The sequence below is a fragment of the Procambarus clarkii genome, chromosome 36, assembly GCF_040958095.1.
Source record: "Procambarus clarkii isolate CNS0578487 chromosome 36, FALCON_Pclarkii_2.0, whole genome shotgun sequence".
NCBI classification, from domain to species: domain Eukaryota; kingdom Metazoa; phylum Arthropoda; class Malacostraca; order Decapoda; family Cambaridae; genus Procambarus; species Procambarus clarkii.
In genome coordinates this window covers 19,090,564-19,350,717 of record NC_091185.1, presented here as the reverse complement: position 1 = coordinate 19,350,717, position 260,154 = coordinate 19,090,564, and the positions used below count along the sequence as shown (strand labels likewise).

At 44.7% G+C, this 260,154-nt stretch overlaps 1 protein-coding gene across 2 annotated transcripts; it reads left to right on the top strand.

Moving 5' to 3' along the window:
• The first annotated feature begins 100,238 nt into the window (after positions 1 to 100,238).
• Positions 100,239 to 259,583, top strand: LOC123756152 (monocarboxylate transporter 12). 2 transcript variants are annotated; one of them, XM_069336568.1, is made up of 7 exons: positions 100,240 to 100,411; positions 118,834 to 119,124; positions 198,309 to 198,579; positions 244,100 to 244,756; positions 258,224 to 258,415; positions 258,685 to 258,825; positions 259,432 to 259,583. In XM_069336568.1, the coding sequence occupies exons 2-7, from the start codon at positions 118,927 to 118,929 to the stop codon at positions 259,566 to 259,568; spliced, it is 1,596 nt and encodes a 531-aa protein (XP_069192669.1). In that variant the 5' UTR covers positions 100,240 to 100,411; positions 118,834 to 118,926; the 3' UTR covers positions 259,569 to 259,583. The 2 variants fall into 2 exon arrangements, with proteins under 2 accessions (XP_069192670.1, XP_069192669.1); XM_069336569.1 differs by lacking the exon at positions 118,834 to 119,124 and having other exon boundaries at positions 100,239 to 100,411.
• Positions 259,584 to 260,154: the final 571 nt, after the last annotated feature.

The window sequence follows — 260,154 nt, the reverse complement described above, 5'->3', positions numbered from 1 at the left end:
GTGCATACTGGTGTTACTGTGTGTACTGGTGTATCTGTGTATACTGGTGTTACTGTGCGTACTGGTGTTACTGTGTACACTGGTGTTACTGTGTACACTGGTGTTACTGTGTACACTGGTGTTACTGTTTGTACTGGTGTTACTGTGTGTACTGGTATTACAGTCTGCACTAGTGTTACTGTGTGTACTGGTGTTACTGTGTACACTGGTGTTACTGTGTACACTGGTGTTACTGTGTGTACTGGTGTTACTGTGTAAACTGGTGTTACTGTGTGTACTGGTGTTACTATGTGCACTGGTGTTACTGTGTGTACTGGTGTTACTGTGTACACTGGTGTTACTGTGTGTTACTGTGTACACTGGTGTTACTGTGTGTACTGGTGTATCTGTGTATACTGGTGTTACTGTGTGTACTGGTGTTACTGTGTACACTGGTGTTACTGTGTGTTACTGTGTACACTGGTGTTACTGTGTGTACTGGTGTTTACTGTGCGTACTGGTGTTACTGTGTGTACTGGTGTTACTGTGTACACTGGTGTTACTGTGTGTTACTGTGTACACTGGTGTTACTGTGTGTACTGGTGTATCTGTGTATACTGGTGTTACTGTGTGTACTGGTGTTACTGTGTACACTGGTGTTACTGTGTACACTGGTGTTACTGTGTACACTGGTGTTACTGTGTACACTGGTTTCACTGTATAAACTGGTGTTACTGTGTGTACTGGTGTTACTATGTGCACTGGTGTTACTGTGTGTACTGGTGTTACTGTGTACACTGGTGTTACTGTGTGTACTGGTGTTACTGTGTAAACTGGTGTTACTGTGTGTACTGGTGTTACTATGTGCATTGGTGTTACTGTGTGTACTGGTGTTACTGTGTACACTGGTGTTAATGTGTACACTGGTGTTACTGTGTGTCCTGGTGTTACTGTGTACACTGGTGTTACTGTATGTACTGGTGTTACTGTGTACTCTGGTGTTACTGTGCGTACTGGTGTTACTGTGTACACTGGTGTTACTGTGTACACTGGTTTTACTGTGCGTACTGGTGTTACTGTATACACTGGTGTTACTGTGTACACTGGTGTTACTGTGTACACTGGTGTTTTTGTGTCCACTGGTGTTACTGTGTGTACTGGTGTTACTGTGTACACTGGTGGTAATATGTGTACTGATGTTACTGTGTTCACTGGTGGTAATATGTGTACTGGTGTTACTGTGTACACTGGTGTTACTGTGTACACTGGTGTTACTGTGTACACTGGTGTTACTGTGTACACTGGTAACTGTGGTAACACTGGTGTTACTGTGGTTACTGGTGTTACTGTGTACACTGGTGTTTCTGTGGTTACTGGTGTTACTGTGTACACCTGTGTTACTGTGTTCACTGGTGTTGCTGTATACACTGGAGTTACTGTGTACACTGGTGTTACTGTGAACACTGGTGGTTACTGTGTGTACTGGTATTACAGTCTGCACTAGTGTTACTGTGTGTACTGGTGTTACTGTGTACACTGGTGTTACTCTGTACACTGGTGTTACTGTGTGTACTGGTGTTACTGTGTAAACTGGTGTTACTGTGTGTACTGGTGTTACTATGTGCACTGGTGTTACTGTGTGTACTGGTGTTACTGTGTACACTGGTGTTACTGTGTGTTACTGTGTACACTGGTGTTACTGTGTGTACTGGTGTATCTTTGTATACTGGTGTTACTGAGTGTACTGGTGTTACTGTGTACACTGGTGTTACTGTGTGTTACTGTGTACACTGGTGTTACTGTGTGTACTGGTGTATACTGTGCGTACTGGTGTTACTGTGTGTACTGGTGTTACTGTGTACACTGGTGTTACTGTGTGTTACTGTGTACACTGGTGTTACTGTGTGTACTGGTGTATCTGTGTATACTGGTGTTACTGTGTGTACTGGTGTTACTGTGTACACTGGTGTTACTGTGTACACTGGTGTTACTGTGTACACTGGTTTCACTGTATAAACTGGTGTTACTGTGCGTACTGGTGTTACTATGTGCACTGGTGTTACTGTGTGTACTGGTGTTACTCTGTACACTGGTGTTACTGTGTGTACTGGTGTTACTGTGTAAACTGGTGTTACTGTGTGTACTGGTGTTACTATGTGCATTGGTGTTACTGTGTGTACTGGTGTTACTGTGTACACTGGTGTTAATGTGTACACTGGTGTTACTGTGTGTCCTGGTGTTACTGTGTACACTGGTGTTACTGTATGTACTGGTGTTATTGTGTACACTAGTTTTACTGTGTGTACTGGTGTTACTGTATACACTGGTGTTACTGTGTACACTGGTGTTACTGTGTACACTGGTGTTTTTGTGTTCACTGGTGTTACTGTGTGTACTGGTGTTACTGTGTACACTGGTGTTACTGTGTGTACTGGTGTATCTGTGTATACTGGTGTTACTGTGTGTACTGGTGTTACTCTGTACACTGGTGTTACTGTGTGTTACTGTGTACACTGGTGTTACTGTGTGTACTGGTGTATACTGTGCGTACTGGTTTTACTGTGTATACTGGTGTATCTGTGTATACTGGTGTTACTGTGTGTACTGGTGTTACTGTGTACACTGGTGTTACTGTGTACACTGGTGTTACTGTTTGTACTGGTGTTACTGTGTGTACTGGTATTACAGTCTGCACTAGTGTTACTGTGTGTACTGGTGTTACTGTGTACACTGGTGTTACTGTGTACACTGGTGTTACTGTGTTTACTGGTGTTACTGTGTAAACTGTTGTTACTGTGTGTACTGGTGTTACTATGTGCACTGGTGTTACTGTGTGTACTGGTGTTACTGTGTACACTGGTGTTACTGTGTGTTACTGTGTACACTGGTGTTACTGTGTGTACTGGTGTATCTGTGTATACTGGTGTTACTGTGTGTACTGGTGTTACTCTGTACACTGGTGTTACTGTGTGTTACTGTGTACACTGGTGTTACTGTGTGTACTGGTGTATACTGTGCATACTGGTGTTACTGTGTGTACTGGTGTATCTGTGTATACTGGTGTTACTGTGCGTACTGGTGTTACTGTGTACACTGGTGTTACTGTGTACACTGGTGTTACTGTGTACACTGGTGTTACTGTTTGTACTGGTGTTACTGTGTGTACTGGTATTACAGTCTGCACTAGTGTTACTGTGTGTACTGGTGTTACTGTGTACACGTGTGTTACTGTGTACACTGGTGTTACTGTGTGTACTGGTGTTACTGTGTAAACTGGTGTTACTGTGTGTACTGGTGTTACTATGTGCACTGGTGGTACTGTGTGTACTGGTGTTACTGTGTACACTGGTGTTACTGTGTGTTACTGTGTACACTGGTGTTACTGTGTGTACTGGTGTATCTGTGTATACTGGTGTTACTGTGTGTACTGGTGTTACTGTGTACACTGGTGTTACTGTGTGTTACTGTGTACACTGGTGTTACTGTGTGTACTGGTGTTTACTGTGCGTACTGGTGTTACTGTGTGTACTGGTGTTACTGTGTACACTGGTGTTACTGTGTGTTACTGTGTACACTGGTGTTACTGTGTACACTGGTGTTACTGTGTACACTGGTGTTACTGTGTACACTGGTTTCACTGTATAAACTGGTGTTACTGTGTGTACTGGTGTTACTATGTGCACTGGTGTTACTGTGTGTACTGGTGTTACTGTGTACACTGGTGTTACTGTGTGTACTGGTGTTACTGTGTAAACTGGTGTTACTGTGTGTACTGGTGTTACTATGTGCATTGGTGTTACTGTGTGTACTGGTGTTACTGTGTACACTGGTGTTAATGTGTACACTGGTGTTACTGTGTGTCCTGGTGTTACTGTGTACACTGGTGTTACTGTATGTACTGGTGTTACTGTGTACTCTGGTGTTACTGTGCGTACTGGTGTTACTGTGTACACTGGTGTTACTGTGTACACTGGTTTTACTGTGTGTACTGGTGTTACTGTATACACTGGTGTTACTGTGTACACTGGTGTTACTGTGTACACTGGTGTTTTTGTGTCCACTGGTGTTACTCTGTGTACTGGTGTTACTGTGTACACTGGTGGTAATATGTGTACTGGTGTTACTGTGTTCACTGGTGGTAATATGTGTACTGGTGTTACTGTGTACACTGGTGTTACTGTGTACACTGGTGTTACTGTGTACACTGGTAACTGTGGTAACACTGGTGTTACTGTGGTTACTGGTGTTACTGTGTACACTGGTGTTTCTGTGGTTACTGGTGTTACTGTGTACACCTGTGTTACTGTGTTCACTGGTGTTGCTGTATACACTGGAGTTACTGTGTACACTGGTGTTACTGTGAACACTGGTGGTTACTGTGTGTACTGGTGTTACTGTGTGTTACTGTGTACACTAGTGTTACTGTGTGTACTGGTGTATCTGTGTATACTGGTGTTACTGTGTGTACTGGTGTTACTGTGTACACTGGTGTTACTGTGTACACTGGTGTCACTGTGTACACTGGTGTTACTGTTTGTACAGGTGTTACTGTGTGTACTGGTGTTACTGTGTACACTGGTGTTACTGTGTACACTGGTGTTACTGTGTGTACTGGTGTTACTGTGTAAACTGTTGTTACTGTGTGTACTGGTGTTACTATGTGCACTGGTGTTACTGTGTGTACTGGTGTTACTGTGTACACTGGTGTTACTGTGTGTTACTGTGTACACTGGTGTTACTGTGTGTACTGGTGTATCTGTGTATACTGGTGTTACTGTGTGTACTGGTGTTACTCTGTACACTGGTGTTACTGTGTGTTACTGTGTACACTGGTGTTACTGTGTGTACTGGTGTATACTGTGCGTACTGGTGTTACTGTGTGTACTGGTGTATCTGTGTATACTGGTGTTACTGTGTGTACTGGTGTTACTGTGTACACTGGTGTTACTGTGTACACTGGTGTTACTGTGTACACTGGTGTTACTGTTTGTACTGGTGTTACTGTGTGTACTGGTATTACAGTCTGCACTAGTGTTACTGTGTGTACTGGTGTTACTGTGTACACTGGTGTTACTGTGTACACTGGTGTTACTGTGTGTACTGGTGTTACTGTGTAAACTGGTGTTACTGTGTGCACTGGTGTTACTATGTGCACTGGTGTTACTGTGTGTACTGGTGTTACTGTGTACACTGGTGTTACTGTGTGTTACTGTGTACACTGGTGTTACTGTGTGTACTGGTGTATCTGTGTATACTGGTGTTACTGAGTGTACTGGTGTTACTGTGTACACTGGTGTTACTGTGTGTTACTGTGTACACTGGTGTTACTGTGTGTACTGGTGTATACTGTGCGTACTGGTGTTACTGTGTGTACTGGTGTTACTGTGTACACTGGTGTTACTGTGTGTTACTGTGTACACTGGTGTTACTGTGTGTACTGGTGTATCTGTGTATACTGGTGTTACTGTGTGTACTGGTGTTACTGTGTACACTGGTGTTACTGTGTACACTGGTGTTACTGTGTACACTGGTTTCACTGTATAAACTGGTGTTACTGTGTGTACTGGTGTTACTATGTGCACTGGTGTTACTGTGTGTACTGGTGTTACTCTGTACACTGGTGTTACTGTGTGTACTGGTGTTACTGTGTAAACTGGTGTTACTGTGTGTACTGGTGTTACTATGTGCATTGGTGTTACTGTGTGTACTGGTGTTACTGTGTACACTGGTGTTAATGTGTACACTGGTGTTACTGTGTGTCCTGGTATTACTGTGTACACTGGTGTTACTGTATGTACTGGTGTTACTGTGTACTCTGGTGTTAATGTGCGTACTGGTGTTACTGTGTACACTGGTGTTACTGTGTACACTGGTTTTACTGTGTGTACTGGTGTTACTGTATACACTGGTGTTACTGTGTACACTGGTGTTACTGTGTACACTGGTGTTTTTGTGTTCACTGGTGTTACTGTTTGTACTGGTGTTACTGTGTACACTGGTGGTAATATGTGTACTGGTGTTACTGTGTTCACTGGTGGTAATATGTGTACTGGTGTTACTGTGTACACTGGTGTTACTGTGTACACTGGTGTTACTGTGTACACTGGTGTTACTGTGTACACTGGTAACTGTGGTAACACTGGTGTTACTGTGGTTACTGGTGTTACTGTGTACACTGGTGTTTCTGTGGTTACTGGTGTTACTGTGTACACCTGTGTTACTGTGTTCACTGGTGTTGCTGTATACACTGGAGTTACTGTGTACACTGGTGTTACTGTGAACACTGGTGGTTACTGTGTGTACTGGTGTTACTGTGAACACTGGTGTTAATGTGTGTATCGGTGTTACTGTGTAAACTGGTGTTACTGTGTGTACTGGTGTTACTATGTGCACTGGTGTTACTGTGTGTACTAGTGTTACTGTGTTCACTGGTGTTACTGTGTGTTACTGTGTACACTGGTGTTACTATGTGTACTGGTGTATCTGTGTATACTGCTGTTACTGTGTACACTGGTGTTACTGTATACACTTGTGTTACTGTGTACACTGGTGTTACTGTATGTACTGGTGTTACTGTGTGTACTGGTGTTACTGTGTACACTGGTGTTACTGTGTACACTGGTGTTACTGTGTACACTGGTGTTACTGTTTGTACTGGTGTTACTGTGTGTACTGGTATTACAGTCTGCACTAGTGTTACTGTGTGTACTGGTGTTACTGTGTACACTGGTGTTGCTGTGTACACTGGTGTTACTGTGTGTACTGGTGTTACTGTGTAAACTGTTGTTACTGTGTGTACTGGTGTTACTATGTGCACTGGTGTTACTGTGTGTACTGGTGTTACTGTGTACACTGGTGTTACTGTGTGTTACTGTGTACACTGGTGTTACTGTGTGTACTGGTGTATCTGTGTATACTGGTGTTACTGTGTGTACTGGTGTTACTGTGTACACTGGTGTTACTGTGTACACTGGTGTTGTTGTGTGTACCGGTGTTACTGTGTACACTGGTGTTACTGTATACACTGGTGTTACTGTGTGTACTGGTGTTACTGTGTACACTGGTGTTACTGTGTGTACTGGTGTTACTGTGTGCACTAGTGTTAAAGTGTGTACTGGTGTTACTGTGTACAATGGTGTTACTGTGTACACTGGTGTTACTGGGTACACTGGTGTTACTGTGTACACTGGTGTTACTGTGTGTACTGGTGTAACTGTGGGTACTGGTGTTACTGTGTGTACTGGTGTTACTGTGTATACTGGTGTTACTGTGTGTACTGGTGTTGCTGTGTACACTGGTGTTACTGTGTGTACTGGTGTTACTGTGTATACTGGTGTAACTGTGGGTACTGGTGTTACTGTGTGTACTGGTGTTACTGTGTATACTGGTGTTACTGTGTACACTTGTGTTACTGTGTACACTGGTGTTACTGTTTGTACAGGTGTTACTGTGTGTACTGGTGTTACTGTGTACACTTGTGTTACTGTGTACACTGGTGTTACTGTGTGTACTGGTGTTACTGTGTAAACTGTTGTTACTGTGTGTACTGGTGTTACTATGTGCACTGGTGTTACTGTGTGTACTGGTGTTACTGTGTACACTGGTGTTACTGTGTGTTACTGTGTACGCTGGTGTTACTGTGTGTACTGGTGTATCTGTGTATACTGGTGTTACTGTGTGTACTGGTGTTACTCTGTACACTGGTGTTACTGTGTGTTACTGTGTACACTGGTGTTACTGTGTGTACTGGTGTATACTGTGCGTACTGGTGTTACTGTGTGTACTGGTGTATCTGTGTATACTGGTGTTACTGTGTGTACTGGTGTTACTGTGTACACTGGTGTTACTGTGTACACTGGTGTTACTGTGTACACTGGTGTTACTGTTTGTACTGGTGTTACTGTGTGTACTGGTATTACAGTCTGCACTAGTGTTACTGTGTGTACTGGTGTTACTGTGTACACTGGTGTTACTGTGTACACTGGTGTTACTGTGTGTACTGGTGTTACTGTGTAAACTGGTGTTACTGTGTGTACTGGTGTTACTATGTGCACTGGTGTTACTGTGTGTACTGGTGTTACTGTGTACACTGGTGTTACTGTGTGTTACTGTGTACACTGGTGTTACTGTGTGTTACTGTGTACACTGGTGTTACTGTGTGTACTGGTGTATCTGTGTATACTGGTGTTACTGTGTGTACTGGTGTTACTGTGTACACTGGTGTTACTGTGTGTTACTGTGTACACTGGTGTTACTGTGTGTACTGGTGTATACTGTGCGTACTGGTGTTACTGTGTGTACTGGTGTTACTGTGTACACTGGTGTTACTGTGTGTTACTGTGTACATTAGTGTTACTGTGTGTACTGGTGTATCTGTGTATACTGGTGTTACTGTGTGTACTGGTGTTACTGTGTACACTGGTGTTACTGTGTACACTGGTGTTACTGTGTACACTGGTGTTACTGTGTACACTGGTGTTACTGTGTACACTGGTTTCACTGTATAAACTGGTGTTACTGTGTGTACTGGTGTTACTATGTGCACTGGTGTTACTGTGTGTACTGGTGTTACTCTGTACACTGGTGTTACTGTGTGTACTGGTGTTACTGTGTAAACTGGTGTTACTGTGTGTACTGGTGTTACTATGTGCATTGGTGTTACTGTGTGTACTGGTGTTACTGTGTATACTGGTGTAACTGTGGGTACTGGTGTTACTGTGTGTACTGGTGTTACTGTGTATACTGGTGTTACTGTGTACACTGGTGTTACTGTGTACACTGGTGTTACTGTTTGTACAGGTGTTACTGTGTGTACTGGTGTTACTGTGTACACTGGTGTTACTGTGTACACTGGTGTTACTGTGTGTACTGGTGTTACTGTGTAAACTGTTGTTACTGTGTGTACTGGTTTTACTATGTGCACTGGTGTTACTGTGTGTACTGGTGTTACTGTGTGTACTGGTGTTACTGTGTACACTGGTGTTACTGTGTGTTACTGTGTACACTGGTGTTACTGTGTGTACTGGTGTATCTGTGTATACTGGTGTTACTGTGTGTACTGGTGTTACTCTGTACACTGGTGTATCTGTGTATACTGGTGTTACTGTGTGTACTGGTGTTACTCTGTACACTGGTGTTACTGTGTGTTACTGTGTACACTGGTGTTACTGTGTGTTACTGTGTACACTGGTGTTACTGTGTGTACTGGTGTATACTGTGCGTACTGGTGTTACTGTGTGTACTGGTGTATCTGTGTATACTGGTGTTACTGTGTGTACTGGTGTTACTGTGTACACTGGTGTTACTGTGTACACTGGTTTTACTGTGTGTACTGGTGTTACTGTATACACTGGTGTTACTGTGTACACTGGTGTTACTGTGTACACTGGTGTTTTTGTGTTCACTGGTGTTACTGTGTGTACTGGTGTTACTGTGTACACTGGTGGTAATATGTGTACTGGTGTTACTGTGTTCACTGGTGGTAATATGTGTACTGGTGTTACTGTGTACACTGGTGTTACTATGTACACTGGTGTTACTGTGTACACTGGTAACTGTGGTAACACTGGTGTTACTGTGGTTACTGGTGTTACTGTGTACACTGGTGTTTCTGTGGTTACTGGTGTTACTGTGTACACCTGTGTTACTGTGTACACTGGTGTTACTGTGTGTTACTGTGTACACTGGTGTTACTGTGTGTACTGGTGTATACTGTGCGTACTGGTGTTACTGTGTGTACTGGTGTATCTGTGTATACTGGTGTTACTGTGTGTACTGGTGTTACTGTGTACACTGGTGTTACTGTGTACACTGGTGTTACTGTGTACACTTGTGTTACTGTTTGTACTGGTGTTACTGTGTGTACTGGTATTACAGTCTGCACTAGTGTTACTGTGTGTACTGGTGTTACTGTGTACACTGGTGTTACTGTGTACACTGGTGTTACTGTGTGTACTGGTGTTACTGTGTAAACTGGTGTTACTGTGTGTACTGGTGTTACTATGTGCACTGGTGTTACTGTGTGTACTGGTGTTACTGTGTACACTGGTTTTACTGTGTGTTACTGTGTACACTAGTGTTACTGTGTGTACTGGTGTATCTGTGTATACTGGTGTTACTGTGTTTACTGGTGTTACTGTGTACACTGGTGTTACTGTGTGTTACTGTGTACACTGGTGTTACTGTGTGTACTGGTGTATACTGCGCGTACTGGTGTTACTGTGTGTACTGGTGTTACTGTGTACACTGGTGTTACTGTGTGTTACTGTGTACACTGGTGTTACTGTGTGTACTGGTGTATCTGTGTATACTGGTGTTACTGTGTGTACTGGTGTTACTGTGAACACTGGTGTTACTGTGTACACTGGTGTTACTGTGTGCACTGGTGTTACTGTGTACACTGGTGTTACTGTGTACACTGGTTTCACTGTATAAACTGGTGTTACTGTGTGTACTGGTGTTACTATGTGCACTGGTGTTACTGTGTGTACTGGTGTTACTCTGTACACTGGTGTTACTGTGTGTACTGGTGTTACTGTGTAAACTGGTGTTACTGTGTGTACTGGTGTTACTATGTGCATTGGTGTTACTGTGTGTACTGGTGTTACTGTGTACACTGGTGTTAATGTGTACACTGGTGTTACTGTGTGTCCTGGTGTTACTGTGTACACTGGTGTTACTGTATGTACTGGTGTTACTGTGTACTCTGGTGTTACTGTGCGTACTGGTGTTACTGTGTACACTGGTGTTACTGTGTACACTGGTTTTACTGTGTGTACTGGTGTTACTGTATACACTGGTGTTACTGTGTACACTGGTGTTACTGTGTACACTGGTGTTACTGTGTACACTGGTGTTTTTGTGTTCACTGGTGTTACTGTGTGTACTGGTGTTACTGTGTACACTGGAGGTAATATGTGTACTGGTGTTACTGTGTTCACTGGTGGTAATATGTGTACTGGTGTTACTGTGTACACTGGTGTTACTGTGTACACTGGTGTTACTGTGTACACTGGTGTTACTGTGTACACTGGTGTTTCTGTGGTTACTGGTGTTACTGTGTACACCTGTGTTACTGTGTTCACTGGTGTTGCTGTATACACTGGAGTTACTGTGTACACTGGTGTTACTGTGAACACTGGTGGTTACTGTGTGTACTGGTGTTACTGTGAACACTGGTGTTAATGTGTGTATCGGTGTTACTGTGTAAACTGGTGTTACTGTGTGTACTGGTGTTACTATGTGCACTGGTGTTACTGTGTGTACTAGTGTTACTGTGTACACTTGTGTTACTGTTTGTACTGGTGTTACTGTGTGTACTGGTATTACAGTCTGCACTAGTGTTACTGTGTGTACTGGTGTTACTGTGTACACTGGTGTTACTGTGTACACTGGTGTTACTGTGTGTACTGGTGTTACTGTGTACACTGGTGTTACTGTGTACACTGGTGTTACTGTGTACACTTGTGTTACTGTTTGTACTGGTGTTACTGTGTGTACTGGTATTACAGTCTGCACTAGTGTTACTGTGTGTACTGGTGTTACTGTGTACACTGGTGTTACTGTGTACACTGGTGTTACTGTGTGTACTGGTGTTACTGTGTAAACTGGTGTTACTGTGTGTACTGGTGTTACTATGTGCACTGGTGTTACTGTGTGTACTGGTGTTACTGTGTACACTGGTTTTACTGTGTGTTACTGTGTACACTAGTGTTACTGTGTGTACTGGTGTATCTGTGTATACTGGTGTTACTGTGTTTACTGGTGTTACTGTGTACACTGGTGTTACTGTGTGTTACTGTGTACACTGGTGTTACTGTGTGTACTGGTGTATACTGCGCGTACTGGTGTTACTGTGTGTACTGGTGTTACTGTGTACACTGGTGTTACTGTGTGTTACTGTGTACACTGGTGTTACTGTGTGTACTGGTGTATCTGTGTATACTGGTGTTACTGTGTGTACTGGTGTTACTGTGAACACTGGTGTTACTGTGTACACTGGTGTTACTGTGTGCACTGGTGTTACTGTGTACACTGGTGTTACTGTGTACACTGGTTTCACTGTATAAACTGGTGTTACTGTGTGTACTGGTGTTACTATGTGCACTGGTGTTACTGTGTGTACTGGTGTTACTCTGTACACTGGTGTTACTGTGTGTACTGGTGTTACTGTGTAAACTGGTGTTACTGTGTGTACTGGTGTTACTATGTGCATTGGTGTTACTGTGTGTACTGGTGTTACTGTGTACACTGGTGTTAATGTGTACACTGGTGTTACTGTGTGTCCTGGTGTTACTGTGTACACTGGTGTTACTGTATGTACTGGTGTTACTGTGTACTCTGGTGTTACTGTGCGTACTGGTGTTACTGTGTACACTGGTGTTACTGTGTACACTGGTTTTACTGTGTGTACTGGTGTTACTGTATACACTGGTGTTACTGTGTACACTGGTGTTACTGTGTACACTGGTGTTACTGTGTACACTGGTGTTTTTGTGTTCACTGGTGTTACTGTGTGTACTGGTGTTACTGTGTACACTGGAGGTAATATGTGTACTGGTGTTACTGTGTTCACTGGTGGTAATATGTGTACTGGTGTTACTGTGTACACTGGTGTTACTGTGTACACTGGTGTTACTGTGTACACTGGTGTTACTGTGTACACTGGTGTTTCTGTGGTTACTGGTGTTACTGTGTACACCTGTGTTACTGTGTTCACTGGTGTTGCTGTATACACTGGAGTTACTGTGTACACTGGTGTTACTGTGAACACTGGTGGTTACTGTGTGTACTGGTGTTACTGTGAACACTGGTGTTAATGTGTGTATCGGTGTTACTGTGTAAACTGGTGTTACTGTGTGTACTGGTGTTACTATGTGCACTGGTGTTACTGTGTGTACTAGTGTTACTGTGTTCACTGGTGTTACTGTGTGTTACTGTGTACATTGGTGTTACTATGTGTACTGGTGTATCTGTGTATACTGCTGTTACTGTGTACACTGGTGTTACTGTATCCACTTGTGTTACTGTGTACACTGGTGTTACTGTATGTACTGGTGTTACTGTGTGTACTGGTGTTACTGTGTACACTGGTGTTACTGTGTACACTGGTGTTACTGTGTACACTGGTGTTACTGTTTGTACTGGTGTTACTGTGTGTACTGGTATTACAGTCTGCACTAGTGTTACTGTGTGTACTGGTGTTACTGTGTACACTGGTGTTGCTGTGTACACTGGTGTTACTGTGTGTACTGGTGTTACTGTGTAAACTGTTGTTACTGTGTGGACTGGTGTTACTATGTGCACTGGTGTTACTGTGTGTACTGGTGTTACTGTGTACACTGGTGTTACTGTGTGTTACTGTGTACACTGGTGTTACTGTGTGTACTGGTGTATCTGTGTATACTGGTGTTACTGTGTGTACTGGTGTTACTGTGTACACTGGTGTTACTGTGTACACTGGTGTTGTTGTGTGTACCGGTGTTACTGTGTACACTGGTGTTACTGTATACACTGGTGTTACTGTGTGTACTGGTGTTACTGTGTACACTGGTGTTACTGTGTGTACTGGTGTTACTGTGTGCACTAGTGTTAAAGTGTGTACTGGTGTTACTGTGTACAATGGTGTTACTGTGTACACTGGTGTTACTGTGTACACTGGTGTTACTGTGTACACTGGTGTTACTGTGTGTACTGGTGTAACTGTGGGTACTGGTGTTACTGTGTGTACTGGTGTTACTGTGTATACTGGTGTTACTGTGTGTACTGGTGTTGCTGTGTACACTGGTGTTACTGTGTGTACTGGTGTTACTGTGTATACTGGTGTAACTGTGGGTACTGGTGTTACTGTGTGTACTGGTGTTACTGTGTATACTGGTGTTACTGTGTACACTGGTGTTACTGTGTACACTGGTGTTACTGTTTGTACAGGTGTTACTGTGTGTACTGGTGTTACTGTGTACACTGGTGTTACTGTGTACACTGGTGTTACTGTGTGTACTGGTGTTACTGTGTAAACTGTTGTTACTGTGTGTACTGGTGTTACTATGTGCACTGGTGTTACTGTGTGTACTGGTGTTACTGTGTACACTGGTGTTACTGTGTGTTACTGTGTACGCTGGTGTTACTGTGTGTACTGGTGTATCTGTGTATACTGGTGTTACTGTGTGTACTGGTGTTACTCTGTACACTGGTGTTACTGTGTGTTACTGTGTACACTGGTGTTACTGTGTGTACTGGTGTATACTGTGCGTACTGGTGTTACTGTGTGTACTGGTGTATCTGTGTATACTGGTGTTACTGTGTGTACTGGTGTTACTGTGTACACTGGTGTTACTGTGTACACTGGTGTTACTGTGTACACTGGTGTTACTGTTTGTACTGGTGTTACTGTGTGTACTGGTATTACAGTCTGCACTAGTGTTACTGTGTGTACTGGTGTTACTGTGTACTCTGGTGTTACTGTGTACACTGGTGTTACTGTGTGTACTGGTGTTACTGTGTAAACTGGTGTTACTGTGTGTAATGGTGTTACTATGTGCACTGGTGTTACTGTGTGTACTGGTGTTACTGTGTACACTGGTGTTACTGTGTGTTACTGTGTACACTGGTGTTACTGTGTGTTACTGTGTACACTGGTGTTACTATGTGTACTGGTGTATCTGTGTATACTGGTGTTACTGTGTGTACTGGTGTTACTGTGTACACTGCTGTTACTGTGTGTTACTGTGTACACTGGTGTTACTGTGTGTACTGGTGTATACTGTGCGTACTGGTGTTACTGTGTGTACTGTGTACACTGGTGTTACTGTGTGTTACTGTGTACATTGGTGTTACTGTGTGTACTGGTGTATCTGTGTATACTGGTGTTACTGTGTGTACTGGTGTTACTGTGTACACTGGTGTTACTGTGTACACTGGTGTTACTGTGTACACTGGTGTTACTGTGTACACTGGTGATACTGTGTACACTGGTTTCACTGTATAAACTGGTGTTACTGTGTGTACTGGTGTTACTATGTGCACTGGTGTTACTGTGTGTACTGGTGTTACTCTGTACACTGGTGTTACTGTGTGTACTGGTGTTACTGTGTAAACTGGTGTTACTGTGTGTACTGGTGTTACTATGTGCATTGGTGTTACTGTGTGTACTGGTGTTACTGTGTATACTGGTGTAACTGTGGGTACTGGTGTTACTGTGTGTACTGGTGTTACTGTGTATACTGGTGTTACTGTGTACACTGGTGTTACTGTGTACACTGGTGTTACTGTTTGTACAGGTGTTACTGTGTGTACTGGTGTTACTGTGTACACTGGTGTTACTGTGTACACTGGTGTTACTGTGTGTACTGGTGTTACTGTGTAAACTGTTGTTACTGTGTGTACTGGTTTTACTATGTGCACTGGTGTTACTGTGTGTACTGGTGTTACTGTGTGTACTGGTGTTACTGTGTACACTGGTGTTACTGTGTGTTACTGTGTACACTGGTGTTACTGTGTGTACTGGTGTGTCTGTGTATACTGGTGTTACTGTGTGTACTGGTGTTACTGTGTGTACTGGTGTTACTGTGTGTACTGGTGTTACTGTGTACACTGGTGTTACTGTGTGTTACTGTGTACACTGGTGTTACTGTGTGTACTGGTGTGTCTGTGTACACTGGTGTTACTGTATGTACTGGTGTTACTGTGTGTACTGGTGTTACTGTGTACACTGGTGTTACTGTGTACACTGGTGTTACTGTGTACACTGGTGTTACTGTTTGTACTGGTGTTACTGTGTGTACTGGTATTACAGTCTGCACTAGTGTTACTGTGTGTACTGGTGTTACTGTGTACACTGGTGTTGCTGTGTACACTGGTGTTACTGTGTTTACTGGTGTTACTGTGTAAACTGTTGTTACTGTGTGGACTGGTGTTACTATGTGCACTGGTGTTACTGTGTGTACTGGTGTTACTGTGTACACTGGTGTTACTGTGTGTTACTGTGTACACTGGTGTTACTGTGTGTACTGGTGTATCTGTGTATACTGGTGTTACTGTGTGTACTGGTGTTACTGTGTACACTGGTGTTACTGTGTACACTGGTGTTGTTGTGTGTACCGGTGTTACTGTGTACACTGGTGTTACTGTATACACTGGTGTTACTGTGTGTACTGGTGTTACTGTGTACACTGGTGTTACTGTGTGTACTGGTGTTACTGTGTGCACTAGTGTTAAAGTGTGTACTGGTGTTACTGTGTACAATGGTGTTACTGTGTACACTGGTGTTACTGTGTACACTGGTGTTACTGTGTACACTGGTGTTACTGTGTGTACTGGTGTAACTGTGGGTACTGGTGTTACTGTGTGTACTGGTGTTACTGTGTATACTGGTGTTACTGTGTGTACTGGTGTTGCTGTGTACACTGGTGTTACTGTGTGTACTGGTGTTACTGTGTATACTGGTGTAACTGTGGGTACTGGTGTTACTGTGTGTACTGGTGTTACTGTGTATACTGGTGTTACTGTGTACACTGGTGTTACTGTGTACACTGGTGTTACTGTTTGTACAGGTGTTACTGTGTGTACTGGTGTTACTGTGTACACTGGTGTTACTGTGTACACTGGTGTTACTGTGTGTACTGGTGTTACTGTGTAAACTGTTGTTACTGTGTGTACTGGTGTTACTATGTGCACTGGTGTTACTGTGTGTACTGGTGTTACTGTGTACACTGGTGTTACTGTGTGTTACTGTGTACGCTGGTGTTACTGTGTGTACTGGTGTATCTGTGTATACTGGTGTTACTGTGTGTACTGGTGTTACTCTGTACACTGGTGTTACTGTGTGTTACTGTGTACACTGGTGTTACTGTGTGTACTGGTGTATACTGTGCGTACTGGTGTTACTGTGTGTACTGGTGTATCTGTGTATACTGGTGTTACTGTGTGTACTGGTGTTACTGTGTACACTGGTGTTACTGTGTACACTGGTGTTACTGTGTACACTGGTGTTACTGTTTGTACTGGTGTTACTGTGTGTACTGGTATTACAGTCTGCACTAGTGTTACTGTGTGTACTGGTGTTACTGTGTACTCTGGTGTTACTGTGTACACTGGTGTTACTGTGTGTACTGGTGTTACTGTGTAAACTGGTGTTACTGTGTGTACTGGTGTTACTATGTGCACTGGTGTTACTGTGTGTACTGGTGTTACTGTGTACACTGGTGTTACTGTGTGTTACTGTGTACACTGGTGTTACTGTGTGTTACTGTGTACACTGGTGTTACTATGTGTACTGGTGTATCTGTGTATACTGGTGTTACTGTGTGTACTGGTGTTACTGTGTACACTGGTGTTACTGTGTGTTACTGTGTACACTGGTGTTACTGTGTGTACTGGTGTATACTGTGCGTACTGGTGTTACTGTGTGTACTGGTGTTACTGTGTACACTGGTGTTACTGTGTGTTACTGTGTACATTGGTGTTACTGTGTGTACTGGTGTATCTGTGTATACTGGTGTTACTGTGTGTACTGGTGTTACTGTGTACACTGGTGTTACTGTGTACACTGGTGTTACTGTGTACACTGGTGTTACTGTGTACACTGGTGATACTGTGTACACTGGTTTCACTGAATAAACTGGTGTTACTGTGTGTACTGGTGTTACTATGTGCACTGGTGTTACTGTGTGTACTGGTGTTACTCTGTACACTGGTGTTACTGTGTGTACTGGTGTTACTGTGTAAACTGGTGTTACTGTGTGTACTGGTGTTACTATGTGCATTGGTGTTACTGTGTGTACTGGTGTTACTGTGTATACTGGTGTAACTGTGGGTACTGGTGTTACTGTGTGTACTGGTGTTACTGTGCATACTGGTGTTACTGTGTACACTGGTGTTACTGTGTACACTGGTGTTACTGTTTGTACAGGTGTTACTGTGTGTACTGGTGTTACTGTGTACACTGGTGTTACTGTGTACACTGGTGTTACTGTGTGTACTGGTGTTACTGTGTAAACTGTTGTTACTGTGTGTACTGGTTTTACTATGTGCATTGGTGTTACTGTGTGTACTGGTGTTACTGTGTGTACTGGTGTTACTGTGTACACTGGTGTTACTGTGTGTTACTGTGTACACTGGTGTTACTGTGTGTACTGGTGTGTCTGTGTATACTGGTGTTACTGTGTGTACTGGTGTTACTCTGTACACTGGTGTATCTGTGTATACTGGTGTTACTGTGTGTACTGGTGTTACTCTGTACACTGGTGTTACTGTGTGTTACTGTGTACACTGGTGTTACTGTGTGTACTGGTGTATACTGTGCGTACTGGTGTTACTGTGTGTACTGGTGTATCTGTGTATACTGGTGTTACTGTGTGTACTGGTGTTACTGTGTACACTGGTGTTACTGTGTACACTGGTGTTACTGTGTACACTTGTGTTACTGTTTGTACTGGTGTTACTGTGTGTACTGGTATTACAGTCTGCACTAGTGTTACTGTGTGTACTGGTGTTACTGTGTACACTGGTGTTACTGTGTACACTGGTGTTACTGTGTGTACTGGTGTTACTGTGTAAACTGGTGTTACTGTGTGTACTGGTGTTACTATGTGCACTGGTGTTACTGTGTGTACTGGTGTTACTGTGTACACTGGTTTTACTGTGTGTTACTGTGTACACTAGTGTTACTGTGTGTACTGGTGTATCTGTGTATACTGGTGTTACTGTGTTTACTGGTGTTACTGTGTACACTGGTGTTACTGTGTGTTACTGTGTACACTGGTGTTACTGTGTGTACTGGTGTATACTGTGCGTACTGGTGTTACTGTGTGTACTGGTGTTACTGTGTACACTGGTGTTACTGTGTGTTACTGTGTACACTGGTGTTACTGTGTGTACTGGTGTATCTGTGTATACTGGTGTTACTGTGTGTACTGGTGTTACTGTGAACACTGGTGTTACTGTGTACACTGGTGTTACTGTGTGCACTGGTGTTACTGTGTACACTGGTGTTACTGTGTACACTGGTTTCACTGTATAAACTGGTGTTACTGTGTGTACTGGTGTTACTATGTGCACTGGTGTTACTGTGTGTACTGGTGTTACTCTGTACACTGGTGTTACTGTGTGTACTGGTGTTACTGTGTAAACTGGTGTTACTGTGTGTACTGGTGTTACTATGTGCATTGGTGTTACTGTGTGTACTGGTGTTACTGTGTACACTGGTGTTAATGTGTACACTGGTGTTACTGTGTGTCCTGGTGTTACTGTGTACACTGGTGTTACTGTATGTACTGGTGTTACTGTGTACTCTGGTGTTACTGTGCGTACTGGTGTTACTGTGTACACTGGTGTTACTGTGTACACTGGTTTTACTGTGTGTACTGGTGTTACTGTATATACTGGTGTTACAGTGTACACTGGTGTTACTGTGAACACTGGTGTTTTTGTGTTCACTGGTGTTACTGTGTGTACTGGTGTTACTGTGTACACTGGTGGTAATATGTGTACTGGTGTTACTGTGTTCACTGGTGGTAATATGTGTACTGGTGTTACTGTATACACTGGTGTTACTGTGTACACTGGTAACTGTGGTAACACTGGTGTTACTGTGGTTACTGGTGTTACTGTGTACACTGGTGTTTCTGTGGTTACTGGTGTTACTGTGTACACATGTGTTACTGTGTTCACTGGTGTTACTTTATACACTGGGGTTACTGTGTACACTGGTGTTACTGTGAACACTGGTGGTTACTGTGTGTACTGGTGTTAGTGTGAACACTGGTGTTTCTGTGTGTATCGGTGTTACTGTGTAAACTGGTGTTACTGTGTGTACTAGTGTTACTGTGTTCACTGGTGTTACTGTGTGTTACTGTGTACACTGGTGTTACTGTGTGTTACTGTGTACACTGGTGTTACTATGTGTACTGGTGTATCTGTGTATACTGCTGTTACTGTGTACACTGGTGTTACTGTATACACTTGTGTTACTGTGTACACTGGTGTTACTGTTTGTACTGGTGTTACTGTGTGTACTGGTATTACAGTCTGCACTAGTGTTACTGTGTGTACTGGTGTTACTGTGTACACTGGTGTTACTGTGTACACTGGTGTTACTGTGTGTACTGGTGTTACTGTGTAAACTGGTGTTACTGTGTGTACTGGTGTTACTATGTGCACTGGTGTTACTGTGTGTACTGGTGTTACTGTGTACACTGGTGTTACTGTGTGTACTGGTGTATCTGTGTTTACTGGTGTTACTGTGTGTACTGGTGTTACTGTGTACACTGGTGTTACTGTGTACACTGGTGTTACTGTTTGTACTGGTGTTACTGTGTGTACTGGTATTACAGTCTGCACTAGTGTTACTGTGTGTACTGGTGTTACTGTGTACACTGGTGTTACTGTGTACACTGGTGTTACTGTCTGTACTGGTGTTACTGTGTAAACTGTTGTTACTGTGTGTACTGGTGTTACTATGTGCACTGGTGTTACTGTGTGTACTGGTGTTACTGTGTACACTGGTGTTACTGTGTGTTACTGTGTACACTGGTGTTACTGTGTGTACTGGTGTATCTGTGTATACTGGTGTTACTGTGTGTACTGGTGTTACTGTGTACACTGGTGTTACTGTGTACACTGGTGTTGTTGTGTGTACCGGTGTTACTGTGTACACTGGTTTTACTGTATACACTGGTGTTACTGTATACACTGGTGTTACAGTGTACACTGGTGTTACTGTGTACACTGGTGTTTTTGTGTTCACTGGTGTTACTGTGTGTACTGGTGTTACTGTGTACACTGGTGGTAATATGTGTACTGGTGTTACTGTGTTCACTGGTGGTAATATGTGTACTGGTGTTACTGTATACACTGGTGTTACTGTGTACACTGGTAACTGTGGTAACACTGGTGTTACTGTGGTTACTGGTGTTACTGTGTACACTGGTGTTTCTGTGGTTACTGGTGTTACTGTGTACACATGTGTTACTGTGTTCACTGGTGTTACTGTATACACTGGGGTTACTGTGTACACTGGTGTTACTGTGAACACTGGTGGTTACTGTGTGTACTGGTGTTAGTGTGAACACTGGTGTTTCTGTGTGTATCGGTGTTACTGTGTAAACTGGTGTTACTGTGTGTACTAGTGTTACTGTGTTCACTGGTGTTACTGTGTGTTACTGTGTACACTGGTGTTACTGTGTGTTACTGTGTACACTGGTGTTACTATGTGTACTGGTGTATCTGTGTATACTGCTGTTACTGTGTACACTGGTGTTACTGTATACACTTGTGTTACTGTGTACACTGGTGTTACTGTTTGTACTGGTGTTACTGTGTGTACTGGTATTACAGTCTGCACTAGTGTTACTGTGTGTACTGGTGTTACTGTGTACACTGGTGTTACTGTGTACACTGGTGTTACTGTGTGTACTGGTGTTACTGTGTAAACTGGTGTTACTGTGTGTACTGGTGTTACTATGTGCACTGGTGTTACTGTGTGTACTGGTGTTACTGTGTACACTGGTGTTACTGTGTGTACTGGTGTATCTGTGTTTACTGGTGTTACTGTGTGTACTGGTGTTACTGTGTACACTGGTGTTACTGTGTACACTGGTGTTACTGTTTGTACTGGTGTTACTGTGTGTACTGGTATTACAGTCTGCACTAGTGTTACTGTGTGTACTGGTGTTACTGTGTACACTGGTGTTACTGTGTACACTGGTGTTACTGTCTGTACTGGTGTTACTGTGTAAACTGTTGTTACTGTGTGTACTGGTGTTACTATGTGCACTGGTGTTACTGTGTGTACTGGTGTTACTGTGTACACTGGTGTTACTGTGTGTTACTGTGTACACTGGTGTTACTGTGTGTACTGGTGTATCTGTGTATACTGGTGTTACTGTGTGTACTGGTGTTACTGTGTACACTGGTGTTACTGTGTACACTGGTGTTGTTGTGTGTACCGGTGTTACTGTGTACACTGGTTTTACTGTATACACTGGTGTTACTGTGTGTACTGGTGTTACTGTGTACACTGGTGTTACTGTGTGTACTGGTGTTACTGTGTGCACTAGTGTTACTGTGTGTACTGGTGTTACTGTGTACACTGGTGTTACTGTGTACACTGGTGTTACTGTGTACACTGGTGTTACTGTGTACACTGGTGTTACTGTGTGTACTGGTGTAACTGTGGGTACTGGTGTTACTGTGTGTACTGGTGTTACTGTGTATACTGGTGTTACTGTGTGTACTGGTGTTGCTGTGTACACTGGTGTTACTGTGTGTACTGGTGTTGCTGTGTACACTGGTGTTACTGTGTGTACTGGTGTTACTGTGTATACTGGTGTAACTGTGGGTACTGGTGTTACTGTGTGTACTGGTGTTACTGTGTATACTGGTGTTACTGTGTACACTGGTGTTACTGTGTACGCTGGTGTTACTGTGTGTACTGGTGTTACTGTGAGCAGTGGCATTTATGAGTACTTGCTGCCGTTTTGCTTTCTTCGCCGGCAGAGAGTAGTCATACCTGTTTTCCGTTACCCCGGGCTAGTGAATGCCTTTTAGTCCATTAAAATTTCACTCAACCTGGTTTTAAGGCGCCAGAGGCAGACATAAACAATCCTACAGAAGTTGACAGGCATAAACAGCCCTACAGAGGTTGACAGACATAAACACCCCTACAGAAATTGACAGGCATAAACAGCCCTACAGAGGTTGACAAGCATAAACAACCCTACCGATGTTCACGAACATAAACCAGCTCTACAGAGGTTGGTAGGCCTAAAAAATCTTCAGAGGTTGGTAGGCCTAAACAACCCTACAAAGGTCACCAGACCTAAACAGCCCAACAGAGGTTGACCGGCATAAAGAGCCCTACAGAGATTGACAGGCATTAATAACCCTACATAGGTTGACAGGCATAAATAACCCTACAGAGGTTGACAGCCATAAACAGCCCTACAGAGGTAGACAGGCATAAGCAGCCCTACAGTGGCTGATAGACTTAAACAACCCTCCAGAGGTTGATAAGTCTTACTAACCCATACTGTATATACAGAGTATAGCCGTGTATAAAGTGTACAGTATATATTGCAATCGGCAAGGAAAGGTATATCTGATACACCTAAACGTTTTATGCTATTTAAAAGTCTATATAAAATAATTTTCCTATTACTTTCAAAAGTTAATTAAAACTGAAAAAATACTATACTCCTACACAAGTGCAAAGATTTGCCCTTACTAAATTATGTAAATCTTGAGTTAAATACTTTATTAGGCGATTTTTTTTTGCAGTAATTTTAGTACGCAGTAATTTATGTAATAGCTTCAAACTATATGTGTACATGCAGTAGTTTCTCTTAAAAATTACTTGATTAATAATGTTAATGTTAATTAATCGTATTTGCTAAGTAGTCACTAAATTATCGTAGCTTAAAGAGCAATCAATACGATATTATGTAATTATAGCAACCTTCTAGAGCATGGTAGGCCTAACCACCCATTCAAGTATTGATAATCCTAATCAACCCTCCAGATGCTTATAGGCCTATTCAACGCTCCAGAGGCTTATAGGCCTATTCAACGCTCCAGAGGTTGATAGGCCTATTCAACGCTCCAGAGGCTAATAAGCCTATTCAACCCTCCAGAGGCTCATAGGCCTATTCAACCCTCCAGAGAGTTATAGGCCTATTCAACCCTCCAGAGGCTGATTGGCCTATTCAGTCATCCAAAGGCTGATAGGCCTATTCCACCCTCCAGAGGCTGATAGGCCTATACAACACTCCATAGGTTGATAGGCCTATACAACCCTCAAGATGTTATAGTCCTATACAACACTTCAGAGGTTGATAGGCCTATACAACTCTCCAGAGGTTTACAGGCCTATACAACACTTCAGATGTTGATAGGCTTATACAACCATCTAGAAGTTTAAAGGACTTAATTACCCTACAGAGGTTGATATAGGCCTTAATAACCCTCCAGAGGTTGATTCCTAATTACCCTCCGGTTGTTGATTGGCTTTAATAACCCTCTATAGGTTGATAGGCCTTAATTTCCCTCCAGAGGTTGATAGGCCTTAATAACCCTTCAGAGGCTGATATGCCTTAATAACCCTCCAGAGGTTGATAAGCTTTAATAACCCTCCTTAGGTTGATAGGCCTTAATAACCCTCCAGATGTTGATAAGCCTTACTAACCATGATGTATACACTGGTATACAGAGTATACCAGTGTATAAAGTGAACAGTATATATATTCCAATCGGCAGGGAAGAAATGCCTTGCACACTCACTTGTTATGCAATTTAAAAGTTTATGTAGAACAGTTTACTTATTGCTTCAAACAGTTAATTAGTGTCAAAGAAATATTACTAAATTATTTACGTCAGAAATATATAAAAATCTTATGATAAAAAATTATGTTACTCCTGAACTGAATAATATTAACCGAAAATGTTTTCAACCTTAATTACGCAGTAATTTTTGTAATAGTAGTTGACAATAAAGATTTATATTAGTTTTATTTAGTCAATAAATTAGTGTTAATATCCTTATTAAATAAAAACATTATTAATTAAGTAAGGCATATTTCCTTATTATTCACTAAACTATTGTAGCATTTGGAGCACGCCTTATGTTGTTCGGTCATTACAGCAATCTTCTAGAGGTTGATAGACCTATCGAGAGTCCCAGTAGTACAGTTGGGCTCGTTCTCTACGCACAATTGACAGCAACCCTACAGAGGTTGACAGGCATAAACCGCCCTAGAGAGGTTGAGAAGCATAAAGAAAACCAACAGAGTTTGACAAGCATAAACAACCCTTCAGACGTTGACAGGCATAAACAGCCATACAGAGGTTGACAAACATAAACAACCCTACAGTGGTTGATTGGCTAAAACAGTCCTCAGCGGCAGACAGGCATAAACCAACATAGTGCTGTTGACAGGCATAAACAGCTCTACAGAGGATGACAGGCATAAACAACCCTACAGAGGTTGACAGGCATAAACAACCCTGCAGAGGTTGACAGGCATAAACCAACATAGTGCTGTTGACAGGCATAAACCAACATAGTGCTGTTGACAGGCATAAACAGCTCTACAGAGGTTGACAGGCATAAACAGCTCTACAGAGGTTGACAGGCATAAACAGCTCTACAGAGGTTGACAGGCATAAACAGCTCTACAGAGGTTGACAGGCATAAACAGCTCTACAGAGGATGACAGGCATAAACAGCTCTACAGAGGTTGACAGGCATAAACAGCTCTGCAGAGGTTGACAGGCATAAACAGCTCTACAGAGGTTGACAGGCATAAACAACCCTACAGGGGTTGACAGGCATAAACAGCCCTACAGAGGTTGACCGGCAGTTAACCCCCCCCCCCTCAGAGTTTGACAGTCATTATCACCCCTTCAGAAGTTGACAGGCATAAAAAACTAACAGATGTTGACAGGCATAAACAACCCTACAGAGATTGACAGTCATAAAAAGCTCTACAGAGGTTGACAGGAATAAAGAACCTTTCAGAGGTTGACGGCATAAACAACCCTACAGATGATGACAACTTAAACAGCTCTACAGAGGTTGACAGGCATAAGCAACCCGACAGAGTTTGACCGGCGTAAACAACCCCACAGAGGTTGATAGGCATTAACTGCCCTACAAAAGTTGATAGGCTTAAACAACACTCCAGACATTTATAAGTCTTACTATCCATGCTGCATATACAGAGTAAATGCAGAATGGATTCCTGTATATAGAGTGTTGTCAGGGTTCACCCCCTTCCACCCTGTGGTTGGGGTCGTCCCACAGGTCTTAGCCCCTCAGTACTGGGCGCCACTGCTCACCCTTGGGCTCCCCCAGTCAACTAAGGGCTGGCCTTATACACCCCTAGTGAGTGGGGAGGTTCAAGTTTCTTATAACTCGCTTAAACCTGCCTGTCCTGACACTGGAACGCTTTCTTCTTCTTCTTTATCTGGTCTACTCAGGTCGCCAGCTGGGTGTTTATGCTCGTGTCCCAGCAACACGTCAGTGGTCTTAATGGTTATCTTAATCTAGGATGCAATATCATGTGCAGTACAAGGTGTCACTAATGGTCTCATAAATATATAATATATATAGCCCTAGAGAATGGAGGCTCACTTAAACTCCTCAATTAGTTTAAGAGTTTACTGAAGAAAACATACATACATTTACATATGGCATAATGAAATGTCTATGTTGAAATCATCCACTGGCGGCAGCATTTCTCGATGACACGTCTCTGGCAACACGGTAGCTGACTGGATTCACTCCCCCGGCGCTGGATCCACTCCCCCCGGTGATGGATCCACTATCCCCGGTGATGGATGTACTCCCCCCGGGGCGGGCACACACCTCGCGCCTCTGGCAGCACGATCAGCTGACGCTTCAAGCTGTCAGAACGTCGTGACTTTCCCACGCCTCCAGCGATGCAATCAGCTGTGCGTTTCAGAGTACGTTGCTGGCTCCTTGCACACCAACTACCCTTCCATGATCACTAACATCCCCACCTTAATGTTCACACACACCAACTCATGCCTAAATGAGTTTTTGGCTCCTAGCCTAACGTCCTGTCACTTAGACAATAAAATAATGAGTGGAAATGTTCACAACATATAAAATACTCTAACTTGCCTAGCTCAAAAAGCGGTATGGGAGGGACAATTATCTACCTTATTTCACTCCAACAACGAAGCTGACTCGTCCTCTGTTGAGGGATGTTGAGGTTCCTGGTCCTGGCTTCTGGTCTCCTGATGAACAGTTCCCACACACACACACACGGGTTCCTCCGTCGCCTTCGTGGTAACGCGTCCTCGCCGTGCTCACATCCAACAGGTACTGCCTTCCTCCTATTCTCTGGGGTACTGGAGACAGGCACCTCCGTCGTCGTCCTCCACACTCACTGGCACTGTCGACTCTTCAAAGTCCAGCACAGCTTCCCCTCGCCTTAACTGTCAGTAGATTTGGGCCCGGCCCTAGCTTCTCACTTGATGTGTAAGACGTGGTCCTCTAGTGGGCGTCCCAGACGTCACCAGCCCAACGTTCCTTCTGCTGCAGACTCTTGATACGGCTTTTGGCTCTTCAATCCGGTCCGTCCTTGCCTCCAGGCACTCCACGGAAGTTGGATGGCTTCCCAGACTGTCTGCAGAATCGAAGCGGAGCCTAAATCTACTAGTAAGAACTCTCTAGGTCCGGAGCTCGCTCGAGCGCATCTTCCCTCTCTGACGGCTTATGACGTACTGTCTTCCCGCCCAGGTGCCAGCCACCCCGCGACCTCCGCCCCATGACGTCACACCGCCCGAGGGCTCTCGTCATTGGTCACTTCTGGCACGTGACCTCACCTGGCCAATCAGGTGCCGGGAAGCGTCAGGACGTCTTGGCAGGAAACAGGATGGCTCGTCACCATCCTGTGCTTCAAAAGGCGTAAGCCCCTTGCATTTTCAAACTTAGCTGGCCACTTTACAGCCAGCTTAATCACGCTCCACGCTTTCCCACACATGAAAATGTTCCCTGAAGATTAGAGAACACTTAGGCTACGGAGATATGACTCTTCTAAGCTGGGAAGGAAGAAATATAGGGGTGGGACACCGTCACAGTGTACAGTATATATATTGCAATAGTGAAGGAAAGGTATATGTGATACACTTAAACTTGTTGACCAGACCACACACTAGAAAGTGAAGAGACGACGACGTTTCGGTCCGTCCTGGACCATTCTCAAGTCCATTGTGGATCATCACAATAGACTTGATAATGGTCCAGGACGGATCGAAACGTCGTCGTCCCTTTCTAGTGTGTGGTTTGGTCAACATATTTCAGCCACGTAATTGTGACTCCTCGTCTGCACACTTAAACGTATGCTATTTGAAAGTCTATATAAAACAGTTTTGCTATTGTTTCAGAAAGTTAATTAAAACATAAAAAAATACTCAATTGTTACGCCGACTCAAACAAAGATTTTACCTTACTAATGATGCTAATCTAGAATTGAATACTATTTTAAGCAAAAATGTGTTTATACTGAAGTACGCAGTAATTTATATAATAGCTGCAAGCTATATGAGCTCTTCATTATTCCACCAGTCGGTTAAACATTTTGAATTAAATCGTTAACACAAACCATAGTTGTTAATTAGTCGCAGAACTACCGTAGCTTAAAGAGAGCTTAATAGGATATTAGGTAATTATAGCAACTTTCCAAAGCTTTGTATGCCTAACCAACCCTTCCGACATTGATAGCCAATGGCACACTTTCAGAGATTGATAGGCTTACTAAACCCTCCAGAGGCTGATAGGCTTATACAACCCTCCAGAGCCTGATAAGCCTATACAACGCTCCATAGGTTGATAGTCCCAGACAACCCTACATATGTTGATAGGCCTTCTCAACCCTCCATAGGTTGATTGACCTATACAAACCTCCAGAAGTTGATAAGCCTATACAATTCTCCATATGTTGATAAGCCTTAGTTAAGAAGTTTAGTTAACCCTCCATAGGTTGACAGACCTATACAACCCTCCAGATGTTCATAGGCCTATACAACCCTCTAGACGTTGATAAGCCTATACAATTCTCCATATGTTGATAAGCCTATACAACACTAACATAAGGTTACTCTTCCATTTATCTTTCTTTCACTTGTTTTCTCTTACGATCCCTTCTTATTCCTATTACTATCCCCATTATTACACCTTACCTTTCGTACCTTTTGCCTTGCTTCTCCTCACCTCTCTCTTGCCTATTTATTACCTTTACTTCCTTCCCTCATCATCTTGGGTGGCTTAATCTTAATCTTCATCAATCAATTCCCTCATCACAATTTACTTGATAATTGTCCAGGACGGACCGAAACGTTGTCGTCCTTTTCTAGTAAGGTTTGGTCAATATACAACCCTCCAGAGATTGATAGGCCTATTCAACCCTCCAGGGGTTGATTCGGTTTAACCCTAACAAAAAACAATGAATATTTAACCTAAACATTAAACCTAATTAGGAGTATACATACACACTGACAGGTGTATGCCGCTTCTTGCTGTGTATACATACAGGGTTTAGGCTTGGAATATGTTATGGGCTGCTGGTTGGTCAAGACGCTGTTATGGTGGCCTTAATAACTCTCTAGGGGTTGATAGGCCTTGATAACCATCCATACGTTGTTAAGCCTTAATAACCTTGTATACACAATATATACCTGTATAAAGTGCATATATACAACTCAGCACGAGACAATATCACATTCATTTACAGTTCTTGTGCTTTATTTTAGTCTGTATACAATAGTTTATCTCTTGCTTCAGATAGTGCATTAACTTCAAGAAAATATTAATAATTGGATTACTTCAAAAACTAATTCAGATTTTATATTATATAAATATATATATATAAATTCAATATATAAAGTTATTAAGGACAGCAATGATATTAAGTATTCAGTCAATTATATAATATCTTAAATCTGCTCTCATCTTGTGTTGATCCATTGCAAACTTATTTAGCTTTCATAATTAACAAGGGCACACGTCTGTCACTTTTCGGTGTGTATATATTGTTTATTATAGGCCTGGACTATGTTCAGGAATACATTATTATTACTGGTTGGTTACAAAGTACTTGAGTGATATTGATAACCCTCCATAGGCTGATAGCCAATAAGAACCCTCTCGCGGTTCATAGGCTTTAATAACCCTCCAGAGCTTTATACACCTCGGCAACCCTCCAGAGGTTGATAGATCTCGGCCACCCTTCAGAAGTTGATAGACCTTGGCACCCCTCCACAGGTTGATAGACCTTGGCAACCCTCCACAGGTTGAGAGGCCTTGACAAACCCTCCAGAGGTTGATAGAACTTGGCAACCTTTCACAGGTTGATATACCTTGGCAACCCTCCAGAGGTTGTGTCGAGTCTCCTGCTATCGCTGAATTTATCAATGATTTCTGTTTTGCTTGTTAAGATATCTCTGGTGATGGTCTGGTTGTGAGAAAAGATTATATGTTCCTTGATGGAGCCCTGTTATTTGTGCATAGTTAATTGCTTAGAAAGAGACGTTGCTGTCTTGCCTATATACTGAGTTCTTTGGGGTTTACAGTCCCCAAGCGGGCATGTGAAGGCATAGACGACGTTGGTTTCCTTCAGGACGTTGTGTTTGGTGTCTGGGGAGTTTTTTATGAGTAGGCTGGCCGTTTTTTTATTTTTGTGGTAAATTGTCAAATGCATTTTCTGATTTTTATCTGTAGGGATAATGTTCCTATCAATAATGTCTTTCAGGACCCTTTCCTCTGTTTTGTGAGCAGTCGGAAAGAAGTTCCTTTAAAACAGTCCAATAGGAGGTACATGTGTTGTGTTAGTTGACTTCATTTCTCCTTTTTTTCATTTCTTCTCATTTCTCAGTATTTACCCAAGTCTTTTCTAAATCTAAACTTATCCAATTTATCTATAAAGCATACTCATTTTTCGTCAAGCCACTGTCAATGTGAGAGAACTCGTGTCCAGCTTATAAGCCTATACTTGCATAAACCACAAGTGAAGATTAATAATCTTCACTTGGTTGCCTGGCATTTCTCCTTTTTTTTATGACGTCTTCAACAAAACCGTTAGACAAGCCATTGTTGACTAGGACCTGCCTTACCCAAAAGAGTTCTTCTTCGACTTGCTTCCATCCTGAGCTGTGGCTGAGGGCCTGGTTGACGTAAACGTTGACAACACTCCTCTTGTACCTGTCTTGGGCAGTCACCTAATAGGCCGAGTGATTTTCTTTATTTTCAACAAAAAAATTCCAATTGCCTTATTTGAATTATTATTATTATATTATGTTTATATATATATATATATATATATATATATATATATATATATATATATATATATATATATATATATTAGTGGATTAAGGCGTCTTGTACATACCAGTTGCGTTGCTCCTTGGAGTATGGGTTCGAGTCACTTCTGGGGTGGGAGTTTTCAGTTGCATATTGTCCTGGGGACCATTCAGGCTTGTTCGCATTTGTGTTCCTCACGTGTGCCCCAAAGAATGAGGTGATTTGGTAAAATGCTATGCCCAAGATTACTATCCGAGTGCCGGCGGTGGGGTGGTTCAAATAGCCTCGGCTATCACCTCATTATGTCCGGTCGTGATGGTCAAATATATATATATATATAAGATGAATAGGAAAACCAGGGATATACTGAACATCTTGTTTCAGATTCTTTACTTTAAAATGCATAACGTTTCGAATACTTCTCGTATTCGTCATCAGATCTAAAAGAAAAAACAGAAATCACAATCAAATAACTGGTAAACAAAGAACTCATACTGAATATAATTGCCTATCAAAGAAAGGAAAATGCTTAAAAAACAAAACACTTAAGCGCACTTAAAGTGATCAATACAAATAAAACTTATTAACTGTCACATATATTAAAGCTAATTTAAAAATCCATTAAACTACAAGATGAATTTTATAACTACTAAAACAAACCATTCTATTAAACTTACGTGAAGTGATCAGAAGTGTAACTTGATACTTAACACATAGATACTAAACACTATAACAAATATTTATATAATGATTACAAATCTACAAAAAATGTATGTAAAATACAAACAGAGTAAACGACAATTATAAAGTACAAACCAAAATCTTATAAAAAACTCAAATATTAAATAAAATTAAATACCAAAAAAATGTATTATATATCCTAAATAAAAGATTATATTAATGTACAATGTCAAGACTTGAAATAAGTAAGAAAGGGCAAATTCATACAAGTGTCCAGAATGGCCAGTCAGATTTGAGAGTAATGGAATCCTTATATATAAAGGAGCTGCGGCCTCTGTTGAATAGCAACCTTTCAGCTGTTCAATTGTACACTGTATAGTGCACAGTAGGCCCTGTAATTTGACTTATAGTTCATTTTGGTAGTTTAATTTTATTATAATTTTGTTCAGTTTACCATGTCTTTGCCCTTTCTTACTTATTTCAAGTCTTGACATTGTACATTAATATAATCTTTTATTTAGGATATATAATACATTTTTTGGTATTTAATTTTATTTAATATTTGAGTTTGTTATAAGATTTTGGTTTGTACTTTATAATTGTCGTTTACTCTGTTTGTATTTTACATACATTTTTTGTAGATTTGTAGTCATTATATAAATATTTGTTATAGTGTTTAGTATCTATGTGTTAGGTATCAAATTTCACTTCTGATCACTTCACGTAAGTTTAATAGAATGGTTTATTTTAGTAGTTATAAAATTCATCTTGTTTAATGGATTTTTAAATTAGCTTTAATATATGTGACAGTTAATAAGTTTCATTTGTATTGCTCACTTTAAGTGCGCTTAAGTGTTTTGTTTTTTAAGCATTTTCCTTTCTTTGATAGGCAATTATATTCAGTATAAGTTCTTTGTTTACCAGTTATTTGATTGTGATTTCTGTTTTTTCTTTTAGATCTGATGATGAATACGAGAAGTATTCAATACGTTATGCATTTTAAAGTAAAGAATCTGAAACAAGATGTTCAGTATATCCCTGGTTTTCCTATTTATCTTAACATTAAGATTCCCGAAGGGAACATCGATCATAAATATATATATATATATATATATATATATATATATATATATATATATATATATATATATATATATATATATTTAGAAAAATATATATATATATATATATTTAGAAAAATATATAAAATCAGGAAAACTTGGCTTATTAGGCAAATTGGGCCTTGTATAGTAGGCTGAGTACTTCATTCTGGCTACTAGGCACAACGTATATACAGTGGTACCTCAGAATATGAGTGTCCCTGTATACGAGTTTTTAGGAATACGAGCAGGATTTCCTTGGAAAATGTGCCTCGGAAGGCGAGGATTACCTCGGAACACGAGTTTCTTGATACGCGTACAGGCCGACCTAGCGCGTGGTGGTACGGCGATCTTCGCCCCGCTTCCCCTCAGTTTACCGGTGCTTCGCACCCAGTGACTATCCCACGTCAATTCTTCATCCGGATTTTCAGTGTTTTCTTGGATTTTTTGTCATTTGACCATAAAAGTTGTTATTATATATCTCACCATGGGTCCCAAGAAAGCCAGTGGTAAGGATCAAGGCAAGAAAGCCCATGTGAGGATGACAATAGAGGAGAAACAAGAGATCATTCGAAAGCATGAAAATGGTACACGTGTTATTGAACTTTGTAGGCAGTACAACAAAGCCTCGTCAACAATATGCACTATACTTAAGAAGAAAAATGAGATTATGAGTGCTTAAGTGGCAAAAGGCATAAGAACAATGACGAAACAAAGACCACAAATACTTGAAGAAGTGGAAAAGTTGTTATTAATTTGGATACACGACAAGGAATTAAGGGGGTGATAGTGTTCCGGAGGCCATCATTTGTGAGAAAGCCAGGGTATTGCACGAAGACCTTGTAAAGAAAACCCCTGGAACGAGTGATGCAGATACGAAAGAGTTTAAGGCAAGCAGGGGGCTGGTTTGAAAATTTTTGAAAAAGAAGTGGTATCCATAGTGTTGCGAGGCATGGGCAGGCAGCCAGCTCAGACAAACCAGCCGCTGAACGATTTATTGAAGAATTTAAAGAGTTTACAGAGGCTGAGGGATACCTATCGCAACAAGTGTTTAATTGTGACGAAACAGGACTGTTTTGGAAAAGATTGCCTAAGAGGACATACATTACCAAGGAGGAAAAATCCTTGCCCGGACACAAACCTATGAAAGATAGGTTTACGCTTGTGCTGTGTTCAAATGCGAGTGGCGATTTGAAAATTAAAGCCATGCTAGTGTATCATTCTGAAAATCCAAGGGTTTTCAAACAGTATAAAGTGCAGAAACACAAAAAGTGTGTGATGTGGAAGTCTAATAAAAAGGCATGGGTGACTAGGATTATTTTTTCGGAGTGGGTGAATAAAGTGCTGTGCCCTGCCATAGAAAAATATCTGCAGGAGAAACAGTTGCCACTCAAGGCCCTACTTCTCCTCGACAATGCTCCTGCTCATCCTCCAGGACTGGAAGATGAATTGATGCACAGATACAGTAAATTTCTCACAATAAAGTTCCTTCCTCCTAACACCACTCCTCTAATTCATCTTATGGACCAGAAAATCATAGCGAATTTTAAGAAACTGTATGAAGGGGCACTTTTCCGGAAATGTTTTGAAGTGACTGAAGCCACAAACCTCACTCTCAAAGAGTTCTGGAAAGACCATTTTAACATTTGTAGTGCTTTAAAACTCATTGATAAAGCCTGGCAAGAAGTGATTCAAAGAACCCTGATCTCTGGCTGGAGAAAATTGTGGCCTGAATATGTGACAGAACTAGACTTTGAGGGGTTTCAGCCTGTGAATGATGCGCCTATTGTTGAGGAAATTGTTACTCTGGGCCGGCAAATGGGATTGGAATTGGATGGTGATGATGTAGAGGAGTTGGTGGAAAAACACAACGAAGCACTGACAACCGAAGAACTCCAAGCCCTTCAAAGGGAACAGCAAGACGACCCAGCTGACAATGTTTCTCCAGTGGAGGAGGATGAGGCAGTAGTGAATGTCCCTTCCGCAGAAATTAAGGTGAGTCAGATGTGGAAGAGATACAAACTTTTATAGAAAAGACTCACCCAGAGAAAGTTGTAGTAGGCCGTTGCCTTAATCTTTTCAATGACAATGTCATGCCTTACTACAGAGAGAGCTTGCGAAGAAGGGGAAAACAAGCTTCCATGGACAAATTTGTTGTAAAAAAATCAAGCAGTGAGCCACAACCAGGACCTAGTGGTACTCAGGCAAAACGTGCCAGGGAGTGCACACTAGAAAGGTCCTCACTGTCTGATGTGATAATGGAAGGGGACTCCCCTTCCAAACAGTAACACCTCTCCTCCTCCCTCCTCCTCGCCATCTTCCATACGCCTACAGCATTCAACAACAAGGGTAGGTAATAACTTGAACATAGTTTTGTAGGTTTACTGGCAACAAAACTATACTGGCGGCAGGTTTTCTTTTAAACATGTCTCATTGAATATGACCGCATATTCTGTATTTACTGTCTTCTGATTTAGGGCTTCTATCCCTCTAACTATTTTATTAGCATCAGGGCTTAGCTGAAACAGGAGTTCTCCAAAACTCATTTTCGTTATTTCAAGGTGAAGAAAAAAGTTAATTACTATTGAATGTATTACACTTATTTATACAATTTGCACAACGTTTCGAACCTCCATGGTTCATTCTCAAGTGAAAAGAAATTACAGAACTCGTTGATTTACACCTGTACGGGGTCAGGTGATAAGACAAGTACAATAAAGGTAAAAACAAGGGGGATAAATGGGGGACGAAACACATACAAAGATTAATCAGGTGTAATTGTCCTGTTATGTTGAACAGTGTCTTCTGTGTTGACATCGTTATGTTCTGGTCTTGTCCTTACTCTCATTGTGGGTAGAGTAAATAGTTCCGTGATTTGGGTGTTCATGGTAGGTTGTTCTATTCGTATGTGAATTGCTTCAAGAATTTGTAATCTTCTTGCATCTTGGGTTTTGTCTATTATACAGGTATCTTTGTTCAACATTTTTCTTGTTAGGGTGATGTCATGGGCTTGTCTCATGTGATTCCTGGGGGCACCGGATTGAAGATGACAGGTCAAACGCCTCGTCAGCTTAATCGACGTCATACCTATGTACCTATAATAGGCTGTATCGAAGCAGGTACAAAGGAAGCCCATTTCATCAGTCCACAAGGACACATGTATCTACAAATAGACGGAGTAGCAATGGGCTCCCCCTTAGGAGTTTTATTTGTTAATTTTTATATGGAAACCATCGAAGACAGAGTCTTCAGTAGCAGACAAAAACCAACCGTATATTGCCGTTATGTAGATGACATATTCGTAATAGTAAAACAATCAGATGAACTAATTGATCTAAAACGCCATCTAGTGAGAGAGTCAGTACTCCGATTTACACATGAAAATAGTGAAAATAACAGTCTGCCATTCTTGGATGTACTAATAACAAAAACAGGAACCTCTTTAAGCACCAACGTATATACTAAGCCCACCAACATAGGATTATGCCTGAACGGTAGAAGTGAGTGCCCCGAAAGATACAAAGCCAGTGTTCTCAATGCTTATATTCGCCGAGCGCTTACCCACTGCTCTGAATGGAGCAACGTGAGTAGAGAGTTTGAAAGAATAACACAGGTATTGATGAACAACGGATATTGCAACACGGAAATAAACGCTGCTTTAAGAAGACACCTGGACCGATGGTATAATACTGAGCCTAGAACAGAAACCACAATACCTCCAATAAAATTATATTACAAATCAACCATGCACAGTGAACATAAAAAAGAGGATAGAATAATGAAAGAAATAATCTGTAAAGGAGTAAAAAGCACTACTCCTAACCAAAGCATAAACCTGATCATATTCTACAAAACCAAGAAGACTTCCGAAATCCTTATCAAAAACAGCCCGAAGCCGACGGAGAACCCTCTACAGCAGTCAAGCGTTGTATACATGTACACTTGCCCCCACGAAGGATGTAACCTTCAATCTAAGTACATAGGTACGACGTCGACCAAGCTGACGAGGTGTTTGACCTGTCATCTTCAATCCGGTGCCCCAGGAATCACATAAGACAAGCCCATGACATCACCCTAACAAGAGAAATGTTGAACAAAAATACCTATATAATAGACAAAACCCAAGATGCAAGAAGATTACAAATTCTTGAAGCAATTTACATAACAAATAGAACAACCTACCTTGAACACCCAAATCACGGAACTATTTACTCTACCCACAATGAGAGTAAGGACAAGATCAGAACATAACAATGCCAACACAGAAGATACTGTTCAACATAACAGGTCAATTACACCTGATTAATCTTTGTATGTGTTTCGTCCCCCATTTATCCCCTATGTATCCCCCTTGTTTTTACCTTTATTGTACTTGTCTTATCACCTGATCCCGTACGGGTATAAATCAACGAGTTTTGTAATTTCTTTTCACTTGAGAATGAACCATGGAAGTTCGAAACGTTGTGCAAATTGTATAAATAAGTGTAATACATTCTATAGTAATTAACTTTTTTCTTCACCTTGAAATAACGAAAATGAGTTTTGGAGAACTCCTGTTTCTGCTAAGCCCTGATGCTAGGGGAAATAGTTAGAGATAGAAGCCCTAAATAAGAAGATAGTAAATACAGAATATGTGGTTATATATATATATATATATATATATATATATATATATATATATATATATATATATATATATATATATATATATATATATATATATATATATATATATATATGTATATATATATATATATGTATATGTGTGTATATCACGAAAATAAACACGTGATTAAGAATGTGACAATGTCCAGACCACGGAGGAAAAATGAAACAGGAAATTTCCTTAAGTACTTTCGTATATTAAATACATCTTCAGAAGGTCCAAAGACCTTCTGAAGATGTATTTAATATACGAAAGTACTTAAGGAAATTTCCTGTTTCATTTTTCCTCCGTGGTCTGGACATTGTCATATATATATATATATATATATATAATGTATATATATATATATATATAATGTATATATATATATATATATATATATATATATATATATATATATATATATATATATATATATATATATATATAACTGAAAACTCACACCCCAGAAGCGACTGGAACTCATACTGCCAGGAGCAACGCAACTGGTGTGTACAGGACGCCTTAATCCACTTGAGCATCACGACTGGACATAAGGAAGTGATAGCCGAAGCTATATGAACCACTTCCCCATCGGCACTCGGATGGTAATCTTGGGCATAGCATTTTATCAAATCACCTCATTCTTTGGAGCACACATGAGGAACACAAATGCGAACAAGCCTGAATGGTCCCCAGGACTATATGCAACTGAAAATTCACACCCCAGAAGTGACTCGAACCCATACTGCCAGGAGCAACGCAACTGGTATGTACAGGACGCCTTAATCCGCTTGACCATCACGACCGGACATAAGGAAGTGATAGCCGAAGCTATTTGAACCACTTCCCCGCCGGCACTCGGATTGTAATCTTGGGCATAGCATATATGTCCAGTCGTGATGGTCAAGCGGATTAAGGCGTCCTGTACATACCAGTTGCGTTGTAACACCGTAAGGTGTTTTGTTTAGTTATATTTAATACATACATAGAGATACATGAGTCAGTGACAAGGATCTGAGAGGCGCCAGTTTGTTGGCCTGAAACTCCCACCTCTAAGCGTTAATGACTTCAAGTTGACCTGATGTCAGCTCATGCGAATTTCACCTAGCTTCTGCTAATCTGATAATTGTAGCCAGGTAGGTCCGTCAAACTTGCCGACATTTATGGAGTGGCTTGGTAGAGAGCCTGAGGCTATCTACATGTGGGCGGAGTTAGCTACTAGGTTTCCCAATATATACTGAGGAAGCATAGGAGAAGAAAGACAAGATAGGAGACCAGCCAGCAGAGCAGAGGACAGCTGCCGCAATAGGCTGTCTGTCGGATGGGGGGGGGGTGACGCTGCTTGACAACTTCAGACTCCCCTCCCCCCCCCCTCTCTATTCAACTTAGACTCAGTCCTCGGTGAGTGAACATTTAAGTGACTTGGTCGTGTTTACAAGTGTTGTGTGAGGATCAGGGGCAGTCAAGTTGTAGGGTTCTCGAATTCTTGGATGATGACTCACTTTGTATATTAATCTTGAACATTAAGTTGAATTGCTTAAATTATGATATTTATCATGTGAAATATAATGGATGAATTTATGGTTTAAATTGTCTTTGACTGTGTTCCCTAGAGTTTTTGAGTTGAGATGAGAAAGCCTCTGCGGTTACTGGTTTCATGTTTTTAATGAGTACATGATACAAATGGAACATACTAATAATGACCTCTTGATAACATCTTTGAGAATATTGTGATACAGTCAAGTTCCATTCCTTGTCGTGTAGGTACGGACAAATGAATGGATGGTGGCAGCATTTCTTCTTCTACTATCTACTCTTCTACTTCTACTATCTACTCTCCTACTTCTACCTATCTACTCCTCTCCCTCCACCCCTCTCCAAACTCTCACTTTAAACTGATGACCCTCCTTGCTTCTCCCACCTCTCTACCTCCTTCACCCCAAACCGTCACTAATTACTTCATTATTCATCTCTTCCCTTTCGTTTCTCTTATACGTTTGTGGCAGTCAAATGTGTTCTAGAGATCTCTAGAGTTTCGGGGAGCTGATCAAGTTACGGCGACTTGTATTCATAGCACCTAGGTAGTCGAATATCTAGGTTACAAGGTGTTGAACGAGAGAGGCTGCCGTAGGAACTCTGGGGGGTGCTCTAGAATAGTTAGCTAACTGAGGACGGGATAACGGACTAAAGAGAGCTGTTTCCCCCGGCCTCGTTAGTTTACTGGGGGTGGAATAATGGACTAGAGAGAGCTATTTCTCCCACCCCCTGTTACAGCGTTGCTCCTGGCAGTATGGGTTCAAGTCACTTCTGGGGTTTGAGTTTTCAGTTGCATATAGTCCTGGGGACCATTCAGGCTTGTTTGCATTTGTGTTCCTCACGTGTGCCCCAAAGAATGAGGTGATTTGATAAAATGCTATGCCTAAGATTACCATCCGAGTGCCGGCTTGGAAGTGGTTCAAATAGCTTCGGCTATCACTTCCTTATGTCCAGTCGTGATGGTCAAGCGGATTAAGGCGTCCTGTACATACCAGTTGCATTGCTCCTGGCAGTATGGGTTCGAGTCCCTTCTGGGGTGTGAGTTTTCAGTTGCATATAGTCCTGGGGACCATTCAGGCTTGTTTGCATATATATATATATATATATATATATATATATATATATATATATATATATATATTAGTATATTTTGGTAGCAGTCTTTCTTGTAAACATATGGTGTTAAATAGGACCGAAGAAGTAAGTAAGATTAATAATTCTTACACAAATTTTCTCAATATTTTTTATGTTTCTTTTTACTGTCGATGGTAATTGAAAAATCAATTCTCCAAAATTCATTTTTATTTCTAGTCTGACATGACGCCTGAACGCGTTTCGTAATTACCTATTACAGAGGATACAATTGACGATTGTATAAAAGCAAAAAAACGGCCAACCTACTAATGAAAAACTCTCCAGACACAAAGCAGAACGCTTTAAAGGAGACCAACGTCGTCTATGCCTTCAAATGCCCACTTCGGGACTGTAAGCCTCAAAGAACTCAGTATATAGGCAAGACAACAACATCACTTTCCAGGCGATTAACAATGCATAAGCGACCTGTCTTACCCTACAGAGTTCTTCATCGACTTCCTTCTATCCTGAGCTGTGGCTAAGAACACGGTCGACATAAGCGTTGACAACACTCCTCCTGTACCTGTCTGGATAGTCACTATTGGCATTGAGGCACATTCCTATGTTTCTTTCCTTAGTGTAGACTGCAGTGTGAAGCCTCCGCTTCTTTCCGTGACTGTTACATCTAGAAAGGGCAGCTTCCCATCCTTCTCCATCTCGGGAGTGAAACTCAACACAGAATTTCGCTAGAACGCCTCCTTCAGCTCCTGCAAACGTCTGGCATCAGGTACCTGCGTGAAAATGTCGTCAACATACCTGCAGTATATGGCGGGTTTCAAGCCCATGTCAACTAAGACCTTGTGCTCGTTGGTACCTAAATATGTTTTCTGGTAGGTCAAAAGTAGTACAAGCCAGATCACGATACACTCTGTTCGCTATCATCACGATTGTTTCATCCATATTGTTGGACATACGTACGTTAGACTTTGACAACCCTACAGAGGTTGATAGACCTTTGCAACCCTCCAGAGGTTAATAGACCTTGGCAACCCTCCAGAAGTTGATAGACCTTGGAAACCCTCCAGAGGTTAATAGACCTTGGCAACCCTCCAGAAGTTGATAGACCTTGGAAACCCTCCAGAGGTTTATAGACCTTGTCAGCCCTCAATAGGTTTATAGGCCTTTACAACCCTCCAGTGGTTGATAGACCTTGGCATCCCACCAGAGGTTGATAGACCTTGTTAATCCTCATTTAATCCTCAGTTAATTCATGACATAATTGATTATATTTTTATATTGATGCTAGAGAGGAATTAAGTAATCTAGAATGTGATCCTAGCTATGCACGAAAATCTACTTATACACAAAACAAAATATTCAGACATAACCTGAATGTATTCACACAAGTTGTGAGCTTTGCAAGCATCGGAACAGCGTGTTGTGAGCGTTTCAATAAAAGAATTAGTTGTTGTGAGTGTTGCAACACATGAATGATGTGATACTGTTGCAACTCAGAAGTATTGTGTGTGTTGACACACAGGACTATCATATTTGTTCTGAATGTTGCAACAAATAATACTATTAAGTGAGTGATGCATCACGTTATTTATGAGTTGCAATGCTGCACTCACTCACCACATATTATCCATGTATTGCAATGCTTCAACTCTCACAACATAATATTCCTGTGTTGCATCCCTCAAACCATATTATTTCTGTGTTGCAACTCTCGCAACACGTTATACCTGTCCGTAAACACACGCAACATACACAAGACGTTATTCCTGTCTGCTGCAACATTCACAAAAAGTTGTTCTTGCATTACACCGTCGCTACACTCACAACACATTATTACTGTGTTTCAGCGTTCATAACACATTATGAATGTTCATTATTTCTGCGTTTGATTATTCACAAAACTTTTGATCTGTGGTGCAACACGCACAACATGTCACTCCTGTTTTGCAACACGCACAACTGGTTATTAGTGTGGTGCAACTCTCACAACACGCTAATCCTGTGTTGCAATGATGTAACACAACACTACCAATCTATAATTTATGCGTGCAACACTTAAAGAACGTTATTTCTGTGTTGCAGTACTCACAAAATGTCCTTTATGTTTTGTAACACTCGCAGCACGTTATTCCTTGGTTGCATCGCTGCATCACTCACAACATGTTATTGTTGTGTTGCAGCACTCATAAGACGTTAGCAATGTGATGCAACACTCAACTCGTTTTCCCATAAAGCGCTAAAAGTTGTAGTCTTGCACGATATAAATTGTTCATTGCAAATATGTTAATTACTAATGATTGAAAAGATAGATAAATGTGAAGGATATATGGATAAGTTATAAATAGATCAAAGGAAAACATTAAATAAACAAATAAAACGGGAAAGAATAAATAAATTACATGAAAATGAATAGTTATTAAAGATTATTACGTGTATAAATACAAGTGATTAAATATCAAAGAAATGTGAATAGATTAATAAATTCATGATGGTTAAAGAAATAATTTAAATGTGATAAATAGATATGTAAAATGTGCTGGAATAGATCTATAAAGTGATTAAATATTTAAGGAGATTAAACAGATGAAAAAGTAGGACTCAATAATTCCAACTATTATTTGGGTAATATATGGAAAAGGAAAACCCTTCCAGGAGGGTCGAACTGGTGACTGCGTGAACACCGGGTTCGACCTCCCTGTCTGGCCACGACTCTTCCTGCTTAATGAAGAACTCAGCAGTCATACATTCATCCACTTCATCATACATCTTCAACTGACAATTGAGGCGAGTGAAGGAGAAAGTCGGGAAGGAAAATTAATCTTTATGAAAAGAGGATGTAAGGAAAGGTAAGGAAATGATGAGGTGAAAGCGCCAGGCCAGTATGAATATATAACACTTGGATGGGACATTAGGATGGGCTGGGATGTGAGGAAGGAGTGAAGGAACGGCGCCCAACCACTTCGACCTTCAGGGTTCGAACATAAACATTTGTTATTGACAGCAAAGATCTGAATATATATAAACAAAGGAAACTGTATACAGTTGTTCTCGGGAATTGTTTAAGGTATATCAAGGTGTTATTACAATTAGTATTTATTTAATCTATATAAATAAAAATGGAAAGGTTCGTTTGCTCAAAATCGCTAATCTCCGAACGTTCTTTTTTTTTTTTTTTTTTTTTTTTTTTTTGAGATATATACAAGAGTTGTTACATTCTTGTACAGCCACTAGTACGCGTAGCGTTTCGGGCAAGTCCTTAATCCTATGGTCCCTGGAATACGATCCCCTGCCGCGAAGAATCGTTTTTTCATCCAAGTACACATTTTACTGTTGCGTTAAACAGAGGCTACAGTTAAGGATTTGCGCCCAGTAAATCCTCCCCGGCCAGGATACGAACCCATGACATAGCGCTCGCGGAACGCCAGGCGAGTGTCTTACCACTACACCACGGAGACTGTGCTTTCTTCATCGATTGCTTTGAAATTTTAACACAAAATTGTTGCAATGTTGCAACAATTGTTGCAACATTCAACAAAATTGTTGAATGTTCCATTCCCATCCGGCCAGGTTTTAATATACATACTAAATAGATGTCACGTCTGTGATGGTTAAAAAATTATGATTTTTCTGAAAAAAACTATTTTTCATGTGTTTTTCATGTGAGGGAAATATTCGAAACCTCTTTACCGATTGCTTTGAAATTTTGACACAACGTTGCATACGAATAAGCGCGCCTTTTTATATATCTACTATATACATGCCTCACCAGTGACAGGAAAAAACATGCTTTTTTTTAAACCTTCGCCATCTGTTGGACGTAGGAGCAACACACACTGTAATCTCCGAAAGTTCTTCACCGATTGCTTTAAAATTTTGACAAAACGTTCCATTCGAATACGTGTGTGTTTTTATATACCTACTATATAGATGCCACACCTATGACAGGTAAAAACATGTGTTTATGAAAAATAGTGCCATCTGTTGCATGTAAGAGCAACATACGACAAGTAAAATATGTTATGATTTCATTTCAATGTTTCCGATTGCACTGATAAATAGAATTTTCATAGAGTTTTATTTATTTTCATTTTGATTTAATTATTATGTGTGACGTTGCGTTTGAATTGAGCTGCGTTTTTTACCATTCTGTTCATTTCGTGGTATAGCTTATTTTTTTAAATTTTTTAATTGTTCTTCTTATTTGTCGGTGCAATTGGTGGTGAAATTGAGCTGAATCGATTGATCTGCATTTGAATATAAATATTTGGTTAGTATTTTTTGTTTTTGTTTTGAAAAGAAGAAAATGGACAACACGTTTATTTCACAAGAGTTAATTTGCAACAAACAGCTATGAATCCACCGGCAACAACGTTAACTGCTTTCTGCACGTTATGTTAAAATGACGCGTTTGTGAAAACAATGCTGTATTTGGAAGTGCCTACGTATTACACATGGAATGCCAGTAGAAAATGCTTTGAACGACGCAAACGAGGAGAGTGAGTCGACGGACAACATAGCATATTCAAACAAACTACAATTGGCAGACTGTACACCGTGCATCCCAATCAAGGTAAATTCTTTCTTCGCATGCTGTTGGTAAATTGTACCTGGTTGGAATTCTTTCCAGCCATTGACATTTGTCAACGGCGTTACCATGCCACTTTCCATAGTGCTTACAAGCTCTGAATTTATTGGAGGACGACTGACACTAGTATGTATGCATTAGTGTCATCCAACACGTCACATACAAATCAAATTCGTGCAATATTTGCAATCATATTGATCGCATACTCTCCTTCATCTCCAAATGAATTATGGGAGAAATATAAATCGCACATGGCTGAAGATATTATCGGTCGAATACTCAAGGAAAATTCATATATGAACATGGGTTTCACAGCAGAAATCTACAACGAAGCCTTGATAATGATTGACGATTTGTGCTTAGAAATCGCGAACAAAGTTCTAAATCAATTGGAAATGCCATCGCCGAATCGATCTGCTGCTGCGTCGTTTGATTTAGAATTGCATCGTAAACAAAATTACAACACGGGTGATCTGTTGTCGAATGTGCAATCAAATTTTCCTAAGCTAACGCTTGAGCGAAAATTCATTTAGAATTAAATATTCTACCTGTCGATAACGGGTTTGGAGAAATCTTAGATGCGCCAGGAGGAATTGTAAAACCTTCCTAATTTGATTGATTCTGGCAGCATTTCGATCCCAAAATGGCATAACCTTAGCTCATGCATTGTGCGGAATAGCTGCAACATTGTTACCAGGTGGAAGAACTGCTACTTTGGCTTTGAAATTGCCATTGAACATGCAATTCATTGAAACTCCAACGCGCAACATTTCCAAAGCATCCGGAATGGGAAAAGTATTGCAGAAATGTAAACATATAGTTTGGAATGAATGCACAATGGCCCACAAAAAATCGCTCGAGGCTCTTGATCGATCATTGAAAGATTTTTGTGGAAACATCAGACCATTTGGGAATGCATTAATATTGCTTGCAGGAGATTTCAGACAAACATTACCTGTAACTCCTCGATCGACACCAGCGGACGAAATAAATGCGTGCCTGAAATACTGTACTTTGTGGCGCCACGTAAAGACGTTAAAATTATCTACAAATATGCGTGTCCAGCTGCAAAACGATCCATCAGCTTAGATATTCTCACATCAATTGCAGGAAATTGGGAACGGAAACGTGCTGGTTGATATGACCTCAGGACGAATTTCATTGTCTCATAACTTCTACATTTTAGTGACGTCAAAAGAAGAATTGGTTGAAAAAGTATTTTCCAATATTTAAACCAATTAAAAGAATCACGATTGGCTGAATGAACGAGCTGTTCTTGCGGCCAAGAACAAAGACGTCTACGAACTAAACAATATTATACAGTCTATCTTTCAGAGCGAAGCAGTCACATACAAGTCCGTCGACACTGTTGTGGAAGCAGAGGAAGCGGTTAATTATCCAACAGAGTTTTTGAATTCACTCGATCTGCCAGGGATACCATCACACGTACGGCAATTGAAAATCTGCGTGCCAATTATCATGTTGCGGAATATCAACCAGCCAAAACTTTGCAACGCCACGTACCTTGCGGTAAAAAAAAAATTAATCAGTGACGTCATAGAAGTAAACATCTTGACAGGACCTTTCAAAGGTGAAGATGTCCTCATTCCTTGCTTTCCTATGATTCCAGCAGATATGCAATTTTAGTTTATGAGATTGTAATTTCCAAATTGATTGGCGTTTGCATTCACCATCAACCAAGCTCAGGGCCAATCTTTAGAATTGTGCAGTTTATTCCTAGACTCGGATTGCTTCTCACGTGGACAATTATATGTTGAGTGTTCTAAAGTCGGCAAACCAGACAATCTCTATATCTCCACAGACAAAGAAACTACAAAAAAATATTGTATTCCCACAAGCATTGTGAAATTTATTATATTGGAAACGTGCGTTTTCTCTTTTCCTTCTTTCCCATTAACCAGACTGAGCCACAGCAACGCGTGGCAGGTACATCTAGTAAATGAATAATTTTTGAAAAAGATCGTTTAAAGGCATTGATGTGCTCACCTAGAAGAGCTCACCTAGATGTACTCACCTCAGTTATCAGCGTTAATTATTATCAGCGTTAACCATCTTCTACAACAGGTTGTTCATCCGTGGAACTAATTTCAGCACAGGCAGAATAAACATGGTCTGCAACTGGCTGTTTACACAAACGGGGATCAATCTCACCCACAACATGATTTATGGCCACATCATTACCCAATATAACATCCACACCTGGGATGGGCAACTGTGTACTAACACCCACAGTGCATAAACTTGGTGTAATGGTGGATCTGAAATTAATGTCTATTAGAGGTACAGTTTTACATCCTGCAACACTCTGAAGAACAACAAATTTTCCAGTCTCTCTCTTTTCAACATCAGAAAGAATACTGGCTGAAATTATGGTTTGGGAAGCACCTGTATCACGAAGAATAACCACTGGCTTCCACTTCCCATTAATACACAAAACTTCACCTGAAGACATATATGGTGAATACTGTTTCACCCAATTGGGGTTTACAGTTTCATGTTTATTAGTAAATTTATTTTGCACACCTCTGCAATAAATGAGACCAGTTGGTCGTAACTCAGGGTGCAATATAAAACAGGAATTAATTCCATGGCCTTTTCTCTTACGATGGGAACAGGACCTTACAGTGGACACACCTGGGGAACCAACTGTAGGTTTAGAAATAACCTTATTATTATTTGACATTCCTGACAATGAAGTAGCAGGGTTAGGTTTTGTAAGAGAAGAGCTCATGGGAGTAACTGGGGCACTAGGACTCGATGGATTCTGATAAGGAGTTCGGTGAGCATTATAATTTACTCTACGACTAGACTTAGGTGAAGTGGCCGTAAACTGGGCCTTAGTCAACAACTCATGCTCATCCACGAGCTTTGACAGCTCATAAATGTCTGTTACATTCTTTTGTTGTGCCATAAAAGTAGACAACTTGTCTGGGAGACATGACAATACTTCTTCCATGATAAGAAGATTCTTTAGAGCATCAAACTCAGTGACTGAAAGTGAATTTAACCATCTGTTGCAAAAATTTGTCTTCTGACGAGTAAAATCTGCTATTTTCTGATCACTTACCCTCCTTAGGTTCCTAAACTTTTGCCTGTGTGCCTCTGGATTTAATTGATATGCATTTAAGATGCTTTTCTTTACAAATTCGTAATCAAAGCTATGAGCGTCAGGTAGGGATGTAAAAACCTCCTGACTACGCCCCTTAAATTGAGACTGCATAATGGCTACCCACTGATCCCTTGGCCAGTTCATACTGACGGCAATTTTATAAAAATGTGCAAAGAAAACCTCAGGATCCTCCTCATTAAACTTGGGTAACTCTATATACTTATTCATCCTGATGGGATTATTATCACTATTTGTTGAAACATTACTAGTATTTCCATGCCCAGCTGCCATACGCTGTGTTTCAAGCCTGAAGTTAGTGTCAGCCATTTGTTGTTGAATCTCTAATTGCCTAGTTTGTTCCTCGGCTTGTTGCTTCTTTGTGGCTTCTAGTTGCAACTCAATTAAACACCTTCTATTATGTGCCTCAAGTTCTAAACGCCTAGTCTCAAACTCCCTCTGCTGAGCTTCAGCCTCTAATATGTGCTTTTGCTTTTGAGCTTCAATCTCTAATAGTTTCTGTTCCTTTTGAGCTTCAAGCTCTAATTGACGAGCTTCTAACTCAAGACGCTTTAACGTCATCTGATCACTCGACTCCTCTCTTAACTCCTCTAGAATTTCTTCTTCTAACTCTCCATTCTCAACTAAATGTGTCACAATGACTTTCACAATTTGGGCTTTAACCATTCTATTGTTGGCGGTCAAATCCAACTGATTTGCCATATGTATTAACTCAGTCTTTTTTAGGCTCTGAATCCCTTCAAAGTCTGGGTGAGCCAACAACGATACAACTTTCTCCTCCATCGTTACTAACACTTGGCACTTGATTCACAACAATAATTAAAACAATGGCACTGCACTACACTTCACTGTAAAATTGTCACCACACTGAAAATTCGCTTGGCCTCACTGCACAAACAAAATATATAGGATGACTTACCTCAAAATCGTGAAACGTTGTTACTTGACACACAGGAAGGCTTGCTTGGCACATGAAATAGTTCTTATAAACACAGACACCTAGCACACTGGTACCTAGGAAGGCAAGGTTAGATTAGCACAGTTAAGTTTAAGTGGGAACAATATTTCCCGGCACAGGCCCCCATAACTCTTTGTTACCTATCGTTCGTTACGGCTCGTGACCCTACAGCAGCCAAGCTTTAATTACGTCTAGGGATACCACTGCTGCTCTCTAAAGCGGGTCACCAGTATAACCCCATGAATGATAACAGGCTAAGACATAAAACTATTTCTCCCTTAGGACTGAAGAATTATACATATAACTTATAACATATATATTCAAGACAGTATAATATAAAAACACAGATGGTCAAGTTAACTTATACAACAAACAAAAAGTATTGTCTTTCACCTAATATAATATAATAAAATATGGCACAACAACAAGTAAACAGACTTATCTCCCACATGTTATTCCTTCGAGTCCCTTGAAGCTACTGACTCTCGGTCTGTCGCTTACCCATAATCCTCTCCTCCTCTGCCTCATCCAGGATGAGGGATGGAAACTAAAGACTTTTTAATATTTAAAACTAATTGAACAACCACTTGTTCTCAAAACACATAAGAATGCAAATTACAGATAATAGTTACTTACAAAATATATAAGTACAATGCCACCTGCTTAATTACAGTAAATAAACAATTACATAAACTTAATAAAAGTGACATCTGGAACTCCCAAACTGAACAGGTCCAGCAATTCTAACTTCCCGAATCTAACAGGTATTAGACGTGTGAAAAGCAACCGCACTCCTGTCCCCACTGACGCTGCCACACCACACGATAATTTACAAAAACACAATGTGTGTACATATACATCAAATGATATAATGGAACAAAACAAGTTATTTTAAATTTATATACGTATTCAGCTAGGAGTACGTAACACTCACCTGGATGCTCACCTTGATGTGCTCACCTGGATGTTCTCTCCTAGATGTATTCACCTCGATGTGCTCACCTAGATGTGTTCACCCAGATGTGCTCACCTGGCTGTGCTTATCCAGATGTGCTCAACTAGATGTGCTCACCTGGACGTGTTCACCTAGATGTGCTCAACTAGATGTGTTCACCCAGATGTGCTCACCTGGATGTGCTCACCTAAATGTGCTCACCTGGATGTGTTCAACTAAATGTGTTCACCTAGATGTGCTCACCTAAATGTGCTCACCTGGATGTGTTCACCTGGATATGTTTACCCAGATGTGCTAACCTAGATGTGCTCACCTGGATGTGCTCACCTAAATGGGCTCACCTGGAGGTGCTCACCTAGAAGTGCCTACCTGGATGTGAGTAGTATAAAGTACGCCAGAACGTGTCCGTTTTGCTTTTTTCGTGGGACACGGTCCGTCGTACCTGTTTTGAGGGGACACGATCCGTCATACCTGTTTTTCATTGCAGTTTTGAGGGGACACGCACAGTGATACCTGTTTTTCCTTACAGTTTCCAGGGGACACGATCTGTCGTACCTCTTTTTCGTTACAGTTTTGAGGGGACACGGTCTGTCGTACCTGTTTTTCGTTGCAGTTTTGAGGGGACACGATTCGTCGTACCTGTTTTTCGTTGCAGTTTTGAGGGGACACGATCCGTCGTACCTATTTTTCGTTGCAGTTTTGAGGGGACACGATCAGTCGTACCGATTTTCGTTACAGTTCTGAGAGGACACGAACAGGCATACCTGTTTTTCGTTGCAGTTTTAAGGGAACACTCTTAGTCATACCTGTTTTTCGTTACCCGAGTGGGTGATTGCCTTATAGTCCATAAAATTTCGCTCAAGGGGATTAAAAGGTCCCTCGTAGTCATACATGTTTTTCGTCACCCCAGTGACACATGCACAGGCATTGCTAATGGTAAATGACGTCACCAACCTGTTGCTCAGCGTTCCTGCAAAGGCACGATCAAGGGGATTAAAAAGCCAGTCTGAGTTGTGTGTTTTGCGTTACAACAGTGACCCTGAAACATAATGTAAAATACCATCATCCCTAGTCTATTTTAAATTTCATATTTACTTCCAACTATCGGCCATTGCAAAAGGGGAAGCAACACAGAGCAAGAACTATCATGTATCTCAGCGTTCTCGCATTGTTACCAAACCAGTATTACCAAGGTCTTTTTCCTAAAAACTTATCCAATTTATGTCCATTGTTTCGTGTTCCGTCTCGTATTGATATTTTGAATGGGCTAATAATATCTCCCTTTGTCATGTCCATTCTTTCATACCTCTCTATCATGTCACCTCTATTTCTTCGCCGCTCTAGAGAAAGTAATTTAAGCTTTGTCAATCTTTCTTTGGAGATTGCTTATGTAGCATAGGGCAAAATAAAAATGAAAACCCACTATCATCCATTTGTATGAAAACAGTCCCCTGCCAGGCGTGGTGACTTTAATGCGAGTTCAGTAATTATCCAATATTGCTTCATAACGCATAAATGTATTTGCACGGGCATAAATATACATGCACATCTCACATTCGCTCCAAAAACATGCCTCCCACACCTTACTGTAGCATATAACAAATCAAAATATTCATTCAGTAAAAGCAAGCCACTCATGTGACCCCTCAAAACTGCAAAAAAAAAACAGGTACGACGGACCGTGTCCCCTCAAAACTGTAACGAAAAACAGGCACGCCCAAACGTGTCCCCAAAAAACTGTAACGAAAAACAGGTACGACAGATCGTGTCCCCTGGAAACTGTAACGAAAAACAGGTACGACGGATCGTGTCCCTTGGAAACTGTAACGAAAAACAGGTATGACGGATCGTGTCCCCTCAAAACTGTAACGAAAAACAGGTACGACGGATCGTGTCCCCTCGAAACTGTAACGAAAAACAGGTACGACGGATCGTGTCCCCTGGAAACTGAAACGAAAAACAGGTACGACGGATTGTGTCCCCTGGAAACTGTAACGAAAAACAGGTACGACGGATCGTGTCCCCTGGAAACTGTAACGAAAAACAGGTACGACGGATCGTGTCCCCTCGAAACTGTAACGAAAAACAGGTACGACGGATCATGTCCCCTCAAAACTGTAACGAAAAACAGGTACGACGGATCGTGTCCCCTCAAAACTGTAACGAAAAACAGGTAAGACGGATCGTGTCCCCTGGAAACTGTAACGAAAAACAGGTAAGACAGATCATGTCCACTCAAAACTGAAACGAAAAACAGGTACGACGGATCGTGTCCCCTCGAAACTGCAACGAAAAACAGGTATGACGGATAGTGTCCCTCAAAACTGTAACGAAAAACAGGTACGACGGATCGTGTCCCCTGGAAACTGTAACGAAAAACAAATACGACGGATCGTGTCCCCTCAAAACTGGAACGAAAAACAGGTACGACGGATCGTGTCCCCTCGAAACTGTAACGAAAAACAGGTACGACCGATCGTGTTCCCTGGAAACTGTAAAGAAAAACAGGTACGACGGATCGTGTCCCCTCAAAACTGGTACGACGGATCGTGTCCCCTCAAAACTGTAACGAAAAAAAGGTACGCAAGAACGTGTCCCCACAAAACTGTAACGAAAAACAGGTACGCCAGAACGTGTCCCCAAAAAACTGTAACGAAAAAGAGGTATGCTAGAACGTGTCCCCAAGAAACTGTAACGAAAAACAGGTACGCCAGAACGTGTCCCCACAAACTTATAACGAAAAACAGGAATGACTGTGCGTGTCCCCTCAAAACTGCAATGAAAAACAGGTATGACGGATCGTGTCCCCTCAAAACTGTAACGAAAAACAGGTACGACGGATCGAGTCCCCTCAAAACTGTAACGAAATCAGGTACGACGGATCGTGTCCCCTCAAAAGTGTAATGAAGAACAGGTACGATGGATTGTGTCCGTTGGAAACTGCAACGAAAAAGAGGTACGACGGATCGTGTCCCCTCAAAACTGTAACGAAAAACAGGTACGATGGATCGTGTCCCCTGGAAACTGTAACGAAAAACAGGTACGACGGATCGTGTCCCCCTCAAAACTGGAACGAAAAACAGGTACGACGGATCGTGTCCTCTCGAAACTGTAACGAAAAACAGGTAAGACGGATCGTGTCCCCTGGAAACGGTAAGGAAAAACAGGTACGACGGATCGTGTCCCCTCGAAACTGTAACGAAAAACAGGTATAATGGATCGTGTCCCCTCGAAACTGCAACGAAAAACTGGTACGATGGACCGTGTTCCCTGGAAACTGTAACGAAAAACAGGTACGGCGGATCGTGTCCCCTCAAAACTGGTACGAAAAACAGGTACGACAGATCGTGTCCCCTCAAAACTGTAACGAAATAAAGGTACGCAAGAACGTGTCCCCGCAAAACTGTAACGAAAAACAGGCACGCCCAAACGTGTCCCCAAAAAACTGTAACGGTAAACAGATACGCTAGAACGTATCTAGCATATCTGTTTACCGTTACACACAACTCAGACTGGCTTTTTAATCCCCTTGATCGTGCCTGTGCAGGAACGCTGAGCAACAGGCTGGTGACGTCATTGACCATTAGCAATGCCTGTGCATGTGTCACTGGGGTGACGAAAAACATGTATGACTACGAGGGACCTTTTAATCCCCTTGAGCGAAATTTTATGGACTATAAGGCAATCACCCACTCGGGTAACGAAAAACAGGTATGACTAAGAGTGTTCCCTTAAAACTGCAACGAAAAACAGGTACGACGGACCGCGTCCCCTCAAAACTGTAACGAAAAACAGGTACGACGGATCGTGTACCCTCAAAACTGCAACGAAAAACAGGTAAGACGGATCGTGTCCCCTCAAAACTGCAACGAAAAACAGGTACGACGGATCGTGTCCCCTGGAAACTGAAAGGAAAAACAGGTACGACGGATCGTGTCCCCTCTAAACTCTAACGAAAAACAGGTATGACGGATCGTGTCCCCTCGAAACTGGAACGAAAAACAGGTACGACGGATCGTGTCCCCTCAAAATGGTAACGAAAAACAGGTACGACGGATCGTGTCCCCTCAAAGGTGTAACGAAGAACAGGCACGATGGATTGTGTCCGTTGGAAACTGTAACGAAAAAGAAGTACGACGGATGGTGTCCCCTCAAAACTGGAACGAAAAACAGGTACGATGGATTGTGTCCCTTGGAAACTGTAACGAAAAACAGGTACGACGGATCGTGTCCCCCTCAAAACTGGAACGAAAAACAGGTACGACGGATCGTGTCCCCTCGAAACTGTAACGAAAAACAGGTATAACGGATCGTGTCCCCTCGAAACTGCAACGAAAAACTGGTACGACGGACCGTGTCCCCTCAAAACTGTAACGAAAAACAGGTAAGACGGATCGTGTCCCCTGGAAACTGTAAGGAAAAACAGGTACGACGGGTCGTGTCCCCTCGAAACTGTAACGAAAAACAGGTATAACGGATCGTGTCCCCTCGAAACTGCAACGAAAAACTGGTACGACGGACCGTGTCCCCTCAAAACTGTAACGAAAAACAGGTACGACGGATCGTGTCCCCTCTAAACTGGAAGGAAAAACAGGTACGACGGATCGTGTCCCCTCGAAACTCTAACGAAAAACAGGTACGACAGATTGTATTCCCTGGAAACTTGAACGAAAGACAGGTACGACGGATCGTGTCCCCTCAAAACAGGTACGAAAAACAGGTACGACGGATCGTGTCCCCTCAAAACTGTAACGAAAAAAAGTTACGAAAGAACGTGTCCCCACAAAACTGTAACGAAAAACAGGTACGCATAAACGTGTCCCCAAAAAACTGTAACGAAAAAAAGGTATGCTAGAACGTGTCCCAAAAAAACTGTAACGAAAAACAGGTACGCCAGAACGTGTCACCACAAACTTGTAACGAGAAACAGGAATGACTGTGCGTGTCCCCTCAAAACTGCAGCGAAAAACAGGTACGACGGATCGTGTCCCCTGGAAACTGTAACGAAAAACAGGTACAACGGATCGTGTCCCCTCAAAACTAGAACGAAATCAGGTACGACGGATCGTGTCCCCTCGAAACTGTAACGAAAAACAGGTAAGACAGATCGTGTCCCCTGGAAACTGTAAGGAAAAACAGGTACGACGGATCGTGTCCCCTCGAAACTGTAACGAAAAACAGGTATAACGGATTGTGTCCCCTAGAAACTGTAACGAAAAACAGGTATGACGGATCGTGTCCCCTCAAAACTGTAACGAAAAACAGGTACGACGGATCGTGTCCTTCAAAACTGTAACGAAAAACAGGTACGACGGATCGTGTCCCCTGGAAACTGTAACGAAAAACAGATGCGACGGATCGTGTCCCCTCAAAACTGTAACGAAAAACAGGTGCGACGGATCGTGTCCTTCAAAACTGTAACGAAAAACAGGTACGACGGATCGTGTCCCCTGGAAACTGTAACGAAAAACAGATGCGACGGATCGTGTCCCCTCAAAACTGTAACGAAAAACAGGTGCGACGGATCGTGTCCCCTCGAAACTGTAACGAAAAACAGGTACGACGGATCGTTTCACCAGGAAACTGTAATGAAAAACAGGTACGACGGATCGTGTCCCCTCAAAACTGTAACGAAAAACAGGTAGGACGGATCGTGTCCCCTCAAAACTGCAACGAAAAACAGGTACGACGGACCGCGTCCCCTCAAAACTGTAACGAAAAACAGGTACGACGGATCGTGTCCCCTCAAAACTGCAACGAAAAACAGGTACGACGGATCGTGTCCCCTGGAAACTGAAAGGAAAAACAGGTACGACGGATCGTGTCCCCTCTGAACTGTAACGAAAAACAGGTATGACGGATCGTGTCCCCTCGAAACTGGAACGAAAAACAGGTACGACGGATCGTGTCCCCTCAAAATTGTAACGAAAAACAGGTACGACGGATCGTGTCCCCTCAAAGGTGTAACGAAGAACAGGTACGATGGATTGTGTCCGTTGGAAACTGTAACGAAAAAGAAGTACGACGGATGGTGTCCCCTCAAAACTGTAACGAAAAACAGGTACGATGGATCGTGTCCCCTGGAAACTGTAACGAAAAACAGGTAAGACGGATCGTGTCCCCTGGAAACTGTAAGGAAACACAGGTACGACGGATCGTGTCCCATGGAAACTGTAACGAAAAACAGGTATGACGGATCGTGTCCCCTCAAAACTGTAACGAAAAACAGGTACGACGGATTGTGTCCCCTCGAAACTGTAACGAAAAACAGGTACGACGGATCGTGTCCCCTCAAAACTGTAACGAAAAACAGGTAAGACGGATCGTGTCCCCTGGAAACTGTAACGAAAAACAGGTACGACGGACCATGTCCCCTCAAAACTGTAACGAAAAACTGGCACGACGGATCGTGTCCCCTGGAAACTGTAACGAAAAACAGATGCGACGGATCGTGTCCCCTCAAAACTGTAACGAAAAACAGGTGCGACGGATCGTGTCCCCTCGAAACTGTAACGAAAAACAGGTACGACGGATCGTGTCACCAGGAAACTGTAATGAAAAACAGGTACGACGGATCGTGTCCCCTCAAAACTGTAACGAAAAACAGGTAGGATGGATCGTGTCCCCTCAAAACTGCAATGAAAAACAGGTACGACGGACCGCGTCCCCTCAAAACTGTAACGAAAAACAGGTACGACGGATCGTGTCCCCTCAAAACTGCAACGAAAAACAGGTAAGACGGATCGTGTCCCCTCAAAACTGCAACGAAAAACAGGTACGACGGATCGTGTCCCCTGGAAACTGAAAGGAAAAACAGGTACGACGGATCGTGTCCCCTCTAAACTGTAACGAAAAAGAGGTATGATGGATCGTGTCCCCTCGAAACTGGAACGAAAAACAGGTACGACGGATCGTGTCCCCTCAAAATTGTAACGAAAAACAGGTACGACGGATCGTGTCCCCTCAAAGGTGTAACGAAGAACAGGCACGATGGATTGTGTCCAATGGAAACTGTAACGAAAAAGAAGTACGACGGATGGTGTCCCCTCAAAACTGTAACGAAAAACAGGTACGATGGATCGTGTCCCCTGGAAACTGTAACGAAAAACAGGTACGACGGATCGTGTCCCCCTCAAAACTGGAACGAAAAACAGGTACGACGGATCGTGTCCCCTCGAAACTGTAACGAAAAACAGGTATAACGGATCGTGTCCCCTCGAAACTGCAACGAAAAACTGGTACAACGGACCGTGTCCCCTGAAAACTGTAACGAAAAACAGGTAAGACGGATCGTGTCCCCTGGAAATTGTAAGGAAAAACAGGTACGACGGATCGTGTCCCCTCGAAACTGTAACGAAAAACAGGTATAACGGATCGTATCCCCTCGAAACTGCAACGAAAAACTGGTACGACGGACCGTGTCCCCTCAAAACTGTAACGAAAAACAGGTACGACGGATCGTGTCCCCTCAAAAATGGAAGGAAAAACAGGTACGACGGATCGTGTCTCCTCGAAACTGTAACGAAAAACAGGTACGACAGATTGTATTCCCTGGAAACTTGAACGAAAGACAGGTACGACGGATCGTGTCCCCTCAAAACAGGTACGACGGATCGTGTCCCCTCAAAACTGTAACGAAAAAAAGGTACGCAAGAACGTGTCCCCACAAAACTGTAACGAAAAACAGGTACGCATAAACGTGTCCCCAAAAAACTGTAACGAAAAAAAGGTATGCTAGAACGTGTCCCCAAAAAACTGTAACGAAAAACAGGTACGCCAGAACGTGTCCCCACAAACTTGTAACGAGAAACAGGAATGACTGTGCGTGTCCCCTCAAAACTGCAGCGAAAAACAGGTACGACGGATCGTGTCCCCTCAAAACTGTAACGAAATCAGGTACGACGGATCGTGTCCCCTCGAAACTGTAACGAAAAACAGGTAAGACAGATCGTGTCCCCTGGAAACTGTAAGGAAAAACAGGTACGACGGATCGTGTCCCCTCGAAACTGTAACGAAATCAGGTATAACGGATTGTGTCCCCTCGAAACTGTAACGAAAAACAGGTATGACGGATCGTGTCCCCTCAAAACTGTAAGGAAAAACAGGTACGACGGATCGTGTCCCCTCGAAACTGTAACGAAAAACAGGTACGACGGATCGTGTCCCCTCAAAACTGTAAAGAAAAACAGGTAGGACGGATCGTGTCCCCCAAAACTGCAACGAAAAACAGGTACGACGGACCGCGTCCCCTCAAAACTGTAACGAAAAACAGGTACGACGGATCGTGTCCCCTCAAAACTGCAACGAAAAACATGTAAGACGGATCGTGTCCCCTCAAAACTGCAACGAAAAACAGGTACGACGGATCGTGTCACCTGGAAACTGAAAGGAAAAACAGGTACGACGGATCGTGTCCAATCGAAACTGTAACGAAAAACAGGTGCGACGGATCGTGTCCCCTCGAAACTGTAACGAAAAACAGGTACGACGGATCGTGTCACCAGGAAACTGTAACGAAAAACAGGTACGACGGATCGTGTCCCCTGGAAACTGTAACATAAAACAGGTACGACGGTTCGTGTTCCCTGGAAACTGTAACGAAAAACAGGTACAACAGATCATGTCCCCTCGAAACTGCAACGAAAAATAGGTATGACGGATCGTGTCCCTCAAAACTGTAACGAAAAACAGGTACGACGGATCGTGTCCCCTGGAAACTGTAACGAAAAACACGAACGACGGATCGTGTCACCAGGAAACTGTAATGAAAAACAGGTACGACGGATCGTGTCCCCTGGAAACTGTAACGAAAAACAGATGCGACGGATCGTGTCCCCACAAAACTGTAACGAAAAACAGGTGCGAAGGATCGTGTCCCCTCGAAACTGTAACGAAAAACAGGTACGACGGATCGTGTCACCAGGAAACTGTAATGAAAAACAGGTACGACGGATCGTGTCCCCTCAAAACTGTAACGAAAAACAGGTAGGATGGATCGTGTCCCCTCAAAACTGCAACGAAAAACAGGTACGACGGACCGCGTCCCCTCAAAACTGTAACGAAAAACAGGTACGACGGATCGTGTCCCCTCAAAACTGCAACGAAAAACAGGTAAGACGGATCGTGTCCCCTCAAAACTGCAACGAAAAACAGGTACGACGGATCGTGTCCCCTGGAAACTGAAAGGAAAAACAGGTACGACGGATCGTGTCCCCTCTAAACTGTAACGAAAAACAGGTATGACGGATCGTGTCCCCTCGAAACTGGAACGAAAAACAGGTACGACGGATCGTGTCCCCTCAAAATTGTAACGAAAAACAGGTACGACGGATCGTGTCCCCTCAAAGGTGTAACAAAGAACAGGCACGATGGATTGTGTCCGATGGAAACTGTAACGAAAAAGAAGTACGACGGATGGTGTCCCCTCAAAACTGTAACGAAAAACAGGTACGATGGATCGTGTCCCCTGGAAACTGTAACGAAAAACAGGTACGACGGATCGTGTCCCCCTCAAAACTGGAACGAAAAACAGGTACGACGGATTGTGTCCCCTCGAAACTGTAACGAAAAACAGGTACGACGGATCGTGTCCCCTCAAAACTGTAACGAAAAACAGGTAAGACGGATCGTGTCCCCTGGAAACTGTAACGAAAAACAGGTAAGACGGATCGTGTCCCCTGGAAACTGTAAGGAAAAACAGGTACGAGGGATCGTGTCCCCTCGAAACTGTAACGAAAAACAGGTATAACGGATCGTATCCCCTCGAAACTGAAACGAAAAACTGGTACGACGGACCGTGTCCCCTCAAAACTGTAACGAAAAACAGGTACGACGAATCGTGTCCCCTCAAAAATGGAAGGAAAAACAGGTACGACGGATCGTGTCTCCTCGAAACTGTAACGAAAAACAGGTACGACAGATTGTATTCCCTGGAAACTTGAACGAAAGACAGGTACGACGGATCGTGTCCCCTCAAAACAGGTACGAAAAACAGGTACGACGGATCGTGTCCCCTCAAAACTGTAACGAAAAAAAGGTACGCAAGAACGTGTCCCCACAAAACTGTAACGAAAAACAGGTACGCATAAACGTGTCCCCAAAAAACTGTAACGAAAAAAAGGTATGCTAGAACGTGTCCCAAAAAAACTGTAACGAAAAACAGGTACGCCAGAACGTGTTCCCACAAACTTGTAACGAGAAACAGGAATGACTGTGCGTGCCCCCTCAAAACTGCAGCGAAAAACAGGTACGACGGATCGTGTCCCCTCAAAACTGTAACGAAATCAGGTACGACGGATCGTTTCCCCTCGAAACTGTAACGAAAAACAGGTAAGACAGATCGTGTCCCCTGGAAACTGTAAGGAAAAACAGGTACGACGGATCGTGTCCCCTCGAAACTGTAACGAAATCAGGTATAACGGATTGTGTCCCCTCGAAACTGTAACGAAAAACAGGTATGACGGATCGTGTCCCCTCAAAACTGTAAGGAAAAACAGGTACGACGGATCGTGTCCCCTCGAAACTGTAACGAAAAACAGGTACGACGGATCGTGTCCCCTCAAAACTGTAACGAAAAACAGGTAAGACGGATCGTGTCCCCTCAAAACTGTAAAGAAAAACAGGTAGGACGGATCGTGTCCCCTCAAAACTGCAACGAAAAACAGGTACGACGGACCGCGTCCCCTCAAAACTGTAACGAAAAACAGGTACGACGGATCGTGTCCCCTCAAAACTGCAACGAAAAACATGTAAGACGGATCGTGTCCCCTCAAAACTGCAACGAAAAACAGGTACGACGGATCGTGTCACCTGGAAACTGAAAGGAAAAACAGGTACGACGGATCGTGTCCAATCGAAACTGTAACGAAAAACAGGTATGACGGATCGTGTCCCCTCAAAACTGTAACGAAAAACAGGTATGACGGATTGTGTCCCCTTGAAACTGTAACGAAAAACAGGTACGACGGATCGTGTCCCCTGGAAACTGCAACATAAAACAGGTACGACGGATCGTGTTCCCTGGAAACTGTAACGAAAAACAGGTACAACAGATCATGTCCCCTCGAAATTGCAACGAAAAATAGGTATGACGGATCGTGTCCCTCAAAACTGTAACGAAAAACAGGTACGACGGATCGTGTCCCCTGGAAACTGTAACGAAAAACAGGTACGACGGATCGTGTCCCCTCAAAACTGCAATGAAATACATGTAAGACGGATCGTGTCCCCTCAAAACTGCAATGAAAAACAGGTACGACGGATCGTGTCCCCTGGAAACTGAAAGGAAAAACAGGAACGACGGATCGTGTCTCCTCGAAACTGTAACGAAAAACAGGTATGACGGATCGTGTCCCCTCGAAACTGCAAGGAAAAACTGGTACGACTGACCGTGTCCCCTCAAAATTCTAACGAAAAACAGGTACGACGGATCGTGTCCCCTCAAAGGTGTAACGAAGAACAGGTACGATGGATCGTGTCCCCTGGAAACTGTAACGAAAAGCAGGTACGACGGATCGTGTCCCCCTCAAAACTGGAACGAAAAACAGGTACGACGGATCGTGTCCCCTCGAAACTGTAACTAAAAACAGGTAAGACGGATCGTGTCCCCTCGAAACTGTAAGGAAAAAGAGGTACGACGGATCGTGTCCCCTCGAAACTGTAACGAGAAACAGGTATAACGGATCGTGTCCCCTCGAAACTGCAACGAAAAACTGGTACGACGGACCGTGTCCCCTCAAAACTGGAACGAAAAACAGGTACGACGGATCGTGTCCCCTCAAAACTGGAACGAAAAACAGGTACGACGGATCGTGTCCACTCGAAACTGTAACGAAAAACAGGTACGACGGATCGTGTTCCCTGGAAACTGTAACGAAAAACAGGTACGACGGATCGTGTCCCCTCAAAACTGGTACGAAATAAAGGTACGCAAGAACGTGTCCCCACAAAACTGTAACGAAAAACAGGCACGCCCAAACGTGTCCCCAAAAAACTGTAACGAAAAACAGGTACGCTAGAACGTGTCCCCAAAAAACTGTAACGAAAAACAGGTACGCCAGAACGTGTCCCCACAAACTTGTAACGAGAAACAGGAATGACTGAGCGTGTCCCCTCAAAGCTGCAACGAAAAACAGGTATGACGGATTGTGTCCCCTGGAAACTGTAACGAAAAACAGGTACGACGGATCGTGTCCCCTCAAAACTGCAACGAAAAACAGGTTCGACGGATCGTGTCCCCTGGAAACTGAAAGGAAAAACAGGTACGACGGATCGTGTCCCCTCGAAACTGTAACGAAAAACAGGTATGACGGATCGTGTCCCCTGGAAACTGTAACGAAAAACAGGTACGACGGATTGTCCCCTCGAAACTGTAACGAAAAACAGGTACGACGGATCGTGTCCCCTGGAAACTGTAACGAAAAACAGGTACGACGGATCGTGTTCCCTGGAAACTGTAACGAAAAACAGGTATGACGGATCGTGTCCCCTCAAAACTGTAACGAAAAACAGGTACGACGGATCGTGTCCCCTCGAAACTGTAACGAAAAACAGGTACGACGGATCGTGTCCCCTCAAAACTGTAACGAAAAACAGGTACGACGGATCGTGTCCCCTCAAAACTGTAACGAAAAACAGGTACGACGGATCGTGTTCCCTGGAAACTGTAACGAAAAACAGGTATGACGGATCGTGTCCCCTCAAAACTGGAACGAAAAACAGGTAAGACGGATCGTGTCCCCTGGAAACTGTACGAAAAACAGGTACAACGGATCATGTCCCCTCAAAACTGTAACGAAAAACAGGTACGACGGATCGTGTCCCCTCGAAACTGCAACGAAAAACAGGTATGACGGATCGTGTCCCTCAACTCTGTCCTCAGGGCTCCCACTAGAGTCACCAGGTCCTTCACTACAACTTCCATATTGCTATGATAATATGACAACACTCAGGAGCTCCGGTTAACACACCCTCTCACTGAGACTATCTGCGCCTGACTGAGACTATCTGCGTCTGACTTGAGACTATCTGCGCCTGACTCACATGTTAGTATATACCACATTTGATACAATTGACATGTCACACATATTGACATGGAGCACATAAGAACATAAGAACAAAGGCAACTGCAGAAGGCCTATTGGCCCATACGAGGCAGCTCCTGTTTGTAACCACCCAATCCCACTCATATACATGTCCAACCCATGCTTGAAACAATCGAGGGACCCCACCTCCACAATGTTACGCGGCAATTGGTTCCACAAATCAACAACCCTGTTACTGAACCAGTATTTACCCAAGTCTTTCCTAAATCTAAACTTATCCAATTTATACCCATTGTTTCGTGTTCTGTCTTGTGTTGATACTTTTAATACCCTATTAATATCCCCTATGTTATGTCCATTCACCCACTTGTAAACCTCTATCATGTCACCCCTAACTCTTCGCCTTTCCAGTGAATGCAACTTAAGCTTTGTTAATCTTTCTTCATATGAAAGATTTCTAATTTGGGGAATTAACTTAGTTATCCTACGCTGGACACGTTCAAGTGAATTTATATCCATTCTATAATATGGCGACCAAAACTGAACTGCAAAATCTAAATGGGGCCTAACTAGAGCAAGATATAGCTTGAGAACCACACCAGGTGTCTTGTTACTAACGCTGCGATTAATAAATCCAAGTGTCCGATTTGCCTTATTACGAACATTTATGCATTGATCCTTTTGTTTTAAATTCTTACTAATCATAACTCCCAGATCCCTTTCGCAATCCGACTTCGCAATCTCAACACCATCTAGCTCGTATCTTGTAACTCTATAATCATTACCTAACCTCAGAACTTTACATTTATCAGCATTAAACTGCATCTGCCAATCCTTTGACCATTTCAAAACCCTGTCTAGATCAACTTGAAGTGATAGTGAGTCCTCCTCCGAATTAATTTCCCTACCGATTTTCGTATCATCGGCAAATTTGCAAATGTTGCTACTCAAACCTGAATCTAAATCATTTATATATATTATAAACAACAGAGGTCCCAGGACAGAGCCTTGAGGCACTCCACTTACAACATTTTCCCACTCTGACTTGACTCCATTTATACTAACTCTCTGTTTCCTTTGGTATAGCCATGCCCTAATCCAGTTTAATATAGCACCCCCAATACCATGAGCCTCTATCTTTTTAATCAGTCTTTCATGTGGCACTGTATCAAAAGCTTTGCTAAAGTCAAGGTACACAACATCACAATCCTTACCACTATCAACTGCCTCAACTATGCTAGAATAAAAAGATAACAAATTTGTTAAACATGAACGGCCATTTATAAAACCATGTTGCGACTCAATTATTAATTTATGTTTTTCAAGATGAAGACGAATTTTATTTGCTATTATAGATTCGAGTAACTTTCCCACAATAGACGTTAGGCTAATTGGTCGATAGTTAGACGCAAGTGATCTATCTCCTTTCTTAAAAACTGGTATCACATTAGCAACTTTCCAAAACTCTGGCACTCTGCTTGACTCTATTGATTTATTAAATATGGTTGACAGTGGGTCACAAAGCTCCTCTTTGCATTCTATAAGCACCCTGGCAAACACTTCATCCGGCCCTGGGGATTTGTTTGGTTTGAGTTTTACTATTTGTTTAAGAACATCCTCCCTGGTAACTGCTAAACTCGTCAACCTGTCCTCGTCCCCACCCACATAGACTTGTTCGGCTGAAGGCATATTGATAAGTTCCTCTTTAGTAAATACAGATACAAAATATTTATTAAAAATACTACTCATCTCTTCATCACTATCTGTTATTTGACCTGTCTCAGTTTTTAATGGACCTATCCTTTCCCTAGTCTTAGTACGATATAACTGAAAAAAACCTTTAGGATTTGTCTTTGCTTGCCCTGCTGTCGGAAAATCCGACACCATTTAATAATAATATCATACAGACAGATAAGAGCTGTGTTGTATAAACAAGTTACCCATAGAAAACGTAACTTGTAGTGGAATTACCATCTAAAGAAAACGGGATATCATCACCACATACCATTATAATTCACCAGCTATTCTGCTGGGAATTATTCTTAAATACATTAGTCTTTGGACTTTACCATCATAAAACATCTTATATAAATTAACTTAATTATCAATATTAAAGTAGAGTAAATGTGACCTTTCTATCACGTTCTGAAATCTGGACAATGTAAGCCAGGCGTCAGAGTGGAGGAAGGAGGGCAGCCATTGTTGTTTATGAGACCAGAGGCTCACACGGGAGCAAATTCGGCTCCTGTTAAATTTACTTGGACGTAGTGTTATGGAACCCAAAGGTGTACCATTGTCAACACGCTGTCTACAAATACAAGTTAAGTGTCTATCCGAAACCCGTTTATCATTCATTTATGGCCATTAATGTCAGGATATAGGGTTAGCCGGTTAGAACGCGAAATCGCCTCATACTAAAGGTAATTAAGCCAGGTCTTTAATGTTCCATGTACTGTATAGTGTTTTCTCTGATATAGCTTGTCATATATAGGATTCTGGCTTCACAGCTAGCGCACTTTTGACAGGTCAAGACGAGGATGCAAGATTATGTGCACCAGTTACTGGGTGATAGAAGCTACCTCAAAGAGGATAATTTGGTGTCTACACTCTAGTTATACCTGGTGGACTAACCTGCTGTACTATAAGAGAAGGAACCTCATCAATGTATGTAGTTATTACTGTAATTTGATTGGCTGCATATGTGTAATATAAACCCCCCCTAATGTGTAGAGGATCGATTTGTGAGATTATGAGATTATTGCAGAAATACAGTCCACTTATCATTATACAAATTGCTATCGAAGTATATAAATTAACGTAAATATAAATTCATATAAATTAAACAAATATAAATCTCACAGGTCGGTTCCCACACCTGCTATGCGAACTTCATAGTTTCTATTTGCTTTCCTTATCTCTTTTTTAACATTTCTAACCAGTTGTCCGAATTCCTGTTCTAAAGTGACCTAACCATTTTTAATCCTTTTGTACCAAGCTCTCTTTTTACCTATAAGGTTCTTCAAATTTTTTGTTATCCACTTTGGGTCATTAGCATTCGATCTATTCAATTTGTATGGTATACTACGTTCCTGTGCTTTGTTTAGAATATTCTTAAATAAGTTATACATTGAATCTACATGGAAATCCCCATTTACGTCACCTATCGCTGGGTTCATGTCTCGCTCCAAGACCGGCCCCCACCCCATACCCAAGACTTTCCAATCAATTTGACCCAAAGAATTTTTTAGGCTATTAAAATCAGCTTTTCGAAAATCTGGAACTTTAACAGAATTTTCTCCTACAGGTCTATTCCATTCTATGCTAAATCTGATTACTTTGTGATCACTGTTCCCTAGCGCACTCCCTATTTCGATGTCATTAATTTGTGTTTCCCTGTTAGTTAACACTAAATCTAAAATATTATTTTCCCGTATTGGTTCCTTAATGTGTTGCGTAAGAAAGCAATCGTCAATTAATTCCAGAAAATCTTCTGCTTCACTATTCCCTGTTTTGTTCAACCAGTTTATTCCACTAAAATTAAAGTCACCCATGACGTAAATACTGTTAGATCTAGATGCCCTAGATATTTCATCCCATAGATGCTTTGCTTCCATTCTGTCTAAATTTGGTGGCCTATATATAACTCCTATTACAATATTATTTGCTTTTTCGTATAATTCTATCCAAATAGTTTCTGAGTGTGGCTCAGTTTTGATTCCCTCTTTGAGACTACATTTCAAATTGTCCCTAACATATATGGCTACTCCCCCTCCTCGTCTAATATATCTATCTGTGTGAAATAGTTTAAATCCATTTATTTGATATTCAGCTAATAGTTCTCTATTTTCTACATTCATCCACGTTTCGGTAAGTGCAATAATATCTATTTTTTCTGTGAAGACAAGAGCATTTAATTCGTTAATTTTATTTCTTAGACTTCTACTGTTAGTGTAATATACCCTAAGTGAATTGTTATTTTGAGGCCCTTCTCTTTCCCTGATCATTTTGCCAATTCCTTTCTCCCACAAACACATACTTTTATTATCTCCTTCCTCCAAATCAATTCCCATACCTCTATCTACTAACAGTTTAAATCCAAACAAACACCTGTAACCACTTCTTCCAACGAGTTCGCAACAGCAACAACCCCAGCTCTCGATAGATGCACCCCATCACGAGCATACATTTCATTTCTTCCATAGAAGTGTTCCCAGTTGTCTATGAAAGATATTGCATTTGATTTGCAATATCTTTCCAGCCGGCAATTGACACCAAGTGCCCTTGACATCCATTCACTTCCCACTCCCTTTCTTGGAATAATGCCACATATGATCGGGATTCCTCCCTTGCTCCTAACTAATTCAATGGCTGTCCTGAATCTCTGTATTAGTTCCTCACTCCTAACTCGCCCAACATCATTACCCCCTGCACTAATACAAATAATGGGTTTGTTCCCATTTCCTGTCATAATATCATTCATGTTTCCAACAATATCACCAATTCCAGCTCCCAGATAGCAAACCCTTAATCTGTTCCCCTTATCTCTGGCACAAAACGTTCTATCTAAATACCTCACCTGGGAATCTCCCACAACCAAAATTCGCTTCGATTCTCCCTTTTTCTTTCGAGCTGTCATGTTGTACAAACTGTTAAGTATTACATTTTGACATGTGGTACATATATACACATGATACATAATAGTTGCGGCACATACTGACATGTGGTACATACTGTCATATGGTACATATTGATACATAATAAATATTGATATGTGGTACATACTGAAATGTGGTAAATATTGACATGTGGTACTTACTGTCATGTGGTACATATTGATGCATGATACATATTGACATGTGGTACATTCTGACACGTGATACATACGGATTGTGGTTCATATTGATACTTGACACGTAATGTTATTTTGTTCATACTGACCCCCTCCATACACCCACCTCTCCCTCTATACACCCCTCCCTCCATACACCAACCCCACCCTCCATAAACCCACTCCTCCATCAATACACCATCACTCCTTCCATACACCCACCCCTCCCTCCAAATATGCACTGCTCCTTCCATACACCCTCTCCTCCCCCCTAGCCCCTGCCCTCCCTCCAAGCACCAACTCCTCCCTCCGTACATCCAACACTCTCTTACTACATCTACCACTCTCTTTCTTCATACTCCCACCACTGTCTCCGTACACCCATTCCTCCCTCCATACATCCACCCCTATTTCAATAAATCAATCAATCCTTCCACACACCCAACCCTCCCTCCATACACCCACCTCTCCCTCATTCACCCAGCACTCCCTCCATATACTCGCCCCCTCCTTCAATAAACCCTTTGCTTCTTCCAAACATCCAACCCCTACCTCCGTACTCCCACCCCTCCCTCCATTCCTCCTCCCCTCCCTCCATACAAATTACACCCATTGCCCCCCATACACCCGTTGCTTCTTTCATACACCCATCCTTCCCTCCATACATTGACCCCTCCCTCCGTATACCCATAGCTTCTTCCATACACCCACACCTAGATGCATACGTCCAACCATCCCTCCATATCCCCGTTGCTGCTTCCAGTCACCCACCCCTACCTCAATACACCCACCCACCCCTACCTCCATACAGAAAATCCTTCCTCCATACATCCACCCTCCTTCCATACACCAATTGCTTCTTTCATACACCCTTCCCTACCTCCATACAATCAAACCTCCCTCCATATACACAACCATCCATCAAAACATCCATCCCTTCCTCCATTCACCCACCACTCCCTCCATACACCCAGCTTTCCCCTCATACACCTACCCCCTCCCTCCATACACCCACCCACCCCTACCTCCATTTACCCACCCACCCCCTACCTCCATTCACTTAACCCTCCCTCTATGCATTCACCAACCCTCCATACATCCCACCCCTCCCTCTATTAACCCAGCCCTTCTTCCATAATCCCCGCACCTCCATGCTCCCACCCCTCCCTTAATACACCTAGTCCTCCCTCCATACACCTCCCCTCCCACCAACCAAGCACCTGGTTGATCATGCCTGATCAACCAGGCTGTGACTCATACGTCAGGCTGCGAGCAGCCGCGTCCAACAGCCTGGTTGATCAGTCCGGCAACCAGGAGGCCTGGTCGAGGACCGGGCCGCGGGGACGCTAAGCCCCGGAAGCACCTCAAGGTAACCATACACCCACCCCTCCCTCCATATGCAGTGTGACTGACCAAGTGCATCACATGAACGGAACACGTGTAGTCGGCAGTGACTGATAATGACATGAAGTAAATACTGACATGTGGTACATACTGACATGTGGTACATACTGACATGTGTTACTTGCTGACATGTGGTACTTATTGACATGTGGAACATACGGACATGAAGCACATTTTGAAAGGTGGCATATACTGACATCTGGAACATACTTACACGTATAACATACTGACATGTGGTACATAATGACGTAACACAATCTGAAATGTAGTATATACTGACATAAGGGGCGTAGCCCCTTATGTCTGCCTCGTAGCAGCCTCGTAGCCTGGTGGATAGCGCGCAGGGCTCGTAATTCTGTGGCGCGGTTTCGATTCCCGCACGAGGCAGAAACAAATGGGCAAAGTTTCTTTCACCCTGAATGCCCCTGTTACCTAGCAGTAAATAGGTACCTGGGTGTTAGTCAGCTGTCACGGGCTGCTTCCTGGGGGTGGAGGCCTGGTCGAGGACCGGGCCGCGGGGACACTAAAAGGCCCCGAAATCATCTCAAGATAACCTCTCAAGATAACCTGACATGTTGAACATACTGATATGTGGAACATACTGACATGTGGAACATACTGACATGTGGAACATACTGACATGCGATACATATTGACATGTAGCACATTATGAAATGTAGAACATACTGACATGACGTACATACTGACATGAGGTACATACAGACATGTGGTACATACTAATAGGTAATATTTGCATGCGCACTTAGGAGCCAATCAAGGCTCCCGCAGGTGCTTCACGTCCTCTTCTTCGAGTCAGAGTGTCCCTTCAAACAGTACCAGAGGTGGTTCCATTATATATATGATAGTACTGGTTGTGGTACCAGGATCCAACCCCACAGCAGTTGCGTAATTCATGGGTACCTGTTTACTGGTAGGTGAACGGGAACATTACATGAAATGAAACATGCCCAACTATTTCTGTCTTGCCCGGGAAACTAAACCCGGGATTCCCGAGTGTCAATCGAGGAGACCCTGCACAGGTTATTGAGTCCCTCAAGACCGTCTTACCAGACCAAAATGCTGTGTGTGTCAGTGACTGCAAGACTGTGCCAGTTAGTCACCAAGGTTGTACTATCACTACCGGCAGTGTTTTCTCGTGTGTATATATATAACACCGAGGGGTTGAGCCCAAGTCTGTCTCTCCCCTTCTCCGCTCCTATTTTTGTTTCCCTATCCCTCCTCTCTTCCCATCTCCCCTTTCACCTCTCTTCTCTCTTCCCATCTCTCCTCTCACCTCTCTTCTCTATTCTCACTTCACACCTTTCTCCCCGCACTACATATATATATATATATATATATATATATATATATATATATATATATATATATATATATATATATATATATAAATAGGGAAGGGAGTACCACCTATATATATATATATATATATATATATATATATATATATATATATATATATATATATATATATACATATATATATATATATATATATATATATATATATATATATATATATATACATATATATATATATATATATATATATATATATATATATATATATATGTATATATATATATATATATATATATATATATATATATATATATATATATATATATATTAACTTGTCTAAACTAGCTAGTTTGGAGTTAAGCAACTTTAAACACTCACACCCACCAGGGACTCGAACCCTCGCCAGCACAGATGCTTCAACAACAACAACTGGCATGGCAGGTACGCACTAAACCCGCTGCATCAAACTCAGAACCTTAAAAAAGAAAAAAAACTCCATCCATACAAATTTCACCAATTGCCCCCCATACACCCATTGCTTCTTCCATACACGCATCCTTCCTTCCATACATCCACCCCTCCCTCCATACACCTAGCCCTCCCTTCATGCACCCATCCCTCCCTCAATACACCAAGCCATACACGGATACTGACATATGGTACTTACTGACATGTGGTACATACTGACAAGGGGGTACATACTGACATGTGGTACATACTGACATGGGGTACATACTGACATGTGATACATACTGACATGTGGTAAATACTGACATGTGGTACATACTGACATACGGTACATAAAAACATGTGGTACATAAAGACATGTGGTACATACAGACATGTGGCGCATACTGACATGAGGTACATACTGATATGAGGTGCATACTGATATGAGGTGCATACTGAAATGAGGTATATACTGATATGTGGGACATACAGACATGTGGTACATACTGACATGCTGTACATTCTGACATGTGGTATATATATGCATGTGGTACATACTGACTTGTGGTACATAAAGACATGTGTTGCATACTGACATGTGTTACATACAGACATTACGTACATACTGACATGAGGTACATAATAACATATGGTACATATTGACATGTGGTACATACTGACATGAGATACACACAGACATGTGGTATATACAAACATGTCGGATATACAGATATGAGGTACACACTGACATGTGGTACATACTAACATGTGGTACATACTGAAATGTGGTACATGCCGGTATGTGGTATATACAGACATTTGGAACACGCTGACATGTGGTACATACAAGCATGTGGTACATACTGACATATGGTACATACAGGCATGTGGTACATACTGACATGTAGTACATACTGATATGAGGTACATAATGACATGTAGTACATACTAACATGTGGTACATGCAAACATTTAGGACATACAGACTTGTGGAACATACTGACATGTAGTACATACAGACATGTGGTACATATTGACATGTGGTATATACAGACATGTGGAACATCCTGACATGTGGTACATACAGACATGTGGTACATATTGACATGTGGTACAAACGGACATGTGGTACATACTGACATATGGTACAACTGACGTGAGGTACATACTGACATGTGGCACATACTAACATGTGGTACATACTGACATGTAGTACGTAATGACATGTAGCACATACAGACATGTGGTAAATACTGACATGCGGTACATACTTACATGAGGTACATACTGACATTAAGTACATAATGGCATGTGGAACATGCAAACATTTGGGACATGCAGACATGTGGTACATTCTGACATGCGGTACATACAGACATGTGGTAAATACTGACATGTGGCTAATACTAACATGTGGAACATGCAGACATGTAGGACATACAGACATGTGGTACATACTGATGTGATGTACATACTGACATGTGGTACATAGTGACATGTGGTACATTCTGACATGTAGTACATACTGACATGTGGTACATAGTGACATGTGGTACATTCTGACATGTAGTACATACTGACATGGGGTACATACAGACATGCGGAACACACTGACATGTTGTACATACAGACATATCGTACATACTGACACGTGGTATATACTATCACGTTCTCTTATCAAACTCTTAATGACTTACAACCACATTTATCTATTTACTAATTTAACTATTTTGGTCATTATTAATTTTATTTTGCAGCAATGGATTTAACAATCCGTCCTCTTTGCTGCGTTGCCACTTCCATGAGTATGTTCCTCCTCTTAACTGACAAAATCAATCTTTCCCTCTGGCAACATGTCGCTTCTTCTCTGGCAAAATGTCCCGTCTCCTCTGACAACATGTCCCTTCTCCTCTGACAACATATACCTTTTTCCTTTGGCAACATTTCCCATCTCCTCTGGCAACATGTCGCTTCTCCTCTGGCAACTTTACTCTCTAACCGCTGGCCAGATAATGTCCTACCTCTGGCAAACTTCCACCGAGGTTCGCGCCACCAACACCACCGCACAGTACAGGTGTCACTGTGGGCAGGTGTGATCATACTCAAATGTCCTTACTCAGTTAAAATCTGCAACTGAAGTTCTTTTCCTGTTACCTTGTAAATTAACCATATATTTTATGTCAGTGCTTCAAATGGTTACTTGGAAACTTACAACAATGAAACACAAATCCAAACATTAGAAAATAAGTAAAATTTTGTTGGGTGCCGCCCGCGGCGTTTGCTATACTGTGCAAGTTTCGATCCGGCATCATCAGGCAATCTCGACCTTCAGATTTATTACGCCCAAACAAACCAAAACCTGGAAGAAACTGTCGATAAATAATGTAACGAACTCTGAAGTTAACTCTTCAATGCTATTAAGTGCTTTGCTAAACATATATCAGGGTCAGTTGCTGAGTCCATTATGTGTCTTGTAACCTTCGCACAAGCACTCACAGGAGGGTTACGGGAGTGTAATAAGTGAACTAAACTAAAGTGTGTGCCATTGTTAGCTTCAGTTACGTTACTGCGATTTTCCCTCATGAGAACTCTGTTTTAAGAACTTTTTTATATTATATTCGATGGGGAATACGGAGGTGTTCAGGTCATCTTTGAGACTGTCTGTGTTGGCGAGTAAAGGTTGCGTCATTAATGTGTTGGGAGCCCAGGTCAACCCAAGTATGTCTTTCACTATGTACAACCTTTCAGCATGTATCACATCTCTTCCTGAACTACGTGTCAGTAAGTATCACTTGTCAGTATGAACTTGTAGTCAGTATGTATTATATATCAGCATGACTCATATTTAGGTATGTATTATGTATCTGTATGATTCCCTTGTGCCCGTACGTATCACATACCAGTATGTATCTCCTGTATCGGTATGCATTACGTGTTAGTATGTATCATCTGGCATTATGTGTAATGTTTTTCAGTATTCATCACCTTACAGTATGTTCACTTTAACTATACTTCGTTAGTTTTTTCACATGTCAGTATGTAACACGTGTCAGTATGTAACACGTGTCAGTATGTACCACATATCAGTATGTACCACATGTCAGTATATACCACGTATCAATACGTACCACATGTCGATTTGTACTGCATATCAATATGTACCAAGTGTCAGTATATACCATATGTCAGTATATACCACATGTCAGTATGTAACACACATAAGTATGTAACACATGTCAGCATATATCACGTATCATTGTGTACCACGAGGCAGAATGAACCACATGTTAGTGTGTACCACGATTCATACTATTGATACGTGATACATATTGAGATGTGGCACATGCTTACATGCCGTACATACTGACATGTGGTACATTCTGACAAGCTGTACATTTTGACATGTGGTTCAAATTGACACATGATACATACTGGCATGTGATACATACTGACATGTGGTTCATAAAGTCATGTGGTACATATTGACATGTGGTACAAACTCTCATGTATTACATATTTACATGTGGTACAAACTGTTATGTATTACATATTGACATGTGGTACATTTTGATACAAGATACATACTGACATGTGGTACATACGGGCATATTGTACATACTGACATGTGGTAGATATTGACATGTAATACATACTGAAATGTGGTACATACTTACATATGGTACATACTGACATGTGGTACATACTTACTTGGGGTAATACTGACAAGTGGTAAATACGGACATATGGTACATACTGACATGTGACACATACGGACGTAGGGTAATACTGACATGTGGTACATACTGACGTGGGATAATACTGGAATGTGGTACATACTGGTGTGGGCCAATACTGATATGGTACATACTTACACGTGCTATATACTCATTTGTGTTCATATTGATACCTGACACAAAATGATATGTTGTTCATTCTGATCCCATTCCATACACCCATGCCTCCCGCCATAAATCCACCCCTCCCTCAATACACCCACCCCTTTCCCCATTTTCCCAACCCTCCCTCCATACACCCGCCCCTCCCACCATAAACCCTCCCCTCCCTCAATCACCCACACATTTCTCCATACCCCCACCTCTCCCTCCATACATCCACCCTTCCCTTTATACACCCACCCCTCCCTCCATACACCCACCCCTATCTATATATATCTACCCCTCCCTCCATGCAATCAACCCTCCCACCATACACACAACCCTCCCTCTTTATACCTACCCCTCACTCGATAAACCCATTCCTCCCTTAATTACACCCATTCCTCCCTTAATAAAACCATTCCTCCCTTAATACACCCATTCCTCACTTAATACACCCATTCCTCTCTCCATACATCCACCTCCTACTCCATACTTCAACTCCCTCGATTCCATACACCCAAAGGGAGCCGGTCGGCCGAGCAGACAGCACACTGGACTTGTGATCCTATGGTCCTGGGTTCGATCCCAGGTGTCGGCGAGAAACAATGGGCAGAGTTTCTTTCACAATATGCCCCTGTTACCTAGCAGTAAAATAGGTACCTGGGTGTTATTCAGCTGTCACGGGCTGCTTCCTGGGGGTGGAGGCCTGGTCGAAGACCGGGCCGCGAGGACACTAAAGCCCCGAAATCATCTCAAGATAACCTCAAGATAACCGATAACCACCCATCCGTCCATACACCTCCCGACATACACAAACACTTCAGTATTACTGACCTACTGCATCACATGTACGGAACACGTGCAGTCGGGCAGAGACGGATACTGACATGTGGTATATACTGACATGTGGTATATACTGACATGTGGTATATACTGACGTATGGTACATACTTACAATGTGGAACATACTGACATGTAAAACATACTGACTTGTGGAAAATACTGCCGTAGGACATTCTGAAATGTAGTGCATACTGAAATGTGATACATATTGACATATGGTACATACTGACACGTGGTACAGATTGACATGTAGCACATACTGACATGTGGCACATACTGACATGTGGAAAATATTGAAATGCGGAACACACTGACATGTGGGACATACTGTTATGTAGCACATTATGACATGCAGTACAAATTGACATGAGGTATATACTGACATGAAGTAAATACAGACATGTGGTACATACTGATATGCAATATTTGCATGCGGTAGCCCATCAAGGCTCCCGCAGGTTCTTCACTTCCTCTTCTTCGAGTCAGTGTCCCTGCAAACACAACCAGAGGTTGTACTATTATATATATGATGGTACAACCTCTGGTTGTTGTTCCAGGATCCAACCCCACAACCGTTGCATAACTCCTGCGTACCTATTTAATGGTAGATGAACTGGAACATTATATGAAATAAAACATGCCCAACTATTTGTCCCGCACGGGAAAATAACCCGGGATTCCCGAGTATCAATCGAGGAGACCCTACACAGGTTATTGAGTCCCTCAGGGCCATCTTGTCAGACCAAAATGCTGTGTGTGTCAGTGACTGCAAGACTGGAGATGTTAGTAACAAGGTATGTACTACCACTTCCCGCATTGTCTGTATGTGTATGTATGTATATTATATATATATATATATATATATATATATATATATATATATATATATATATATATATATATATATATATATATATATATATATATATATATATATATATATATATATATGTCGTACCTAGAAGCCAGAACGCACTTTTCGGCCTACTATGCAAGGCCCGATTGGCCTAATAAGCCAAGTTTTCCTGAATTAATATATTTTCTCTAATTTTTTTCTTATGAAATGATAAAGCTACCAATTTCATTATGTATGAGGTCAATTTTTTTTTATTGGAGTTAAAATTAATGTAGATATATGACCGAACTTAACCAACCCTACCTAACCTAATCTAACCTATCTTTATAGGTTAGGTTAGGTAGCCGAAAAAGTTAGGTTAGGTTAGGTTAGGTAGGTTAGGTAGTCGAAAAACAATTAATTCATGAAAACTTAGCTTATTAGGCAAATCGGGCCTTGCATAGTAGGCTGAGAAGTGCGTTCTGGCTGCGTACCTAGTAGCCAGAATGCACTTCTCGGCCTACTATGCAAGGCCAGATTTGCCTAATAAGCCAAGTTTTCCTGAAATAATATATTTTCTCTAATTGTTTTCCTATGAAATGATAAAGCTACCAATTTCATTATGTATGAGGTCAATTTTTTTATTGGAGTTAAAATTAACGTAGATATATGACCGAACCTAACCAACCCTACCTAACCTAACCTAACCTATCTTTATAGGTTAGGTTTGGTTAGGTAGCCGAAAAAGTTAGGTTAGGTAGTCAAAAACAATTAATTCTTGAAAACTTGGCTTATTAGGAAAATTGGGCCTTGCATAGTAGGCTGAGAAGTGCGTATATATATATATATATATATATATATATATATATATATATATATATATATATATATATATATGTCGTACCTAATAGCCAGAACGCACTTCTCAGCCTACTATTCAAGGCCCGATTTGCCTAATAAGCCAAGTTTTCATGAATTAATGTTTTTTCGTCTACCTAACCTACCTAACCTAACCTAACCTAGCTTTTTTTGGCTACCTAACCTAACCTTACCTATAAATATAGGTTAGGTTAGGTTAGGTAGGGTTGGTTAGGTTCGGTCATATATCTACGTTAATTTTAACTCCAATAAAAAAAAATTGACCTCATACATAGAGAAAAGGGTTGCTTTATTATTTCATAAGAAAAAAATTATAGTAAATATATTAATTCAGGAAAACTTGGCTTATTAGGCAAATCGGGCCTTGAATAGTAGGCTGAGAAGTGAGTTCTGGCTACTAGGTACGACATATATATATATATATATATATATGTCGTACCTAGTAGCCAGAACGCACTTCTATGCCTACTATGCAAGACCCGATTTGCCTAATAAGCCAAGTTTTCATGAATTAATTGTTTTTCGACTACCTAACCTACCTAACCTAACCTAACCTAACTTTTTCGGCTACCTAACCTAACCTAACCTTTAAAGGTAGGTTAGGTTAGGTTAGGTAGGGTTGGTTAGGTTTGGTCATATATCTACGTTAATATTAACTCCAATAAAAAACATTGACCTCATACATAATGAAATGGGTAGCTTTATCATTTCATAAGAAAAAAATTAGAGAAAATATATTAATTCATGAAAAGTTGGCTTATTAGGCAAATCTTGCCTTGCATAGTAGGCTGAGAAGTGCGTTCTTGCTACTAGGTACGACATATACATATATATATATATATATATATATATATATATATATATATATATATATATATATATATATATATATATATATATATATATGTATATATATATATATATATATATATATATATATATATATATATATATATATATATATATATATATATATATATATATATATATATATATATATATGTGGGGGTGTTTCTTTTTTGCTTTCACGACTGCAGTGCGTACGTCGCCAATGTACATGTGGCAGACGCTTCACGAAGCTGTCGGAATTCACAACACCCGCCAACAAAGATCGAGCCCACATAGTGGCGCTCGTTCAGACCTCACACCGCTGACGCACGTGCACAGTGCTGAGTGCACGTGGCGCGGCTGGGTCTAGCAGACCCCCATTTTCTATACAGCTAGGCGAGGCGGGTCCTCGTCTAGACTATTCTGTTCTGGTAAGTGAGGAATTTCTTCAGTCACTGGGTCACATGTGGCTATCTTGTCAGGTCTTGAGCAGGCACTGTGGTCTGACGGAGCTTCAGCTCTGGGTCGGTTCAACGCCTCGAAACCCTGAGTGGCGCTAGTCTGTCCTCTTCCTCTCTCCACCTGTGTCATGCCTGAAACATCAGAGACACACTGGGAACCAGTGTCCGGTGATTCGCGTTGCATTTCCTCGCTCATGTCTCCCTCGTTCGACGTCTCGTTAATCACCCCTGACCTACTCAACCAGTCAGCACCAACGTTGTCGGCTCCCTTTATGTAATCCACGCGAAATGTGAACTGTTGAAGGAACAACACCCAGCACATTATTCTAGGGTTTGCGTTTTTAAGCGTACCGATGTGGCTGAGGGGTTGGTGATCTACTTGAAACGTGAAACGCTTAGCATAGAGATACTGGTAGAATTTCTTTACTCCCACGACAGCAGCAAGGAGTTCCTTTTCTACAGTGGAGTACTTCTGCTCAGCATCGCTCAATTTACGACTAGAGTACGCAACTGGCCAGATTTCACCGTCGTACTCTTGCATGAGTACAGCACCAATACCTGTATTTGAGGCATCTGTCCGTAGGATGTACTCCCTGGTAGAATCTGGTAGTCTAAGGATGGGTGCGTCAGTCAGCTTCTTCTTGAGCGTCGAGAATGCTGAGTTCTCCATTTCTGTCCAACGTACTCTAACAGGTGCTTTCTTCTTGTTGAGATTAGTTAGCGGAGTTGCTATGGCCGTGAAATTGGGAATGAAAGTTCTGTAGTACCCCGCAAGCCCCAGGAATGACTTAACCTGAGTCTTGGTGGCGGGTGGAGCAGCTTCACTGATCTTGGTGATCTTCTCAGGCAGCGGCCTGGTGAACCCTCCCCCTATCACGTGACCAAGGTACCTGACCTCCTTGCACCCCTAACTCACACTTAGTGGGTTTTGCAACCATTCCTACTTCTTGTAGTCTTGCGAACATCTGCCTTAGCAAGCTCAGATGTTCTTCTCACGTAGCAGAGTGGATGAGCACATCGTCCACGAACACTTCTACTCCAGTAATTCCCCCCCAAGACCTTGCGCATAGTTCTGTTGAACACTGCTGGGGCGTTCACCAGTCCAAACGGAAGAACTGTGAACTGAAAGAGACCTTCGCTAGTCATGAAGGCAGTGCAGCGCTTACTGTCTTCATCTTTATGCCCGAAACGCTTTGCGTAATAGTGGCTTTAGGCATTGTATGTACTAGCTCTACCTATAAGTCTACCAATCCTTGTAAAAATTTATTGTATGTATGTACCTTACCTAAATAAAATTGTATTGTATTGTAATGGAATCTGCCAAAATACTTTTGTCAGATCCAGCTTGGAGAAATAGCAACTAGAAGCTAACCTCGAGAAGATCTCATTCTGATTGAACATCGGTTCAGCATCAAACTCTATGATGGAGTTCAACTTCCTGAAGTCGAGGCAGATGCACACACCTCCCCCAGGCTTCTTCACTAACACCATCGAGCTTGAATACGATGAGGTCGACTTCTCTATTACTCCTGCATTAATCATAGAGCCCAGTTGTTCTCTCACCTGTGGTACAAGGTGATGAGGAACAGGATATGGTTTTGTGTGTACCGCTTGCTGCTCTAGCAAAGGTATGCGGTAACCCTCTACCTTTGCCACTTTAGTGACGTCAGAGAGTACCTCCTTGCACTCTGCTACCAGTCGAGTAACTTGGTCGACTTGACCTTCAGACAGCTGATCATCAACCTTAACATCTCGGTGTGTCTCCTGCTGCTGTTGATTGAAGAGACCTGGCTGACCTTCCTCCTCGTCGGCGGTTATCACTGAGACACCGGCGATAGTTGCTGAGAGCAGAGGGTGGTCGATCGGCCCTGTCGATGTCGAGCCCCGCGATCCTCTCCTGTTCTTACGTCTTACATGCTTCTTCGGCTTGTTGGATCCATCTGCAGGAGGATCCTCGTAGCGTTTGAGCATGTGTTCCTTTGCTTTCTCTCCCTTATTATTCAACTGGGTGAGGGTGTGGTCACTCCCTGTGACGTCATCCCCGGGCGAGTCGCCCTTGGCATCAGCTGACTGAGGGCTGCTGCGCGCCTTACTCTCCCCAGTTTTCTTTGAGGGCGGACTCGGGCAATCAGAGACTCCTGGAACATTTCCAAATAAAAGTCCATATATAGCACGTTCCTGTTGAACGGCACGGATTTTACCTTTGATGTAAGGTGTGTCGACCCACACATACACCGCCACCATCTCTTTAGTATAGCCATTTGGGAATTTGACATAGATATGTCTACCTGTCTCAGATCCTGGCTTTACTAGGCTCTTCCCTACCATGTGAGTAGTGGCGCCTTTGTCACGGAAGATTTTCGCCGATTTTCCGTTAACATTTCCGTCCACCACCTCAAGGGTCCAAGCTAGTGGATCCTTTCCGACGTTGGGATGATTCTTACCACTTGAGCTCACACCTGCTATGTAACCTGGATACAGAATTGGAGATAAAGAACTTCATGAAACGGACAGAGAGAAAGATCTAGGTGTTGATATCACACCAAACCTGTCTCCTGTAGCCCACATGAAAAGAATTACGTCTGCGGTATATGCGAGGCTGGCTAACATCAGAACAGCCTTCAGGAATCTGTGTAAGGAATCATTCAGAATCTTGTATACCACATATGTAAGACCAATCCTGGAGTATGCGGCCCCCAGCATGGAGCCCGTACCTTGTCAAGCACAAGACGAAACTGAAAAATGTTCAGAGGTATGCCACTAGACTAGTCCCGAAACTAAAAGGCATGAGTTACGAGGAAAGGCTGCGAGAGATGCACCTTACGACACTGGAAGACAGAGGAGTAAGTGGAGACATAATCACTGCCTACAAAATCCTCAGGGATATTGCCAGGGTAGACAAGGATAAACTATTTAACTCTGATGATACACGAACAAGGGGACACAGGTGGAAACTGAGTACCCAAGTGAGCCACAGGGACGTTAGGTGGAATGCATTAGGCAGTGATGTGGGGGAGGCTGACTCCATACACAAGGATATGATAGAGGCCAGGTGGCTCAGAAACCTGTATATCATTGGATTGACTGTTGAGAGGCGAATCCAAAGAGCCAAAGTTCAACCCCCGCCAGCACAAATAGGTGAGTATACATACACACACACACACACACACACATACACACACACACACACACACACACACACACACACACACACACACACACACACACACACACACACACACACACACACACACACACACCCACACACCCACACACAGACACACACACACACACTCACACACAGACACACACACACACACTCACACACACACACACACACACACACACACACACACACACACACACACACACACACACACACACACACACACAGACACACACACACACACACACACACACACTCAGGAAGTAGCTCCGTAACAGGTGTCTAACTCCCAGGTACATATTTACTGCTAGGTAGCAGGGGCATCAGAGTGAAAGAAACGTTTCCCATTTGTTTCTGCCTGGTCCGGGAATCGAACCTGGGCAACAGAATTATGAGTCCTGCACGTTGTCCGCTCAGCTACCAGACCCCCACGGGATCTGTATTAGGGATCAGTTGCTGAGACAATTATGGGTTTTGTAACCTTCCGTCAACCACTCACAGGAGGGTTATGCGTGCATAATAAGTGAACTAAAGTCTGTGTCATTGTTAGCTTCAGTTACGTTACAGCGATTTTCCCTCATTACAACTTTATTTTAGGAACTTTTTTATATTATATTAGATGCGGTATACGAAGGTGGCGCGGTCATCTCTGAGACCGCCTATGTTGGCAACTAAAGGTTGAATCTTGTGTGTATTGGGAGCCTAAGGCGACCCAAGTATGTGTGTCACTATGTACCACCTTTCAGCATGTATCACATGTCTGCATGAACTACGTGGCAGTATGTATCACTTGTCGGAGGAGGACCAGCTCCCTTGTTAGGGAGCCGGTCGGCCGAGCGGACAGCACGCTGGACTTGTGATCCTGTGGTCCTGGGTTCGATCCCAGGCGTCGGCGAGAAACAATGGGCGGAGTTTATTTCACCCTATACCCCTGTTACCTAGCAGTAAAATAGGTACCTGGGTGTTAGTCAGCTGTCACGGGCTGCTTCCTGGGGGGTGGAGTCCTGGTCGAGGACCGGGCCGCGGGGACACTAAAAAGCCCCGAAATCATCTCAAGATAACCTCAAGATGTCAGTATCAATTCTAGTCAGTATGTTTAACATGTCAGCATGTATCATATGTAGGTATGTACCATGTATCTGTATGATTCACTTGTTCCAATAAGTATCACATGACAGTATGTCTTTCGTGTATCAGTGCATTACATGTTAGTATGTATCATCTGGCATGATGTGTAATATTCTTCAGTATGTATCATCTGACAGTATGTACACTTTTACTATATATTCTTATTTAGTTTTTTTCACTTGTCAGTATGTACCAAGTGTCAGTATGAACCACATGTCAGTATGAACCACATGTTAGAATGTATTACTCATCAATATGTACCGCATGTCAGTATGCACTACGTGTCATACTATTAATACGTGATACATATTGACAAGTGGCACATAATGACATGTCGTACATACTGACATGCGGTACATTCTGATTAGTTGTGTATACTGACATGTGGTACATATTGACACATGATACATACTGGAATGTGGTACATACTGACATGTGGTGCATACTGTCATGTGGTGCATATTGACATCAGGTACAAACTGGCATGTAATTCATTCGGGCATGTTGTACATATTGACACGTGGTGCATATTGATACATGATATATACTCATTTGTGGTACATACTGATATATAGTTTATACTGACATGTAGTATAAACTGACATGTGGTACATACTGACATGTGTCACATACTGACTTGTGGTTCATATTATTACTTGACACATAAGGATATGTTGTTCATACTGAGACCCTACATACACCCACCCCTCCCTCCATACACCCACCCTCCCTCCATACACCCACCCTCCCTCCATACACCCACCCTCCCTCCATACAACCACCCTCCCTCCATACACCCACCCCTCCCTCCATACACCCACCCCTCCCTCCATACGTCCACCCCTCCCTCCATACGTCCACCCCTCCCTCCATACACCCACCCCTCCCTCCATACGTCCACCCCTCCCTCCATACACCCACCCCTCCCTCCATACGTCCACCCCTCCCACCATACGTCCACCCCTCCCTCCATACGTCCACCCCTCCCTCCATACGTCCACCCCTCCCTCCATACACCCACCCCTCCCTCCATACGTCCACCCCTCCCTCCATACGTCCACCCCTCCCTCCGTACACCCACCCCTCCCTCCATACGTCCACCCCTCCCTCCATACGTCCACCCCTCCCTCCATACGTCCACCCCTCCCTCCATACACCCACCCCTCCCTCCATACGTCCACCCCTCCCTCCATACACCCACCCCTCCCTCGATACGTCCACCCCTCCCTCCATACGTCCACCCCTCCCTCCATACGTCCACCCCTCCCTCCATACGTCCACCCCTCCCTCCATACACCAACCCCTCCCTCCATACGTCCACCCCTCCCTCCATACACCCACCCCTCCCTCGATACGTCCACCCCTCCCTCCATACGTCCACCCCTCCCTCCATACGTCCACCCCTCCCTCCATACGTCCACCCCTCCCTCCATACACCCACCCCTCCCTCCATACGTCCACCCCTCCCTCCATACACAAACACTGCAGAGTGGCTGACCTACTGCATCACATACGGAACATGGGCAGTCGACAGTGACAGATACTGACATGTGGTACATACTGACAAGTGGTACATACTGACATGTGGTACATACTGACAAGTGGTACATACTGACATGTGGTACATACTGACAGGTGGTACATTCTAAAATTTAGTACATACCGACATGTAGCACATTCTGAATTGTAGTACATACTAACATATGGAACCTACTGACATGTGGAACATACTGACATGTGGAACCTACTGACATGTGGAACCTACTGACATGTGGAACCTACTGACATGTGGAACCTACTGACATGTGGAACCTACTGACATGTGGAACATACTGGTATGTGTAACCTACTGACATGTGGAACATACTGACATGTGGAACATACTGACATGTGGAACATACTGACATGTGGAACATACAGTTATGTGGTACATACTGACACGTTCTCTTACCACCCTCTTACATATATTCTAGGTTGTTATGAGAAGACAATATTTACATGCGCACGTGGGAGCCCATTAAGGCTCCCGCAGGTGCTTCACATCCTCTTCTTCGTGGGAAAGTGTCCCTTTAAAAAATCGAGAAGTGGTACCATTATATATATGATGGTACCACCACTGGCTATGGTACTGGGATCCAACCCCACAGCAGTTGCATAACTAATGTGTACCTATTACTGGTAGGTGAACGGATACTTTAGATGAAATGAAAGATGCCCAACTATTTCTTTCCAGCCCGGAAAAATAACCCGGGATTCCCGAATGTTAATCGAGGAGACCCAATACAGGTTATTGAGTCCCTCATGGCCATTTTGCCAGACCAAGATGCTATGCGTGTCAGTGACTGAAAGAATCATATATATATATATATATATATATATATATATATATATATATATATATATATATATATATATATTTATATATATATATATATATATATATATATTTATATATATATATATATTTATATATATATATATATATATATATATATATATTTATATATATATATATATATATATATATATATATATATATATATATATATATTTATATATATATATATATATATATATATATATATATATATATATATATATATATATATATATTTATATATATATATATATATATATATATATATATATATATATATATATATATATATATATATATATATATATATATGCAAACAAGCCTGAATGGTCCCCAGGACTATATACAACTGAAAACTCACACCCCAGAAGTGACTCGAACCCATACTGCCAGGAGCAACGCAACTGGTATGTACAGGGACGCCTTAATCCGCTTGACCATCACGACCGGACTAAGGAAGTGATAGCCTAAGCTATTTGAACCACTTCCCCGCCGGCACTCGGATAGTAATCTTGGGCATAGCATTTTATCAAATCACCTCATTCTTTGTATCACCTCATACTATCCGAGTGCCGGCGGGGAAGTGGTTCAAATAGCTTAGGCTATCACTTCCTTAGTCCGGTCGTGATGGTCAAGCGGATTAAGGCGTCCCTGTACATACCAGTTGCGTTGCTCCTGGCAGTATGGGTTCGAGTCACTTCTGGGGTGTGAGTTTTCAGTTATATATATATATATATATATATATATATATATATATATATATATATATATATATATATATATATATATATATATATATATATATATATATATATTTATATATATATATATATATATATATATATATATATATATATGTATATATTTATATATATATATATATATATATATATATATATATATATATATATATATATATATATATATATTTATATATATATATATATATATATATATATATATTTATATATATATATGTATATATATATTAATATATATATATATATATATATATATATATATATATATATATATATATATATATATATATATATATATATATTGTATATATATATATATATATATATATATATATATATATATATATATATATATATATATATATATATATATTGTATATATAATATATTGTATATATATAGAGGGGTACCACCACTGGTGCAATTATAGGGACCCACAGCCTCAGAGAAGGGAACACAGAGCATTCAGGGAAAACTTGCCATTTAACTCTGAATACGTAAGAGTGTTCGCTTCTCCTACCACCCCCCTTTTTTATGGTGTACACTTTATTATGCAAGGTTATACAGTTACATATCTGATTTTATAAAAAAAATGAACATTAAGAGAACACAAGAAAAAGTTCGCTTCCTAGAGGCTGTAGATTTCCTCGAACTCCTCCGACGCCGGGCAGGAACCGAGGATGCAGCGGGCATTCCCCCTCTGGATCACGACACTGAGGCGCTGAAAGAGAAAACTTGCTGCTATAGGGTCTCTTGTGGTGTCAATGAGCTTGGAACCAAGATCCTTAAGAAACCTTCTTGCACTCTCACCCCATGGGCTTAGGGTCTCAGACCCTATTGGAACGACGTTGTACCGTTGGTCTAATTGCCTGTACTCGACTGACTTTTGTTTTTCTCTGTGTGTCGCTGCGGCTCCTACTGTGCCGGCAGAGAGGGTGATGTATGTCGTTGCCAGGGTGGATACGCAAGTATAGTCCCATGCTAACTGCCTGCCACCCTTCCACGGACGCAGTGTGATTCCATTTGGTCGGCCGGCAAACATAACAGAGTCACGGTTCAGTAGGTTGCGGGGCTCTCTCTCCGCTGGACACTGAGCAGAGGCAAGGCTTCTTTTAATGATGTCGTTGACTTCGTCGTGTCTAGAGTGCCAACCACCCGATTTTCCACAGTGCAGGCCATGCAATCCATACTCGTCAGCATCTGCCTCGCTGCAAATACACCTGTGAACAGTGTGGATAGGGGCAGCAAGGCGGAGAGCGACTGCAATACGGAGCTCCTGTGGATCAAGACGTGTGCCTGTCGCAGACATGGGGACTGCCAGAAGGAAGTCCCCTGCATGGGGAGCCTGCACAGCTGTGAGGCGTGCACGATCACTGGGAGTTGTTGCTGCCTCCAGTAAAGCTGTGGCTTCTTGGTCTACAATGGGGCTGTCCCAACTGGATTGTTTCTTGGCTTTCGGCATGGCTGGTCTGAGTGCTGGGTCTGCCATGGCACCCCATTTTGTGTCGCATTCCGTGTAGTGGGGGTCCTGTATCCCCGCTACATCACTCAGGGTGTCAGGTAGAATTTCCTTAACCAGGTCATCTGATGCTGAGGAGGAAGACAGGAAGGCTGGGACAGCAATTTGGGTGGCGGTGCGGACACCCGAGCCAGACAGGAAGAGTGGCTTGTTTCCACTGGCATTCGTTGAGGGAGAGGTTAACAACTTTTTCCCGCATGGTCTTCAGTAAGAGGTCATACTCTTCAAGCTTTCGGCTGACGTAAGATGGGGCGCACCTCAGAAAGTAGGTTAGCCTCGGAAGGGATAGGCATTTGGTGAGGAGATAAAAAGCATCGTGGGCATCGATGTCACCTATTCTGTCTTTCATCCTCCTAAGGTCTGCGATTTTCTTGTCGAGGATCTCCTCAGTGGCGTTAGACCCGAGGGGGGCTCCAAGGAGGGTGCTGTTCTCGGCCCTAATGACACGGGCTCCAGGCAAGGCAGACCTTATTCTAGCTACGATGTCTGGGTTGGAAGAGACTACTTCACACTTGGAAGGGTTCAGGACGAGACCCAGGCTTACTTCTTGCTCCCTTATTTTCCTGATATCTGACAAGAGGTGGTCTACGGTGCCAGCTATAGTGCCATCATCCAAAAACCAGATGTTGAACTTGCTGGACAAGCTTTCGGTGATTTCTTTTAAGACTAAGCAGAAAAGAAGGGGAAGCAAGAGGATCACCTTGCTGAACACCTTCACATGATCTGATTTCATGTTCACCAAAGAGCAGTTTTGACTCGCCACTGTAGCACGATAGTATGAACGGGTAGAGGGGCCGGAAATGGCGATGTACGGCACAAAGTACTGCATCTCTCCTTACCATGTTGAAGGCATTCTTAAAGTCCAGTTTGAGCAGGGCCTTTTCATCAGAAATGTTGGTGATGTATGCTCGTGCTGCATGGGCAGCCGCTTCACAGCCTTGGGGGATCAGCCTTGGGGGATCAGCCTTGGGGGATCAGCCTTGGGGGATCAGCCTTGGGGGATCAGCCCACCACCCCCTGTCGTACCTAGTAGCTAGAACGCACTTCTCGGCCTACTATGCAAGGCCCAATTTGCCTAATAAGCCAAGTTTTCATGAATTAATTGTTTTTCGACTACCTAACCTAACCTAACTTTTTCGGCTACCTAACCTAACCTAACCTAACCTATAAAGATAGGTTAGATTAGGTTAGTATAGGGTTGGTTAGGTTCGGTCATATATCTACGTTAATTTTAACTCAATAAAAAAAATTGACCTCATACATAATGAAATAGGTAGCTTTATCATTTCATAAGAAAAAAAATTAGAGAAAATATATTAATTCAGGAAAACTTGGTTTATTAGGCAAATCGGGCCTTGCATAGTAGGCCGAGAAGTGCATTCTGGCTACTAGGTACGACATATATATATATATATATATATATATATATATATATATATATATATATATATATATATATATATATATATATCACCCAGTGGTAGAACCAAGGTCTGTCTCTCCCCTTCCCCGCTCCCATCATTGTTTCCCTATCCCTTCTTTCTTCCCATCTCCCTTCTCACCTCTCTTCCAACCTTTCTCCTCGCACTATATACAACATCCTTCTCTCCTACTCTACTCGGGAGACATCTCCCGTCCACGAGGCTAACCATAGCCCGTGCTTCTTGCCCCGCTCCTGTGCCAGGTAAGTTACGGGCTCACCATAGCCCGTGCTACTTGGCCCGCTCCTGTACCAGGTAAGTTACGGGCTCACCATAGCCCGTGCTACTTGGAACTTGTTCCGAGTAGCTGAATCTCTAACAACAACAACATCCTACTCTACGGCAGTGGTCCAGTCTGACACCACTCACCACACACCACAAGGAGCAGTGTGGTCACAATGCGACCCAAACGTCTTAAGGTCAGAGCTACTCCACTTGACGGTCATGTTATCAGGAGAAGCAATATTTTAAAGATTCTGAAGGACGTTACTGGCCTCGAACCCGCTGACATTAGTCAGGAAGGTGAAGATACCGTGCTCTTCTTTGCATGTGAAGAGGAGCTAGAAAAACTCCTGACTAACGATGCCATTCTTCGTAAAGAGCGCCACCTACATCCTCACTTCCCACTTCAGTTCCTGGCCGGAAGAACTGTTTTTATCAGCAGGACCAGCCGGTGGATCGCTGACCGACTTCAACATCATATCAAGGACAATATCGAGGACGAAAATCCAAACCTGGCTGTATTCAAACTAGAGTTCTGCAACACCGACAAAACATCAATGAAGATTACGTTCACCACCATAGCTGCGGCCACCCAGGCTGCCACACAAGGATTCTACTGCTTCGGCTTAAAAATTCCACCCCACCAAATAAAAAAGGAACGATACCATGAGATCTAACAGTGCTTTAAGTGCTACGAGCTCTCCCACCCGACCAACAAGTGTCAGCACCCTGTCCAGAAGTGCAGCCTGTGCGCACTGGACCATCACTACTCCATATACAAGGCAACAGTCCATCGCTGTTTTCTCTGTGATGGCAATCACACCGCAATTTCCTACCGCTGCCCTCGCAGGCATGAAAGTATCAAGGCCCAGGTTGAAGCCAAGAGAAACAACCCTTCTACCTCCTCGACCTGAGCCCCAAGCGTTCTACCCACCACCTTAGCTCTCACTAATCGACCAGAAGACTTTCCAGTCTTACCAGCAGGTGACACAGCCTTCTCATTGGGGACCCAAGGTCCCACAGGCTCCTTCACAACCCCCTGCATCACGTGCAGGCATTATCCCTGGTCTTATTAAACTAGCGGAAAGGCTTGCAGGACCAGACAATCAGCGCTTTGTCAGTGAACTAAACGCATTATATATAGACAATGGTCTGGCCCCCATCATAGCCACTAGCGTAAATCTCACTGCCTCTACTAATCCGGAGACTACCACCAGGACGGTGTTGGTCAACTTCAACACCGACTCCAGAACCGCCCATGACCCGGGCGACACAAACAGAGCTAATTCCTTCTCCAGCTCCCAACACTCCTATCATCACTATCTCAGCAGCCGCGCTAGCAGACGTGCTTTCTACAAACGATAACAGCAACACCAGCGCTCCTGAAATTGCTACAACCACCAATCAACGACACCTAAGCCTACCAAAGGCTGCGAGGCGAGAGACAAAAACGCCCACTACGGAGGTTACGGACTCGTCAGACGAGGAAATCATAGTAGGAGCTCCACCGCCGCATCACAAATACGACACCTACACGGTTCAAGACTTCCTCATGGAGGCCACGTCACCAAACTCCAACGACAGCACAGCTCAGCCAAAGTCGCAGGCAAAGAAAAAACGGAAAACCTAGAGGTCTACACTAACCCCAACAGCTCCATAACTGGCATAGCCAGCCCTCCAGGCTGAAAACCATCATGAAGACCCCCATCCATCGCCAGATCGCTAGTATCAGCCACTAATACAGATAATGGCTCCAAAGAGCCTCCACTTACGGGCTCACTATAGCCTGTGTTACTGGAACTTATTGTTCTGAGTAGCGAATCTTAAACAACAACAACATCCTACTCTACCCACCTCTCTCACCGTGTCCTCTGCTCTCTTCTTCCTCTCCACCTCGCTACCCCTCTCTTCAAACAGTGTCCCGCTCTTCTCCTTTCCTCTCATCTAACCTTCCCCACTCCGACCCTCTTTATCCATCGGACCTGCTCCACCTCTCCCCTCTTTCTTCCTCACTGAATAATTATATAAGGAGTCACTGACTTAGTCAACCGCCAACACAGCCAGTATTTCAGATTTAATTTCAGGAAATCGCACAATCTTTATATCGAATATTTGACTTCGAAAAAATATTAAACACTTACACTGAATCTTACTTTTACTTCAAGTAAAAAGTAAAAGTAAAAGTAAAAGGGGAGCCGGTCGGCCGAGCGGACAGCACGCTGGACTTGTGATCCTGTGGTCCTGGGTTCGATCCCAGGCGCCGGCGAGAAACAATGGGCAGAGTTTCTTTCACCCTGATGCACCTGTTACCTAGCAGTAAAATAGGTACCTGGGTGTTAGTCAGCTGTCACGGGCTACTTCCTGGGGGTGGAGGCCTGGTCGAGGACCGGGCCGCGGGGACACTAAAAGCCCCGAAATCATCTCAAGATAACCTCAAGAAGTAGGTAAAGCAAAGTTCATTTGACAAGAGTTTAAACTGTGTCGCCTAATATATATATACTCAGCAACTTTTCTAGTATTCTGTGACACCCTGAATTGTGACACTATATTATATATATTACTAGTATGAATTACGGTCAATTTGTAATTATTTATTGTTATACATTAATTTCTATGAATAATTTATATAAATTATAACAGTTGCTATCCAAGAAATTTCTGATTCTAGAAATTATTATAATTTTTATTAGGTGTTTATGTAGATTATCAAAGCCAAGGAGAAACGTCTGCTGAGATCCGATTAAGACATATTGTGCTCAGTATAAGTCTTTTGCACACCGTATTTTTTGTGTCCTGTATAAGCCTTGTGCACGACGCACTTTACTGTGTCAAGAATATGTTTTGCGCACAACATACTTTATTCTTCACCCCATACTCATCCTGTGAGTAGTAAATAATTATGCAACTCATACGCATTATGTGAGCAGTATATATCTGTGCACTTCATACCCATCCCTTGAGCGCCAGACAATTGTATGCCCAATACTCATATTGTGAGCGGTAGATAATTGTTCACCCAATACTCATACTCTGGCGGTAGATAATTGTGCACCCAATACTCATACTTTGAGCGGTAGATAATTGTGCACCCCGTAGTCTTACTGTGAGTGGTAGATAATTGTGCTCACCAAAATACCTTGTGAAAGAGTCAATATTGTACAGCTGAAGCTGATCACCTGTGATGTTGTGTCCGTGTTCGTCCTACTCTTCCTGTGAGCTGTACCTTAGAAGGTTATAGAGAACAGAAGAGATCCTAATGATACACATTGCCGGGATGTTATCTGACATTGTTACAAATTTATGACATTTCTGGTTAATGAGCCAATTAATAATGATGTTCGTAATCTAATTGGTATATATAATATGTATGATAGTATATTAAGGGAAAACTATTTTGGTCATTCGAAATTTTATTCTGCAGCAATGAATATAACAATCCATCTTCTTTGCTGCGTTCCCACCTCCACTGGTATGTTCCTCCTCTGAACTGACAAACTCAATCTTTCTCTCTGGCAACATGTCCTTTCTCTGCTGCCAACATGTTGCTTATCCTCTGGCAACATGTCCCTTCTTCTCTGGCAACATGTCCCTTCTCCCCTGGCAACATGTCCATGTTCCTCTGGCAACATGTCCATGTTCCTCTGGCAACATGTCGCTTCTGCAGTGGCAACATGTCCCTTCTCCTCTGGCAACATGTCCCTTTTCCTCTGGCAACGTGTCTCTTCTCCTCGTGCAACATGTTCCTTCTCCTCATGCAAAATGTTGCTTATCCTCTAGCAACATGTCCCTTCTTCCTTGGCAACATGTCCCATCTCCTCTGGCAACCTGTCCCTTCTTCCTTGGCAACATGTCCCATCTCCTCTGGCAACATGTCGATTCTTCTTTGAAAACACGTCCATTCTCCTCTGGAAACATGTCCATTCTCCTCTAGAACATTTCCTTCTTCTCCTTTGGCAACATGTCCGTTTCTCCCCTGGCAACATGTCTCTTCCCTTCTGGCAACATGTCGCTTCTCCTCTGGCAACTTTACCTCTAACCGCTGGCCAGATAACGTCTTACCTCTGGCAAACTTCCACCGAGGTCCGCGCCACCAACACCACCTCACAGTACAGGTGTCACTGTGGGCAGGTGTGATCATACTCAAATGTCCTTACTCAGTCAAAATCTGAAACTGAATCTCTTTTCCGGTTGCCTTGTGAATTAAAAATATATTATATGTCAGTGCTTCAAATGGTTAAATAGAAACGTTCAACAACGAAAGCAAAACCCAAACATTAGAAACAAATAAGTATAAACATGTTGGGTGCCGTCCACGGCGTTTGGTGTACTGTACAACTTTCGATTCGGCAGCATCATGCAATCTCGACCTTCAGTTTAATTAAGCGAAACAAACCAAAACTTGGAGGAAACTGTCGATAATGTAACGAACTCTGTAGTTACCTAAATCATCAATGTTGTTATGTGCTTTGCTAAACATATATTAGGGTTCAGTTGCTGAGCCCATTATCGGCCTTGAAACCTTCCCACAAGCACTCACAGGAGGCTTATGGGAGTATAATAAGTGAACTAAACTAAAGTCTGTGCCATTGTTACCTTCACTTTATTTTAAGACCTTTTTTTTTATATTAGAAGGGGGTATACGGTGGTGTCAAGGTCATCCCTAAGACTGCCTATGTTGGTGACTAAAGGTATTCACCTAGTTGTATTCACCTAGTTGTGTTTGCGGGGGTTGAGCTTTGCTTTTTCGGCCCGCCTCTCAACTGTTTACTAACTACTTTTTTTCTTTCTTTTTTCTCACATCACACACATCATTTCCCACACACAGGTTGCGTCATTTATGTGTTGGGAGCCCAGGTCGACCCAAGAATGTTTGTCACTATGTACCACCTTTCAGGTCGTATCATATGTCTGCATGAATTACATGTCAGTATGAATCACCTGTCATTATGAACTTCTAGTCGGTATGTTTTACATGTCACCATGTATCATATGTAGGTATGTATCATGTATATATATGTATTTGACTTATGACAGTACGTATTACATTCTAGTATGCAATTTGTTTTTCAGTATGCATTACGTGTTAGAATGAATCATCTGGAAATATGCTTATTATGTGTCAGTATGTAACACCTGGCAGTATGTAACACCTGGCAGTATGTAACACCTGGCAGTATGTAACACCTGGCAGTATGTAACACCTGGCAGTATGTAACACCTGGCAGTATGTAACACCTGGCAGTATGTAACACCTGGCAGTATGTAACACCTGGCAGTATGTAACACCTGGCAGTATGTCATCACTTGTCAGTATGTTCCACATGTTAGTAAGTATCAGGTGTCAGTAAGTACCACTTGTCAGAATGTACCATGAATCAGCATGTACCACGTGTCAGTATGTTCCACTTGTTAGTATTTACCCCCATGTCAGTATGTATCACGTGTCAGTATGTACCAATTGTCAGTATGTTCCACATGTCAGTATGTTCCACGTGCCAGTATGTACCACGTGGCTGAATGTTCCACATGTTAGTGTGTACCACGTATCATACTATTATTGCGCGATACGTATTGACATGTGAAACATACTGACATGTTGTACATACTGACATGTGGTTCATACTGACAAGCTGTATATAATGACATGTGGTACATATTGATACATGATACATTTTTGTGTGGTACATTTTGGATTGTGGTACATACGGTCATGTGGTATATATTGACCTGTGGTACATATTGATACATGATACATACTGATATGTAGAACATACTGAAATGTGGTACATTCTGACACTGGGTAATACTGATAAATGGTACATACTAACACGTGTTACACAATAACTTGTGATACATATTGACACTTGTTTCATAATGATATGTTGTTCATACTGACCACCTCCATACACCCATCCCTCCCTAACCTCTCCATCTATACACCCACCGCTCCCTCTCCCCATACCCCCATCCCTTCCTCCAAACACACAACCTTCCCTCCATACACCCACTTCTTCATTCACACACCAACCCCTCCCTCCAAACATCCACCCCTCTCTCCTTATATGCACTGCTCCCTTAATACACCTACCCCTTCTACCAAACAAGCAAACCAAATTGTGTACCTTATACTAATACTGTAGTGCTAGATAATTGTTCACTCCGTACACATACTGTGAGCGGTAGATAATTGTGCACCCCGTAGTCTTACCGTGAGCGGTAGAAAATTGTGCACCCCGTAGTCTTACCGTGAGCGGTAGAAAATTGTGCACCCCGTAGTCTTACTGTGAAGGGTAGATAATTGGGCTCACAATAATATCTTGTGAAAGGTTAAGTATTGTACAGCTGATGCTGATCATCTGTGATGTAGTGTCATCTTACTCATCCCGTGAGCTGTAGCTCAGAAGGTTAAATATATCTGAAAAGATCTTTAAAAAACACATTGCCGGGATGTTATCTAACATTGTTACAAATTTATGACATTTTTGGTTACTGAGCCAATCAATGTTCGTACTCTAATTGATAATATGTAAGATAGTATTTTAGTGCAAAACTATTTTGGTCATTCTAAATTGTATTTTGCAGCAATGGATATAATAATCCATCCACTTTGCTGCCTTCCCACTTCCATTGGTAAGTTCCTCCTCTGAACTGACAAAATCAATCTTTCCCTCTCTCAACATGTAGCTTCTTCTATGGCAACATGTCCCTTCTCCTCTACCAACATGTCGCTTCTCACCTGGCAACATGTCCCATCTCGTCTGGCAACATGTTCCTTCTCCTCTGGCACCATATCGTTTCTCTTCCGGTAACTTTACTTCTAACTGCTGGCCAACTAACGTCCTACCTCTGGCAAACGTCCACCAAGGTACGCACCACTGACACCGCCACACAGTACTGGAGACACTCTGGGCCGGTGTGATCATACTTAACTGTCGTTGCCCAGTTAAAATCTGCAACTGAAATTCTTTTCCGGTTGTCTTGTGAATTAACTATATATTTTATGTCAGTGCTTCAAATAGTTATTTCGGAACGTTCAACAACGAAACACAAACTCATCATTAGTAACTTAATTTGTGAAAACGTTTTGGGTGCCGCCCGCAGCGTTTGGTGTACTGTGCAAGTTTCGATCCGACATCGCCATGCAATCTCGACATCTTTTTTTAATTACGCCAAACAATCCAAAACTTGGAGGAAACTGTCGATATATAATATAACGAACTTTGTAGTTAACTCATCAATGTTATTAAGTGCTGTGCTAAACATGTATTAAGGTTCAGTTGCTGAGCCCATTATGTTCCTTGTAACCTTCCCTCAAGCTCTCATAGGAAGGTTACGGGAGTATAATAAATGAACTAAACTAAAGTGTGTGCCATTGTTAGCTTCAGTTACGTTACTGCGATTTTCCCTCACAAGAAACTTACGTTAATAACTTTTTTTTATATTATATTAGATGGGTGTCCAGGTCATCCCTGAGACTGCCTATGTTGGCAAGTAAAGGTTGTGTCATTTATGTGTTCGGAGCCCAGGACGACCCAAGTAAGTGCATCACAATGTTCCACCTTTCAGCATATATCACATGTCTGGATGAACTACTCGTCAGTATGAACTATTAATCATATACATATCATCTATCTGTATGATTCACTTGTGCCAGTACGTATCACATACCAGTATGTATCTCGTGTGTCAGTATGCATTACATTTTAGTATGTCTCATCTGTCATTATGTGTAATATATATCAGTATGTACCACGTGTTAGTTTCTCCCATATGTCAGTATGAACCACATGTCAGTATGTACCACGAGTAAGTATGTACAACATGTCAGCATGTACCATATGTCATTATGTACCACGTGTCAGTATGTACCTCATATCAGTATGTACCACAAGTCAATATGTACCACATTACAACATGTATCACGTGTCAGTATATACCACGAGTCAGTATGTACAACATGTCCGCATGTACCACGTGTCCGCATGTACCACGTGGCTGAATGTAGCACATGGTAGTATGTACCACGTGTGATACTACTGACGCGTGATACATATTGACATGTGGCACATACTGGCATTTCGTGCATACTGACATGTGGTACAAACTGGCAAGTTTTACATTTTGATATGTGGTACATATTGACACATGATACATAACAGGATGTGGCACATACTGACATGTGGTACAAACTGAAATGGGGTACATATTGACATGTGGTACCTACTAACATGTGGTACATACTGTCATGTGGTTCATATTGATATTTGGTACATATTGATGCATGATACATATTGACATTTGGTACATACTGTCATGAGGTACATACTGACATGGTGTACATACCACATGTGGTTCGCGCTGACAAGGGGTAATTCTGATATATGGTACATTCTTACACGTGTTATATACTGACTTGTGGTTCAGATTGATACTTGACACAATATTTTTTTCGTACTGACCTCCTCCATACACTCACATCTCCCTCTATACACCCATCAATTATTCCAAATACACACCCCTCCCTCCACACACTCACCCCTTCCTCCATAAACCCAACCTTTTATCAACACCCATCCCTTCTTCCGTACACCCACCCCTTTCTAAAAACATGCACTGCTCCCTCCATACACCCACCCCTTCCCAATACCCCCACCCCTCCCTCCATACACATCCCTCCCACCAAACACCCACTCCTTCCTCCAAAAATTAACTCCTCCCTCTGTACACTCAACACTCTCCTAATACACCTACCACTCTCTCTCTCAGTACTCCAACCCCTCCACCCATACACCCATTCCTCCCTCCATCCATCCACCTCTTTTCAATACATCCACCAATGCATCCATCATTCATACACCCATCCTTTCATATAACCAACCCTCCTTCCATACACCCACCCCTCCTCCCATGCACCCAGCGCTCACTACATACACACACACCCCTCCCTCTATACACCCAGCGCTCCCTCCATATACTCGCCCCTCCTTCCTTAAACCCTTTGTTTTTTTCCATACATCCAACCCCTACCGCCATACACCCACCCCTCCCTCCATACACCAATTGCTTCTTCCATACCTCCACCCCCTCCTTTATACTACCACCCCTCCCTTCATACCTCCACCCCTCCCTTCATATACCCACCCCTCCCTCCATATACCCATTCCTTCTTCCATAGACACTCCCCCTACCTACATGCATCCAACCCTCCCTTCATTCACCCAGCCTTTCCTTCATACAATCAACCCTCCCTCCATACACCCACCCGTCCCTCCATACATCCAGCTCTCCCTCCATACACCCAGTTTTCCCTCCATACACCCAGCCCTCCCTCCATACACTCACTCCTCCCTCCATACACTCACTCCTCCCTCCATACTCCCGTTGCTTCTTCCATACATCCACCCCCTCCCTCTATACACTCACCCCCTTTCCCTATACATCCATAGCTTTTTCCATACACCCACCCCTCCTTCCATACACCAACCTCTTCCTCCATACACCCACTCCTCCCACCATACACCTCCCCACTACCATACACCCCCAACCCCCCATACTCCCATTGCTTCTTCCATTCATCCACCCCTCCCTCCATACATCAACCCCTCCCTCCATACACCCACCCCTGCCTCTATGCATCCACCCCTCCTTCCATACACCCACCCCTCCATCCATACATCCTCCCACCCCTCCCTCCATTCATCAAACCCCACCTCAATACACCCACCCCTCCATCCATACATTTTCCCACCCCTCCCTCTGTATACCTTCCCCACCGTTCATACACAAACACAGCAGTGTGGCTGATCTACTCCATTACATGTACGAAACATGTGCAGTCAGCAGTGAAGGATACTGACACGTGGTACATACCGACATATAGTACATACTGACGTGTGGAACATATTGACATGTAGTACATACTGACAAGAGATACATACAGACATGTGGTACATATTAACATGAGGTACATTCTAACATGTGGAACATATGTATATGTGGTACCGAGTTGTGGTACATACAGACATGTGGTACTTACTGACATGAGATACATACTGACATGTGGTACATACTGATATAAGATACATATTGACATGTGGTACATACTCTCATTTGGTACATACTGACATATGGTACATACTAACATGTACGACATACAGACTGACAAATGATATATACTGACATGAGGTACATACAGACATGTGGTACATACTAACAGGTGATACATACTGACATGGGGTAAATACTGACATGTGGTACACACCGACATGTGGTATCATGAGGTACATACTGACATGTGGTACATACTGAAATGTAGTACATACTGACATGTGGTACACATCGATATGTGATATATAGAGTCATATGATAAATACTGACATGTGGTACATACTAAAATGTTGTCCATACTGGCATATGGTACATACTGACGTACGGTACATACTGACATGTGGTACATACTGACATGTGGGACATACAGACTGACATATGATACATATGGACATGTGGCACATACAGACATGTGGTACATTCAGAGACATGTGGTACAAAGAGACAAGTAGTACATACAGAGAGGAGGTACATACTGACATGAGGTACATACTAACATGTGGTATATACTGACATATGGGAAATACAGACAAATGGGACATACAGACATGGGGTACACACTGATATGTGATACACACTGACATGAAGTACATACTGACATGTGGCACATACTAACATGTGGTGTATACTTACATGTGTTACATACTGACATGTAGCACATGCAGACATGTGGTACATAATGAGTTGTCGTACATACTGACACGTGGTACATACTGACACGTGGTATATACTGACATGTGATACATACTGACGTGTGGTAAATACTGACGTGTGGTAAATACTGACAAGTTGTACATAAAGGCATTTGGTACATATTGACACGTAGTACATACTGACACGCGGTACATATTGACTTGAGGTACATACAGACAAGTGGTACATGCGTACATACTGACATGTTGTACATGCGATCATACCGACTTGTGGCACATACACACATGTGGTACATACATACTGACACGTGGAACATACTAACACATTCTCTTACCACCCTCTTACATATATTAAGGAGGTGTTAGATGGAAGCAATATGTGCATGCGCACGTGGGAGACCATCAAGGCTCCCGACGTGCGTCTATTGTCTATTCATACACATCCAGAGGTGGTACCATTATATATATGATGTTGCCACCTCTGGTAATGGAACCGAGATCCAACCCCATAGCAGTTGTATAATTCGGGTGTACATATTTACTTTTAGGTGAACGTTTTTATTTGATGAAAGGAAAGATGCCCAACTATTTCTGTCCTGTACGGAAACTAAACCCGGGATTCACGAATGTGTATCGAGGAGACCCTATACAGGTTATTGAGTCCATCATGCCAGGCCAAGATACTATGAGTCAATGACTTCAAGAATGTATCTGTTAGTCACTAAGGTATGTATTACGACTACCCACAGTTCCTTCTTGTATATTTATATATAATGCAGAGGGTAGAGATCAGGTCTGTCACTCCTCTTCCAACGCTCCCATCTTTGTTTCACTATCCCTCCTCTCTTCTCATCTCCCCATCCCACCTCTCTATACTCTTCCCTCTCTTTTAACCTTTCTCCCCACACTATCCCCAACATCATTCTCTCACACCTCACTCCCACTCTACCCACTTCTCTCACCTTTCCCTCAGCTCTCTTCTCCCTCTCCACCTCGCTTCCCCTCTCTTCAAACATTGTCCCGCTCTTCTCCTTTCCTCTCCTCACCTCTAGCCTCTCCCACTGCGACCTTCACTATCCATGGGACCCGCTCCATCCTTCCCCCATTATCGTTCCCTGAAAAATTATTCGGTATCACAGAATTAGTCTACTGCCAACACAGCCAATATATCAGATTTAACTTCAGGAAATCGCACAACGTTTGACTCGAATATTTGACTTCGAAAAAAATCTTGAACATTTCACTGTATCAAACTTTTGCTTGTAGTAGGTAAAGCAAAATTAAAATTACAAGAGTTTAAACAGTGTCCCCTAATACATTCTCAGCAACTTTTCTAGTATTCTGCGACATTCAGAATTGTGACACTATATTATATTATTAACAGTATAAATTGCCGTCAATTTGTAACTATTTATTCTATACGTTAATTTCCATTAGTAATTTATATAAATTATATCAGTTGCAGTCCAAGAAATTTCTGATTCTAGATATTATTAGAATTTTATATAAGGTGTTTAGGTACATTATCAAAGCTAAGGAGAAACATCTGCTGAGATCCGATTAAGATATATTGTGCCCTGTATAAGTCTTGTGCACAACGCACTTTATTGTGTCATGTATAAGTCTTGCGCGCAACATATTTTATTGTTCACCCTATATTCATCCTGTGTGTGGTAGATAAATGCGCACCCAATACCTATACTGTGACTGTAGATAATTGTGTACCCCAAACTCTTACTGTCAGCGGTAGATTGTTGTGTATCCTACACTCATTTTGTAGTGGTAGATAATAGTGCAACCAATACTCATATTGTGGCAGTAGATAATTGTGCACCCAATACGAATATTACATAAGAACATAAGAATAAAGGTAACTGCAGAAGGCCTATTGGCCCACACGAGGGAGCTCCTATCTATAACCACCCAATCCCACTCATATACATGTCCAACCTGCGCTTGAAACAATCGAGAGACTCCACCTCCACCACGTTACTCGGTAATTGCTTCCACAAATCAACAACCCTGTTACTGAACCAGTATTTACCCAAGTCTTTCCTAAATCTAAATTTATCCAATATATACCCATTGTTTCGTGTTCTGTCTTGTGTTGATACTTTTAATACCCTATCAATATCCCCTTTGTTGTGTCCATTCATCTACTTGTAAACCTCAATCATGTCTCCCCTAACTCTTCGCCTTTCCAGTGAATGCAATTTAAGCTTTGTTAATCTTTCTTCATATTAAAGATTTCTAATTTGGGAAATTAACTTAGTCATCCTACGCTGGACACGTTTAAGTGAATTTATATCCATTCTATAGTACGGCGACCAAAACTGAACTGCATAATCTAAATGGGGCCTAACCAGAGCAAGATATAACTGAAGAACCACACCAGGAGTCTTGTTACTAACGCTTCGATTAATAAATCCTAGTGTCCTATTTGCCTTATTACGAACATTCATGCATTGATCCTTTTGTTTTAAATTCTTACTAATCATAACTCCCAGATCCCTTTTGCAATCCGACTTCGCAATCTCAACACCATCTAGCTCATATCTTGTAACTCTATCATCATTACCTAGCCTCAGAACTTTATATTTATCAGAATTAAACTGCATCTGCCAATTTTTTGACCATTTAAAAACCCTATTTAGTGATAGGTAAAAGCCCTATCACTTGAAGTGATAGTGAGTCTTCTTCCGTGTTAATTTCCCCTACCGATTTTTGTATCATCTGCAAATTTGTAGATGTTGCTACTCAAACCTGAATCTAAATCATTTATATATATTATAAACAACAGAGGTCCCAGGACAGAACCTTGAGGCACTTCACAAACAACATTATCCCACTCTGACTAAACCCCATTTATACTAACTCTCTGTTTTCTTTTGAATAGCCATGCCCTAATCCAACTAAATATAGCACCCCCAATACCATGAGCCTCTATTTTTTTAATCAGTCTTTCATGGCACTGTATCAAAAGCTTTGCTAAAGTCAAGGTACAAAACATGACTAAGTTAATTCCCCAAATTAGAAATCTTTCATATGAAGAAAGATTAACAAAGCTGCACCACAGATTAACAAAGCACCACAGTCAGTCAGGTGCAGTCACAGTGAGAGGTTGTGTTAGCTGGAGCTCCGATTGTAGTAACATTATTATAGCAATAATGGAAGGATAAGTGAAGGAAATGATGAATCCAGTTGGAACTCTGAGAGCAAAGATGGATTCCCTACGAGAGGAGGTACGACAGCTGAAACATCGGGAAGAAACGAAGGTGGAGACCAATATTACCAAGACCTCGTAGTGGAAAGTCGTTAAGGACAGAGGTCTTAAGAAGACCTTGACAAGGCCGCCTACAGACGCCCTAAGGACAGCAAATTCATTTGCCGTGTTGGAGGACGAGTACTGTGATGAACCTGCAATTCTCTCGGAACGGAAATCAGCGAGGAGCGGCGGAGCGCGGGCCCCTCAGGGTGCTCAGAAAGTTAAGGAGGTACCGAAGCGAATTTTGGTTGTGGGAGATTCCCAGGTGAGGTATTTAGACAGGACGTTTTGTGCCAGAGATAGGGGGAACAGGTTAAGGGTCTGCTATCCGGGAGCTGGAATTGGAGTTATTGTTGACAACATGAAAGATATTATGACGGGAAATGGGAACAAACCCATTTCAGTTACCAGGGAGGATGTTCTTAAACAAATAGTAAAACTCAAACCAAACAAATCCCCAGGGCCGGATGAAGTGTTTGCTAGGGTGCTTAAAGAATGCAAAGAGGAGCTTTGTGACCCACTGTCAACCATATTTAATAAATCAATAGAGTCAGGCAGAGTGCCAGAGTTTTGGAAAGTTGCTAATGTGATACCAGTTTTTAAGAAAGGAGATAGATCACTTGCGTCTAACTATCGACCAATTAGCCTAACGTCTATTGTGGGAAAGTTACTCGAATCTATAATAGCAAATAAAATTCGTCTTCATCTTGAAAAACATAAATTAATAATTGAGTCGCAACATGGTTTTATAAATGGCCGTTCATGTTTAACAAATTTGTTATCTTTTTATTCTAGCATTGTTGAGGCAGTTGATAGTGGTAAAGATTGCGATGTTGTATACCTTGACTTTAGCAAAGCTTTTGATACAGTGCCACATGAAAGACTGATTAAAAAAATAGAGTCTCATGGTATTGGGGGTGCTATATTAAGCTGGATTAGGGCATGGCTATACCAAAGGAAACAGAGAGTTAGTATAAATGGAATCAAGTCAGAGTGGGAAAATGTTGTAAGTGGAGTGCCTCAAGGCTCTGTCCTGGGACCTCTGTTGTTTATAATATATATAAATGATTTAGATTCAGGTTTGAGTAGCAACATTTGCAAATTTGCCGATGATACGAAAATCGGTAGGGAAATTAATTCGGAGGAGGACTCACTATCACTTCAAGTTGATCTAGATAGGGTTTTGAAATGGTCAAAGGATTGGCAGATGCAGTTTAATGCTGATAAATGTAAAGTTCTGAGGTTAGGTAATGATGATAGAGTTACAAGATACGAGCTAGATGGTGTTGTGATTGCGAAGTCGGATTGCGAAAGGGATCTGGGAGTTATGATTAGTAAGAATTTAAAACAAAAGGATCAATGCATAAATGTTCGTAATAAGGCAAATCGGACACTTGGAATTATTAATCGCAGCGTTAGTAACAAGACACCTGGTGTGGTTCTCAAGCTATATCTTGCTCTAGTTAGGCCCCATTTAGATTATGCAGTTCAGTTTTGGTCGCCATATTATAGAATGGATATAAATTCACTTGAACGTGTCCAGCGTAGGATGACTAAGTTAATTCCCCAAATTAGAAATCTTTCATATGAAGAAAGATTAACAAAGCTTAAGTTGCATTCACTGGAAAGGCGAAGAGTTAGGGGTGACATGATAGAGGTTTACAAGTGGATGAATGGACATAACCGGGGGGATATTAATAGGGTATTAAAAGTATCAACACAGGACAGAACACGAAACAATGGATATAAATTGGATAAGTTTAGATTTAGGAAAGACTTGGGTAAATACTGGTTCAGTAACAGGGTTGTTGATTTGTGGAACCAATTGCCGCGTAACATTGTGGAGGTGGGGTCCCTCGATTGTTTCAAGCACGGGTTGGACAAGTATATGAGTGGGATTGGGTGGTTATAGAATAGGAGCTGCCTCGTATGGGCCAATAGGCCTTCTGCAGTTACCTTTGTTCTTATGTTCTTATGTTCATTATTTGTATTAGTGCAGGGGGTAATGATGTTGGACGAGTTAGTAGTGAGGAACTGATAAAGAAATTTAACAAAGCCATAGAATTAGTTAGGAGCAAGGGAGGAATCCCGATCATATGTGGCATTCTTCCAAGAAAGATCGTTGGGAATGAATGGTTGTCGAGGGCACTTGGTGGCAATTGCGGGCTGGAAAGATATTGCAAATCAAATGCTATATCTTTCATAGACAACTGGGAACATTTCTATGGAAGAAATGAAATGTATGCTCGTGATGGGGTGCATCTAGCGAGGGCTGGGGTTGTTGCTGTTGCGAACTCGTTGGAACCAGAGGTTAGAGGCATTTAAGAACATAAGAACAAAGGTAACTGCAGAAGGCCTATTGGCGCATACGAGGCAGCTCCTATCTATAACCAACCAATCCCACTCATATACTTGTCCAACCCATGCTTGAAACAATCGAGGGACCCCACCTCCACAATGTTACGCGGCAATTGGTTCCACAAATCAACAACCCTGTTACTGAACCAGTATTTACCCAAGTCTTTCCTAAATCTAATCTTATCCAATTTATACCCATTGTTTCGTGTTCTGTCTTGTGTTGATACTTTTAATACCCTATTAATATCACCTTTGTTATGTCCATTCACCCACTTGTAAACCTCTATCATGTCACCCCTAACTCTTCGCCTTTCCAGTGAATGCAACTTAAGCTTTGTTAATCTTTCTTCATATGAAAGATTTCTAATTTGGGGAATTAACTTAGTCATCTTACGCTGGACACGTTCAAGTAAATTTATATCCATTCTATAATATGGCGACCAAAACTGAACTGCAAAATCTAAATGGGGCCTAACTAGAGCCAGATATAGCTTGAGAACCACACCAGGTGTCTTGTTACTAACGCTGCGATTAATAAATCCAAGTGTCCGATTTGCCTTATTACGAACATTTATGTATTGATCCTTTTGTTTTAAATTCTTACTAATCATAACTCCCAGATCCCTTTCGCAATCCGACTTCGCAATCTCAACACCATCTAGCTCGTATCTTGTAACCCTATCATCATTACCTAACCTCAGAACTTTACATTTATCAGCATTAAACTGCATCTGCCAATCCTTCGACCATTTCAAAACCCTATCTAGATCAACTTGAAGTGATAGTGAGTCCTCCGAATTAATTTCCCTACCGATTTTCGTATCATCGGCAAATTTGCAAATGTTGCTACTCAAACCTGAATCTAAATCATTTATATATATTATAAACAACAGAGGTCCCAGGACAGAGCCCTGAGGCACCCCACTTACAACATTTTCCCACTCTGACTTGACTCCATTTATACTAACTCTCTGTTTCCTTTGGTATAGCCATGCCCTAATCCAGCTTAATATAGCACCCCCAATACCATGAGACTAACTTTTTAATCAGTCTTTCATGTGGCACTGTATCAAAAGTTTTGCTAAAGTCAAGGTACACAACATCGCAATCCTTTCCACTATCAACTGCCTCAACAATGCTAGAATAAAAAGATAACAAATTTGTTAAACATGAACGGCCATTTATAAAACCATGTTGCGACTCAATTATTAATTTATGTTTTTCAAGATGAAGACGAATTTTATTTGCTATTATAGATTCGAGTAACTTTCCCACAATAGACGTTAGGCTAATTGGTCGATAGTTAGACGCAAGTGATCTATCTCCTTTCTTAAAAACTGGTATCACATTAGCAACTTTCCAAAACTCTGGCACTCTGCCTGACTCTATTGATTTATTAAATATGGTAGACAGTGGGTCACAAAGCTCCTCTTTGCATTCTTTAAGCACCCTGGCAAACACTTCATCCGGGCCTGGGGATTTGTTTGGTTTGAGTTTTACTATTTGTTTAAGAACATCCTCCCTGGTAACTGCTAAACTCGTCAACCTGTCCTCGTCCCCACCCACATAGACTTGTTCGGCTGAAGGCATATTGTTAAGTTCCTCTTTAGTAAATACAGATACAAAATATTTATTAAAAATACTACTCATCTCTTCATCACTATCTGTTATTTGACCTGTCTCAGTTTTTAATGGACCTATCCTTTCCCTAGTCTTAGTACGATATAACTGAAAAAACCCTTTAGGATTTGTCTTTGCTTGCCCTGCTATGCGAACTTCATAGTTTCTTTTTGCTTTCCTTATCTCTTTTTTAACATTTCTAACCAGTTGTACGAATTCCTGTTCTAAAGTGACCTCCCCATTTTTAATCCTTTTGTACCAAGCTCTCTTTTTACCTATAAGGTTCTTCAAATTCTTTGTTATCCACTTTGGGTCATTGGTATTCGATCTATTCAATTTGTATGGTATACTACGTTCCTGTGCTTTGTTTAGAATATTCTTAAATAAGTTATATATTGAATCCACATGGAAATCCCCATTTACGTCACCTATCGCTGGGTTCATGTCTCGCTCCAAGACCGGCCCCCACCCCATACCCAAGACTTTCCAATCAATTTGACCCAAAAAAATTCTAAGGCTATTAAAATCAGCTTTTCGAAAATCTGGCACTTTAACAGAATTTTCTCCTACAGGTCTATTCCATTCAATGCTTAATCTGATTTCTTTGTGATCACTGTTCCCTAGCTCACTCCCTATTTCGATGTCATTAATTTGTGTTTCCCTGTTAGTTAACACTAAATCTAAAATATTATTTTCCCGTGTTGGTTCCTTAATGTGTTGCGTAAGAAAGCACTCGTCAATTAATTCTAGAAAATCTTCTGCTTCACTATTCCCTGTTTTGTTCGACCAGTTTATTCCACTAAAATTAAAGTCACCCATGACGTAAATACTGTTAGATCTAGATGCCCTAGATATTTCATCCCATAGATGCTTTGCTTCCATTCTGTCTAAGTTTGGTGGCCTATATATAACTCCTATTATAATATTATTTGCTTTTTCGTATAATTCTATCCAAATAGTTTCTGTGTGTGGCTCAGTTTTGATTCCCTCTTTGAGACTACATTTCAAATTGTCCCTAACATATATGGCTACTCCCCCTCCTCGTCTAATATATCTATCTGTGTGAAATAGTTTAAATCCATTTATTTGATATTCAGCTAATAGTTCTCTATTTTCTACATTCATCCACGTTTCGGTAAGTGCAATAATATCTATTTTTTCTGTGCAGACAAGAGCATTTAATTCGTTACTTTTATTTCTTAGACTTCTACTGTTAGTGTAATATACCCTAAGTGAATTGTTATTTTGAGGCCCTTCTCTTTCCCTGATCATTTTGCCAATTCCTTTCTCCCACAAACACGTACTTTTATTATCTCCTTCCTCCAAATCAATTCCCATACCTCTATCAGCTAACAGTTTAAACCCAAACAAACACCTCTAACCACTGGTTCCAACGAGTTCGCAACAGGAACAACCCCAGCTCTCGATAGATGCACCCCATCACGAGCATACATTCCATTTCTTCCATAGAAGTGTTCCCAGTTGTCTATGAAAGATATTGCATTTGATTTGCAATATCTTTCCAGCCGGCAATTGACACCAAGTGCCCTCGATATCCATTCATTTCTAACTCCCTTTCTTGGAAGAATGCCACATATGATCGAGATTCCTCCCTTGCTCCTAACTAATTCAATGACTGTCCTGAATCTCTGTATTAGTTCCTCACTCCTAACTCGCCCAACATCATTACCCCCTGCACTAATACAAATAATGGGTTTGTTCCCATTTCCCGTCATAATATCATTCATGTTTCCAACAATATCACCAATTCCAGCTCCCGGATAGCAAACCCTTAATCTGTTCCCCCTATCTCTGGCACAAAACGTTCTGTCTAAATACCTCACCTGGGAATCTCCCACAACCAAAATTCGCTTCGATTCTCCCTTTTCCTTTCGAGCAGTTTGAGGGACCTGCGTTTCAATGCTCCTCGTTACTTTGTCTTTGCCACCTCGTTGAACAACAGGTTCAACACAGCACTCGTCCTCTAATACGTCAAATGCGTTAAAAGTCCTTAGGTGTAGGCTATTAGTTGTCGGTTTTGCCAAGGTCTTCTTAAGACCCCTGTCTTACAGAACTTGCCAAGACGAGGACTTCTTAATACTGGTCTCGTCAGTCCTTCTTAATGAGGTCCCGTCAACACTGACCTCCTCCTTCGTTTCCTCCCGAAGTCGTAGCCGTCGTACCTCCTCCCGCAGGGAATCCATCTCTGCTCTCAGAGCTCCAACCAGACTCACCAAATCTTTTACTAATCCTTCCATTATTGCAATAATAATGTTATTAGAATCGGAGCTCCAGCTAACACAACCTCTCACTGTGACTGCGATTTGGAGGAAGGAGGTAATAAAAGTATGTATTTGTGGGAGAAAAGAATTGGCAAAATGATCAGGGAAAGAGAAGGGCCTCAAAATAACAATTCACTTAGGGTATATTACACTAACAGTAGAAGTCTAAGAAATAAAATTAACGAATTAAATGCTCTTGTCTGCACAGAAAAAATAGATATTATTGCACTTACCGAAACGTGGATGAATGTAGAAAATAGAGAACTATTAGCTGAATATCAAATAAATGGATTTAAACTATTTCACACAGATAGATATATTAGACGAGGAGGGGGAGTAGTCATATATGTTAGGGACAATTTGAAATGTAGTCTCAAAGAGGGAATCAAAACTGAGCCACACACAGAAACTATTTGGATAGAATTATACGAAAAAGCAAATAATATTATAATAGGAGTTATATATATATATATTAAAGAAATAAAATTAACGAATTAAATGCTCTTGTCTGCACAGAAAAAATAGATATTATTGCACTTACCGAAACGTGGATGAATGTAGAAAATAGAGAACTATTAGCTGAATATCAAATATATGGATTTAAACTATTTCACACAGATAGATATATTAGACGAGGAGGTGGAGTAGCCATATATGTTAGGGACAATTTGAAATGTAGTCTCAAAGAGGGAATCAAAACAGAGCCACACACAGAAACTATTTGGATAGAATTATACGAAAAAGCTAATAATATTATAATAGGCGTAATATATAGGCCACCAAATTTAGACAGAATGGAAGCAAAGCATCTATGGGATGAAATATCTAGAGCATCTAGATCTAACAGTATTTATGTCATGGGTGACTTTAATTTTAGCGGAATAAACTGGTTGAACAAAACAGGGAATAGTGAAGCAGAAGATTTTCTAGAATTAATTGACGATTGCTTTCTTACGCAACACATTAAGGAACCAACACGGGAAAATAATATTTTAGATTTAATGTTAACTAACAGGGAAACGCAAATTAATGACATCGAAATAGGGAGTGAGCTAGGGAGCAGTGATCACAAAGAAATCAGATTTAGCATAGAATGGAATAGACCAGTAGGAGAAAATTCTGTTAAAGTGCCAGATTTTCGAAAAGCTGATTTTAATAGCCTAAGAAATTTTTTGGGTCAAATTGATTGGAAACTCTTGGGTATGGGGTGTGGGCCGGTCTTGGAGCGAGACATGAACCCAGCGATAGGTGACTTAAATGGGGATTTCGATGTGGATTCAATATATAGTATTTTTAATAAATATTTTGTATCTGTATTTACTAAAGAGGAACTTAACAATATGCCTTCAGCCGAACAAGTCTATGTGGGTGGGGACGAGGACAGGTTGACGAGTTTAGCAGTTACCAGGGAGGATGTTCTTAAACAAATAGTAAAACTCAAACCAAACAAATCCCCAGGGCCGGATGAAGTGTTTGCCAGGGTGCTTAAAGAATGCAAAGAGGAGCTTTGTGACCCACTGTCAACCATATTTAATAAATCAATAGAGTCAGGCAGAGTGCCAGAGTTTTGGAAAGTTGCTAATGTGATACCAGTTTTTAAGAAAGGAGATAGATCACTTGCGTCTAACTATCGACCAATTAGCCTAACGTCTATTGTGGGAAAGTTACTCGAATCTATAATAGCAAATAAAATTCGTCTTCATCTTGAAAAACATAAATTAATAATTGAGTCGCAACATGGTTTTATAAATGGCCGTTCATGTTTAACAAATTTGTTATCTTTTTATTCTAGCATTGTTGAGGCAGTTGATAGTGGTAAGGATTGCGATGTTGTATACCTTGACTTTAGCAAAGCTTTTGATACAGTGCCACATGAAAGACTGATTAAAAAGATAGAGTCTCATGGTATTGGGGGTGCTATATTAAGCTGGATTAGGGCATGGCTATACCAAAGGAAACAGAGAGTTAGTATAAATGGAATCAAGTCAGAGTGGGAAAATGTTGTAAGTGGAGTGCCTCAAGGCTCTGTCCTGGGACCTCTGTTGTTTATAATTTATATAAATGATTTAGATTCAGGTTTGAGTAGCAACATTTGCAAATTTGCCGATGATACGAAAATCGGTAGGGAAATTAATTCGGAGGAGGACTCACTATCACTTCAAGTTGATCTAGATAGGATTTTGAAATGGTCAAAGGATTGGCAGATGCAGTTTAATGCTGATAAATGTAAAGTTCTGAGGTTAGGTAATGATGATAGAGTTACAAGATACGAGCTAGATGGTGTTGTGATTGCGAAGTCGGATTGCGAAAGGGATCTGGGAGTTATGATTAGTAAGAATTTAAAACAAAAGGATCAATGCATAAATGTTCGTAATAAGGCAAATCGGACACTTGGATTTATTAATCGCAGCGTTAGTAACAAGACACCTGGTGTGGTTCTCAAGCTATATCTTGCTCTAGTTAGGCCCCATTTAGATTATGCAGTTCAGTTTTGGTCGCCATATTATAGAATGGATATTAATTCACTTGAACGTGTCCAGCGTAGGATGACTAAGTTAATTCCCCAAATTAGAAATCTTTCATATGAAGAAAGATTAACAAAGCTTAAGTTGCATTCACTGGAAAGGCGAAGAGTTAGGGGAGACATGATAGAGGTTTACAAGTGGATGAATGGACATAACCGGGGGGATATTAGTAGGGTATTAAAAGTATCAACACAGGACAGAACACGAAACAATGGGTATAAATTGGATAAGTTTAGATTTAGGAAAGACTTGGGTAAATACTGGTTCAGTAACAGGGTTGTTGATTTGTGGAACCAATTGCCGCGTAACATTGTGGAGGTGGGGTCCCTCGATTGTTTCAAGCACGGGTTGGACAAGTATATGAGTGGGATTGGGTGGTTATAGAATAGGAGCTGCCTCGTATGGGCCAATAGGCCTTCTGCAGTTACCTTTGTTCTTATGTTCTTATGTTCTTATATAGGCTACCAAATTTAGACAGAATGGAAGTAAAGCATCTATGGGATGAAATATCTAGGGCATCTAGATCTAACAGTATTTACATCATGGGTGACTTTAATTTTAGTGGAATAAACTGGTTGAACAAAACAGGGAATAAGAACATAAGAACAAAGGCAACTGCAGAAGGCCTATTGGCCCATACGAGGCAGCTCCTATTTATAACCACCCAATCCCACTCATATACATGTCCAACCCGCGCTTGAAACAATCGAGGGACCACACCTCCACCACGTTACGCGGTAATTGGTTCCACAAATCTACAACCCTGTTACCGAACCAGTATTTACCCAAGTCTTTCCTAAATCTAAACTTATCCAATTTATACCCATTGTTTCGTGTTCTGTCCTCAGTTGATACTAATATTATCAATATGAAAATATTAGTTGATACTAATATTATCCTGATAGTAAAAAATACTCATTATTAAATGTAAATTTACATTCTTTAATGCACAACTTAGCAAGATTGACAACAATATCAGCAGAAAGAAGTAAACATGATTCATTAGTTCATGAGCAAGATTATCGAGAATATCATCAACCGGTACCTTTGTAAACTAGGAACAAACGTCCAAACAGATTAACTTTACATCAGGAGTGTCAGGAACACTATTCAATTTGTTAACTAATTCAAGAAAGTTGGTCAATTGAATAGTGTTCTTGTTGTTAAGATTTTTCTGGTGATGGTCTGGAGCCGGTCGGCCGAGCGGACAGCACGCTGGACTTGTGATCCTGTGGTCCTGGGTTCGATCCCAGGCGCCGGCGAGAAACAATGGGCAGAGTTTCTTTCACCCTATGCCCCTGTTACCTAGCAGTAAAATAGGTACCTGGGTGTTAGTCAGCTGTCACGGGCTGCTTCCTGGGGGTGGAGGCCTGGTCGAGGACCGGGCCGCAGGGACACTAAAAAGCCCCGAAATTATCTCAAGATAACCTCAAGATAAGAAGATGGTCTGGTTGTGAGAAGAGATTATATGATTATATGTATTGGTATAGGTATAGGTATAGTTTACCTATAGATACCGTATGAGATCTTGCCTATACCTATAGGTAAACTCTGTTTACCTATAGGCAAGATCTCATACGGCATCAACCTAACACGAAGAAGGAAATCCCTCCAATCCCTTGCAGAAAAAGCTGAACATCAATTAAACAAATGTACCCAGAACGACATCCCCAACCAACTCAAGCAAACCATTAACAGTGAACTATTTAACCTGAAACAACAACACAAAACAAGTCCGACATATATATAATTCGACATAATAATAATTATAATTATTATTGAAGCCGGGAAAAACGAGAAACGTACTCATCAACAATCTTAACCCCACGACTCAAAGAAGCAGCAAAACAAATAAAAAAGATGGAAGATGTAACAATAAGAAAAATCAACAAGACAGCATCATATGTGTTGATTCCTACCCAAGAATACATGAATAAATTTAGCGACATCCTTAGTGATGACTTTAAATTTCAACGAAGCACGAGGAACCCTGTGGAAGACCTTAAACGCAAAGTGAACCAAACTATTACCGCAATCAACGCAAAAAAAAGGAAGTGTTCACTTCACTAAGCTCCAGGGCGACTATGGCTTAGAATATGGTTATGGCAATGTTAAGACACACAAACCAGGTAACCAACTACGTCCACTAATTAGTCAAATACCAACTCCAACCTATTACCTGCCAAAAAGATTAAATGAACTCCTAACTCCAAAAACTCCAAGCAACTATAGTCTACAATCATCAACAGATTTTTTAGGATTAATAAAAACTACACAGCCCGATGGAATCATTGCTTCCATGGACGTCGAATCCCTATTTACCAACGTCCCAGTCGACACCATCATAGAAATGATACTGGACAGAGTATACAGAGACGAGAGCACTCCCAAATTAGACATACCGGAGCCACACTTGAAGAGTCTTCTCGAGGCATGTACATAAGAAGCTCCTTTCATCAGTCCGCAAGGGGACATGTCTCTACAAATAGGCGGAGTAGCAATGGGCTCTCCCTTAGGAGTGTTATTCGCTAATTTTTACATGGGAGCCATCGAAGATAGAGTCTTCAGTAGTGGACAAAAACCAAGTGTATACTGCCGTTATGAGCATGACATATTCGTCATAGTAAAATACTCAGATGAACTAATTGATCTAATCAGCCATCTAGAGAAAGAGAGACTATACTCCGATTTACACATGAAAATAGTGAAAATAACAATTAACTATTCTTGGATGTACTAATAACAAAAACAGGAACCTCTTTAAGCACCAACGTATATACTAAACCTACCAACATAGGATTATGCCTGAATGTGAGAGTGAGTGCCCATAAAGATACAAAACCAGTGTTCTCAATGTTTATATTCGTCAAGCGCTTATACACTGCTCCGAATGGAGCAACGTGAGTAGAGAGTTTGAAAGAATAACTCAGGTATTTGTGAACAATGGATATAGCAACACGGAAATAAACACTGCTATAAGAAGACACCTCGACCGATGGTACAATCCTGAACCTAAAACAGAATCCACAACACCTCCAATAAAATTGTATTACAAATTAACTATGCACAGTGAACATAAAAAAGAAGAAAGAATAATGAAAGAAATAATCGGTAAAGAAGTAAAAAGAATTACTCCTAACCAAAACATAGACCTGATCATATTCTACAAAACAAAGAAGACTACCGACCTCCTTATCAAAAATAGCCCGAAGATAACGGAGAACCCTTTCAACTTCTATTTCAGTACATAGGTAATGTCCGCCAAGCTGACGAGGCATTTGACTTGTCATCTTCAATCCAGTGTCCCCAGAAATCACATGAGACAAGCCAATGACATCACCCAAACAAGAGAAATATTGAATAAAAACACTTGTATAAAAGACAAAACCCAAGATGTAAGAAGATTACAAATTCTTGAAGCACTCCACATAAAAGTAGAACAACCTACCATAAGTACTCAAATTATGGAACTATTCACTCTAACTGCCATGAGTAAGAACAAGACCAGAACGTGAAGATGCCAACATAGAAGATACTGCTCGACGAACAGTGCCCACTACGCTTGATTACTCTTTGTGTGTACCCTATTCAGCCTTCTGATCCTAAGCTTCTTTTCTCCTTTATGCCTTACTCTTTACCCTTATGTTTACCCAACGTATTCCCACGTTTTACACCGGACCTCATTGTTCAATTCATTTGTATTCACCTGACCCACTATTAATATAAATATAATGACCATATCAGTGTGTCGCTCTTACATCCAACAGATGGCGCTGTTTAAAAAAAAAAACAGGATTTTTTTCGTCACAGACGTGACATCAATATGGTATGCACATAAAAACCTGTTTGGATGCGAATGGAACATTGTGTGAAAATTTCAAAGCAATCGGTGAAGAACTTTCGGAGATTAGCGATTTTGAACAAACCAACATTTCCATTTTTATTTATATACTAGCAGTACCCGCCACGCGTTGCTGTGGCTCAGTCTGGTTAAATGGAAAGAAAGAAAATAGAAAGCGCACGTTTCTAATATGTTTAATTTCACAATGCTTGTGGGTATACAATATTTTTTGTTGTTCCATTGTCTGTGGAGATATAGAGATTGTCTGGTTTGCCGACTCTAGAACACTCAACATATAATTGTCCACGTAAGAAGCAATCCGTGTCTAGATATAAACTGCACAATTCTAAAGATTGGCCCCGAGCTTTGTTGATGGTGATTGCAAACGCCAATCGAACTGGAAATTATAATCTCTTTAATTGAAATGGCATATTTGTTGGAGTCATAGGAATGCGAGGAATGAGGACATCTTCCCCTTTGAAAGGTTCTGTCAGATTGTTGCTTCTACGACGTCGCTGATTAATTTTTTTACTGCAAGGTGCGTGGCGTTGCAAAGGTTTGGCTGGTTGATGTTTCGCAACATGATAATTGGCAAGCCGATCTTCAATTGTCGTACGTGTGATGGTATCCCTGGAAGATCAAGTGAATTAACAAATTCTGTTGGATAATTAACCGCTTCATCTGCTGCCACAACAGTTTCGATGGACTTGTATGTGACTGCCTCGCTTTGAATGTTATACTGAATAATATTGTTAAGGTCGTAGACGCTTTGTTCTTGGCCACAAGAATAGCTCGTTCACTCAGCCAATCGTGATTCTTGTAATTGGTTTCAATATTGGGAAATACTTTTTCAACCAATTCATCTTTTGACGTCACTAAATTGCAGAAGTTATGAGACAACGAAATTCGTCTTGAGGTCAGATCAACCGGCACGTTTACGTTCCCAATTTCTAAAAAATTAAGTGAGAATATCTCAGCTGATGGATCGTTTTCCAGTAGCTACATAACTACACACATATTTGTAGTTAATTAAATGTCTTGACGTGGTGCCACAAAGTAGAGTATATCAGGCAAGCATTTATTTCGTCCACTGGTGGAGACCGAGGAGTTACAGGTAATGTTTGCCTGAAATCTCCTGCAAGCAATATTAATGTGTTCCCAAATGGTCTGATGTTTCCACGCAAATCTTGCAATGATCGATCAAGAGCCTCGAACAATTTTTTATGGGGCATTGTGCATTCATCCCAAACAATAAGTTTGCATTTCTGCAATACTTTTCCCATGCCGGATGCGTTAGAAATGTTGCACGTGAGAGTCTCAATGAATTGCATGTTCAATGGCGATTTCAAAGTCGAAGTAGCAGTTCTTCCACCTGGCAGCAATGTCGCAGCAATTGCGGACGATGCAAGAGCTAAGGTTATGCCATTTTGGGATCGAAATGCTGCCAGAATCAATGTAATTAGGAATGTTGTACCAGTTCCTCAGTGTGCACCTAAGAAGATTTCTTCAAGCCCGTTATTGACAGTTTGAATTATATGATTGTTAATGTCTTTTCGTTCAAGCGTTAGCCTAGGAATATTAGATTAAACATACGACAACAGATCGCCCGTGTTGTAATGTTGTTCACGACGAAATTCTACATCGAACGAAGCAGCAGCAGATTGATTCGATGATGGCATTTCCAATTGATTTAAAACTTTGTTCGCAATTTCTAAGCACAAGTCTTCAAACATTATTAATGCTTCGTTGAAGATTTTTGCCGTAAAATTCATGTTCATATTTGAATTTTCTTTGCGTATTCGACGGATAATATCTTCAGCCATGTGCGATTTATAATTATTCCATAACTCTGTTGGAGATAACGGACAGCCGGAGGTCAATATGATTGCAAACAATGAACGAATTTGATTTGGATGTGATGTGTTGGACGCGTCATCCTAATGCCGATCGTTGTCCAATAAATTCAGAGCTTGACATGCACTATGGGAAGTGGCATGTTGACAAATCATGCCACTTGACAAATCTCAATTGCTGGAAAGACGTTGGACCAGGCACATTTACCAGCAGCATGCGAAGAAAGAAGCATTCATCCTGATTAGGATGCATGGTGTACAGTCTGCCTATCGTAGTTTATTTGAATATGCCAAGATGTCCATCGACTCGCTCTCCTCGTTTGCGTCGTTCAAATGATTTTCTACTGGCATTCCACATGTATTACATAGGCACTTCCGAATACTGCCTTGTTTTCCCAAACACGTCATTTTGACATAACGTGAAGCAAGCAGTTAACGCTGTAGCCGGTGGATTCATAGCTGTTTGTTGCACATTTGCAGCTGTGAAATAAACGTGTTGTCCATTTTCATGTTTTCAACACAAAAACAAAAAATACTAACGAAATATTTCAATTCAAACGCAGATCAATCGACACAGCTCAATATCACCACCAATTGCACTGAAAAATAACAAGAACAGTTAAAAAAACGAAAAGAAAAAATAAAAAACAAATAAACTATACCCACGAAATGAACGGTATGGTAAACAACACAGCTCAATTCCAGTGCAATGTCACACAAAATAATTAAATCAAAATGATAATAAATCAAAATCTATGAAAATTCAATTTATCAATGCAATCCGAAACATTGTGATGGAATCGTAACATATTTTGTATAGCTTGTGTTGGTCTTACGTGCAACAGATGGCGCTATTTAAAATAATCATATATTTACCTGTCACATATGTGGCATCTATATTGTAGGTATATAAAAACTCGCACGTATTCGAATGGAACGTTGTGTCAAAATTTCAAAACAATCGGTAAAGAGGTTTCGAAGATTTCCCTCACATGAGAAGCACATGAAAAACACAGTTTTTCATATAAAGCCTGTTTTTTCCTGCCACACACGTGATATCGATATAGTATGTATATAAAAACCTGCTCGGATGCAAATGGAACGTTGTGTGAAAATTTCAAAGCAATCGGTGAAGAACTTTCGGAGATGAGCGATTTTGAACAAACCAACATTTTCATTTTTATGTATATATATATATATCTATATCAATAACAGATACAGTAAGATCCTCATTACAAGAGACCTCAGAGATCGTCCTCACCAACAGTGTGCTTGTTGAGGCACTTTTGGGCACGTATAACATTGCTGTATTCCTCGAAGAACAATTGGACAAACAGAGTGATGGGGGGGGGGGAGGGGGACGCAAGAAACACAACAAATATAATTATAATTCTAAAATTTCAGGAAATGGCAAATGGTAGCACTAAGAAAAATGCAGTGGAGGCCCAGTCATGTGAACATTGAGTGTACATTTGCTTTGCATCCAACTTAGAAACAATGAGGAACAACCACAGGTGTAATGAAGATGAAGAATCGAACTTGCCCAGCTTTAGTGAATGTGACCTTTCAGGTGAAGAAATAATAAGGAAGAGAAGAGAAGTTGGAAGTAATGGAGACGGGGAGAAGGAGGAGAAGGATGTAGCACCAGACGGCGGCTGGGGCTGGGTGGTAGTGTTCGGTGCCTCGCTCATTCTTGTAAGTCTGCCTTTTGTTTATCTTTATTTGCAAAGTATAATATTATCTCATACTGCAATATTATAGACAATTCAACATTCACATGCATTTTTTTTAATTTAAATCGGAAAGGGAATGGAAAAATATATGCAAAGGCATGTTTCTCCTTGGATTCGAACCCTAAGCCCTGTGATTTAGGATAAGTATCATATGTTCCATACAATCAATTCGTCACAAAATATATACAAATATGGTAATTTTCATTGTTTTGTGTTTTTTCAATCTAACTATGTATAAAACTATGACAATCAGAGTCTAGTCTTGGCCTACATATGAAGAAACACTCAGTGCATAATATTAAAATGTGTTTATGATTTGTATTATAACATGTATAAAACCCACTTTCTGAGTCAGGGACCAGATGTATTAAGACAAATAATGACATATTAGCATATGCAGTAGACTTCTTTTGTACTTTTGTTGTGAGCAATGAATAGTTTGCTAATTTTATAAAAATATACAATAAGACATCATAATAAGAATTATAGACAGTATACATATACAAATAAACATCATAATCTGCATTGTTCGATATCGTACATGTGTCCTGCAGGATATCTAACTTTAAAGTTCTGAATATTATTCACGTACATCGGTTTTCAACCAGGGGTTCACGTACCCCATTATAGTACGTCAGTAGTTTATAACGGGGAATGCATAGACCAGCCAGATGAAACTTTCCAACTATCTGATAAGTCCATTGATTTAAAAAAACTGTGTTGTTTCTGAGATGAAAACAGCCCCTTTAGGTATATTTGCTATCCAGTCGAATGATACCATAGGCTGAAACATTTGTACAAATAGTGATAATTAACTGTAGTTTAATCCTCTAAACTAATTAGCTGTAGTTTAATCCTCTTAATGTAGTTTAATAATGTATGTACTGTAGTTTATCCTCTCCCTGAATCTCTATTTTATTGCAGCTTCAGAGTGCAGTCTCATTCTGTGTATACTGAACCTTAAATGCAAAACCCATTTTTCCTTACTTATATATTATTATAATTAATATGCCGACCTTGTACATATTAAGTGTTTCATTTATGACAATTAATAATCTTTGCTTCTATATTAAGCCACCTTTCAATAGCCACATTAGTTATCTCATCAGATATTAATTTATTAATAATTTACATTCATGTTAATTATCATCATTGTTTTTTTCTTTCACATTTATTTATGTATTACAGAATTAGAATATATATTATTTTTCCACCCTTTTTCGTTTAAGTACCTAGTTGCAACTTTATGTAATTTGTTGCAATTTCTTGTAAGTAAATTTGTAAACGTTTTATAGATTTACTCCTTTTTAGCCATAACTAATTTGACCTTTACCTGTTTGTAAAGTACATTTTAGGTAGTATTATTACCATTCTATTTTCAATTACATTCACACACATTTATAATTAACATCGTTACTCTTAATTATTCAGATATTAATAATTAAATTTACCTGCCTGTGAAGTATATATTAAGCAGTAAGTTTCAAATCTCCATATAGGGTTCTGAATGCAGCTAAAGTAGATTCTGAACTAAACCTATTGCTAAGTATCTGAAAATGGTCTCGACAAGGGCAGACAGCATTTGGTTGACAGAGCCTGGAGATGTTATGAAGCTGGATTTAGAATTGCATCAGTGTTTTGGCATTTACGGCTTCAGCAGTTATGAGGTCCCATGAGCTTTTACTCCTGTGGGTGAACAAGCAGCTTCTGTTTTCTGTTTTACATTGTAGGTTGCTGAGTTTGAAACCGTTGCTTCAAGTTTGTGTTGCATTTGACCTTTTAAAAAAGTGGTCTGAAAATTTCAGTAATTGGCAGACTCTAACTCCAATGTCGTTTTCGTCATCAATCTGCTACAAGGTAATGTTGTTGATAGGTAATTGTGATGTGCACTGCTATGTCCCACAAACAAGGTCTTGCATTTTTTAATAATTAAAAGCACTTACGTGTCTTCTGATCTTTTGTGGAGTTGAAGTAGAGATCTTTGTAAACCCTCTATCATTGTCACTTCCTGCTTTACCATAAATCTTAGTGTCATCTGCAAATTTGAGGATGTGGGTTGTAATATCCTTGTCTATGTCATTGATGTATAATACAAAATGGGATGGGACCAAAAGGGAGCTCTTTGGTACCCCACTTACCTCTTTTATCTAGTCAGATTCATTTACGGTCAGGACGACCCTCTGCTATTTTTTCTTTAACCACTATTATATCCATTCTAGTATAACACAATTTATTCCATGTTCTTGTAATTTAATTTAAAGTCTTTCATTTGGTACCTTATCGAAAGCTTAAGCGAAGACCACGTGTGTTACATCTGCTGTAAGTCCTTTGTCTGAATAAACGGTTAACGTTTCCAAAAATGTGAGCAGGTTTGTAAGGCAGGATTTATTTTGACCAAACTATGTTACGTTGATTTTACTAAGATTGTTGAAGGTGAGATAGTGAATGATTCCCTCAATTAGGAGGGAATCATTTCTTAGTTGTAGGAACATAACTTAATTCTAGTAGTGTAAACGAGGACCAGAACCCTGCCCAATACCTAAGCAGGTGAACCAATTAGGCCCCCCCTGCTCAGGTGTTGCACAGGGCTCTAGTCCTCAAGGATTAGGGGGGGGGGACCCTGGGGGAGGGGGAGGTGCGCGCACGTGTGGTCCTGCAGTGAGATGAGCGTAGCCCGCGCTCGCGCCTGCCCCGCCCGCGTGGCACTAGTCCTCAGGTAGAATAATGTGTAGCACTGGATTTGTGTGTGGGATGTGGGCAGAGAGGATAAGGGGGGGTTGGACACACCAGACACAGGTGAGGGCGTGGAAATCATCTCCAAGGGTGAGATGAGTGCCCCCGCCCGTGCGGCACACTTCCTCAGGTAGAATAATGCGTAGGACTGGCTCCGTGAGGGGGATGTGGGTGGAGGGGAAAAGGGGGAGATGTGTTAGTAGGTGTGTGTTGCATATGTGCAGGTGTGTAATATGAAAAAATACATGTAGATAGCGTAGCGTTAAGCGACATATGTAGTTATATATAAATCTATCTATATAAATAAAAATGGAAATGTTCGTTTGTTCAAAATCGCTAATCTCAGAAAGTTCATCACCGATTGCTTTGAAATTTTCACACAATGTTCCATTCGCATCCGAGCAGGTTTTTATATGCATAATATATTGATGTCACGTCTGTGACGGAAAAAAACATGCCTTTTATGAAAAACTGAGTTTTTCATGTGATTTTCATGTGAGAGAAATCTTCATAACTTCTTTACCGATTGCTTTGAAATTTTTGGCACGATGTTGCATTTGAATAGGCGCGTGTTGTTTCTATATACCTACTATATCTATGCCTTACCTGTGACCGGAGAAAACATGATTTTTTGGAAAAACATCGCCATCTGTTGGATGTAAGAGCAACACATGCTGTAATCTCCCAAAGTTCTTTACCGATTGCTTTGAAATTCTGACACAACGTTCCATTCGAATAGGCGCGTCTTTTTATATACCTACTATATAGATGCCACACCTGTGACAGGTAAAAATATGCGTTTTTGAAAAACAGCGCCATCTGTTGCACTTAATATCAACATGCACGCTACACTGAATGTCACGAATTCCATTTCAATGTTTCCAACTGCATTGATAAATTTTATTTTCATAGATTTTGATTTATTTAATTTTTTTTGTAATTATTTTGTGTGATATTATGTTGGAATTGAGCTGTTGTTTACCATACCGTTCATTTTGTAATTATAAGTAAAGATGCCACACCTGTGACAGGTAAAACTATGCAATTCTTGAAAAACAGCACCATCTGTTAACACACATGCTATACTAATTATATTACAATTACATTTCAATGTTTCTGATTGCATTGCTAAATTTAATTTTCATAGATTTTAATATATTTTCATTTTGATTTAATTATTTTGTGTGAATTGCATTGGAATAGAGCTGTGTTGTTTACCATACCATTCATTTCGTGAGTATAGCTATTTTTTTTTACTTTTTCATATTTTCATTTCATTTTTGAACTGTTTTTCTTATATTTCAGTGATGGGAACATCAGTTCACTTGATGTTCACAATTTTCTGATGGGAACATCACACCATTTGGGAAGGCATCGGACGAGAGAGTGGGGAATGGTGGGGAAGGACAAGGGGACAGGGGGAGTTTTGGATGGTGGAGACGAGGGGATGGAGGGAATGGAAAATGGTAGGGAGGACAAAGGGACATGGGAGTGAGGCATGGTGGGAAGGAAGAGAGGATGGTGGAGTGGGGAATGGTGGGGAGGACGAGGGGACGGTGGAGTGGGGAATGGTTGGGAGGCCGAGGAGACGGGTGAGGGGGGAATGGTGGGGAGGACTGGGGGACAGGGAAGGTTGCTGTGGCTCAGCAATGCCCATGCATTGCTGAGCCACAGCAACATGTGGCCGGGTACTGCTAGTAGTTAAATAAAAAGTAAGTAGGATCGAGAAGGCTATGTTGAGGGAGGAGAGGGGGAGCGCCAGTCAGGGGGAGGCCTGCCTAGGAGATCGACTTTTTTTAGGTGTATGGTTAGAGAAGGGCGTTTGAAGCAGGTGAGGGGAGTGAAGAGGACCACCCAGAGCTTTGGTTGGCAGTGGGCCTCACACTCTCAATCTCATGTTAAACACTATGTCTGTGGTATGTAGGAAAAGGCTGGATGACAGAGTGAAGTGTGTGTATATTTCCAAAACGTTGGGGCTATCTTACCATCGTCCGCCACCGTCGTGAGGTAACCCAGGAGGTCTCTGCTCTCCGCTGTCGCCGACAGTCAAGGGGTACCCAAGTCTTGTGTTTTGAAAGGTTATCCTGTCCAATCTCACCTCCGTAGTGGCAGGGGGCGTCAACAACACAGCACGCAGAACTTAAACATTATTTCTCAGCCTAATATCCCATTTACGGCTGTAGAGGTAAAACACTCTAGTTTTTTTTAAACAATATGTCTGTTTTATGTAGGAAGGAGTGGATGGCCAAGTTAAGTGTGTATATTTGACCAAAAACATGTAATTTTCTCACGTTAGCCTCCAGCAGCGTTATCACCTACTGCCTCTGGCAGCCTAACCCTTCATCACCAGGTGTAAGAGGAGTGAATCATTACATCATTTGTTTCGTCTCACAGCCCATGTTCACAGCAGGGCTTCTGGGCGATGAGTGTGATGTGAGCGAAGCATGGAGGCTCTCTCCTCCCTCGTCACGTCCCTCTGGAAGAATACTTTTTTAATTCTCCCACATATTACAAATGGCTCTTCCTTGTTAAATTCTTCTCCTTTGTAGTCTCGCTTACAAACACAATCTTTAACACACGGCCTCTGTCCGTGTTGTACCAGCCTAACCTGTAAACTCTCTCATTGCTCTCAATGTTCAGCTCCTTCCATCTCTAGCCCCTTTAGTAATACATTCACTGCCGCTCTGTCCGTATCGCTCGTTGAGCAGTGCAGGAGAGGTGTTGTGGGTTGTGATGAGCGGGGCAGGAGAGCGGAGGTGTTGTGGGTTGTGGTGAGCGGTGCAGGAGAGATGTTGTGGGTTGTGGTGAGCGGTGCAGGAGAGGTGTTGTGGGTTGTGGTGAGCCGTGTAGGAGAGCGGAGAGATGTTGTGGGTGGTTGTGAGCGATACAGGAGAGCGGAGAGGTGTTGTGGGTTGTATTGAGTGGTGCAGGAGAGGTGTTGTGGGTTGTTGTGAGCCGTGCAGGAGAGGTGTTGTGGTTTGTGGTGAGCGGTGCAGGAGAGGTGTTGTGGGTTGAGGTGGGCGGTAAAGGGAAGGTGTTGTGGATTGAGGTGAGCGGTGCACTAGAGGTGTTGTGGGTTGTGGTGAGCCGTGCAGGAGAGGTGTTGTGGTTTGTGGTGAGCGGTGCAGGAGAGCAGAGAGGTGTTGTGGGTTGTTATAAGTTTTGCAGAAACGTGTTGTGGGTTCTGATGAGTGGTGCAGGAGTGTGCAGAGATGTTGTGGATTAAGGTCAGCGGCGCAGGAGAGGTGTTGGGGGTTGTGGTGAGTGGTGCAGGAGAGCGGAGAAGTGTTGTTGGTTGTGGTGAGCGTTGCAGGAGAACGGAGAGGTGTTGTGGGTTGTGGTGAGCGGAGCAGGAGAGCGGAGAGGTGTTGTGGGTGGTTGTGAGCGTTGCAGGAGAGCGGAGAGGTGTTGTGGGTTGTGTTGAGGGGTGTTGGAGAGCGGAGAGGTGTTGTGGGTTGTGGTGAGTGGTGCAGGAGAGCAGAGAGGAGTTGTGGGTTGCGATGATCGTTGCAGGAGAGCGGAGAGGTGTTGTGGGTTGTAGCGAGTGGTGCAGGAGAGCGGAGAGGTGTTGTGGGTTGTGGTTAGCGGTGCAGGATAGGTGGTGTGAGTTGTAGTGAGTGGTGCAGGAGAGGTGTTGTGTGTTGCGGTGAGTTGTGCAAGAGAACAGAGAGGTGTTGTGGGTTGTGGTGAGTAGTGCAGCAGGGCGGAGAGGTGTTGTGGGTTGTGGTGAGCGGTGCAGGAGAGGTGTTGTGTGTTTCGGTGAGTTGTGCAGGAGAGCGGAGAGGTGTTGTGGGTTGTGGTAAGCGGTGCAGGAGATCGGAGAGGTGTTGTGGGTTGTGGTGAGTGGTGCAGGAGAGCAGAGAGGTCTTGTAGGTTGTGGTGAGTGGTACAGGAGAGCGAAGAGGTGTTGTGGGTTGTGATTAGCGGCGCAGGATAGGTGGTGTGAGTTGTAGTGAGTGGTGCAGGAGAGGTGTTGTGGGTTGTGGTGAGTGTTGCAGGAGAGGTGTTGTGTGTTGCGGTGAGTTGTGCAAGAGAGCAGAGAGGTGTTGTGGGTTGTGGTGAGTAGCGCAGCAGGGCGGAGAGGTGTTGTGGGTTGTGGTGTGTGGTGCAGAAGAGTGGACAGGTGTTGTGGGATGTGGTGAGCGTTGTAGGAGAGCGGAGAGGTGTTGTAGGTTGTGATGAGTGGTGCAGGAGAGTAGAGAGGTGTTGTGGGTTGTGGTGAGCTGTGCAGGAGAGCAGAGAGGTGTTGTGGGTTGTGGTCAGCGGTGCAGGAGAGCGGAGAAGAGTTGTGGGTTGTGGTGAATGGTGCACGAGAGCGAAGAGGTGTTGTGGGTTGTTGTGAGTCATCTAGGAGAGCGGAGAGGTGTTGAGGGTTGTGGTGAGTGGTGCAAGAGAGCGGAGAGGTGTTGTGGGTTGTGTTTACTGGTGCAGGAGAGCGGAGAGGTGTTGTGGCTTGTTGTGAGTGGTGCAGGAGAGTGGAGAGGTGTTGTGGGTTGTGTTAACTGGTGCAGGGAAGCGGGGAGGTGTTGTGGGTTGTGGTGAGCGGTGCAGGAGAGGTGTTGTGGGTTGTGGTAAGCGGTGCAGGAAAGCGAAGAGGTGTTAGGGGTTGTGGTGAGCGTGCAGGAGAGCGGAGAGGTGTTGTGGGTTGTGGTAACTGGTGCAGGAGAGCGAAGAGGTGTTGTGGGTTGTGGTGAGTGGTGCAAGACGGCGGAGAGGTGTTGTGGGTTGTGGTGAGCGGTACAGGAGAGCGGAGAGGTGTTGTTGGTTGTGTTGAGTGGTGCAGCATGGCGGAGAGGTGTTGTGGGTTGTGGTGAGCAGTGCAAGAGAGCGGAGAGGTGTTGTGGGTTGTGGTGAGTGGTGCAAGAGAGTAGAGAGGTTTTGTGGGTTGTGGTGAGCAGTGTAAGAGAGCGGAGAGGTGTTGTGGGTTGTGGTGAGCGGTGTAAGAGAGCGGAGAGGTGTTGTGGGTTGTGGTGAGCGGTGTAAGAGAGCGGAGAGGTGTTGTGGGATGTGGTGGGTGGTGCAGGAGAGTGGAGGGTGTTGTGGGTTGTAGTGAGCGGTGCAGTTTAGCGGAGAGGTGTTGTGGGTTGTAGCGAGTGGTGCAGATGAGCGGAGAGGTATTGTGGGTTGTGGTTAGCGGTGCAGGAGAGGTGTTGTGAGTTGAAGTGAGTAGTGCAGGAGAGGTGTTGTGGGTTGTGGTGAATGGTGCACGAGAGCGGAGAGGTGTTGTGGGTTGTAGTGAGCGGTGCAGGAGAGCGGAGAGGTGTTGAGGGTTGTGGCGAGCAGTGCAGGGGAGCGGAGAGGTGTTGTGGGTTGTGGTGAGTGGTGCATGAGAGGTGTTGCGGGTTGTGGTGAGCAATGCAGGAGAGTTGAGAGGTTTTGGGGGTTGTGGTGAGCGGTGCGGGAGAGCTGAGAGGTTTTGGGGGTTGTGGTGAGGCGTGCAGGAGAGCAGAGAGGTGTTGTGGGTAGTGGTGAGCGGTGCAGGAGAGCGGAGAGGTGTTGTGGGTTGTGGTAAGCGGTGCAGGAGCGCGGAGAGGTGTTGTGGGTTGTGGATAGCGGTGCAGGAGAACGAAAAGGTGTTGTTGGTTGTGGAGAGCCGTGCAGGAAAGCGGAGAGGTGTTGTGGGTTGTTGTGAGTTGTGCAGGAGAGCGGAGACGTGTTGTGGGTTGCGGTGAGTGGTGCATGAGAGGTGTTGGGGGTTGTGGTGAGCAGTGCAGGAGACGTGTTGTGGGTTGTGGTAAGCTGTGCAAGAGACCCGAGAGGTGTTGAGGGTTGTGGTGAGAGGTGTAGGAGAGGTTTTGGGGGTTGTGGTGAGCTGTGCAGGAGAGGTGTTGTGGGTTGTGGTGAGCAGTGCAGGAGAACGGAGAGGTGTTGTGAGTTGTGGTGAGCGGTGCAGTAGAGCGGAGAGGTGTTGTAGGTTGTGGTGAGCCGTGCAGGAGAGGTGTTGTGGATGTGGTGAGCAGTGCAGGAGAGCGGAGAGGTGTTGTGAGTTGTGGTGAGCGGTGCAGTAGAGCGGAGAGGTGTTGTGGGTTGTGGTGAGCCGTGCAGGAGAGCGGAGAGGTGTTGTGAGTTGTGGTGAGCGATGCAGGAGAGGTGTTGTGGGTTGTGGTGAGCAGTGCAGGAGAGGTGTTGTGGATTGTAGTGGGAGCAACAGGAGAGCGGAGAGGTGTTGTGGGTTGTAGTGAGCCGTGCAGGAGAGGTGTTGTGGATTGTAGTGGGAGCTACAGGAGAGCGGAGAGGTGTTGTGGATTCTGATGAGCGGTGCAGGAGAGGTGTTGTGGATTGTAGTGGGAGCTACAGGAGAGCGGAGAGGTGTTGTGGGTTGTGATGACCTGTGCAGGAAAGGTGTTAGGTGTTGTGGTGAGCGGGGAAGGAGAAGTGTTGTGGGTTGTGGTGAGCGGGGCAGGAGAGGTGTTGTGTGTTGAAGTGAGTTGTGCAGCAGGGCGGAGAGGTGTTGTGGGTTGTGGTAAACGGTGCAGAAGAGGTGTTGTGTGTTGCGGTGAGTGGTGCAGGAGATCGGAGAGGTATTGTGGGTTGTAGTAACTAGTGCAGGAGAGCGGAGAGGTGTTGTGGGTTGTGGTGAGTTGTGCATTAGGGCGGAGAGGTGTTGTGGGTTGTAGTGAGTGCTGCAGGAGAGCGGAGAGGTGTTGTGGGATGTAGTGATTGTTGCAGCAAGGCGGAGAGGTGTTGTGGGTTGTGGTGTGTGTGGTGCAGGAGAGCTTACAGGTGTTGTGTGTTGTGGAGTGGTGCAGGAGAGTAGAGAGGTGTTGTGGATTGTGGTGAGCGGTGCACGAGAGCTGAGAGGTTTTAGGGGTTGTGGTAAGCGTTGCAGGAGAGCTGAGAGGTGTTGTGGGTTGTGGTGAGCTGTGCAAGAGAGCAGAGAGGTGTTGGGTGTTGTAGTGAGCGATGCAGGAGAGATGTTGTTACTTGTTGTGAGTACTCACCTAGTTGTACTCACCTAGTTGTGCTTGAGGGGGTTGAGCTCTGGCTCTTTGGTCCTGCCTCTCAACCGTTAATCAACAGGTATACAGGTTCCTTAGCCTATGGGGCTCTATCATATCTGCACTTGAAACTGTGTATGGAGTCAGCCTCCACCACATTACTTCCTAATGCATTCCATTTGTCAACCACTCTGACACTAAAAAAGTTCTTTCTAATATCTCTGTGGCTCATTTGGGCACTCAGTTTCCACCAGTGTCCCCTTGTGCGTGTGCCCCTTGTGTTAAATAGCCTGTCTTTATCAACCCTGTCGATTCCCTTGAGAATCTTGAATGTGGTGATCATGTCCCCCTAACTCTTCTGTCTTCCAACGAAGTGAGGTTCAATTCCCGTAGTCTCTCCTCGTAGCTCATACCTCTCAGCTCGGGTACTAGTCTGGTGGCAAACCTTTGAACCTTTTCCAGTTTAGTATTATGCTTGACTGGATATGGACTCCATGCTGGAGCCGCATACTCCAGGAGTGGTCTGACATATGTGGTATATAATGTTCTGAAAGATTCCTTACACAAGTTTCTAAAGGCCGTTCTTATGTTAGCCAACCTGGCATATGCTGCTGATGTTATCCTCTTGATATGAGCTTCAGGGGACAGGTCTGGCGTGATATCAACCCCCAGGTCTTTCTCTCTCTCGGACTCTTGAAGTATTTCATCTCCCAAGTGATACCTTGTATCTGGTCTCCTGCTTCCTACCCCTATCTTCATTACATTACATTTGCTTGGGTTAAACTCTAACATCCATTTGTTCGACCATTCCTGCAGCTTGTCCAGGTCTTCTTGAAGCCTCAAGCTGTCCTCCTCTGTCTTAATCCTTCTCATAATTTTGGCGTCGTCAGCAAACATTGAGAGGAATGTGTCTATACCCTCTGGGAGATCATTTACGTATATCAGAAACAGGATAGGTCCAAGCACAGAGCCCTGTGGGACTCCACTGGTGACTTCACGCCATTCTGAGGTCTCACTCCTCACTATAACTCTCTGCTTCCCATTGCTTAGGTACTCCCTTATCCACTGGAGCGCCCTACCAGTTACTCCTGCCTGTTTCTCCAGCTTATGCATCAACCTTTTATGGGGTACTGTGTCAAAGGCTTTCCGACAGTCCAAAAAAATGCAGTCCGCCCACCCTTCTCTTTCTTGCTTAATCTTTTTCACCTGATCATAGAATTCTATCAAGCCTGTAAGGCAAGATTTACCCTCCCTGAACCCATGTTGATGGGTTGTCACGAAGTCTCTTCTCTCCAGATGTGTTACTAGGTTTTTCTCACAATCTTCTCCATCACCTTGCATGGTATACAAGTTAAGGACACTGACCTGTAGTTCAGTGCCTCTTGTCTGTCACCCTTTTTAAATATTGGTACTATATTAGCAGTCTTCCATACTTCTGGTAGGTCTCCCGTTTCCAGTGACCACTATGGAGAGTGGCAAGCAAAGTGCTCCTGCACACTCTTTCAATACCCATGGTGAGATTCCATCCGGCCCAACAGCTTTTCTCACATCCAGCTCCAATAGGTGCTTCTTGACCTCATCTCTTGTAATTTCGAACCTTTCCAAGGTCACCTGGTTTGCTGCCACCTCTTCTAGCGCCGTGACTTCTCCCTGTTCTATTGTAAAGACCTCCTGGAACCTTTTGTTGAGTTCTTCACACACCTCTTTGTCATTCTCTGTGTACCTATCCTCGCCCACCCTAAGTTTCATCACCTGTTCCTTCACTGTTGTCTTCCTCCTGATGTGACTGTGTAGTAGCTTTGGTTCGGTCTTGACTTTATTAGCTATATCATTTTCATACCTTTTCTCAGCTGCTCTTCTTACACTAACATACTCGTTCCTGGTTCTCTGGTATCTCTCTCTACTTTCTGGTGTTCTGTTATTACGGAAGTTCCTCCATGCCCTTTTGTTCAGCTCCTTTGCTTTCATACATTCCCTATTAAACCACGGATTCTTCCTTTGCTTCTCTGTTTTTTCCTGTTGGGCTGGGACAAACCTGCTTACAGCCTCCTGACATTTTTGGGTGACATATTCCATCATGTCTTGTACGGACTTGGTTCCGAGTTCTGTGTCCCAATGTATATCCCATAGGAATTTATTCATCTCCTCATACTTTCCCTTTCGGTATGCCAGGCCTTTGTTTCCCAGTTCTTTTTTGGGGGTGATAATTCCTAGCTCAACCAGGTACTCAAAGCTCAATACACTATGATCACTCATTCCCAAGGGGGCTTCCAACTTAACTTCCCTTATATCCGACTCATTTACGGTAAATATCAGATCAAGCAAGGCTTGTTCATCCCCTCCTCTCGTTCTTGTCGGTCCCTTGATGTGTTGACTTAGAAAGTTTCTTGTTGCCACATCCAGCAGCTTAGCTCTCCATGTGTCTGGGCCTCCATGTGGGTCTCTGTTCCCCCAATCTATCTTTCCATGGTTGAAGTCTCCCATGATTAGTAGCCTGGATGCGTTCCTGCTAGCCACAGAAGCTGCTCTCTCTATTATATTGATGGTGGCCAAGTTGTTTCTATCATATTCCTGTCTGGGTCTTCTGACATTCGGTGGGGAGTTATATATGACTACTACTATAATTTTCTGTCCTCCAGTTGCTATGGTGCCTGATATGTAGTCACTGAAACCTTCACAGTTCTGAATTACCATCTCTTCGAAACTCCAACCTTCTCTTAGTAGCAAAGCTACACCATCTCCTCCTCTCCCTTCTCTCTCTTTCCTCACTACATAGTAGCCCTGTGGAAACACTGCGTTTGTTATGGTGTTTGTTAGCTTTGTTTCTGTGAGTGCTATTATGTCTGGGTTTTCTTCTAGTGCCCATTCTCCGAGTTCACTTGTTTTATTTATAATTCCATCTATGTTAGTGTACATTGCCTTGAAGCTCACTTTCTTCAGTTCATTTTCTTGTCCCTTTCTTGGCGAGCATTCTGCTGGTGTGGGAAGCTTTTCAGTGGGTGAGATGATCTGTGAGGTGGTTTGCAGGGTTTCAGGGGAGTTTGGGGTGAGGGGTGGGGGTTTCATGGAAGGGGGGACAGGTAGGGTGTGGGTTAAGGAGATAGGGGGGACATGGAGGATACGGGGTGAGGGGTGAAGAGGGATAGGGAGGGTATGGGATGAAGGGGGAGGGGGGACAGAGAGGGAAAGGTGGGAGGGGGGACATGATGGGTATGGGGAAGGGATGACAGGGTAAGAATGGGGTGGGGGGGGAGGGAGGGTTGGGTGGGGGCTGGTAGGGTGAGGGGAAGGGAGGGTTTCTATGCAGAGGGGGGTGGTGGGGTTACCCTCCCCTCTGGTGTTGCTGGGATGCTGGTTTTGGGTTCGCCTCTTGTCTCTAGGACTGTTGTGTTGGGGGCTGTGATTTCCTGGTTTGCTTCTCCCTCCCTGCGCTTCCTCCTTGCCTCTGCTGCCCTGGCTCTCTCCTCCTTCGTCCTGTCCCTCTGCAGGAATACTTTCTTGTATCCCTCCACATGCTGCAGTCGACTCTTCCTTTCGAGAATATCCTCCTTCGTGGTTTCGTTTGTAAACACCACCTTTACAAGTCGTTTTCTGTCCTTGTTGCACCAGCCCAACCTGAAAAACCTTCTCAATGTTTCGTTCAGCCCCTTCCATCTGTAACCCCTTCAGTAGCCCCTGTACTGCCTCTCTATCCTTGCTATTCCATTCTTGCCTGTTGGATCCTTCCTGTTCTTTGATGCCTACAACTACCACTGATCTTTTTCTCTCCAGCAGCTGAGTGGTGCACCTTGCTGCTTCCTGTGAGGTGGCTGCTTGCATCGCTACCTCCCTCACTGTGTCCATTGCTTCTGAGCTCTTTTTCAGTATGTCTGCAAATGTTTCAGGTACAGAGGCATTTCCTTCCAATGTAACATTCCCACCTTCCCTTTGGATGATAATCTGATGCTCGGTCTCTTTATTTTTTTCTGTGAGGGATTTGATCTCCTCCCTTGCTGATGTCAGCTCACTTTGCAGGTTGTTAATTGTAATCCTCATTTCCTGCATCTCCTTCCTGAATTCCTCCAGAACTTGGGTTAACATGTCCCTCGTTTGATCAATTTGGCTGTTCCCTGTGTCCCTGTTGCGTCCACCTGCCATTTTGCCCTTGTCAAGAGAGAGAGAGAGAGCAAGAATAGTCCTAGTGTGAGTTGGTGTGGTGGGGGGGGGGGGTGTTTTGGGAGAGTGGGAGTGGTGGTGGTGGGGGGGGGAGAGTGTAGGGAGAGTGAGATGGGGGGTTAAGAGATGGGTGAGGTGTAGTCTTCAGATTACGGCGGGTGGGGGAGGATTAGCGGCTTATCTGGGTTCCCAGTGAGCTCACAGTTGCTGTCCCTGTTACCTGTCTACCACGATTGTATTATTATGATTGTATTATTGAATGGAATGCAATAGTGTCTATGATATGATATTATATAAACCTTGTACACTGTTGGAGACTTATGAGAGACACTTACCAGCAAGCCCCCCACAAGCACTCTAGGTGAATACACGGCGTGACGTCGGTAATCCTGTGAGGTCTTCAGGTCTCCACGTGGGTCCCGGCTGATGCGACTGATGCTTCCTCAAGAAGTCGATCTTCACTAGCTATCTTCTCTAAATTCACTCAGATAATTCACCACGAGATGTGATCAATGTGTTGCCTTACAATGCCACTATTCAATTTACACTGTCCCGGTTCTCACTGCACAGTACACACGCTCCCTTGAACCCTATTGTTCCCTCGGTTAACGCGGACCGCTGACCCTACACGTCTGCTCACGATCAAAGCTGACCCAAGACTCCTGAGTAGTGCAGGAGACGTGTTGTGGGATATGGTAAGCGGTGTAGGGGAGCGGAGAGGTGTTGTGGGTTCTGGTGAGTGGTGCAGGAGAGCGGAGAGGTGTTGTGGGTTGTGGTGAGTTGTGCAGGAGAGCGGCGAGGCGTTGTGGGTTGTGGTTAGCGGTACAGGAGAGTTGTTGGGGGTTGTGGTGAGCGATGCATGGGAGTGGAAAGGTGTTGTGGGTTGTAGTGATCGCTGCAGGGGAGCGGAGAGGTGTTGTGTGTTGTGGTAAGCGGTGGAGAAGAGGTGTTGTGGGTTGAGGTGAGCAGTGCAGGGGAAGTGTTGTGGGTTGTGGCGAGGGGTGCAGGGGAACGGAGAGGTGTTGTGGGTTGTGGTGATCGGCGCAGGAGAGCTGAGAGGTTTTGGGGGTTGTGGTGAGCGGTGCAGGAAAACGGAGAAGTGTTGTAGGTTGTAGTGAGCGGTGTATGAGAGCGGAGAGGTGTGGTGTTGTGGGTTGCGGTGAGCGGTACAGGAGAGTTGTTGTGGGTTGTGGGGAGCGATGCAGGGGAGTGGAGAGGTGTTGTGGGTTGTATTGAGCCGTGCAGAAGAGCGGAGAGGTGTTGGGGGTTGTGGAGAGTGGTGCATGAGAGGTGTTGTGGGTTGTGGTGAGTGGTGCAGGAGAGGTGTTGTGGGTTGTCGTGAGTGGTGCAGGAGAGGTGTTGGGGGTTGTTGTGAGTGGTGCAGGAGAGGTGTTGGGGGTTGTGGTGAGTGGTGCAGGAGAGTTGTTGGGGGTTGTGGTGAGTGGTGCAGGAGAGGTGTTGGGGGTTGTGGTGAGTGGTGCAGGGAAGGTGTTGGGGGTTGTGTTGAGTGGTGCAGGAGAGGTGTTGGAGGTTGTGGTGAGCGGTGCAGGAGAGGTGTTGGGGGTTGTGAGTGGTGCAGGAGAGGTGTTGGGGGTTGTGGTGAGTGGTGCAGGGAAGGTGTTGGGGGTTGTGTTGAGTGGTGCAGGAGAGGTGTTGGAGGTTGTGGTGAGCGGTGCAGGAGAGGTGTTGGGGGTTGTGGTGAGCGGGGCAGGAGAGGTGTTGGGGGTTGTTGTGAGTGGTGCAGGAGAGGTGTTGGGGGTTGTTGTGAGTTGTGCAGGAGAGGTGTTGGGGGTTGTTGTGAGTGGTGCAGGAGAGGTGTTGGGGGTTGTTGTGAGTGGTGCAGGAGAGGTGTTGGAGGTTGTGGTGAGTTGTGCAGGAGAGCGGCGAGGCGTTGTGGGTTGTGGTTAGCGGTACAGGAGAGTTGTTGGGGGTTGTGGTGAGCGATGCATGGGAGTGGAAAGGTGTTGTGGGTTGTAGTGATCGCTGCAGGGGAGCGGAGAGGTGTTGTGTGTTGTGGTAAGCGGTGGAGAAGAGGTGTTGTGGGTTGAGGTGAGCAGTGCAGGGGAAGTGTTGTGGGTTGTGGCGAGGGGTGCAGGGGAACGGAGAGGTGTTGTGGGTTGTGGTGATCGGTGCAGGAGAGCTGAGAGGTTTTGGGGGTTGTGGTGAGCGGTGCAGGAAAACGGAGAAGTGTTGTAGGTTGTAGTGAGCGGTGTATGAGAGCGGAGAGGTGTTGTGGGTTGCGGTGAGCGGTACAGGAGAGTTGTTGTGGGTTGTGAGGAGCGATGCAGGGGAGTGGAGAGGTGTTGTGGGTTGTATTGAGCCGTGCAGAAGAGCGGAGAGGTGTTGGGGGTTGTGGAGAGTGGTGCATGAGAGGTGTTGTGGGTTGTGGTGAGTGGTGCAGGAGAGGTGTTGTGGGTTGTCGTAAGTGGTGCAGGAGAGGTGTTGGGGGTTGTTGTGAGTGGTGCAGGAGAGGTGTTGGGGGTTGTGGTGAGTGGTGCAGGAGAGGTGTTGGGGGTTGTTGTGAGTTGTGCAGGAGAGGTGTTGGGGGTTGATGTGAGTTGTGCAGGAGAGGTGTTGGGGGTTGTTGTGAGTGGTGCAGGAGAGGTGTTGGGGGTTGTTGTGAGTGGTGCAGGAGAGGTGTTGGGGGTTGTTGTGAGTGGTGCAGGAGAGGTGTTGGGGGTTGTTGTGAGTTGTGCAGGAGAGGTGTTGGGGGTTGATGTGAGTTGTGCAGGAGAGGTGTTGGGGGTTGTTGTGAGTGGTGCAGGAGAGGTGTTGGGGGTTGTTGTGAGTGGTGCAGGAGAGGTGTTGGGGGTTTATGTGAGTGGTGCAGGGGAGGTGTTGGGGGTTGTTGTGAGTGGTGCAGGAGAGGTGTTGAGGGTTGATGTGAGTTGTGCAGGAGAGGTGTTGGGGGTTGTTGTGAGTTGTGCAGGAGAGGTGTTGGGGGTTGATGTGAGTTGTGCAGGAGAGGTGTTGGGGATTGTTGTGAGTGGTGCAGGAGAGGTGTTGGGGGTTGTTGTGAGTGGTGCAGGAGAGGTGTTGGGGGGTTGTGGTGAGCGGTGCAGGAGAGGTGGTGTGGGTTGTGATAAGCTGTGCAATAGACCGGAGAGGTGTTGTGGATTGTGGTGAGAGGTGCAGGAGAGGTGTTGGGGGTTGTGTTGAGCTGTGCAAGAGAGCGGAGAGGTTTTTTGGTTTGTGGTGAGCGGTGCAGGACATATGTTGGGGGTTGTGGTGAGCGGTGCAAGAGAGGTGTTGGGGGTTGTGGTGAGCGGTGCAAGAGAGGTGTTGGGGGTTGTGGTGAGCGGTACAAGAGAGGTGTTGGGGGTTGTGGTGAGCGGTGCAGGAGAGGTTTTGTGGGTTGTAGTGAGCCGTGCAGGAGTGTACTCACCTAATTGTGCTTGCGGGATTTGAGCTTTGGCTCTTTGGTCCCGCCTCTCAACTGTCAATCAACTGGTGTACAGGTTCCTGAGCCTACTGGGCTCTATCATATCTACATTTGAAACTGTGTATGGAGTTAGCCTCCACCACATCACTTCCTAGTGCATTCCATTTATTAACTACTCTGACACTGAAAAAATTCTTTCTAACGTCTCTGTGGCTCATCTGGGTACTAAGTTTCCACCTGTGTCCCCTTGTTCGTGTCCCACCCGTACTGACGAGTTTGTCTTTGTCCACCCTGTCAATTCCCCTGAGAATTTTGTAGGTGGGTATCATGTCTCCCCTTACTCTTCTGTTTTCCAGGGATGTGAGGTTCAGCTCCTTTAGCCTTTCTTCGTAGCTCAATCCTCTCAGTTCCGGGACGAGCCTGGTGGCATACCGCTGAATCTTCTCTAACTTTGTCTTGTGTTTAACTAGGTATGGACTCCAGGCTGGAGCTGCATACTCCAGGATTGGTTTAACATAAGTGGTATACAGGGTTCTGAAAGATTCCTTACACAAGTTTCTGAAGGCAGTTCTTATGTTGGCCAGTCTAGCATATGCCGCTGATGATATTCTTTTGATGTGGGCCTCTGGGGACAGGTTCGGTGTGATATCAACCCCCAGATCCTTCTCTCTATTTGACTCTTGCAGGATTTCCCCTCCCAGATGATACCTTGTGTTCAGCTTCCTGCTCCCTTCGCCTAATTTCATCACCTTACACTTTCCCGAGTTGAACTTTAGCAGCCATTTTCTAGACCATTCCTCCAGTTTATCCAGGTCTTCCTGTAGTCTCTGTCTATCTTCATCCGTCTTGATTCTTCTCATAATTTTTGCATCATCAGCAAACATCGAGAGGAATGAGTCTATACCCTCTGGAAGATCGTTCACATATATTAGAAACAGGATGGGTCCAAGTACTGAGCCTTGTGGGACTCCGCTGGTGACATCTCGCCTCTCTGATGTGTCCCCCTTCACCGTTACTCGCTGTTTCCTGTTGCTTAAGTACTCCCTTATCCACTGGAGCACCTTCCCTTTTACTCCTGCCTGTTGCTCCAACTTTTTTAACAGCCTTTTATGGGGTACTGTGTCAAAGGCTTTTTGGCAATCCAGGAAAATGCAGTCGGCCCACCCTTCTCTTTCCTGCCTAATTTTCGTTGCCTGGTCATAAAATTCTATTAAACCTGTGAGGCACGATTTACCGTCTCTGAACCCATGTCGGTGGTGCGTTACAAAGTTATTTCCCTCCAGATGCTCTACGATCCTTTTCCTCACAATCTTCTCCATCACCTTGCATGGTATACAAGTTAAGGAAACTGGCCTGTAATTCAGTGCCTCTTGCCTGTCACCCTTTTTGTATATTGGGACCACGTTAGCTGTCTTCCAACTTTCTGGTAAGTCTCCTGTTTCCAGTGACCTGTTATACACCATAGAGAGTGGCACACTTAGTGCTTCTGCACCTTCCTTTAGTATCCATGGTGAGATTCTATCAGGCCCAACAGCCTTTGTCACATCCAGCTCCAGCAGACACCTTTTGACCTCATCACTGGTGACGTCAAATTCCTCCAAGGTTGCTTGGTTTGCCGCCTCCTCATTTAGTGCAGGGGCTTCTCCTTGTTCTATTGTGAAGACCTCCTGGAATCTCTTGTTGAGTTCTTCACACACCTCCTTGTCATTCTCTGTGTATCTGTTCTCCCCTTTCCGCAGCTTCATCACTTGTTCCATCACTGCTGTTTTCCTCCTGATGTGGCTGTGGAGCAGCTTTGGTTGGGTCTTGGCTTTACTCGCAATGTCATTTTCAAACTGTCTCTCTGCTTCCCTCCTCACTCTGATGTACTCATTTCTGGCCCTCTGGTATCTCTCCCTGCTCTCTGGTGTTCTGTTATTTCTGTAGTTTCTCCATGTTCTTTTACTCAGTTGTTTTGCTACCTTACATTCCTGGTTGAACCATGGGTTTTTCTGTTGTTTTTCGTTTTTCTCCTTTTGGACGGGGATAAACCTGTCTGCAGCTTCCTGGCACTTTTGGGTGACAAAATCCATCATGACCTGCACATTCTTGTCTCTAAGTTCTGCTTCCCATGGTATTCCCCTGAGGAAGTTCCTCATCTCGTCATATTTTCCTCTTCGGTAATTCAGTCTTTTCCCCTCCACTCCCATCCTTGGATAGGTTATCCCTACCTCCACCAAGTACTCAAAGGTCAGTACACTGTGGTCACTCGTTCCTATGGGGGCTTCAACTTTGACTTCCCTTATTTCTGACTCATTCAGGGTGAATATTAAGTCGAGTCTAGCTGGTTCATCATTGCCTCTCATTCTTGTGGGTTCCTTGACATGCTGGCTCAGAAAATTCCTTGTTGCCACTTCCAAGAGTTTAGCTCGCCACGTATCTGCACCACCATGTGGGTCCCCATTCTCCCAGTCTATCTTTCCATGGTTGAAATCACCCATAATTAAGAGTCTTGAGCCATTCCTGCAGGCAACTGAAGCTGCTCTCTCTATTATATTAATGGTTGCCATGTTGTTCCTATCAAACTCCTGTCTAGGTCTTCTGTCATTTAGGGGACGGTTGTAAATGACTGCCACTATTATCTTAGGTCCACCCATTGTTATAGTTCCTGTTATGTAATCTCTGAATCCGTCACAGCCCGGAATTTCCATCTCATCAAAACTCCAGTCCTTCCTTATCAGCAGGGCCACTCCTCCACCTCCTCTCCCTTCCCTCTCTTTCCTTACTATATAGTAGTCCTTTGGAAACACAGCATCTGTTATGACTCCTGACAATTTTGTTTCCGTTAGTCCTATTACATCAGGGTTTTCTTCTTGCACCCTTTCTGCCAGTTCACTTGCTTTATTGGTAATCCCATCAATGTTTGAGTACATTACCTTGAAGCTCACTTTCTTATATCCAATTTCACCCACACTCCCTACAAGTGTAGGAGGTTGTTCTATGGTCATTGCTACTTGGGTAGGCTCATCCTCCTGTGAGGTAGTTGCCAGGGGTTCAGGGGGAGGTGGAGTGGGGGGTGGAGGGCTTAGGTCTTCCTCAGGCCTGCTTGGGGCAGGAAGAAGTCCTGGGGGTGAGGGAGCAGGGATTGCCTGGGGAGAGGGCATGCCCTCCTGCGGTGTAGTTGACAGGGGTTTGGAGGGAGGTGGAGTGGGGGATAGAGGGCTTGGTCTTGCTCAGGGCTGCTTGGGGCAGGAAGAAGACCAGGGGCTTGGAAAGCAGGGGCTACTTGGGGTAAGGGGAGGGGAGGATTTGGGTTTCATGATGGGCATTATGCAGGGGCAAGGAAGGGTTTGTGCTGGGGGGTAGGGAGGGCCCTATTGGGTGGTGGGCTGGGGTGTTGCATTCCCCACTGGGGTTCCTGGGTTGCTGGATTGGGGTTCCCCACTCCCCTCTGGGATTGCTGGATTGGGGTTCCCCACTCCCCTCTGGGATTGCTGGGTTGGAGGCTGAGGTTCCCTGGCTTTCTTCCCTCTCCTTCCGCCTTTTCCTTGCATCTGCTGCCCTTACTATCTCGTCTCTGGTCATGTCCCTCTGAACATATACCTCTTTGTAGTTCCTTGCATGCCTCAGTTTGCTCTTCCTTACTAGGATGTTCTCTTTGATGTCCTCGCTCTTGAATACTAACTTGATCAGTCTCTTTTTGTCTCTGTTGTACTGGCCAATCCGGAAAAACTGTTCTATGTCTCGTTCAGCCCCTTCCATTCCTATCTCCTTTAATATCCCTGCCACTGCAGCTTTGTCTTTAGTCCTCGTTTCCTCCCTTGTGGAGCTCTTTTGTTCCTTGACACCTACCACTACTACAGCTCTTTTCCTTTCCATTAGCTGGCTTGTGCATCTAGCTGCCTCCTGTGAGGTTACTGCTTTCATTACAACTTCCTTGACTGTGGACATTGCTCCTGGGCTCTTGAGCATTTCAGCAAAGGTTGGGCCAATTGTAGGGGTCCCTGCCATTGTTACATCTCCTGGCACCTGGGGGTTGGTCCCCTGGGCCAGAGTCTGATGAGGGCCTGTTTTTAGGCTTTTTATCTCCTCTTGTGCTGCACTTAGTTCTATCTGCAGCTTACATATAGTTTCCCTCAGGTCCTTCAATTCCCCACTGACTTCCTTCCATGCCTTCGCAATCATCTCCATGAATGACTCGTCCAGTCCCTCTCCTCCAGCTTCATTCTGTTGTCTTACCATCCCGCTTGACCTGTGTGTGTGTGTGTGTGTGTGTGTGTGTGTGTGTGTGTGTGTGTGTGTGTGTGTGTGTGTGTGTGTGTACTCACCTATATGTACTCACCTATATGTGCTTGCAGGATCGAGCACTGACTCTTGGATCCCGCCTTTCTAGCTATCGGTTGTTTACAGCAATGACTCCTGTCCCATTTCCCTATCATACCTAGTTTTAAAAGTATGAATAGTATTTGCTTCCACAACCTGTTCCCCAAGTGCATTCCATTTTTCTACTACTCTCACGCTAAAAGAAAACTTCCTAACATCTCTGTGACTCATCTGAGTTTCCAGTTTCCACCCATGTCCCCTCGTTCTGTTATTATTACGTGTGAACATTTGATCTATTTCCACTTTGTCAATTCCCCTGAGTATTTTATATGTCCCTATCATATCTCCTCTCTCCCTTCTTTTCTCTAGTGTCGTAAGGTTCAGTTCCTTCAGCCGCTCTTCATATCCCATCCCTCGTAGCTCTGGGACAAGCCTCGTCGCACACCTCTGAACCTTCTCCAGTTTCTTTATGTGTTTCTTCAGGTGGGGGCTCCATGATGGCGCGGCATACTCTAAGACGGGTCTCACGTAGGCAGTGTAAAGCGCCCTAAAAGCTTCCTCATTTAGGTTTCTGAATGAAGTTCTAATTTTCGCCAGTGTAGAGTACGCTGCTGTCGTTATCCTATTTATATGTGCCTCAGGAGTTAGATTAGGTGTCACATCCACTCCCAGGTCTCTTTCTCGAATCGTTACAGGTAGGCTGTTCCCCTTCATTGTGTACTGTCCCTTTGGTCTCCTGTCACCTGATCCCATTTCCATAACTTTACATTTACTGGTGTTAAACTCCAGTAGCCATTTCTCTGACCATCTCTGCAGCCTGTTTAAGTCCTCTTGGAGGATCCTACAATCCTCGTCTGTCACAACTCTTCTCATTAATTTTGCGTCATCTGCAAACATTGACATGTATGACTCCACTCCTGTAAACATATCATTTACGTAAATTAGAAAGAGGATTGGTCCCAGCACCGATCCTTGAGGTACTCCACTTGTTACTGTTCGCCAGTCCGACTTTTCGCCCCTTATCATTACCCTCTGGCTCCTTCCTGTTAGGTAGTTCTTCACCCATACTAGGGCCTTTCCGCTTACTCCTGCCTGCCTCTCAAGTTTGTATAGCAGTCTCATGTGCGGTACCGTATCAAAGGCCTTTTGGCAGTCAAGAAATATGCAGTCTGCCCAGCCTTCTCTGTCCTGCCTTATCCTTGTTACTTTATCATAGAATTCTAAAAGGTTTGTTAGGCATGATTTCCCTGTCCAGAACCCATGTTGGTGCTTGTTTACAAACCCAATGCTCTCCAGGTGCTCAACAAGTCTTAGCCTAATTATTCTTTCAAGTATTTTGCAGGGGATGCTTGTCAGTGATACGGGTCTGTAGTTAAGTGCCTCCTCCCTATCCCCCTTTTTGAAAATCGGTACGACATTTGCCTCCTTCCAGCAACTGGGCAATTCTCCCGACATAAGTGACTCATTGAAGATCATTGCCAGAGGCACGCTGAGAGCCTGCGCTGCCTCTTTAAGTATCCACGGTGATACTTTGTCTGGTCCAACAGCTTTATTTGCATCCAGTGTTGTCAACTGTTTCATTACATCCACTGCTGTCACCTCTATATCTGATAGTCTTTCATCTTGGGTAATCTCTTCTAACAATGGGAGCTGCTCAGGCTCGGTAGTGAACACTCCATGGAATTTTGCATTCAGTACCTCGCAGATTTCCTTGTCGCTTTCTGTATATGCCCCTTCTGTTTTCCTCAGTCTTGTCACTTGGTCATTTACCGACATCTTCCTTCTTATATGGCTATGTAGTAATTTTGGTTGCTTTTTCGCTTTGACTGCAATATCGTTCTCATAATTTCTTTCCGACACTCGTCTTATGTTAATGTAATCATTCCTAGCTCTGTTACATCTAATCCTGTTGTCCTCTGTCCTTTGTCTTCTGTACTTCCTCCACTCCCTCCTGCTTCTCACCTTTGCTTCCTGACACTGTCTATTAAACCATGGGTTATTATATTCCCTCCTGCTTTTTTCCTTTATTGTTGGAATAAATCTATCTTCAGCCTCCTTGCATTTCAATATGACTTGGTTCATCATACCTTGCACTGTTTTTCCTCTAAGTTCTTCCTCCCACTGCACTTCTCCCAGGTAGTCCCTTATCCTTCTGTAGTCCCCTTTTCTGTAATCAAGTCTCCTTTCCCGGACCTCTTGTCCTTTCGCCACAATTTTAAGCTCCATCATGTAGTCAAAGGCTAGGACACAATGGTCACTAGCTCCTAGTGGTATTTCATGTTCCAACTGCTCGATGTCTTCTACATTCTGAGTGATAATGAGATCTAATAGGCTGGGCGTATCCCCTCCTCTTTCCCTAGTATCTTCTTTCACATGCTGTGTTAGGAAATTCCTGTCAATAACGTCTACCAGCTTCGCTCCCCAGGTCTCCTCCCCGCCATGGGGATTCCTCGTTTCCCAATCTATCTCTCCGTGATTTAGGTCCCCCATGACCAACAGCTTCGCTCTCATTCTATGCGCTAAAGTTGCTGCCCTCTGCAGTTCATCCATACATGTCTTGTTGCTGTCCTCGTACTCCTGCCTGGGCCTTCTACTGTTTGGTGGGGGATTGTAGAGTATCAAGATTACAATCTTCTTCCCATCCACTGTCAGAGTTCCATGTATGAAGCTTGTGCTTTCATTGGTACCCGGATTTTCCAGCTCATCAAACTTCCATTTCCGCTTTATTAGTAGTGCCACTCCTCCTCCCTGTCTCTGTGTCCTTTCTTTTCTTATCACCTGGTACCCCTCTGGAAAGATTGCATCCGAGATCATGCCATTTATTTTAGTTTCCACTATTGCCACTATGTCTGGGTCTGCCTCACTAACTCTTTCTTTTATCTCTTCTGCTTTATTGGCTACCCCATCAGCATTGGTGTACCAAACCTTGAGACTCTTCTTGGAAACTCGGGTGTCAGAGTTCCCCCTTTCACCAGGGGTCTGGGGGGAACTGGGGGGTGTCTGGGGGGCAAGTGGGGGCTTTGGGGGTGAGTGGGGGGGTGCTAGGGGGGTGCCTGGGAGTGCCTGGTAGGCGAATGGGGTCTGGGCATCTAGGGGGGTAGGAAGGGCATAATGGGTCTGAAAGTTAGGGGTCTGAATAGCATAGGGGGGTTGAGAAATAGAGTGGGACTGAGAGTCAGATAGAGGTTGAGAGGTTGGGGGGAAGAGGGATACTGAGGGCGGAGAGCTGAGATGAGAATGGAGCATGGGTGCTGGGAGTGGAAGAGAGGGTATATTAGTTAGGGGGGAATCGGGGGTAGGTGGGGGTTTTGGGGTAGAAGAGGGGAAGAGGGAGATGGGGGAAGGTGTTAGGGGGTCACAAGGTGAGGGGGTTAAATGTGGGCTGGAGGTGCATAGGAGGGGTGAGGGTTGGGTGGGGTTTGGGGGTGAGTGGAAGAGGGGTGCAGTGGAAGCTGGGATGGAGTAGATGGAATTGAAGTCAATGGGGTAGAAGGGGCAGGGGAGTGGGAAGGGGTATTTGGGGAGGGGGGATGGGAAGGTGGGTTTGGGGAGGGCATGGCTTGACCCACTGGGGTCGCTGACAAGTGTGATGTAGCAGGGGCAGGGGAATCGTTGTGGAGGTGCAAATGTGGAAGGGACAGGGGGGTTTTGGGAGGCTGAGGCAGGGGGGATGTATAGGAGGGCTGAGTTGGGGAGGATGCGACCTGGGAGGTGACCTGGGAGGTGACCTGGGAGGTGACCTGGGATGTGACCTGGGAGGTGAGACTACCTGAGAGGCTAGTACGTTGTCGTTGTTGCCATCTATTTTTGTGGGCTGTTTGCTCATCTTTCGTCATAAACCTCTCTATAAACACATTGTAATGGGTTTCACTTCCTCTGAGTAAATGCTTGCTCCTTATTATGTACTCCACTGCCTCCTCATTGGAGAATTGCACCAGAACAGGTCTATTCTTGGTACAATTGTAAGGTCCAACCCGTCGATTGATATCCACCTCGCGTTCTGCCATCTCTGCTCCAATACACCTCAATATCTCGTGCAATTCGTATTTGTGTGTGTGTGTGTGTGTGTGTGTGTGTGTGTGTGTGTGTGTGTGTGTGTGTGTGTGTGTGTGTGTGTGTGTGTGTCCGTGTACTCACCTAGTTGTGTTTGCGGGGGTTGAGCTCTGGCTCTTTGGTCCCGCCTCTCAACCGTCAATCAACAGGTGTACAGGTTCCTGAGCCTACTGGGCTCTATCATATCTACACTTGAAACTGTGTATGGAGTCAGCCTCCACCACATCACTTCCTAATGCATTCCATTTGTCAACCACTCTGACACTAAAAAAGTTCTTTCTAATATCTCTGTGGCTCATTTGGGCACTCAGTTTCCACCTGTGTCCCCTTGTGCGTGTTCCCCTTGTGTTAAATAGACTGTCTTTATCTACCCTATCAATCCCCTTCAGAATCTTGAATGTGGTGATCATGTCCCCCCTAACTCTTCTGTCTTCCAGCGAAGTGAGGTTTAATTCCCGTAGTCTCTCCTCGTAGCTCATACCTCTCAGCTCGGGTACTAGTCTGGTGGCAAACCTTTGAACATTTCCAGTTTAGTCTTATCCTTGACTAGATATGGACTCCATGCTGGGGCTGCATACTCCAGGATTGGCCTGACATATGTGGTATACAAAGTTCTGAATGATTCTTTACACAAGTTTCTGAATGCCGTTCGTATGTTGGCCAGCCTGGCATATGCCGCTGATGTTATCCGCTTGATATGTGCTGCAGGAGACAGGTCTGGCGTGATATCAACCCCCAAGTCTTTTTCCTTCTCTGACTCCTGAAGAATTTCCTCTCCCAGATGATACCTTGTATCTGGCCTCCTGCTCCCTACACCTATCTTCATTACATTACATTTGGTTGGGTTAAACTCTAACAACCATTTGTTCGACCATTCCTTCAGCTTGTCTAGGTCTTCTTGAAGCCTCAAACAGTCCTCTTCTGTTTTAATCCTTCTCATAATTTTAGCATCGTCCGCAAACATTGAGAGAAATGAATCGATACCCTCCGGGAGATCATTTACATATATCAGAAACAAGATAGGACCGAGTACAGAGCCCTGTGGGACTCCACTGGTGACTTCACGCCAATCGGAGGTCTCACCCCTCACCGTAACTCTCTGCTCTCTGTGTGTGTGTCTGTGTGCGTGCATGTGTGTGTGTGTGTGTGTATGTGTATGTGTATGTGTATGTGTGTGTGTGTGTGTGTGTGTGTGTGTGTGTGTGTGTGTGTGTGTGTGTGTGTGTGTGTGTGTGTGTGTGTGTGCGTGTGTATGTGTATGATTGTGTGTGTTTATTGTGGGGGTGGCACGGTGGGGGGGGGGGTTAACTGGTGGAGGGATGGAGGGAGAGGGAGAAAGGGAGTGAAAGGGAGAGGAGGAGTGAAGGGGAGTGAAAGGGAGGGAGAGTGAGGGAGAGAGAGAAGTAGGCAGAGAGGAAGAGAGGAAGGAGGGCAATCAGGTGGGTGAGATATGGAGGGTCTGTCCCTGGGGTGAGAGGTGAGGTTGGCGGTAGGCTGGTTTGTGCGTGCATGTGTGTGTGTGTGTGTTTACACTGGCGTGTTATGGTGAGGAAGGGGGGGGGTAGGTCTAGTCAGTGGCGGTGTAATGTAACACACAGGTGTGAGAAACTAGTACCAAGCTGAGGCTCTTGAGCTTCTTTTTCGTATTTTAATTAACTTATGTTCAAAGCTAATTACTATATAAAAAACACTGTACACCTTGTATGACTGACTTTGAGAGGCACTCACCTCCGAGTAAGCATCCCACAGCACAATTAGGTGATTTATGAAGCGATGTCCGCCTTAATTGTTGACGTCCCCGCCAGAGGTCCTCCCACGTGGTGGTCCAAGCTCTCCCCTTCTCAGGCCTCTGGTGCCACTGTCTTGCCACAATCTCGTTCTTTTTCAATTTTTTTTTCTTATCCAACGTTATAAGAATTCACTATGTTGCGTTATCACTGCGTTGCTGTACCCTTCATATGACCAAAAACTATGTTTTGGGCTCACTGGTACGTATATATCCCGAGAATATTGAAGTAATTCGCGGACCGCCGTCCTACCCTTGTCGTTCCCTGACCGCCGTCCTGTGTGTGGGAGAGATGTTGTGGGTTGCGATGAGCGGTGCAGGAGAGGTGTTGTGGGTTGTGGTGAATGATGCTGAAACTTGTTGTGGGTTCTGATGAGCATTGCAGGAGGTGTTGTGGGTTGTGGTGAGCCGTGCAGGAGTGTGGAGAGATGTTGTGGGTTGAGGTGAGCGGTACTGGAGATGTGTTGTGGGTTGTGGTAAGCGGTGCAGGAGAGCGGAGACGTGTTGTGGGTTGTGGTGAGCAGTGCAGGAGAGGTGTTGTGGGTTGTGGTGAGCGGTGAAGGAGAGGTGTTGTGGTTTGTGGTGAGTGGTGCAGAAGAGCGGAGAGGTGTTGTGGGTTGTGGTGAGCGATGCAGGGACACGAAGAGGTGTTCGGGGTTGTGGTGAGCCGTGCAGGAGAGCAGAGAGGTGTTGTGGGCTGAGGTGATCGGTGAAGGAGAGCGGAGAGGTGTTGTGGGTTGTTGTGAGCGGTGCATAAGAGCGGAGAGGTCTTGGGCGTAGTGGTGAGCCGTGCAGGAGAGGTGTTGTGGGTTGTAGTGATTGTTGCAGGAGAGGTGTTGTGAGTTGTTGTAAGGGGTGCAGGAGCGCGGAGAGGTGTTGTGTGTTGTATTCAGCGGTACAGGAGAAGTGTTGTGGGTTGTGGTGAGCGGTGCACGATAACAGAGAGGTGTTGTGGGTTGTGGTGAGGGGTGCACGATAAGAGAGGTGCTGTGGGTTGTGGTGAGTGGTGCATCAGGGCGGAGAGGTGTTGCGGTTTGTGGTGAGCGGTGCAGGAAAGCGGAGAGGTGTTGTGGTGACCTGTGCATGAGAGGTGTTGGGGGTTGTGGTGAGCGGGGCAGGAGAGGTGTTGGGGGTTGTTGTGAGCAGTGCAGGAGAGGTGTTGGGGGTTGTGGTGAGTGGGGCAGAAGAGGTGTTGGGGGGTGTAGTGAGCAGTGCAGGAGAGGTGTTGGGGGTTGTTGTGAGTGGTGCAGGAGAGGTGTTTGGGGGTTGTTGTTGTGAGCATTTCAGGAGAGGTGTTGGGGGTTGTGGTGAGTTGTGCAGGAGAGCAGAGAGGTGTTGTGGGTTATGGTGAGCAGTGCAGGAGAGGTGTTGGGGGTTGCGGTGAGCGGTGCAGGAGAGGTGTTGCGGGTTGTAGTGAGCGGAGCAGGAGAGGTGTTGGGGATTGTGGTGAGCGGTGCAGGAGAGGTGTTGTGGGTTGTGGTGAGTTGTGCATCAGGGCGGAGAGGCGTTGTGGGTTGTAGTCAGTGCTGCAGGAGAACGGAGAGGTGTTGTGGGTTGTAGTGAGTGCTGCAGGAGAGCGGAGAGGTGTTGTGGGTTGTGGTGAGTGGTGCAGGAGAGTAGAGAGGTGTTGTGGATTGTGGTGAGCGGTGCAGGAGAGCTGAGAGGTTTTAGGGGTTTTGGTGAGCCGTGCATGAGAGTGGAGAGGTGTTGTGGGTTGTGGTAAGCTTTGCAGGAGAGCGGAGAGGTGTTGTGGGTTGTAGTGAGTGCTGCAGGACAGCGGAGAGGTGTTGTGGGTTGTGGTGAGTTGTGCAGGAGAGTAGAGAGGTGTTGTGGATTGTGGTGAGCGGTGCAGGAGAGCTGAGAGGTTTTAGGGGTTTTGGTGAGCCGTGCATGAGAGTGGAGAGGTGTTGTGGGTTGTGGTAAGCTTTGCAGGAGAGCGGAGAGGTGTTGTGGGTTGTGGTGAGTGGTGCAGGAGAGTAGAGAGGTGTTGTGGATTGTGGTGAGCGGTGCAGGAGAGCTGAGAGGTTTCAGGGGTTTTGGTGAGCCGTGCATGAGAGTGGAGAGGTGTTGTGGGTTGTGGTAAGCGTTGCAGGAGAGCGGAGAGGTGTTGTGGGTTGTGGTGATTGGTGCAGGAGAGTAGAGAGGTGTTGTCGCGTGTGGTGATCTGTGCAAGAGAGCAGAGAGGTTTTGGGTGTTGTAGTGAGCGGTGCAGGAGAGATGTTGTGGCTTGTTGTGAGTGATGCAGGAGAGGTGTTGTGGGTTGTGGTAAGCGGTGTAGGAGAGGTGTTGTGTAATGCGGTGAGTTGTGCAGGAGAGTGGAGAGGTGTTGTGGGTTGTGGTAACTAGTGCAGGAGAGCGGAGAGGTGTTGTGGGTTGCAGTGAGTGATGCAGCAGGGCGGAGAGGTGTTGTGGGTTGTGGTGAGTGGTGCAGGAGAGCGGTGAGGTGTTGTGGGTTGTAGTGAGTGGTGCAGGAGAGCGGCAAGGTGTTGTGGGTTGTGGTTAGCGGTACAGGAGATATGTTGGGGGTTGTGGTGTGCCGTGCAGGATAGCGGAGAGGTGTTCTGGGTTGTAGTGAGCGGTGTAGGAGAGCGAAGAGGTGTTGTGTGTTGTGGTGAGCAGTGCAGGGGAAGTGTTGTGGGTTTTGGCGAGCGGTGCAGGGGAGCGGAGAGGTGTTGTGGGTTGTGGTGATCGGTGCAGGAGAGCTGAGAGGTTTTGGGGGTTGTGGTGAGCGGTGCAGGAAAGCTGAGAAGTGTTGTGGGTTGTGGTGAGCGGTGCAGGAGAGCGGAGAGGTGTTGTGGGTTGTGGTGAGTTGTGCATCAGGGCGGAGAGGTGTTGTGGGTTGTAGTGAGTGCTGCAGGAGAAGGGAGATGTGTTGTGGGTTGTAGTGAGTTGTGCAGGAGAGTAGAGAGGTGTTGTGGATTGTGGTGAGCGGTGCATGAGAGCTGAGAGGTTTCAGGGGTTTTGGTGAGCCGTGCATGAGAGTGGAGAGGTGTTGTGGGTTGTGGTGAGTTGTGCAGGAGAGTAGAGAGGTGTTGTGGATTGTGGTGAGCGGTGCAGGAGAGCTGAGAGGTTTCAGGGGTTTTGGTGAGCCGTGCATGAGAGTGGAGAGGTGTTGTGGGTTGTGGTGAGTTGTGCAGGAGAGTAGAGAGGTGTTGTGGATTGTGGTGAGCGGTGCAGGAGAGCTGAGAGGTTTCAGGGGTTTTGGTGAGCCGTGCATGAGAGTGGAGAGGTGTTGTGGGTTGTGGTAAGCGGTGCAGGAGAGCGGAGAGGTGTTGTCGCGTGTGGTGAGCTGCTCAAGAGAGCAGAGAGGTTTTGGGTGTTGTAGTGAGCGGTGCAAGAGAGATGTTGTGGCTTGTTGTGAGTGATGCAGGAGAGGTGTTGTGGGTTGTGGTAAGCGGTGTAGGAGAGGTGTTGTTTAAAGCGGTGAGTTGTGCAGGAGAGTGGAGAGGTGTTGTGGGTTGTGGTAACTGGTGCCGGAGAGTGGAGAGGTGTTGTGGGTTGCAGTGAGTGATGCAGCAGGGCGGAGAGGTGTTGTGGGTTGTGGTGAGTGGTGCAGGAGAGCGGAGAGCTGTTGTGGTTGATACCTGGTTGATACCTGGTTGATGGGGTTCTGGGAGTTCTTCTACTCCCCAAGCCCGGCCCGAGGCCAGGCTCGACTTGTGAGAGTTTGGTCCACCAGGCTGTTGCTTGGAGCGGCCCGCAGGCCCACATACCCACCACAGCCCGGTTGGTCCGGCACTCCTTGGAGGAATAAATCTAGTTTCCCCTTGAAAATGTCCACGGTTGTTCCGGCAATATTTCTTATGCTCGCTGGGAGGACGTTGAACAACCGCGGACCTCTGATGTTTATACAGTGTTCTCTGATTGTGCCTATGGTGGGTTGTGGTTATCTGTACAGGAGATATGTTGGGAGTTGTGGTGTGATGTACAGGATAGCGGAGAAGTGTTCTGGGTTGTAGTGAGCGGTGTAGGAGAGCGAAGAGGTGTTGTGTATTGTGGTGAGCAGTGCAGGAGAGCGGAGAGGTGCTGTGGGTTGTGGTGATCGGTGCAGGAGAGCTGAGAGGTTTTGGGAGTTGTGGTGAGCAGTGTATGCGAGGGGAGAGGTGTTGTGGGTTGCGGTGAGCGATGCAGGGGAGTGGAGAGGTGTTGTGGGTTGTGGTGAGCGGAACAGGAGAGCTGAGATGTTTTGGGGGTTGTGGTGAGCCGTGCAGGAGAGCGGAGAGGTGTTGTGGGTTGTGGTAAGCGGTACAGGAGCCCGGAGAGGTGTTGTGGGTTGTGGTGAGCGGTGCAGGAGAGCGAAGAGGTGTTGTCGCGTGTGGTGAGGTGTGCAAGAGAGCAGAGAGGTGTTGGGTGTTGTAGTAAGCGGTGTAGGAGAGGTGTTGTGTAATGCGGTGAGTTGTGCAGGAGAGTGGAGAGTTGTTGTGGTTTGTGGTGAGTGATGCAGCAGAACGGAGAGGTGTTGTGGTGAGTGGTGCAGGAGAGCGGTGAGGTGTTGTGGGTTGTAGTGTGTGGTGCAGGAGAGCGGCAAGGTGTTGTGGGTTGTGGTTAGCGGTATAGGAGAGCGAAGAGGTGTTGTATGTTGTGGTGAGCAGTACAGGGGAAGTGTTGTGGGTTTTGGCGAGCGGTGCAGAGGAGCGGAGGGGTGTTGTGAGTTGTGGTGATCGGTGCAGGAGAGCTGAGAGGTTTTGGGGGTTGTGGTGAGCGGTGCAGGAAAGCTGAGAAGTGTTGTAGGTTGTGGTGAGCGGTGTATGAGAGCGGAGAGGTGTTGTGGGTTGCGGTGAGCGGTACAGGAGAGTTGTTGTGGGTTGTGGTGGGCAGTGCAGGGGAAGTGTTGTGGGTTGTGGTAAGCAATGCGTGGTGAGCGGAGCAGGAGAGCTGAGATGTTTTGGGGGCTGTGGTGAGCCGTGCAGGAGAGCGGAGAGGTGTTGTGGGTTGTGGTAAGCGGTGCAGGAGATCGGAGAGGTGTTGTGGGTTGTGGTGAGCCGTGCAGGAGATCGGAGAGGTGTTGTGGGTTGTGGTAAGCGGTACAAGAGCGCGGAGAGGTGTTGTATGTTGTATTGAGCGGTGCAGGAGAGCGGAGAAGTGTTGTGGGTTGTGGTGAGCGGTGCAGGAGAGCGGAGAAGTGTTGTGGGTTGTGGTGAGTGGTACAGGAGATCGGAGAGGTGTTGAGGGTTGTAAAGAGCGGTGCAGGAGAGGTGTTGTGGGGGGATGGTGAGTGGTGCATGAGAGTAGAGAGGTGTTGTGGGTTGTGGTGAGCGGTGCAGGAGAGTGGAGAGTTGTTGTGGGTTGTGGTGAGCGGTGTAGGAGAGCGGAGAGGTGTTGTGGGTTGTGGTGAGTGGTGCAGGAGAGTGGAGAGTTGTTGTGTGTTGTAGTGCAGGTGAACGGTGCAGGAGAGCGGAGAGGAGTTGTTGGTGGTTGTGAGTGCTGCAGGAGAGGTGTTGTGAGTTGTAGTGAGTGCTGCAGGAGAGGTGTTGTGGGTTGTGGTGAGTGGTGCAGTAGAGCGGAGAGGTGTTGTGGGTTGTGTTAACTGGTGCAAGAGAGCGGAGAGGAGTTGTGGGTTGTGGTGAGCGGTGCAAGGGAGGTGTTGTGGCATGTTGTGAGTGGTGCAGGAGAGTGGAGAGGTGTTGTGGGTTGTGTTAACTGGTGCAGGAAAGCGGAGAGGTGTTGTGGGTTGTGGTGAGCGGTGCAGGAGAGGTGTTGTGGGTTGTGGTAAGCGGTGCAGGAGAGGTGTTGTGTGTTGCAGTGAGTTGTGCAGGAGAGCGGAGAGGTGTTGTGGGTTGTGGTGAGTGGTGCATCAGGGCGGAGAGGTGTTGTGGGTTGTGGAGTGTGGTGCAGAAGAGCGGAAAGGTGTTGGGGGTTGTTGTTAGCGGTGCAGGAGAGGAGTTGTGAGTTGTAGTGAGTGGTGCAGGAGAGGTGTTGTGGGTTGTGGTGAACGGTGCAGGAGAGCGGAGAGGTGTTGGGGGTTGTGGTGAGCGGTGCAGGAGAGCGGAGAGGTGTTGGGGTTTGTGGTGAGCAGTGCAGGTGAGCGGAAAGGTGTTGGGGGTTGTTGTTAGCGGTGCAGGAGAGGAGTTGTGAGTTGTAGTGAGTGGTGCAGGAGAGGTGTTGTGGGTTGTGGTGAACGGTGCAGGAGAGCGGAGAGGTGTTGGGGGTTGTGGTGAGCGGTGCAGGAGAGCGGAGAGGTGTTGGGGGTTGTGGTGAGCGGTGCAGGAGAGCGGAGAGGTGTTGGGGGTTGTGGTGAGCCGTACAGGAGAGCGGAGAGGTGTTGTGGGTTGTGGTGAGCCGTACAGGAGAGCGGAGAGGTGTTGTGAGTTGAAGTGAGAAGTGCAGGAGAGGTGTTGGGGGTTGTGGTGAGCGGTGCAGGAGAGCTGAGAGGTGTTGTGGGTTGTGGTGAGCCGTGCAGGAGAGCGGAGAGGTGTTGTGAGTTGAAGTGAGAAGTGCCGGAGAGGTGTTGTGGGTTGTAGTGAGCGGTGCAGGAGAGCGGAGGGTGTTGTGGGTTGTAGTGAGCGGTGCAGGTGAGCGGAGTAGTGTTGTGGGTTGTAGCGAGTGGTGCAGGAGAGCGGAGAGGTGTTGTGGGTTGTAGTTAGCGGTGCAGGAGAGGTGTTGTAGGTTGTAGTGTTCGGTGCAGGAGAGCGGAAAGGTGTTGTGGGTGGTTGTGAGCGTTGCAGGAGAGCAGAGAGGTGTTGGGGGTTGTGGTGAGCTGTGCAGGAGAGCGTAGAGATGTTGTGAGTTGAGGTGAGCGGTGAAGGAGAGGTGTTGTGGGTTGTAGTGAGCGGTGCAGGAGAGGTGTTGGGGTTTGTGGTGACCTGTGCGGATGAAGTGTTGTGGGTTGTGGTGAGTGGTGCAGGAGAGCGGACAGGTGTTGTGGGTTGTGATGAGTGGTGCATGAGAGGTGTTGGGGGTTGTGGTGAGCGGTGCAAGAAAGGTGCTTGGGTTGTAGATAGTGGTGCACGAGAGGTGTTGTGGGTTGTGGTGAACGGTGCAGGAGAGCAAAGAGGTGTTGTGGGTTGTGGTGAGCGGTGCAGGAGAGCGAAGAGGTGTTGTGGGTTGTGGTGAGCCGTGCAGGAGAGGTGTTGTGGATTGTGTTGGAAGCTACAGGAGAGCGGAGAGGTGTTGGGGTGAGCTATGTATGAGAGGTGATGGGGGTTGTGTTGAGCGGGGCACGGGAGGTGTTCGGGGTTGTTGTGAGCAGTGCAGGAGAGGTGTTGGAAGTTGTTGTGAGTTGTGCAGGAGAGGTGGTGGGGGTTGTGGTGAGCGGGGCAGGGGAGGTGTTGGGGGTTGTGGTGAGCTGTGCAGGAGAGGTGTTGGAGGTTGTTGTGAGTTGTGCAGGAGAGGTGGTGTGGGTTGTGGTGAGCGGGGCAGGGGAGGTGTTGGGGGGTGTTGTGAGCAGGGCAGGAGAGGTGTTGGAGGTTGTGGTGAGTGGTGCAAGAAAGGGTTTGGGGGTTGTGGTGAGCGGGGCAAGAGAGGTGTTGGGGGTTGTTGTGAGCAGTGCAGGAGAGGTGTTGGGGGTTGTGGTGAGTGGTGCAAGAAAGGTGTTGGGGGGTTGTGTTGAGCGGGGCAAGAGAGGTGTTGGGGGTTGTTGTGAGCAGTGCAGGAGAGGTGTTGGGGGTTGTGGTGAGTGGGGCAGGAGAGGTGTTGGGGGTTGTTGTGACCAGGGCAGGAGAGATTTTGGGGGTTTTGGTGAGCCGTGCAGGAGTAAGGAGAGATGTTGTGGGTTGTGGTGAGTTGTGCAGGAGAGGTGTTGGGGTTGTGGTGAGCGGTGCAGTAGATGTGTCGTAGGTTGTTGTGAGTTGTGCAGGGGAGCGGAGAGGTGTTGTAGGTTTTGGTGGGCTGTGCAGGAGAGGTGTTGGGGTTGTAGTGAGCGGTGCATGAGAGGTGTTGGGGGTTGTGATAAACTGTGCAATAGACCGGAGAGGTGTTGTGGGTTGTGGTGAGAGGTGCAGGAGAGTAGTAGGGTGTAAGCGCCACAGGTGATTTTTTTGGGGGCAGAGGACCCCTGTGGGGTGTAAGCGCCACAGGTTACTTTTTTTTCTGGCCAGAGGACCCCTGTGGACTGTAAGCGCCACAGGTAACTTTTTTTTCTGGGGGGAAAAAATCACGTGTAGCGCTTGGGGGTTTTGAGGTAAATTGTGTCAGTCACAGATTTTAGAAGTAAGGATTTCTTATGAGAAAAATAATTTCCGAGACTTAGAAGTTTGTTAAGGGCTTATGGGACAAATTCAAGTAACGTATGTAGCTCTTTAGGGTTTCCATGAGAACTCTACGGACATATTTTACATGTTTTCAACTTACAAAATCGTCTATGTAAGCCTTAGTTATTCATGTAAATTTAGAAAGTTATCTGTATAAGTCAGGGTTTTCAGGGGCTCGTACATCACTCCCCCCTCCCTCCCTCCCCCTTACCTCGCAATCTCTCGCGTCACCTTTATTTACCTTACGCCCGGCCTGCCAGTCGCCTCTTATCATATCTTATCTTCACCATAATATCTGGACCATCCCTCCTCTCTCTCTCCTTTCATTCAGTTCAGTTCAACTATTTTCCAACATCGTATGTTTTCTCCTTTTCATTAAGCAAGTCAGTTTTACACAAATAAATCGTGTTAGTAAGCATGTTCTAGCTCACGTTCCCCCACCTTAGTCCCCTGTCGTATAATGATTACTATCATTCCAATCCCTCTAAAATTTAAAAATAATCATATTTCAAACGTAGTTCAATACAGTAATTTAGTTACCAAGCTCCAGCACTTGTCCTCCGCCTTAGGTCTCTCTCGTATCTTCGTTAGTAACAGTCCAATTTCCCTGAAATTTTTACCCTCTGTATTTCAGGCACCGTAAATAAGATCAAAATAGTTACCAAGCTCCAGCGCTTGTCCTCCGCCTTAGCTCTCTCTCGTATCTTCGTTAGTAACAGTCCAATTTCCCTGAAATTTTTACCCTCTGTATTTCAGACACCGTAAATAAAATCAAGTCAGTTATCGAGCTCCAGCTCTCGTCCTCCACCTTAGTTCTTTGTACTAAGATCGTTAGTAACAGACCAATTTCCCCGAAATTTAAAAGCAGACATACTTCAAAGTTAGTAAATAAGATCAAGTCAATTACTAAGCTCCAGCTCTCGTCCCCGCCTTAGTTCTCTTTCATATCTTTGTAAATAATACATCAATTCCCCTGAAATTTTTTACCCTCTGTATTTCAGACACCGTAAATAAAATCAAGTCAGTTATCGAGCTCCAGCTCTCGTCCTCCACCTTAGTTCTTTGTACTAAGATCGTTAGTAACAGACCAATTTCCCCGAAATTTAAAAGCAGACATACTTCAAAGTTAGTAAATAAGATCAAGTCAATTACTAAGCTCCAGCTCTCGTCCCCGCCTTAGTTCTCTTTCATATCTTTGTAAATAATACATCAATTCCCCTGAAATTTTTTACCCTCTGTATTTCAGACACCGTAAATAAAATCAAGTCAGTTATCGAGCTCCAGCTCTCGTCCTCCACCTTAGTTCTTTGTACTAAGATCGTTAGTAACAGACCAATTTCCCCGAAATTTAAAAGCAGACATACTTCAAAGTTAGTAAATAAGATCAAGTCAGTTACTGAGCTCCAGCTCTCGTCCCCGCCTTAGTTCTCTTTCATATCTTTGTAAATAAACCATCAATTTCCCCCGAAATTTTTACCCTCTGTATTTCAGACATAGTAAATATGAAGTAAACAATTATAAAACTCTAGCTCTTGTCCTCTGTCCAAGTTCACTCATGTAAATTCATTACTATCAGTCCAAATCACCCAACTACATTTTCAGACATAGTAAATAAAAACCAGTTCAGTTATCAAGTTTCAACTCTTGTGCCCCCAGCTTAGTTCATTTTGTGCAAGTTCTTTATTTTCCAACTAAATCACCTGAGATTTAAGATCACCTTATTTTCTAACCTAGTAAAATTAATCTGGACATTAGCAAAGCTCCATTTCCTCAGCCTTAGATCATCAGACATAAATATATTCGATCAAGTCCCTCTCCAGCCTATCTGTTTATCTGAGTAATTACTTTACCCTTCTCATCCCCAACGTATCAATCCCCAACGTATCAAAACCTTCAATAATCATACTGTATTTGCATATTTTCTCTATATTCAGCTGTGTTTACTAGTTGTGTTTACTAGTTGTGTTTTTGCGGGGGTTGAGCTTTGCTCTTTCGGCCCGCCTCTCAACTGTCAATCAACTGTTTACTAACTACTATTTTTTTTTTTTTTTTCTCCACACCACACACACACACACACCCCCCAGGAAGCAGCCCGTGACAGCTGACTAACTCCCAGGTACCTATTTACTGCTAGGTAACAGGGGCACTTAGGGTGAAAGAAACTTTGCCCATTTGTTTCTGCCTCGTGCGGGAATCGAACCCGCGCCACAGAATTACGAGTCCTGCGTGCTATCCACCAGGCTACGAGGCCCCAAAGCTGAAGGCCCCAAATGTGAAGCTGTGTTCTTCACATTTTGTCCATGTTTTCTGTGTTCACTCCATGTTCTTCAAATGTTCACAGTCCCATTCAGTTCATATTTTCACAAGTATCTCCATTTTTTCTGTAATCTTTCTCTTAGTCTCATTACTTTCTCTACAAATTCTAGTCATATTTTCTATGTTTTCATGTTCATCACATGTTCTCTTTACAACTTTTATACTCAATATTCATGCTAACTTCCATATTTTTGTGTTCTTTGTCAATATTCATGTTCCTCTACAAGTTCATGTTCCTCACAAGATCACTTCGTTTTTCACCTTCACTTACATGTTTTCTACATTCTTTGCCATATTCTCCATGTTCTTCACAAGTCCATTGTTCATTCTTTGTATTCCCTATTCTCCTTATCATGTTTTCATGTTCTCTGTAAGTTCATATTCCCAGCATGTTCACTGTATTCATCAACTTTTCTTACATGTGTTCTTTGCCATGTTCCCCATATGTTCTCTGGGTTTTTCCCCTTACATGTTATCTAACGTTCCTTAACTAAAAAAATCTTTCACCAATCAACTAAAAACATAGTCACTTTCGTCATTTCTCAACTAAACTTATTATCCAGTCAACTAAAAATAGTCAGAAATAGCCTCGTTCAACACTGTTCTTAACTAAAACAACCTTTCTCTTAGCTAAAAATTGTCAAAGGAAACTTCTTTCAGCACTTTCTTAACAGTCGCTATGTTTCATCAAGTAAGAAAAAATTGTCAAAGGAAACTTTCCAAAACTGTTCATAACTAGCTTTTATCCATCGTCAATCAACTAAAAATAATAACTTTCATCATTTCTTAACTAAACTTATTCCCCAGTCATCAGAAAATATCCGTGTTCTTCATGTTTCATTGTCATTTCATAACTAAAATTATCCATCAATCAACAGAAAAAGCCATGTTCATCATGTTTTGTCTTTTTGCTTAACTAAATTATGTTTTGTCAAGTAAGAAAAAATAACCAAAGATATCTTTCATCACTGTTCTTAACTGACATTATACTTTGGGGAGCACAAAAATAGTCTCCCTCGTCATGTTTTGTCTTTTTCCTTAACTAAAGTATTCATCAGTCAACTAAAAATAGTTGCTTCATCATGTTTCCTTGTCATTTCTTAACTGAAATATCACTTCTCTCATTTAAAATAGTCATGTGTAGCCTCTTTCCAACACTGTTCTTAACTAAAGTAACCTTTCACTTCGCTAAAATAGTCATATTCGTCATTGTTCCTAACTAAAATTATATGTCGTTAAGTAAGACATATAGTCAAAGACACTCTTCGAGACATCAAGGATTTACTCAAAGACATCAAAGTTGCACTCAAAGACATCCTTTGAGACTTCAATGGTACTCTTCGAGATATCAAAAGACACTCTCAAACACTCAAAAATTTACTTGCATCCTCAAAGTTATTCTCAGAGGCATAAAAGTCATTCTCAGAGCTATCAAATTATTCTCGATGTCATCAAAAAGTATTTTCTCGTTCATCAAAGTTAATCTCAGAGTTAACAAAGGTAATCTCTAACTCACTCTCGTACATCAAAAATGTTTCAAAGACATCAAAGTTAATCTCAGAGTTATCCAAAGATATTCTCATGTCCACAAAAGTTATTCTGAGCAATCAAAGTTAATCTCAAACATCTCCGTTCATAAAAGTTATTCTCTAAGAGCTATCAAAAGTTATTCGCAGTCATCAAAGTTATTCCAAGAGACGTCAAAGTTAATCCAAGACATCATCTTTCATCAAAGATATTCTCTCTAAGCCATCAATGTTCTTCTCTAAGACATAAAAGTTATTCTCTATGTCATCAAAAAGTTATTCTCTGAGCTAACAAAATACTACTCATGTTCTCAAAGACATTCTCCAATTCATCAATGTTGTTTCAAAGACATCAAAGTTAATCTCAGAGTTATCCAAAGACATTCTCAAAGTCATCTAAAGTTATTCTCTAAGACATCAAAGTTATTCTAAGAGTTATCAAAAGTTATTCTCAGTCATGTTATGTTATTCTCTAACTCACTTCCATTCATCAAAGACATTCTCTAAGCCCTCAAAGTTATTCTCTAAGACATCAAAGACATTCTCTAAGCCCTCAAAGTTATTCTCTAAGACAACAAAGTCATTCCCAGAGTCATCAAAAAGTTATTCTTCGAAACATAAAATTTGCTCTGTAAGATATCTTCGTTCATCAAACTTATTCTCAGAGATATCTAAAGTTATTCTCAGAACAATCAAAAGTTATTCTAAGACAACAAAAGTTATTCTCAGAGTTACCCAAAGCTATTCTCAGAGACACCTTCGTTCGTCAGAGAAACTTTCAAAACATCTTTGTTCATCAAACTTGTTTTCAAAGTCATCAAAAGTTAATCTAAGACATCTTCTTTCATCAAAGTTATTTTCAGAGACATCTAAAGTTATTCTCAGAGCTATCAAACTTGTTCTCAGAGTCATCAAATGTTATTCTCGAAGTCATCAAAGATATTTTCAGAGACATCTAAAGTTAATTTCTATGTTATAAAAGTTATTTTCAGAGACATCTAAAGTTATTATGTAAGACATAAAAGTTATTCTCAGAGTCATCAAATGTTATTCTCGAAGTCATCAAAGATATTTTCAGAGACATCTAAAGTTAATTTCTATGTTAGAAATTAGAACCTACTAAATACACTAAGATTACAAGAGGTTAGGTTAAGGGGTTGGGGAATAAGAACATATGATAGAACCTACTAAATACACTAAGATTACAAGAGGTTAGGTTAAGGGGTTGGGGAATAAGAATAAATGATAACAAACATAATAAATACAACTTATGGGCAACTTGATGAACTTTAACAAATAATCCTTGATCTGCAAAAATGACCATTTGAGAAATTTGCCCTTGAAACGAGTAAGTTCCCATATATAACAAAAACCTTTGAAATGGTTAAACACCCAATCTTAAACAAATAACACTTGAAATGCAAAAACGTCCATTTGAGAAATTAATTCTTGAAATGAGTAAATGCCCATATATAACAAAAATTCTTTGAAATGCTTAAATATCCAATCTCTAACAAATAGCACTTGAAATGCATAAGTGACCATTTGAGAAATTATAATTCTTTGAAATGCTTAAATATCCAATCTCTAACAAATAGCACTTAAAATCCATAAGTGACCATTTGAGAAATTAACTAATGAAATGAGTAAATGAATATGAGACACTGATTGACGAAACACAAAGACAAGAAGGAATACTTATGTAAGTTAGAGCATGTCTGGTTGGACTAGATAAGTTAGGATACATCAGTTTGGGAATGTAAGATTAAGTTAGGTTATGCAGGTTAAGTTAGGTAAGATAGGTAAAGTCAGGTAAGATAGGTAAGGTAAGGTAAGTTATGTTAGGATAGGTAAAGTTAGGTTTAGGAACGTTACGTTAACTAAGTAACATTGTGTGGAGAGGATAGGTTACGTAGGTTTGAACAGTGTAGTTCAGAGAACAGTTTAAAAGGTAAAATGTCTAAGAAAATATATTTAACAGAAATGCAGGTTTGGTATGAAAAGCTGAACTAGTTACATTTTGGAGAGAAATTTTATGACTGAAGATGTCTTAAAGAATAACATGATGGAAGAAGGAGAGTTTCTTTGATGAACCAAGGTGACTTAGAGATCAACATTGATGAACGAAGATGTCTTAGAAAGCTTCTCTGATGAACGAAAGGTTACTTAGAGAATAACTTTTGTTAGCTCTTTGAATAACTTTGATGACTTTGAGAATAACTTTGATAGCTCTGGGAATAACTTTTATGATTTTGAGAACATCTTTGATGTCTTGGAGAACAACATTGATGTTTAGAGAACAACTTTGATGACCAAGATTAACTTTAGATGTCTCTGAGAATAACTTTTATAACATAGAAATTAACTTTAGATGTCTCTGAAAATATCTTTGATGACTTCGAGAATAACATTTGATGACTCTGAGAATAACTTTTATGTCTTACATAAAAACTTTAGATGTCTCTGAAAATAACTTTTATAACATAGAAATTAACTTTAGATGTCTCTGAAAATATCTTTGATGACTTCGAGAATAACATTTGATGACTCTGAAAACAAGTTTGATAGCTCTGAGAATAACTTTAGATGTCTCTGAAAATAACTTTGATGAAAGAAGATGTCTTAGATTAACTTTTGATGACTTTGAAAACAAGTTTGATGAACAAAGATGTTTTGAAAGTTTCTCTGACGAACGAAGGTGTCTCTGAGAATAGCTTTGGGTAACTCTGAGAATAACTTTTGTTGTCTTAGAATAACTTTTGATTGTTCTGAGAATAACTTTAGATATCTCTGAGAATAAGTTTGATGAACGAAGATATCTTACAGAGCAAATTTTATGTTTCGAAGAATAACTTTTTGATGACTCTGGGAATGACTTTGTTGTCTTAGAGAATAACTTTGAGGGCTTAGAGAATGTCTTTGATGTCTTAGAGAATAACTTTGAGGGCTTAGAGAATGTCTTTGATGAATGGAAGTGAGTTAGAGAATAACATAACATGACTGAGAATAACTTTTGATAACTCTTAGAATAACTTTGATGTCTTAGAGAATAACTTTAGATGACTTTGAGAATGTCTTTGGATAACTCTGAGATTAACTTTGATGTCTTTGAAACAACATTGATGAATTGGAGAATGTCTTTGAGAACATGAGTAGTATTTTGTTAGCTCAGAGAATAACTTTTTGATGACATAGAGAATAACTTTTATGTCTTAGAGAAGAACATTGATGGCTTAGAGAGAATATCTTTGATGAAAGATGATGTCTTGGATTAACTTTGACGTCTCTTGGAATAACTTTGATGACTGAGAATAACTTTTGATAGCTCTTAGAGAATAACTTTTATGAACGGAGATGTTTGAGATTAACTTTGATAGCTCAGAATAACTTTTGTGGACATGAGAATATCTTTGGATAACTCTGAGATTAACTTTGATGTCTTTGAAACATTTTTGATGTACGAGAGTGAGTTAGAGATTACCTTTGTTAACTCTGAGATTAACTTTGATGAACGAGAAAATACTTTTTGATGACATCGAGAATAATTTGATAGCTCTGAGAATGACTTTTATGCCTCTGAGAATAACTTTGAGGATGCAAGTAAATTTTTGAGTGTTTGAGAGTGTCTTTTGATATCTCGAAGAGTACCATTGAAGTCTCAAAGGATGTCTTTGAGTGCAACTTTGATGTCTTTGAGTAAATCCTTGATGTCTCGAAGAGTGTCTTTGACTATATGTCTTACTTAACGACATATAATTTTAGTTAGGAACAATGACGAATATGACTATTTTAGCGAAGTGAAAGGTTACTTTAGTTAAGAACAGTGTTGGAAAGAGGCTACACATGACTATTTTAAATGAGAGAAGTGATATTTCAGTTAAGAAATGACAAGGAAACATGATGAAGCAACTATTTTTAGTTGACTGATGAATACTTTAGTTAAGGAAAAAGACAAAACATGACGAGGGAGACTATTTTTGTGCTCTCCAAAGTATAATGTCAGTTAAGAACAGTGATGAAAGATATCTTTGGTTATTTTTTCTTACTTGACAAAACATAATTTAGTTAAGCAAAAAGACAAAACATGATGAACATGGCTTTTTCTGTTGATTGATGGATAATTTTAGTTATGAAATGACAATGAAACATGAAGAACACGGATATTTTCTGATGACTGGGGAATAAGTTTAGTTAAGAAATGATGAAAGTTATTATTTTTAGTTGATTGACGATGGATAAAAGCTAGTTATGAACAGTTTTGGAAAGTTTCCTTTGACAATTTTTTCTTACTTGATGAAACATAGCGACTGTTAAGAAAGTGCTGAAAGAAGTTTCCTTTGACAATTTTTAGCTAAGAGAAAGGTTGTTTTAGTTAAGAACAGTGTTGAACGAGGCTATTTCTGACTATTTTTAGTTGACTGGATAATAAGTTTAGTTGAGAAATGACGAAAGTGACTATGTTTTTAGTTGATTGGTGAAAGATTTTTTTAGTTAAGGAACGTTAGATAACATGTAAGGGGAAAAACCCAGAGAACATATGGGGAACATGGCAAAGAACACATGTAAGAAAAGTTGATGAATACAGTGAACATGCTGGGAATATGCACTTACAGAGAACATGAAAACATGATAAGGAGAATAGGGAATACAAAGAATGAACAATGGACTTGTGAAGAACATGGAGAATATGGCAAAGAATGTAGAAAACATGTAAGTGAAGGTGAAAAACGAAGTGATCTTGTGAGGAACATGAACTTGTAGAGGAACATGAATATTGACAAAGAACACAAAAATATGGAAGTTAGCATGAATATTGAGTATAAAAGTTGTAAAGAGAACATGTGATGAACATGAAAACATAGAAAATATGACTAGAATTTGTAGAGAAAGTAATGAGACTAAGAGAAAGATTACAGAAAAAATGGAGATACTTGTGAAAATATGAACTGAATGGGACTGTGAACATTTGAAGAACATGGAGTGAACACAGAAAACATGGACAAAATGTGAAGAACACAGCTGAATATAGAGAAAATATGCAAATACAGTATGATTATTGAAGGTTTTGATACGTTGGGGATTGATACGTTGGGGATGAGAAGGGTAAAGTAATTACTCAGATAAACAGATAGGCTGGAGAGGGACTTGATCGAATATATTTATGTCTGATGATCTAAGGCTGAGGAAATGGAGCTTTGCTAATGTCCAGATTAATTTTACTAGGTTAGAAAATAAGGTGATCTTAAATCTCAGGTGATTTAGTTGGAAAATAAAGAACTTGCACAAAATGAACTAAGCTGGGGGCACAAGAGTTGAAACTTGATAACTGAACTGGTTTTTATTTACTATGTCTGAAAATGTAGTTGGGTGATTTGGACTGATAGTAATGAATTTACATGAGTGAACTTGGACAGAGGACAAGAGCTAAAGTTTTATAATTGTTTACTTCATATTTACTATGTCTGAAATACAGAGGGTAAAAATTTCGGGGGAAATTGATGGTTTATTTACAAAGATATGAAAGAGAACTAAGGCGGGGACGAGAGCTGGAGCTCAGTAACTGACTTGATCTTATTTACTAACTTTGAAGTATGTCTGCTTTTAATTTTCGGGGAAATTGGTCTGTTACTAACGATCTTAGTACAAAGAACTAAGGTGGAGGACGAGAGCTGGAGCTCGATAACTGACTTGATTTTATTTACGGTGTCTGAAATACAGAGGGTAAAAAATTTCAGGGGAATTGATGTATTATTTACAAAGATATGAAAGAGAACTAAGGCGGGGACGAGAGCTGGAGCTTAGTAATTGACTTGATCTTATTTACTAACTTTGAAGTATGTCTGCTTTTAAATTTCGGGGAAATTGGTCTGTTACTAACGATCTTAGTACAAAGAACTAAGGTGGAGGACGAGAGCTGGAGCTCGATAACTGACTTGATTTTATTTACGGTGTCTGAAATACAGAGGGCAAAAATTTCAGGGAAATTGGACTGTTACTAACGAAGATACGAGAGAGAGCTAAGGCGGAGGACAAGCGCTGGAGCTTGGTAACTGTTTTGATCTTATTTACGGTGCCTGAAATACAGAGGGTAAAAATTTCAGGGAAATTGGACTGTTACTAACGAAGATACGAGAGAGAGCTAAGGCGGAGGACAAGCGCTGGAGCTTGGTAACTAAATTACTGTATTGAACTACGTTTGAAATATGATTATTTTTAAATTTTAGAGGGATTAGAATGATAGTAATCATTATACGACAGGGGACTAAGGTGGGGGAACGTGAGCTAGAACATGCTTACTAACACGATTTATTTGTGTAAAACTGACTTGCTTAATGAAAAGGAGAAAACATACGATGTTGGAAAATAGTTGAACTGAACTGAATGAAAGGAGAGAGAGAGGAGGGATGGTCCAGATATTATGGTGAAGATAAGATATGATAAGAGGCGACTGGCTGGCCGGGCGTAAGGTAAATAAAGGTGACGCGAGAGATTGCGAGGTAAGGGGGAGGGAGGGAGGGGGGTGTGATGTACGAGCCCCTGAAAACCCTGACTTATACAGATAACTTTCTAAATTTACATGAATAACTAAGGCTTACATAGACGATTTTGTAAGTTGAAAACATGTAAAATATGTCCGTAGAGTTCTCATGGAAACCCTAAAGAGCTACATACGTTACTTGAATTTGTCCCATAAGCCCTTAACAAACTTCTAAGTCTCGGAAATTATTTTTCTCATAAGAAATCCTTACTTCTAAAATCTGTGACTGACACAATTTACCTCAAAACCCCCAAGCGCTACACGTGATTTTTCCCCCCAGAAAAAAAAGTTACCTGTGGCGCTTACAGTCCACAGGGGTCCTCTCCCCCCCAAAAAAAAGGTACCTGTGAGTCGTACAACTCACAGGGGTCCTCCGCCCAAAAAAAAAGGTACCTGTGAGTCGTACAACTCACAGGGGTCCTCTCCCCCCCCAAAAAAAAAGGTACCAGTGAGTCGTACACCCTACTACTCAGGAGAGGTGTTGGGGGTTGTGGTGAGCTGTGCAAGAGAACGGAGAGGTGTTGTGGTTTGTGGTGAGCAGTGCAGGACAGGTGTTGGGGTTGCGGTGAGAGGTGCAGGAGAGGTGTTGTGGGTTGTGGTGAGCAGTGCAGGACAGGTGTTGGGGGTTGTGGTGAGCAGTGCAAGACAGGTGTTGGGGGTTGTGGTGGGCGGTGCAGGAGAGGTGTTGTGGGTTGAGGTGAGCGGTAAAGGAGAGGTGTTGTGGGTTGTGGTGAGCCGTGCAGGAGAGCGGATAGGTGTTGTGGGTTGAGGTGCTGGAGATGTGTTGTGGTTTGTGGTAAGTGGTGCAGGAGAGCGGAGACGTGTTGTGGGTTGTGGTGAGCGGTGCAGGAGAACTGTTGTGGTAAGCGTTACAGGGAGCGGAGACTTGTTGTGGGTTGTGGTGAGCGGTGAAGGAGAGGTGTTGTGGTTTGTGGTGAGTGGTGCAGGAGAACGGAGAGGTGTTGTGGGTTGTGGTGAGCGGTGAAGGAGAGGTGTTGTGGGTTGAGGTGAGCGGTAAAGGAGAGGTGTTGTGGGTTGTTGTGAGCTGTGCAGGAGAGCGGAGAGGTGTTGTGGGATGTTGTAAGTTCTGCAGAAACGTGTTGTGGATTCTGATGAGCGGTGCAGGAGAGGTGTTGTGGATTGTAGTGGGAGCTACAGGAGAGCGGAGAGGTGTTGTGGGTTGTGGTGACCTGTACAGGAAAGGTGATGGGGGTTCTGGTGAGTGGGGCAGGAGAAGTGTTGTGGGTTGTGGTGAGCGGTGCTGAAGAGGTGTTGTGGGTTGTGGTGAGTGAGGCAGGAGAGGTGTTAGGGGTTGTGGTGAGCAGTGCAGGACAGGTGTTTTGGGTTGTGATGAGCAGTGCAGGACAGGTGTTGGGGGTTGTGGTGAGCGGTGCAGGAGAGGTGTTTTGGATTGAGGTGAGCAGTGCAGGAGAGGTGTTGTGGGTTGAGGTGAGCGGTAAATGAGAGGTGTTGTGGGTTGTGGTGAGCCGTGCAGGAGAGCGGAGAGGTGTTGTGGGTTGTGGTAAGTTGTGCAGAAACTTGTTGTGGGTTCTGAGAAGTATTGCAGGAGGTGTTGTGGGTTGTGATGAGCGGTGCAGGAGATGTGTTGTGGGTTGTGGTAAGCGTTGCAGGAGAGCGGAGACTTGTTGTAGGTTGTGGTGAGCGGTGAAGGAGAGGTGTTGTGGTTTGTGGTGAGTGGTGCAAGAGAGCGGAGAGGTGTTGTGGGTTGTGGTGAGCGGTGAAGGAGAGGTGTTGTGCTTTGTGGTGTGTGGTGCAAGAGAGCGGAGAGGTGTTGTGGGTTGTGGTTTGTGGTGTGTGGTGCAAGAGAGCGGAGAGGTGCTGTGGGTTGTGGTTTGTGGTGTGTGGTGCAAGAGAGCGGAGAGGTGTTGTGGGTTGTGGTTTGTGGTGTGTGGTGCAAGAGAGCGGAGAGGTGTTGTGGGTTGTGGTGAGCGATGCATTTGAGGTGTTGTGGGTTGTGGTGAGCGATGCAGGAAAGCGGAGAGGTGTTGGGGGTTGTGGTGAGCAGTGCAGGAGAGGTTTTGGGGGTTGTGGTGAGCAGGGCAGGAGAGGTGTTGGGGGTTGTGGTGAGCAGTTCAGGAGAGGTGTTCGGGGTTGTGGTGAGTGGTGCAAGAAAGGTGTTGGGGGTTGTGGTGAGCGGGGTAAGAGAGGTGTTGGGGGTTGTTGTGAGCAGTGCATGAGAGGTGTTGGGGGTTGTGGTGAGTGGTGCAGGAGAGGTGTTGGGGGTTGTTGTGAACAGGGCAGGAGAGATTTTGGGGGTTGTGGTGAGCAGGGCAGGATAGGTGTTGGGGGTTGTTGTGAGCAGTGCAGGACAGGTGTTGGGGGTTGTGGTGAGCAGGGCAGGAGAGGTGTTGGGGGTTGTTGTGAGCAGTGCAGGACAGGTGTTGGGGGTTGTGGTGAGCGGTGCAGGAGAGGTGTTTTGGGTTGAGGTGAGCGGTGCAGGAGAGGTGTTGTGGGTTGAGTTGAGCGGTAAAGGAGAGGTGTTGTGGGTTGTGGTGAGCCGTGCAGGAGAGCGGAGAGGTGTTGTGGGTTGTGGTGAGTGATGCAGAAACTTGTTGTGGGTTCTGATGAGCATTGCAGGAGGTGTTGTGGGTTGTGGTGAGCGGTGCTGGAGATGTGTTGTGGTGTCTGGTAAGTGGTGCAGGAGAGCGGAGACGTGTTGTGGGTTGTGGTGAGCGGTGCAGGAGAACTGTTGTGGGTTGTGGTAAGCGTTACAAGGAGTAGAGACTTGTTGTGGGTTGTGGTGAGCGGTGAAGGAGAGGTGCTGTGGTTTGTGGTGTGTGGTGCAAGAGAGCGGAGAGGTGTTGTGGGTTGTGGTGAGCGATGCATGAGAGGTGTTGTGGGTTGTGGTGAGGCGTGCAGCAGGGCGGAGAGGTGTTGTGGGTTGTGGTGAGCAGTGCAGGACAGGTGTTGGGGGTTGTGGTGAGCAGTGCAGGACAGGTGTTGGGGGTTGAGGTGAGCAGTGCAGGACAGGTGTTTTGGGTTGTGGTGAGCGGTGCAGGAGAGGTGTTGTGGGTTGTAGTGAGTGGTGCAGGAGTGTGGAGAGGTGTTGTGGGTTGTGGTGACCTGTACAGGAAAGGTGATGGGGGTTCTGGTGACTGGGGCAGAAGAAGTGTTGTGGGTTGTGGTGAGCAGTGCAAGAGAGGTGTTGGGGGTTGTAGATAGTGGTGCACGAGAGGTGTTGTGGGTTGTGGTGAGTGGGGCAGGAGAGGTGTTAGGGGTTGCGGTGAGCAGTGCAGGAGAAGTGTTGTGGGTTGTGGTGAATAGTGCATGAGAGGTGTTGTGGGTTGTGGTGAGCGGTGCTGTAGAGGTGTTGTGGGTTGTGATGAGTGGTGCATGAGAGATGTTGGCGGTTGCAATGAGCGGTGCAAGAAAGGTGCTTGGGTTGTAGATAGTGGTGCACAGGAGGTGTTGTGGGTTGTAGTGAACGGTGCAGGAGAGCAAAGAGGTGTTGTAAGGTTGTGGTGAGCGGTGCAGGAGAGCGGAGAGGTGTTGTGGGTTGTGGTGAGCCATGCAGGAGAGGTGTTGGGGTTGTAGATAGTGGTGCACGAGAGGTGTTGTGGGTTGTGGTAAACGGTGCAGGAGAGCAAAGAGGTGTTGTGGGTTGTGGTGAGCGGTGCAGGAGAGCGGAGAGGTGTTGTGGGTTGTGGTGAGCGGTGCAGGAGAGTGGAGAGGTGTTGTGGGTTGTGGTGAGCGGTGCAGGAGAGCGGAGAGGTGTTGTGGGTTGCGGTGAGCCGTGCAGGAGAGGTATTGTGGATTGTGTTGGAAGCTACAGAGGAGCGGAGAGGTGTTGGGGTGAGCTATGTATGAGAGGTGATGGGGGTTGTGTTGAGCGGGGCAGGGGAGGTGTTGGGGGCTGTTGTGAGCTGTGCAGGAGAGGTGTTGGAGGTTGATGTGAGTTGTGCAGGAGAGGTGGTGGGGGTTGTGGTGAGCGGGGCAGGGGAGGTGTTGGGGGTTGTGGTGAGCTGTGCAGGAGAGGTGTTGGGGGTTGTTGTGAGCAGGGCAGGAGAGGTTTTGGGGGTTGTGGTGAGCAGTGCAGGAGAGGTGTTGGGGGTTGTTGTGAGCAGGGCAGGAGAGGTTTTGGGGGTTGTGGTGAGCAGGGCAGGAGAGTTGTTGGGGGTTGTTGTGAGCAGGGCAGGAGAGGTGTTGGGGTTGTAGTGAGCGGTGCATGAGAGGTGTTGGAGGTTGTGGTTGTGGTGAGCAGGGCAGGAGAGGTGTTGTGGGTTGTGATAAGCTGTGCAATAGACCAGAGAGGTGTTGTGGGTTGTGGTGAGAGGTGCAGGAGAGGTGTTGGGGGTTGTGGTGAGCTGTGTAAGAGAACGGAGAGGTGTTGTGGTTTGTGGTGAGCAGTTCAGGACAGGTGTTGGGGGTTGTGGTGAGAGGTGCAGGAGAGGTGTTTTGGGTTGTGGTGAGCAGTGCAGGACAGGTGTTGGGGTTGTGATGAGCAGTGCAGGAAAGGTGTTGGGGGTTGTGATGAGCAGTGCAGGACAGGTGTTGGGGGTTGTGATGAGCAGTGCAGGACAGGTGTTGGGGGTTGTGGTGAGCGGTGCAGGAGAGGTGTTTTGGATTGAGGTGAGCAGTGCAGGAGAGGTGTTGTGGGTTGAGGTGAGCGGTAAATGAGAGGTGTTGTGGGTTGTGGTGAGCCGTGCAGGAGAGCGGAGAGGTGTTGTGGGATGTGGTGAGTGGTGCAGAAACTTGTTGTGGGTTCTGATGAGTATTGCAGGAGGTGTTGTGGGTTGTGGTGAGAAGTGCAGTAGTGTGTAGAGTTGTTGTGGGTTGTGGTGAGAAGTGCAGGAGTGTGGAGAGATGTTGTGGGTTGAGGTGAGCGTTGCTGGAGGTGTGTTGTGGGTTGTGGTAAGCGGTGCAGGAGAGCGGAGACGCGTTGTGGGTTGTGGTGAGCGGTGCAGGAGATGTGTTGTGGATTGTGGTAAGCGGTGCAGGAGAGCGGAGACGCGTTGTGGGTTGTGGTGAGCGGTGCAGGAGATGTGTTGTGGGTTGTGGTAAGCGTTGCAGGAGAGCGGAGACTTGTTGTAGGTTGTGGTGAGCGGTGAAGGAGAGGTGTTGTGGTTTGTGGTGAGTGGTGCAAGAGAGCGGAGAGGTGTTGTGGGTTGTGGTGAGCGGTGAAGGAGAGGTGTTGTGGTTTGTGGTGAGTGGTGCAAGAGAGCGGAGAGGTGTTGTGGGTTGTGGTGAGCGGTGAAGGAGAGGTGTTGTGGTTTGTGGTGAGTGGTGCAAGAGAGCGGAGAGGTGTTGTAGGTTGTGGTGAGCGGTGAAGGAGAGGTGTTGTGGTTTGTGGTGAGTGGTGCAAGAGAGCGGAGAGGTGTTGTGGGTTCTGGTGAGCGGTGAAGGAGAGGTGTTGTGGTTTGTGGTGTGTGGTGTGTGGTGCAAGAGAGCGGAGAGGTGCTGTGGGTTGTGGTTTGTGGTGTGTGGTGCAAGAGATCGGAGAGGTGTTGTGGGTTGTGGTTTGTGGTGTGTGGTGCAAGAGAGCGGAGAGGTGTTGTGGGTTGTGGTGAGCGATGCATGAGAGGTGTTGTGGGTTGTGGTGAGCGATGCATGAGAGGTGTTGGGGGTTGTGGTGAGCGCTGCAGGAAAGCGGAGAGGTGTTGGGGGTTGTTGTGAGCAGTGGAGGAGAGGTGTTGGGGGTTGTGGTGAGCAGGGCAGGAGAGGTGTTGAGGGTTGTTGTGAGCAGTGCAGGAGAGGTGTTGGGGGTTGTGGTGAGCGGGGCAGGAGAGGTGTTGGGGGTTGTTGTGAGCAGGGCAGGAGAGGTGTTGGGGGTTGTGGTGAGTGGTGCAAGAAAGGTGTTGGGGGTTGTGGTGAGCGGGGCAAGAGAGGTGTTGGGGGTTGTGGTGAGTGGTGCAGGAGAGGTGTTGGGGGTTGTTGTGAGTGGTGCAGGAGAGGTGTTGGGGGTTGTTGTGAGCAGTGCTGGAGAGGTGTTGGGGGTTGTGGTGAGTGGTGCAGGAGAGATGTTGTGGGTTGTGGTGAGCCGTGCAGGACAGGTGTTGGGGTTGTAGTGAGCGGTGCATGAAAGGTGTTGGGGGTTGTGGTGAGCAGTGCAGGAGAGGTGTTGGGGGTTGTGGTGAGCTGTGCAGGACAGGTGTTGGGGGTTTTGGTGAGAGGTGCAGGAGAGGTGTTTTGGGTTGTGGTGAGCAGTGCAGGACAGGTGTTGGGGGTTGTGGTGAGCAGTGCAGGACAGGTGTTGGGGGTTGTGGTGAGCGGTGCAGGAGAGGTGTTTTGGGTTGTGGTGAGCGGTGCAGGAGAGGTGTTGTGGGTTGAGGTGAGCGGTAAAGGAGAGGTGTTGTGGGTTGTTGTGAGCCGTGCAGGAGAGCGGAGAGGTGTTGTGGGATGTTGTAAGTTCTGCAGAAACGTGTTGTGGATTCTGATGAGCGGTGCAGGAGAGGTGTTGTGGATTGTAGTGGGAGCTACAGGAGAGCGGAGAGGTGTTGTGGGTTGTGGTGATCTGTACAGGAAAGGTGATGGGGGTTCTGGTGAGTGGGGCAGGAGAAGTGTTGTGGGTTGTGGTGAGCAGTGCAAGAGAGGTGTTGGGGGTTGTAGATAGTGGTGCACGAGAGGTGTTGTGGGTTGTGGTGAGTGGGGCAGGAGAGGTGTTAGGGGTCGCGGTGAGCAGTGCAGGAGAAGTGTTGTGGGTTGTGGTGAATAGTGCAGGAGAGGTGTTGTGGGTTGTGGTGAGCGGTGCTGGAGAGGTGTTGTGGGTTGTGATGAGTGGTGCATTTGAGGTGTTGGCGGTTGCAATGAGCGGTGCAAGAAAGGTGCTTGGGTTGTAGATAGTGGTGCACAGGAGGTGTTGTGGGTTGTGGTGAACGATGCAGGAGAGCAAAGAGGTGTTGTGGGTTGTGGTGAGCGGTGCAGGAGAGCGGAGAGGTGTTGTGGGTTGTGGTGAGCCGTGCAGGAGAGGTATTGTGGATTGTGTTGGAAGCTACAGGAGAGCGGAGAGGTGTTGGGTGTGAGCTATGTATGAGAGGTGATGGGGGTTGTGTTGAGCGGAGCATGGGAGGTGTTGGGGGTTGTTGTGAGCTGTGCAGGAGAGGTGTTGGAGGTTGTTGTGAGTTGTGCAGAAGAGGTGGTGGGGGTTGTGGTGAGCGGGGCAGGGGAGGTGTTGGGGGTTGTGGTGAGCTGTGCAGGAGAGGTGTTGGGGGTTGTTGTGAGCAGGGCAGGAGAGGTGTTGGGGGTTGTTGTGAGCAGGGCAGGAGAGGTGTTGGGGGTTGTTGTGAGCAGTGCAGGAGAGGTGTTGGGGTTGTGATGAGCAGTGCAGGAGAGGTGTTGGGGGTTGTGGTGAGCAGGGCAGGGGAGGTGTTGGGGGTTGTTGTGAGTGGTGCAGGAGAGGAGTTGGGGGTTGTTGTGAGCAGGGCAGGAGAGGTGTTGGGGGTTGTGGTGAGTGGTGCAGGAGAGGTGTTGGGGGTTGTTGTGAGTGGTGCAGGAGAGGTGTTGGGGGTTGTTGTGAGCAGTGCTGGAGAGGTGTTGGGGGTTGTGGTGAGTGGTGCAGGAGAGATGTTGTGGGTTGTGGTGAGCCGTGCAGGACAGGTGTTGGGGTTGTAGTGAGCGGTGCATGAAAGGTGTTGGGGGTTGTGGTGAGCAGTGCAGGAGAGGTGTTGGGGGTTGTGGTGAGCTGTGCAGGACAGGTGTTGGGGGTTTTGGTGAGAGGTGCAGGAGAGGTGTTTTGGGTTGTGGTGAGCAGTGCAGGACAGGTGTTGGGGGTTGTGGTGAGCAGTGCAGGACAGGTGTTGTGGGTTGTGGTGAGCGGTGCAGGAGAGGTGTTTTGGGTTGTGGTGAGCGGTGCAGGAGAGGTGTTGTGGGTTGAGGTGAGCGGTAAAGGAGAGGTGTTGTGGGTTGTTGTGAGCCGTGCAGGAGAGCGGAGAGGTGTTGTGGGATGTTGTAAGTTCTGCAGAAACGTGTTGTGGATTCTGATGAGCGGTGCAGGAGAGGTGTTGTGGATTGTAGTGGGAGCTACAGGAGAGCGGAGAGGTGTTGTGGGTTGTGGTGATCTGTACAGGAAAGGTGATGGGGGTTCTGGTGATTGGGGCAGGAGAAGTGTTGTGGGTTGTGGTGAGCAGTGCAAGAGAGGTGTTGGGGGCTGTAGATAGTGGTGCACGAGAGGTGTTGTGGGTTGTGGTGAGTGGGGCAGGAGAGGTGTTAGGGGTCGCGGTGAGCAGTGCAGGAGAAGTGTTGTGGGTTGTGGTGAATAGTGCAGGAGAGGTGTTGTGGGTTGTGGTGAGCGGTGCTGGAGAGGTGTTGTGGGTTGTGATGAGTGGTGCATGAGAGGTGTTGGCGGTTGCAATGAGCGGTGCAAGAAAGGTGCTTGGGTTGTAGATAGTGGTGCACAGGAGGTGTTGTGGGTTGTGGTGAGCGGTGCAGGAGAGCGGAGAGGTGTTGTGGGTTGTGGTGAGCCGTGCAGGAGAGGTATTGTGGATTGTGTTGGAAGCTACAGGAGAGCGGAGAGGTGTTGGGTGTGAGCTATGTATGAGAGGTGATGGGGGTTGTGTTGAGCGGAGCATGGGAGGTGTTGGGGGTTGTTGTGAGCTGTGCAGGAGAGGTGTTGGAGGTTGTTGTGAGTTGTGCAGGAGAGGTGGTGGGGGTTGTGGTGAGCGGGGCAGGGGAGGTGTTGGGGGTTGTGGTGAGCTGTGCAGGAGAGGTGTTGGGGGTTGTTGTGAGCAGGGCAGGAGAGGTGTTGGGGGTTGTTGTGAGCAGGGCAGGAGAGGTGTTGGGGGTTGTTGTGAGCAGTGCAGGAGAGGTGTTGGGGTTGTGATGAGCAGTGCAGGAGAGGTGTTGGGGGTTGTGGTGAGCAGGGCAGGGGAGGTGTTGGGGGTTGTTGTGAGTGGTGCAGGAGAGGTGTTGGGGGTTGTGGTGAGCGGGGCAAGAGAGGTGTTGGGGGTTGTGGTGAGCGGGGCAGGGGAGGTGTTGGGGGTTGTGGTGAGCAGGGCAGGAGAGGTTTTGGGGGTTGTGTTGAGTGGTGCAAGAAAGGTGTTGGGGGTTGTGGTGAGCGGGGCAGGAGAGGTGTTGGGGGTTGTGTTGAGTGGTGCAAGAAAGGTGTGGGGGGTTGTGGTGAGCGGGGCAAGAGAGGTGTTGGGGGTTGTTGTGAGCAGTGCAGGAGAGGTGTTGGTGGTTGTGGTGAGCAGGGCAGGAGAGGTGTTGGGGGTTGTGGTGAGTGGTGCAGAAGAGGTGTTGGGGGTTGTGATAAGCTGTGCAATAGACCGGAGAGGTGTTGTGGGTTGTGGTGAGAGGTGCAGGAGAGGTGTTGGGGGTTGTGGTGAGCTGTGCAAGAGAACGGAGAGGTGTTGTGGTTTGTGGTGAGCAGTGCAGGACAGGTGTTGGGGGTTGTGGTGAGAGGTGCAGGAGAGGTGTTTTGGGTTGTGGTGAGCAGTGCAGGACAGGTGTTGGGGGTTGTGATGAGCAGTGCAGGACAGGTGTTGGGGGTTGTGGTGAGCGGTGCAGGAGAGGTGTTTTGGATTGAGGTGAGCAGTGCAGGAGAGGTGATGTGGGTTGAGGTGAGCGGTAAATGAGTGGTGTTGTGGGTTGTGGTGAGCCGTGCAGGAGAGCGGAGAGCTGTTGTGGGTTGTGGTGAGTGGTGCAGAAACTTGTTGTGGGTTCTGATGAGTATTGCAGGAGGTGTTGTGGGTTGTGGTGAGCCGTGCAGTAGTGTGTAGAGTTGTTGTGGGTTGTGGTGAGAAGTGCAGGAGTGTGGAGAGATGTTGTGGGTTGAGGTGAGCGGTGCTGGAGATGTGTTGTGGGTTGTGGTAAGTGGTGCACGAGAGCGGAGACGTGTTGTGGGTTGTGATGAGCGGTGCATGAGATGTGTTGTGGGTTGTGGTAAGCGTTGCAGGAGAGCGGAGACTTGTAGGTTGTGGTGAGCGGTGAAGGAGAGGTGTTGTGGTTTGTGGTGAGTGGTGCAAGAGAGCGGAGAGGTGTTGTGGGTTGTGGTGAGCGGTGAAGGAGAGGTGTTGTGGTTTGTGGTGAGTGGTGCAAGAGAGCGGAGAGGTGTTGTGGGTTGTGGTGAGCGATGCATGAGAGGTGTTGTGGGTTGTGGTGAGCGATGCATGAGAGGTGTTGGGGGTTGTGGTGAGCGGTGCAGGAAAGCGGAGAGGTGTTGGGGGTTGTGGTGAGCGGTGCAGGAAAGCGGAGAGGTGTTGGGGGTTGTGGTGAGCAGTGCAGGAGAGGTGTTGTGGGTTGAGGTGAGCGGTAAATGAGAGGTGTTGTGGGTTGTGGTGAGCCGTGCAGGATAGCGGAGAGGTGTTGTGGGATGTGGTGAGCGGTGAAGGAGAGGTGTTGTGGTTTGTGGTGTGTGGTGCAAGAGAGCGGAGAGGTGTTGTGGGTTGTGGTGAGCGGTGAAGGAGAGGTGTTGTGGTTTGTGGTGTATGGTGCAAGAGAGCGGAGAGGTGTTGTGGATTGTGGTGAGCGGTGAAGGAGAGGTGTTGTGGGTTGTGGTTTGTGGTGTGTGGTGCAAGAGAGCGGAGAGGTGTTGTGGGTTGTGGTGAGCGATGCATGAGAGGTGTTGTGGGTTGTGGTGAGCGATGCATGGGAGGTGTTGGGGGTTGTGGTGAGCGGTGCAGGAAAGCGGAGAGGTGTTGGGGGTTGTGGTAAGCAGTGCAGAAGAGGTGTTGTGGGTTGTGGTGAGCGGTGAAGGAGAGGTGTTATGGGTTGTTGTGAGCAGTGCAGAACAGGTGTTGGGGGTTGTGGTGAGCAGTGCAGGACAGGTGTTGGGGGTTGTGGTGAGCGGTGCAGGAGAGGTGTTTTGGGTTGTGGTGAGCTGTGCAGGAGAGGTTTTGTGGGTTGTAGTGAGCCGTGCAGGAGAGGTGTTGTGGGTTGAGGTGAGCGGTAAAGGAGAGGTGTTGTGGGTTGAGGTGAGCGGTAAAGGAGAGGTGTTGTGGGTTGTGGTGAGTGGTGCAGAAACTTGTTGTGGGTTCTGATGAGCATTGCAGGAGGTGTTGTGGGTTGTGGTGAGCCGTGCAGGAGTGTGGAGACGTGTTGTGAGTTGTGGTGAGCGGTGCTGGAGAGGTATTGTGGGTTGTGGTAAGCAGTGCAGGAGAGCGGAGACGTGTTGTACGTTGTGGTGAGCGGTGCAGGAGAGCGGAGACGTGTTGTGAGTTGTGGTGAGCGGTGCAGGAGATGTGTTGTGTGAAGCGTTGCAGAAGAGTGGAGAGAGTGTTGTGGGTTGTGGTAAGCGGTGCAGGAGAGCGGAGACGTGTTGTGAGTTATGGTGAGCGGTGTAGGAGATGTGTTGTGGGTTGTGGTAAGCGTTGCAGATGAGTGGAGAGGTGTTGTGGGTTCAGGTGAGCGGTGCATGAGAGGTGTTGTGGGTTGTGGTGAGCGATGCATGAGAGGTGTTGTGGGTTGTGGTGAGCGATGCATGAGAGGTGTTGGGGGTTGTGGTGAGCGCTGCAGGAAAGCAGAGAGGTGTTGGGGGTTGTTGTGAGCAGTGGAGGAGAGGTGTTGGGAGTTGTGGTGAGCAGTGCAGGAGAGGTGTTGGGGGTTGTGGTGAGCAGGGCAGGAGAGGTGTTGAGGGTTGTTGTGAGCAGTGCATGAGAGGTGTTGGGGGTTGTGGTGAGCAGGGCAGGGGAGGTGTTGGGGGTTGTTGTGAGTGGTGCAGGAGAGGTGTTGGGGTTGTGGTGAGCTGTGCAGGAGAGGTGTTGGGGTTGTGGTGAGCTGTGCAGGAGAGGTGTTGGGGGTTGTTGTGAGCAGGGCAGGAGAGGTTTTGGGGGTTGTGGTGAGCAGGGCAGGAGAGGTGTTGGGGGTTGTGGTGAGTGGTGCAAGAAAGGTGTTGGGGGTTGTGGTGAGCGGGGCAAGAGAGGTGTTGGGGGTTGTGGTGAGTGGTGCAGGAGAGGTGTTGGGGGTTGTTGTGAGTGGTGCAGGAGAGGTGTTGGGGGTTGTTGTGAGCAGTGCAGGAGAGGTGTTGGGCGTTGTGGTGAGTGGTGCAGGAGAGATGTTGTGGGTTGTGGTGAGCAGTGCAGGACAGGTGTTGGGGTTGTAGTGAGCGGTGCATGAAAGGTGTTGGGGGTTGTGGTGAGCAGTGCAGGAGAGGTGTTGGGGGTTGTGGTGATCTGTGCAGGACAGGTGTTGGGGGTTTTGGTGAGAGGTGCAGGAGAGGTGTTTTGGGTTGTGGTGAGCAGTGCAGGAGAGGTTTTGTGGGTTGTAGTGAGTGGTGCAGGAGTGTGGAGAGATGTTGTGGGTTGCGGTGAGCGGTGCAGGAGAGGTGTTGTGGGTTGAGGTGAGCGGTAAAGGAGAGGTGTTGTGGGTTGTTGTGAGCCGTGCAGGAGAGCGGAGAGGTGTTGTGGGATGTTGTAAGTTCTGCAGAAACGTGTTGTGGATTCTGATGAGCGGTGCAGGAGAGGTGTTGTGGATTGTAGTGGGAGCTACAGGAGAGCGGAGAGGTGTTGTGGGTTGTGGTGACCTGTACAGGAAAGGTGATGGGGGTTCTGGTTAGTGGGGCAGGAGAAGTGTTGTGGGTTGTGGTGAGCAGTGCAAGAGAGGTGTTGGGGGTTGTAGATAGTGGTGCACGAGAGGTGTTGTGGGTTGTGGTGAGTGGGGCAGGAGAGGTGTTAGGGGTCGCGGTGAGCAGTGCAGGAGAAGTGTTGTGGGTTGTGGTGAATAGTGCAGGAGAGGTGTTGTGGGTTGTGGTGAGCGGTGCTGGAGAGGTGTTGTGGGTTGTGATGAGTGGTGCATGAGAGGTGTTGGCGGTTGCAATGAGCGGTGCAAGAAAGGTGCTTGGGTTGTAGATAGTGGTGCACAGGAGGTGTTGTGGGTTGTGGTGAACGATGCAGGAGAGCAAAGAGGTGTTGTGGGTTGTGGTGAGCGGTGCAGGAGAGCGGAGAGGTGTTGTGGGTTGTGGTGAGCCGTGCAGGAGAGGTATTGTGGATTGTGTTGGAAGCTACAGGAGAGCGGAGAGGTGTTGGGTGTGAGCTATGTATGAGAGGAGATGGGGGTTGTGTTGAGCGGAGCATGGGAGGTGTTGGGGGTTGTTGTGAGCTGTGCAGGAGAGGTGTTGGAGGTTGTTGTGAGTTGTGCAGGAGAGGTGGTGGGGGTTGTGGTGAGCGGGGCAGGGGAGGTGTTGGGGGTTGTGGTGAGCTGTGCAGGAGAGGTGTTGGGGGTTGTGGTGAGCAGGGCAGGAGAGGTGTTGAGGGTTGTTGTGAGCAGTGCAGGAGAGGTGGTGGGGGTTGTGGTGAGCGGGGCAGGGGAAGTGTTGGGGGTTGTGGTGAGCTGTGCAGGAGAGGTGTTGGGGGTTGTTGTGAGCAGGGCAGGAGAGGTGTTGGGGGTTGTTGTGAGCAGTGCAGGAGAGGTGTTGGGGGTTGTGGTGAGCGGGGCAAGAGAGGTGTTGGGGGTTCTGGTGAGCAGGGCAGGGGAGGTGTTAGGGGTTGTTGTGAGTGGTGCAGGAGAGGTGTTGGGGGTTGTGGTGAGCGGGGCAAGAGAGGTGTTGGGGGTTCTGGTGAGCGGGGCAGGGGAGGTGTTGGGGGTTGTGGTGAGCAGGGCAGGAGAGGTTTTGGGGGTTGTGTTGAGTGGTGCAAGGAAGGTGTTAGGGGTTGTGGTGAGCGGGGCAAGAGAGGTGTTGGGGGTTGTGGTGAGTGGTGCAGGAGAGGTGTTGGGGGTTGTGTTGAGTGGTGCAGGAGAGGTGTTGGGGGTTGTGATAAGCTGTGCAATAGACCGGAGAGGTGTTGTGGGTTGTGGTGAGAGGTGCAGGAGAGGTGTTGGGGGTTGTGGTGAGCTGTGCAAGAGAAAGGAGAGGTGTTGTGGTTTGTGGTGAGCAGTGCAGGACAGGTGTTGGGGGTTGTGGTGAGAGGTGTAGGAGAGGTGTTTTGGGTTGTGGTGAGCAGTGCAGGACAGGTGATGGGGGTTGTGATGAGCAGTGCAGGACAGGTGTTGGGGGTTGTGATGAGCGGTGCAGGAGAGGTGTTTTGGATTGAGGTGAGCAGTGCAGGAGAGGTGTTGTGGGTTGAGGTGAGCGGTAAATGAGAGGTGTTGTGGGTTGTGGTGAGCCGTGCAGGAGAGCGGAGAGGTGTTGTGGGTTGTGGTGAGTGGTGCAGAAACTTGTTGTGGGTTCTGATGAGTATTGCAGGAGGTGTTGTGGGTTGTGGTGAGAAGTGCAGGAGTGTGTAGAGTTGTTGTGGGTTGTGGTGAGAAGTGCAGGAGTGTGGAGAGATGTTGTGGGTTGAGGTGAGCGGTGCTGGAGGTGTGTTGTGGGTTGTGGTAAGTGGTGCACGAGAGCGGAGACGTGTTGTGGGTTGTGATGAGCGGTGCATGAGATGTGTTGTGGGTTGTGGTAAGCGTTGCAGGAGAGCGGAGACTTGTAGGTTGTGGTGAGCGGTGAAGGAGAGGTGTTGTGGTTTGTGGTGAGTGGTGCAAGAGAGCGGAGAGGTGTTGTGGGTTGTGGTGAGCGGTGAAGGAGAGGTGTTGTGGTTTGTGGTGTGTGGTGCAAGAGAGCGGAGAGGTGTTGTGGGTTGTGGTGAGCGATGCATGAGAGGTGTTGTGGGTTGTGGTGAGCGATGCATGAGAGGTGTTGGGGGTTGTGGTGAGCGGTGCAGGAAAGCGGAGAGGTGTTGGGGGTTGTGGTGAGCAGTGCAGGAGAGGTGTTGAGGGTTGTTGTGAGCAGTGCAGGACAGGTGTTGGGGGTTGTGGTGAGCAGGGCAGGAGAGGTGTTGGGGGTTGTGTTGAGCAGTGCAGGAGAGGTGTTGGGGGTTGTGGTGAGCAGTGCAGGAGAGGTGTTGGGGTTGTGGTGAGCAGGGCAGGGGAGGTGTTGGGGGTTGTTGTGAGTGGTGCAGGAGAGGTGTTGGGGGTTGTGGTGAGCGGGGCAGGAGAGGTGTTGGGGGTTCTGGTGAGCGGGGCAGGGGAGGTGTTGGGGGTTGTGGTGAGCTGTGCAGGAGAGGTGTTGGGGGTTGTTGTGAGCAGGGCAGGAGAGGTTTTGGGGGTTGTGGTGAGCAGGGCAGGAGAGGTGTTGGGGGTTGTGGTGAGTGGTGCAAGAAAGGTGTGGGGGGTTGTGGTGAGCGGGGCAAGAGAGGTGTTGGGGGTTGTTGTGAGCAGTGCAGGAGAGGTGTTGGGGGTTGTGGTGAGTGGTGCAGGAGAGATGTTGTGGGTTGTGGTGAGTGGTGCTGGAGAGGTGTTGGGGTTGTGGTGAGCTGTGCAGGAGAGGTGTTGGGGTTGTGGTGAGCTGTGCAGGAGAGGTGTTGGGGGTTGTTGTGAGCAGGGCAGGAGAGGTTTTGGGGGTTGTGGTGAGCAGGGCAGGAGAGGTGTTGGGGGTTGTGGTGAGTGGTGCAAGAAAGGTGTTGGGGGTTGTGGTGAGCGGGGCAAGAGAGGTGTTGGGGGTTGTGGTGAGTGGTGCAGGAGAGGTGTTGGGGGTTGTTGTGAGTGGTGCAGGAGAGGTGTTGGGGGTTGTTGTGAGCAGTGCAGGAGAGGTGTTGGGGGTTGTGGTGAGTGGTGCAGGAGAGATGTTGTGGGTTGTGGTGAGCAGTGCAGGACAGGTGTTGGGGTTGTAGTGAGCGGTGCATGAAAGGTGTTGGGGGTTGTGGTGAGCAGTGCAGGAGAGGTGTTGGGGGTTGTGGTGAGCTGTGCAGGACAGGTGTTGGGGGTTTTGGTGAGAGGTGCAGGAGAGGTGTTTTGGGTTGTGGTGAGCAGTGCAGGAGAGGTTTTGTGGGTTGTAGTGAGTGGTGCAGGAGTGTGGAGAGATGTTGTGGGTTGCGGTGAGCGGTGCAGGAGAGGTGTTGTGGGTTGAGGTGAGCGGTAAAGGAGAGGTGTTGTGGGTTGTTGTGAGCCGTGCAGGAGAGCGGAGAGGTGTTGTGGGATGTTGTAAGTTCTGCAGAAACGTGTTGTGGATTCTGATGAGCGGTGCAGGAGAGGTGTTGTGGATTGTAGTGGGAGCTACAGGAGAGCGGAGAGGTGTTGTGGGTTGTGGTGACCTGTACAGGAAAGGTGATGGGGGTTCTGGTTAGTGGGGCAGGAGAAGTGTTGTGGGTTGTGGTGAGCAGTGCAAGAGAGGTGTTGGGGGTTGTAGATAGTGGTGCACGAGAGGTGTTGTGGGTTGTGGTGAGTGGGGCAGGAGAGGTGTTAGGGGTCGCGGTGAGCAGTGCAGGAGAAGTGTTGTGGGTTGTGGTGAATAGTGCAGGAGAGGTGTTGTGGGTTGTGGTGAGCGGTGCTGGAGAGGTGTTGTGGGTTGTGATGAGTGGTGCATGAGAGGTGTTGGCGGTTGCAATGAGCGGTGCAAGAAAGGTGCTTGGGTTGTAGATAGTGGTGCACAGGAGGTGTTGTGGGTTGTGGTGAACGATGCAGGAGAGCAAAGAGGTGTTGTGGGTTGTGGTGAGCGGTGCAGGAGAGCGGAGAGGTGTTGTGGGTTGTGGTGAGCCGTGCAGGAGAGGTATTGTGGATTGTGTTGGAAGCTACAGGAGAGCGGAGAGGTGTTGGGTGTGAGCTATGTATGAGAGGAGATGGGGGTTGTGTTGAGCGGAGCATGGGAGGTGTTGGGGGTTGTTGTGAGCTGTGCAGGAGAGGTGTTGGAGGTTGTTGTGAGTTGTGCAGGAGAGGTGGTGGGGGTTGTGGTGAGCGGGGCAGGGGAGGTGTTGGGGGTTGTGGTGAGCTGTGCAGGAGAGGTGTTGGGGGTTGTGGTGAGCAGGGCAGGAGAGGTGTTGAGGGTTGTTGTGAGCAGTGCAGGAGAGGTGGTGGGGGTTGTGGTGAGCGGGGCAGGGGAAGTGTTGGGGGTTGTGGTGAGCTGTGCAGGAGAGGTGTTGGGGGTTGTTGTGAGCAGGGCAGGAGAGGTGTTGGGGGTTGTTGTGAGCAGTGCAGGAGAGGTGTTGGGGGTTGTGGTGAGCGGGGCAAGAGAGGTGTTGGGGGTTCTGGTGAGCAGGGCAGGGGAGGTGTTAGGGGTTGTTGTGAGTGGTGCAGGAGAGGTGTTGGGGGTTGTGGTGAGCGGGGCAAGAGAGGTGTTGGGGGTTCTGGTGAGCGGGGCAGGGGAGGTGTTGGGGGTTGTGGTGAGCAGGGCAGGAGAGGTTTTGGGGGTTGTGTTGAGTGGTGCAAGGAAGGTGTTAGGGGTTGTGGTGAGCGGGGCAAGAGAGGTGTTGGGGGTTGTGGTGAGTGGTGCAGGAGAGGTGTTGGGGGTTGTGTTGAGTGGTGCAGGAGAGGTGTTGGGGGTTGTGATAAGCTGTGCAATAGACCGGAGAGGTGTTGTGGGTTGTGGTGAGAGGTGCAGGAGAGGTGTTGGGGGTTGTGGTGAGCTGTGCAAGAGAAAGGAGAGGTGTTGTGGTTTGTGGTGAGCAGTGCAGGACAGGTGTTGGGGGTTGTGGTGAGAGGTGTAGGAGAGGTGTTTTGGGTTGTGGTGAGCAGTGCAGGACAGGTGATGGGGGTTGTGATGAGCAGTGCAGGACAGGTGTTGGGGGTTGTGATGAGCGGTGCAGGAGAGGTGTTTTGGATTGAGGTGAGCAGTGCAGGAGAGGTGTTGTGGGTTGAGGTGAGCGGTAAATGAGAGGTGTTGTGGGTTGTGGTGAGCCGTGCAGGAGAGCGGAGAGGTGTTGTGGGTTGTGGTGAGTGGTGCAGAAACTTGTTGTGGGTTCTGATGAGTATTGCAGGAGGTGTTGTGGGTTGTGGTGAGAAGTGCAGGAGTGTGTAGAGTTGTTGTGGGTTGTGGTGAGAAGTGCAGGAGTGTGGAGAGATGTTGTGGGTTGAGGTGAGCGGTGCTGGAGGTGTGTTGTGGGTTGTGGTAAGTGGTGCACGAGAGCGGAGACGTGTTGTGGGTTGTGATGAGCGGTGCATGAGATGTGTTGTGGGTTGTGGTAAGCGTTGCAGGAGAGCGGAGACTTGTAGGTTGTGGTGAGCGGTGAAGGAGAGGTGTTGTGGTTTGTGGTGAGTGGTGCAAGAGAGCGGAGAGGTGTTGTGGGTTGTGGTGAGCGGTGAAGGAGAGGTGTTGTGGTTTGTGGTGTGTGGTGCAAGAGAGCGGAGAGGTGTTGTGGGTTGTGGTGAGCGATGCATGAGAGGTGTTGTGGGTTGTGGTGAGCGATGCATGAGAGGTGTTGGGGGTTGTGGTGAGCGGTGCAGGAAAGCGGAGAGGTGTTGGGGGTTGTGGTGAGCAGTGCAGGAGAGGTGTTGAGGGTTGTTGTGAGCAGTGCAGGACAGGTGTTGGGGGTTGTGGTGAGCAGGGCAGGAGAGGTGTTGGGGGTTGTGTTGAGCAGTGCAGGAGAGGTGTTGGGGGTTGTGGTGAGCAGTGCAGGAGAGGTGTTGGGGTTGTGGTGAGCAGGGCAGGGGAGGTGTTGGGGGTTGTTGTGAGTGGTGCAGGAGAGGTGTTGGGGGTTGTAGTGAGCGGGGCAGGAGAGGTGTTGGGGGTTCTGGTGAGCGGGGCAGGGGAGGTGTTGGGGGTTGTGGTGAGCTGTGCAGGAGAGGTGTTGGGGGTTGTTGTGAGCAGGGCAGGAGAGGTTTTGGGGGTTGTGGTGAGCAGGGCAGGAGAGGTGTTGGGGGTTGTGGTGAGTGGTGCAAGAAAGGTGTGGGGGGTTGTGGTGAGCGGGGCAAGAGAGGTGTTGGGGGTTGTTGTGAGCAGTGCAGGAGAGGTGTTGGGGGTTGTGGTGAGTGGTGCAGGAGAGATGTTGTGGGTTGTGGTGAGTGGTGCTGGAGAGGTGTTGGGGTTGTGGTGAGCGGTGCAGGAGAGGTGTTGGGGGTTGTGGTGAGCTGTGCAAGAGAACGGAGAGGTGTTGTGGTTTGTGGTGAGCAGTGCAGGAGAGGTGTTTTGGGTTGTGGTGAGCAGTGCAGGACAGGTGTTGGGGGTTGTGATGAGCAGTGCTGGACAGGTGTTGGGGGTTGTGGTGAGCGGTGCAGGAGAGGTGTTTTGGATTGAGGTGAGCAGTGCAGGAGAGGTGTTGTGGGTTGAGGTGAGCGGTAAATGAGAGGTGTTGTGGGTTGTGGTGAGCCGTGCAGGATAGCGGAGAGGTGTTGTGGGTTGTGGTGAGAAGTGCAGGAGTGTGTAGAGTTGTTGTGGGTTGTGGTGAGAAGTGCAGGAGAGTGGAGAGATGTTGTGGGTTGAAGTGAGCGGTGCTGGAGATGTGTTGTGGGTTGTGGTAAGTGGTGCACGAGAGCGGAGACGTGTTGTGGGTTGTGATGAGCGGACAGGAGATGTGTTGTGGGTTGTGGTAAGCGTTGCAGGAGAGCGGAGACTTGTTATAGGTTGTGGTGAGCGGTAAAGGAGAGGTGTTGTGGTTTGTGGTGAGTGGTGCAAGAGAGCGGAGAGGTGTTGTGGGTTGTGGTGAGCGGTGAAGGAGAGGTGTTGTGGTTTGTGGTGTGTGGTGCAAGAGAGCGGAGAGGTGTTGTGGGTTGTGGTGAGCGGTGAAGGAGAGGTGTTGTGGGTTGTGGTTTGTGGTGTGTAGTGCAAGAGAGCGGAGAGGTGTTGTGGGTTGTGGTGAGCGATGCATGAGAGGTGTTGTGGGTTGTGGTGAGCGATGCATGAGAGGTGTTGGGGGTTGTGGTGAGCGGTGCAGGAAAGCGGAGAGGTGTTGGGGGTTGTGGTAAGCAGTGCAGAAGAGGTGTTGTGGGTTGTGGTGAGCGGTGAAGGAGAGGTGTTGTGGGTTGTTGTGAGCAGTGCAGGACAGGTGTTGGGGGTTGTGGTGAGCAGTGCAGGACAGGTGTTGGGGGTTGTGGTGAGCGGTGCAGGAGAGGTGTTTTGGGTTGTGGTGAGCTGTGCAGGAGAGGTTTTGTGGGTTGTAGTGAGCCGTGCAGGAGAGGTGTTGTGGGTTGAGGTGAGCGGTAAAGGAGAGGTGTTGTGGGTTGAGGTGAGCGGTAAAGGAGAGGTGTTGTGGGTTGAGGTGAGCGGTAAAGGAGAGGTGTTGTGGGTTGTGGTGAGTGGTGCATAAACTTGTTGTGGGTTCTGATGAGCATTGCAGGAGGTGTTGTGGGTTGTTGTGAGCCGTGCAGGAGTGTGGAGAGATGTTGTGGGTTGTGGTTAGCGGTGCAGGAGATGTGTTGTGTGAAGCGTTGCAGAAGAGTGGAGAGAGTGTTGTGGGTTGTGGTAAGCGGTGCAGGAGAGCGGAGACGTGTTGTAAGTTGTGGTGAGCGGTGTAGGAGATGTGTTGTGGGTTGTGGTAAGCGTTGCAGATGAGTGGAGAGGTGTTGTGGGTTCAGGTGAGCGGTGCATGAGAGGTGTTGTGGGTTGTGGTGAGCGATGCAGGGACACGAAGAGGTGTTCGGGGTTGTGGTGAGCCGTGCAGGAGAGCAGAGAGGTGTTGTGGGTTGTGGTGATCGGTGAAGGAGAGCGAAGAGGTGTTGTGGGTTGTTGTGAGCGGTGCATAAGAGCGGAGAGGTCTTGGGCGTAGTTGTGAGCCGTGCAGGAGAGGTGTTGTGGGTTGTTGTGAGTTGTGCAGGGAAGCGGAGAGGTGTTGTGGGTTATAGTCAGCAGTACAGGAGAGGTGTTGGGAGTTGTGGTGAGCAGTGCAGGACAGGTGTTGGGGGTTGTGGTGAGCAGTGCAAGACAGGTGTTGGGGGTTGTGGTGAGTGGTGCAAGAGAGGTGTTGGGGGTTGTTGTGAGCAGTGCAGGAGAGGTGTTGGGGGTTGTGGTGAGCAGTGCAGGACTGGTGTTGGGGGTTGTGGTGAGCAGTGCAAGAGAGGTGTTGGGGGTTGTGGTGAGCAGTGCTGGAGAGATGTTGTGAGTTGCAGTGAGTGGTGCAGGAGAGGTGTTGTGGGTTGAGGTGAGCGGTAAAGGAGAGGTGTTGTGGGTTGTGATGAGCCGTGCAGGAGAGCGGAGAGGTGTTGTAGGTTGTGGTGAGTGGTGCAGAAACTTGTTGTTGGTCCTGATGAGCATTGCAGGATGTGCTGTGGGTTGTGGTGAGCCGTGCAGGAGTGTGGAGAGATGTTGTGGGTTGAGGTGAGCGGTGCTGGAGATGTGTTGTGGGTTGTGGTGAGCGGTGAAGGAGAGGTGTTGTGGTTTGTGGTGAGTGGTGCAAGAGAGCGGAGAGGTGTTGTGGGTTGTGGTAAATCGGTGAAGGAGAGGTGTTGTGGTTTGTGGTGAGTGGTGCAAGAGAGCGGAGAGGTGTTGTGGGTTCAGGTGAGCGGTGCATGAGAGGTGTTGGGGGTTGTGGTGAGCAGTGCCAGAGAGGTGTTGTAAGGGTTGTGGTGAGCGATGCAGGGACATGAAAAGGTGTTCGGGGTTGTGGTGAGCCGTGCAGGAGAGCAGAGAGGTGTTGTGGGTTGTGGTGATTGGTGAAGGAGAGCTGAGAGGTGTTGTGGGTTGTTGTGAGCGGTGCATAAGAGCGGAGAGGTCTTGGGCGTAGTGGTGAGCCGTGCAGGAGAGGTGTTGTGGGTTATTGTGAGCAGTGCAGGAGACCAGAGAGGTGTTGTGGGTTGTGGTGAGCCGTGCACGATGACAGAGAGGTGTTGTGGGTTGTGGTGAGTGGTGTCGGAGAGCGGAGAGGTGTTGTGAGTTGTGGTTAGCGGTGCAGGAAAAGTGTTGTGAGTTGTAGTGATTGTTGCAGGAGAGGTGTTGTGAGTTGTTGTCAGGGGTGCAGGAGCGCGGAGAGGTGTTGTGGATTGTAATGAAGGGTGCAGGAGAGCGGAGAGGTGTTGGGTGTTGTATTGAGCGGTACAGGAGAGGTGTTTTGGGTTGTGGTGAGTGGTGCATCAGGGCGGAAAGGTGTTGTGGGTTGTGTTGAGGCGTGCTGCAAAGCGGAGAGGTGTTGCGGTTTGTGGTGAGCGGTGCAGGAAAGCGGAGAGGTGTTGGGGGTTGTGGTGTTTGGTGCAGGAGAGCGGAGAGGGGTTGTGGGTTGTCGTGAGCGGTGCAGGAGAGTAGAGAGGTTTTGGGGGGTTGTTTTGAGCGGTGCAGGAGAGGTGTTGTGGCTTGTTGTGAGTTGTGCAAGAGAGGTGTTGTGTGCTGCGGTGAGTGTTGCAGGAGAGCGGAGAGGTGTTGTGGGTTGTGGTAACTAGTGCAGGAAAGCGGAGAGGTGTTGTGGGTTGTGGTGAGTGTTGCAGCAGTGCGGAGAGGTGTTGTAGGTGTTGGTGAGCGGTGCAGGAGAGGTGTTGTGGGTTGTGGTGAGTTGTGCACCAGGGTGGAGAGGTGTTGTGGGTTGTAGTGAGTGCTGCAGGAGAACGGAGAGGTGTTGTGGGTTGTAGTGATTGTTGCAGCAAGGCGAAGAGGTGTTGTGGGTTGTGGTGTGTGTGGTGCAGAAGTGCGGACAGGTGTTGTGTGTTGTGGTAAGCGGTGTAGGGGAGCGGAGAGGTGTTGTGGGTTTTGGTGAGCAGTGCAGGAGAGCTGAGAGGTTTTAAGGGTTTTGGTGAGCCGTGCATGAGAGTGGAGAGGTGTTGTGGGTTGTGGTAAGCGTTGCAGGAGAGCGGAGAGGTTTAAAGGGTTTTGGTGAGCCGTGCATGAGAGTGGAGAGGTGTTGTGGGTTGTGGTAAGCGTTGCAGGAGAGCGGAGAGGTGTTGTGGGTTGTGATGAGTGGTGCTGGAGAGTAGAGAGGTGTTGTGGATTGTGGTGAGCGGTGCACGAGAGCTGAGAGGTTTTAGGAGTTTTGGTGAGCCGTGCATGAGAGTGGAGAGGTGTTGTGGGTTGTGGTAAGCGGTGCAGGAGAGCGGTGAGGTGTTGTTGCGTGTGGTGAGCTGCGCAAGAGAGCAGAGAGATGTTGGGTGTTGTAGTAAGCGGTGCATTAGAGATGTTGTGGCATGTTGTGAGTGGTGCAGGAGAGGTGTTGTGGGTTGTGGTAAGCGGTGCAGGAGAGGTGTTATGGGTTGTGGTGAGTGGTGCATCAGGGCGGAGGGGTGTTGTGGGTTGTGGTGAGTAGTGCATCAGGGCGGAGGGGTGTTGTGGGTTGTGGTGAGGCGTGCAGCAGGGCGGAGTGGTTTTGGAGGGTTGTTTTGAGCGGTGCAGGAGAGTTGTTGTGGCTTGTTGTGATTTGTGCAAGAGAGGTGTTGTGTGTTGCGTTGAGTGGTGCAGGAGAGCGGAGAGGTGTTGTGGGTTGTGGTAACTAGTGCAGGAGAGGGGAGAGGTGTTGTGGGTTGTGGTGAGTGTTGCAGCAGTGCGGAGAGGTGTTGTGGGTTGTGGTAAGCGTTGCAGGAGAGCGGAGAGGTGTTGTGGGTTATGGTAATTGGTGCAGGAGAGCGGAGAGGTGTTGTGGGTTGTGGTGAGCTGTGCAGGAGAGCTGAGAGGTTTTAGGGGTTTTGGTGAGCCGTGCAGGAGAGTGGAGAGGTGTTGTGGGTTGTGGTAAGCGGTGCAGGAGAGCGGAGAGGTGTTGTGGGTTGTGGTAAGCGGTGCAGGAGAGCGGAGAGGTGTTGTGGGTTGTGGTAAGCGGTGCAGGAGAGCGGAGAGGTGTTGGGTGTTGTAGTAAGCGGTGCAGGAGAGATGTTGTGGCTTGTTGTGAGTGGTGCAGGAGAGGTGTTGTAGGTTCTGGTAAACGGTGTTGGAGAGGTGTTGTGTAATGCGGTGAGTTGTGCAGGAGAGTAGAGAGGTGTTGTGGGTTGTGGTAACTGGTGCAGGAGAGCGGAGAGGTGTTGTGGGTTGTGGTGAGTGGTGCTGGAGAGCGGAGAGGTGATGTGGGTTGTAGTGAGTGGTGCAGGAGAGCGGCAAGGTGTTGTGGGTTGTGGTTAGCGGTACAGGAGATATGTTGGGGGTTGTGGTGTGCCGTGCAGGATAGCGGAGAGGTGTTCTGGGTTGTAGTGAGCGGTGTAGGAGAGCGAAGAGGCGTTGTGTGTTGTGGTGAGCAGTGCAGGGGAAGTGTTGTGGGTTGTGACGAGCGGTGCAAGGGAGCGGAGAGGTGTTGTGGGTTGTGGTGATCGGTGCAGGAGAGCTGAGATGTTTTGGGGGTTGTGGTGAGCGGTGCAGGAGATCGGAGAGGTGTTGTGGGTTGTGGTGAGCGGTGCAGAAACTTGTTGTAGGTTCTGATGAGTATTGCAGGATGTGTTGTGGGTTGTGGTGAGCCGTGCAGGAGTGTGGAGAGATGTTGTGGGTTGCGGTGAGCGGTGCTGGAGATTGTTGTGGGTTGAGGTGAGCGGTAACGGAGAGGTGTTGTGGGTTATGGTAAGCGGTGCAGGAGAGCGGAGACATGTTGTGGGTTGTGGTGAATGGTGCAGAAACTTGTTGTGGGTTCTGATGAGCATTGCAGGAGGTGTTGTGGGTTGTGGTGAGCCGTTCAGGAGTGTGGAGAGATGTTGTGGGTTGAGGTGAGCGGTGCTGGAGATGTGTTGTGGGTTGTGGTGGGCAGTGCAGGAGATTGTCGTGGGTTGTGGTAAGCGTTGCAGGAGAGTGGAGACGTGTTGTGGGTTGTGGTGAGCGGTGAAGGAGAGGTGTTGTGGTTTGTGGTGAGTGGTGCAAGAGAGCGGAGAGGTGTTGTGGGTTGTGGTGAGCGGTGAAGGAGAGGTGTTGTGGTTTGTGGTGAGTGGTGCAAGAGAGCGGAGAGGTGTTGTGGGTTGTGGTGAGCGGTGAAGGGACACAAAGAGGTGTTCGGGGTTGTGGTGAGCCGTGCAGGAGAGCAGAGAGGTGTTGTGGGTTGTGGTGATCGGTGAAGGAGAGCGGAGAGGTGTTGTGGGTTGTTGTGATTGTTGCAGGAGAGGTGTTGTGAGTTGTTGTAAGGGATGCAGGAGCGCGGAGAGGTGTTGTGGATTGTAATGAAGGGTGCAGGAGGACGGAGAGGTGTTGGGTGCTGTATTGAGCGGTACAGGAGAGGTGTTATGGGTTGTGGTGAGTGGTGCATCAGGGCAGAGGGGTGTTGTGGGTTGTGGTGAGGCGTGCAGCAGGGCGGAGAGGTGTTGCGGTTTGTGGTGAGCGGTGCAGGAAGGCGGAGAAGTGTTGTGGGTTGTGGTGAGCGGTGCAGGAGAGCGGAGAGGTGTTGTGGGTTGTGGTGAGGCGTGCAGCTGGGCGGAGAGGTGTTGCGGTTTGTGGTGTTTGGTGCAGGAGAGCGGAGAGGTGTTGTGGGTTGTGGTAACTAGTGCAGGAGAGCGGAGAAGTGTTGTGGGTTGTGGTGAGTGTTGCAGCAGTGCGGAGAGGTGTTGTGGGTTGTGGTGAGCGGTGCAGGAGAGCGGAGAGGTGTTGTGGGTTGTGGTGAGTTGTGCATCAGGGCGGAGAGGTGTTGTGGGTTGACGTGAGTGCTGCAGGGGAGCGGAGAGGTGTTGTGGGTTGTAGTGATTGTTGCAGCAAGGCGGAGAGGTGTTGTGGGTTGTGGTGTGTGTGGTGCAGGAGTGCGGACAGGTGTTGTGTGTTGTGGTAAGCGGTGTAGGAGAGCGGAGAGGTATTGTGGGTTGAGGTGAGTGGTGCAGGAGAGTAGAGAGGTGTTGTGGATTGTGGTGAGCGGTGCAGGAGAACTGAGAGGTTTTAGGGGTTTTGGTGAGCCGTGCATGAGAGTGGAGAGGTGTTGTGGGTTGTGGTAAGCGTTGCAGGAGAGCGGAGTGGTGTTGTGGGTTGTGGTGATTGGTGCAGGAGAGTAGAGAGGTGTTGTGGATTGTGGTGAGCGGTGCAGGAGAACTGAGAGGTTTTAGGGGTTTTGTTGAGCCGTGCATGAGAGTGGAGAGGTGTTGTGGGTTGTGGTAAGCGGTGCAGGAGAGCGGAGAGGTGTTGTGGGTTGTGGTAAGCGGTGCAGGAGAGCGGAGAGGTGTTGTCGCGTGTGGTGAGCTGTGCAAGAGAGCAGAGAGGTGTTGGGTGTTGTAGTTAGCGGTGCAGGAGAGATGTTTTGGCTTGTTGTGAGTGATGCAGGAGAGGTGTTGTGGGTTGTGGTAAGCGGTGTAGGAGAGGTGTTGTGTAAAGCGGTGAGTTGTGCAGGAGAGTAGAGAGGTGTTGTGGGTTGTGGTGAGTGATGCAGCAGGGCGGAGAGGTGTTGTGGGTTGTGGTGAGTGGTGCAGGAGAGCGGAGAGGTGTTGTGGGTTGTAGTGAGTGGTGAAGGGGAGCGGAGAGGTGTTATGGGTTGTGGTGATTGGTGCAGGAGAGCTGAGATGTTTTGGGGGTTGTGGTAAGCGGTGCAGGACAGGTGTTGGGGGTTGTGGTGAGCAGTGCAGGACAGGTGTTGTGGGTTGTGGTGAGCCGTGCACGAGTGTGGAGAGATGTTGTGGGTTGCGGTGAGCGGTGCTGGAGATGTGTTGTGGGTTGTGGTAAGCGTTGCAGGAGAGTGGAGACGTGTTGTGGGTTGTGGTGAGCGGTGAAGGAGAGGTGTTGTGGTTTGTGGTGAGTGGTGCAAGAGAGCGGAGAGGTGTTGTGGGTTGAGGTGAGCGGTGAAGGAGAGGTGTTGTGGGTTATGGTAAGCGGTGCAGGAGAGCGGAGACATGTTGTGGGTTGTGGTGAGCGGTGCAGGAGATGTGTTGTGGGTTGTGGTGAGCGGTGAAGGAGAGGTGTTGTGGTTTGTGGTGAGTGGTGCAAGAGAGCGGAGAGGTGTTGTGGGTTGTGGTGAGCGGTGAAGGAGAGGTGTTGTGGTTTGTTGTGAGTGGTGCAAGAGAGCGGAGAGGTGTTGTGGGTTGTGGTGAGTGGTGCAGGAGAGGTGTTGTGGTTTGTGGTGAGTGGTGCAAGAGAGCGGAGAGGTGTTGTGGGTTCAGGTGAGCGGTGCATGAGAGGTGTTGGGGGTTGTGGTGAGCAGTGCCAGAGAGGTGTTGTGGGTTGTGGTGAGCGATGCAGGGACACGAAGAGGTGATGGGGGTTGTGGTGAGCAGTGCCAGAGAGGTGTTTTGGGTTTAGGTGAGCGGTGCATGAGAGGTGTTGGGGGTTGTGGTGAGCAGTCCCAGAGAGGTGTTTTGGGTTTTGGTGAGCGATGCAGGGACAAGAAGAGGTGTTGGGGGTTGTGGTGAGCAGTGCCAGAGAGGTGTTGTGGGTTTAGGTGAGCGGTGCATGAGAGGTGTTGGGGGTTGTGGTGAGCAGTGCCAGAGAGGTGTTTTGGGTTGTGGTGAGCGATGCAGGGACACGAAGAGGTGTTCGGGGTTGTGGTGATTGGTGAAGGAGAGCGGAGAGGTGTTGTGGGTTATTGTGATTGTTGCAGGAGAGGTGTTGTGGGTTGTGGTAAGCGGTGTAGGAGAGGTGTTGTGTAAAGCGGTGAGTTGTGCAGGAGAGTAGAGAGGTGTTGTGGGTTGTGGTGAGTGATGCAGCAGGGCGGAGAGGTGTTGTGGGTTGTGGTGAGTGGTGCAGGAGAGCGGAGAGGTGTTGTGGGTTGTAGTGAGTGGTGAAGGGGAGCGGAGAGGTGTTATGGGTTGTGGTGATTGGTGCAGGAGAGCTGAGATGTTTTGGGGGTTGTGGTAAGCGGTGCAGGACAGGTGTTGGGGGTTGTGGTGAGCAGTGCAGGACAGGTGTTGTGGGTTGTGGTGAGCCGTGCACGAGTGTGGAGAGATGTTGTGGGTTGCGGTGAGCGGTGCTGGAGATGTGTTGTGGGTTGTGGTAAGCGTTGCAGGAGAGTGGAGACGTGTTGTGGGTTGTGGTGAGCGGTGAAGGAGAGGTGTTGTGGTTTGTGGTGAGTGGTGCAAGAGAGCGGAGAGGTGTTGTGGGTTGAGGTGAGCGGTGAAGGAGAGGTGTTGTGGGTTATGGTAAGCGGTGCAGGAGAGCGGAGACATGTTGTGGGTTGTGGTGAGCGGTGCAGGAGATGTGTTGTGGTTTGTTGTGAGTGGTGCAAGAGAGCGGAGAGGTGTTGTGGGTTGTGGTGAGTGGTGCAGGAGAGGTGTTGTGGTTTGTGGTGAGTGGTGCAAGAGAGCGGAGAGGTGTTGTGGGTTCAGGTGAGCGGTGCATGAGAGGTGTTGGGGGTTGTGGTGAGCAGTGCCAGAGAGGTGTTGTGGGTTGTGGTGAGCGATGCAGGGACACGAAGAGGTGATGGGGGTTGTGGTGAGCAGTGCCAGAGAGGTGTTTTGGGTTTAGGTGAGCGGTGCATGAGAGGTGTTGGGGGTTGTGGTGAGCAGTCCCAGAGAGGTGTTTTGGGTTTTGGTGAGCGATGCAGGGACAAGAAGAGGTGTTGGGGGTTGTGGTGAGCAGTGCCAGAGAGGTGTTGTGGGTTTAGGTGAGCGGTGCATGAGAGGTGTTGGGGGTTGTGGTGAGCAGTGCCAGAGAGGTGTTTTGGGTTGTGGTGAGCGATGCAGGGACACGAAGAGGTGTTCGGGGTTGTGGTGATTGGTGAAGGAGAGCGGAGAGGTGTTGTGGGTTATTGTGATTGTTGCAGGAGAGGTGTTGTGAGTTGTTGTAAGGGGTGCAGGAGCGCGGAGAGGTGTTGTGGATTGTAATGAAGGGTGCAGGAGAGCGGAGAGGTGTTGTGGATTGTAATGAAGGGTGCAGGAGAGCGGAGAGGTGTTGGGTGCTGTATTGAGCGGTACAGGAGAGGTGTTGTGGGTTGTGGCAAGCGGTGCAGGAGAGGTGTTATGGGTTGTGGTGAGTGGTGCATCAGGGCGGAGGGGTCTTGTGGGTTGTGGTGAGGCGTGCAGCAAGGCGGAGAGGTGTTGTGGGTTGTGGTGTTTGGTGCAGGAAAGCGGAGAGGTGTAGGGGGTTGTGGTATTTGGTGCAGGAGAGCGGAGTGGTTTTGACGGTTGTTGTGAGCGGTGCAGGAGAGGTGTTGTGGCTTGTTGTGAGTTGTGCAAGAGAGGTGTTGTGTGTTGCGGTGAGTGGTGCAGGAGAGTAGAGAGGTGTTGTGGATTGTGGTGAGCGGTGCATGAGAGCTGAGAGGTTTTAGGGGTTTTGGTGAGCCGTGCATGAGAGTGGAGAGGTGTTGTGGGTTGTGGTAAGCGTTGCAGGAGAGCGGAGAGGTGTTGTGGGTTGTGGTGATTGGTGCAGGAGAGTAGAGAGGTGTTGTGGGCTGTGGTAAGCGGTGCAGGAGAGCGGAGAGGTGTTGTGGGTTGTGGTTAGCGTTGCAGGAAAGATGTTTTGAGTTGTAGTGAGTGTTGCAGGAGAGGTGTTGTGAGTTGTTGTAAATGGTGCAGGAGCGCGGAGAGGTGTTGTGGATTGTAATGAAGGGTGCAGGAGAGCGGAGAGGTGTTGGGTGTTGTAGTGAGCGGTGCAGGAGAGATGTTTTGGCTTGTTGTGAGTGATGCAGGAGAGGTGTTGTGGGTTGTGTTAAGCGGTGTAGGAGAGGTGTTGTGTAATGCGGTGAGTTGTGCAGGAGAGTAGAGAGGTGTTGTGGGTTGTGGTGAGTGGTGCAGGAGAGCGGAGAGGTGTTGTGTGCTGTGGTGAGCAGTGCAGGGGAAGTGTTGTGGGTTGTGGTGATCGGTGCAGGAGAGCTGAGATGTTTTAGGGGTTGTAGTGAGCCGTGCAGGAGATCGGAGAGGTGTTGTGGGTTGTGGTGAGCAGTGCAGGAGAGATGTTGTGGCTTGTTGTGAGTGGTGCAGGAGAGGTGTTGTGGGTTGTGGTAAGCGGTGTAGGAGAGGTGTTGTGTAATGCGGTGAGTTGTGCAGGAGAGTAGAGAGGTGTTCTGGGTTGTAGTGAGCGGTGTAGGAGAGCGAAGAGGTGTTGTGTGTTGTGGTGAGCAGTGCAGGGGAGCGGAGAGGTGTTGTGGGTAGTGGTGATCGGTGCAGGAGAGCTGAGATGTTTTGGGGGTTGTGGTGAGCGGTGTAGGAGAGCGAAGAGGCGTTGTGTGTTGTGGTGAGCAGTGCAGGGGAGCGGAGAGGTGTTGTGGGTAGTGGTGATCGGTGCAGGAGAGCTGAGATGTTTTGGGGGTTGTGGTGAGCGGTGCAGGAGAGCAGAGAGGTGTTGTGGGTTGTGGTGAGTGATGCAGCAGGGCGGAGAGGTGTTGTGGGTTGTGGTGAGTGGTGCAGGAGAGCAGAGAGGTGTTGTGGGTTGTAGTGAGCCGTGTAGGAGAGCGGAGAGGTATTGTGGGTTGTGGTAAGCGGTGCAGGAGATCGGAGAGGTGTTGTGGGTTGTGGTGAGCAGTGCAGGACAGGTGTTGGGGGTTGTGGTGAGCAGTGCAGGACAGGTATTGTGGGTTGTGGTGAGTGGTGCAAGAGAGCGGAGAGGTGTTGTGGGTTGTGGTGAGCGGTGCAGAAACTTGTTGTGGGTTCTGATGAGCATTGCAGGATGTGTTGTGGGTTGTGGTGAGCCGTGCAGGAGAGCGGAGAGGTGTTGTGGGTTGTGGTGAGCGGTGAAGGAGAGGAGTTGTGGTTTGTGGTGAGTGGTGCAAGAGAGGGAGAGGTGTTGTGGGTTGTCGTGAGCGGTGAAGGAGAGGAGTTGTGGTTTGTGGTGAGTGGTGCAAGAGAGCGGAGAGGTGTTGTGGGTTGTGGTGAGCCGTGAAGGAGAGGTGTTGTGGTTTGTGGTGAGTGGTGCAAGAGAGCGGAGAGGTGTTGTGGGTTCAGGTGAGCGGTGCATGAGAGGTGTTGGGGGTTGTTGTGAGCAGTGCCAGAGAGGTGTTGTGGGTTGTGGTGAGCGATACAGGGACACGAAGAGGTGTTCGGGATTGTGGTGAGATCGTGCAGGAGAGCAGAGAGGTGTTGTGGGTTGTGGTGAGCGATACAGGGACACGAAGAGGTGTTCGGGGTTGTGGTGAGATCGTGCAGGAGAGCAGAGAGGTGTTGTGGGTTGTGGTGAGCGATACAGGGACACGAAGAGGTGTTCGGGGTTGTGGTGAGATCGTGCAGGAGAGCGGAGAGGTGTTGTGGGTTGTTGTGAGCGGTGCATAAGAGCAGAGAGGTTTTGGGCGTAGTGGTGAGCCGTGCAGGAGAGGTGTTGTGGGTTGGTATGAGCGGTGCAGGAGAGCAGAGAGGTGTTGTGGGTTGTGGTGAGCCGTGCAGGAGAGGTGTTGTGGGTTATGGTGAGCCGTACAGGAGACTAGAGAGGTGTTGTGGGTTGTGATGAGCGGTGCACGATAACAGAGAGGTTTTGTGGGTTGTGGTGACTGGTGTAGGAGAGCGGAGAGGTGTTGTGAGTTGTGGTTAGCGTTGCAGGAAAGGTGTTTTGAGTTGTAGTGAGTGTTGCAGGAGAGGTGTTGTGAGTTGTTGTAAATGGTGCAGGAGCGCGGAGAGGTGTTGTGGATTGTAATGAAGGGGGCAGGAGAGCGGAGAGGTGTTGGGTGTTGTATTGAGCGGTGCAGGAGAGGTGTTGTGGGTTGTGGTAAGCTGTGCAGGAGAGGTGTTATGGGTTGTGGTGAGTGGTGCATCAGGGCAGAGAGGTGTTGGGGGTTGTGCTGAAGCGTGCAGAAGAGCGGAGAGGTGTTGTGGTGAGCTGTGCATGAGAGGTGTTGGGGGTTGTGTTGAGTGGGGCAGGAGAGGTGTTGTGGGTTGTGGTGAGCAGTGCAGGACAGGAGTTGGGGGTTGTGGTGAACGGTGCAAGAGAGGTGTTGGGGGTTATGGTGAGCGGTGCAGGAGAGGTGTTGTGGGTTGTGGTGACTGGTGTAGGAGAGCGGAGAGGTGTTGGGGGTTGTGGTGAACGGTGCAAGAGAGGTGTTGGGGGTTGTGGTGAGCAGTGCAGGAGAGGTGTTGTGGTTTGTGGTGAGTGGTGCATCAGGGCGGAGAGGTGTTGTGGGTTGTGGTGAGAGGTGCAGGAGAGGTGTTGTGTTGCGGTGAGTGGTGCAGGAGAGCGGAGAGGTGTTGTGGGTTGTGGGTTGTGGTGAGCGGTGCAGGAGAGGTGTTGTGGGTTGTGGTGAGCGGTGCAGGAGAGCGGAGAGGTGTTGTGGGTTGTGGTGAGCGGTGTAGGAGAGCGGAGAGGTGTTGTGGGTTGTGGTGAGTGGTGCAGGAGAGCAGAGAGGTCTTGTGGGTTGTGGTGAGCGTTGTAGGAGAGCGGAGAGGTGTTGTAGCTTGTGATAAGTGGTGCAGGAGAGTAGAGAGTTGTTGTGGGCTGTAGTGAGCGGTGCAGGAGAGCGGAGGGTGTTGTGGGTTGTAGTGAGCGGTGCAGGTGAGCGGAGAGGTGTTGTGGGTTGTAGCGAGTGGTGCAGGAGAGCGGAGAGGTGTTGTGGGTTGTGGTTAGCGGTGCAGGAGAGGTGTTTTGAGTTGTAGTGAGTAGTGCATGAGAGGTGTTGTGGGTTGTGGTGAATGATGCACGAGAGCGGAGAGGTGTTATGGGTGGTTGTGAGTGATGCAGGAGAGCGGAGAGGTGTTGTGGGTTGTGGTGAGCGGTGCAGGAGAGCGGAGAGGTGTTGGGGGTTGTGGTGAACGATGCAGGAGAGCGGAGAGGTGTTGTGGGTTGTGGTGAGCGGTGCAGAAGAGCTGAGAGGTGTTGTGGGTTGTGGTGAGCCGTACAGAAGAGCGGAGAGGTGTTGTGAGTTGTGGTGAGAAGTGCAGGAGAAGTGTTGTGGTTGTGGTGTTCGGTGCAGGAGAGCGGAGAGGTGTTGTGGGTTGTGTTAACTATTTCTGGAGAGCGGAGAGGTGTTGTGGGTTGTGGTGAGCGGTGCAGGAAAGGTGTTGTGGGTTGTGGTGAGCGGTGCAGGAGAGGTGTTGTGGGTTGTGGTGAGTGGTGCAGGAGAGCGGAGAGGTGTTGTGGGTTGTGTTAACTGGTTCAGGAGAGCGGAGAGGTGTTGTGGGTTGTGGTGAGCGGTGCAGGAGAGGTGTTGGGGGTTGTGGTGATCGGTACAGGGGAGGAGTTGGGGGTTGTGGTGAGTAGTGCAGGATAGGTGTTGTGGGCATTGGTGAGCGGTGCTGGAGAGGTGTTGTGGGTTGTGGTGAGCTGTGCAGGAGAGGTGTTTTGAGTTGTTGTGAGTGGTGCAGGAGAGGTGTTGTGGGTTGTGGTGAGTGGTGCAGGAGAGCGGACAGGTTGAACAAGAGATTGGCAGCAGAAGAGACTATGTCTAAAAATATTTTGTCGGCCTTAAAGTTGCAAATGATAAAATTGTTTATATTTATTTTGAAAATATTGTTTCCAGAATGTATCCAGAGATTACCAGCCGGCACATTAATCAGTCCACCAGTTTTTAGGAACTTGTATTGTAAATTTGAACTATCTCTGTACCTTCCTTCACATTAAGGGATATTTTCCCTGTGGTAGTCATACATTGTGAATGAGAGAGGATGCTGGCAGGTCCGGTGATGAACGTAGAAATCTGAACGTTCAGATTACTATCTGAACTTGTAATGCTAAATAATCTTTCTCGTTCCAGACGTTTTAAGAACATAAAATTCTTTATTTTATTGTTACCTCTAGCAGAGTAATTAAAATTTTTGACAGTTGCAACCTGTCGATTGTGCTAATTTAATATTGGTATTTTGTCATTTGTATCAAAACTATCCCTATCTGTCAGTAGTGACACTGTCAGTGCCTTTAAATTGATATATTTCAAATGCATTTTTTAATTTAATAATTAGAGATGAGCAGTTGGATCATAACTTTAATAGATTTTGAAAATGGTAAACACAAATAAATGAATAATTAGTGGAAGTTGCTTAAGTGTTTTATCTATACAGGTAATGGTGGACACAGTTGGACAATGCTTTGGAATCATATTCTCGTCTTTCTTGCGGGAGCAAGAAGCGTCCTCCGTCTTGACTGCTGTGATCTTCAACATGTTTGGTTTCCTGTGGTGTTTGACGGGGCCACCGCTGGGGCCATTGGTCTCGGAGTTTGGCTGGAGGAAGATAACATTTGTGGCCTCCATCATGATCTCTCTCTCCACCATCACATCAGCGTTCGTTACCGCCCCTTGGCTTCTCATCTTCACTTACTCCACTTTAGGGGGTAAGTCTTTTCTCAGAGCCTAGTTCACATGACGCACTCAATAATTGGTAATATATTTAATGTGACAACAACAAGCTTAATGGTACAGTAACGGAATGAGACATGAGTTTGGGAGGGAATTATCAGGGGAAAAGCGCCAAGCCATTACGATTATATAGCACTTGGAAGGAGTCAAGATAAGGATTTTGGGGTGGGACAGAGGGAAGGAATGGTGACCAACCACTTGGACGGTCGGGGATTGAACGCCGACCTGCATGAAGCAAGACAGTCGCTCTACCGTCCAGCCCAAGTGGTTGGGCTATGAGTTTGGGAAGTGCCAAGTACTATTGGTACATATTAGCAGGTTTGGTCCAGAAAGACAACACTTGGTGTCCAGGGTGGACAGCACAGCGCCATATTGTCCGAGATCACCCAGCAAGGCATCACTTGGTGTCCAGGGTGGACAACACAGCCCCATATTGTCCGAGATCACCCAGCAAAGCATCACTTGGTGTCCAGGGTGGACAACACAGCCCCATATTGTCCGAGATCACCCAGCAAGGCATCACTTGGTGTCCAGGGTGGACAACACAGCCCCATATTGTCCGAGATCACCCAGCAAAGCATCACTTGGTGTCCAGGGTGGACAGCACAGCCCCATATTGTCCGAGATCACCCAGCAAGGCATCACTTGGTGCCCAGGGTGGACAACACAGCCCCATATTGTCCGAGATCACCCAGCAAGGCATCACTTGGTGTCCAGGGTGGACAACACAGCCCCATATTGTCCGAGATCACCCAGCAAGGCATCACTTGGTGTCCAGGGTGGACAACACAGCCCCATATTGTCCGAGATCACCCAGCAAGGCATCACTTGGTGTCCAGGGTGGACAACACAGCCCCATATTGTCCGAGATCACCCAGCAAGGCATCACTTGGTGTCCAGGGTGGACAACACAGCCCCATATTGTCCGAGATCACCCAGCAAGGCATCACTTGGTGTCCAGGGTGGACAACACAGCCCCATATTGTCCGAGATCACCCAGCAAGGCATCACTTGGTGTCCAGGGTGGACAACACAGCCCCATATTGTCCGAGATCACCCAGCAAAGCATCACTTGGTGTCCAGGGTGGACAACACAGCCCCATATTGTCCGAGATCACCCAGCAAGGCATCACTTGGTGTCCAGGGTGGACAACACAGCCCCATATTGTCCGAGATCACCCAGCAAGGCATCACTTGGTGTCCAGGGTGGACAACACAGCCCCATATTGTCCGAGATCACCCAGCAAGGCATCACTTGGTGTCCAGGGTGGACAACACAGCCCCATATTGTCCGAGATCACCCAGCAAGGCCCCTTGTGTCTTACGGGACTCAACAAGGGACTGGCATGACTCAAATTACACAAGTCCAAGCAGAATAAGAGACCAAACGTGCTATTTGAATGTGTATTCGGTTCCCTTGGGGATTGGTTCTAGGTTCGATTCCCAGGCGATTGATTGTAGGTTCGATTCCCAGGCAGGGCGAAACATTTAAGTTGTGTTGTGGGTTGAAACGTACGAAACATTTTCGTACATCCGATGCGACTGTTCATCTAGCAGGAAATAGGTACCTGCAAGTTAATGGACTGTTGTGGACTGCATCCTAGGTGTAGATCAGTCGCTAGCTAGGGATATCTCAGTGAGCCTAACAGACTCCGTCTTCCTAATAGTGTAAAACTTCAGTATATGAAGTTAAACGAACCCAGTATTATATGTAAAAATAAAATGTGATGTGTATGTCACATCTACATGTCACATATGAGGCATTTTATCAGGTTACCTGTTGCAGGTAAGCAACATTTATGCAACTTTTCTTTCACTTACTGCCTCTATTCACCTAGCAGTAAATAGTTACCTTCGAGTTATGCAACTGTTGAGGATTGCATCCTTGGGAAGGTCAGCAGCTGGCCACGGAGGACCTGGAGATCCATCCTTGGGAACACCAGGTCAGGGAGTGTTGTCCTTCACCACACACCAGCAACATCACTGTGTGTAGTCACCAGGTCAGGGAGTGTTGTCCTTCACCACACACCAGCAACATCACTGTGTGTAGTCACCAGGTCAGGGAGTGTTGTCCTTCACCACACACCAGCAACATCACTGTGTGTAGTCACCAGGTCAGGGAGTGTTGTCCTTCACAACACACCAGCAACACCACTGTGTGTAGTCACCAGGTCAGGGAGTGTTGTCCTTCACCACACACCAGCAACATCACTGTGTGTAGTCACCAGGTCAGGGAGTGTTGTCCTTCACAACACACCAGCAACACCACTGCGTGTAGTCACCAGGTCAGGGAGTGTTGTCCTTCACAACACACCAGCAACATCACTGTGTGTAGTCACCAGGTCAGGGAGTGTTGTCCTTCACCACACACCAGCAACACCACTGCGTGTAGTCACCAGGTCAGGGAGTGTTGTCCTACACAACACACCAGCAACACCACTGTGTGTAGTCACCAGGTCAGGGAGTGTTGTCCTTCACAACACACCAGCAACACCACTGCGTGTAGTCACCAGGTCAGGGAGTGTTGTCCTTCACAACACACCAGCAACACCACTGTGTGTAGTCACCAGGTCAGGGAGTGTTGTCCTTCACAACACACCAGCAACACCACTGCGTGTAGTCACCAGGTCAGGGAGTGTTGTCCTTCACCACACACCAGCAACACCACTGTGTGTAGTCACCAGGTCAGGGAGTGTTGTCCTTCACAACACACCAGCAACACCACTGCGTGTAGTCACCAGGTCAGGGAGTGTTGTCCTTCACAACACACCAGCAACACCACTGTGTGTAGTCACCAGGTCAGGGAGTGTTGTCCTTCACAACACACCAGCAACACCACTGCGTGTAGTCACCAGGTCAGGGAGTGTTGTCCTACACAACACACCAGCAACACCACTGTGTGTAGTCACCAGGTCAGGGAGTGTTGTCCTTCACAACACACCAGCAACACCACTGCGTGTAGTCACTAGGTCAGGGAGTGTTGTCCTTCACAACACACCAGCAACACCACTGTGTGTAGTCACCAGGTCAGGGAGTGTTGTCCTTCACAACACACCAGCAACACCACTGCGTGTAGTCACCAGGTCAGGGAGTGTTGTCCTACACAACACACCAGCAACATCACTGTGTGTAGTCACCAGGTCAGGGAGTGTTGTCCTACACAACACACCAGCAACACCACTGTGTGTAGTCACCAGGTCAGGGAGTGTTGTCCTACACAACACACCAGCAACATCACTGTGTGTAGTCACCAGGTCAGGGAGTGTTGTCCTTCACAACACACCAGCAACATCACTGTGTGTAGTCACCAGGTCAGGGAGTGTTGTCCTTCACAACACACCAGCAACATCACTGTGTAGATGTGAGATTTTTCTTTTTCCATCAGACTCTGGGAAGCTAGATGTAAAGATTTTTCTTACTTTACTTTTCTTTACTTCCCTCTCTGGGAAAGGTTTTACCACCAGGCAGAAAGGAGTGTGTCGCCAACATGTTGGGTGTGGCACACAGCTTATACTTTAAAAGGTGGCAAAGAAAGGCGGGAGCAGCCGCAAGAACTTCAAGAAGTTAAAGTCCTTATCCACTGAGTCATCGGGTTCCTCGAGTGCCATAGCACTAGTAACCAACGGATTCTCACATCAAAATATTTGATGAGTGGCACTATGAATCAAGTTCGAAACCAGAAGTAGGCCTTCAATTAAAAAAATCACAGGTAACGTTTCAAATGAATTCACCGGAATGGTAACCTTCATTCCTTTCCACGACTCTTACATCTAGAGAGGGCAGCTTCCCATTACTCTTCATCTCATAAGTGAAACTTAACACCGAATTTTGCTCGAATGCCTCCTTCAACTGCTGCAAACGTCAGACATCAGGTACTTGCATAAATATGTCGCCAACGTACCTGCAGTATATGGCAGGCTTTAAGTCCATGCCAACTAAGACCCTCTGCTCTATGGTGCCCCATGTAAAAAATTGCAAACAGGACATCTAAGGGAGAACCCATGGCGACACCATCTACGTGTTTATACATGTGCCCATCGGAACACAAGAAGGGTATCTCTTTAGTACAACCAACAAGAAACTTTTAGGGGAAGCTGCCCTTTCAAGATGTAACAGTCGCGGAAAGAAAAATAGGCTTCCACACTGCAGTCTACCCTAAGGAAACGAATATAGGAATGTGCCTTAATGCCAATAGTGACTGCCCTGACAGTTAAAGGCGGAGTGTTGTCAACGCTTACGCTAACTGTGAGGTAGGTAACTGTGGTAACTGTGGTAACTGTTACGTTTACAGTCTCCGTGGTGTAGTGGTAAGACACTCGCCTGGCGTTCCTCGAGCGCTATGTCATGGGTTCGTATCCTGGCCGGGGAGGATTTACTGGGCGCAATTCCTTAACTGTAGCCTCTGTTTAACGCAACAGTAAAATGTGTACTTGGATGAAAAAACGATTCTTCGCGGCAGGGGATCGTATTCCAGGGACCTACCCGAAACGCTACGCGTACTAGTGGCTGTACAAGAATGTAACAACTCTTGTATATATCTCAAAAAAAAAAAAAAAAAAACTGAGCTCACAGCTCTGACTGGAAGCAGGTCGACGAGGAACTCTGTAGAGTAAGTCAGGTACTAGTCAATAATGGTTTCTCTAACGGTTATGTTGAATACGTTCTTAAAATAAAGGTGATACGCCATGCCTCCTCTGAAGAATCAACTAACACTCCACCTGTACCTCCTATTAAAGTGTTTTTGTTCTTTTCGACGGCTCATAAAACGGAGGAAAGTGTCCTGAATGATATTATTGATAGGAACGTAATCCCCACAGACACAAAACAGGAGATACAATTAACAATGTACAACAAAAACAAGAAGTTGGCAAACCTACTTAAGAAGAACTCTCCAGACACCAAACAGAATGCCTTAAAAAAAGACCAACGTCATCCCCAAATGGGGACTGTCAGTCCCAAAGATTCCAGTATATAAGCAAGACAACAACGTATCTCTCTATGCGATTAACAATGCACAAGCAACAGGGCTCCATCAAGGAGTATATATTCTCCTCACAGACCATCACCAGATAAATCTTAACAAGTACCACAAAAATCATCGACAGGTACTACGACACCTGGAGACTCGACCTCAGCGAGGCCCTACACATCAAAATTTAAAAACAAGCAATCGACAGCCAATTAACACATAGGGAATGTTTAGGTCCCCTCCAATACAGTTTCCGTGTGCTTTTCTTCTACTTTTCTCCTAATTTTCCTGTATGTCCAAGGTACACAGACTCGCAATCATCGCTGGGAATCTAATACACACAATATATATATATATATATATATATATATATATATATATATATATATATATATATATATATATATATATATATATATATGTCGTACCTAGTAGCCAGAACTCACTTCTCAGCCTACTATTCAAGGCCCGATTTGCCTAATAAGCCAAGTTTTCCTGAATTAATATATTTACTATAAATTTTTTCTTATGAAATGATAAAGCAACCCTTTTCTCTATGTATGAGGTCAATTTTTTTTATTGGAGTTAAAATTAACATAGATATATGACCGAACCTAACCAACCCTACCTAACCTAACCTAACCTATATTTATAGGTAAGGTTAGGTTAGGTAGCCAAAAAAAGCTAGGTTAGGTTAGGTTAGGTAGGTTAGGTAGACGAAAAAACATTAATTCATGAAAACTTGGCTTATTAGGCAAATCGAGCCTTGAATAGTAGGCTGAGAAGTGCGTTCTGGCTATTAGGTACGACATATATATATATATATATATATATATATATATATGTCGTACCGAGTAGCCAGAACTCACTTCTCAGCCTACTATGCAAGGCCAAATTTGCCTAATAAGCCTAGTTTTCATGAATTAATGTTTTTTCGACTACCTAACCTACCTAACCTAACCTAACCTAACGTTTTCGGCTACCTAACCTAACCTAACCTATAAAGATAGGTTAGGTTAGGTTAGGTAGGGTTGGTTAAGTTCGGTCATATATCTACGTTAATTTTAACTCCAATAAAAAAAAATTGACCTCATACATAATGAAATGGGTAGCTTTATCATTTCATAAGAAAAATATTAGAGAAAATATATTAATTCAGTAAAACTTGGCTTATTAGGCAAATCTGGCCTTGCATAGTAGGCTGAGAAGTGAGTTCTGGCTACTAGGTACGACATATATATATATATATATATATATATATATATATATATATATATATATATATATATATATATATATATATATATATATATATATATATATGTCGTACCTAATAGCCAGAATGCACTTCTCAGCCTACTATGCAAGGCCCGATTTGCCTAATAAGCCAAGTTTTCTTGAAATAATATATTTTCTCTAATTTTTTTCTTATGAAATGATAAAGCTACCCATTTCATTATGTATGAGGTCAATTTTTTTTTATTTTAGTTAAAATTAACGTAGATATATGACCAAACCTAACCAACCCTACCTAACCTAACCTAACCTATCTTTATAGGTTAGGTTCGGTTAGGTAGCAGAAAAAGTTAGGTTAGGTTAGGTTAGGTAGGTTAGGTAGTCGAAAAAACATTAATTCATGAAAACTTGGCTTATTAGGCAAATCAGGCCTTGCATAGTAGGCTGAGAAGTGCGTTCTGGCTATTAGGTACGACATATATATATATATATATATGTCGTACCTAGTAGCCAGAACGCACTTCTCAGCCTACTATGCAAGGCCCGATTTGCCTAAAAAGCCAAGTTTTCATGAAATAATTGTTTTTCGACTACCTTACCTACCTAACCTAACCTAACTTTTTCGGCTACTTAACCGAACCTAACCTATAGAGATAGGTTAGGTTAGGTTAGGTAGGGTTGGTTAGGTTCGGTCATATATCTACGTTAATTTTAACTCCAATAAAAAAAAAATTGACCTCATACATAATGATATAGGTAGCTTTATCATTTCATAAGAAAAAAATTTGAGAAAATATATTAATTCAGGAAAACTTGGCTTACTAGGCAAATCGGGCCTTGCATAGTAGGCTGAGAAGTGCGTTCTGGCTACTAGGTACGACATATATATATATATATAGCTATATATATACCTACCTAACCTAACCTAACCTAACGTTTTCGGCTACCTAACCTAACCTAACCTATAAAGATAGGTTAGGCTAGGTTAGGTAGGGTTGGATAGGTTCGGTCATATATCTATGTTAATTTTAACTCCAATGAAAAAAAATCGACCTCATACATAATGAAATGGGTAGCTTTATCATTTCATAAGAAAAAAATTAGAGAAAATATATTAATTCAGGAAAACTTGGCTTATTAGGCAAATCGGGCATTGCATAGTAGGCTGAGAAGTGCGTTCTGGCTACTAGGTACGACATATATATATATATATATATATATATATATATATATATATATATATATATATATATATATATATATATATATATATATATTTATATATATATATATATATATATATATATATTTAAATATATATATATATATATATATATATATATATATATATATATTTATATATATATATATATATATATATATATATATATATATATATATATATATATATATATATATATGTATATATATTGTTATGATTTCGGCCTGCAGGAGAAACGAGTCTCCCCCTTGAGAATTATTCAACAAGCCTGACCTAACTAAAAAGTATAAGAAATATTGAGGCGATAACACAGATGTAAAATAGTTTGTTGGATTTAATGAACAATTTGAGATTATGGTCAGTAAATAAGGAACTAGATAAATGACTGGTTAGGAGATGTGGATAATTTGCTGGAGGCGTGAGGCTCGCTTCTGGAGGGCTTTGACCTCACTTGACCATCAGACATCGCAGGGGAAAGCCACGCTCCGTTTGAGCTCCCATCAGAAAGGAACCCCTAGTGATATATCTCCAAGAGAAGAGAAGTATGCAGACGTGCCAGCTGTAGAATCGAGCTGGGAACGTTGTGGTCTCAAGTCCTGGTCGACGAGTAGAGTATTAAGCTGCCAAGAGACATTTTTCGTGGGCTGTGTGGAGTGCCCTGACCAGACGCGTCAGAGGGATAGCGCCCTCGACTAGACAATCTGTGGTAAGCACGATTTAAGCCAGTTCATAGTGATTGCTTGTAGTTGGTCGTGTGCCCAGCGACAGTAGCAATGTTTATGGATGAGTTAGAAATGTTTTGGTAAGGCAGGAAGCCTAAATAAGAGGACGGAGATGAGAGAGACCGCTGGAGGGACGAGCAGGGCGTCCTCTCCATTCGACCGCTTGGAGCCAACTGACTGAGGGGCGGCGGAGAGAGTGGAGGCCCGCCGGGCGAGGAGGAGCATGGACCCGCCCAACGCGGAAGTCTACTCTCACAGTATGTAGAGGACAGATAGAGGTTTGAGGCAAACATATTGTGTGATTATTTTTGTTTATGTGGTAAAGGGGAAACATTTTTATTGGAGTGTCGATGGGTTGCAGGTTTGTCTTTGGGGAAGAAGTTGCTGAGAACTTCGAAGCCAGCACAGATGGAGTAATTGATGAGACTCCAAGGTAGTGGAGGAGAGGATCTCGAGCTGTGAGGAGAAGCAGTGAAGAGGAGTGTCACGTGCTTCTGTAGAGGTGGTGAAGCACCATAGTTGCTCGAGGGAACTTCATGGTGTAGCAGCCAAGAGAGCTGTGGAGGACCCTAGCAGAAGGGTAAAGCACCGTAGTTGCTCAAGGAAAACTTCATGGTAGCAGCCTGGAGGAGCTGCAGAGGATCCTGGTAGTGAAGCCCAGAAGAACCTGAAGATATCAGGGTAGTGAACTTCCAGATGTGGAAGGGAAGTTCTAAATGATTACTTGTAGGGAGGTAATCGAGTGTTTGGTTGTCATTAGCGTGCAAGACGCAGTGAGAGGTGGGTGATTGTTTGCATTCTTATGTCAAGGAGTGTTTTATACTGAAGTTTAGAGTTACAGTCGTAGGCTGGATTACCTACAGATGTATGTGTTCTAGGACTAATAGGGTGATCGATTGATCATTGTTGTGTATCAAGGAACAATTATACTGATATATGTTATTGCATTCACATGCTGATTTTCTTTGTACACATTTATGTATATATATATATATATATATATATATATATATATATATATATATATATATATATATATATATATATATATATATATATATATATATATATATATATATATATATATATATATATCCCCAAGGGTGTGAGGCAGCGGCTCATGCAGCTAGAGCCTACATTGCCAACATTACGAATGAAAAAGCCCTGATAAAGCTGGACTTCAAAAATGCTTTCAGTCTGGTTAGAAGGGATGCAGTACTCAGTGCAGTTCATCGCCTTTTTCCTTCCCTCTACCCGTTTGTAAACTCATGCTACAGCAAGAATCTAACCCTGCTTTTTGGGGAACATGAAATTGAATCACAAGAAGGTGTCCAACAAGGTGACCCCCTTGCTCCTTTTCTGTTCTGCCTAGTTATCAAGGAAGTCACCGATAACCTGTCCAGTGAGCTCAACATTTGGTTTTTGGATGATGGTACTCTAGCCGGCTCCCCAGCCTCACTCTTGGACGACATAAGAATAATCCAGGAGCAAGGAGCAAGCCTAGGCCTCACCCTGAACCCTTCCAAGTGCGAAATAACCTCCACCAACCAGCACATAATAGAGCAAATAAAGGTTGTTTTGCCTGATATTCATACAACCAACCCTGAGGACAGCACACTCCTAGGTGCTCCTCTTGGAAGGAATGCCATCGACGGGGTCCTCGGTAAGAAGATCACTGACCTGAAGAGGATGAACGAGAGGACTGAAGACATCGATGCTCATGATGCACTTTACCTCATCACCAGATGCTTGTCCCTTCCCAGGCTGACCTACTTTCTAAGATGTTCGCCATCTTTCAACAATATTAAATTAGAAGAGTATGACAGCTTGCTGAAATCAACACTAGAAAAAGCCCTCAATCTTTCCCTCAGCGACTCACAGTGGAAACAGGCCTCCCTTCCTGTCAGACTCGGGGGCCTTGGCGTGCGCACAGCAACACAAATTGCTGTACCAGCATTCCTGTCCTCTTCAGTGGGGTCTGACAACCTGGTGAAGGAAATCCTACCTGAGCACCTAGTTCAACAGGCAGGGGTGCATGATCCCAGCTTCACAGACTGCACAACCAAATGGGTCTCTCTCGCAGGACCAGCACCCCAACCACCGCCTTCTGAAGCCCATAAGCAATCCAGCTGGGATCGCCCCATTGCCGACCAAGAAGCTGCAACTTTGCTAGAAGCTGCGACGACACCACATGACACTGCCCGACTTAGAGCTGTAGCAGCTCCCCATGCAGGTGATTTCCTATTAGCAACCCCAATGTCAGCAACCGGCACCCGTCTCACACCGCAGGCCCTCCGAATTGCCGTGGCTCTCCGCCTAGCTGCCCCAATCCACACCGAATACAGGTGTATTTGCGGCGAGGCAGAGGCCGACAGATATGGACGGCATGGCCTTCTTTGCCAAAGGACCGGAGGATGGCATGCAAGACACGGCGAGGTTAATGACATTATTAAGAGAAGCCTTACCACAGCCGGTTGTCCAGCAGAGAGAGAGCCCCGTTACCTAATGTCCCGCAACTCTGATGAGCCTGTCGGTCGCCCAGACGGAATTACGGTGAACCCCTGGAAGAATGGTAGACAGTTGGTGTGGGACTACACTTGCGTTTCAACTTTAGCCAATACCTATGTTGACTTCAGTGCTACACAAGCAGGAGGAGCTGCCAATCACCGGGAAGCGGCCAAGTCACGTAAATACAGAGACCTTGAGCACCACTACAATTTTGTCCCCATTGCCTCAGAGACGCTTGGTGCCTGGGGTAAAAGTGCTGCTAGCTTTTTAAAGGAGTTGGGGTCTAAGCTAATCGAAACAACTAGAGACCCCAGAGCTGCCAGTTTTCTTTTTCAGCGCCTTAGTGTGGCAATCCAGAGAGGAAATGCTCACTGCATCCATGGTTCCTGCCCGCCATCTGAGGAGCTGGAGGAGCTATTCAACTTGTGGCAAGCAGCCTTGTACCCTGTATGTAATCAATATTGTAACTTTTTTTGTGTAATGACATTTTCAAATAAAGTTAGATAAATATACACACTTAACAAAAGAATAGGGGTGGTAGGAGAAGAAAATATCAAAGTGTTCAGTGAGGATCCACAAGGTCTTCTCTGAGTACTCTTTATTTTCTTCTCCGAGGCTATGGGTCCCTACATTTGCACCAGAGGTGGTACCCCTTCTATATATATATATATATATATATATATATATATATATATATATATATATATATATATATATATATATATATATATATATATATGTATATATATATATTCTATTGCTGATAGAGCAACAGTGTATGTAGACTTGATCAACTTGAGGAGGTTGATAGTATCAGGTGGTGAACCAGGAGATAGGATACCACTTGATAAGCTGATGATAGAATTCTGATGGTGTTGGAGTGCAACCTGATTGTAATAGTATAGAGTATAGGATTCATTATTATTATATGTGTATATGTATTGTGTATGTGCTCTGTCCAGTAAATGTATTCAAGTTTGCTGGTATTTGACCTTATCCTAGTGAGGCTTCCCATGAAATAGTACAGAAGGAGAGAGAGAGAGAAAGAACCAAGAACCACCGCTGTGGACAGGGTAGAACAGAAAACTAATAAGTCAGGGGGGATTGAGGAGATCATCTCACATAAGGAGAGAATGGGGAGTCACAGCGGCTTGAGTGGGTGTGTGCACGTGACAACGAGGCAAAGTGTTGGAGCCGCATCCCCTAAACGTGTGACGTTGAGCCCCTCTCCAAGAGCCAGAAGCGTCTAGTGTGATCTCCTAGTGAGGTATAAGCATATATGAGTTGTGGGTTGGGTTGTCCATAAAAGGGGAACAACACGACAACACCACCAACACACAACTATAATAATATATATATATATATATATATATATATATATATATATATATATATATATATATATACTGGATAATAATTTTATTAGTTTTGTCAAGGACAGGAAGCCTGGGCATATTATATAATAAATAATATATATATATATATATATATATATATATATATATATATATATATATATATATATATATATATATATATATATATATATATATATATATATATATATATATATATATATATATATATTTTGTCCTTTATTATGCATTTGATGGTTACAAGATATACATGGGTTGATACAAAAATAATAATGCAAAAAGGTGCTTAAAGGTTATGGATCTCTTGAAGAACACAACCATGGGAAACATTGATGAATGTCACAGACGGGTTCGATCATTGTTGCAAGTCAAACACTTCTTCGAATTCCTCTGAAGTTGGACTAGTGCCCAAGACGCAACAGGCATTTCCCCTCTGAATCGCAACACTGAGGCGCTGGAACAAGAAACTTTTTGCTCTCTGGTCTTTTGTAGCGCTGATCAATTTGTCCCCCAATTCCTTCAGGAACTTCAATGCACATTTTCCCCACGAACCGAGGGTCTCCGAGCCGATCGGAACAAAGCTGTAGCAGTGTGCTAGACCTCTGTATTTAATAATTTTCTGCGATTCCCTGAAAGAAGCAGCACCACCGCTTTCACGTGTGCTTTAGTGGAGGTAGGTACTGGCCAGTGTGGCAGCGCACGTGTAGTCCCATACCACTTGCTTACCATCCTTCCAAGGTAGCAAGGTGACCCCATCAGGGCGCTTCTGAGGGTCGTTAGGTCTGGATAAGTGTGGTTCTCTTTGTGCCGGGCAGCGGGCTGTGGCGAGGCTCCTCTTGATGATGTCGTTGACTTCTTCATGTCTTGCAATTTTACCCTGTGATTTACGACATACCAGACCATGACGACCATATTGGTCTGCCATCGCAGTTCCGCAGATGCACCTATGTTCGGTGAGGATGGGGGCGGCAAGGCGAAGGGCAACTCCAATGCGGAGAGCGTCATGACTGAGGCGAGTTCCCAGGGCTGCATTGGGCACAGCAAATAAAAAATCCCCGGCGTGGGGTGCTGTTACCGCTAGGAGGCGGGCTTTGTTTTCAGCATTAGCGTTGTCAATCATTGCTGTGACAGTCTTTTCCATTATGGGGCTATCCCAGTGGGCCTGCTTGTGGTCTTTTGGGACTTGTGGTCGGGGTTGAGGGTGTGCAATGGTGTCCCATTGTCTGGCTGCTTCGATGAACGTTTGATCATGAGTTCCCGCTGTCTCTCTCATACGCTCTGGTAGGATCTGCCCTACCAATTCGTTGGCTGCTGTACATGAGGATAAGAATGCTGGAAGTGCTACCTCAGTTGCCTTTCGTATGCCTATCCCTCCAAATCTCACTGGTAGTGTTGCTTGGTCCCACTGACTGTCATCTAAATCTAGGTTGAGCGCCTTCCTGAATATTGACCTGAGGAGCTCATCATATTGATTTAGAAGTGGGTTGCCAAAAGTTGGTGCACACCTTAAGAAGTATGTTAGCCTGGGCAGGGTAAGGCACTTTGTGAGAAGGTAGAGGGCATCGTGGGAGTCCAAGTCCCCAATTCTCTCTTCCATCCTCTTTAGGTCTCTAAACTTTTCGTCAAGGACTGCAGCAATGGCATTGTGGCCCAGAGGTGCTCCGAGTAGTGTGCTGTCGGTAGGTTTAACGACTGAGGCTTCTGGTAGAACTGATTTCACTGCTCTAATGATTACTTCACTAGATGCAATAATTTCGCACTTGGAGGGGCTAAGAACGAGACCCATGGACTCCCCCCGTGTCTTCACCAGCTGTAAGTCTTCTAGCAGGGAATCTTGTGTGCCTGCCAGAGTGCCATCATCCAGGAACCAGATGTTGAGCTCGCTGGACAGTCTGGTTGTAATTTCTCGAACCGCTATGCAAAAGAGGAACGGTGCAAGTGGGTCACCCTGTTGAATTCCCTCTGCTGAGGTGACTTCATGTTTGCCAAACAGGAGGGTTGAGTCTTTGCTGTAGCCTGCTGACACAAACGGGAGAATGCTTGGGCAATGTTCCTGGACTGCAGTGAGGATTGCTTCCCTTTTGACCGAGTTGAAAGCGTTTTTAAAATCTAATTTTACTACTGCCTGGTCTTCAGTAAGAGAGCTAATGTAGGCTCGTGCAGCATGAGCCGCTGCTTCACAGCCTTGGGGGACTCCAAACCCCAGCTGGTTGGGTTGCAGCATGGTGGCTGCTTCCGTTCGGATACTTCTGACAGCAGCCCTTGCAACTAGGCGGCGAAGGGTATTGCCAACGGCAATGGGTCTGATTCCTCCCCCCTTCTTTTTGAGGGCACATAGGGATGCACCAAAGAAGAATAGTTTGATTTCATCAGGGATTAACCCGGCGAGGCAGTTGTTGACAAACGTTGTGATTTCTGTCAGGAGCGCTTCTGCAGCTGGGCCAAGAACAGGGTTCACCATTTCCTTCACATGTTGAGGTCTTACCCCTGTGTAGCCTCCTGAGGAGCCCGGGGGAAATGAAACGATAGCTTTATAAACCTCTGACTCCCGGAGGACGAGAGGTTCCTGATTAGGGGCGAGCCTGACCTGTGGGGGAGGTCCACCTACGGCCCTGACGGGGTGTTTTTCTCTCAGTGCTTGGGCTGTGGTTTCATCCCTGGGCAAAATTTTGTCCTCACTTGTGATCAACCTGAGTGCCCCGACTGTATTGCCCTCTTCAATTTTCTTGCTGACTTGGGCACCTAATTTTCTGTTGTCGCTGATTGTCGTACTTGGTCTGCCTCGGCGGTGTTTGGTGTGTTTGGGGAGGCGGACTAGGTTGTCAGCCCTAGGAAAATCCCTAATTGCTTTATTGACGGATGAGGCCAGTGTCTTGCCTCCTCTGTCTGGTACACCTAAGCATGCATTGCCAAAAAGTAACAGATTGTGCCAGGCTTTGATGGTATCAGGTGCAACAAGGTTATTTGACCCTCTGTTGACTTTTGCGATGAGGTCCGTGTATTTCCCTGCAGCAAAAGGGCGAGAGGCCTTTGGGATGTGGGTGAGTGTCCTGGTTGACGTTGCTTTAATTGCCTCTAGCAGGTCGTCTGTTGCAACGTCATCTGTTGCGATTTGTACTGGTGCAACAGGCTCCTGAGTGCTGCCTCCTCCCACGGGAGGCCTCCCTGACCCAGGACAGTCACCATGCTGGCGTATGACTCTGGAGACAGAGTTGATGCTGACGATGTTCCCACAACCACTGCATGTGCCTCTCCTATATATATATATATATATATGCGAACAAGCCTGAGTGGTCCCCAGGATTATATGCACACCCCAAAAGTGACTCGAACCCATACTGCCAGGAGCAACGCAACTGGTATGTACAGGACGCCTTAATCCACTTGACCATCACGACCAGACATAAGGAGGTGATAGCCGAAGCTTTTTGAACCTATAATACTATGCCCTAGATTACCATCCGAGTGCCGGCGGGGAAGTGGTTCAAATAGCTTCGGCTATCACTTCCTTATGTCCAGTCGTGATGGTCAAGCGGATTAAGGCGTCCTATACATAACAGTTGAGTTGCTCCTGGCAGTATGGGTTCGAGGCACTTCTGGGGTGTGAGTTTTCAGTTGCATATAGTCCTGGTGACCATTCTGGCTTGTTTGCATTTGTGTTCCTCATGTGTGCCCCAAAGAATGAGGTGATTTGATAAAATGCTATGCCCAAGATTACCATCCGAGTGCCGGCGGGGAAGTGGTTCAAATAGCTTCGGCTATCACTTCCTTATGTCCGGTCGTGATGGTCAAGTGGATTAAGGTGTCCTGTACATACCAGTTGCGTTGCTCTTGGCAGTATGGATTCATGTCACTTCTGGGGGTGTGAGTTTTCAGTTATATATATATATATATATATATATATATATATATATATATATATATATATATATATATATATATATATATAAATATATATTTTGTGACGATAATCTCTTTCAAGAGAGATTGAGCCTGCTCTTCTCTACATGAAGTTACATATTTTACACAAGAATAAAATGCTACCTTCAAGATACGTCTCGTAGCACGAAACGTTTTGACCAGGAGGCAAAACGTATACAAGACTCACCCCCTACTCCACTCCCTCCTCGCCGGCTCATCATCAACCAGCCAACTACCCTTCCCAGCCTGCCTGCTCCTGACTGGTGACTCGCCAACTGCACACCTGCACACTGCACCTCAGCTCCCTCTACCTGAGTCGATGTCTGGGCTTGGTCCAGCCATTGAAGTCAGAATATCCTTGTGCTCTCAAGTAGCGAACAACTAACTGATATACACTGTGTTTCTGCTGGATGTTTCTCAGCTAGCGCTAATATTCTCAGCACCTAATTATTTTTCACCTTTAACTTTATTATTATTGTAGAGTAACTTCATCCCTATTATTCATTTATGTTATATTGTTTTTGGACTTGTTCTTTTGCACTGTACATTGCCAAGGGATTGTCTTTGTTTATATTTTGTTTTCTAGATTATTTAAAGTTTCATTGTTCATACTTTGTGTTTTGCGTGTCTTCCCTTACTTTACCACAGACAGACAGACAAACATGCAAGCAGTCTATCTTTTTTTTTTTGGAAGTGTGACTAGGCATTAATACCTGCCATTGGCGGACTGCCGAACATCTACACTCCAACACTTTCCCGTCACATTTAATGGGGGCCTGTCCTAGGAGCCTCACTCAGGTACTAGTACCAGAACGTCAATTTGTGGTAAGCGTACTTGGCTTTGATACAGTTGCTTTTCAATATTTTCATTACTTTTAATATTTATATGGTGCTGTTTGTTTTGTGCATTCCAAGAGTAGCATATAGTGAGTGTTGGATAACTTTGGATTACGTGGTGACTGTAGGCCGCAGTCATTCTCTTAATTGGTCATCTCTCCCTCCGTGTTATTACTCGTGTTTACCACCTTTTGTCCCTAGGATATTTCTCAGTCTCAGACAGATCATCATTTTGGTACCCTGGTACTTTGGTTTGTCTTCGGGTCAAAGCACCCTATCTTCTGCAATCCGACCGAAGGAGGATAAAGAGGGCCATAGTTCCTCTAGCACGGACTACGTTGCTGAGTTGGGACCTCAGCAGCAGTTCTCGTCACCAGTTGACACTCGCTCCCCTACACGTCGGTCAGAGATGATGATATTTACTTCGGTAGGGAATTAGCTTTCTTTTTTTCAGAGCACAAAAGTTTGCTAATTCTGTAAGTATCATATTTCATTTAGTGGGAAAACCCTTGCTTCTGTCCTATAGAGACTCGGCAAGGTATACCTACATTCTTGGACTACTTAATTCACTTCTGGAGCAATTAAATGTTTCATTTGTTTTAGAAACTCAGTTTTATTTATTTAGTAGGATTTTCTTGCCCTAATTCTCTTACACTGAGTACCGGGTACAAGATTTCCTGCGATTATGATTGACTAATCATTTACCATACTAAAATTAACATTAATTGTTAAATATTAAATTCCACAGGATAGTTACCATTTGCCACGTTATCCTGTTACTGACACTTACCATATCACAAGTATTCGTTGTACATTTATTTGCTATTTTTCACCATGTTTCGTCTCCCAGCTTTTCGTAACGATCCAGCAGGTGAAATTGGAACCTTAAGTCGTGCCAAGAGGACCGAATTACAAACTCTTGCACACGAGTATCAACTAGATGTTCCCCCTGGAGCCAACAAAAATGAATAGTATAATTTAATAATGGATCACCTCTTAGATAAAGGGAAGAGTGACTCTGACACTCACGAAACTTATTCTATTGCAGATAAACATGATCTGGCAACTATAAAACTCCAACTCGAACTTGCAAAGCTCGAGCGGGAGCAACAAAAAGAAGCCCTCGAACAACAAAAAGAAGCTCTCCAGATAAGGGAAAGAGAGGCTGCAATCAGGAAAGAAGAACAAGAACGAGAGGCGGCCCTAAAGGAACGTGAGATGGCCCAATTCAGAGAGCGTGAGCGAGTACAGCTTGAAGCAAAACAACGTCACCTGGAGATACAACGCGAGCATGACAAACAGCAAGCGGAGATGGCTATAGAATGTCGTCAACGAGAACTCACGTTGGAAACTACACACCACACTCAGCGCCAACAAGCTACCGCTAGTCTTCCAGTAAGTTTCAATGTCTCCCATGCAAGTAAGTTAATGCCACTATTCGTTGAGACAGAGATTGATGTCTTTTTTACCACCTTTGAGACCCTAGCTAATAAACTTAGCTGGCCAGCAGATCAATGGTCTACCCTTCTCAGAGTGCATCTTACAGGTAGAGCTGCAGTTACTCTCAGTACCTTAGCGTCTGAGAATGACTACCAGACCCTGAAGCAAGCAGTGTTGGACGCCTACCTTCTCTCCACCGAAAGCTACAGACGAAAATTCCGTGACTATCTAAAGGCAAGTAACACAACCTTTCTAGAATTTGCCAATGCCAAGAAAAGATATTTCATGAAATGGCTGGAAGCAGCACATGTCTCTACATTTACAGAGCTCATCAACCTCATGGTTGTTGAGGAATTCTTGAAACGTATTCCTCCTTCCGTCCGTTTATATTTAGCAGATAAAGAAGAAACCGACTACATCAAATGTGCGACATCAGCTGACCCCTACAGCCTCATCCACCGGCTGACACCATCACCACCTCCCAGTAAGAAGTCTTGGTATAGTTATGATAAAGTAGGTACAGATCAAGCAAGCTCTCAATTGTATTGTAAGTATTGCAAATTCTATGGACATACCATAGATAGATTTGGGAAGGCTCAATACAAAGGCAATGAAACTACAAAACCCAAACCGACTCCTCCTAAGTCCGGTAAGCCTGTGATGACTGTTGGTGTTCCTATTAATGATCTTTCTCTCTTCAGCAATCACGTGTATCCTGTAACTGTCTCTACCAACGGTAAAGATTCGGAGGGACGTTTCAAATTGAAGATCTTGAGGGTCACAGCGGCTCTTCAGTCCATAATATTGAAATCAGCTGTGCCTAACATCACCTACACCGGGGAAACCGTCGTTTTCACTGACCTCACTGCTACCACTCCGTATCCACTCGCCAGAGTCCACCTGGATTGTCCTTTTGTGACCGGTGAAGTCCAAGTCGCCTCATGGAGAAGCCTTTTCCCATGTCTGGAATGCAACATCTCCTGGACAACGACTTGGCAGAAGATCTGCAACCGTCCAACCTGATCATCATGGACAAATCCCGGGTGTGTAACTCTGTTGTGGACAATCCCATCTTTGAGTATGTTTCAGCAGAGGTCCAAGAAAGTGATGAAGTTTCTCCTCCGGTTTTGGTGACCACCCGTGCACAAGCTGCACGCCCGCAACCAGCTGACTCTACAGCTACCGCTGTCCCTCAAGACCCTCAGAATCTACCACCAAATCTTACCAGTTTTGAGTTCCGTAAGTTACAGAGGGAGGATCTATCATTAACACCATTATTCTTCCAGGCTGAGACTCAACCTGACAGTATCCCTGGGTTCTTCCTAGAGAATCAGTTGCTCTACCGCTGGTACAGACCCAGTAAGCTGAAGGAGGACGACGATTGGGCAAATGTCGAACAACTAGTGATTCCCACCAGTCTATGGCCCGATATTCTACACCTGGCCCACGGAGCTCTTTCTCACTATGGTTTTAACAAAACCTACCACGGAATCAGACAAGACTACTACTGGCCAGGTATGGTTAAGGACGTCAAAAAGTACGTGCAACAGTGTCATATATGTCAGATGGCAGGTAAACCTAACATCTCTATTCCCCAGGCCCCATTGACTCCTATTCAGGTGCCTGCGGAACCTTTCCACAGACTCATCATAGACTGTGTTGGTCCTTTACCCTGGACCAGTTCTGGCAACGCCTATATACTAACTATGTTGTGTCCTACCACCAGATTCCCCATAGCAGTTCCAGTAAAGAACATTATGGCTGCTACTGTGGTGAAACAACTAATGAAGATCTTCACCCAGTATGGATTTCCAAGAGAGGTTCAAAGTGACTATGGCACCAACTTCACCAGTGATCTCTTCAAGAAGACACTAGAGGCGTTCAACATCACACAGGTACTGTCCAGCCCCTATCATCCTGCTTCACAGGGTTCTCTTGAACGTAGTCATCAGACTATTAAAGCACTCCTAAAGAAATTTTGCAATGAAACCTTGAAGGACTGGGATAAACAACTTGACATCATTATGTGCATTTTCAGAAGTCTCCCCAATGAGTCTCTAGGAGTATCTCCTTATGAGATGCTCTACGGACGTAAGTGCCGTACTCCTCTCAAAGCTTTTAAAGACTCTCTATGTAATGCCACCTTCAGTGACCCTCAGAATGTGCCCCAGTTTCTTCAATACTTAAAACACATTCTAGAGAGAGTACGTAAATTTGCTAATGACAATCTAATGAAAGCTCAGGAGAGGATGAAGACTAATTTTGACCAACGCAGCAAACTAAGGAAATTTAAACCAGGAGACTTCGTGTTGGCATATTTTCCTATCCCAGGTTCTCCATTGAAAAACAAGTTTTCAGGACCTTACCGCATCAAGGAGTGCAGGAACAACCACAACTACGTTCTTGAGACTCCAGATAGGCGGTGGAAGACCCAGTTGTGCCACGTCAACCTCCTGAAGCAGTATCAAGGTACTCCCCCTACTGTGTTGGTATCATTATCCACCTTTAAAGGTCCATACCTCCACAGTGAGACCTTCCCTGCTTCTCCTCCCGAAAGCACTAACACTGAGTCAGTGCCTTCCAACTCAGAAATCCTTAATGATCTTCATACCTATTTGCAGGACAGTAATAGTGCTCCTCTCATCAGAATCTTCAAGGAACATCAGAAGTTGTTCAGCGATGATACACAGGAGTGTAATGTGGTTCAGCACGACATCCAGCTACTCCCCGACACCCGGCCGATTCGTCAACCTTTCTACAGAATCAGCCCGAGCAAAAAGGAAGTCATGCGTGCTGAAGTACAGTACCTGCTGGATCATGGGCTGGCCACCCCTTGTGAGTCCCCTTGGGCCTCACCCTGCATCTTGGTGCTGAAACCGTAAGGTAAAGTGAGGTTGTGTACTGACTACCGGAAATTGAATCTTGTGACTATCAAGGATGCTTATCCATTACCTAGAATAGATGACATCCTGGACGCCATTGGTAATGCTCGGTATCTATCAAAGTTAGACTTACTCAAGGGATACTACCAAGTATGTTTGACAGAGCGAGCTAAGGAAATATCTGCCTTTACCACTCCCTTTGGCCTTTACAGATACGAACGCTTCCCATTTGGACTATGTAATGCCCCGGCCACCTTCCAGCGAGCTGTCAACCACGTCATCCATGGCTTAGATAACACCTACGCCTACTTGGATGACATCGTTGTGGCAACCAACACCTGGAGCGAACATCTGCTCCAGCTGCAACGATTGTTTGCCAAGCTCCTGACAGCCGGCCTCACCATCAACTTGGGCAAGTCCACCTTTGCCAAAGGTAAAGTGCGTTATCTTGGTCATGAGATAGGGAGTGGCAGCATTGCTCCGTTAAACATACATACCCAAGCCATCCAGCATTACCCACAGCCTACCACCAGGAAGCAGCTCCTGTGCTTCCTTGGTCTTGCCTCCTACTACCGTAGGTTTGTGAAGAATTTTAGTACGGTGGCGACACCTTTGATCACTTTAACCAGCCCCAAGCAACGGTATAATTGGACCATTCAGCAGACCATTGCTTTTGAACAACTTAAATTCCTGCTCTGTTCTAATCCTATTCTCGCCTCGCCAGATATCACGAAGCCTTTCATCCTCCATGTCGACGTCAGTGGTACCGGCATCGGGGGTGTCCTGATGCAACAACGAGGCGAGGATGTTTTACCTGTTAGCTACTACAGCTACACGTTAAAAACCCACCAGAAGAATTACAGCACGATCGAAAAGGAACTATTCTCCATTGTCCTGAACTTGCAGCACTTTGAATCATACCTGCAAGGTGCTCGGTCTACCACTATCTACTCGGACCACAATTCCCTACGCTTCCTGCAGCAAGCCCAATTCAACAATCAACGGCTTCTATGATGGGCTTTATATATGCAGAATTTCAACCTGGAGATCTTCTACATCAAAGGTTCTGATAACATCATAGCAGACGCCCTCTCCAGAGTTTATGAAGTAGAGACAACTCCACCTACTACTCTACCACCCAAAGACGTTTCTTCACCCGTAAGCGCAGGCTTCGGGGGAGAGTTGTGACGATAATCTCTTTCAAGAGAGATTGAACCTGCTCTTCTCTACATGAAGTTACGTATTTTACACAAGAATAAGATGCTACCTTTAAGATACGTCTCCCAGTAGCACAAAACGTTTTGACCAGGAGGCAAAACGTATCCAAGACTCACCCCCTACTCCACTCCCTCCACGCCGGCTCGTCATCAACCAGCCAACTACCCTTCCCAGCCTGCCTGCTCCTGATTGGTGACTTGCCGACTGCACACCTGCACACTGCACCTCAGCACCCTCTACCTGAGTCGATGTCTGGGCTTGGTCCAGCCATTGAAGTCAGAATATCCTTGTGCTTTCAAGCAGTGAACAACTGACTGATATACGCTGTGTATCTGCTGGATATTTCGCAGCTAGCGCTAATATTCTCAGCACCTAATTATTTTTCACCTTTAACTTTATTATTATTGTAGAGTAACTTCATCCCTATTATTCATTTATGTTATATTGTTTTTGGACTTGTTCTTTTGCACTGTACATTGCCAAGGGATTGTCTTTATTTATATTTTGTTTTCTAGATTATTTAAAGTTTCATTGTTCATACTTTATGTTTTGCGTGTGTTCCCTTAATTTACCACAGACAGACAGACAAACATGCAAGCAGTCTATCTTTTTTTTTTTGTAAGTGTGACTAGGCATTAACACCTGCCATTGGCGGACTGCCGAACATCTACACTCCAACACTTTCCAGTCACAATATATATATATATTGTGACGGTAACGCGTTGGTGTTCGGCTGTTTAAGGCTAGGGGTATGGCCTCGTCACATAGTTATAAAAAAAAATAGAAAAACTGGAACTTCGTCTGTGGTAAGGTAAGGAGAAGACACACAAAACACAAGTAAAACTTTAACAATGAAATTTTAATTACGTTAAATAAATCAAAACATGAAAATAATGCACAAACAAATTTTTATAATAAAATCAATCAATCAAAATAATAAGAATACTTAAATGACACAATGAAAAGTTACGTTAAGGCAAAATAACAAGAAGTGCAACACAAAGGTAAGTGGGAGGTGCTGGAATATTGGCTTAAAGCCACCACCTCTCTCAGTACACGCTAACGTCTAGCTGGGAGGAGTGCTGGCTACGAAAGCACTGAACATTCTGAGGACTGATGTTGGGGCGACCCCAGACATCAGGTAGGATGGGGGGGCGAGTGCAGGTGCAGCCAGACCGGCGACCAATCAGCGGAGCCGTAGCGATCAACGGGTAGTTTGGTGGTTGGAGTTCGAACAGGTGTCTGGCTGCATACGTTTTGCTCACCCTGGCAAGCCTTGCTGGTGTTGTTGTCGTCGTTGGACATTTCTTCCATAGTCGTTTTATATAATTTCAACGACGGTTTGTGGAGGGAAGAGCAGGCTCAATCTCTTGAAGGAGATTATTGTCACAACTCTCCCCCGAAGCCTGCGGTTCTGGAAGAAGTACGTCGTTATGTGGTGGAGTAATGGATGGAGTCGCTTCTACTTCATAAACTCTGGAGAGGGCATCGGCTATGGTGTTGTCAGAACCCTTGATATAGCGGATCTCCAGGTTGAAGTCTTGTAAATACAGAGCCCATCGTAGAAGACGTTGGTTGGTGAATTGGGCTTGATGTAGGAAGCGGAGAGGGTTGTGGTCTGAGAAGATGGTGGTAGACCTGGCGCCTTGTAGGTACGGAGCGAAGTGTTGGAGGTTCAGGACGATGGATAGTAGCTCCTTTTCAATAGTGCTGTAGTTCCTCTGGTGTGGTTTCAGTTTGTAGCTGTAGTAGCTGACAGGTAGAACCTCCTCGCCTCGTTGTTGCATCAGGACACCACCAACGCCGGTACCACTGGCGTCGACATGAAGGACGAAAGGCTTGGTGATATCTGGAGAGGCGAGAATGGGGTTAGAACAGAGGAGGAATTTGAGTTGTTCGAAAGCAACGGTTTGCTGCATGGTCCAATTATACCGTTGCTTGGGACTGGTTAATAGAATTAGAGGTGTGGCGACTGTACTGAAATTCCTCACAAACCTACGGTAGTAAGAGGCAAGACCAAGGAAGCGCAGGAGCTGCTTCCTGGTGGTAGGCTGTGGATACTGTAGGATGGCTTGAGTGTGTGAGTCTAACGGAGCTATGCTGCCACTCCCAATAACATGACCCAGATAACGCACTTTACCTTTCGCGAAAGTGGACTTGCCCAGGTTGATGGTGAGGCCGGCTGTCAGGAGCTTGGAGAACAGACGTCGCAGCTGGAGCAGATGTTCACTCCAGGAGTTGGAGGCTACGACGATATCGTCCAGGTAGGCGTATGTGTTATCCAAGCCCTGGATGACACGGTTGACAGCTCTTTGAAAGGTGGCCGGGGCATTACATAGTCCGAAAGGAAGGCGTTCATATCTGAAAAGTCCAAAAGGAGTGATGAAGGCAGATATCTCTTTAGCGCGCTCCGTTAGACACACTTGATAGTACCCCTTAAGCAAGTCCACTTGGGACAAGTACTGGGCACTACCAATGGCATCAAGGATGTCATCTATCCTTGGCAAGGGGTAAGCATCCTTGACAGTGACAGAGTTCAGTTTACGATAGTCAGTGCACAACCGCACCTTACCTTGGGGTTTGGGCACCAAGATACAGGGTGAGGCCCAGGGGGACTCACAAGGTGTAGCCAGTCCATGATCCAAGAGGTATTGCACCTCAGCACGCATGACTTCCTTCTTGCTCGGGCTGATTCGGTAGAAGGGTTGACGAATCGGCCGGGTGTCGGGGAGCAGTTGGATGTCGTGCTGGGTAACATTACACTCTTGGGGATCATCTCTGAACAACTCTTGATGTTCTCTGAAGATCTTGACGAGAGGTGCACTATGATTATCCTGAAAGTATTTGGGAAGATCATTAAGGATTTCGGAATTAGAAAGCGCTGACTCCTTGTCAGTGCTTTCGGGAGGAGAAGCTGGGAAGGTCTCACTGTGGATGTAGGGTTCTGTGAATGTGGAATAATTAGTCAAGACAGTGGGAGGAGTACCATTATATTGCTTCAGGAGGTTGACGTGGCACAGCTGGGTCTTCCGCCGCCTATCTGGAGTCTCTATCACATAATTATTATTATTCCTGCACTCTTTGACGCAGTAGGGTCCTGAAAATCTGTTTTGTAAAGGTGAACCTGGGATAGGGAAATAAGCAAGGACGAAGTCTCCCGGCTTGAATTTTCTTACTTTGCTGGTCTGGTCGTAATGAGTCTTCATTCTCACCTGGGCTTTCAATAGATTATCATGGGCAAAGCGGTGGACTCTCTCTAGAATGTGTTGAAGGTTTTGAAGAAACTGGGGCACATTCTGATGCTCACTGAAGGTGGCATCTCTGAGAGAGTCTTTGAAAGCCTTAAGGGGAGTACGGCACTTACGGCCGTAGAGCATCTCATAAGGAGATACTCCTAGGGACTCATTGGGGAGACTTCTGAAAATACACATTATTAGGTCAATCTGCTTATCCCAATCCTTTGAGGTTTCACTACAAAACTTTTTCAAGAGTGCTTTGATGGTCTGATGACTACGTTCAAGAGAACCCTGTGAAGCAGGATGATAGGGGCTGGACAATACCTGTTTGATGTTGAACTCCTCCAGTGTCCTTTTGAAGAGATCACTGGTGAAGTTGGTGCCACAGTCACTTTGAATCTCCCTGGGAAATCCGTATTGAGTGAAGATCTTCAATAGATGTTTGATAACCGTAGCAGCCGTGATGTTCTTCACTGGAACTGCTATGGGAAATCTGGTGGTAGGACACAGGATGGTTAGGATGTAGGCGTTACCTGAACTGGTCCGAGGTAAAGGACCAACACAGTCTATTATGAGTCTGTGGAAAGGTTCCGCAGGCACCTGTATGGGAATCAGTGGTGCTCTGGGAATGGAGACGTTCGGTTTGCCTGCCATCTGACATGTATGACACTGTTTTACGTACTGTTTGACGTTATTTACCATACCTGGCCAGTAGTAGTCTTGGCGAATCCCATGGTAAGTCTTGTTGAAGCCGTAGTGGGAGAATGCTCCGTGGGCCAGGTGTAGAATAGTGGGCCGCAGGCTGGTGGGAATCACAAGTTGTTCGATGTTGGCCCAATCGTCCTCCTCCTTCAGTTTACTGGGTCTATATCTGCGGTAGAGCAAGTCGTTCTCTAGGAAGAACCCAGGAATACTGTCGGGTTGAGTCTCAGCCTGGAAAAACAATGGTGTTAAAGTAAGATCTTCCCTCTGCAACTTACGGAACTCCAACTTGGTCAGATGCGGGGGTAGTTTCTGAGGGTCTTGAGGGACAGCGGTAGCAGTAGAGTCAGCTGGCTGTGGACGTGCGGCTTGTGCACGGGTGGTCACGAGAACCGGAGGAGAAACTTCATCACTCTCTTGAACCTCTGCTGGAACATACTCAAGAATAGGATTTATTGGCACAGAGTTACACACCTGGGGTTTGTCCATGACGATCAGGTTGGTCGGTTGCAGGTCTTCTGCCAAGTCGTTGCCTAGGAGAAGTTGCACTCCAGGCATGGGAAAAGGCTTTTCCCTGACGGCGACTTGGACTTCCCCGTTCACGTAGGGACAATCCAGGTGGACTCTGGCGAGAGGGTATGGAGTGGTAGCAGTGAGGTCAGTGATGAAGACCGTTTCCCCGGTGTAGACTATGTTGGGCACAGCCGACTTCAAGATGATCGATTGTAGAGCCGCTGTGTCCCTCAAGATCTTCAATTTGAAACGTCCCTCCGGATTTGAACCGTTGGCAGAGACAGTTCCAGTATACAGGTGGTTACTGAAAAGAGAAAGATCATTAACATCAACACCAACATTCATCACAGGCTTACCGGACTTAGGAGGAGTTGGTTTGGGTCGTTGTGGGTCAGTGGTTCCCTTGTATTGAGACTTACCACACTTGTCTATGGTATGTCCATAGAGTCTACAATACTTGCAGTACAGTTGTGAACCAGCTTGATCGGGGCTCACCTTCTCGTAACTGTACCACGACTTCTTACTGGAGGATGTTTCAGGTGTCAGCCGGTGGATGAGGCTGTAAGTGTCAGCCGACTTAGCACACTTCAGGTAGTCGGTTTCTTCTTTATCTGCTAAGTAGAGGCGGACAGGAGGCGGCACACGTCTCAAGAATTCTTCAACAAGCATCAGGTTGACGAGTTCTGTAAAAGTAGAGACATGTGCTGCTTCCAGCCATTTCATGAAATACCTCCGTTTCGTGTTAGCAAACTCGAGGAAGGTAGTGGTACTTGCCTTCAGGTGGTCACGGAATTTCCTTCTATAACTTTCAGTAGAGAGGAGGTAGGCGTCCAACACTGCTTGTTTCAGAGTGTAGTAGTCATTCTCAGACGCCAAAGTACTGAGTGTGACTGCAGCTCTACCTGTAAGATGGACTCTGAGAAGTGTGGCCCATTGGTCGACAGGCCAACTGAGTTGATTAGCAAGGGTTTCAAAGGTGGTAAAGAACACATCAACTTCTGCTTCTACAAAGGATGGCATTAACTTACTTGCATGTGATATATTAAAACTGACGGGAAGATTGGCAGTAGCTTGTTGGCGTTGAGTGAAGTGTGAAGTTTCCAAGGCGATTTCACGTTGACGACACTCTAGAGCCAGAGTCGCTTGTTGCTTGTCATGTTCGCGTTGTATTTCCAACTCGCGTTGTTTGGTTTCAAGCTGTAAGCGTTCCCGCTCCTGGAGTGTTTCAAGCTGTACTCGTTCACGTTCACGGAGTAATGCGACCTCGCGTTCGTGTTCTTCTCTCCTCAAAGCAGCTTCACGTTCTCGTTCTTCTCTCCGTATGGCAGCTGTTCGTTCTTCAATCTTGGCCAGCTCTAGTTTGAGTTTCAGTGTTGCCAAATCAGTTTTATCTGCAATATAGTAAGTTTCATGAGTTTCAGAGTCTATCTTACCTTGCTCTAAATAGTAATCCAGCAACAGGTTGTGTAGGTCATTTTTGTTGGCTTGGTAGGGAACTTCTAGTTGATACTCATGTGCAAGAGTTTGTAGTTCAGTCCTCTTGGCACGACTTAAAGTCCCTATTTCACCTGCTGGATTTGCACGGAAAGTTTGGAGACGAAACATGGTGAAATTAGCAAATAAAGGTACACGAATATTCAATAATGAAATGTCAGAAACAGGACAACGTGGCAACTGGTACCTATCCTGTGTGATCTTTAACAATTAACGTTAAGTGAAAGATATTAAATGATTAAATGAAATCAAGGGCGCAGGAAATCTTGTACCCGGTACTCATGTAAGAGGATAAGGGCAAGAAAATCCTACTAACAAATGAAACAGAGTTTCGAAAACAAATGAAACAGTTAAATGCTTCAAAAGTAAAATTGGTAGTCCAAGGATGTAGGCATACCTTGCCAAGTCTCTATAGGACATAAAGCAAGTTTTTCCTACTGAATTTAATATGATACTTACAGAATTAGCGAACTTTTGTGCTCTGAAAAAATAAGCTAATTCCCTACCGTTGTATGTATCATCATCTCTGACTGACGTGTAGGGGTGCGAGGTGTCAACTGGTGACGAGAACTGCTGCTGAGGTCCCAATTCAGCAACTAAAGTTCGAGCTAGAGGAACTATGGCCCTCTTTGTCCTCCTACAGTCAAATTGCAGAAGATTGGGTACTCTTGACCCGGGGCAGACCACAGTACCAGGGTACCAATATGATGATCTGTCAGAATGAGAAATATTCAAGGGACATAGATGGTAAATACGAGTAATAACAAGGAGGGAGAGATGACCAATTAAGAGTATGACTGAGGCCTACAGTCACCACGTAATCCAAAGTTGTCTCACCTTCACTATATGTTACTCTCGTAATGCACAATACACCGCACCTTATAAAAAATGAAATTGAATGAAAAATAGTAAAGCTACGTTAACAAAATTAAATACGCTTACCATAAATTACCACTTGGCACCAGTACCTGAGTGAAGATCCCGGACAGGCCCCCATATAACTTGTGACGGTAACGCGTTGGTGTTCGGCTGTTTAAGGCTAGGGGTATGGCCTCGTCACATAGTTATAAAAAAAAATAGAAAAACTGGAACTTCGTCTGTGGTAAGGTAAGGAGAAGACACACAAAACACAAGTAAAACTTTAACAATGAAATTTTAATTACGTTAAATAAATCAAAACATGAAAATAATGCACAAACAAATTTTTATAATAAAATCAATCAATCAAAATAATAAGAATACTTAAATGACACAATGAAAAGTTACGTTAAGGCAAAATAACAAGAAGTGCAACACAAAGGTAAGTGGGAGGTGCTGGAATATTGGCTTAAAGCCACCACCTCTCTCAGTACACGCTAACGTCTAGCTGGGAGGAGTGCTGGCTACGAAAGCACTGAACATTCTGAGGACTGATGTTGGGGCGACCCCAGACATCAGGTAGGATGGGGGGGCGAGTGCAGGTGCAGCCAGACCGGCGACCAATCAGCGGAGCCGTAGCGATCAACGGGTAGTTTGGTGGTTGGAGTTCGAACAGGTGTCTGGCTGCATACGTTTTGCTCACCCTGGCAAGCCTTGCTGGTGTTGTTGTCGTCGTTGGACATTTCTTCCATAGTCGTTTTATATAATTTCAACGACGGTTTGTGGAGGGAAGAGCAGGCTCAATCTCTTGAAGGAGATTATTGTCACAATATATATATATATATATATATATATATATATATATATATATATATATATATATATATATATATATATATATATATATATATATATATATATATATATATATATATAGCTCCTACGTGTTAAATGATTGCTATATTGTTTTGACGTGCTATATTGAGGCTTAAATAGGGATCCAACTTGTACATACCGGGGCTCACATTAAGGCTGTTGTTACAATGTTTGATCAGAGCAGACTCGTTCACGTTTCGTTGAACAAAATCCTTACTTTTAACAATACATTTTGCACCTGTGAAGTCGATAGAATGGTTACATAAACTGGAATGTAAATACAATGCACTGGAATGCTGGGCTGTACGAATAGCATATGAATGCTGTTTTAAACGCGAGGAAAGAGATTTACCTGTCTGGCCGATGTAAACACATGCACACTCATGACAAGGGATGGAATACACACAACCTGCTACAGACGAGGGCGAGTTCTTAATTAACATGGACTTAACTGTATTATCATATGTTAACTGTATGATAATACAGTTAGCCTACTATGCAAGGCCCGATTTGCCTAGTAAGCCAAGTTTTCATGAATTAATTGTTTTTCGACTACCTAACCTACCTAACCTAACCTAACCTAACTTTTTCTGCTACCTAACCTAACCTAACCTATAAAGATAGGTTAGGTTAGGTTAGGTAGGGTTGGTTAGGTTCGGTCATATATCTACGTTAATTTTAACTACAATAAAAAAAATTTACCTCAAACATTATGAAATGGGTAGCTTTATCATTTCATAAGAAATTTTTTTTAGAAAATTTATTAATTCAGGAAAACTTGGCTTATTAGGCAAATCGGGCCTTGCATAGTAGGCTGAGAAGTGCATTCTGGCTATTAGGTACGACATATATATATATATATATATATATATATATATATATATATATATATATATATATATATATATATATATATATATATATATATATATATATATATATGTCAGGTTATGTCGTACCTAGTAGCCAGAATGCACTTCTCAGCCTACTATGCAAGGCCCGATTTGCCTAATAAGCCAAGTTTTCCTGAATTATTATATTTTCTCTAATTTCTTTCTTATGAAATGATAAAGCTACCCATTTCATTATGTATGAGGTGTAATTTATTTTTTTGGAGTTAAAATTAACGTAGATATATGACCGAACCTAACCAACCCTACCTAACCTAACCAAACCTATCTTTATAGGTTAGGTTGGGTAGCCGAAAAAGTTAGGTAGGTTAGGTAGTCGAAAAACAATTAATTCATGAAAACTTGGCTTATTAGGCAAATCGGGCCTTGCATAGTAGGTTGAGAAGTGCGTTCTGGCTACTAGGTACGACATATATATATATATATATATATATATATATATATATATATATATATATATATATATATATATATATATATATATATATATATAACTGAAAACTCACACCCCAGAAGTGACTCGAACCCATACTCCCAGAAGCAACGCAACTGGTATGTACAAGACGCCTTAATCCACTTGACCATCACGACCGGACAAAATGAGGTGATAGCCGAGGCTATTTGAACCACCCCACCGCCGGCACTCGGATAGTAATCTTGGGCATAGCATTTTACCAAATCACCTCATTCTTTGGGGCACACATGAGGAACACAAATGCGAACAAGCCTGAATGGTCCCCAGGACAATATGCAACTGAAAACTCACACCCCAGAAGTGACTCGAACCCATACTCCCAGAAGCAACGCAACTGGTATGTACAAGACGCCTTAATCCACTTGACCATCACGACCGGACAAAATGAGGTGATAGCCGAGGCTATTTGAACCACCCCACCGCCGGCACTCGGATAGTAATCTTGGGCATAGCATTTTACCAAATCACCTCATTCTTTGGGGCACATGTGAGGAACACAAATGCGAACAAGCCTGAATGGTCCCCAGGACAATATGCAACTGAAAACTCACACCCCAGAAGTGACTCGAACCCATACTCCCAGAAGCAACGCAACTGGTATGTACAAGACGCCTTAATCCACTTGACCATCACGACCGGACATAATGAGGTGATAGCCGAGGCTATTTGAACCACCCCACCGCCGGCACTCGGATAGTAATCTTGGGCATAGCATTTTACCAAATCACCTCATTCTTTGGGGCACAAGTGAGGAACACAAATGCGAACAAGCCTGAATGGTCCCCAGCAATATATATATATATATATATATATATATATATATATATATATATATATATATATATATATATAATGAATATATATATATATATATATATATATATATATATATATATATATATATATATATATATATATATATATATATATATATATATATATATATATGTCGTACCTAGTAGCCAGAACGCACTTCTGAGCCTACTATGCAAGGCCCAATTTGCCTAATAAGCCAAGTTTTCATGAATTAATTGTTTTTCGACTACCTAACCTACCTAACCTAGCCTAACCTAACTTTTTCGGCTACCTAACCTAACTTAACCTTTAAAGATAGGTTAGTTTAGGTTAGGTAGGGTTGGTTAGGTTCGGTCATATATCTACGTTAATTTTAACTCCAATAAAAAAAAATTGACCTCATACATAATGAAATGGGTAGCTTTATCATTTCATAAGAAAAAAATTAGAGAAAATATATTAATTCAGGAAAACATGGCTTATTAGGCAAATCGGGCCTTGCATAGTAGGCTGAGAAGTGCGTTCTGGCTACTAGGTACGACATATATATATATATATATATATATATATATATGTCGTACCTAGTAGCCAGAACGCACTTCTCAGCCTATTATGCAAGGCCCGATTTGCCTAATAAGCCAAGTTTTCATGAATTAATTGTTTTTCGACTACCTAACCTACCTAACCTAACCTAACCTATCTTTTTCGGCTACCTAACCTAACCTAACCTATAAAGATAGGTTAGGTTAGGTTAGGTAGGGTTGGTTAGGATCGGTCATATATCTACGTTAAATTTAACTCCAATAAAAAAAATTGACCTCATACATAATGAAATGGGTAGCTTTATCATTTCATAAGAAAAAAATTTGAGAAAAAATATTAATTCAGGAAAACTTGGCTTATTAGGCAAATCGGGCCTTGCATAGTAGGCTGAGAAGTGCATTCTGGCTACTAGGTACGACATATATATATATATATATATATATATAAATATATATATATATATATTTATATATATATATATATATATATATATATATATATATAATATATAATATATATTGTAAAAAAAAAAAAAAAAAAAAAAAATATATATATATATATGTATGTATATATATATATATATATATATATATATATATATATATATATATGTATATATATATATATATATATATATATATATATATATATATATAAAATTTATCAGTTGCATATGGCTGGTAATTTTTCAATATTACTGAATGGATTATTTATATATATATATTTATATATATATATATATATATATATATATATATATATATATATATATATATATATATATATGTCGTACCTAGTAGCCAGAACACACTTCTCAGCCTACTATGCAAGGCCCAATTTGCCTAATAGGCCAAGTTTTCATGAATTAATTGTTTTTCGACTACCTAACCTACCTAACCTAACCTAACCTAACTTTTTCGGCTACTTAACCTAACCTAACCTTTAAAGATAGGTTAGGTTAGGTTAGGTAGGGTTGGTTAGGTTCGGTCATATATCTACGTTAATTTTAACTCCAATAAAAAAAAATTGACCTCATACATAATGAAATGGGTAGCTTTATCATTTCATAAGAAAAAAATTAGAGAAAATATATTAATTCAGGAAAACTTGGCTTACTAGGCAAATCGGGCCTTGCATAGTAGGCTGAGAACTGCGTTCTGGCTACTAGGTACGACATATACATACATATATATGTCGTGCCTAGTAGCCAGAATGCACTTCTCGGGCTACAATGCAAGGCCCGATTTGCCTAATAGACCAAGTGATTTTCGATATTTTCAATAAATTGTTTGCTATTGGTTTATTTTATATATCATTATTATATTATAATAAGAACATAAATTATTGATTTAGTTATGTTAGTTTACGATAGGTTAAGGTAGGTTAGGTTAGGATAGGTTAAGGTTGGGTTGGTTAGGTTCGGTCATATATCTACGTTAGTTTTAACTGAACTTTAAAAAAATTAGCTCATACATAATAAAATGAATTACTTTATCATTCCATAAGAAAAAAATAAAAAATATTGAAATTCTGGAAATCTTGGCTTATAAGGCAAATCGGGCCTTGCAGAGTAGGCCGAGAAGTGCGTTCTGGCTGCTAAGTACAACATATATATATATATGTCGTACCTAGTAGCCAGAACTCACTTCTCAGCCTACTATTCAAGGCCCGATTTGCCTAATAAGCCAAGTTTTCCTGAATTAATATATTTACTATAATTTTTTTCTTATGAAATGATAAAGCAACCCTTTTCTCTATGTATGAGGTCAATTTTTTTTTATTGGAGTTAAAATTAACGTAGATATATGACCGAACCTAACCAACCCTACCTAACCTAACCTAACCTATATTTATAGGTAAGGTTAGGTTAGGTAGCCAAAAAAAGCTAGGTTAGGTTAGGTTAGGTAGGTTAGGTAGACGAAAAAACATTAATTCATGAAAACTTGGCCTATTAGGCAAATCGGGCCTTGAATAGTAGGCTGAGAAGTGCGTTCTGGCTATTAGGTACGACATATATATATATATATATATATATATATATATATATATATGTCGTACCTAGTAGCCAGAACTCACTTCTCAGCCTACTATGCAAGGCCCGATTTGCCTAATAAGCCAAGTTTTCCTGAATTAATATATTTTCTATAATATTTTCCTTATGAAATTATAAAGCTGCCCTTTTCACTATGTATGAGGTCAATTTTTTTTATTGGAGTTAAAATTAACGTAGATATATGACCGAACCTAACCAACCCTACCTAACCTAACCTAATCTATCTTTATAGGTAAGGTTAGGTTAGGTAGCCAAAAAAAGCTAGGTTAGGTTAGGTTAGGTAGGTTAGGTAGACGAAAAAACATTAATTCATGAAAACTTGGCTTATTAGGCAAATCGGGCCTTGCATAGTAGGCTGAGAAGTGAGTTCTGGCTACTAGGTACGACATATATATATATATATATATATATATATATATATATATATATATATATATATGTTGTACCTTGTAGCCAGAACGTCGTACTCGGCCTACTATGCAAGACCCGATTTGCCTAATAAGTCAAGTTTTCCTGAATTAATATATTTTTCTAAATTTTTTCTTATGAAATGATAAATCTGTCCATTTCATTATGTATGAAATGGATAGATTTATCATTAAGGGTAAAAAATTTATTAAAAAAAAATATTTTTTATTAAAAAGCGTAAGGCAGGTGGTGAAGGGTAAGGAAGGTGGTAAAGGGTAAGGCAGGTGGTGAAGGGTAAGGCAGGTGGTGAAGGGTAAGGAAGGTGGTAAAGGGTAAGGAAGGTGGTGAAGGGTAAGGAAGGTGGTGAAGGGTAAGGAAGGTGGTGAAGGGTAATGAAGGTGGTAAAGGGTAAGGAAGGTGGTGAAGGGTAAGGAAGGTGGTGAAGGGTAGGGAAGGTGGTGAAGGGTAAGGAAGGTGGTGAAGGGTAAGGAAGGTGGTGAAGGTGTAACAAACTAGGCTGTTGTAAGAATTATCCAGAGTGGTTTATCGACAAAAGAGAATGGGAAGCTGAGCCGCATGGTGACCTGACCCCCAGGGGAATTCGCGGTGGAAATAACCAACGCTTTGTTCATAATTTTGTATAATGAACCATCCTATAGTATTCAATAATTTAGAGAAAATTAGCCTTTATTCATTTTGCATTAAAATTGTATTGTATAATAGTACTGGATACAATATCAAGAGTATTCTAATTATTGAGTTTAAGTCACCATCAGTGACGTCACGAATCAGATCTAACTTTTAAGGCGGAGTGACTGGCGGTCATAGGTCAGCAGGGTTGACATGTCTAATATTTCTCAAAGTTTTAATAACCATTTTTGTGATCGGGAACAGCTCTGCCGTTAGAGGCTTGTGTAATTTATTTCAGTAAAATAATTCAACTAGTCTGGATCAATTAAGTACAACCGAGTTTAATTGTTATAACTTAAACCTTGCTAGTAACTGGGTAGAACTTTGACTAGGCGCAAGGATACAATGTTCTGTCTGGGGGAGACGAGACAAGGGAAAAATCAGTGTGAATACGGGAGCAGCTGGGAGAGGTCAAACATCTTACCTCTCCCCAAGACATCTAGCTGGTCGCCCAAGGTATAGTTGCTATGGTTATGTATAGAAATAGTCTTCTCATTTGCCATTCAGGTCAAGTAGGGAGTGTTAAAGTGATAGGGAGTGAACCTATTTAGATTTTGTCTTAGTTTTCTTTTAATAAATTAAATTTGGACTATTATTTGTCAAATTTTATTAGTTAGGTTAGCTTTTGTTTGTGGCATGAGTTGAATTGTGGGTTTGGATACTAAACCTCGTGAATTTTAACAAATTAACAAGGTTTACTAAGTGCTTGTGCGGGGGGGTTGTAACAAACTAGGCTGTTGTAAGAATTATCCAGAGTGGTTTATCGACAAAAGAGAATGGGAAGCTGAGCCGCATGGTGACCTGACCCCCAGGGGAATTCGCGGTGGAAATAACCAACGCTTTGTTCATAATTTTGTATAATGAACCATCCTATAGTATTCAATAATTTAGAGAAAATTAGCCTTTATTCATTTTGCATTAAAATTGTATTGTATAATAGTACTGGATACAATATCAAGAGTATTCTAATTATTGAGTTTAAGTCACCATCAGTGACGTCACGAATCAGATCTAACTTTTAAGGCGGAGTGACTGGCGGTCATAGGTCAGCAGGGTTGACATGTCTAATATTTCTCAAAGTTTTAATAACCATTTTTGTGATCGGGAACAGCTCTGCCGTTAGAGGCTTGTGTAATTTATTTCAGTAAAATAATTCAACTAGTCTGGATCAATTAAGTACAACCGAGTTTAATTGTTATAACTTAAACCTTGCTAGTAACTGGGTAGAACTTTGACTAGGCGCAAGGATACAATGTTCTGTCTGGGGGAGACGAGACAAGGGAAAAATCAGTGTGAATACGGGAGCAGCTGGGAGAGGTCAAACATCTTACCTCTCCCCAAGACATCTAGCTGGTCGCCCAAGGTATAGTTGCTATGGTTATGTATAGAAATAGTCTTCTCATTTGCCATTCAGGTCAAGTAGGGAGTGTTAAAGTGATAGGGAGTGAACCTATTTAGATTTTGTCTTAGTTTTCTTTTAATAAATTAAATTTGTTATTAATTTGCATTTTATTGTTTCCATGTGTTTTATGTGTATACTTGTCCTGGTCACGTGGTCCACACGAGGCGGAGTTGCATTGGGCGCCGATTCTAACATCGAATCGGAATTATCATTACCGTGTAATTTATTCCACACTCAAGGTCATCGTTTATAGTGGGGATCAAGCCCCTAGGTTGATTAATTAGCGTGATCGATCCAGACCTCGATCATTGCTCTTGTATTACTGGTCTGGTGGTGGCAGCAGAGGTGACTCTAGGGTTTTGTTCAGAGCTTAGGTCACGTCATACTGGGTGTAGAATCCTAAGTCGGTCAATCGTCTTAGGACCACGTGGCGTGGAGTTGGCTTTGTTAAAAGTTTTGGAGTCCCTTGGTTTAGAAATAAAAGTAAGAATACGGGTAGAGGGAGTAGAAAGAAGGAAGTAAAGAGAGAGGACCCAAACCCGTGTTACAAAGGGTAAGGAAGGTGGTGAAGGGTAAGGAAGGTGGTGAAGGGTAAGGAAGGTGGTGAAGGGTAAGGAAGGTGGTGAAGGGTAAGGAAGGTGGTGAAGGGTAAGGAAGGTGGTGAAGGGTAAGGAAGGTGGTGAAGGGTAAGGAAGGTGGTAAAGGGTAAGGCAGGTGGTGAAGGGTAAGGCAGGTGGTGAAGGGTAAGGAAGGTGGTGAAGGGTAAGGAAGGTGGTGAAGGGTAAGGCAGGTGGTGAAGGGTAAGGAAGGTGGTAAAGGGTAAGGAAGGTGGTGAAGGGTAAGGCAGGTGGTGAAGGGTAAGGAAGGTGGTAAAGAGTAAGGAAGGTGGTGAAGGGTAAGGAAGGTGGTGAAGGGTAAGGAAGGTGGTGAAGGGTAAGGAAGGTGGTGAAGGGTAAGGAAGGTGGTAAAGGGTAAGGCAGGTGGTGAAGGGTAAGGCAGGTGGTGAAGGGTAAGGAAGGTGGTGAAGGGTAAGGAAGGTGGTGAAGGGTAAGACAGGTGGTGAAGGGTAAGGCAGGTGGTGAAGGGTAAGGCAGGTGGTGAAGGGTAAGGAAGGTGGTGAAGGGTAAGGAAGGTGGTGAAGGGTAAGGCAGGTGGTGAAGGGTAAGGAAGGTGGTAAAGGGTAAGGAAGGTGGTGAAGGGTAAGGAAGGTGGTGAAGGGTAAGGAAGGTGGTGAAGGGTAAGGAAGGTGGTGAAGGGTAAGGAAGGTGGTGAAGGGTAATGAGAAACTTATCCTAAACTATGAAAAAAAAAACTAAGGACTAAGACAAAGGTCACTGTCACCAGGATGACTCTGGACTAAGACAAAGGTCACTGTCACCAGGATGACTCTGGACTAAGACAAAGGTCACTGTCACCAGGAAGACTCTGGACTAAGACAAAGGTCACTGTCACCAGGATGACTCTGGACTAAGACAATGGTCACTGTCACCAGGATGACTCTGGACTAAGACAAAGGTCACTGTCACAAGGAAGACTCTGGATAAAGACAAAGGTCACTGTCACCAGGATGACTCTGGACTAAGACAATGGTCACTGTCACCAGGATGACTCTGGACTAAGACAAAGGTCACTGTCACCAGGAAGACTCTGGACTAAGACAAAGGTCACTGTCACCAGGATGACTCTGGACTAAGACAAAGGTCACTGTCACCAGGATGACTCTGGACTAAGACAATGGTCACTGTCACCAGGATGACTCTGGACTAAGACAAAGGTCACTGTCACCAGGATGACTCTGGACTAAGACAATGGTCACTGTCACCAGGATGACTCTGGACTAAGACAATGGTCACTGTCACCAGGATGACTCTGGACTAAGACAAAGGTCACTGTCACCAGGATGACTCTGGACTAAGACAATGGTCACTGTCACCAGGATGACTCTGGACTAAGACAATGGTCACTGTCACCAGGATGACTCTGGACTAAGACAATGGTCACTGTCACCAGGATGACTCTGGACTAAGACAATGGTCACTGTCACCAGGATGACTCTGGACTAAGACAAAGGTCACTGTCACCAGGATGACTCTGGACTAAGACAAAGGTCACTGTCACCAGGATGACTCTGGACTAAGACAATGGTCACTGTCACCAGGATGACTCTGGACTAAGACAATGGTCACTATCACCAGGATGACTCTGGACTAAGACAATGTTCACTATCCCCAGGATGACTCTGGACTAAGACAATGGTCACTGTCACCAGGATGACTCTGGACTAAGACAATGGTCACTGTCACCAGGATGACTCTGGACTAAGACAATGTTCACTATCCCCAGGATGACTCTGGACAAAGACAATGGTCACTGTCACCAGGATGACTCTGGACTAAGACAATGGTCACTGTCACCAGGATGACTCTGGACTAAGACAATGGTCACTGCCACCAGGATGACTCTGGACTAAGACAAAGGTCACTGTCACCAGGATGACTCTGGACTAAGACAAAGGTCACTGTCACCAGGATGACTCAGGACTAAGACAATGGTCACTGTCACCAGGATGACTCTGGACTAAGACAATGGTCACTGTCACCAGGATGACTCTGGACTAAGACAATGGTCACTGTCACCAGGATGACTCTGGACTAAGACAATGGTCACTGTCACCAGGATAACTCTGGACTAAGACAAAGGTCACTGTCACCAGGATGACTCTGGACTAAGACAAAGGTCACTGTCACCAGGATGACTCTGGACTAAGACAATGGTCACTGTCACCAGGATGACTCTGGACTAAGACAATGGTCACTATCACCAGGATGACTCTGGACTAAGACAATGTTCACTATCCCCAGGATGACTCTGGACTAAGACAATGGTCACTGTCACCAGGATGACTCTGGACTAAGACAATGGTCACTGTCACCAGGATGACTCTGGACTAAGACAATGGTCACTGCCACCAGGATGACTCTGGACTAAGACAAAGGTCACTGTCACCAGGATGACTCTGGACTAAGACAAAGGTCACTGTCACCAGGATGACTCTGGACTAAGACAAAGGTCACTGTCACCAGGATGACTCTGGACTAAGACAATGGTCACTGTCACCAGGATGACTCTGGACTAAGACAAAGGTCACTGTCACCAGGATGACTCTGGACTAAGACAATGGTCACTGTCACCAGGATGACTCTGGACTAAGACAATGGTCACTGTCACCAGGATGACTCTGGACTAAGACAAAGGTCACTGTCACCAGGATGACTCTGGACTAAGACAATGGTCACTGTCACCAGGATGACTCTGGACTAAGACAATGGTCACTGTCACCAGGATGACTCTGGACTAAGACAATGGTCACTGTCACCAGGATGACTCTGGACTAAGACAAAGGTCACTGTCACCAGGATGACTCTGGACTAAGACAAAGGTCACTGTCACCAGGATGACTCTGGACTAAGACAATGGTCACTGTCACCAGGATGACTCTGGACTAAGACAATGGTCACTGTCACCAGGATGACTCTGGACTAAGACAATGGTCACTATCACCAGGATGACTCTGGACTAAGACAATGTTCACTATCCCCAGGATGACTCTGGACTAAGACAATGGTCACTGTCACCAGGATGACTCTGGACTAAGACAATGGTCACTGTCACCAGGATGACTCTGGACTAAGACAATGTTCACTATCCCCAGGATGACTCTGGACAAAGACAATGGTCACTGTCACCAGGATGACTCTGGACTAAGACAATGGTCACTGTCACCAGGATGACTCTGGACTAAGACAATGGTCACTGCCACCAGGATGACTCTGGACTAAGACAAAGGTCACTGTCACCAGGATGACTCTGGACTAAGACAAAGGTCACTGTCACCAGGATGACTCTGGACTAAGACAATGGTCACTGTCACCAGGATGACTCTGGACTAAGACAATGGTCACTGTCACCAGGATGACTCTGGACTAAGACAATGGTCACTGTCACCAGGATGACTCTGGACTAAGACAAAGGTCACTGTCACCAGGATGACTCTGGACTAAGACAAAGGTCACTGTCACCAGGATGACTCTGGACTAAGACAATGGTCACTGTCACCAGGATGACTCTGGACTAAGACAATGGTCACTATCACCAGGATGACTCTGGACTAAGACAATGTTCACTATCCCCAGGATGACTCTGGACTAAGACAATGGTCACTGTCACCAGGATGACTCTGGACTAAGACAATGGTCACTGTCACCAGGATGACTCTGGACTAAGACAATGGTCACTGCCACCAGGATGACTCTGGACTAAGACAAAGGTCACTGTCACCAGGATGACTCTGGACTAAGACAAAGGTCACTGTCACCAGGATGACTCTGGACTAAGACAATGGTCGCTGTCACCAGGATGACTCTGGACTAAGACAATGGTCACTGTCACCAGGATGACTCTGGACTAAGACAAAGGTCACTGTCACCAGGATGACTCTGGACTAAGACAATGGTCACTGTCACCAGGATTACTCTGGACTAAGGTAAAGAACACTATCACCAGGATGACTCTGGACTAAGACAATGGTCACTGTCACCAGGATGACTCTGGACTAAGACAATGGTCACTGTCACCAGGATGACTCTGGACTAAGACAATGGTCACTGTCACCAGGATGACTCTGGACTAAGACAATGGTCACTGTCACCAGGATGAGTCTGGACTAAGACAAAGGTCACTGTCACCAGGATGACTCTGGACTAAGACAAAGGTCACTGTCACCAGGATGACTCTGGACTAAGACAATGGTCACTGTCACCAGGATGACTCTGGACTAAGACAATGGTCACTGTCACCAGGATGACTCTGGACTAAGACAAAGGTCACTGTCACCAGGATGACTCTGTACTAAGACAATGGTCACTGTCACCAGGATTACTCTGGACTAAGACAATGGTCACTGTCACCAGGATGACTCTGGACTAAGACAAAGGTACTGTCACCAGGATGACTCTGGACTAAGACAAAGGTCACTGTCACCAGGATGACTCTGGACTAAGACAAAGGTCACTGTTACCAGGATGACTCTGGAATAAGACAATGGTCACTGTCACCAGGATGACTCTGGACAAAGACAATGGTCACTGTCACCAGGATGACTCTGGACTAAGACAAAGGTCACTGTCACCAGGATGACTCTGGACTAAGACAATGGTCACTGTCACCAGGATGACTCTGGACTAAGACAAAGGTCACTGTCACCAGGATGACTCTGGACTAAGACAAAGGTCACTGTCACCAGGATGACTCTGGAATAAGACAATGGTCACTGTCACCAGGATGACTCTGGACTAAGACAATGGTCACTGTCACCAGGATGACTCTGGACTAAGACAAAGGTCACTGTCACCAGGATGACTCTGGACTAAGACAAAGGTCGCTGTCACCAGTATGACTCTGGACTAAGACAAAGGTCACTGTCACCAGGATGACTCTGGACTAAGACAAAGGTCACTGTCACCAGGATGACTCTGGACTAAGACAATGGTCACTGTCACCAGGATGACTCTGGACTAAGACAATGGTCACTATCACCAGGATGACTCTGGACTAAGACAATGTTCACTATCCCCAGGATGACTCTGGACTAAGACAATGGTCACTGTCACCAGGATGACTCTGGACTAAGACAATGGTCACTGTCACCAGGATGACTCTGGACTAAGACAATGGTCACTGTCACCAGGATGACTCTGGACTAAGACAAAGGTCACTGTCACCAGGATGACTCTGGACTAAGACAAAGGTCACTGTCACCAGGATGACTCTGGACTAAGACAATGGTCACTGTCACCAGGATGACTCTGGACTAAGCCAATGGTCACTGTCACCAGGATGACTCTGGACTAAGACAAAGGTCACTGTCACCAGGATGACTCTGGACTAAGACAATGGTCACTGTCACCAGGATGACTCTGGACTAAGGTAAAGAACACTATCACCAGGATGACTCTGGACTAAGACAATGGTCACTGTTACCAGGATGACTCTGGACTAAGACAATGGTCACTGTCACCAGGATGACTCTGGACTAAGACAATGGTCACTGTCACCAGGATGACTCTGGACTAAGACAATGGTCACTGTCACCAGGATGACTCTGGACTAAGGTAAAGAACACTATCACCAGGATGACTCTGGACTAAGACAATGGTCACTGTCACCAGGATGACTCTGGACTAAGACAATGGTCACTGTCACCAGGATGACTCTGGACTAAGACAATGGTCACTGTCACCAGGATGACTCTGGACTAAGACAATGGTCACTGTCACCAGGATGACTCTGGACTAAGACAAAGGTCACTGTCACCAGGATGACTCTGGACTAAGACAAAGGTCACTGTCACCAGGATGACTCTGGACTAAGACAATGGTCACTGTCACCAGGATGACTCTGGACTAAGACAATGGTCACTGTCACCAGGAGGACTCTGGACTAAGACAAAGGTCACTCACCAGGATGACTCTGGACTAAGACAATGGTCACTGTCACCAGGATTACTCTGGACTAAGACAATGGTCACTGTCACCAGGATGACTCTGGACTAAGACAAAGGTCACTGTCACCAGGATGACTCTGGACTAAGACAAAGGTCACTGTCACCAGGATGACTCTGGACTAAGACAATGGTCACTGTCACCAGGATGACTCTGGACTAAGACAATGGTCACTGTCACCAGGATGACTCTGGACTAAGGTAAAGAACACTATCACCAGGATGACTCTGGACTAAGACAATGGTCACTGTCACCAGGATGACTCTGGACTAAGACAATGGTCACTGTCACCAGGATGACTCTGGACTAAGACAATGGTCACTGTCACCAGGATGACTCTGGACTAAGACAATGGTCACTGTCACCAGGATGACTCTGGACTAAGACAAAGGTCACTGTCACCAGGATGACTCTGGACTAAGACAAAGGTCACTGTCACCAGGATGACTCTGGACTAAGACAATGGTCACTGTCACCAGGATGACTCTGGACTAAGACAATGGTCACTGTCACCAGGATGACTCTGGACTAAGACAAAGGTCACTCACTAGGATGACTCTGGACTAAGACAATGGTCACTGTCACCAGGATTACTCTGGACTAAGACAATGGTCACTGTCACTAGGATGACTCTGGACTAAGACAAAGGTCACTGTCACCAGGATGACTCTGGACTAAGACAAAGGTCACTGTCACCAGGATGACTCTGGACTAAGACAATGGTCACTGTCACCAGGATGACTCTGGACTAAGACAATGGTCACTGTCACCAGGATGACTCTGGACTAAGGTAAAGAACACTATCACCAGGATGACTCTGGACTAAGACAATGGTCACTGTCACCAGGATGACTCTGGACATGTGGATTGAAATTGGAAATCTGTTAGATTCTCTGACAGCAAATTATGTCACATATGTGGAATTCTTCTGACGAATCAAGAAAACACATTCTGAACTTAGCAACATTGTGTAGTTAAATGTGCTTACAAGTCAATTTTTTATTTTTGAACTACATTCTTAAATTAAATTACAAAAACAAGTTATTTTTTTCCACACTACTTTCTAAGTGTTTTGAGTTTCGTTTTGCTGCGATATTAGTTATGACGGGCAAAGTAAAATCAATTTTGGTGATAGCTATGTTTTGTGATAACACAAGTTACATATTATTTGAAATATTACTAGAGGTAGTTTATAAATGAAGGTCATATTTAGCATTTTACTACAAGGTTATATGTTTAACATAAAAAACTCTTAATAATATAAATTTTAATTACTTTTGTTTATCAGCATTCAACTTTTGTGATCAAGTTATGCATCATCACTACCATTATAGTATTTTGTTGACAAAGACTGACCATCTCTTATGTCATGGTGACTGTCCTGTTTCTCTTTCACACTGACATGTTGACATGAGTTTAAGGTTTGCACATTACTCTCCAGAGCACTACAATATTCATTAATAATTTTACTATAAATTTCGTATTTTTCTAAGATGGTAAAACATGATTTTTTTTACTATTTCGATAATTGTTAAATATAACCTTTAAACGTTTTAAGTGTAAAACTAATTTTATAATATACTTCAATAATAAGTTACTAACTACCATATTACTAGGCAAGAAGAGTTTATTGTTTTATTATTTGCAGGAATTGGCTGTGGCATAATTTCCAACATCAGCTACGCCATCGTGCCTTACTACTTCAGCACACGGAGAGGGTTAGCCAATGGCATCATTATGTGTTGGGACTGTGGAGGCCAACTATTGGGTCCTCCCTTGATCTATTATTTGCAATACAAGTATGGTTTTGCAGGTGCCACCCTTATTCTTGGAGGTATTGTCCTCAACTGCTGTGTGGGTGCAGCAGTTTTTCATCCCGTTGAGTGGCACTTGAAATTCCAAATATGTGATTCTCAAAAACAAGAAAACATTGATAAAAACTCTGATGAAAGCTCTCAATGTTTAAGCCACAAGGTCAACAGTTCTAAATGCCAGTGCAACATGATGACAAATTTGATTCGTTCCACCATTGCTGACTTGCGTATCCTTGGGTCAGCACGAGCGATCATCATAGCAATGGGTGCCACTCTAATTTTTAACGGCTATCTTAATTTCCTTGCAATCGTTCCATTTTATATGCAGGACTCTGGGTTCACCCTCGAAGATTCAGCTTGGTGTGTATCTGTGTCTGCAATGTGCAATATGTTAACAAGGATTGTTGTATCAACATTATCAGATACACCCTATTTTAACTTTCGACTGTGCTACCTCATTGCCAGCCTTACAATCGCCATTTCTATGATCGGTAAGTATATATGCAATGTTTTAATTTATATATATATCCTAGATGGAGGGGGGGTACTTGGCCGTAGTCAAGTACGAGAGAGAGAGAGAGAGAGAGAGAGAGAGAGAGAGAGAGAAAGAGAAAGAGAAAGAGAGAGAGAGAGAGAGAGAGAGAGAGAGAGAGAGAGAGAGAGAGAGAGAGAGAGAGAGAGAGAGAGAGAGAAAGAGAAAGAGAGAGAGAGAGAGAGAGAGAGAGAGAGAGAGAGAGAGAGAGAGAGAGAGAGAGAGAGAGAGAGAGAGAGAGAGAGAGGGAGAGAGAGAGAGGGAGAGTGAGAGAAAGAGGGAGAGGGAGAGTAAGTGAGAGTGACTGAGTGTGAGTGAGAGTGAGTGACTAAGTGAGTGAGAATGAGTGAAAGTGAATGAGAGTGAGTAAGTGAAAGTGAGTGAGAGTGAGTGAAAGTGATTTAAAGTGAGTAAGAGTGAGGAAGTGAGAATGAGAGTGTGTACTCACCTAGTTGTACTCATTTAGTTGTGCTTGCGGGGGTTGAGCTCTGGCTCTTTGGTCCCGCCTCTCAACCGTCAATCAACAGGTGTACAGGTTCCTGAGCCTATTGGGCTCTATCAAATCTACACTTAAAACTGTGTATGGAGTCAGCCTCCACCACATTACTTCCTAATGCATTCCATTTGTCAACCACTCTGACACTAAAAAAGTTCTTTCTAATATCTCTGTGGCTCATTTGGACACTCAGTTTCCACTTGTGTCCCCTAGTGCGTGTGCCCCTTCTGTTAAATAGCCTGTCTTTATCAACCCTGTTGATTCCCTAGAGAATCTTGTATGTGGTGATCATGTCCCCACTAACTCTTTTGTCTTCCAGCGACGTGAGGTACAATTCCCGTAGTCTCTCCTCGTAATTTCATACCTCTCAGCTCGGGTACTAGTCTGGTGGCAAGCCTTTGAACCTTTTCCAGTTTAGTCTTATGCTTGACTAGATATGGACTCCATGCTGGAACCGCATACTCCAGGATTGGTCTGACATATGTGGTATATAATGTTCTGAAAGATTCCTTACACAAGTTTCTAAAGGCCGTTCTTATGTTAGCCAACCTGGCATATGCTGCTGATGTTATCCTCTTGATATGAGCTTCAGGGGACAGGTCTGGCGTGATATCAACCCCCAGGTCTTTCTCTCTCTCTGACTCTTGAAGTATTTCATCTCCCAAGTGATACCTTGTATCTGGTCTCCTGCTTCCTACCCCTATCTTCATTACATTACATTTGCTTGGGTTAAACTCTAACAGCCATTTGTTCGACCATTCCTGCAGCTTGTCCAGGTCTTCTTGAAGCCTCAAGCTGTCCTCCTCTGTCTTAACCCTTCTCATAATTTTAGCGTCGTCAGCAAACATTGAGAGGAATGAGTCTATACCCTCTGGGAGATCATTTACGTATATCAGAAACAGGATAGGTCCAAGTACAGAGCCCTGTGGGACTCCACTGGTGACTTCACGCCATTCTGAGGTCTCACCCCTCACTATAACTCTCTGCTTCCTATTGCTTAGGTACTCCCTTATCCACTGGAGCGCCCTACCAGTTACTCCTGCCTGTTTCTCCAGCTTATGCATCAACCTTTTATGGGGTACTGTGTCAAAGGCTTTCCGACAGTCCAAAAAAATGCAGTCCGCCCATCCTTCTCTTTCTTGCTTAATCTTTGTCACCTGATCGTAGAATTCTATCAAGCCTGTAAGGCAAGATTTACCTTTCCTGAACCCATGTTGATGGGTTGTCACGAAGTTCCTTCTCTCCAGATGTGTTACTAGGATTTTTCTCACAATCTTCTCCATCACCTTGCATATTATACAAGTTAAGGACACTGGCCTGTAATTCAGTGCCTCTTGTCTGTCACCCTTTTTAAATATTGGTACTACATTAGCAGTCTTCCATACTTCTGGTAGGTCTCCCGTTTCCAGTGACCTACTATACACTATGGAGAGTGGCAAGCAAAGTGCTCCTGCACACTCTTTCAATACCCATGGTGAGATTCCATCTGGCCCAACAGCCTTTCTCACATCCAGCTCCAATAGGTGCTTCTTGACCTCATCTCTTGTAATTTCGAACCTTTTCAAGGCCACCTGGTTTGCTGCCACCTCTCCTAGCGCCGTGACTTCACCCTGTTCTATTGTAAAGACCTCCTCGAACCTTTTGTTGAGTTCTTCACACACCTCTTTGTCATTCTCTGTGTACCTGTCCTCGCCTGTTCTAAGTTTCATCACCTGTTCCTTCACTGTTGTTTTCCTCCTGATGTGACTGTGTAGTAGCTTTGGTTCGGTCTTGGCTTTATTAGCTATATCATTTTCATACCTTTTCTCAGCTGCTCTTCTCACACTAACATATTCGTTCCTGGTTCTCTGGTATCTCACTCTACTTTCTGGTGTTCTGTTATTACGGAAGTTCCTCTATGCCTTTTTGTTCAGCTCCTTTGCTTTCATACATTCCCTATTAAACCACGGATTCTTCCTTTGCTTCTCTATTTTTTCCTGTTGGGCTGGGACAAACCTGCTTACAGCCTCCAGACATTTTTGGGTGACATAGTCCATCATGTCTTATACGGACTTGGTTCCGAGTTCTGGGTCCCAATGTATATCCCATAGGAATTTATTCATCTCCTCATAGTTTCCCTTTCGGTACGCCAGCCCTTTGTTTCCCAGTTCTTTTTTGGGGGTGATAATTTCTAGCTCAACCAGGTACTCAAAGCTCAATGCACTATGATCACTCATTCCCAAGGGGGCTTCCAACTTAACTTCCCTTATATCCGACTCATTTAGGGTAAATATCAGATCAAGCAAGGCTGGTTCATCCCCTCCTCTCGTTCTTGTCGGTCCCTTGACGTGTTGACTTAGAAAGTTTCTTTTTGCCACATCCAGCAGCTTAGCTCTCCATGTGTCTGGGCCTCCATGTGGGTCTCTGTTCCCCCAATCTATCTTTCCATGGTTGAAGTCTCCCATGATTAGTAGCCTGGATCCGTTCCTGCTAGCCACAGAAGCTGCTCTCTCTATTATATTGATGGTGGCCAAGTTGTTTCTATCATATTCCTGTCTGGGTCTTCTGTCATTCGGCGGAGGGTTATATATGACTACTACTATAATTTTCTGTCCTCCAGTTGCTATGGTGCCTGATATGTAGTCACTGAAACCTTCACCGTTCTAAATTACCATCTCTTCGAAACTCCAACCTTCTCTTAGTAGCAAAGCTACACCACCTCCTCCTCTCCCTTCTCTCTCTTTCCTCACTACATAGTAGCCCTGTGGAAACACTGCGTTTGTTATGGTGTTTGTTAGCTTTGTTTCTGTGAGTGCTATTATGTGTGTGTGTGTGTGTGTGTGTGTGTGTGTGTGTGTGTGTGTGTACTCACCTAGTTGTACTCACCTAGTTGTGTTTGCGGGGGTTGAGCCCTGGCTCTTTAGTCCTGCCTCTCAACCGTCAATCAACAGGTGTACAGATTCCTGAGCCTATTGGGCTCTATCATATCTACACTTGAAACTGTGTACGGAGTCAGCCTCACACACCACCTCCTAATGCATTCCATTTGTCAACCACTCTGACACTAAAAAAGTTCATTCTAATATCTCTGTGGCTCATTTGGGCACTCAGTTTCCACCAGTGTCCCCTTGTGCGTGTTCCCCTTGTGTTAAATAGACTGTCTTTATCTACCCTATCAATTCCCTTCAGAATCTTGAATGTGGTGATCATGTCCCCCCTAACTCTTCTGTCTTCCGGCGAAGTGAGGTTTAATTCCCGTAGTCTCTCCTCGTAGCTCATACCTCTCAGCTCGGGTACTAGTCTGGTGGCAAACCTTTGAACCTTTTCCAGTTTAGTCTTATCCTTGACTAGATATGGACTCCATGCTGGGGCTGCATACTCCAGGATTGGCCTGACATATGTGGTGTACAAAGTTCTGAATGATTCTTTACACAAGTTTCTGAATGCCTTTCGTATGTTGGGCAGCCTGGCATATGCCGCAGATGTTATCCGCTTGATATGTGCTGCAGGAGACAGGTCTGGCGTGATATCAACTCCCAAGTCTTTTTCTTTCTCTGACTCCTGAAGGATTTCCTCTCCCAGATGATACCTTGTATTTGGCCTCCTGCTCCCTACACCTATCTTCATTACATTACATTTGGTTGGGTTGAACTCTAACAACCACTTGTTCGATTTTTCCTTCAGTTTGTCTAGGTCTTCTTGAAGCCTCAAACAGTCCTCTTCTGTCTTAATCCTTCTCATAATTTTGGCATCATCCGCAAACATTGAGATAAATGAATCGATACCCTCCGGGAGATCATTTACATATATCGGAAACAAGATAGGACCGAGTACAGAGCCCTGTGGGACTCCACTGGTGACTTCACGCCAATTGGAGGTCTCACCCCTCACCGTAACTCTCTGCTTCCTATTGCTTAGGTACTCCCTTATCCACTGGAGCACCTTACCAGCTACACCTGCCTGTCTCTCCCGCTTATGTACCAGCCTCATATGCGGTACTGTGTCAAAGGCTTTCCGACAATCCAAGAAAATGCAGTCCGCCCAGCCCTCTCTTTCTTGCTTAATCTTTGTCACCTGATCGTAGAATTCTGTCAAGCCTGTAAGGCAAGATTTACCCTCCCTGAACCCATGTTGGCGATTTGTCACGAAGTCCCTTCTCTCCAGATGTGTTACCAGGTTTTTTCTCACGATCTTCTCCATCACCTTGCATGGTATACAAGTCAAGGACACTGGCCTATAGTTCAGTGCCTCTTGCCTGTCGCCCTTTTTGTATATTGGGACCACATTCGCCGTCTTCCATATTTCTGGTAGGTCTCCCGTCTCCAGTGACTTACTATACACTATGGAGAGTGGCAAGCAAATTGCCTCTGCACACTCTTTCAGTATCCATGGTGAGATCCCATCTGGACCAACAGCCTTTCTAACGTCCAGATCCAGCAGGTGTCTCTTGACCTCCTCTCTTGTAATTTCGAACTCTTCCAAGGCCGCGTGGTTTACCTCCCTTTCTCCTAGCACAATGACCTCACCTTGTTCTATTGTGAAGACCTCCTGGAACCTCATGTTGAGTTTTTCACACACCTCTTTGTCATTCTCTGTATACCTGTCCTCGCCTGTTCGAAGTTTCAATACCTGTTTTTTCACTGTTGTTTACCTTCTCATGTGAGTGTGGAGTAGCTTTATTCGGTCTTGGCTTTGTTTGCTATATCATTTTCAAAACTTTTCTCTGCTTCTCTTCTCACCCTGACGTACTCATTCCTGGTTCTCTGGTATCTCTCTCTGCTTTCTGGTGTTCTGTTATTCCGGAAGTTCCTCCACGCCCTTTCGTTCAGTTTCTTCGCTTCCATACATGCCCTATTATACCATGGATTCTTCTGTTGCTTCTTGGATTTTTCCCTTTGGGCCGGGATGAACCTGTTTACTGCCTCCTGACACTTTTGGGTAACATAGTCCATCATACCCTGTACAGACTTATCTCTGAGGTCTGTGTCCCAAGGTATTTCACTTAGGAAACTTCTCATCTGTTCATAATTCCTCTTTCGGTATGCCAGCCTTTTGATTCCTAGTTCTTTTTTGGGGGAGATAAGTCTTAGCTCTACCAGGTACTCAAAGTTCAATACACTGTGGTCACTCATTCCCAAGGGCGCTTCTATCTTAACTTCCCTTATATCCCACTCATTTAGGGTAAATATCAAATCAAGCATTGCTGGTTCATCTTCTCCTCTCATTCTTGTTGGTTCTTTGATGTGCTGGCTTAGGAAGTTTCTTGTTGCCACGTCCAGCAGCTTAGCTCTCCATGTTTCTGGTCCTCAATGCAGGTCCTTGTTCTTCCAATCTATCTTTCCATGGTTGAAGTCTCCCATAATTAGTAGTCCAGATCGATTCCTGCTAGCAACAGAAGCTGCTCTTTCTATTATGATAATGGTGGCCATGTTGTTTGTATCGTATTCCTGTCTAGGTCTTTTGTCATTTGGTGGTGGATTATATATGACTACGGCTATAATTTTGTTCCCTCCATTTGTTACGGTACCTGCTATGTGGTCACTGAAACCTTCACAGCCCTGAATATCCATCTCCTCAAAATCCCAGCCTATTCTTACCGGCAGAGCTACACCACCCCCACCTCTTCCTTCCCTCGCTTTCCTCATAACATAATAGTCCTGTGGGAACACTGCGTTTGTTATCGTTTTCGTGATCTTTGTTTCTTTGAGGGGCTATTATGTCTGGGGTTTCCTCTAGTACCCGTTCTCCAAGCTCATTTGCTTTATTTGTAATTCCATCTATGTTAGTGTACATCACTTTGAGGTTCACTTTCTTCTGTCCCTTCTCAAATCGCCTCCTTGGTGAGTGTTCTGCTGGTGGGGGAGGCTGTTCCATGGGTGTGAGGACCTGTGAGGTGGATAACAGGGTCTCAGAGGATACTGGGATGAGGGGCGGGGGATCCAGTGAAGGGGTAGGGACAGGGAGGGTATGGGGTGAAAGGGGAGGGAGGAAGGGAAGGAAAGGGGGGGAGGGAGGCCTTGGGAGGAGGGGAGGGGTAGAAGGGTGGGGATTGGGTGTGGGGGGAGGGAGATTTGGCTGAACATTTGAGTGGGGGCAGGGAGGGTTTAGGGTAGGGGGTTTTCTATGCAGAGGGTGGCGGGTTTGTCCTCCCTTCTGATGTTACTGGGTAGCTGGTTGTGGGTTCCCCCCCCCCCCTCGCCTCTGGGGGTGTTGTGTTGGGAGCTGTGACTTCCTGGTTTTCCCCTCTCACCCTGCGCCTCTTCCTTGCTGCTGCCACCACAGCTCTCTCCTCCCTTGTCATGTCTCTCTGGAGGAATACATTTTTGAATTTTCCCACGTTTTTCAGGGAGCTCTTCCTTGATAGGATCTTCTCCTTTGTGCTCTTGTTTGCAAACACTATCTTTATCATTCGGTCTCGGTCTTTGTTGTACCAACCTAGCCTGAAAACCTTCTCAATGCTATGCTCAGCCCCTTCCATGTCTAGTGCCTTCAGTACTTCATTCACTGCTGCTTTGTCCTTGTCATTCCACTCTGTCCTATTAGAGCCTTCCTGCTCTTTAATACCCACAGCAACCACTGACCTGTTCCTTTCCAGCAGTTGGCTAGTGGAGCATGCCACCTCCTGTGAGGTGGCTGCTTTCATGGCCACCTCCATCACTGCAGTTATTACTTCAGAGTTATTTTTTTTTAGCATTTCTGCAAATGTTGCTTTTATTGTGGCATTCTCATCCAAAAAACTATAACCACCTTCACCCTGGATGATTTTCTGAGTCTCAGCCTGGATACCATTCTCTTTGAGGGCTCTAATCTCCTCCTTTGCTGCTGTCAGCTCTCTTTTCAGGTTGCTTATTTCGTTCTTCATTTCCTGCATCATTTCTTGTATCTCACTCTTGATGTCCTCCAGAAACTGGGCAAACATTTCCTTCATTTCATCACCTTGGCTCTTCCCTGTTCCCCTGGTACCTCTGGCTGCCAGGCTTGACCCTGTTCCTATAGTTGTGCTGTTATAGGATTTGTCAGGAAGGCAGAGCGGGATGGGGGAGGGAGAGAGAGAGAGAGAGAGGAAGAGAGAGAGAGAAAGAGAGAGAGAGAAAGGGAGTGATAAAGGGAGAGATAAATGGGTGGGAGAGGGAGAGAGATGGAGAGAGATGGAGAGGGAGGGAGCGGGTGAGGGAGAGAGGGGGGGAGGTGTGTGTGTGTGTGTGTATGTGTGTGTGTGTGTGTGTGCGTGTGTGTGTGTGTGTGTGTGTGTGTGGGCAGAGAGGGAGGGGGAAGGAAAGAGAGGGAGAGGGAGAGAGAGAGAGAGAGAGAGAGAGAGAGAGAGAGAGAGAGAGAGAGAGAGAGAGAGAGAGAGAGAGAGAGAGAGAGAGAGAGAGAGATTGAGAGAGAGAGAGAGAGCAGGAGAGAGATAGTGGGAGAGAGAGAGAGTGGGAGAGAGGCAGAGTGGGAACTGGAACTAGCCTAGCGGCATACCTTTGAACTTTTTCCAGTTTCGTCTTGTGCTTGAATAGGTTCCGTTTTGGGGCCGCATACTCCAGTATTAGTCTTATATATGTGGTATACAAGGTTCTTAAGGGTTCTTCACACAGGTTCCTGAAAGCAGTCCTGATGTTAGCCAGCCTTGCATACGCTGCTGATGTTATTCTTTTGATGTGGCTTCGGGGGACAGATTTGGAGTGATGTGTGTGTGTGTGGGGGGGGGGGGGGATTAGTAGAATATTCCGCTGTTTAATAAATATAATAAAATATCTACAAGTCGTTTATGAAAGTAATGAGTTTAGATTCACTCTCTGATATAAACTTTGCACAGCCTCTGTTAATTTACTTACATTATAAGACAAAAGTGGCCAAGACTGGCAAGGTTTTAATGAATATTTTGATGCAGTTATTAATCAGTTCGCTACCCAGATTACCTTAGGTAACAAAGTTTAAAAATTTTAAAGGGCAACTTCATGGAGAAGCAAAGCCTGTAAATGCTAACATGTAATTGCCTTACAGGTGACAACTACGACGTTGCAGATTAACTTTTACAGGATAATTATTGTAAAATGGAATTGTCCATTGCAAATCTCTGTTACAAATTAATGGATTTACCTTCCACAACTTTAAATTCTGATTCACTACACGATTCCGGATTAGAGGTGTAATCGTTAGCCGGTCGGCCGAGCGGACAGCACGCTGGACTTGTGATCCTGTGGTCCCGGGTTCGATCCCGGGCGCCGGTGAGAAACAATGGGCAGAGTTTCTTTCAACCTATGCCCCTGTTACCTAGCAGTAAAATAGGTACCTGGGTGTTAGTCAGCTGTCACGGGCTGCTTCCTGGGGGTGGAGGCTTGGTCGAGGACCGGGCCGCGGGGACACTAAAGCCCCAAAATCATCTCAAGATAACCTCAAGATAAGAAGTTAATAAATGTTCTCGGAACAGAAGTTCCTACCAGAAGTGCCGTGTGGTTGTTCCAATTAATCGTTCAAAGTAAGAAACTGAGTGAGGTGGTAACATGTGCTCATATTACCATGCTCTCTCTAAACAGTTTTTAACACTTAAAGAAATACCAGAGGGATTAAACACAGCTATTAATCTTATGTGAATGTTTAGCAAAATTAAACCACATTATAAAATTGCTCAGGTGACCCTTGATATACATAAACAAAAGCCTCATAATTCACCTTTCAAAAGGTTTCGTGTCTCTATTGAAGCCTATAATAACACCAGCATCTAGGAAACGAGAAAATCCTGCACGTGCGACTGATTTACAAAGTTGTTTCTTCTGTAAAGAGGGATATTCCATTTACTAGTGCTTTACGTACCCTGATTGTCAATGTAGTTTCATTTGATTTGCAACACTTGCAGTGGTGGCAAATATATTTTGTTATTCATTTATGCCACGACCAAAAAAGCTCCCAGAAAGCCAGAGCAGGAAAACCACCGCTGGTTTTAAGAGAGTCTGCAGCCTCAAGAACCGTCTATAGAACTCTCCCAACAAAGTAAACAAGCGATTGAAATTTCTTGAAACTTGGCGCTAGTTCCTTCGCTCCTCCTTCTCCCCATGTATGGGTGGAGGGGGGGAGGAGGTTGGCATTGGTCAGTCAGCTACTCCACCATCAGTTTGACGAATGATGGAAAAACTCCCGACGACCAGCGTTAAATGTAAATTTTCTTACATTTAATGCTGATTTTTTTTTTTGAGGATGTAGCCTCTTGTGGCTCCCTGAAGCCAACTGCCCATGGAGTATTAATAGGCACTTACTAGGGAGAAGGGAGCACCACATGAATCAAGGCGAACCAGGAACTCCCAGCAGCAAAAGATGATTCAAAGTCATACAAGGGCACCGAGTCCTGAGCACCGAATCTTGTGCTCAAGAGACTAGTGCAAAAGCTAGAGATGCAGGCAGGAGTGAAAGCGAAGGTACTCCATTGGATAAGGGAGTACCTAAGTAACTGACGACAGCGAGTCATTGTGAGGGGTGAGGTATCAGATTTGCGAGGCGTCACCAGTGGAGTCCCGCAGGGTTCAGTCCTTGGACCTATTCTGTTTCTGATATATGTAAATGATCTCCTAGAGTATAGAATCGTTCCCATCATTGTTTGCTGATGATGCAAAAATTATGAGGAGGATTAAGACGGAGGATGATAGTATGAGGCCACAAGATGACCTAGATAAACTGAATGAATGCTTCATCAAATGGTTACTAAAGTTCAATCCTTGTAAATGTAAGTAATCTAGGCAGTGGAAACAGGAAGCCAGACACAGGATACCGAATGAGAGAGGAAGTCCTTCATGAAACGGACATAGAGAAAGATCTAGGCGTTGATATAACACCAAACCTATCTCCTGAAGCCCACATAAAACGAATAACATCTGCGGTGCATACAAGGCTTGCTACCATCAGAACTGTCTTCAGGAACCTTTGCAAGGAATTATTCAGAACCTTGTAAACTAAATATATAAGACCAATTCTGGAGTATGCGGCCCCAGCATGGAACCCGTACCTTGTCAAGCACATGACAAAGCTGGAAAAAGTTCAGGTGTATGCCACTAGGCTAGTCCCATAACTAAGAGGCATGAGTTACGAGGAAAGGCTGAGTGAAATGCACCTCACGACACTAGAAGACAGAAGAGTAAGGGGGGAAACATGATCACTACCAACAAAATTTTCGTGAGGAATTGACAGGGTAGATAAAGATAAACTGTTAAGATAAACTGTTAAAGATAAACACAGGTGGTACGCGAACAAGGGGACACAGGTGGAAACTAAGTATCCAAATGAGCCACAGGGACATTAGAAAGACCTTTTTCAGTGTTTTAGTAGTTAACAGATGGAATGCACTAAGAAGTGATGTGATGGAAGCTGACTCCATACACAGTTTCAAATGGAGACATGATAGAGCCCAATAGGATCAGGAATCTGTACACCAGTTGATTGACAGTTAAGAGGCGGGACCAAAGAGCTTGAGCTCAACCCCCGCATGCACAACTAAGTGAGTACAACTAGGAGAGTACAATTACACAATAATGGGCAGTCAGAACCCTGTTCGATTTCTAAAAGCCTGGCACCTAAATATCAACCTAGGGCAAGGAGCAAGAAGGCTCACTCGTGCTCTGTAAGACTCTAACCAGGACTCTAAGCACAGCCGGCCCCAGGAAAAAGTATATATTTGCCCCCATTTAGACCAGTCCAACGATAAGGCATCTATTGTTAGGGTCTGGTGACCGGCGAACGACGCCGCGTAAAGAGGAAGGCGCTGAAACCACGCCGACGCGAAGTCCATATCCAGGTGCCCGAATTGGTCACTTTTGATATGCGAGGTCAGTCCTCATTACTAAGGCATAAATGGCGTCGTTTCTCTGGCGACGAATATCTCTAGCTCAGTTACCCGATGTTCACAATTCGTGTAGTCCAAAATTCAGCTTGCCGAAATGTTGCCATGTAGTTTTGCACACAATCGTATATAGTAATTTCATTTATTTAAATTACTCAAAACGAGTTATAATGGACACTCATCCCCTTGGGGCTGGTGGTTGTGCATCTTAACTTCCTATGGCATAAATAAATAAATATATATATTTATATATATTGTGTTCACAACTAAACATGAAGTGACGACGGAAAAAATGTGCACTTTCCTGTTTGCTGTCGAGGTCGATCGGCACCCGTTTCATAGGTATCTTGCTCATTATATATGCCAGCGGTGTGTCTCGTGTGTCACGACCTAAAGTTGCATCTTTAAGATGGCTGCTTCCCTCCTCACCCGGGCAGCTACGTCTAGTTCCCACAATGATTTTATCGAATCCTGGAAGGAGAGTTACTGAGCTGTTTATATTAATACTCATAATTGACTTTAGTTTTATATAATCAGTTTCTATATATTCAGTCCTCAGAATGATGATTGAAAAGTTATAATAAGAACTCATATTTTGTTACGAGAAGTTTTTTGGGGTGACGTGACATATCATTTTGTGTTATACATTTTCTAAAGAGAAATTGTCATGTCCTCTCCCTTTTAGGGGAACTTTTATTTGAGAACTAGCAGTACCCGGCCACGCGTTGCTGTAGCTCAGCAATGCATGTGCGTTGCTGAGTCACAGCAACGTGGTTCCTCGTGAAGTTTAGCAAAAGGAACACTACCTCTCTTTGCGTTGATTTGCAGTAATAGTTTTGTTCACTTTGTGTTTAAGGTCTTCCACAGAGTTCCTCGTGATTCGTTGAAATTTAGTGTCACCACTGAGGATATCGCTGATTTTATTCATATATTCTTGGGTAGGAGTCGACCGGGGAGCCGGTCGGCCGAGCGGACAGCACGCTGGACTTGTGATCCTGTGGTCCTGGGTTCGATCCCAGGCGCCGGCGAGAAACAATGGGCAGAGTTTCTTTCACCCTATGCTCCTGTTACCTAGCAGTAAAATAGGTACCTGGGTGTTAGTCAGCTGTCACGGGCTGCTTCCTGGGGGTGGAGGCCTGGTCGAGGACCGGGCCGCGAGGACACTAAAAAAATAGCCCCAAAATCATCTCAAGATAACCTCAAGATAGGAATCAACACATGCTGCTGTCTTGTTGACTTTTCTTCTTTGAGTCTGGGGGATTAAGATTTTTATGAGCCAAAGCCAGATGAAGGAAGAGAATGAGGGAATATGATCACTACATACATAATAATACCAAGATTCGACAAAATTGACAAAGATATATTTTTGAAACCGTCAACTTCAAGAACAAGATATCAGAGACTCATGCTAAGGAAGCAAAGGTGCTGAAAAAATATTAGAAAATTTTCTTTTGAAAACAGAGTGGTAAACGGTTGGAACTGGTGAGAAGGTGAGAAGATGGAAGATGCTAAAACCGTCAGTTGTATGAAAGCGTCATGTGACAAAGAGTATGGGATGACGGGACACCACGAGCATAACTCATTCTGTAATTACACTTAGCTAATTACACACACACATATATCAGTTACTTTTAATAATTTTTATTTCCAACTATGTAAATAAATTGTAATGTCTCATAATAAATAATATGTATCTCACTCCTCAATTCATGTCGAAATTAGTATATATCTGTATTCAAGTACGGACGTTTATCTGTACAATACATGGAATTTAAAAAGAGACAAAAATAAAAATGCACTAAATTTTATATTATTTTTATACATAATATTAGATGAAGAATACATGTTACATTTAGGAAACTAGGGCCGTTCTCATGAGCAAATATTTCCTAAACTAATGCACTCATGCTTTAAAATCCGTTTGTTATTAAATGCAGTTAGCAGATCATTTGATTGTTTTGTACATATTTAGGTTTCTGTTTTATAAATGTAACTCACAAAATATGATAACGATCACAATTTTTTTTTAGATGAGATAATAAATATCACATCTAAAAAATCCCTGCTGAGAGTTTCAAGATAAAATTGTATCATAATCATTACCAATTTATGTATACCTTCTTCCTTAGTCTTCGTGGTGATAAGTGACATTATGTGGCTGAGTATAGTGATGGGCTTGTGGGGCTGCGGCGTTGGCGCCTTCATGAGTATATTCAACCTGGTTATGGTTCATTATATGGGCCTCGACAACTTCATGCCAATGCTCGGAGCCACAATGTTGTTCATATCTGGAGGATACCTTACAATAGGTCCTTTGGTCGGTGAGTGAACATTTCTGTATATTCTCTGCTTATTAATTTGGTTCACGCTTTGGAAGGTCACAACTGTGGCCAAATTACTTGTATATTATATATTTTCTCTGTTTGGATGCAGAAATTAAACATTAACTGGATGCATGAAAAACCATTAGATGTAAATTAGATATTTTAATAAAAATATTTAAACTTTAATCCTAAAATGTATTATAATGTGATATTATTATTCACCTTGCCGTTCAGTCAATTAATAGAGATATCTCTCTCCCACTTAGGTTACATTAGTGATGCTAGCGAGACCTACTCAGTCACTATATGGGTATTAGCCAGCACCGTCCTCTTGAGCTTTCTTCTTTGGCTCTTCATGCCCATTGCTGTTACTTATGATAAACGAGAGAGCGCCATTAGAAATACAGGTAAAATATCCTGAAGCCTTTACCAACTCACTGTGGCATTTGTTGCATGTTGGGAATTAGGTTTTAGTCAGGGTAATGAAACGTGTTCGGGTTTTGAACACGCTATAATTCAAGTATACCACGATTTTTTTATAAGAACATGAAAATAGAGGCAGAAAGCCTATCATTGTGTTATTCGAGGCAGCTCCTATTATGGGTGGCCATTTTCAAATTTCAAAAAATGAACATGCTTTTTATTTCAATATATTATTATAACCAAAATATGCAAATTACTTAATTCTAGAACTTAACAAATTTAATACATTAGTCTTAAGCCTGAAGATTTAACCTAAAAAAAATGTTTTATGATGAACTAAAATATATAAAAAGTTGTTAAAAGTATAACAAATAATTTTAGGAGGATTGTTTATTTGTCAAATATCACTATAATGTGATTAATGCTATTTTGCGCAATTTTTTCTAAACTGATTATTTTAAACGTGTGGTGTACATAATATACATGCATTCATATATTACAAATAAAAAATTTGGAAGAAAAAAATAATATTTATTTCTTTTGCTGGAACACCAAGTGGTAACCAAATTAACTTACTTCACAAACTTCAGGGGTGCTTGAAGTGTCATGGGACAGTGTCATGGGACAGAGTGCTGAAATGCAGGCCTGTCCTGCCTCAAGCAGGGCGTCTAGCCAGCCTGGCTCATATTTATACTCAATCAAACTCGCCTATTCATGTCTATTCTGATTAGTTTTATGTTAATTATTCTGTAACATAAATAAACAACTATTTAAGTATTATATTAAAATCATTAACCCCAGCCATCCTAACACACACACACACACAAACACACACACATACACACACACACATACACACACACACACACACACACACACACACACACACACACACACACACACACACACACACACACACACACACACACACACACACACACACACACAGGTACCAGGGGAACAGGGAAAAGTCAAGGGGACGAAATGAAGGAAATGTTCGCCCAGTTTCTGGAGGACATCAAGAGTGTGATGCAGGAAATGAAGAACGAAATAAGCAACCTGAAAAGAGAGCTGACAGCAGCAAAGGAGGAGATTAGAGCCCTCAAAGAGAATGGCATCGAGGCTGAGACTCAGAAAATCATCCAGGGAGAAGGTGGTTATAGTTTTTTGGATGAGAATGCCACAATAAAAGCAACATTTGCAGAAATGCTAAAAAAAAATAACTCTGAAGTAATGACTGCAGTGATGGAGGTGGCCATGAAAGCAGCCACCTCACAGGAGGCGGCACGCTCCACTAGCCAACTGCTGGAAAG

Excerpts from the sequence above, each read along its gene's own strand:
- LOC123756152 (XM_069336568.1), top strand. The coding sequence starts at position 118,927 with ATGAGGAACAACCACAGGTGTAATGAAGATGAAGAATCGAACTTGCCC. Across the intron at positions 244,757-258,223 it reads AATCGCCATTTCTATGATCG|TCTTCGTGGTGATAAGTGAC; the intron begins GTAAGTATATAT and ends CTTCTTCCTTAG. Across the intron at positions 258,826-259,431 it reads GAGCGCCATTAGAAATACAG|GGGTGCTTGAAGTGTCATGG; the intron begins GTAAAATATCCT and ends CACAAACTTCAG.